Source organism: Parus major, chromosome 1A (genome assembly GCF_001522545.3).
Source record: "Parus major isolate Abel chromosome 1A, Parus_major1.1, whole genome shotgun sequence".
Taxonomy (NCBI): domain Eukaryota; kingdom Metazoa; phylum Chordata; class Aves; order Passeriformes; family Paridae; genus Parus; species Parus major.
Window position 1 is genome coordinate 52,163,829 of NC_031773.1, and position 246,944 is coordinate 52,410,772.

Consider the following 246,944-nt stretch of genomic DNA (forward strand, 5'->3'; position numbering starts at 1 on the left):
CGCCCGGAGCGCGGATGCTGCCGCGCGTTTGGCCGCCCGCTCCCCGGTACCCTGTGCTGCTGCTCAGAGCCCCGCAGCGCGTAATTATGCACTGCTCCAGGTAGCCTGGACAATGAGCCTTTTCTTTGGTTTCTCCGTGCGTGCGCAAGACCTGCTTTACATTCCCAGTAGCCCCTATTCCTTGGCATTCTTTACATCCGTATGTGCAGGCAGTTCTGTTCCCACCTTTGCACCCACAAAAGTGTGCCAGACTCGGTCGCCGCAGATGCAGTGCTAGACAAGCATGGAACCTCTACCTGAACAGCACATGTACAGACTTCAGCGATCATCTCTTTTCTGTTAACAACCATTGTAATTAATGTCTGATGGCACATTCGTTCTCTTTCCATACTTTTCTGCCAAAACATAGGAGCTTTTTGTGATTTATTCTACTTTACTTCCTACTCTCATTAAATCTCAGTTAACTTCAGGTTGTAGGTCTCTATTTCTTCAGTTTCAATGAATGTTATAATTTCTGCTTCCACCAGCCCATTGTCCAGGATATAGTTGTGTGTCTTCTTCACTAACATTTATATCTGGCTTATAGAGCACAGTACAACACGTGGCTCATACAAAATAAAGTAATTGTTTAGTCTTTAGGAAGAGTCCTAACAATGTTTAGAATACATGCCTAGTTATCCTAACTTTACCAGTTTAGTAATGTGGGTAAAAAGATGAGAGCAGATAGGATGACCTGTTTTGGCAGCATTCCCTACATGTACTGCCATAAAGACATTGTGAAACTGGATCCATAAATGCTGCAGTATGCCTGGTAGACACTTTAGGAGGAAAAATAACAGCGTATTATTTTCTTCTCAAATACCTGTACGATATTATCCACAAAAACAATGGGAAGTCTGTATCCTAGTGCCTAACTTAATAAGTAATTAATCTCTCCTCGGTGGTGACAGTAGGGACCTGTAATCAGGATCCCAAAGAGTAGTTAAGATTCAACTTGGTAAGTACTTACTGGTTAGTTAATCTAGAGGACTACGTTATCTCTTACATTTCATACTTTCCCACCTGCTTTTAATGGGCTGAAGGATGTGATTTGCCTGGCATTTTTCATGTTGGTATTGCATTTGGGTCATTTTACAACTACCCACATTTCACTGACTTGCTGCTGTGTTTTGGTCTCTTCTACATGAGTTGCCTTAAAAGTGCAGAGTCAAACCAAGTCTTTTTCTCACAGCTGCTTTTCACTTCCTTGGGGCCAAAATCGAAAGCTGCCGTGTTCAGGAAGTGGAATGCAGCAGTCTCAAACTTGTCTGAAAACTGAGCCTGAGGGTGGCAGGTTTTTCAATGTCTTAGTGTCAAGAAGGCATCTGGAGGTTCTTTAATCTGGTTTTTTTTTTCCCTCTATTTGTTTCTTTTGCTGTTAATTTAACCAGCAACTACCATATAATAAACACAGTGTTAACCAGTTTACTGCATAATATTTAAAAATGGTATTTGATGGTCTTATATCTGCCTTGCAGGTAACATTTGTTAATTTTCAGCACATTTTACAACCTTTTACACTCTACACTCAATATCTGGTGTAAGTAATCTTAGCCCAGTATACCACATTGGTTTCTGGATTCTGTGGAATGGTTAATGATAATACAGCCTGTTTACTCTCTGTAATGCTGAGGGGATATGATGTAGCTTTCCCTTCTACTGATATGCCTACTACACTAATGTAAATGATTAGCCATGGCTGCAATAAGGGTATCAGTGCGATACTGACACTTGTATGTATACACAACACAATAGTGGAGAAGAGGCCATGCAGATCCCTGTATCACCTGTGTTCTGAACTAAGAGAATGCCCGTAAAACCTCACATTTCAATCTTTACAGGATCTCAGAATTTCTGAAGCCAGAAGGAATTGCAGGAAATTTTCTATTCAGCCATCTCTGCTCAGTGTAGGGTCAAGAAGAACAGGTTGCTTGGAGCCATGTCCCAGTTTTGGTTTCAAACATCACCAAGGATGGAGTCTCCAGAACCTGTTTGAACCAGTGTTCAGCCACTGTCATGGTAAAATCCCCCAGCTTTTTCTTATGTTCAAATGCCATTTCCAGTGTTTCAGTTTGCCTGCTACCTCGCATCCTTTCAGTGAGAAGAATCTGGCCTCATCTCTGAAGACACAAAAAGAGTCTTTCATGCCAAGGAATAATCCAGCTTCATCTTTGCTTATTATGGCAAAATATTAAAGTTCAGTGTTTCGTTAGCGTTTCATATTACTTTCCTGAATCCCTTTCCAAGGTTTGTTCTTGTCCTGAGAGGCATTTCTCAGACAGGCATGTTTACACAATTGTATTTTATTGTGGACTGCTTGGAAGTGCAGTGTAGAGATTATTAATGCTTTGAAAGACCACCTATAAAAAATGTTGGCAACTTTCAGGAAAAACAGGTTTTGACTGTGATGTGATTAGCTTTGGATCCCTTGAAAGCCCAAAGAATTATTTAGATAGATGTTATCTTTTGGTTTTTTAGCCAAGCTCTGAAAGAAATCAGAAATTTCCCTAGACCTAAACTTCGGTAATTATTTGTTTTAGCCTGTCATAATGTTTACTCTACAGAAATTTCATGCTTGATTCTTCCTCCTTCCCCTTTTTTCGAAGGTCTTTAAAAGGTCATGGTGATTTATTGTGTTCACACTTTAAATGAATTGTTGGCAGTCTAATATCTATCAAATCAAATTTAGCTGTAGAATCCGGTCCCTTAATCCTGCTAATGCTAGATGTTCTTTAAACCAAGGGGAAGTATGAAAGAAGCATTTTCTTTCCCATGCTCTTGAGAACAGCATTATAGGTGTGTCTGAAACAATGTGGACAATTATTTGGGCAATAGTGAAGAGAGTCCTTTGAGCTTCTTCCTGAACAATTTAATTTTTTTGGTTGTTTCATCTTTCTCAGATGAATCAAGCCAATCAAAGGTGAAGAATGGAAAAATGTGATAATGATCAGGTGTTCAGTTTCATAGCTGAAGAACCTGAGATTTTTCTAAAGCAGCTTTGCATTTCCAAAAGTTAGCATCTCTCCCAGTTTGTGGTCCTATTTTGTACAGCATTTATTTCTTCATGTCCATCACGTATACTGTCTAAATGTGCATTTTTTAAATTGCTGTGTGCATCAGTTGTATTAATTCTTATGGGTAAAATTGGCTTGCTCTCTCTTGGATTACCAACTGCCTCATTTTTCAGGAATACATCTTCAGTGAATGGTAGGGTATGTATGTATTTCTTTCTTATTTGTTTATGTTTACAGAACTGTTTGTTTATGTTTGTGTATGCTTGCAGGACTGAGAGAGGTGGGTAGTACACAGTAATTGTTATGTGCTATAACATATATGAAGGAAAAGAAGAAATTAATAAAAGTGGGAACTTAGGAAACAATCAGGAAGAGGGAATTATTTTTTTCAGAGTTTGGGCATAGGTCATTATTTTCCCTGCAGGGACAAAGACAAGGTATCCTTTCATTTCACATATAATATGCCAGCTATGATAAATCTGAGGCTGCTTCCTGACTAATCAAAGGATCTTTGTCTCTCTCTTTTTTTTTTTTTTTCATTACTTCATCTTTTTCTCTAACCTCCAGATTGCATGTCAAGAAACCAGAACCACTTATCTCTTCTTCCTACAGACTGGGAAAGAGATTTAAGAGATTTTAACTGCCTTTTCTTCATATGAATTACTCGAGCAGTGCTTGTTTCTTTAGGTTCCATATCTTTTCTAGACAACACTACAACATAGGCATTTTTCTTGTCAAAGATAAAGCTTCTCAGGAAGTTCTTGTTGTTCCTTAGAACAACATGAACAAGGTTTTCTGCATCTTGTAGGTACAAAAAAAACCCCTGAAAATACAGCAATTATTAGCATCCTGTAAATTAGGATGAATATATTGCATCAGATGACATTTAGAAAATAGCTTTTGTTGGAACAGGTTTTTAGAAATGACTAGTTACATTTAGAAGGATTAGTAGTTATCTTTTCTCTGTATGCTCTGAAGGAACAATTACTCTTTACTGTATATTATACTATACAATACTTTTCCAACCTAACAGTTTCATGATTCCATGTTTTTCAGTTTATCTTCTTAAATTCTCATTTTCCAGCATTTATCATTAAGTTCACATTTTGTCATTCTAAGTCTTTGTGGTAGGAAAAACACAAATGGCTGCCATCTAAACTGCTTTGTACTATTTCAATTGTTAGTCATCCACACGAGCCTCTTCCTCCATTTGGAACTTGACCATATAATATTTCTGTTCCCCTTTTTTTTTCTCCTTTTAAGTACCATTTTTTTTTGTTAATACTTTCTTATATTAAATGAAACCACCGTCTTATCAAAGGATTTGTTTCTTAAAAAAACACCAAAAGAGAAAAATTTAAAAGGAGAACAATCCATATGTTAAAAAATATATGGATAATTAACCCAAATATTTTTTGGCCAGAGTTTCAGAGCAATGAATAATTGCCATGAGTCACTGGTCTAGCACTCTGGTGATGAGACTGGAGGACATATGGGAGAAACTGCAATGAGAGCCAGACTCTGCCTTGCTAAAGCTGTCAGAAAATTTTCTCAATGCATTTTCCTTGGGAGTGAAATGAAATCCTTCAATTTCTTCTCCTCATTCTGTCTTTCTGTAGCACTTAACAGAGCACTGTTTTGATCTGTGGTTAGAGCTGCTCCAGGATAGCAGGAAAAGTTGTTTTGTTATTCCTTATTTAAAGTTTATGGAAACCAGAATTGTGGCCTAGGAGTTTTTTTTTTTAATGCACTGAAACTGAAATGTTCAATGTAGCACAGTCTGCTGCAGAGTGGCAAAAGATAATGCAGGAATCTTGGTTACTCTGTTGCTTTTGTGGCAAAAAGATTGCTGTTTCTTGCAAAACTTGTCTTCTTTCTAGATCAAGCCGTAAACTACATTGTCATTTTAAAAATATTTGTTCCTTGGTCAGAGCTCCCTTGGATAAAGCAAGTACTAGAGAGAAAATCATGTTGCTTCTGAGTCATCTTTTCACTTGAAAAACCCAAATCTAGGAGTTCTGTGAGCAGCAGGAATTTTGAAGTTGACTTGCTTTGGCCATGTTGGAGTGAGTTATCGTAGCTAATGTTTGAAGACACCTAACAGCAAAGGCACCAACTTGGATCTCTTACAAGGCTATTAGTTGCTAAAAGCTTTGACATCTCCACTCCTTGTAAAGTCTATCTGAAATTGCGCTAGAAATACTGGATGACTTAAATCTTTGAAGTAGAGGGAGAAGAAGTATAGGAATCATAACATTAAAAATATGATCATAAGAGGCTAAGTTTCTTAGGAAATGCACATTAAAAGTCCTCCAGCTCTAAAATATTTTAATTTCTTGCAGTCTGTGAAATGTTTTCACAACTTTGCATAGATACAAGGTCATGTGGAACTGTGTTATCCTTCGTCATGCTGGTGCAGTCTCCCTGACCTTTGTTTCTCTGTTTATGCCAACCATTTACTTGTATTTATGTAGTTTATTAGTAAGTACCAAGCTCAGCAAAGCTTTGAGTCAAATTAGAACTGTTCTTTTAGTAAATTACGACAATTATTATCACAACATGAAAATTAAAGAAAAGGAAGGTCAAGTGGCTTCTGATGGAGGGAATGTGAAATGACTTGAGACTGTCAGTGTATTATCTTTGTTTATTTTCCTGCCATGCTGGAAATGTCAAAATAGAAACAACTTCACCTTAAATCATGGTAAACAGGAAAGAGAAAATATTGTGATCTGAAAAAATAAACCAATACCTTGTGTATTCTGTAGAGTTAAAGTACTTTAGAAATAAACACATACTTTCTACTTTTTTGCAGATCCAGTCTTGCATATGGAATTGTTGAAGATCTGAGAGCAATGAAAAAATATTTTTGCTTGCAAAAAAGGAACATTTTGGTCCACGTTTAAGTGTGGCATTTGGTGACTCACCTGCTAGATTTCTTGGCTGACATCTGAAGAACAAAGTGTTTTTCAGCCCATACTTCTGTAGCACTATGACTAACTGTAAAGGCAGATCTACCATCTCCAAAACAAATAGCAAAGTCCATGACAGAGAAGGCTTTGTAAACTGGACCATAAACCTTAATACAATTCAGTCTGATAAATTTTTGAGACTGCTTTTAAGTATGGTTCCTGTTGTTTACCAAATAAACCAAGAGGAAAGACACAAAAAGGTGAATGGTGTCTGGCAAGATGGATTGCAACCAACGGGACACAATTTTAACGTCAGGTCCGAACAACACACAGAGTACCATCACTTCTCAGAACCAAGCTTTCATGGTAGCAATGGACACAGCCCATCCAGCTGTAGCCCTAAATATGATGATTTTACCAGTTATAATTACTGTGATGGAATGGACACTTCAGAAACAGATGCCATGTTGCAGGATGACGCTCTCTCTAGTGACAGTAATGAAGATATCATTGTGGAAGGAAGTAGAAAACAACCCAAAGAATCGAGTAGTATTATGGCACTGCAGATACTCGTACCTTTTTTGCTAGCAGGGTTTGGAACTGTTTCTGCTGGCATGGTTTTGGATATTGTACAGGTTGGTATTTGCTTTGGAAGACTTTTTTAACAGGTAGTTGAAGTCTCTAGTTCTAACATGTGACATTGTAGATGTCTGCAATGTTGGGATGTAATTAGGTCTGTGTGTGGTTCTGCTACTATGAACTTATTAAAAAGTTTGAAATAACCGTGATATTCTTAACAGAAATACAATACAGAAATTAATCTATATGGATTTTCCTCCCTTTTGTTTGCTTTTGCTTCCTTCAGCTTTAGGGAATTCTTTAGCTACACTTAAAGAGTTTACAAAGTTTTATAAAATAGGAGGACGAGGTGACAATCTTTGTCACTCAAAAGCTTGAGAGACTAAAGGAAGCTCAGACTTCAATCAGTTGCAATGGAAAGAGACTTTATTACCTCAAGAAAAAGGAAAATAAAATTTGACATACAAACTTTACTTCTCCCTTGGGCTGTTTGACACTAGTCTGGTGCTTTGTTCCTGTACATCTTACCAATTTATTCTTTGTACAGATGCTTTAATTGGATTCTTTTCATTAAAATAGTAATTTAAATTGTTGTAAATTGCTGAATAAAAAGACAATTTTCAGTTTTGTTAGTTTAGTTAAATTGGTAAATGATGAAAAATACATGGGTTGACAAGACATACAAAGTAGCACAGCACTTCAGTGCTGAGATCTTGGTGCACAAAAAATGAAAAATTTTCTTTAAAAAATCTGTGTTTTGGAAAGCTGTGCTACTGTAAATTTCACACTTAGAGGTAAAAGAATAAAGACAAGCTTTTTTTACTTACAGGCTCTGTTCATATGACAATTAATTCCTTGCTGGTTTTATTTGAGGTGGCTACAGAGCTGGAAATGAAAAGATGAAAATATTATTGAAAATTAGGAACAGAATTCAAGAGCAGTGGTAGTATCTGGAACTATTTTAAATCATGAAAAACTAATACTTCAAATTAATGACATATTTTTTAACTATGTGTTAAGGTTTGTGTTGTATCTATTGCTTATGGTCTTCTCATCTTTGAAGAAATAATATGCAGCCATGAATCTGTTTTAGCTAAATAGGTAACAGTTCTTCCTTCAGAACTATTAGATCTAATACAAGAAGATAAATTTTTTTAGAGGGTTAAGTTATGATTTAAAGAATTTTTTGAATACTTTGGGGATGGTCTAAAGAGAAATTTTCAATTAAATGTTTCCCACTGTATCCTTTGAATAGCATTGGGATGTGTTCAAGAATGTTACTGAAGTCTTTATCTTGGTTCCTGCACTTCTTGGTCTCAAAGGAAATTTGGAAATGACCTTGGCATCCAGGCTGTCAACTGCTGTAAGTAACTTTCTCTTCCTCTTCACTCTTCAGATACATCTTTAAAACATTCCAAAAAGGAAACAAGTCTTTGAGACATGAGTTTTTTATGCTTATGAATTCATCTGGCTATTATGGGGCAGTTTACATCTGTTATTAAGTCAGCAAAGTTAAAAAGGTGACCCTTCTCTCCACACATCAAAACTTCACTTCTAACTCTTCCAACTCATCATTCAGAACAGATAAACCAGATTTATACACAGATGTATTGTGTAAGGTTGAGAGATCTCTTTGACCTTGAGGGATTTTGAATAGGCTAATAAAATGTTTATGTTTTAAACACATTTTTTAAAGACCATTAATTAGTGTGATACCAAAATAAAACATCAGTAATAATTTGCTATTCTAGACCTGTGTTTATCAAACTGTAAGAAAATTTTTATTTAGCTTTCTGGCTAAACAAATTTATTTATTTTTGTTGTGGTGAGGTTGTTCTGGGGTTCATTTGTGTCTGCTTATTTTTTGTGTGTGCCAACACTGTAATGTAGCATAACTAGTTTTTTTTCTGGGTGTTTTTTCTCACGTATTTATTACAGTTTTTTTTACATATCAGAGGATTTTCTATCCCTTTCATTTTTCTAGTAAGCCAGATTGCCTTCCTGTGTATCTTTTGTGTGTGTGTGTGAATATCTAGTGCTTAGATCAGTCTAATAATGTGGCTAGGCTATTTCTGATAGCTGCACTAGGTATCTCTATAAGGCTGCCTAATGCAGTGCTTCTGTTCTCCAGAAAGGCCCCCCCACACTGCCTCTTCCTACTTGAATGAATTTTTCTAGTACATGTCTGGCCAAAGGTGTACATAACTCCAGATGAGGTTTTACTATGTCTTTGTAGAATATTGCTCTTGAAACTTTCTAGGGTTTTATGTGCTTTCTTGCCTAGTAGGGTCAGATTTAGACCTCTCAGTCACATTGTGATCCATGGCTATGCCTTATTATTTATGCTTTTGTTCATTTCCAGCTGTCACTCCCATCTTCTGGCAGAAATATTATTAGTCCATAAGTGCATGACCTTGCATTTCTACTGTTGAATTTTATCAGCAGTTTTTGCTGCTGTATCCCTCAAGGACATTCAGCTTTTGTATTGTATTACAATGCTCTGTATTGACAAGGTCTCCCAGTGTACTGTCATTAATAAATGTCATTGCCACATTCTATTGAGTTGTTGCCTGAATGCACACTGTGATGGACATAGCCTTGACAGTCCTGTGAAGGTTTGCTTGTGTCATGGCCATTACAGAAATTGATTACATTCATACATAAGAATTGACATGTTCTATTGCGTCTTTATCAACGTCATCCTTAGTCATTTAATCTTGTCTTCTGTTTGATTTTATTGTTCTTACTTTTCTGAGAATTCTTACTGCTTCTTAACAGCATTTTGTGTTTAAACCTTATTGCCTTTACTGTCAGGCATGAATGCTTTTGGCTATTACTTTGCCTTTTTGTTTTTGTTGACCTGTTGCTTAATTTGTTTCTGGCTGGTACAGTCTGTGGTCTGAGGATTAAAAATGCCTGTATTGCATAGTGAAAAATACACCAAGTCCAAGATCTACCAGTGCCTTACTGAAGGCTTAAAACAAAGAAGGTCAGAATACACTTCACCACTTCTGCAAATCCTGAACTTGTGTTGGGTGGGGGGTCAGTGGCTGAATTCCCCATCCTCATCAGTGCCATCCCATTTGTGAACATCACAGCTCTCAGGGGACATTTGGAAAAAGGACACACAGACCCTTTCTCAGCACTGTCACTCCTGGCCTCGGTTTTTATTATCCATCAGCTGTTACCAAGACAGGAGCTGATCCCCCTCTCACGCACACAGATTAAGGATACTGGAGTTTCCACAACACAGGCTGCATGTCCAGTGGATAAACTAAGAGAACAATCCTGTACAAGAACAGTATAAATCATTTCATTATCAAGGGTTATGTGAATAAGATTATATTTAAGTTTTATACTTTAAAAAAAACAACCTAAAAAAACCAACCAAATAAATAACCAGTTATAACCCAATAACCCAAACCAAAGCTGCAGAAGCCTTTTACAGATGATGGATTACTACTAGACCTGCAATTTACCAGCCAGTTCTCTCAAAGAGGTCATTCTGACTTTTGCATTCTTCCCATTGATTTCATTAACTCCCTACCCTCTTTAGCCACCCAGCCTTTGGTCCTGTCATCCTCACTGTAGGTGAGAACAGAACATTAATTCAGAGTATAACTAAACAGTTATTTGGAACCCACTTGTCTGTTAATCTTCCCCTCTCTGGCCCACATTTGCACTATCTGGCTCCCCAGCAGACACCTGTCTAAGTAAAAGCATGACTGTGTCCCTGTGACCAGCTTTACTTTTTGAGGAGGAAATTTCTGACATGAGTTCAGCATTGGAGTTCATTCATGCCCTGCTTGCTCACTTAGCTTATAATTAAACTTGATCACTTAGCATCTGAATTTGCAGACATGTCTGTGCTCTTGGGACTGGAAACTAATTATCTTTACTTCATTGTTAATTATGTGGTCAGGCAAAATGTGGTGTCTTCTTAGCAGGTTTCTTATCCATAGTACATCAGTTTCAAGCGTTGTCCAGTCACTTTCATTCATCTTGTTGCCCAAATTTCTCCTTTAGCTGCATCTTACTGATCACTCACGATTTCCCATCTGCTTTAGAATCAGTTATTTCAGTTAATCTGTCTTGAGACTGTGTTTTTCATCTACCTCAGGGCATAGCTTGTACTTGTAAAGTCTCCATATGCTGGCAATCTTACCACCTACTATTTTTAAAACATCATTTTTATCCCATCAGAAGTTACTTCATATGTAGAATACAGCCAGCAAAGAGCAAAAAGGTGCTTCTGGAGCTCTGCCTCTGCCCACTGCCCACTGCTCCCTCTGCCCACTGCTGTGCTGGCATAACTGTGTGAGGTGCACTTAGGTCAACTGCCCATTCAAGCACAATATTTATATTGTGTTTTGTGTCCTTCAGCTCTTCAGCTTTCTTCTGTTCTTTGGGTCTTCTCATTGTCTCAGTCCTCACTGCTGTCTTTTCTCTCTATTCCTTTTTCATTTTTAAAGAGCAACAACAGCAAAAAACCTCCAAAGAAATGACCCACCACCCACACCAAAACACCACTTATTCAGTCATTCCTATAAATTTGTGTAACTCTTTTTCAGATTGTGTACTATTGTAGTTAGGCACTAACAGTACGACTTTACAAACCTTTTGTTTAGGTCCATCTATTTCACTGTGTCCCAATAAACTTGATCTCAGTTTATGGAAATCTGCAGCTGCAAGGAGTGGTCCTGCTCTTTCTCCTTTCCAAACCCTGTGAGCACTTTTGTGAGGTTACATGGCTGGATGTGACAGATCAGATCATTTTATAGCAGATAACACCTTTTTGCTCCTGGAATAAAAATGTTTTCCACCAAAGCAGCACATTTTTGGTGCCACAAACTCACTTACGGGGCTGGTTCAAGAAAGAAAATGTAAATATGTAGGTGACAGTAGGAGAAAGAAGAGCTGTGGCATTTGGCAGGAGCTCACCTTTAGGCCGGATTAAGCATTTTGCAAGATTACTTATTTTAACAGGTATTTTTTGGATACTTTTCAAAAACATTTGCAAAGGAGAGAAGAAGTGAAATTCTCCACAGCCTGCCACTTTGTTCATTTATCACATATATATATATATATTTAAGATGGATGCAATGGAGATTCTTATCAGCTGTTCCTGAAACAACTGCTGTTGCACTTAAACTTACTGAATATATTTGCAGAGCTTTCACTGTAGTTTGAACATTATGAAATATTATAGTGTGATTGAGATAAAGTGCCTTTTTATATTTGTTTTTAAATTAACATTTCTTTTAATACTTTGATCCTTTCAAGTCACTACTATCACAAAATGAAGCAAAATGCAAAAGAAATTGAATTGAAATCTACTGAAAAGGAATTACCAAAAGATGAAAAATATATGCATGAAGTCTTTCCTTTTTTTGAGAAGTATGCTATCTTATAAATTAATATTGTATGGGAAAAGCCACTAAAATATATGCTCTACATGTAAAAAATGTTCTGTTATCTCAAAAAGGAAGTTTTTTTTAAAAACAGGCATACTGCAGTGGTTTGTACTGTTCATCAGATCTTGTCCTCTAACTCAAAAAAAAAAGCAAAAGTAGAAAATACATTATAAAAGTGTATATATGTACTTTTAAATTTCTTAGAATAATTTTTTTTCCTATCTTTCAGCCACTACTTTAATACTGTACTTACATCATTTATAACATCAGAAATATATAGCTGTATTATATAAATGAAAAGTTAGAATGCTAAACAGTATTAGATTCTAGCATTTTTTATTTTGAGAATTTAAGCACCATAGAAACAAGCTCAGTCCAAAGGGGTCTTCCAGCCTAGTCCAGGATCTTCCAGTGATCTAATCACTGGTGATGCTTGGATGTTCCAGGAGTGTAAGGTGGCTGTTGTATCTTGCAGAGCAAGCTGATGTTAAACAAGTTACTATGTAAAACTGCATCAATTTTAGCTGCTTTTGGAAGGCTACTGTAAGTATGATTTCAAATCAAAAGCATTGTTTGACTTTTAAAATATATATGTTTTTTAAATCAAAGTGTTTTATTATATTAGCTGAATTATTCCTGGGTGTTTTCAAATAATGCCATTTTAACCCCAAATGTCTGAATATCTTTTCTAATTTTGATAGGTAAATATTGGAAAAATGGATTCTCCCATTGAGAAATGGAACCTAATAATTGGCAATTTGGCCTTAAAACAGGTAAATATAATGGGTGTATTGGATTAATTCTTGTAAGTGAAGTGAAATTATTGAAAAGGTTAAATCACAGTCATTGGTAAGTATGGAGATGAACAGTGTTAATGGGAAAGTAGCTCTACTACACTGGCTCTTCTCTAAAAAAAAACGAGCTTTTATTTATTAGAAGGAGAGGTAAAGTGTTATTTGTGACTGTACCAAGTGTATTTCCATCATAATTTTTCCTGAGAAAGGATCTGAGGGTGACTAGAGAAAAATTTCAGATTTGACAAAACCTTTTAAATTGGACCTTTCAAATGATTCTAGTACCATATTTGCATTGGATTCAATGTTTAAAGGAAGAGTGTGATAGAGCTTTTGGATAATAAACAATATTTTAGATACCTGAGTCATTTGAGGAAAGGAATGCATGTTTCTCCAAAGAAGCTGTTTCTTGAGACCTATTTCTTATTCATAAGTTATAATGTAACATTCCTAAAACACTGGTGAAATATTTATGTTATGACTTCACTACTTTAAGTGGTTTAGAAGCTTCTTTAGGCATTGGCTTCTTGTAAATCCTGAGCTCCTCTGCCTGATTTTGCTTTTGCTATTCTGAAGTCTGTAAAATGCTGGTAAAGCCTTTTCTGCTGTCCTAAGATTTTCCTTCTTAATCATCCAAGGTTGTCATCCTCCCTACAAAATAGATGAGCATGCTCCTGTTGTACCTGGCATGTAAGAGTAGATAGGAGGAAGGAAAAGCTAACAGAAAATGATTCTGTGGTCCTCCTAAGTCTGTCAATTATTTTATGAATTCACTTTCTTTTCCAGGTTCAGGCAACAGTAGTTGGTTTTCTGGCAGCAGTGGCAGCAGTTATATTGGGCTGGATTCCAGAGGGCAAATACCGCTTTGATCATTCAGTCCTTTTGTGTTCTAGCAGTGTAGCAACTGCCTTCATAGCTTCCCTTTTACAAGGTAAAGGGGGGTGGTGCACATGTTACTTTGTGCAGTTATTTATTTTCCTGTGGATGCAGAATGTGTCTTATGTTGCTATTCCTTTAAAATTTAAATCTGGTAAGGTACGATACATCTGAAAACCAGCTGAGGATAAGATGCCCTTTTGCAATTTCCATATAGGTGGGCATATTGCATTCCTCTCCTGTCACAGTCTTTGAGAAGTTTTTAATTTGTGTGACCTCCTGCTCCTATCTAAACAATAGAGTATGGTTTTGAGACTCCACCTACTATGATGCAGAACTTCTCCCCCTGTCTTCTATATTCATTAATGTACAAAATATATTCTTTGTACTAAGCAGGTAAAACTTTTTTATATCACTCAAGTGATCCTGGATGTTACCTTAACTGAATTCAAAGTTCCAGGTTGCCCATGCTGCTTGCGTGTTAGTTTGTGCTCTGCTTTGTGGCTGAAGTGAACAATTTGGCTCATTATTTGAAGGGTCTGGACCAAGTTCAAGTCCAGCTCTACAAACAGTGTCTGTTTGGAGCAATATGGCATGATGAATTTAATTCTCTTTCTAATTGTCAGGAAACATTTAACCATAAAATATTGTACTTAATGGGTGTGAAGGGGAGGAGGAAAATACCTCTACTTGTGACACATTCTTAATGAAAATACATGGTCAGTAGTCTTAAGGATAGTAAGGCAAGTAAAATGGGTAACTTCCTTGTTTTACTGCTTTGCTATGCTTACTTATGTGAAAAATACAAAATTGATGAAGTTTTGCAAGGAATTAAGAGCACACATGTTTTTTAGTGACTAGAAAGCCACTGAGTTTGATCATGTACAAAATTAAGGGCAGCAAGAGAACTGAGGAATGTGAGTGCACTTTTTACACTGCTCAGGTATAATTTGGACATGAAGAGAAACTTTGGGTTTTGCCCTGGTGATGGGCCAGTACAGGAAATTACTTTCTAAGCTTTATCCTCCTACATGTGAAATAGGTGCTTTTGAAATATTGTGATCCTACAGGATCATTCCAGTTTATTCTTTAGAGAATTTCCTGGTATATAACTCCTAAGGCAGTTTCTCTGAAAGTGAACTCTTAATGTAGCGTAACATACATAATATAACATAAAGGATAGCATATACAGTTGAAGTTCTTATATATAATATATGATGAGAGGGAAGTTACTCAGGTTGTGCCAAAGACTGTTTGTAACAATGCAAATTTTATTTTTAGTAGCCACTTGCATTTTGAAGGGAGATTACTCTTCAAAAGGTAGTGCTGATGTTTATAGACAAAAATACAAATTAACACCTCTAATTAATTTTTCAAGTGTGTAGCAAGTAATATTTTTAATATGTTGCCTTGGGTTTAATTTTTTATGTAGCTTCTTGGTGTTTGGTGTTAAATCCTTGGTAGTCTTGCACTATATCAGATGTCAAAGTATTTAATCTTATATTGTTTTCAGCCTAGGTTGATTTAAATTAAAGTCAGCAGAAATTACCAGGGTTGGAAAAGAATACACTTCTAATCTTTTTCTTCAGGAAGTAGCTGCTTTACAATTTCAACAGTGCTAATTCTAGTCATAAGTAAAGTAGTTTGTTCTTGTTGAACCTGTATGTGGTTCTTGATTTTTTTTTTTTGTATGTGCTCACTGTGTTTTTTTTTTAAAGTGTGTGTCCATTTTTTAAAATGGCTAAAACTTAAAAACACAGTCATCAATCAGGTGGAAAGAACCATCATCCTGGGAATAAAAGCACTGACTTCTTATTTATTAAGTTTGAAATGATCAGAATTTGGAATTACAACAGTGGATACAGTTGCTGTACTGTCTTCTTTGTTGAATTTAGGAGTGATAATGGTTGGAGTTATTGTTGGATCTAAGAAGACTGGCATTAATCCTGACAACGTTGCCACTCCCATAGCAGCAAGTTTTGGAGATCTCATCACCCTTGCCATACTAGCATGGATAAGTCAGGGTCTGTACACTTGCCTTGGTAAGTGTGCTTTGAAATGTGTATGACTCCCAGGAGCCTTTTTTGGGGTTAAGAGGGTGGGCAGAAGGCTGGGAGGGAGAGGTTAAGCAAACCTTTCAGTCTGACTTACTGTTTTGTCAACATTTATACCATTAAATGGTAAATCTTAGATTGCCATGATGTTTTTTCCCTTTTTTTTAAAATAAACCATAGAAGACACTAACCTGAACTTTGGCACCATCTAGGACTATCTGAAAGACTTAGACAATATCACAGTCAACCTACATGTGAAATATAAGCCTTAATAATGAAGAAACAAATAATGTGAAAATATTTTCTCACAGTGAGAAAAGAATGTTAAGAGCCTTATTCAAAATGAAATCATTTCTGCAACTAACTCATTCCATAGAAACTATTAAAAGTTTATTGTATTTTAAAAGACATAATTGTAGACAATTATAGTATAAAATACCACAGATAAAATACTGTGTTGTCCATAACTTACCAGAGATGCTGATATCATCACATACAGTCTTTACAGCTCATTGTCCAAACCCTTTTATATGGAAGTATTTCAACATCAGCCAGAAAAAATACCTAATAAGACTCAAGCTACCATAGTGTGACTAGCAGTTGTTTCTTCAGTATTTGGTTTTTCATGTTTAGAAAGTGTTGTCATAATGTCAACTTAAATGTATCAGTGTGCAAAAGAAGTATTTTTTAATATTTTCTGTATTTTTGTTAAAATTCAAATAGCATTGTTTATTTTGTAACCATAGTTCAGTCTTTCATATTGTATTCTAATACCTCAAGATTAGATAAATCTAATACCTTAAAATATTTCTCAAATACTTTTTTTAAACACTTTTTTTAAGGAAGTTTTAAAATTTACAGTGAAAATTGATGAAGATATTATTTAGCACCTCTTCTTTCTTCTGATGAGAAAAACTCTTAAAACATGCAATTCCTTTTAATCTGTCAATCTAAACAAAAAACACTCAACCCTCCCAAAAAAAGGATGGGTAAAGAAACCTGGACTTTTTTCTTCCTTTCACACATTTCCAGAAATTTACATTTCTAGATACAAGAGTTCTAATGTATCTCAGAGGAATGAAAAAAGAAGTGGGTACAGTTTGAACTGATCCTTTGCTGCTTTTATAGCTGTCATGACCACTGACATTTTCCTCTGCCAATGCATTTGGAAAGCAGATCCCACATGTGTGGGGGTAAGAATCAGTGTGCTTCCAAGGCTTACTCTCAGTTTTCTGTCTTCTGGAAATATTTCTCTTTTGGTGAAGTATGTAATTATCTAGTTACCGCTAAAATGCCTCCTTCTGCTCTTTGTATATTTTTTTTCAATGTCTTTGTCTTTCTTTCTTTCTGGAAACAACAGAGTCTTTCTAAAGAAAGAAAATGCCACGAAACCCTAGGAAATAGGTGGTTTCCAAGATGCACATATTTGAACTATGAAATAGGAATAAAAGTATGGAGCACTTTCACCTCAGAAGAGGTATATCAAGTTGGGAATGAAGGGAAGAGGCATTCAGAGGATGATTAGGCAGCAGGTTAAAAAAAAGTTAAATAATTTTTATTTAAACAATACATGAATGGGATGTGAGACTTACAGCTGTGATGTATTAAGAGGACTAGAGTGATTTTAGAAAACTTTGGGTAAACCAGAGAGGAACCCTTTGAGGAGTATTGACCAGACAGATGCAGAGAGAGACTTGAAAGATTAAATCCCTGATGCAAACCTCAGCAGAAGCTGACAGCTTCTTTATGCTTTATGCACCTGAAAGAAGCATAATTCTAAACCTGTCATTTTTGTTTTCTTCTCTCCATAAGCCTGAACTGTTGGCCACAGTCTGAAAAAGGATACTGGACTAGATGAGAACTGTGCCTCATCCAGCACAGATATTATTATGTTCTTTCTCCTTTCTGTTGCTTCTGTGCTTTCTCACTGCTAGAATAAGAAGCCCGATGGGAATGATAAAAAGAAATCTGAAGTTTATAGGTAGTAATGAAACTGGATTCACCTTTGAACTGTGTTCAGAATTAACTATTTTCCCGTGTGATTTATTAGCCTAATGAAATGGTCTGAAACAAAATAAGTTTCTGGGTGCTCTCTGCATGGGATGAGTTGTTTTCAGACAACAAGACTGGAAGGATGGAAATTATTTGTATACAAGCTTTATGTTTGCCTGTAACAGAGGTGTACAGCCTTTGGTTTGACACAATACTTTATGGCATACCCTGAAGAGACAGGGGAAAGGGCTGTAGCATTTTTACCTAGGCCAGGGCCAAATGAAACACCTTGTTTGGCCACTATCAGATATATAATTTCTTAAAGGTTGTTCTGAGCACTTTAAAAACAGTGACAAAGCTATCAAACATGGGGATTTAAATAGTAAAATGTTAACAGTTCTGAACTCCCGAAGAGCTGTGAATCCTTGTTAAATAGCTGGGGGAAAGCACTAGAGGGCTCCCCAGGACCATCACTGGGACCTGGCACATTTCCTCCAGCAGAACACAAGCAGTGCTCTGGAATACACTCAGTAAATTAAATGTGGAGGTCTGTGTTGCCTATTGTCAGTAATAATTTGAAAACTTATTTGAAACTTCCAATTTTTCTCACACAATATGCGTTTAGCTCCTGTATATCTTTGATCCAGGTTGAGAAGACAAATTGTGTGATTCACATCATTGTTTTTGGGTTATTACCAGCTGTTTTGAAGCAGTATATTTGCAGTTTACTTCTAATTTCTACTAGGGACTGCATTATTTGAGCAAGATGCCTTTTCCCATGTAAGCTGCCTGCTAATAAATCTAACAAAATAGGAGTGAGATGAACCCTAAAATTGAATTAATTTATTTTCTCTTCCCATTCTTCAGCTATTGTAAAATGTATTTCCTTCTTTTGTGAATTAAATATGAAGAGGAAGATGTCTATCTTTCATTTAAAGATGCAGCTCAAGGCTTATAGTTTTAGATTTTTGTATTAGGAAGTTCTACCAATAGAACTTTTTAAAAAAAAATAAAATAAAAGTCCCTCACTGTTCCCAAGAGCTGAGTATTCTCAGCTGGAGCTAAGATTTCTCAATGGTCCACATCTTAGGTCATGGAAAGAAGTGAAAGGAGGAAAAAAAGACCACTCAAAGGAAGAGGAAGATAATACACTGTAGAATAATTAGATAATTAGATAAGGACAGGAAAAAATCTCTTTTGGGCTTTGTCTTGTTCTCATTCTAATAGCTTTCTACTTTTAGTTTGCCCAGGGAAACATAACTTACTATGTTTTCTGCTGGCTCTGCTGCAGAGGTTGTTACTCAATGCAGAAGGGTAGTAACTACTAAAATTTCTACAGCAATTATTTCAGGAGATCCACTAAGGTAACATCAAAGCAGTAACTGCTTGGATTTGCAGCCATTATAATAAGCCATAATGTATGGGTGAGAATATTTTTTATATACCAACTACTCCTCTTTGGTAGTGTTTGTGTGATCTATATTAACTATTTCAACCTGTTCATTTAAAATATATTTTGTTGTAAGACTAAATTTTGAAGGTTTTGACAAAATGTGTTTTAACATTAGGTACATGACCATGCTTCTCATAAAACAAACATTTAAAAGTGGAATATTTGCACAATTTATACTTATATATTATCCCTTAGGATAGATTTTCCATTGTTTACCTCATTGTTGAATTAGGAAGCCTTGGATCACTGTAGTAGCTTCTGTGAGGATGGGATTACAAAACCAAGTAATTGCAAAAAAGTAGTGTCCTTTCTGTGGAAGCAGCTGTTCACTTTACAGTCTCAGCTTTATGATGGTACTCACCAGTGTTTGCATTTGTATTCCTGTGAAATAGGATGGAATTATCATGGGCAGGTGCAAGCAGCAGAATTGCCTGTTAATTTTTAGACTCAGACTGGCTATGAAACAACTGAGCTACTGATATAAATGTCTCAGTTTTGCATGTTGTGCTTGAATCTTTTTAGATATGCTATTTCTGGAAAGATTACCATATTACCTGCTTCGGGAAGAAGGGAGTGTACATATGCTAAGAATTTGGATATAAACAAAGTGCATTTTCATTATATTCAGTTTCTTTTAAAAATTTTTTCTTCAGTTACAAAATAATGTCATATATTCTACATCCTTACCTTATTTTTTATCATAAAACATCATACAAAAATCCTCTTCAAAATTCCTTCTTTGTACTGATGGTTCTGTCCTTGAGAAGGTGAGAGATGATGATCACAGATGGCAGATATTAACCATATTGTTTAGTGCAGTAGTTGAAACTTGTATAAGTACTTGTACAAGTTGTACATGTAATTGTAATGTAGATTATTAAAATTCCTCAGTTGTATGACATAGATCATAATTTATTTAAGAATTCTAAATTAAGAAAGAAACATTTAGGAATATCTTGAGAGTAAAAGTTTGGGTTTTTTTCTTTATTATTATTTTAGAGACATATTACTATGTATCTCCTTTGGTTGGTGCCTTTTTTTTGGCTCTGACTCCGATGGGCATTGTCATAGCTGCCAAACACCCAGCTACCAGAACTGTCCTCCATTCAGGATGGGAGCCTGTTATAACTGCCATGATTATAAGCAGGTAGGTCTGTTTATCTCACTGCATGGAAGCATCTTGATAGCCATCCTGCATCTCTGTGTATCTTGATTGTACTTAAGAGACCCAATTATGTAGCCTCTAGAATTTAGGCTTTTGAATTTTGAATAGCACTGATCTAAAAGATTATTTAATCCAATTAAAGTTATGCATCTTAAAAGTAGAGGAATTGGCTAATACTCTGTGGTTTTTGTTATACAAGAAGCCAATTTTAAGAATAGCTGTAGTGAATAGGTACAGTGATGTTAGTCTGTAGCTCAGAATGAGGTAATGGCTCAGGGGAAAGATGAGATCAAAGTCCTGGCTTGAAGATGATCTAAGTCAGATTTATTTTTTAAATACTGTTTAATGGTCTTGCTTGCCTTATTCTAAATATTGTACTTTGTTTTCAGTATTGGTGGCCTTATTCTGGACACAACTGTATCTGATCCTAACTTGGTTGGAATTGTTGTTTATACCCCAGTAATTAATGGTAAGACACTGACAGGATTAATTGCTACTATGTATCAATTGATATATCTTGTTTTGATAAAGTAAATTTCTCTTATGCTAATTAATATCTGGAATATTAATTTAAATTTTTGATTTTGATGTCAACACCTGTTTATTTGAACACCTGAGAAGTGCTTCCTGTTTTCACTACAACCTCTAAAACAGGATAGAGAATGTGAGAAGTAGAAACCTCAAGTATGCATTAAGAAACTGAGAGTGCAAATATTGAAGGAGTATATTCAAATATTAAATTAGCAAATATTATATTGAAGCAGTTATGGCTGGGAAAATGTAGATAAAATTTTTTCTCCAAGGGTTTGTTTTTTTTCTGAACATCCAAGGACAAATTTTCAAACAATAATTTACTATCATCCTGTAATGTGTATTCTTACAATATAATAATCCTGTAATGTGTGTTCATATAAGAACTAGGAAGCATGCAGGCAAGTAAATAAACTTCTCAAGAAAAATGTGTGTTGTTTCCGATGAATGGTATGCACTTTTCAGATTGGTAAGAATGAATTTGTGAAAATTGGGTCCTTAAGTTAAGTGTTCTTTCTTCTACTGTTAAGAACAAGGCAAATTTGAGAAGACCAGTTAATATCTAATTAGATTGGTGCAGTTTAAAAATGCTTTTTTTTTTCCTCATACAGTACCACAGGGTTGATACCTATTTAGTTTGCAACAACTATAATCACCAGAACGGTTCCCACTGTATTGCTGCCTGTTCTTTCTCCTTTTTGTGTTTTTCAATTTGATTTCTTACATTAATTTGCACTTTTATGTATTCTTTAAATTTAAAGAATACATAAAATTAAAACCATTTAAAATTAAAACCGTTTCTCTAGTTACCAAGAAGATTGTTTTAACTTAAGTTTGCTCTTGAAAATTTCATGTGACTATGTTCTATTCTGTTTTCTAAGCTATAAATTAAATTAATTATGGCCACTTCTTTTCCACCTTGATAATAAGATGTTAATATGGTCACTGGATTTTCATTTTGAACCACATTGCCTTGATATAATTAATTTTCCAGACATTGTTAATGGAAATGTAACACTGGATAGCACCCAAACATTTTATAAGCTTTACTGTGGTTGAGAGTTAATAGAGCTATTGCTGCAAATATTACACAAACTGTTCAGTTAGAGGCTCTGACAGAAGCATGTTCTTAGCAAATTCATGTTAGCATGTTTTAAAGCTTTCACGTCTTCTGGATTCTTATAAATTGTCTTTTTAGTAATTTGCTCTAGTTCTTCTGTAGGAATAGGAATTTCATTGATATACAGGTTCTCTGAATCATCCTTTTTGACCCACTTTAAAGATTTATTTTCTGTTTTCTCCACTACAGCCCTCAGGTATTCTCTAACCTCCAAGATAATCAGTTTGTAAAAATGGTCACTAATACTTCATGGATTCTTCCTGTAGCTCTCTAGATGCAGTAAATTTAACTTAACCCCCAGGCCCTAGTACTTACCTACTTGTCTTCAGGAATCACCATTTTTATGAAGGCAGTGGACAAAAGGAATGGAATATTTCAATCTTCAGCAGAGCATGTTGCTTGCTCTTGTTTCTCATTAAGGCTATTTCCTTTCTTCTTACTTTTAATGTGAAACATTTCTGTGTTGCAACTCGAGTTCCTTGCTAACTGTAAATTAGTTTTTACACTACAGACATTGTTTCCTTGCCTTCTTATGAATTCAAAATTACAAATACTTGCATCCAATTTTTGTGTGTTTCCATTTTGATTTGCAGATACCTAAAAGGCAAGGGAGACATGTTGATCTTCAGGGTTTTTCTGCTTTACACCTATATCTTTTCTTATAGTAGTCCTTTTTTTGGTTAGCCCCCTGGATTTGCTTCCTAAGAGAAGAAGATTGGTTTTTTTTCTTATTAGGCAGGTGTACCCAAACCAGCATTGAGGCAATGCCAGTACATTCTTTTGAACTGTCTTTATAGGAAAAAGAACTAGCCAAAATGTATAGAGCCCTGGAGGTTTGGCTGACAGGTCAAAAGGTCTTTGAAGGGTTAGGCAGGTGTAGGAGAGGGAAAGCTGAAGCTGCTGTAGCAGGCAGGGAGGGAAATGACTCTTTCCAGGAGGCTGGGATAGCAAGAAGCATGCTTGACTCAGAATTCTAAAGGTAGAGGCATTTCTACTGGAAAATATAGAGAAAATATGTTCTGTGTAGAGGATGCAGGGTTTTATGGTACACCTCCTGGAAAAGGAAACTGTAGGCAGGTAATTTTTTGGGTTGCTGTTAGATTAGTCTCTCCTGGGTTTCATAATTCTACTGACACCTTTTGATATTGCTGGTCAGTTCAGTGTAGTAAACTGGGGGTAAGGAAGTTCTTCAGTTAAAAAAGCACATCTGTTGACACTCATTTACTGACATGAAAGGTGTGTTAGGTCACTTAACAGATGGCTTTTTAAATATTACTGTTGCAGAAAGTTTACCTTTCTTGGCCTTGGAATTCTCATTGTAAGCCAAATGGCAAAACAAACTGAGGGTTTTCTTTTTCTGGTTCCTTTATCTTAAAATTTGTAGCTCCTGTGGCACAGAAAACCTGGGGGGGAAAAAAACCCCAGGAAAATATGAAAGAAATATTCTTTTCTATTGGGAATTTGTCCAGCCAAAATTTGAGGACATTATAAATCTGTCCAGAATTTCAAGCTGTCACTGTTTTTTCAGGGCCATTTGCTGTGTCTTGAGTACCTGAACAGTATTGACTGCAAAATGGTCAGGTGTTAGGCTTCCTGTGCACCATTAAGTAGGTTTCATCCAAGTCCTGTCTAGATAGTTTGCTTATACTTAGATATGAGACAAGTGATTTTAATCATGTCTTACACTGTGGAGCCATAAATATTTTAGTTTAAAAAATACTGGTCTGGAATTTGAGCAACCTCAAAGTTTTCCACCCCTATTAACAATAACTACAAATATTTGCCTAAAATATTAAAACAGTTTTTAAGCAGAAAGGCATTTATAGTTAGCTTTACAGCTGGTGGCCAGACATATTTCACAACTGTTTTTTTCCATTTTCCCACTGTTAAACACATTTCTTGAGATGAATAGTTATTTCTAATTCTATGGGTGGGCTGGGTTAAACTGCATCTCTGCTTTTTGAAAATAAATAAATTATTTTATTGTTTCAGGCAACTGCCAGACTACTTGAGATTTAGATGTCTCTTTGATGTAGTAAAGTTCTGAATAAAATAACTAAGCCCAAGTGTGGCTGTGCTTCAATCTAGATACTCGAGTTGTGTTTTCTCATGAATGAGATGGTTAAAATTTGCAAATCCTCTTACAGCATCACAGCATGTTGAATTTGGCTCAGGATTTCCAATTTGCAAGTAACCAAGTTCCTTTTGTGCAGAAGAAAAGATAACATCTTAAACAATTATATGCTTTTGAATATGCAACAGAAATGAGCTAAGGTGCAGTTACCAGATAGAGCCACTTTCCTCTCCATTTTCGTTGTGTGCTTATACAAAACATTATGAGACATCTTCTAAGTATTTGCATTTCTGAAGTTGCTGGTAATAACCAACATGTCAGTAGACTTTATCCCATTTTTTATGCACCTTGAAGAATGAAAGTTCTACAAATTAATTCTGAAAACACCTGAAATTTTTAAATACTTCATATCAAAAAACTTTCCTTTGGAGGTGATTTGAAGCAGTACTCTTTAAAGGTAACACAAGCCTGTTCTAATATTTCTTACTCTTTGGCTGTCCATACTTTAAAAGTATTTGCTATCTGGAGGGAATACATAGGTATTGAGGAATATGAGAAACACATGTGAGGAAAATCTAGTAGAAAACTTAATGAATGTTAAGACAACTCCAGTTGTCTGGGAGATGAAAATTAAGCTTAGGCAATACATTCTGCAAAACATCCCCTTTTTTTCTGTTTGTAGGGTAAATTGAATGACAGACATTGAGATTTTTCAGAGAGCTTTTATCATAAATTGTTTTGGAGAATATGGGAAAAATGCCACAGAAACCATTCCTTTTCAAAAAAATAAAATATATCTTTTAATAGTTAATTATTTTAATTTATTTTAGCATAGTTATACTTTGATTTTTGTCACAGTGGTGATTTTTCTCTGAGTGGTATTTTGATTAGAATATAACCTGTCTCAGAGAGTTGAGCATCTGAAATTTGCCTCTGTAAATCACAAGGGAAAACATTAGTGTACCTGGATGGTAATAGAGCACTTTAGGCTGGGGAGCAAATTAATTTTTCTGCATCCTGAATTGGAAAGAATGTGTTAGACTCAGAAGGCACCTCTAGTCTATGAGAACTTTATAATTCAATCTTTATTTTGGCATGAATAAGGAGGAGGGTTTTGATTTTGTTATTTACTTCTGATGCATTATTGGGTGATGGATTTACTACCTCTTAGTTGCTAACTTGTACATGTAAACCTGCATATATTCCTTTATAGTGTGTGATCTTTCTTTCAAGTGTTACTTGTAAATTTTTTAGAAGATTTCAGTAATCATTGTGTCATTTTCACAACGCAATTGTATCCAGAGCATTTTCATTTTTTGACAGTCAAGGAACAATTTTTATTAGTCATAGGAAAGAAATTATTTATGAGTCAATTCAAACATGGAATGTAATAGTTGCATATATAATAAAGATTTCTCTTAAAAAACATCCATCTAGGGAAAGCTAATATTTTCCATCTGTTTTCCCCCAAACATTTGTAAGTATTAAAAGAAATGCTACAAAATAAAATGTAAGATGAATGAAAAAACCCCCACATAAATAGGTAGCTATTTAGGTATTTCATTTGCATAAAACAGGATTTTTAAAAGTTAATGGTAGGGAGGTCAGGGCAAAAATTTATCTTGTATTTTCTGAAAGATAAGATGATTATTCAAAAATTTAGAGTTTTTGGTCACCATTGTAACTGAGATTATTTTTATTCCTTTTAATTTCATTTTTATGATGCAGATGTTGAACCTCAAAAACCCTGTTTGTCAAAACTGAATATTTTGAACTATGGATTGTACGCAGGAATGTGCAAAAGTGAGAATCTTCCAGCCTTCCCTCTCTTGATAGATTTACAAGATCAATGTGGGAATTATGTTGGCCTAATTCTCCCCTTATGTAGATATTAATTGATTTTAGGCCCATTGCACAAACTGTATTATAGGTGCTTGGGAACAACACACTATTCTGTGACTGATTAATCCCTCTCCATGGAACTGGGTTTCTAAAAATCTTTAATCTCAGGTTTGCTTTGCCTGTTCTTACACAATCTTCTGTGTGCCTCATCGTGCAACTCTTTACATTTTCATGAGCAGTCATAGCAGTGGTCATTAAAGCTGAGTATATCCACTTTATCTGTAGGGTTCTCAGTAATTTAAATGGAGGCAATTTTCTACAGGAAAAAAATTTCAATTATATATATTCAAGGAAATGAACAAAAAAAAAAAAACAAAACCAAGAATGAGATGGGGACCTATAGGAATGGAAGGAACTTCATAAATAAAATCATTGAATACTGCTTTGAAAATTTTATGTTGCCTATTGTACAGTTCTCCCCTTGCGCTAAACAAGTACTTAAACCAAGATTTTTTGCTGATTAGTAATAACATGGTGCATAGGGTTATTCCTACTCAGATGGAGGACTTTGCACTTCCTTTTGTTGAATTTCAGGAGATTTTTCTTGACTCAGCTCTCCAGCCTATTCAGTTCCCTCTGAATAGCAGCACAATCCCCTGGTTTATCAGCTGCTCCTCCCGGTGCTCCCTCAAAAACCTTACTCTATTTATGAAAAAGCATAAGAAAAAAACAGCCCAGTGCATTACCCAGGGCAGTGGATGATCTCAGACTGATCTCTGTCAGCAAAATCCAGCTTCCCTTAACTTCCCTGTGTTTTTACCTTCACTGAGTTATGAGACACAGATTTGCTTTGAGGTATTAAGACTCATTGATGTAAAGTGCTTTAATGTGGTTTTCTGAATAGCATGGTTAGTTCTATTATTAGAAAAAATTTGCTAGATGATGATTAATGGAATAATGCCCATGGGCCTGTTTACAAATACATGGCATGGTTTTGGCTCTACTTTCAATATGGTTTCCTGTGCTTGTTAGACAAAAGACCTGTGATAACAACTTTTACAAGAAATGTTCTTGCTTAGCCCTTAACTGCCTTTAATAAAATGATGAGGTTTTGCATTTTCTTTTAAAGCTGTAAGTCAGTGTGACATCCTTCACACTTCAGCAGACAGCATCTCTTCTGCTTACTGACACAGCAGCACCCTCATGTTGAAGTTAAACACATTTGCTGTTCAGAGAGGAATGAAGTAATAATTGCTGCATTTTACTTCAAAATATATTGTTTTCCCCTATGTTGTAGTTCTTGGAAAAATGAAAGAAAATGAAAGAAGTCTTCACAAATTTAATATTTGTTATGATGTCTGCAACAGTGCAATAGGAGAAAAATTTCTGTATTAATCAAATGTTCATGTAAACAGTCCACATATACATTTACAGAGCATTTAATAATATGAGCAGCTACTGAGCATGGGGTCATTTTATATGTTTAGAAGATACTGAGAAGTTATCAGTTTTGTGTATCGACATCTTGCCAACCTACGCAGTTTTATCTTTTCTCTGGTACTTGCAGGGATCTGATTAGTCTGGTATAGCTGAGATGGTAACTGCACATGCACAATAGCTGCTGTTACCAAACAAACTGAGTATCTCTGTACATATCAAAGTGATTCATTCAGCCTTATACGAGTCATTCTGTGACCAGCAGAACAGTGAAACCTGATTCTGCTCTCATTTGTATCCAGAGGTTTTAGACAGTCTTCTCAACCTGCAGTGCTCCCTATTGCCTCGTGTTCCCGCTATACCCACTGCTCACAACATTCTCTCCATTTTCCCTCTGCTTTCCATTTTCCCAACGTTGCCATTCCTCTTCTGTCTCACTGAGCTGTTGGCTGAGCAAGAGGCATCATGCCTCGCTCCAAGCTGAGTGCTGACTGGCCAGCTGGCCTGCTTATGCTTATGCCATGAACTATATAGCTCATATTATTACTGTCCTTGTCTCACTGAGGACATGGGTTTGGATCTTTTCCTTTATTGATCTAGTCACTGTTTCGTTTTTGGTAGATTGTTTAACCTGGAATATAGCATATCTGTCCTTGTGCCAGACATGATTGAAATTGGCCCAAAGGTTCAAAAAGAATTAGAAGAAAGAACTGATAGGTGAACAGACAGAACTCAAATACAGTGTTGCTGCTGCAGTCATCACCATGCATTGTTGGTTGGCTGACACTGAGCAGGATGTATGGATTCTAGAAGCATTTACGCTTTATTATATCTGGCTATCTTCTGTGAGTTAAAATTATACTATTAATATTAGGTTATTGAGACAAATAAAATTTAAAATAATTTTGCTGAATATACAAATACCTTATTTCCATTTAGCTAAAACAGATTGTTCAACTCAGCTGTAATTAGTTACACCTCTTGAGATCACACTCCACACTGGCTGTTCTGGTTAGCTTGTCAGCTTTTGCAGCGCAGCCATCCCCTCCTTTACCAGTATTCCATGGCTGGCCAGCTTGTTTTAGAATCTCTTTTGAAACTTGTCAGTAATTTCTTGCTATCTATGAGCAATAGGGCTTGGGGAATACTTTCTCTAAATGATAGTTATAAAAGTGAAAAGATTTGTCGTTAATAGCTCTCCATCAAAGGATTTACAACCAATCTTACACCTTCCTTCATAGACTTGTCAATGTCTGTTGTCCAGACAGATTTTTGTAATCACCATTTCAAGTGAGTTTATTTATATTTTCCTTAATTCATTTATCTCATTTGGTTTCCCTTATTATTAACTAGGGAAAAAAGTCCAGATCACCTGTATTTCTGAGCACCTGAATTTGTTGAAGCAAACAATTACTAGTCACAAGAGGAAGTTACATACATTCTAGAAAATACTTAAAATCTAGTGAGTTCTGCCAAAGTAGTTTGTAGTTGCTTTGCAACAAAACTCAAACCAGCTGTACGTACTTCTGTCCTTTATTTCTTTCTTTAGTGCTATAAGAGAAGCAGATAGTGGAGGAATATTATACTATTTTTTTCTCTTAATATTGTTGTGAATAAATCAGTTATTGCAGTTGTTAGCCTGATGGTAATTATCCAGACTGCCTTTATGTCCTCTTTTTTAGCAGAAACTGTTTCATATTTTCCAGTTATATGGCACTATCCCCAGCTACGTACCTCTACTAAGAAGCAGTTTTACATAACAACTTTTTCATAATTCAGTCACAGAAATTACTTGATCCTCATCCAAATGTGCATCCATCCTTAATTTTACTCATGCCTCTCTTTCTGTACCTTATTCTCCTTAGTCAGAAATCTCTAATCTGTTGTTCTCAGTTGAAGGACAGACTTTGAGTCCTATTTAGATTGTTTTTAATCTTTTGAAACCTTTCATAGATAAATCCCTGTCTTTGCTACTTTTTCTGTAGTTCATCTGAAAAAAAAAGAGCTACTGCTATTTTAATTTTCTTTGCAAATTCTAAATCAACCTTTTGGGAGTTCATCTTTTATCCTGTAGCTCCTGACTGGGAACATGCATTCCCTGATTTGTATTTGAAGTTTTTCCTTAAAAGACCTACTTCCTTGTTAGCTTCAGCCATTTATTGTCTTCAAGCAGCAGTGAGGCAGGACATTTTTCAGATCTCAGTGTTAGACCTCTGTGCTAACCACTCCCTTGTAGTCACCAAAATAATTTGGCAAACAGTGTCTTCTGGTCACCACAGATACTTGTTCTGGAACCAGACAAAGCCCTAAGTGTCAGATAAATTAATTCAACTACAATAAGCAAGGCCTTTCTCCTTCTGAATTGGGGACAGGATCTGCATTACTTCTGCTTCTCAGACCAACCCATTGCTATGTAAAGCATCTGAAGTGAGGGAAAGAAAAAGCATGTGCTTGATGTGCAAGTAGACAGCTCGATTATAATAATAGGAGAGTTTCATGTGACTGCATTCTGCAATGTGGATATTACAAATTGTTTAAGTTTTCTGTTCACTGAAGTAAAAATTCATAGAATGGGAAACAGCTCAGGATAGAAGGAACCTTGAAATGTCATCTGGCTCAACCTTGTGTGAGAAAGAGATCTTGGATGAGCTTTTCTAGCACCTGGTCTGGTCACATCTCAAAACCTCCAGTGGAGTGGACTGCACCACATCCCTGGGGTGGTTGTTCCAGTGAATGATTGTTCTCACTATAAGAAATTTCTTTCTTGTATTGAGATGAATGCTCTGCCAGTACAACTTGTACACATTGCCTCTTTTCAGAAAGAAAGTAGAATAGAATCTCTATCACTACCATTCTTTTAACAAGACAGCTATTCAGATGCTCATTCTTTCAGCCTGAATTCTGAGTGGCAGAAGACTATATTACTCATGCTTTGTGTCAGAGGAGAATGCATATATTAACTCCTGAATCCTTTTCTGGCCCTGTGGTTCTGTGTGTGAAATCTGAATTTGTGTTTGTGATACTGAGTGCTTCTGCTTTCATTACTTGCCCTGGCCAGGAGTACTGTCCTAGGGAGGTAATCCAGCTGTGGCACAACTGTGTCATACTTCTGGTGATCCAAGAGGGATTTCCAAAGAAGAACCGGTGATAAAAGGGAGTTTCACCTATGAGAAAGCATAGGATTGAACTTTTTTTTGGAAAGTTTTGGATTTTTTGCACTTACCACAATTCAAAACTGATCTCCAAATACCCAGTGATACATTGAACTGTAGCCCATTTTTTGGACTTATTTTAATGACTTGCAGCCTGTCTATAACTAATATAGATCCTAAAGATATTTCTCCTTTTGACTTTCAAGTACTGTGATAAACAGAGAGGAAGTTGGTAAATGTGAAAAAAATATTGGCTACTATAGGAAAAAAAAAAAAGCTGAACATTTTTCGTTGGTTCCCTTTTGCATTTCAGGTATTGGTGGCAATCTAGTAGCTATTCAAGCTAGCAGAATTTCTACCTACCTCCATTTACATAGCATTCCTGGAGAGCTGCCAGAGGAGGCCAAGGGTTGCTATTACCCATGCAGAACATACTATGGTACAGGTATGTCTTACTTAAAAATCCTGTCTCACATCTCTTTACTCCTGTATGCCTGACTGTTCCACCAGTGAGAAATGGCAATGAACTGAACTTTCTGTCTGCAATTCAAAGGCTGGAGAGGCTTGGTAGTTTCCTTTGCTTGCAGCTGTTTGCCTGTGAGAATCACAAGAAACTCCCTAAGGGGTGGAGGAGAAGGGAGGAGCACAGAGAAGGGGTGAAGCCCTGGCAAGGGCTGGTGAGGCAGGACACCGGGATACCTGCTCAGAAGGGTTTCAGCCTTCAACTTTCCTTAGCTTCTCTGCCTGCTCCTAACTTTTGTCTGCCTTCAGAACTTCAAACCAATTTCTTGTTAGGGCCAAACATTGTATCAGACATTATTTCTAAGCCAAATCCCTGATTTCCATTTTCAGTTTGCCATTTTCTCTGTAGATTGTTTCTTCACAGCTTATTCCTCCCCCGTGTTTCCCTCTTTCCTAATGAAGTCTTAACTGTGGTGAAATGTGATGTGTCACCACCATGTATTACACTTCCATATTTATTTAATGAATTGAAAGAGATGTAAAAATGGTAAATGTGGGATTACTTTTTAGAAATGTAAGGTATTTTTGAGGATATTTCGAATATGGAGTACAAAAGATCTTCTTTCCTAGTAAGGCTTTAGGAGGTCCAAAAATGTAGATGATATTACATGAGCACAGAATGAAGGCAATTTGCACCCTTTCCCAGAAGGCCTCTGCTTACCTTTTTTTGAAAACAGTTAAATTCCTCAAGGAGTCTTCTAGTGGAAAACAATGCATGCTGTTCCACAGTAGCCAATGCTGTGGAATTCCAAAAATGGGAGTGTTTTTATATTGAATAAAAATCTAATATAGTAATTGAAGAGCTTTACCAAATTTTGTTTTAAATTTTTTAAAATTTTTTTTTTTTAATTTTTAAATTTTTTTTTAAATTTTAGGAGTAAATAACAAATCAGCCCAAGTTCTGCTTCTCTTGGTGATTCCTGGACACCTGATTTTCTTGTACACAATCCACTTAATGAAAAGCGGACATACTTCCTTAACCCCCATCTTTATAGCAGTGTATTTGTTTGCAGCTCTGCTACAGGTAAGAATAAGTACAACTGGGAAATGCTTGTATAAAATCAAGTTCTTAAAGAATTTATTTTTTTTTCCCCTGGTATCTGAAATCTCATGAATGGCACAAGAAGGTGTGGTTTAATAGAGGCTTTCAGCACAGCTCTGAAGTAGCTGATTATCTCCAGAAATATACAGCTTACACAGGTGTGCTGTTGTTGTGAGTGCTTTTCAGAACACACTTGACTGCATTAGCTCCTTGTCATACATCTTTCACATGCTTTTGGAACCATTGCATCTAAACCCCCATCATTTTAATCAACTAGAGGGGAAATGGAAAGAAGGGAGGGGAAATGCAAAGAAGGAAAGGTAGCATTTATGAATAAGGAAAATCAAGGAAAACAGAAGAAATATCCTAAAGTGGTTTACATTAGTGTTTTAGTCAACATAGTCCAGTAGATGAAAATATTACAGCTTCCTGGGTGTGTTCTTAATATTTATTAGTTTAAATTAATATGACAGCAAACACTCTACAAGAAACTGTAATTGCATTAATTGTCAAACTTTGTTACCTTATTTGGCTGTTTTACTTAGTGGTCTGTTAATACCCACCAAGGGCAGTTCGTGAAAGATTTCTTTTGAAATAGCAATGTCTCAAGGTGAAATGATTTCATTTTGAGAAATCACTAACACAAAATTAAGGATTTTATTAAAATTACACACAATTTTTAAGTATAATCTGCCTGAATTAATGTTTCATTGCACCTTAAAACCAAAAAGTGACTGTTTGTGTTACACGGTAGAAGTGTAGTTGAAATATCCATAATTTAAATATACATACTGCTTCGAAAAATGTGACCAACTTAATTTTAGAATACAAACAACATTATCAACAGGTCAGTACTTAATAAAATTATAATTTTTAATGTTCTGACTTGTCCCATCTTTTCCCACTGCTATCTCAATAAGGTCAGGTTTCAAAAGCTGTTACTATTTTATATGAGAATTTTACACCTTTCTGGTAGAACATGACTGGTAACGTTTCAACCTTTGCAAGTGAGAGTGCCATATTAAAATACATAAATTACTTTTCATTTCCCTCTTAGATAGTATTCCTAGTTTCCAGCCCTATCACTTGCTTTATAGTGTGTTTTCCAGAGGAAATGATGCTCTTCCTTTACTCTATATGTGCTGTCTGGGCTGGGGCAAGAGTCCCTGGGAGTGTAAGACTGCAGTGTGATTGCAGGCAGCATTAAACTTCCAAGATTTCCTATGGGAATTAACCTGAATTCATAAATCCAGTCCTCCTGCTCACAGAACTGCAATCACAGCATGTTTAGGAGCACTGTTTCTTCAGCAGCAAGACTTGAGAAATGCAGAAATTTCAGGTTCTCACCTGAAATCCAAGTTAAGGCATTATGGCAGAACTTCCAAATGACAAAGTAATTCAGACCCAGCAGCAGCATGTTTACAGGTGTAAAGTTGCATTTTTATTGATTCAGAATCTGATTGGAGTATTCAGTTTTTAGTCATGTATCTCTATTGCAGTACATCAGGCCACACCTGATTTTCTCAATTTTTCACCAATAAAGCAGACATAGGGCTTTTTTCTTCTTTTTCCCTGCTACCTTTTATGGATTATTATTTTATAGATTATTTTTTTCCTTGTTAATCTACTGTTTTTAGTCATAAAAGGCATTTTGAGGTGTATTTATTTGGAAATGGAGTACCAGTATTGCAAACTATAACTTCTCATGGATATTGACATATTTACAATTTGAAACACCTTGGCTTTTAAGACTTGAAAATACTTAATAGATTCCTTCCCCCATTTGAATTGTTCTGGCATTTTTCTAGTAGTGATTATTGTAGTGTTGCATATCTCAAATTAGAGCAGATTTAGTTTTCAGAAAGATGATGCTCACTTTAATCTTAAATCTTCAACACACTTTATTTACCTGTCGGTCTGAAGTACTTCCATACTGCAGTTTCATGCTTTTAAGTTTCTCCCTTCTCAAGGAAAGCATTTAAATATTTGTACTCATTCATCTTCCCTTTTTCAGTGACATCATCTATGCACCTGGAAATTGTAAAAAACAGTTTTCAGGCTGCCTAACTAACAGCTACTAACAGCTACTGGTCCTATTTTTCCTGAACTCTTTTATATTTTTGTCCTCTCAGTGAGAGCTTTTCCAGTTCTGCTGTAAAACTGAAAAATCTCATAGCTAAGTATTATTATTTCGATTAATAACAAACCAAATGCATCAACAGACTTTTGAGCAGTGAGGGATCTGCACTCTAGGCCTTTTTTATAATATATTGGACTTTGTATTTATTTTCACTTTGCATGGAAGGTATATGAAAATGGATGTAAAAATTACAATCGTGCTTGCAAGCTGGATATTTTATGTTTGATATGGTAAATGATAATTTAGCAGAGTACAGTGATTCCCAAAGGTAGGAGTTAATTGTCATAGTCAGTCCTGTGAGGAAGTTTGATATCACTGCTTTGTCCTTTACCATTCCTTACCTGTGTTGAGCTGGGGGGCAGAAAGGGTTGCTGAAAATTATTATGGCGATATACCACCTATGCAGGTTTTTTCTCACTATGTTAAAATAATGTTAAATTAAAAAATATGTTAAAATAATGTTAAATTAAAAAATAACAGCAGCAATTAAATGAATTCGCTTGTCTTTAAAATTCAAGTGATTATTGTTAGGTGTTAAATTATTTAATGGCATATTCTACAGTGGACTGCAATAGATTTTTAATTGACTTTGATTCTGATTATTATTTCTGACTGTCCAGCTCTGTTTATTTAAAATGGACAGGAAAGGGTGAGCGAAATGGCAAATGTTGAACTCTAAATTGAATGTTGGAGTAAATGGGAAAAAAATCAAGAAAATATTAATGCAAAGACATTGATTATTCCTTTCATATTTCTCTCTGTCTCTTGCAGTTTATGCTATCCCACATTATCTCTACAGTAAAACTGTAACATATATACGAATTCTATTTTACATTTTAATAAGCCTTTTCCAAATTGCCTGTAAACTTCACTATCCATCCCAAAGTGATAAAAATTGAATTTATTTGCATTGACAGCTCTATGCAGGATTACTGAAATTCCAGTCAGAGAGTTAGTTTCGTTTCCATCCAAATCTGGTACTTTCATTGTTTAACTGTTGTTTTTTCACCACCCAGGCCTACCAGCTTCTTTCATCTCCTCTCCCTACCTGTTCTGAGATATTCTCAGATATATTCTCCACAGCATGTCATTTAAATAAGCTATTTATGGGAACTAAATAATTAATATGCCATGATGTATTATAAATAGTATTATTCAGCTTTTATTGACTGAAAATATGCAGTGTAATGAAACAAAGTACAGTTTCACTGGATATGTAGGTTTTTTTCTAAAAATCATTACATGAAGATATTTTAAGTGATATGAGTAGCCAGAGCTATGATTTGCATTCTTTTTGATTCTCTGCGAACAAAACAGTTCTGGGTTTCTTTCTGGCTTAAGAAAAAACAGAAAACATTTTATTCCATTTTCATTTTCCTACCATTAATAGTACAGCTGTTTCTATTCTTTAATCAATATATATTCTTGAAGTGTTCTTCAATTAAATTTGGAAATTGATTGTAGTGCATTCAAGGCTGTACTCACTTCAGAGGAGGTGGGATTTCACTTTTTTTTTCCATAAAGGGGGAAAAATTGCACAGTTATTTATATTAATCTGCCTTCAGGTAAAATTTTTAGGCTGAAGTTTAGAAGGTCTGAATTAGCTCTGTAGTGAAGAGGCTGTTCTGTGTTTATGAATGACAGCACCAGAGGAAAATGAAATAAAAAATGCTATAGGGATTGTATACCCTGTAAATATGTAGGGTGCTTCACACAATGCAATTGTACAGTATCAGGGCAAGCCAATGTGCCTAATCAAACCCAGTATTATGTTTTTAAAGTGTGTTTTGGATTTGGTGAGTGGGCTCTGTTTAAGAAGAATACTCTTTCCTGGAAAGTCTTAGAAGAACAAGCCACAAACATGCAGTGTGTTGTGGCAGAGCAGTATGGCATTTGAAGGTTCTTTTAACTGCGAGACAGTCCTCCTCTCATTCCTCACAAAGGCACAAGTATTTTTTCCTGTAGGAGGCTGTGCACCAAGCAGAGTTTCATCCCCTGTCTTGTCAGCCTGCAGCAGAAGGAGAGCAGTGCTGGAATTGCCAAGCTGTCAGTCCTGGCTCACAGCTCGGGGCACTCAAAGGCGGCCTCTGTTCCGCGCGTTCTCACTGAGCCAGTAAAACGCCCTCCGAGGAATTTTCACACCTACTGACCAAATCTGAACACACAGTTATGTTAAAGTCTCGGGGAATAAACAAACAATAGGGAGATTCCCAGAGCTATTACCAAGCAAATAATTAATTCCAAAATTCTTCTTAGCCAGTGAAGGTCAGATGTGCACAGCTGTGAAGTCACTTTGGCAGTGCTTCAGGGCTGTTTGGGGCAATAGAAAACCAAGAATTCAGCGGTGCTCATAACAACTTTCTGCTCACATCAAAAATGTCTTAAATTTCTCACCAGTGTGATGGTATTGGGCCTCTTTAATGTGGAAACAGAACTCGTGGGATATACTCTGTATTACAGAGAAAAAAGGATGGTTGTGTTTACAGACAAAATACTGATGCATTTTAAATATTGCTTTTTGTAACAGGAAAGGTTATTTCCGAAAGATGGAGCGTATAGCTGCTAAAGAGACTATATTTCAAGGAAATATGGAAATTCAAGCCCAAATCTGGACAGTTCTGTATGTTCAGTGTTTTCTCATTGCAGCATAACTAGCAGACTTGCCAGACTCACTGGGGTCTGACCATGGGTACCAACAGCTCCTTCATTTCCAGGAGCCCAGCTCCTACCAGTCACAGCAGGGATTTATCATTTTTGCCTCCAGAAGGCTGAGCTCAAAGTGCATGTGTATGTAGCATGACACACTGAGTTGTGCTACAGCTACTTCAGGCTGAGCATACCAGAGCACTTACTGGTCTGGGTTACACATCCTAGCAGAGAGCTGAGAAACAGCCTGAAATCAGGACTGGTATGGTCAAACCAGGGTGTCTGGCAAAGCTACAAAAAATCCAAGATAACAATCTGAAAAACTTGATTCAAACTGAAATCTAAAAAAAAAAAGTTGCTTCCCACAAAATTACATCAATATAATGAAATTGACTCAGAAACAACTTCAGTTAAAGAGGTATTCTCCTTTTTACTTCAAAGAGGTCTTAGTCTGACATCAGTGTTTGCTGTGCTATCTGGGTGCTTGGATACCTTACAGGAGCTGATGACAGCTACAATACAAACAATAGCAGCAAGAAAAAACCTTGCTGTTCAGGGGTCTCCTTGCAGCCAGGTATTGAAGGAAATTTCCCTATGTTGGAGGAACTGGAGGCTTTACCCCTCTGGACATGATACACGCCAGATACGCTACCAGATAAAACAGCGCAGAAAAATGTCTTTTGAAAAATGTGTGTAGTCCCTACTCTGAGAGTTCACTTACTACAGATTTCTGGCTGGAGACAATGGAAACTCAGCAAGCTCAGTGTAGATCTATTACAAGCACTTTACAGTTACTACTTCATCAAAAGCCATTTAAAATTGGAGATATGTAATAGATAATTTGAAAATTAACTTAATGAAAGGTAAAAACCAGTAGAAGACCTAAATCATGACTCTGGAGAGAACAACAGAGTCAGAACACAGTAGTCTTTAGAGATTCTTAAATGGGATTTTTTTTTGGTCATTCTTAAAAGAACAAACAAATAATGAATTTCATAGATTTGTGAGAGTTCTTATCCAGTAATTGCAAGATCTTTTCATAGTGAACTTATGGGTAAATTTTGAGTCAATATAATTTTGAAAGTAAAGGAGACTTAAAATACATTTGAAAAGAGGTTATCTCAGTTAATTTACATCTGTGTTTCCTGTCTAAAGTAATAGAATGCAACTACTTTGTAATGCACCTTCAGACAGAAAAAAATTTAGGGTATAATCATCAGTACTAGCAACAGGCGGTTTAACAGTTTAATTTTCCAGCTTGGTGTTGGAATTCACTTATCACAGCAACTAATGTAAAAGTTAATATAAAAATGAACAATTCTACTCTGCTTTACAAACAGCCTTCATTTGAATATTACACTTTTATCACTTTGAATTTGACATGCATCCACTGATATGGACATGCCAGATGAAAAAAACAATATAAATATTAAAGCATCCTGCAACTTATTAATTAGGCAATAGGAAGCCTAAATAGTATTAAGAATGATTGGAAGGAGTTATGTATTTTTATTTTAAATAATAGAATTTCAGTCTTCCCATTTTAGGAATCATAAAAAATTATTTCCATGAGACATACTGCATGCAAAAGATCAAAAATAAATTTTCTTCACCTAACTTTTCCTTGTTTTTTGTAGCTAAAGACCTTGAAAGAATGAAAGTAAATTTTGGAATGAAATGAAAGGAAAAAAATGAAAGGAAAAATACTTGCTTTGTAGTGTGTAATGTTCCAATTTCTAGCCTTGCAGTCATAAGATTTGAACTTTCAAAATAGTAAAGCTCACTCATATTTAAGTGTTCCTGTTCACTTTTAGTTCCAGTCTGAAGTTCATAATTTGAGTCAGAAAGTTCAATATCAAGAATTACTCTCTATTTCTGTCCTTTGTTGTACAAAATAATACGACTACTTATATTCCTTATTTTTAGATTCTTCTTCATTAGGATTTTTCAAGTTTTCCCCCTCCTTCCTACTTTTATTGTTGTAGTCTGCTGCTTCTGAGGACTTTTTTTTGACAGTGAGCCCAAAGGGTGATTTTTAGAAATGCAGTCTAAGTTTGATCATGCCTTTAGTTACATTTTCCCCTCTTTTGATTGTGATTTTTTCCCTGTAATAATGATAATAATATGGCATGATTTCCCTTTTAAACTATTGAAACATCTGGAATTTTGCTAGTATTTTTGCAGTCCTGTCTCTGGGGCCTTTTTTGTTTTCTTGATCAGTGACTATTGAGTGTCTCCCTTTTCTTAGCCAGATCTTTTTATATAGATAGAAATTAAGTGATTTTTTCCCTTTCTTAAACCCTGCAGTTATTTCTTCCTTCAGTCTTGAAGAATTCCTAGAGCTTTGTTTCATAATTCTACTACTCCTCATGTATTTATTTTGCAGAAAACCCTCTATATTAAATAATTTCTATACAAAATAATTTCAGCTCACATCTTGAACAGTGCAGCATATATTTACAAGCTTTTCTTACCAATTTTCTACAGCATTCTTGCTAAACAGCTGATTTTTGTACTGTATTATTAGGCTTCTCTGTGATGTTCATCCCTTTATTTTTTGCTCAGAACCAGCTGGTTTTCAGTTGGAAGAAGGAAGGCTTTCTTCTTCATAGCACGAGTGCAGGGCAGAAATGCAGTGTTTGTATGCTGTGCCATCTGCATCAATTTACTGACAGAAGTATCTGTCACTGATAAATAAATAAATCTCACAAAACGTCAAGTGTCATCTTGCAATGTCTCTTTTACAACTTTTATTTTTTTTTGTCTGTCAGATCTTGTGAGTCACTTATCACTTTGAATTCAAGACTGTCTTTCAAAAATTCAACAAACTCATAGTAGGGCGCTTCTTTTTTTTTTCTTTTTCTTTTCCTTCCCTTTGCTTCTTTTTTTCCAAAATAGTCATTGATTGATGACTTTGATTGCCTTCTCTTAACAATGATGAGAATCAAAATCTTCTTCAAGTCTTAGTCACGTTGATTTTGTTTTGCATTACAAACTGATGTGAGCAAATAAGTAACCCTTTCCAAAGACTGAGCTCTATAATTCTTAAATGTTAGTGAGTTTCTAGCCATGCAAATGCATGATGGATGATAGCATTAATCCTTCAGCAAAATGGGTGAAGGCTGGAGCTGCACTCTCATAACTTAATCTGTAAGCACTAAGTTCCAATTGCCATCACATACTGATACAAGCACCAGTCCATATTAGCTGCTGTAAACTTTTCTTGTGACTTATGGAATGCAGGCTTGTTATAATTTGAATTATGTATCGTGCACCCATATATTAATACACCAAAAATAATTATTTGGGAAGGTTCACAAAAGCTCAATTTCCAAACTGCCCATTTAACACTGTAGTCTGTTATTTCAGGATGGAAAGCATATAGCCAACTGAAAGGTTTTCACGTCGTGATTTTTAAGAGTCAAAAGTGAATACTGCCATCTAAATTGGACTGTGTATGTTATGTCTAATTGGTTGTGTTATATGAATGCAGTGTATATTTTTCTTGGAATGAATGCTCTCATCTTCCAATCGAACATGCGTAACTATTGTGGATGTGGGGCGCTGCAGCGTCTTCTGGGCACATCCTGTAGGGGATGGGAATGTACAGGATCTTTTATAAACAGGCCTCTTTTTGTCTCAGTAAGAAGAAGGAGCTGACTCAAGGAATCTGATAGTCTTCCAAAGAAAACATCTGTTTTAAATATATTTGTTTGGATTCCAGTCAGCGCACCTAGGACTTGCATAATTAGCTTAGACTACAGAGTTCCCTTTTCAAAAGATACATTTATATAAATAAGCCATGCATTTTTCATTAAGCAAATACTCCTCCTTTCTCTCTCTCTCTTTTAAAATTATAAATTCAGGCTTGTATTTTAACATACACTTTTGCAAAGCAAGGATTAATTGAGAAACTTTTTCAACACAATTATTTGTATGACATTCATTTTGCTGTACTTAGAAGTGTCTTGCAACCATCTGATCAGTATTTTAGTGAATGAGTGTATACATTTATAAGCATGCTTTTGATGCTGATAATTGATTATTTAGCAAATTAAATAGTATTGTACTTTTTACTACTTTTGATACTGCATTATTCTGATACCTGTATTATTTTAAATGTAGATAGTATATTTTAAAAAAATTAATGATGGTAGCACATCTTAAACTTACCCTTCTTAAAGATCTGACTAACTAAAAATACCTAAAATACAGAATTTATTTACACTAAAGCAGCTCCTTAGAAGCTACAAGAAGAAATGAAACTCAGTTAGTGGTCCTTTCTCCATTCATCTTGTGCCACTCCATACCACACGATTCTACTGAACTAGAATCCCTTATCTATAATAATATATAATATAATATAATAAAGATAATGTAGCTGTGCAACATTAAAAGGATTCTTTTCTAAAATTGGGTTAATAATTATGCATACCTTTGGTATGAAGATCAAGCCTCTCAAATGTTCAGACACTCACAGCTGGGAATTAAATCTTTTACTTAGGGACAAATTCAGCCTGGAGTGACAATTTTATAATATATATTGCAGGTGTACCTTATTACAGAAGGGCTGAAGGTCGTATTTCAGACATAAAAGTAGGTTCTAGGCCATTTTTTGCTGTTCATGCAACCCAGGTGAAACTGTTCTTAATTTGACCTGTTACTTTTTATATGACATTTGATTTCAGGTCTGTGCTAGACCTGTGCAGACAGGAATTGTGCCTGCGTTGAGCGTATTCATGTGGGGCAAGATGATTTGGTTCTGAATTATCTCAAAGCCTTGCTTATGCTCTCTCCCTCCATACAGAATGATGTGTTATGTGAGAAGTGCAGTTGCATGTTTGGTGGAAATTTTTTGGCTTTTCTTGCCATTTTTAGAAGTCCTCAAGCATAGTCTGGATAAAAAATGCTGTCAGTAATTCAGTATGTTCCTTCCAGCAATGCATGTGATTGAGAGAGGTTGGCTAAGTGTCCCTCTCTCTGGTTGTGGGGAGCTTTAATTGTCTGAAATTCATTCATATTAATTATTTATGTTTTTCAAAAGCAATGGTATACAACACTTTGGTCTAGCATGGAGAAAATAATGTTGGCTGTTGACTTCCTTTTGATGTAACTTACATGATAATAATACAGATTTTGTTTGTCTGATGTTGTGTAGGTGTTTACTCTGTTGTGGATTGCTGACTGGATGGTGCACCACTTCTGGAAAAAAGGAAAAGACCCTGACAGTTTTTCTATCCCTTATCTTACTGCACTGGGAGATTTGCTTGGAACTGCCTTATTAGCTGTAGGTTTTCATTTTCTGTGGCTCATAGGTGACAGAGATGGTGACGTTGGTGACTAATTATTCCAACAGATGCAATGACTTTTCCTGGAATATTAACAAAACCAATCACTCCACTTGAGGGTCCTCAAAGTGTTTGTTCATTTTGGTCTAAGTAAATCCAGTTGACACAGACATAAAACAGCCTTAATGATTTGAGCTTGGTTTGCTTTTAAAAACTTGGATGGAACTACGATACCTGAGAGCTTTATTCTGAAACCAAGGTGAATTGGTGGTAGCTGAAGATACCTGAGTAGACACAATGAAGGGCAGATGAATCCTTTATCAAGTTTTAAATTGCTTAAAGAGTTGATGATATGTTCTTACTTTGCAATTCCAGTGCTGTAGCTCTCTGACCATTGCAGACTTGATACCAATAATGACTGTTTTGGTCCACACATTTTTTTCACAGGCTTTATTTTCTGTAGAAGAATATGACCATCAGCATTTAAAAAATTAGACACTTAAGTGTCTGCAGGACTGAGCCCATTTTCTTTGTGCTAAAATGAGCAACCTAATTATTTTGCTGTTGGGATTTATTAGAACAAAAATAGTAAAGGCAAATAATAATGTGACACTGATTTGGTTAATAATAATGAGTGAATGATTAAAACTCCTTGTGTTGAAAAGTGTATGTTCATTTAGCAATTGAAAAGATGTTTAACTAACTGATATTAATGGTGTTGTGATGGCCAGTATCCTGAATTTAATGAAGTATTTAGAGGTGTTGATTTAACTGTATATACCGATCCCTGCTTGAAACTTGCAGTACAAAAGATGAAGTTTCTTTTATAGGCACTTAGGAAGTTACATAAACTTCTCAAATTCCAGAGCTATGTCATCAATTTCTAGGCAGAAACCTCTGCTTTCAAGGTTGTGAGTGCAAATTATACGGTCAATAAGGAAATTTATGGCTTCTCAATGATTTCTCTTATTTGTAGACCTGAACATTTCAAATAATACATTGATCATGAGGACTCTGTTTGCCATTTTGAAAAGAAAGGTACTAATTGCTGTATTTTAAAATCTGCTGGGAGTTCCTCACAGCATACATTTTAAAAGACTATAGCATACATCCTAAATGCATAATGAAATAAACAAATTGTATTTTAAATGTTGTGATTGAAAGTTTTAAATTTTGAGATTTAAATTAGGCAACAGAATCCATATATCAGCATATGGTTTGATCCTGTAAACATTAGTCATGTGCTTTATGCATACAAATGCTTTTTAATTTGATGGACCTACTCAGATGAGTAGATTATGTGGATAAGTGTTAATGGGACTTCTGTATGTGTTGGTCACCTTAAACTCTTTGGAAGTTCAAAGTGTTTGCAACTTTGAAAATTAAACCAGCTATTCAGTGCCTACACATGGCTTTAGATGCCTGAATTTTAGCTCCCTCATTGAAACGTTTTTATTTAAGTGTTTTCTTACTGTTATTATAATATAGTTGTTTGAATGAATCATATGTATTATGTCTTTTATTATGTGCAAGAAAGATGGAATCTTTCTAACTTCAGGTTCTCTGACTTTTTTTTTAGTTTGTATTAATGTTATTTAAAATAGTTTCTTGTATGTAGCATTGCAGGAAATATTATTAAATTGTTTAAATGGAACAGAAGTAACTCAATTTTTTCCAGTAGTGATTATTTATTTTTGATACAGCCATAGATGCAAATTTTTTTATTTCTGTTAGAACTGCCATCTGAGTCAACTCAACTGACATTTCAAGCACTTATTAGAGTTACTGGAATTTAAGTTAATTTTTTAATGAATTGCAGAATTCTTAAAAATTTAAATTTCTTGAGATACTTGCAATCTGTGCTTATCCAGTGCATGAGGGAGTTATGGTATTTAGTCATGGCAGTGTCCTTAGTGTCCAGTATCCTAAATATATTTCCCAGTAAATAAGCAACTGTTCATATAGTGTGACTGTTTCAATCACTGAACTGGGGAAGAAGTGTGACATGGGTAAAATTAAGTCAAATTTAAAAAAGGGAAATATATTGCCAGACTGAAATAATCTGGGCTTGGAAACAATAAGTGATGGGAAAGTGTAATGGGAAAATTTGCTACTTCAAAAAGAGGAAAGTCCACTGCATGGTTGAGGGAGCAAAATCTATATTGTGGGAAAGAAAAAGGTGCAAACTTTCACACAGCATTCATTATGAGAGGCAAGAGTAAACAGAAGGAAGTTACTTGGAGAAAAGAATCAAAAGGCACAGCCAAACTTTTTTCTCAGGAAGGGAAGAAAAATATAACTTGCGTTGAAAGGACTTGGGAAAGAGGTGTAAAAAGAGATACTTCAGGGAAGGGTAAAAGTGAGGGGGAAAAAAAGAATGCTCTCAGATATGATTAAAGAGGAGCTTGAGTGAGGAAAGAAGTGTGACACTGGTAAAACAGGAAAAACCTTGACATCTGGAAGATCAAGGAATAAATAATCTATGATATGGAAAGGGATTTGATTCCTATGTGAAAGGGACATTTTAGGAACTTACAGGCTTTACAAACTCTGCTGCCTCATCTTAAGAAGGCAAAAAGCTTTTACCACATTTCGTGTATTCCAGCAGTGAGGATAATATCACAGGTGGCACAAAAGAGTGCTTGGATACCAGAGAATTTTTTCAAGTACTCAAAAGCTGTACTCCCTAAACCAATTTTAACTTTAGTCAAGTCAACCTCTTGACAGTGTTCCACCTACTTGATTTTTTAAGCCCAGTAATAGTGAATTGCTTCACTGCATGTGTGGGTATGAAACGTTAGCAGAAATTCTGACAGAAACAAATTATGTGCTTTTTGTACTGCTTAAAACATACAATTGAAAGGGACATCCTGAGATATTATTGTCTCTTGCTATCAAAGCAGATGTATTTTATAATCTTGCAGATAAAATGATGATTCTAGGTATTAAAATTCATTAAGTCTTTTCCTCCTCCCAGCCTGCCAGAAGATTATTTCAAACCTTCCTTTATAATCTGCCTAATTAGGGCTGTGGCTGATTCACATCTCTTTGCATTTGAGTCAGCATGGAGCACTTCAGTGGTTCTTGCTTATATCAGCTCATTCAACTCATTTAAGTTGTGGGTCATCCTAAAGCTCCTCCTGGAACTTCTTGCTCCATTTGCATTCTGCTGATGAGCTAGACCAGCCAGGAGCTGCAGGTGGTTTGCCTTTCAAGATACTGTCTGTAACCTGATGCTGAGCAGCTCTTGGAGTGCTCTTGTTTAGCCATTCTTATTGTCTGCTCTTTCTTTCCCTCTACTTCAGGAATATCTCTGAGGTAAGTAGAAGTACAGGCAGGTTATTTGAAATGTGTGTAATTTCCCATTCTGAAGGAGTCTCTGACCATCTTAATGGCTCTGTGAGCGTGCATGAAAAGGGATAATCTTACATGTAAAGTACAGCCAGGTGCAGCTTTAAAATGTGGAGTCAGAAGTGTTTCATACCATAGGTGTTTTCTTTTCCTGTGTAATGCTTTGAAAATTATCACTGTAGTGAGCTACTGAATTACTCCAGCTTCTTTTTAGTGTAATTATGTAGCCAGGATTGTTCCTCTGCTTTATTATGCTGTTTGACATAGGGGCGGGTTAATCTTTTAACATATGTAGATCAATATTTTGATTTTTATAGCATTACTGTACACCTTGTCTTAATCTGTGATGTTTAAATTGGCAAAATTATCTCTCACTCCCATGTTTAATATATTAATTTCCCTGGGATTTTTAGAATGTTGATGAGAAACTGGCAAGCAGCAAATTAATTTCACTCCTTTTTTACAATTTGCAAACAAAATTAGACTTTCCTCAGACAAAATTAGACTTTTCTCATACAAAGACTAGAACTGGATGAGGATTAAGGCTTTACAAGTGCAGTATAGTTAGCAGAATCAGGACTCAAAATAAGATCTATCATCTTTTTAATGTATTTGCTATTTCATTTCAATTGTGATCATCACAAAAAGCTCTCTTAAGTGCAAGAATAACTTGGAAAACACGTCAGGAAACAGTAGCACAAGTACTCTGAAATGAAGCATTTGAAATTCCTTATTATTGTAATGGTAAAATTGCTATTGAAAATGAGATAGTCTCTTTAGAGGTGCAGAAAATAGCAACAGAATATGGTAATTGAATTATAATCCTCTTGGAAAAAAGTAAGGTAATGTTCACAAACAGTACAAAAGGACTGGAGGCACTGTGAAGTCTCTTAGTAGGATTTTTCTTTTCTTTCTGGCTGGATTTTTTGCAATACCATACATTGTTTTAATTGTGTCCTCTAATCCATTCCTAATCTTGTCAGTCCATTGCTCAGTAATCTTTTGGATTATCATTTTTCCACATACCTATTTGAAGTTAAAAAAGCAGCGTTTTGTATATGTAGTTTGGTAAAGAACTAAGAAAGGAAGGTGTGTTTTAAAGCCTCATTCTGGTAGTCCTAAAGGACAGTCTTTCTGTTAAATTTAATGAAAACTTGATCATCATGCCTGCTGTGCATGAATACTCTGGGCAATCCAATATTAGCAAGACATGAATAATTCACAACTAAAGCTAAGAACCTAAAATTACTAAATATATTTACTAAACATTTACTAAGTATACAAGATTGCCATATTCTGGGTGGGTACCCAAGAGCAGGAATCATTCAGCATTGGTTGGGCTGGATGGGCTTCACCTTCTCTGCAGCTAAAAAAATTATTTGATTTCAAATACTGCTATGTAATAATAGCACTGCTAGTTGTTTATTGAATATGGAGGTTAGTTCATCATATACTCTGTTTATGCTTTTATTTCTCAGTCCAAACTATACTTGAAATATGTATCTTGCTTTTTGAGATTGTTTGAGAGATTGTTTCCTCCTCAAGAGTTGCTTAAAGTCTTAGAAGGTCAAGGAAGTGCTTTCCTTGAAAAATTCTAAGCCTCCTTTTTACAAGTGAAATAGGGTGCAAGTGAAATCCTGAATGAATTGTATGGTAGACATCTACTCACTTCTGAACAGATACTCAGGAATTAATAATGCTAAGTTCTCAGATTTACATTCTAAGTTTTACTGTGAATAGGATCTCTAAAAAGATTTCTTCTGTTTACTAACTTTTTTCCGTCGCCTTCTGTTTCAGATTAATGAAACTGTTGCCATGTCCCATGTACAGTAGAATAATATTTTAATAAATCTGACATTCTAAGTGGTTTTCAAAAGTTATGAAGAATAATACTTCTTTCATACTTGAGAAACAATCATCCACTACTTTCCTATGAATCCTCATACTATGGTTAACTTTAGATCATCCACAACCCTTTTTTCCCCCATTTTTGATTCTGTTTTCTCAGTGCTGACACAACTAATTATTTTATTACCTTATAATATCCAGAGTTCTAGAGTAACATCAGAACATGCTTCATGCCAAACGTTTTCAAGACTAAAGCAATTTTTACTCACTACATAAGAAAACAGATGTATCTGATAAATTCTGGTTCTAGGGAGATGAAGTGTAGCTTTCCTTTAAAATGGATGAGTAACTCTGGAGGATTTTCAGAATTAAAAGTGAGCTTGCTAAGCTTGACCACATTTAGGTAACTGAGATCAGCTCGGGTACCAAATTGTGGACAAAAGTTTGGCTGATGTAGAGACAAAAGCAAGCTCAGTATTTGTCTGATACATGAAAATTTCACTCATTTCACCTTCATGCTTTGCCATTGTGGCCTCTATAGACCCAACCCACTAAGGCCACTAAGTACTATGTGTAAGTCTATCACAAGTGTATGGGGACTGTGGTCCCCCTGTAACAGCAGAGAGGCCTTTGAAAAAAGGAAACCTTTAAAAAACCTGCATGTTGTTTGGCCAAAATGAAAGATCTAAGATGCTGTGAATTCAGATGCAAAAAGACATACTTATTCCCTGGTTTCACTTCTAGCTGGCCTTTGTCTATTCCCACATTACAAAGCTGCTTCATTTTTAAAAACTAAAACCTTTTTGGAAGCACTGTAAGGTTACTGAGCCAAAGAGCAGGAAATGCAGCTGTTAGACCCCACGTGTGGTTATGTGCTCCATACACGAGACTGACAGGAGCTGTGACAGCGTTCACCCCTCAGGGAGAAATAAACCCCTGCTTTGAGCCTGACTGTAGAGCCTTGGCATTAAAGCATGTGAATTCACAAATGCTGGTGAATGCACACATACCTCTGGAATTTGTACAGCTTTCAGACTGGCACTAAGAGAAACAAACATTTTTAGAACTCATTACAAGGAGAAAAATGTCTTATTACCATAGGAACCCTCTCACAATGACATGAGACAAAACTAATGAATGTTCACCTTTCTGGTTGTTGATTCTCATTCAGCTCTAACTACATTGCATCCAGTTTTTTGGCATATTATGAATTGAGGTGTTCAGCAAAACTAATTTTTAGCTATCTTTTCTTTTTTCTGGTCATAATCAAGTCTCCTGTAGATAAGCATATCTATTTGTAATCCATTTTGTCCCGTCCATACCTATATAGAAAGCTCCTGCCCCACGTAAAAAGAGATTTTTTCCCCCCTATTCTTCTGCTTTTAGGAAGGTATGGCTTACAGCTCTGTGGACTAGGCAAGACCCATGCACCCTTCTGTGTGCTCTGAGGGCAGCTGCCTCCCTGTTTGCAGGAAACACTGAAAGCCACAGAATAATATGGAATCCCTTTTCCAACACAGGACCAGAAATAGGAGGGCTATTTCCGCTTTTCTGCAGCTATACAGATGTGATTTCTCACCTGAATTGCACTCAGCTGTGCCTCCTTCTAATCTTTGCACCATGGACTTAAAGAGCGCTTTTTTTTTTATGAAGAAATTGTGGATTTCATCTTTGAAATTTTTCTCATGGAAAAATGGAGGCTTTAAAAGCATCTGCTTTGGGAATTCTACATCTAGTGTAAAATAATATTGCACACAGAGCAGGAACATTACCACAATAAAATAGAAAAGCACACTGTAAAATTAATTCAAGCTAGTGAAATTGTTATGTCCTTCCATATAACTGAAGGCAAATTTCTTAATAAATCATGAATAACTGTAATTCCTGAAAGGAATATATTTTGTTTTTCTTGAATGGAGGTCAGCATATACCTGGACACCTCTGCAAACAGTGCTTTTCTCTCCACAGCATGGCTCCTTGCTCTGATTTGACTTTTCTTTCTAAAATAATTTCTTTGAAGTTTAAATAGTAAAAAATGCAGTGATTGATTTCATTCGTAGAGCAATCACTTTCAAAAAAACCTTCTTCTGCTTTAGACATAAACCTAAATCAATTTTAGCTAGAATAGTTATCTGCTAAAGGAAGTCTGAATAAATTGAGCCTAAGAAAGGCTTAGGTAAAGGTTAAACCCTGACTTTGCACAAACTTTTATGGGAAATTTGGGCTGCTGTGGGTTGCAGATTTTGACTTGATATAGGGCTGCAAATACCTGCTGACAGCACAGAGACCTCTTTCAGCTAAAAAGTCATGAATTGTCACAGTAAAAGTCTGGTTTTTAGAATAAACCAAAGCCTAATGGTTAAACTGTTGTTATTCAGCTGTATGTTACCCTGACAGCTTTATGTATTAGTGAAAAAAAAGGGAAGCCAGGGCATAAACTTTGGATTGATTTTTTTTCTCTGACTGAGGAAAACAGCTTTGCTGGTTGTTTTTTAATTAAAAACTCTGATTGAAATGAGATTTTCAAACCCACATAATTTTACTGCAAGTGCTATGTCTCATTTTCCAAAATGATCTGTCCATTTGCTGCACAGTGGTAGGATGTGTGTTCCTGAACACCTGAAAAAATGTTAGCTCAGGTTGCTTTTACTCAAAAGAAATAGGGACAGTCAGTGTCAAAGTCAGTAATGTTATTAAAATAAAGACAAAATATATTTTAAACAATGTACAAAGGAACAATAATCCTTTCTATATTTTTTCCTCTCAGATTAAGTCAGTACTCTTGGTCCTAAATGCCTCTGACTTAGCCAGCAGAAGTTTTTATTGACAGTGAGTTGAATCTCAGAGTCCAGAGGCTTGAGCACACCAGTGGAGTGACATTTCAAGTAACAGGGGAAGCAGCTGCCTTCTTGCCAATAGAGAAGATGAAGTTTATTTTTCTCTTTTAACACAGATTTCCTTTTAAAACTGATTAGCATGCAATCTGGGGACGTGGCGTTTGGATGCATCTTCCAGTGCACTGAGGAATAAAACCATACTCTTAATATTTCAAGAGTTTCAATCTTTGGAAAAATTGTAAGTGCAACTGGAAAAACAAGTTATTTTTGTGTAGCATCAGGAGTCTTGTACGTGATGATGTGTAACACAGCTAGTGCGAGGCAAGGTGCTGCTGTTTGGCGAGCACATGCTCTGGTTACTGCTCTGCTGCTGGCTGCACTTGCTTGATTTTTTTCTCTTTTCCTTCCCATTCCCCATATCTTTAACTCTTGTAATTATGATGGAATTGAATGAGATATGTTTTCAACCAAACAAAGGTTTGGAAGTGTCAGAGTTCATGCCTGCACGTAGAGCATGCTATGCCCACATGAACAGTCTTTCTTCTAATTTTGAGTCATCTCTGCTGGACTTAATCTCTTATTTGGGCCAGAGGACACCTCAGATGTGCAGGATCCTGCCACTTTGTCACGCCCCCAGTGCTCCACATCCGTGTCCAAGTGCCAGGGTGTTGCACAGAGCCCTGCTGCTGCTAGCTCTCCTGTCCTACAGCAGCTGCCTGAGGCCAGTACCACAGGGCAGCTGCTGGGTACCAACAGGAAAGGATTTTGTAAGTTTGCAATTATTTAATGGAAAAACTGAGGCTTCCCAAAAGGACAAATCCCCAAGTTTTCTTCCAGTGGTGCAAATCCTGGCAGTATCAGGGACTGGTCTTTCCTTCCCACTATCTTACAAGCAATGAAGGAAATCACCCAAAAGCTGTGTACCCAAGGGCTGTGCAAGGAGGCCATTTTTCACTCCATTACCCCAAAAATGGAAGTTTCTGAGTTTCTGTGCATGTGATTTCAATTCTGTAAAGCCCCCAGCTCCCTCCCTCCGTGGCTGAGTTCCACAGCTGCTGGCTCCCCCTTGCCTGGGCTCAGTTCCTTGGCTGCTCTGCCCACTGATCCCCACCCCACCAAGGGATTTCTCCTGCTCCACAGGAGTAGATAGTCTGGAGTTTTCAGTGTGTCCTGCCTACGATATACAATAAGGCAGGTGAGAAAGCAAAGCTGTGAAGACAAAAATCCCACCCTGAAATATCCATCCTGAAAGCATGAGCCATAAATAAAGCACACAGAGAGGAATTTTCTTTCTTCAATTTAATTGAAGTTACTTAGAAAAATAATCAGGCTTGAATGGCTTTTTTAAGGAAAGATTCATGAGCAGTTCACACTTGTGTTGGCAATGTATAATTTATCTTTTTTTCTTTATTAACAGTATATTTAAGTATGAGGAGATACTTTTCTACAACAAGCCTTCTACTGCATACAAATAGGTTAAAAAAAAAAATCCAACCCCACATTGATGTTAAATTATTCGTACACATTGTATTGTGCATGCATGTAAGAAAATAACACTCTCTGTAACAAGAGTAATAGTAAGGACAGTCCCTTTTTGTACCTGAAAAGTGCAGCAGACTACAGTGAAACCCAAAAACATCTGGGGTCAACTTACTTCTAAAAGCACTTCTGCTTGTGGGTTATTTATTTCACTTGTCTTTCACAGCGCATGGTTCAGGCAGTTTGCACATTTCTGTCATAATGGACGTGGTTTATGAAGAGGCTGAAGCACGGATTGAGCCAGGTTTGGGGCACATCCCACCACCCAGGAGTCACCACCACGTTCAGATGGGCCAAATCCAGCCTTGCACTCCAGGTTAAGGTGTTTGGGGCCATTTGGGGGGAATGACCCCGCAGCTGTGGGTATCGTGCCAAGTACAGAGCCACCAGCACTGCTGGGCTCAGTGCTGGCCCTGCCAAATGACAGGGAGGCATCAGACATGAGGGTCACTGCTCCAGCAGATCTGAGGGGGCTGGGGACAGAGGTGGGGAACAGGAATTCCCCCACTGGGTCCTCTGTGCTCATCACTACTCGACATAATTAATGCGCACCCTTCTACAACAGCAGCTTCCTGGGTGGCCCTTGCAGCCCCACAGGCACCTCTGTATTTTACATTTTGCCGTGGCTCTGTGCTGCCTGCTTGTCTCCCAGCGTCAGCTGTGGCCACAGCAGAAATGGAGCCAGGAGAGAGGCAAAACTCAAGAGCAGAGTGGCCCCTCTTCTCCTCCAGCTGGGAAACCCAGCGAAGAGTTAGAGGGCAAAACCAACCCAGTTCTCTGGCTGCTCCCCACTGCCAGCTCACTGAGATGAGCACGGACAACCCTGAATGTCCTCCTGTGTGGCTGCAGTGGAAAGAGAGATTTTTTTGGCTCAGACAAAACAGTACACCCAATAGACCAAAAGAAATGGCTATTCCTTAACATCTGTCATTCTGCTCTGAGCTGGGCTTGCTGCTCACTGCACAGGACATGACCAGATCCAGCATGTCAGCCGTTCATTTTAAACACACATCTACAGCCCATTCACGGCACCTCAAAACAGACAGAACACACTAAAGAGCCAGGTTGTAGTAGTTTGGGATCAAGGATTTTCAAAAGCAAGTGACTTCAAGCACCCACTGAAGTCCACATAAAAGCCTCCTCTGTGCTGAGCGCTCACCTATAGAGCTGCCCATTGTGGGGAGCCAGAATTTGGGAAATCCAACCCAAAGCTGTTGCTAAAAATCCCAGCTGGAGCAACAGTCACCCCTCAGATCACCTGAACGTGTTTTTCACCTAAAGCTTTTCTATCACAGCTACCATATAGAGGTTTTGTGTCTCCAAAGTTGTGCAACTACAAAGAATATTTCAGAACGCATAAAAATGTGGTGATGATGCCAGAGAAAACTACAAAAAGAAAGGGGGAAGCACACCCTGTTCTTTAAATATTTACTTTCTGAAGCAACTTTTGACTTAAATGAAAAAAATCACATCACATTCTGTTGCATGAGTTAACAGCTAACTGAGAAGAAAACTGGACCAAAATATGAGCACTGTGGGATGCAAGACCAAAATACAAGCACACGAATAGCTTGGATTAAGTATTGTGGGGGGGGAAAAGAGGAACCTGCCTCAGACAGTTGTTTTTTTAACAAACCTACAACCACTGAACTGGGAACACAGGAGAGCCAGGGCACACTGTGAGGCACTTGCAACAGCTCCACATACTCTAATTGAGATTAAACTGCTTTAAAGTAAAACAACATCCAGCAATCAGCAATGGATCAGGAATTCAGGGGGGGTCAGACACAGCCAGCCAGGCTCTTGTCAGCCACTGCCCCAGCGCTCCAGGTTATAAATAGAGTCTGGGTTATGAAAACTGTGGCTGTTCCAGAATGGATAAGAGATTTATTTGTATGGTATGATAGAAAAATTAATGACCTGAGTCCTTCCTAAGACCAAATCCAATTGTGAAAGGACTTCAGTTGCTGTTTGTTATGTTAATTTGTTTTTCAATGAGATTTGTTCAGCAACTTATTTTTATCAAATAAAATGCAAACTATTTTTCTTCCTTAATCACATCTGTATCCTGGAAACTAATATAATTCAGTGAAAATTACTGGCTACTGTACAATTTGACATTCTTCAGGATCTGGCTCTGATACTGTTAAAACAGCTCTACCTTCAGCTGAGTTTGTTTAAATCATCAGTCATTTTTGAAAGGGTTTGTTTTGATCATAAGATTGACATGCAGGCAAGTTAACCCCCCCCCCCCCCATTTTTAACCATGTATCAACTTTAAAACAGATTTTATATTTTCAGAAGTGCCTCAATTTAGCCTACGCCTCCTTTTGCCCATCAGCTGCCTGTGGGCACTAAGGTGGCTACAGAGCATTCCCTCACCTGCATCCAGCTGAAGCAAACATCTGGAGAAGCTTGAACTCCTGCTCCCATTAGCTGGCTAACAGATACACACTGAAATCTCATTTTTCATTGTTTATCTGCTCTGTATAGATTACTGTTTGCTTACCCAAAACAATCTGCCATCCCAAAAAGCTGTTAAACACAAAACAACCGCTACTGAGACATTCCCCTTAAGAAAAAAGGTCATGGTCTTACACTAGAGATGACTTAGATAAATTTCTAACTCACTGAACTTAGAAAAATTCCTGTCAATTCCTGGCATTTAGGCATGAATGAAAAAAAGAAGGCTTCTTCTTCTCCCTTGGAAAAAGCCATGAAACCAGCATGTAGGAAGATGAGACCTTTTTTATTGCCTTGCATGCTTAGAGAATCAACATGAAGATGTCTTGTTGAGCTTTCAAATGACATGCTCAGATTGGTTATAGTAACATAACATGACCAGTGTCTCTCCAGCCAGTTTTGGTTGCCCATCTTAGGATCAATTAGGGAGGCACAACTTGAAGAGGATGGAGGTCCCCACAGCTCCATCCTGGATATAAATTAAGTCAATGCCAATTGCTTTAGGCATTCAAAAAATCTCTTACAGTCACTTTCCAAATGCTGATTCTTTTCTGATGGACCATCCTAAATTCATTTGGGCCGGAAGGCTTCAAATTAAGTTACAGTGGGAATAGTCATATTCTCCATAAAGTCATTAAGACTTAGAAAAAATTCATGGTTTCTCTTCCTAAGCAATACATTCACATTTCTTTCAGTCATGGGTTTTAGATATCATGAATCTACCCAAATCTGAGTTACTTTTCCTTTTTGGGCCTAGAAAGATAAATTTTGTACTGGTATTGAGTGCCACATCACTTTCTAAAGAACTCACTTTCGCCACTTTCCTCAAAGCGTGTGTTATCCAGAACCATTCTCGTATTTTACCTGCATCAATGGCTAATGGAAGAATATTATTACCCAGAACAAGCTCGATCGAGGAAAGCACAAAACCAGACTCCTTTTGTCCACATTACCTTATCTCTGCTGCTGAAGTGAAACCTACCAAGAGACAATGTTTTAAATAAGTATAAATAACATTAATTAGAACTGGAGGAATGCAAGATCAATGAAATTCACCAGAACACAATTAACATTTGTTTAAACAGTGTAGCAGTATTATTAATTTCTACAGCTAGATCGTCACAATCCTGTTACCCTGCAAAGAGAGCTGTCCTTTCTTACAGTTGATTTAAATAATTTTGACTGTGCTGCTCGCAGCATCATTCAAAAAAAGAAAATATTAATTTACAAAATAACCCATTCTCCATATTTATTATGACAAATAAAAATCTTAAATAAAACAGGCTTTCTCTCCCCTCTTTCCCCCCAACCCATCCCTCATTCCAATTTCAGGTAGCTTGGCACTGAGTAATTAAACATTAAAAAATCAAGTTTGTAGACTTCATACAGCTGCGTTTGGTGCAAGGAGCTGATGTTCTGGAAGAACTCTGTGGTCATTTCATCAGTAGTTCTCGTAGACTTTGCATAGGTGGGGAATTTCAGGTAGTTGCCTACTCCCGCCAGCTGGAGAATGTAATTCGAATCCTCTTCGAGTGTTTCGTACTTTCCTATGAGGTCGTAGTGGATGTGGCAAGGGTGGCAGAGGGAGTACACAGTCTGCCAGTGCTCGTTGAAGGGCTCTTCTCTTTGGGTGTGTGGGTCGATGAGATACGCCACGAACTCTTCGAATTTCACGTCATCACCTTTCCGCAGAGCTTCCTGGGTTGCGTTTTTCCTCTGGCGCCTCACGATTTTGGTGCCGTATCGCTTGTGGAAGGAAGTGTTGTACTTCTGGGTGAACTTGTTCCTGTAGGCTGACACCAGTCTTTCAAAAGGCTCGCGAACAAAGAGGAACTTCATGTAGTTTTTCAAGCGGTGGTTGATCTCTGGGATGCTGTACTGGTTGAGGGTCTTCAGGTTTGAAGACACGTGGGCTTCGTTGGCCGGGATTTCCATCGGATCGCTGTACTTGCCTCTTCCCGTCAAAACCATCATGACTCTCTTCCAGTTTGTGCAGGCCACTTTGGGAACATAGCAATAGATCATTTCATGATCTTCATCCACGACCAGATGCTTGAGATCGTTGGGTGTCAGCACACGGCGCTTCCTGCTGGACACGCTGTTTGCTCGGCATGTGTCTGTCACTTGGTCTCGCCTGATCTGATGAAGAATTGCTGTGTTGGACAACTGCAAAGGAAGCACAGGCACCAGTAGGTCAAGGGCTGGGAAACTCAATGCCTTTTTTGCTTATTATACAAATTCACAGAGAAGCAGATCTTTCCTTGCATGGATTAATTCATTGTGTGGCTGACTACAACTGACACTATTCTAGAAGATTAACTGCTTTTTTCACCAAACTTCTTGATACACACTGATTAAATGCTGTTCACGCAGCATCCAGAGCTTTGCTTTGAAGACAACATGAAGGAGCACAAGTGCTCACACAGCATGGTGGCAAGTGTATTTACAGGACCCTCATCCTGAGACGTGCTTCTCTTAGGCCTGGAAAACAAATCTCACCTTCACTCTGCAATCCAACCCACTGCTACAGCAGTGTTGGACCTTTTGTTGCCATGATGGGATAGGAAGATACTGGAAAAATTGACAAAATGTAAACTGTGTGTGTTCTTGTTGCTGTTGTCTTTTAGGTTAGAAAATTTAATAGTCATGGCTTGTTGCTTGGCTATGGCCTTGAATACGGCTTTTACAGCTATGGCCAGAATAAATGAAGCCCATGGATATTCCTGCTACTCTCCAAGAGGAAAATTCATTCAGATACGATGACCATGCCAGTGCAGGGCTCCTGTGTTTGGTTATTCAGAAGTGTCTCTGCATGGCACGGGGTTTTGCTGTGCAGCCATATCCTCACTGCTACAAACACCTTATTACTTATTGAGAATAAACTGCATCAAAGCAACAGTGGGAAGATTTTAGTAATGTTATTTACATTTATTTAAAACCATTCACCTGAGAATTTCAAAGAGCCTTATGCTCAATAATTAATTCAGCCTCAAAGATGAGAATTAAGGCACGTATTGACCTTCCTATTTGATAGGTAAGGAGGTCTAAGATTCCTTCTTGTATGCTGAGCCTTTCAAAAGTATTTATCTTGTACCTTCCTGTTGAATTAACATGAATCACAGGACACTGAAAAGAAGTATTTGAGGCAATGTAGGCTCTATACACTTGCTGTGTGTGTTCCTTTGGTTACAGGGGCCAGTAACCAGACAAGACCAGTACATGCCAGGCAAAACCCTTTGTCCTTGGCAAATAGTTTTGCACCAGCTTGGGAGGTCATACTGAACCTCCAGTTCCTGCAGTCATGGGTCAAATCTCTGCTTTCAATAGCAGTACTTAGCCATGGTTCATATTTAAAACACCCGTCAAAACTCAAATAAAAGAATCCAAATGAACTTTAGAGTTAAAACCCAAATGAAACTCCAAAATGGGACCAAGCCAGTTGTGGGATTTCTGAGCTTTGGAGAGAAAGGAAATAGAAATTGCATTGTTGCAGACAAGCACTAAGAGCCCAAGTTTCACTCACCCAAGGGGCAGCAAAAGCTTCTGCACCATGTGAACAAGAGACTTTCCCTCTCTCTGGACTGTGGTGGGTTGCAGAGAAATGTTTTCAAGGGATGAGCAACACCAAGGGGCTGCTGCAGCTCTGAGCAGGAGGACTTTTTCTTAAGAGAGTGTGTATGTGCCAAGCCCGGGACCTCTGTATTTTGCACAGTGCCACCCACCACTTATCCTCTGAATCCCCTGATATTTTCCTCAGCTCTTTTGCCCCTCTGTTCAGTAAAATGCTGGCTAGTGGTTAAAACGTGCAGTAGCCCAGAGCAGCTCTTTTAGACGGCTTGTCTTGTCTTTTGTGTGTGTGTGGTATCCCCCTGGATACCTCCCAGGTGCACTTCAAGGAGAGTTTTATGTTGAAGAGATGAGAAGTCAGATGTGAAATGTGCTTCGTATTCCTAGGAAAACTAGCAGGAAGTTTCTATATTAGATGTTACAAAGTAGTTGTTGGGGACCACACAGATTTTTCAAGAAAATTACTTTTTCTGTAAAAAAAAATAATTAAAAAAAACCCTATTTCAATTTCTGATATCCTCAGTGCAAAACAGAAGTAATGGATCTCAACCAGCTCTACACTGGCTAGTTACCAGTCAATAATTCCCAAAGAACTAAACAAAACCCTATACAAACACACAGACATACAAATTCTCCTTTGCAGATAAAAAGCTGAAATCTCCCCTCCTGCAGATTTTCATCAAAAAACAAATAGCATAGGAGTGTTGTTTGCCCCAGGTTTTAGAGTAAAAAAAGAAGAAAGAAATGCCTGAATATATTGCTACATTATAATATGTTAATGCACTGTATTTGATTTTCTGGGGCTGTTCTTAGGATAAATACAGAATTAAGTGGATGAGATTCTATGGTCTGTATTAGATAGAAGGTTAGATTTGATAATCTAATGGTTGCTTCAGACCCTAATCTGCAGATGAGTCTTTGTAGAGCTGTGCTTTGCTCCTGATTTCAGTCCTCCATCAACAGGCTAAGCACTTTTCCCCCATCCATTAACATTAATGAGATTTTCAGACATTTAGAGTAAGGGGTATAACGCAGCCTTAGTATTTGCAATTACCAATGAGCTTGTACTACATTAAATTCATTTAGAAGATTACACTTGCGTATTTTCAAGTGGTACTTTCACTCTTTTTAACATGGAAAAAAATATGAAGAAATGGCATAAATCTACATTTACTAAGTATACAGCAACACCCTAGGGTGAGCTGTACATGTGCTCTGGCCTGCCTGGGGGCACACAGAATGCATATTAAATAGCAATGCAACAGCAAAAGGGGATTGTCTAGTTCTCATCAATGACAGCACCTTTTGGTATGGCTGATGGATGAAGGGCCATGCAGGAAACAGAAAGCTTGACTTCCTTTTTATTCTATCCTACTGACTTCAGCTTACTAAAACAACAACAAAAAAAAATTAAAAGGCCAATCTAGTGACTGTCTTAGAACAATGCCAGGTGTATCAAAGCCCATTTCTTCTGCAGCTGTCTAACACACCTGATGTACTCTGGAAGAGCTGACCTACCTGTTCCCCACAGAGACACAAAGAGTCCTGCTGGCTCTCCTCAAGGTTTGATGGGAACAGCTCCCTTGCTAAAGCAGTGGCTGATAGGAAAGCCACTCAAGTGAAAGGTCAGGTAAGGCACCTGACAGCCTTTTATGGAATCCTGAAAGAACCACCAAACTCTCCTGTGCACACAGGACATGCTCTGTGGCCCCTAGAGTCTACAGCACCATGGAAGGTAATCATAAGAGCATTTTCAATTTAGTATTTTTGAAACTATACATTAACAGTGAGTTAGCTGATGGCAAAATGGTTCCTTTTCATTTAAAGTTACAGGCAAGGCTTTTAGGCCACATAACAATTTCATCCTGAAGCTGGTGAGGGGAGCTTGGGAAACAGTAAATTTAAATGAGACTGGAAATACATTTGTTTAAACTAGAGGTCCACTTGGCCAGGGAAAAAGTGCAAATGTGCTCACAGCTAATGAGGAAAATATATCCCACAAATTTAAGCAGCCAGAGAGAAGATCCAAAGAATGATGGTGAAGGACAAGACAGAAAATTAAAGTCATGGACTGTCCTCCTCCAAAGTTGTAACACATGTGGCTACAGCAGAGTCATGAGTGTGCAGCTGCCTGGACACTGATGGCTGTGCCTGTGCTCAGTACCAGAGGTCCCTGCTGACCCCTCAGTTCTAGAAACCACAATAAGTAATGGCCTAAATCCAATCTGGGAGAGGACACTTTTAAATGTGTGTGCAGATTACCCTGAGTGTGGGGATGGTGATAATGTCAGTGCTCAGTTGTGTCCTCTGACAGCTCACCTTCGACTCCATCAGGGCACTAAAGGTTTTGGGAAGACATCTGATAAAAGCAGCTGTTCTTCCCTGAGAGAACTGACACCAGAGATGCACTTAATCATGTTTTTGTTTTCCTGCAGAAGTAGTAAAGGGGGACAGAGAAGAAGGGCATGTCAAGATCAAAGCTTTCCTTCCTTTTCTGATGCAGCAACCAAGTTGAACAGTGAAGCGACATGAGCAGCGGGAGACTTCTAAGCTCAGTGGCATTCAAAGAAGGAAAAGAAAAAAGTAGGCTGGGGACACTCTGAACCCAGAAGCTTCTCATCTCCATCAGTCCCAAAGTAACAACAAGGGAGGAAAGTCCAGCACACTGCCCATGTGGATGTCCTGTTCACTGGAAGGTGGTGGGGTGTGTGTGCAGCAGGGGCAGGAGGGTTTTTTTGTGGAAAGCACTAGAGAATATATTGACCAGAAATGCATATGCTGACCAACTGGCAGTCATCAACTCATTACAGGCAAAGGTTATTCAAGGTAAACCAGAGTAATGAGATGGGAGGTATTTCCTTCTGGTTACTTAGGCACAGCAGGATAAAGTAATCTTTGCAGACCTTTCCAAGCTTGATGGCCAAGCAGCAAGTACGGATTCAAACACAGGAATTTTTTTTCCCCCTGAATATAGTAGTGTACTGAAAACCAGTGCAAAGATTAATTCAATTCACAGGTATCTGCACTACAAGCTGTTTTTTAATAGAAGGATGGAAATACTAAAGTGTCACTGAAAAAGCCCATTAATTAAATTCTGTCTCACTATAAAAAATATGGTGGAAAGCAGTACCCTCCACATTTACCAGGCAGGGTTTTGTTTACTTCTATTGCATTGCCTGCAGCTAGCTCTGTATTACTGTAACCAGGCTCACAACCAGCCTATGCTGGGACTGCTAGCATGACATTTGATCATGGCAGACTGAAGGGCAAAATTATCCAAATGAGTTTGACATGGAATAAAGAGGATAAATATTGTCAATGGGGTTTGCAGGCCCAATCCTTGATAAATTGGTTTTTCTCTTCAATTTTGCCTTAACAAAGACTTTGCATCTGCCTTTAATTCTTCAGTTACCTTCATGTTTGGAGGTTTGGTTTGTGTCCTATGCTAGAACTGTGCAAGTTGCTGCAGAGTCCCCCTCCTCTGTGGTCCATCAATTAAAAAACAGCTGACACCCAGCTGGGTCTATCCAGCACTGTTAAAACCAGAGCTCCTCTCCACCAAATTCTTCTTCACAGTATTTGTTCAGAAGGGGTGTGTGTAGCAGCCTCAGAATCCACAGAAAGAAAGGTCCTAAAGTGAGAACTGTCAGACAGACTAACTATAGGTGGCACTAATGGTCCTGGTTGTGTGACATCGAGAGAGACAGTTATCTGAGATCTCTGCTATTATCAGCTCTCCTTCCTCAGCCCATCAATTACACCATCTGAGTTCTAGGAGGTGTTTGTTATTCAATATACAACATGTCTTTCAGTATTACTTTTGCTTTCCCAGATGCTAAAAGGGTGGGGGATTTTTGAGCATGAGGTTACATGCAAAGCATGTTTCCAATCCTGTTTGTGCATGAAAGGTGTGAATAAGATTCTTGCAACCTTGATGGAGAACCTTGAAGTTTCAAACATGGTTTAGACTATTTTAAGACTTGGCTTTTACAATTTGCATCTGTAACTACCCTATTTAGTGTACATATGTGCTATACACCAAGGTCTAGATTGTATTCTTAAAAATGTTCAGCATTAGACAATAATGGGGAACCAGCAATTTTTCATACTTGACAGTCCAAGCCTTTCTCAAATCATCACAAATAATTATTACTCTGTGCAGATTTCTATAGATGACAGACAATGTAGCTGTGTAAATCAAAACACTGTATCTAAAAGAACAATTGAATTTTCAAAAAAGGGATTTTATTAAGCTGACCTGAACTGCAAAATTTTTTTTTAAAGTAATAGCTTTTCAACTTTTCATACTTTGACTTACGTCACATTTCATAGCATATTATTTTTGAAATACTTAACTTTTTGAAAAACTTTGAGCACTCAAATGAGTAGCACACCAAAAATTAGTATTCATTCAGAGAAAGTTCACTGTGTGTCCTGGAGATGGAAATGCTTAACATCTTCCCCGAAAACTTGTGGACAGTCAAACTGAAATATGAATTTGCTATGAAAATGTCTCTACAGAGTGGCTGGATAATTGAAGATAAAACTAATATTAACTTAGGAGCATTTTTACCAAGTGAGAACATTTTAGGAGCAAATTATATCCTCTGAAGGAAACTTGAAATATTACAAAGCTGTCTTATTTTCTCCATTTCATGCATTGAACCTACTGCCCTACAGAGAAGATTGGGCTGAATATGCTTTTTTTTTTTTTTCAATTCTTTGTATTGCAAACCAAGATAACCACACAATTTTCAGTTCCCATTGCAGAGAATGCACCAGGGCTATGAAAAGAAGTATCAAAGCTCCTGAAAGTAAAACAGCCATACACAGTAGCTGCTAATGCTGTATTGCCAAAAATCCTGAACTGCTTCATACATTTCCTCCTTCCTCTCTGCATGTTCCCAGCTTGGTCCGTGTGTGCCTGTGTGCACTCAGAGAATGGTACAGCAGAGAAGGGTGAGATAATTCACCATTACTGTGGGGACCACAATGACTTCATTAATCCCCAAACCCACATCAACTCTGGCATTCACTCTTCTTTGCCCAGCTACTAGACAAGTACCACTAGGGTGCTAGGAAAAAAACCTACACAGAACCAGTCAAAACCTGGCAACAGACACACATGCAGCCACAGATGCTGGTACTTTCCTGGGAAAACTTCACAACTAGGTCATTAAGTACTGGCCTTTTCATCTTGGAGAGAAAGTTAAGTACCACAGGGAGACTACATAATGCAAAATCTTGAAAAGTCAGAGACTGACACCAAATGGCACAACTGTATATGAAAAATAGCTTTTTTAATCAGGCTAAAACTCTGTCACACAACAAGATACGGATACAGGAAGAAAAGAGCCAGATCCCTTATAAAAGCCACCTTTTCCTGTATAATCCCAAGCATCTTGGGAAGCCTGTCCATTCCCATTCTCCCTAACAGGAACAATTTGGTATCAGGACTCATCCTGTACATTGGGTTTGGGGCTAATAAGACAAATGTATACATCTCATAAAGTGTCTCCTCTGAACAAGGAGAGGGAAAAGTTGGAAGTCCCCAGGAAGATCAGGCAGAAAGTCCTATGGTCTGGCCATATTGAGGATGAAGGATGTGTTGTTATGCATGTTACTGTTCTGAAGCTCTGGGGACATATTACCAACACAGGGGAGGCAAAACTGAAGGAACTGAGTTTAAGTGCAATACATGCAAGAGGTAAGAAATCTGCAAAGAGGGCTGGGTAGGTCTTGAGCTGGGAACACTTAAGGCAAGCAATCTGCATGCTGTAGGTTTATTGGGATTTAATATATAGAAGATGAGTTTGGAGCTTTGTGTTACGTGTACAAAGGGCACTTTGCACTGTCTTTCCAGCAGCCAAAGAAAAGAAGGGGGAGAAGGGGAATAGATGGTCAATTTTTAAATTCTTTTTTTCCTCTCACAACAAGAAGAAATGGATGAAACCCCAGGCTGGGACCTCAGCAGCCATGGTGGGGTGAGGGTGATGGAGTTGTGCTGCCTTCCCACAGCAGAGGCTCTGTGATGGGACCTGACCTCTCTGCACCGCCACCACAGCCGCTCGCTGCCGCTCTGCCATGAAAGGACGGCGCATGATGAATCTGTTTGCTCCTGGCTCATTCTTTAAGTGCAGCAATAAATCACTGTTTGCATGAAAAAGCTGAAAGGTCTGTCTATCGTATGAATTTAATTTTAAAATGAAAACTCTCTGTCCTTTCCCCTCCAGTACACACACAGACAGACAGACAGACGTGCGCGTGTCTGATGGCTGGGGCTGAGCTCGCGCTCTCCAGACCTGTGTGAGGAACCTGTAACACACAGCGACACAACCACTGTCTTTCCAACCCTCCTTTCCCAAAGATACACTACTGTTGCCCACGGGTGCTTGGGAAAGGGCCAGGCTTGCAGAACTGTCTCCAAGTCACCAGGGACTGCAGACAGGGTCAAAGAGGCTTCCACTTGTTTTCTCACAACTGCCAGGTTACGGTCGGGGCACAGATGGAACATTAACTGGGACAACCCAAGCTCAGGGACAGGCACATGGACTGGGAAGCTCAAAGCCAAACAAGTGACCTGTAGCTGCTGCACTCTGCTATTACATCTTTACTGTGGGAGCTGTAGGTAAGATTTCCAATGAAAGACTTGAGGATTGGTCAGGAAAAGGCATGCCATGGACATCAGCAAATGATGCACCAGGAGGAGCACCGGACTGGGGACACATGGAGTCAGCCAGGGTGGAGCTGGGAGTAGCCCTTAAAAAACAGAGTAAGAAACAACATTTTAACATAGCTGGCATCTAGGAGACAATGGAAAATCTGACATTTGTTTCTCTGTTGCAAGGAGTTGTGGTTGCAGGGATGAGATAAACTGGGTGGAGTGGGGAAACAGGGAAGAGTAGATACATAAATACAAAAATACATTAGAAATTGCACAAGGAAGAAAGGAATAATTTGGACTCAGTCTGGTTAGGACAAGTAGTAACAGAGCTAAACCAGTGAGACTCAGATACAGGATAAATCCCAACAGAAAGGTAAGGTATGTGTGTTCTGAAACAGAATGAGGAATGTGCAGCATTGAGAACATCCATTGGCCCAAGAAGAGAGAGGGACTCAAATTATCCCACCACACAGGCAGGTGCTGTCCTGCAGGTCCTTCAAGCTTTGCAAATGTGGGATAGTAGCTTCTGTAAACTAAGCTCACTGTCATAAACCTCAGTGTTCCACAGACTCCAGGAGCAAGGTTTACTGCAAACATTGCAGAGCTATAAAGGCAGGGCCCAGTCAGTGCTGTGAATGAAACCTCCCTGAGGAAAAGGCAACACCACCCAGCTCCAGGGTGGGCAGAGACCAGACAGGCGCTGGTGTGAAACCCTGCACAGGGCATGGGGAGGAGATGCAGGAGGTCTGAATGCCTGGAGTTGCCTGGCACACATATGCCCTGCTCCCCCCTGCAGCTCTGACCTGGCAGCCAACATTTATGGATTTCTCAGTAACACAAATCCTCCTCCTGTACCTCCGGGCTGCAGCTTAGGTGTCACACAGTCGAGTAGAAATACTTATTTTTTTCTCAGCAGGATATCTGCTATTTTAAGTGAATACAATTTACTTGGTCCCACGCTAAATCAGAGTAATATGTTTCCAATTTTTAACTCAGTGTGCAGCACACCAATATTGCTCCAGAGATTTTGAAACTCAAATAGGGGAAACAGGAGAGAGCTGCTGCATAGCTGGCTTCCTTACATATAATTCATGGGCTTCAGCAACCCGCTTGAGGAGAGGGGAACCCCACAATTACGTGTTTAGCATGTTTTTTAGCTGTTCCCCAGCCCAAGCAGGCATTTGGTTGGAATGGGACACTGTGGAATGGCCCTTCCAGTATCTCTGGGCAGGTCAGGTGAACGCTGCTCCTGTGGGTCAGGGATGCAGGTTCAGGCCCGCACCAAGAAATGCTGTGTTGTTATTTTTAAGGTATGAGGCTGGAAGTGGGAGTGCTGATGCCTGCTCATGTATAACCCTGCTGTAAGCTCTGCCCTGTGAGCCTTGCTTCTGTCTGACTGGATGGTGCCAAGGTCCAGAGGGGACAGGGAAGAGAGAGCTAATCTCATCCTCCCAGCAGGTCAGTGTCAGAAACAAAACCAGATTTCATCTATCTCAATAAGGCTCTCTTTTCTTGTAATGATCTGGATGAATTCATCCTGGCACAGACTTGCAAAATACCTAAACCCTTTGGATAATGATTTTCTTCTCCTCAACTAAACTATCACAAATTAACATTAAATTTATTTTACTTCCCCCTGGTAATGTTTTATTGTGCTCAGACCAAACCTTGCTGTTCTAAGGAAATTTTTTTCTGGCATGTTTGACTGTGCTGCTCACTAATGCTCACAGAAGGTGAGTAACCAGGGTTGCTCATTCTCCATGGCCTTAATTACAGTTAACTGGAAACTCTTCACCTTTCTGCTGCTGTACAAAAAGAATTAGATGACCTCATGCTTGAAAAGACAAAAGTCCTCTTATACTAAAATGCTAGCATTTATATATATTTATATATTAATTTATAATCTTAATTACATCAGGCTTCCCAGGAAGCTTTCTTGCTGCAGAATGTAGCATAGAAATAAGATTCTGGGTTAACACCTATAATAAAAAGCCTGTTTCATTTATAGCTTCCTAGGTCTGATTTATTCTTTATTGAGATAAACACCAGCAACTCCAACGCCAAGGGATGCTCAGTCCCAAACAAGCCAGCAGTAGTCCTTTAGCCCAACTATAATTCTGTCAGTATTGGGCCCAAAGAGAGATGAAGACAGAAGTCAGAAGGTGAACCATGACACAGAATAGGAAATAATTTTCATTTTCAGTATTTTCTGTTTTTGTTAAAACCCCTGGCTGTTTCAGTCTTTATGCACCAAAACAAATCCACTGCCATAGCCAACCACAAGTGATTCTACCACAGGCTTCTCTGGGAAGCAAAGAGCACGTGCCTAAGTCTGCTTTCCCAGCTGGCCACCAGACACCTCTTCCCAAATGCCAACATGATCCACCCACTGTGCCAGCTCCACGCAGCCAACATCCAACATTCTCTGGATCTGACCACCAGGCCCTTGCTGGAAACTTCCAGTCCTCCTGGGTTCTTCTACATGCTCAGCACAGAAATGAAAAAACAGAAAATACACCTCTTCTTTAAATCCTGACAAGCCTAGCTTGACTTGGTAGCATTTTTAAGCATCTGACTTGTTACATTAATTCTTCCTACATCAGAGCATGAGGACGATGTTAAAAGTCCCTTTCATCAGCCATTCAAGATAACTAGAAGGTAGAAATATTAGTATGATGCCTTATTCATTTTCCTCACCTCTACAGCTGTGTTTACTGTGATTTCTAAGGGTTCTCTGTCTCATCTAATAACAGATCTATTTAGGGACTGCATACTAAATATTGCTTTACAATAGAAGAACAAATTCTTAGTAGTTAAATGGCAGCTATTTTTTTCAAACTCTTCTACAGCCTGAAAGAAATCGCACATCATCTTCTTCCTTTTTTTTTAATGCTCATTCTATTTTAACTTCCCAAAGAAAATGAGCAGAAAAGGCCCTCTGAGCTCAGGCTTCTGGGATCCTTCTCTGCCTGCAGCCAAGCAGCGTCTCCTTGCTCTCTGCTCCTTTCACAGACGCTGAAGGCATGCCAGCCTCTCTATCCGCTGAAAGGGCTGGCTCCCTCCTCCTCGCTCTGCTACCCCTGTCATCTGCCTTATCCCACCTGCAGCTACAGCATGCCAGCAAAGATGGGAAGAAAACAGAGCTCCAGGACGAAGTTTTCAGCCAGCTCTCGCACAGTCCCCTGGAGCAGGTCCCCGCTGTCCCTGAGCTCACACGCCTGCAGGGCCAGGCAGCGGCCTTGGCGAGCCTGGAGGGCACAGAAAGATCGGGAACATCTCCCCTCTCCCCGAGCAGCGAGGCAAGGCGGAGAGGTGCCAACCCACAGCCCGAAGGGACGTGGTCTGACAGCCAGGAGAGAGTCCAGGCATTCAGCTGCAGGGCGAGGGGAGCCAAGAGCGTGTGCTCGGTGGAAGCGTGCCTGCTGCAGCCGTGGGGAACAGGGCGGCTCTGTCCGCACACAGGGCAGGCCTGTTCCCTGTTCCCCGTTCCCTGTTCCCCGTTCCCTGTTCGTGGGGCTCCTGAGGCTGCTCACAGCAGGGCAGCTTTTCTCCAGCTCAGGTGGGCTGCACAGCCTGGTGGTTTGCACTCACTGTGCTGCCCGCTGTTCCTGCAGCCTTGGCAATGTGCTTATGGGGAACTGATTGCTTGGCCGGCAATAGCCCAGCTACCCCTGACTTCTGCTCGCCCACCCTTGCCAGTCTGTTCCCAGAACGTTTGCTTTCAGAAGCTGCTTATTTTCTCTTTGATGAACAAATAATGCCAAGATGCTGAGCGGGAATGCATGCATGTCCCTCCATACATACCTATGGATATGTGTGCATGCATCCCTACCCACATCCAAGCAGTAAGCACCCTGACGGCACAAGCATTTGTGTGGGTCACAGACAGACCAGGGCTAATGGGCGCTCCCAGGCTGTTCTGAAGCACTGAAACACATTCTGACGTGTAAGTAGGTAGGACTGAAAAAATTCAGTGGCAAAGTGGAGGGAAAAAACACACTTGTTGCTGATTTTTCTTAGTAGGGTGGTGTGAGAAGCATCCATAGTGCCCACTCGGTACCTGGAACTACTGCCACCTTCCCTGATGATTTCAATCAAGACAGCAGAGATGTCTGATGGCTCCAGAGAAACACCAGCAGCAGCAGATATTCTGGCTTATTGAGTAGAGGTTGTCCTTCTTCAGAGCTGCCAGGTGACACAGACTTAGGAGCAGGGAAAAGTGACAAGTTCACATAATGTAGGAAGAGCTGATATTCCTGTCAGAAGTAGTACACCTAAATTACAGTTTCTTGCTAAGAGAGCTGTCATTTTAGACTCCCTGCAGGAGCTTCCACCCACTGGATCCATGAATGAAGAGCTCAAGGTTTCTCCTCCAACCCGCAGCGCTGCCTCTTTCTTCTCAAGGCAGGGAAAGCTGCCAAGTGCTCCATGCCCTTCTGCTCATGGGGGTGCTTCCATGGCACAAATGCCTCCACAAACATGCTGATAATTAACAGTGGATTTTGCTCTTTGAACATATCCTGTCTTTTATGAGATATATCAGCACAGCTGACCCAGGGATTAACAGTGACATCCAAACCACTTTTGACTGTCTTAGTTTTTCATTTCAAATAGAAAACTGACTGCATGAAAGTCTGTTTATCCTGTTGTTTCTAAATCCCTTCTGATGGTTGATCCTGATTGGAGCAGGTCACTGCACAAAGGCCCATTTGTAGGGCACTTTTGACCTGGTGTTTGCAACTCCATGTCCATTCCTGCAATCCATCCCATGGGTATCTTCCACTGATGTGTATCCCAACTAGCACGAGCAGGGAAGTCTCACAAAGCCTCTTCCCAACTACTTCTACTGTTTTTAGAGATATTAACTTCCTGCTTCATGACCTAACTTTATCTCTGGCTTTGTTTGTTTAAAAATAAACTTTGTTCACAGGGGAAACTGGTACATGGGATTCACTGCTTCCAGGAACAAACTGTAATTTCATTCAATTAATTCTGCTTTCCCAGGCACTCTCTTACTCTAGCTCTCCATCACCTCTCTTTATGCACCACAAGTACAAGCTCACAACTTCAGTCCCTCTTCCCAGTGCCCTTCAGAAGTGGTTATGGCCCCTTAACTCACCTTATTAAGACCACTGTGTTCACTCAGACCCTGGTTAACGCGATAGAGAGTCTAATCCCAGCTATTTTAATATAATATGTAAGTATTATAATATAATAAGTAATCCCACTTATTTTAAGGGTAGCTTTAACTCTTCCTTCCACCTGAGCTTCTTTTCCACTTGTGCTTCTCTCTGCTCTTCCCTCCCTCTCTCTCCTTGACAGCTCTTCATTTAACAACCCCTTCTGCAAGCTGCCCTCAACACCACTGCAGCCCAAGCTAAACTTTCAAACCCCATGGGAGGGCTGGGAGAAGAGTGGGGGAGATGCAAACATTTTCAAAGGAAGACATGGATGTTGAACAGGATGAGTAGAAGGCTGCTCCAAAACATGTATTCTTAGGAGAACAAGATAAAGCAGCTACCATACACTGCTACTGCTACTACAGGAGCAGAACATCTGCCCCTGTTTTGCTTTTCACAATTCATGTCCTCTTGTCTGCAGCTCTGGAGAGATTAGGACCACCTGAGCAGGGACAAAATGCTGGTTCACTCAGACTAATTCCAGGAGAAGAACAGATAGAAATCTCCTATCCTCTGGTCCCCACTTAGTTTTTGTGGATCTACTGAGATCAGTAAATCTCAGGGACACCACTGCAGCCTCAGGGCAGTTTGTTAGAAGTACTGAGATCTCTCAGCTCCCTGTGGTGAGGTAGTGGTGGTGAGGTAGTGGTGCAGATCTGATTCCACTAAAACACAGGTGTATTTTAGATATGATCAGCCTCTTTAGGGACTGAAGGCAACAGATGTATATTCAGTGGGAATAAAGGCTTATTCCCAAATAAAGCTCAGATAAACTGCAGGGGGATCTGCAGGTGCTGGCAGGATGGGTAACTTCTCCTGAAGATTCATCTGGAGCCACTATTGCAGATCAAGGTCTGGGATAAAAATAACAGTATTTACCTGGTATTTTTTCAATCTGCAAACTTTAAAGCATCACCCCTGCTTTCCAGATGTGGGAAGCCAACCACAAAGAACCAGTTCAGTGATGCTGCATTCTTCTGCCACCTTCACAAGATGAACGTTGTCCTCTTCCAACATCTCTGTCCAAGTGCAACTGACATGTTCAAGACACGGCAACCTAATGCTATCAGTACTTTCAATTTTCTTTTTCTTCAGAGGGGAAATGGGGTTTACTTTTCAGCCCTGGTTCCTGATACTGCTCTGGGAGAATTTCAGAACAAGATATATCTCCAAATATTTGTCCTCCCTGAGGTTTCAAGTCCTTTCTGTTATAGACAAGTTAAGTAAACGGATTAAATTCAAGATTCAGATTGAGAAACTGCCAGTAAAAAATGCTGGAAGCAGCAGATTACAGATATTCAAAGCATTCAGTTTAGGCTTACACCTTTCCCTTTTCATTTCTTCTCTGAACAGCATTGGAGAGATTCACCTTTGGGTGTAACTTCCACAGCAAACTGGTGTCTACAAGAAATCAATAACAGGCATTTGGCACTGCCCTTTGTGAAATATTTAGCATGTTCTGCAGTAACAGATATAGCTTTCTGTATATCAAAACAACTATCATAAATGCCACTGAGATCTCACATAAAGTCATCAGAGTGAAGCACAGTCAGAGCACTCCAAGATGTTCCAGGATTTAAAAAAATCACTTGAAGTACAAAATAGAAAGGTTGCATGTGTTAGTCTATTTTTTAATTTAATAATAGGAGTTTGCCACAGCCCTGAGAATCAATCAATGAAAAGAAAAAACAAACCATAAAGTTTACTGATCTGTAAAGCTCATAGCAAAAAATGAAAGTAAGAATTTTATTTTTTTTACATACTGGTTCAGTGCAGACAGAGAAGGGTGAGAAGCAAAGAGTTTATCTGGAATAGGTGGACAATATTAAGCCAAACCAGTCCAATTTGGAGAAGTAGCATCCGGAAGCTAGTTAGTGGGTACAGCTTAAATGAGGTACTACAACTCTGCCTACCTGTGTCAGCCTACCACAACTTACTCATTGGCACTAAAAATAACTAGAAACATGGCAAAGAAAGTGAAGAAAAATGTGAAGGAATAAAAGCAGCCTGATCAATCCCATAAAAAAACCCTCCAAATAGTAACAAAACCACAGCCTGCCAGGGAACAGCCCTCTGGGTTTGAACTGCATCTGCTAAAGCAGCCTGGGTACCTCCACATCAGTGCAAAGATGAATTAATGGTCTAAAATGTCAGTCCATGGATGACAAGAGAAAATACGACATTGGTAGAGTTGTCCCCTCCAAGAAAGCAAGTGAAATCAGAGCCTGGCACTGGTGTTAGACAGTGAAGGGGAAGGAACAAAGAGAAGGAAACAAAAATGACAGCTAGCAAAAATACTGCTCCTACATCTCTGGGCTGAAGGGCTTCCTTGGAAAAATTCTTGTTTTTGATGGAGGAGGATAATATCTCTCTGGGACGAAAAGAGGAAAGAAAAACAGAAAACTCTGTGATAGATTAAAACTACTAAACAAAAGAGACTGTCTGGGGAATTAATATTTATGAAATGCAAAAAAGATTATAGTAAAATAAGAGATAACACAAATCTAATAAAAGCAGAGTTGTTCTGAATTAAAAAAAAAAAACAACACATACGCAGACCCTGCAATCTGGTGCTGTACTATCAAAAAGCCAATTCCCCCAGTCTTAGGCAATGTCAAAACAAAAACCCCCACATATAGGCCTGGTTCAAAAACTATTGAAGTTAATAAAAATTTCCTCTTGATTTCCGAATGCTTTGAAAATTTGACTCCTTGGGAATTTCTGATGCTGTTAAGAGACATGTACCAACACTATCACCCTCAAAAGAAATCCCCTAGCTCACAACATGTTACACAGAGATTCTATAGGGCAGAAGGGTTACTGCCAGACGTCACCCAGCTTCCCTGCTCAGTACAGGATGGTGGCTCATCCCAAATCCTTGTGTGGGGTGTCAGGGAGTGTTACCTGCAGTGTTATGGAGATGATTACTTTTGAAACTGCATATGAGCATTACTGCACTAGTGGCTTCTTAAAGCCTTTGAAAATTTTCGCCCATCAGAGCTGTGAGCTAGAAAAGATGTTTTTGCTTCCTGCTGTGGAGAATCATAGTGTGCCATATTTAATGCATCACCTAGTCTTGTTTTTGAAGGACATTTGCTTTAGGGGAGGAAAGTGTGCTATAATCCTGATGCACCCCTCTGTTGAGAAGCATTTATTTTGATTATTTTCTGCTAAAGTTTGTTTCCTTCCCTCCCCAAATTAAATATACCCATGGCCAGAAGATCATGAATGCAGAAATGTGTCAGTTAAAAAAAGATGAATGAAAACCACTGTGACAACCTCAATTCTGAGTTTGTTGCTCTGCATGTGCGTTTCTTGGATGGAGTTTTCATTTTCAGTAGGGTTGATTTTCATTTCCAGGCATGGTTTGTTCTGGTTTATGCCCAAGAACTTGCACTAACAAAGCCTGATGGTTCTGTGAAAGGAGTATAAACATAGATGCTAATCACCTGAAAAGGCAAATCTGTACAGGCAACTGCTTCTGGAAATACTGGCTTCTTCCTGGGCAAGAAAGGGTGAGCATCCAGAATGAAATGCCAAGTCACAGGCATTTCAGACCAATTAATATAATTTAGAAAGAAAAAGAAAATCCACACTGGGCTATTAGCAACAATCAGGTGTTAAGAGTGCAGGGAAGACGCATAAAACACTGCATTAAACTACGACAGTTTTGCTCTACCTCAGAACATAAAGTTTATTGAATGGCTCCCAGAAGAGGAAAAAATGGATGTGGCACTCAGCAATAAAGTCTGTAATTACTTTTTTATAGAAAATCCACGGACTGTGTCCAACTCCTGGCAATTTTTTATGGTGTTGACTTATGAACGGTCTTGTCCACTGCCACCATAAGTAGGAGCAAGACATGCAGCTGGAGAAGGGTACTGAGTTATCCTTTGCCAGGAGCCAAGGCAGACAAAAAGCCCACAGAGGAGCCCAGTTCTCCCTGTCATGCCATTGGAAAGGAGTATTGGACCCACTGGATGGGTCTTGTCACCTGCCCAAAGTCACCTGAATACCTGGAGAGCAGGGACAGACCAGGGAGAGGCAGCAGCAGTGACCCATCCACTGAGCTCAGCCACACTGGAAGAGCCAAACTCATGGATGTGCCTGTGGAAAACCTGGTGTTTGGTGACTCATGGACCCTTGAGCATTTCTAACCATCTGGTTTCCCAGAACTGGCCAATCTGACAAGTTTGCTGCCAAATCAGCAAAGTTAACAGAATGTGCAGATATGTGAAATTGTGAGGATGCAGCTAGGGATGTAACATATCACTTCATGGGGATGTAAAAAGCTCTGCATCTGGAGTCAGGTTGGGCAGAGGTGGGATGACTAAAAAAGTTCTCTAGCACTACAAGAAAACACTTTTGGACGTTACTTACACAACAAAATTTTATGCTCAAGGATGCCTGAGTCATTTGATAGGCAGCTCACAGCTATACAGTGACTGTGAAAGATAACAAATACAATTTTGGATGAGAAATTTATAGACATATTTTTAAAATGCACACACTGACACCATCATTTTACTTTTTCTAGTGGCCCTGCCTTCTGTGCATTCATGACCTTCCTGAACCTTGTGTGAAATTTGAAAGGACTTGTAAATCAGTGCCTCTTTTAAATTTAAATTGATTAAATTTAAATGGCAAGCAAATAAAACTAAGAAAGAAACAACTCAACTAATTCTAGTTGTGGTCATCAGGCATTGCTCCCTCTGCAGCTCAACAAAGTAGAGAAAACACTGATTATTCCCAGGCTCAGCTGCTCTGAGTCAAGGCAATGTACAATTACTCACTACAACCTATCTTTGCTATTTAACTTAGCAAGACCTGTAGATAGAGAAAACACGTGCCTTACCTAGAGATTAAGGAAGAGCACTCAGCAGCGCTCTCACTGCTGCACACTGAATAGGTGAACACCAATAAAAACATGATTAGCCCATCTGTCACACAGTTAGAAAGCAGCAGCCTTTCACTAGGGACACTTGTGAACAACCAGACAGCTTATGTCTGTGTAGGAGCACGGGCAGTCCCCAGAATTACAAACTCTCAGGCCCACTGTGAAGCATGGAAACATGATCACTTCCCAGAAAATGCCAAACTTGGTCATTTTGACACTGTGAGTCTGCGGCAGAGCCAAGCCTGACACTCAAGAGTGTTCTGGTCTCCTGTCAGCAACATCAGCTTCTGCAAGCAGTAAATATATCAAAATAACAAGACAATCGAAGTAAAGCCTTCCCAGTTTCTTGTCCAGTACTTCCCTTTCTGCATGACACTTCTCAATTTTCTTACTGAGCTCAGTGCTCAATGAAAAATGTGGCTTTGACAAGGCTGGAATTAAGCACAGCATGAATTTCTACCATGTCCACATTTCACTGCAAGAAGACTGGGGCTTGGATCATGTGCCTTATGAAAATTAATGTCAAGCTTGTCAGTGACTTCAAGGAATTCAGGATTTCCTCCACTGTGTTTCTGCTATCTCCAGAAGGGCTGATTGCTAGCAGAGACCAGTAAGTGTTGTTCCAATAAATAGTTAAAATCATGGAAAAACTAAGCAAATGCAAAGTAAAAGGCAAAGAAAATGAGAAGCAGTGGGAATATAGACAAATAACATTAACATGTTTTGCCTCTTTATAGAAATGTTCTTCTCATTACAAAACCAGGTGTAAGAGGTTTTCTTACAAACACCTTAGGGTAGAGCATCAACAGCAGTTTCAGAGGAAAGCACCACTTTGCATAATGATAATGAATAAAAGTTTTTTGTAAAAAAAAAACCCCACAAAACAAAAAAAAATCTACAAGTGTTTCCAGACTCTATGCCTCTACAGGGCTGCTCTGTTTCATCAGTCTCAAATGATGGAAACTGTCCAGCAGTTATGAAAATATCTACCTGAGAAAGTTATCAGAATTCTTGCAGGATGCAATGCACCCTGCTGAGGGCTCAGCAAATGTCCCACTGACATGAAGGAGATTTATATTATAAGGACAGCTTCCCATGGGTTTTATTATTAAGTTTCACAGCCAAGTTTTCACACAGAAGGAATTGGGAAAAAAAAAAATAAGACAAAAGAAAGTATTTTGATATCCTAAGCATGAATCCAATCCTGAAAGTTTACACAGTGATGTGACTGAGAACTGCAAACAGATGAGAAGAATCTGATGTCTAGATCAACACACTGACAGTCCTCTGCAGGCACCTTCTCTGGTGCTCGTGTTTGTTTTAACATCTCTCGCTTTAAAGAACGTAATAGATACATCGAGGGTTGGTAAGTTCTGACCTGAAGACATTTTCCCAACCTTGCAGGTCATTTTTTTCTGCCTCTGCAGACACCAGGAGCCAATGAGAGGTTCATGCCAAGGCAGTTATTTCATGCTCTGAGTAACATTCCAATTTCTGTAACCAGATTTTTGGAACAGCAAGTTCTTATTTTGGGCAAATCCCATGTGAAGGGCATGCTTCAGCAGACAGATGGATATCCTCAACTTATTGATATAGCATAGCTATTATTAGATGCACAAACAGCTACTGCCTTGTTGTCCTTCATATGTTGAAAACTAGTAATGCAAAATCCTGTTAATGCAATAGAGCAATACAGATACTGTAAGTGAAAGAAGAATGCTCTTATTTCGATATTCTGATTTTGATCATAAAAATTAGCTGCTTTAGATTTCATGGTTTAGATGAACTGCAGCATGTCTTTAAGTGGCTGGGGAGATTTTATCATAGGTAACCGGTGCCTCCACTGGGAATTTCTGTATTACACAATCCCATTGATTTCCATATTGTACACAATGGCTACAAGACAGAATATTGTCTGGGGGTGTATGCAAGGATGTGGGAACGCCCAGGCAGGGGCTTACAGGCTGATCTATGGAGAACTGAAACAAACACTTTCCTGTTTCTACCAGTGATTTGTGCAGGGCCGCAGCAGGCTGACATTTTTTGTATGCACAGACTCAGGAAATCTGAGCACAGAATTTCTGCTTTCAGATCCAAAACGCACAGAGGACTGGGTCATGTCAGTGAAGTTCCCTCTTGGGGACCAAATCCAACATGAGAGAGAAAGATGGGTACAGAGACCTGAGAGCCAAATTCTCGCCTTCCAGTTGGAAAGGCAGTGTTCTGGATGGTGCTCAGGAAAATGCCTGGCCATGCCATTGTCAGTCACTGCACAGCAAAGAGGCACTGGGTTTCCACTACTTTGGACCCTTTTCCAGCCTTATCTATGAAGGGGATCAGATTAAAATTTCCAGCCCTTGAGGCAGGCAGCCCAGCACACAACTGGGACTTGCACCAGAGACAGGATTACGCCGTGTGTTCAAACCCAAGTTGAGAACAACATTGAGCAATCAGTGCAAGGTGTCCCTGCCTGTGCCAGGGGGGTAGAACTAGGTTATCAGCAAGGTCTCTTCCAACCCAAACCATTCTGTGATTCTGTGAAGAGTAACCTGCATTACAGCAGGCCAAATGGACGTATTCCACGTTCATCTCTCAGACATGATGTGTTTGTTTGTTTGTCAGGCCCACCAGATGGGGAATCATGCAACAAAATTATTCTGCAATGTGATACCAGCATTTCCCTTCCTGTCAAGAGCCACAGAACAGACAGGGGGAACAGCAGGATCTGGATGATGCAAAATAAGGTTTCCTGACCTCTGGGCATCCAGACCTTGGATTGACTACATCAGCTGGAGAAGAGCCCATGGTTGCTACCTCCTCATCATCATCTACATCACCAGACCCAGCTGGGCACACTGAAGTTGGTCACATCTTTTAAATCCCCTTAGGGGTGGCAACTCCACCACTTTTCCAAGCAGACTGTTCCAATGCTTGACAACCCTTTAAGTAAAGACATTTTTCCTAATATCCTATCTAAAACTCACCTGACACAACTTGAGGCCGTTTCCTCCTGTCTGGGAGAAGAGACTGACTTCCACCTGGCTACAACCTCCTGTCAGGTACTTGTGGAGAACAAGAAGGTTCCCTGTGTGCCTCCTTTTCTCCAGCCTGAACAGCCCCAGCTCCCTCATATATTTGTCCCTCAGGACTTGTGCTCTAAAAAGTACACATATTGCCCCCAAATACATATGAAAACCAAAAGTAACAAAATTCACCAGGCTTTTTTCCTAAGCAAAGTTCAATCTATGAAAATTCTATGAGTGATTTTAGTTGAAAAGAACAGGCCTGGTCCAAAGTCCCTTTAAGATCTGGTGAAATTCCCTCAGCCTGAACATATTGTCAAGCTGTGCAAACTTTACCACACATCACTGCTCTGTGTGTTAATAGTGCTGAGTGCTGGCCTGAGCTCTGCTCCCACCCAAGTCATGCCAGTGAGATTAACTCCCCACTTCAGTGGGGAATTTATTATAATGGTGAGTGCTTTTTGAAAATCCCACTTCTCTTGCTTTGCAGGCTGGTTTTGTTGGTTTTTTTTTTTTTCCTTAATTATTATATTTCAATTGAGAATGGCAAAGTTGGTAGAATTATAGAAATAACAGCAAAGAAATACTGGAGTCATCCTGCAATACCTGAGTAACTGGCAAGGCTCATCTGACCATTCACTCCCCATCTAAATGGGGTCTGTAAATAAGCATTGAACAGATATATAACCCACGTGCTGAATTTTATTTTTTGCTATAATAATAAAAGCCATGGAGAGAGATTCATGATAACATGACTCCTCACTTGACTGCACACAAACAGCATTCATTACATTCTGATGATGCATTTAACCCTCAGAGTACAAAGGGAGTTTTACCTTTTTTTTTCCCTTTTTTTTCTGCACCAATTTGCATGAGAAGTACAGAGCATTTAGTCTTTGAATTAATCAAAATATCTCTGCCTTCACTGAATAAATATATTTGAATACATGAATAAATAATATATTGGGTAAAATAATGAAACTCATTTAAAAGGAAGCTGAGAATGAGGTCATAGTTTTTATTAAATGTGACATTTTCCACAGTGTTTACACTGCAAGTGATAATAGCCTATATATTTTAAAGTGGGTAACAAACCATCAAAAATCAACTTTAGAGAAATCAAAGTAGCTTAATTTTCAGCTGGCTCTGGGTTTTTAACCTGACTTTCTGAAAGTCAGGTTAAGATGATTCCAGATGAAACTTGGGCTTATGTGTCTAGGATGAAAATCTTCATTTAAAATCAAAGGAACCACTTAATTGCCAGGCAATCCTAAGAACTGGAAGTCCAATTGAAAGGTCAATCTTGCTAAAGCTGTCAGGCACCTACCCTTGGATAAAAATATTTCATCTAGTACTTGCATTTCAGCAACAGACATACTGTAAGTACAATATACTGATTATAAACAAAAATGTTAAGCTTGTTACAAAATCCTGTTCCTGGAAGCGAGCAGAGAGCAAACAGGAACTGAACTTGAAAAGCTCTCATGAAAACCCACCGACCACATACAAAATCTATTCACCAATGGTTGACTTGAGGACAAGTCTATTTTACTTGGCTGCCTAAAGCCACTGCTTGCCCAGAGAAGTCAGCAAACAAAAATATGAGTGAAGCAAGTATAAGAAATGAGCTGAATTAATTTGGATTTAGAAGAGGAAGAAAGGAAGAAGATAACAGACACCTTAAATACTGAAATCCATGGAACAGACCCTGTAACACTGCCACCACCTCACTCCATCCCTGGCATCCCAACAGTCTGCAGTGAGGAAGGGCTGGACACAACCAATGAACAGTAGCAGACAGCTGCCAGATTGCTTTCATTTGCTGCTGTCTGCTCAGGGTTCATGTCAATTAGCACAGGTTAATCAGTATTTCATTAAAAACATAATGAAAACCCTAACTCTAACACAGATTTATACAGTTGCCTATTACCACCATATTTGAGTGTTGTAATTAAAACACACCTTCATTATGCTTCACCTCTTGTAACTGTGACCCCACAGGTTTCATAATATTTAGCAGCTAGGTCAAACACCCCTTCATGATCTGTTTGTTATTACCCCCGTGCTCCCAGGTGGCTGACAGGATGGAGTTTCTCAGAACAAAATGATCCAACAGCATAGCAAGATTTGGGATAAGTGGAAAGGTTTGTCCTGCTCTTTCTTCCTAGGTAGTGGTGGAAAAGTCACTTGAGCACTGATATGTTGGATACTGTGCAGTCACAGTAAAATGGGTTAAATACTGAGACCACTTGATGAAGGCACCTGATTAAGGGGATTAATATGCCAGCCTTCTTCAGCTATAAGTGTTCCAAGTCCAGAGCTACTCTATATACTGAGCAGGTGGGCCAAACTCATCCCTGCACCTGAGCACTGCTCTGCCATGTCCATCCCTGTGGCCAGTGCCATGCAGCCCTCTCCCAGACAGTGCCAGGGCATGGTTCAAGGGTCTGCCCACCCTGGACCATCTGCATGGTCTGGACACAGCAGTCCTGGTCATGAGGTGGCTGAGCTGCAGGAAAGCAATCTGGCAGCTCATCTCTGGGCCAGAGAGCAGAGACTGGCTCTCTTTGCCTGCTGTTAAATCCCAAGCTTTTTCTTCCCTCTGCTCTAAAAAGCAAAATGCTTTGATTTATACTCTGATACGCTTTTGAGTTTAAAAACCTTTTTGGTCTTTTGGTTTGCACTAAGTAGAATACTTGATGTTGCCCATCAATTTAACCTTTTCATTGAAACCTTTATAAATCTAATGCATCCCAATGCACTAGATTTTCCAGTATGGTGGAGTTATTTGGCTAAAGCAACACTCACAAAGCACAATGCAAGCAGTGATCTTGGGAAGTCATTAGGATCAGTGATAAAACAATCTGCAGTGTGGCTGGCCCACAGAATGTGCAAGAGAAAGAGCTCAAAGTCGTTACCCGGCTATACATAAATCTTCCTCATTGATAAGAAATTATGCATTTAGTCCCATAGTAACTCAAGTTGAAGGCTGCCTTTAAGCTGTGGTAACCCCTCTCCACCTAGAAGTCCTGAGGCCCTGCAAGCCTTCCCTTCCCAGCAGTCCTGAGAGGAGCTTCCAGTGGCAGGAATGCACGAGTGGTTTCCACGGCTGTGCCCAGGTATTTCAGCAGCTGAGGAAGTGGGTGGAAGAGGAGTTTGGGAGACATTCTTGGCAAACTGGTGAGGCACTGAAGACAGGAACAGCACGATTTATGGACCCATGTGAGCAATCCAGGTTGCAGGTCAGTGCCAATCACACTGCTATGAATGGTGACAAAGGAGCCACAGAAGCAGGACAGAGGTCCTTTCTCAGGTCCAGCCAGTTAACCCTGGCGTACCAAATCCCAACAATTTATCCAAAGTCATTTTATTAAACCTCTGCCTTTAAGAATAATGAGGTAAATGAGGTGAATGAAGTACAACCTCCAGTGGAAAAATCAATGCTTTCTGGATAAATTTCACATAGCTGGCATTAGATAAAATAGCATTGCTTTAGGGCATCCTTCCACCCCAATCCTTCCTTTTCAGTCTGAAAAATTAGTACCTTATATCCCGTTTAATTAACTCTTGTTTAACCTATAATGCCACTAGCTGCCATGTCATAACTCTTTATGCAATTAGAAACTGCTTGATACAAGCACAGAAGACCAAAAATACATGTGCAAAACCCTTCCAACAAGCAGCCCTGCTCAGAGGGGACCAGATAACTGAGACCCCAATAGTGTCATTAGTATTATTAAATAATGACAAGTTTGTTAAATTCCATCCCCTGTTACCTGACATCCCCCTCAGATGCTCTGAGCAGAAAGGGTTCACTACCACCTTTTAGTCAAGGAAGCATCCTCATTCTGGGAGTGCTTCTGACAACAATGCAATCAAATCCGGAATTTTTGTGAGGCTGAGGTTGGGATTGGTCACTGCTGGACAGTTTTAGACCTCAGTCATGCTGGGATTAGGTTTGAGAGTCCATGTTAAGCACCCTGTACTGACATGGTGAGCTTCAGAAATTCTCATGAAGCTTCTTGACAGAGGTCCTCAGGCAACCCTGCCTGGAATGCAGGTCTGTCCTTCAGGCTGAAGGTGCCTGGAGCACATGACTCAGTGAAAAGTTAAATGAAATTAGATTTATTTTCCCCCCCCTTTCCACTGGTTTCTGGAAAAGCTATCCATGAAGATCTTCCAGGACAGGGTTTGCCAGCAGGAGGTGCCACCTGGGATGTTGCCCAGGACTGGGTGGCAGAAGCCACCATAATATAAACAGTTAAAGGCAAATAAATGAAACTAAAGTAATGGAAACTGTGTGAGTACAAAGATAAAAGAACTGACAGCCTGAAGGCACAACCTCTGTTTACAGCCAGGCACCAAGACAGAATACACCTCAGTGGTGCTGGCAGAAAAGGAAGGTCTCCTATCCTGGCTACCTCCTACTGAGGTCAGAATGGGCAGATGCTATGTACATTCCAGGAGAAAAACAGGATTTTATTTTTTAAAAAAAAGAGTACTTGAGAATAAAGCCCCTTATGACCAAGTGCTTTTGCAGCTCTGGGTAAGGAGCATTAATCCTCAGTCCTAATTTTCTCCTCCTACAAGATGCTGGCAATTCCTGCTGCTGCATCACATGGAGAATAGTATGCATTTTCTCAGCATTTATAAAACTAAATACACCATTCTGCTTGATTTATTCCTCTTACTCCTGATACAAATCACACAAATCTGTGACTCATGTTTTAATATTGATCCTGTAATTAGTTTGGTGTAGGTAAGTTTTCATGCTAGTTGCAGTCCTACATTTACTCACTTGGATGCCATTGTAATACTGTGTTTAGATGCTAAACCTTTACAAAGAATCCTGTTTCCCACTGTGGTAACAGCCTGATGTAATGATGCCTTACCTGAATTAGAGTTCTCATGCAACTTGCATGGCTGCCCTCACACACACACACACACACACACACATCTGGATGGGACACAAACAGCACCATCCTTGTCACATAACCCCCTGCCATTCCCTGGGGATGGATCACTCATCCTTCCACTGAAGAGCTTTGTGGGATTTGGAGAGTGTGGAACCCTGGATCCCATGAAGAGCCATCCTATTGAGCACTGCCAAGAAGCCTCCACCTCCAGCCACAAGGCTGCCACAGCAATCCTGCTGGCTAAAGTGCCAGCAGCCTCTGTCAGCACCATGGGTGGCTGCTGGAGACGTGTGGAGCGCAAGCAGTTCCTTCTGCCAGGCTCTGGAGCAGCTCAGTTATGGCCACTGAATCCAGCAGCATTCCTCCACCCCTTCAAAGCCTCCTGCCAGGAGCCCCAAGGAGCTGAGCTCTCTATCAGATGGTGCAAACCTCCTACCCCACCATCTAAGCTTCCCTGGCCCATCATCGTGTTACGCCTGCACAGGGGGCCTCTTCTTCCTACAGAGACAGGAGCAGAATTTTCTCTGCAGTAAAGCAGTTCTTCAGCTTCAGAGAAATTCTTCTCACTTTAGGTATCAAGAGAATTGGAAATTCATTAGGTAAAGCTTAAAAAGAAAAATGTATATAACTATAATCAGTCTGATACTGTAGCGTGTGTATAAAGTTCCTGATCAAACAGGACTTCTGGCAACAAACACTATAACAGAAACAACAAATCCTGCCAAATTTTGCTCCTTGCTGGGAAATTATCACTTGGCAGATTAAACCAAGTCTATACATCCAGCTCTTTCACCACTACCACCATATGCCCCCAAACTAAATACTAAACACCCATTTTATCCATTAGACTGAGTCCTCGGTTATTTTGGGTTTCATTTTCAATAGCACTCACAAAGCACAACTGCATACTTTAATTTGGTCTTTCCATAAAGGTAAATTCTTTTCATGACAACTGATTTAGAAGCAAATCAGCAATGCAGCCATAACACAGACCCATTCCAGACACTCAACACTTATACTGGCATCCCTCTCTAAGTTGGAATAAGCTTCACCTTTCATTCAGGAAAGAGAAGGGAGCTGTTTGTATGGATGGACATTACAGGCACTGTCTACTTCAGATCACGCATCCATGAAGTGGCACTCAGCTGATTTAGTTAGTGGCCTGCAGAGATCATGTATTACAGATCTTCTGATTTACATTCATTTTGGAGAAAATGTCAGACTCCAGCTTAGCTCATCATCTTGACAGAGCTATGCACTTAAGCGTGCGTTTAGCATTAAGCCTGTGCTTAGTTGTTGTGAAAATCAAGCAGCTGTTCTGTCATTTTGAAGAACTGTGCCTTCTGCTTTTTTAAGAAATAGCTACGAAAAGTAATAGAAAAAGTTACTCCATCTCCTGTTACGTGCTAAGAATCTTGGAGGCCCTTACAAAATCATCACCATCATTATCTCTTTCCATGACTGTTATGGTTTCTCAACACACGAGTGCAATTATCCTCACGTTTTGAGGGCAAATGTGTGATTCCAGAGAATCTTGCCATGTGGTATGTGCCATTTGTTCTCTCATAAAAAGTATTAGCTGCCAGACAACCATGATCCTTTATTGCCACTGCCTATAAAAGGTTAAGAAGTACGTGAGGAAGGCTTTGTGATCCAAACTGTTGCTGCAAACTGGAGATGGAAAGCAAGAAATAGTGCTGCACTAGGTACAAATTCATAATTCCCATCTTCCCAAATTAGGCAGTGGGAATGGAGAATTATGTATCTTGGAAGCATGTGCCTTCCTTGAGGAAGTTTTCTTGAAACTGGTTGCTGATGTGTTTGAGAAGGACTTGCTTGAGGTGATAAAGTCAGCAAAATTGCTAAGTCAACCAAAGATCTGGACAAGAAATACCCTAGTTTGGTCAGGCTCATCGAGGCTTCAGCTCCAGACTGGTGCAGGGGACTGGATTTTCCTGCACTGTGATGTGTACAACTAAATTCACTCCCATAAGCAAGCAGAGAACAGCACCCTTGAAAGTGCAGCAATCACATACTTGGGCAGTAGCCCATGTATTCTACTGAGTATTTGACAACCAGATGTGAGACAAAGGAGACCAGCACCATTTCACCAATTCTCTTCCTGTGCCAAACGTCCTTGCTAGCCATGGACACTGCCTGTCCCCTGCAGTGGACCTGCAGCCACACTGCCCACATCTTCCCCACACAAGGACCATTCCACACCAGCATGGCATGACAGCAAAACCACGTGCTCACCAAGCATCTCCACTCCCAACACATAAACACTAGAATCCAACAAAGGACACTTCAGAGGGGTTTCAGGTTAGACAGCTCACCTCCTTAAACTTTTGTAAAGAAAACCTGTTTCTAGCCTCTGAAAAATAATGCTGGGGCAGGTAAATGAAGAGTTGTCCTTCATTTACTGGGACTGTAAGCTACAGCTCTCCCAAAATGTTAGGTTTGCACTGTGATTTAATTACAGGCTGTATTGCTTACACAGTAGACACAAAAGGAATTACAATACCATATGCTGCTTTCTGTACTTCACAGAACCATGGAATCATTTGCTTGGAGAGGACCTTTAAGACCATCGTGTCCAACCCTCAGTTTGCTGTCTGATGTCTGTGCAAGTGCACCCTGAGAGAAAACCTCCCTTTATAAGCTACTGGGAACGCCATGGGCGAGGCCTTGAATGGTGGTTCCACACGTGGAACAGTAGCCAAACAGGCCTCACATCTCTTGTGCAAACACAGGATGCTGGGTGCCTAGAGAAGGAAAGCTGAAGCACATGCCCCACTGGCTCCTATCCTGAGCCACGCATTAGTTTGGCTCAAGTTAGAAAAGCCCCTGGGCCACGTAAAACTACACAATCAAAGTCTGTTTTATAACACCCAGAGGGACTGTGTTAAGGTTACCAGGCATCTCTAATCCTGCTCCTTCCTAAATTCTCAGAGACTGACTTTTCTTTCCTTGCATTCTTGCATGCAGCCCTGTTTAACCTGAAGTCAGTGATGACCACGAATCTTAACAGCAACTGAACAAAGACGAGTCAAGGGAGCATTTGTGTTAAAGCAACAGGAGGGGCTCCAAAGAGAAAACACACATCCTCAGATGTGCTAGAAAATTTTCTAAATTATATTATTTGTGAAAAAAATTGAGAAGTGTCAATGCAGGGAAAATTACAAAGATTAAGGAGAATTATTTCCTTTAGCCAACTACCCATGATAAAAGATCTTTTCCTAATCCCTTTAAGCACTCTACAACATGAACGCATGCAAATGCACTAAATTCTTACAGAATACAAAGAGTATTCCCTCTGCAAGAAAAACAATGTAGGTTCAAAAATGCATGATCCTCAGGATGCTGCCTATTTTGGTCAATTACAGGAATGGGGACAGCAGGTCATGAGCAACAATAGAGCTCTTATTCTTGGAACTAAATACAGTTATTTCCAAAGCTGAACTCACAAAACTGACTCACAGACCTGTCAGTCGAATCTGGACCAACATGTTCCCAGATATGGCTTAACTGTAGGAAATAAGAACAAGCTACTGCTCACAGGACTCTTTTCAGATGAAATTCACCTCTGGCAGACCATTGTATCTCCTGGAACTTCAGGGAGGGACATAAAGCCAACTGGAGACAAATTGTCTTGAGAGATCAGGGTTTCTTCACTCTCAGTTCTGCTCAATGATCACGTATTTAACCGTACTGTTTCTTCCCTAGGGCTCTGACCTGTAGATCTGTGGGCTTCAAAACCTAAAGAAAAGGTCAGCTTTACTGAGCTAGAATAACCAAAAACCAAAACAAACCAAGACCAAACAAACAAAAAAGGCTCTGGGAAAAGATGTTTGCTCACTGTGGAATAGACAGACTCAGGGCTGAAGGCACTGATACTGGGATGACACCAAACTCAGAGTTAAAGCCTAACCCAAGAGGGCAGATGGCCTGTTCTGATGGTGCAATCAGGTAGAAAAAACCATATATACATCAAAAGAAGTATCAGAGCAAAAATGTTTTGTGTTGTCCATGAGGATAAGTGCCTGTAGCCTTATGGAATTATCATGAACTCAGGCACAGCATAACATTTACAGAGATATACACTGAATTACAAAGTTACAACTGAAAACCTGAGCAATAGCTCTACTCCTATTGAGTGTCTTTATTAAGCAAAAGTCACATTCAAGACAACAGAACAGTCTGTGCTGACTTTGATCACTACAGATAAGCCTCTGTTGCTGAGTTAGCTCAGGTCAGTGTCTGCCTTGCTCAGCTGAAGCTGATTTTGAGTGGACATCCTGCAAAACTTTACTAGGGATAGTACATCCTGATGTGTACATCACACAGAGCACCAGCTCCAGCCAAGCCTTGCTGGGGAAAATTACCCAGCCTCTTGGGCTTCCACAAGTAGCTCTTTGGCAATCAACAGAGTGAGGTCCTATTTGTATTTCTGAGCACACAGAATAGCAAAAGATCCTGAAGCAGTAAGAGAAGAATATCCTTCCTTGAGAGGATGATGTGATGGTCCTTGCAGGACCCTTGCTGCAGAGAGGGCCAGTCAGCATCTGGAAGCAAAGGTGCACCTGAATATATTTCCAGGTGGACCTGCTGCCCCAGCTCCTCCTCACCACTACACCCAGAAGGGCAGGTTTTGTGTGTGGCCAAGGACTCAAGAATCATTTGAACTGATGCTGCAGAGAAGATAAAATCTCAGCCTGCAGCCCACTGGAAGTTCTCTGTTACATGAATTCAGTTACTGAAACACGAGATAAATGGATGATATTTCACACACCTGGGGCTTATCTAGTGCAGTGGCCAGAGCTGTTAAAAGATCAGCAATTAACATATCCGCATCTCCCTCTGTGAGAGGTCATTGTTTTTCAGGCCAAGGCTGAGAACACTCCCAAGGACATCTGTTTACTCATTCCTTGATCTCCACTAACCACAGTGCAAGCACTGCACATCACATGAGTATGCTGCAGACCAGTGCTTTCATGGTCACTGTTTTATAAGAGCCTCCAGCAGGATGCAGAAACAACTTTTAGATAACCTCTACTAAATGAGGCTGTAATGTAGGAAAGGGTTCCTCTTACTTTCTGAGTTCTCAGCATAACACAACAGATTAGTTTAATCCCAGTGGATATAAAATGCAATGATTCTGCCACAGCAATTTATGCACTGGATATTACAAGCCCTTAACATCAGCCACGGTAATTACTGCAGGAAGTGAATCAGAAACACAGGGCCTGGGAGGGTCTTTCAAGGAAAGAAACACATCAGCCTCAGGGTGATGAGGGGCTAGGTCATGCTTCGGTGCCCCTTGCTTGCCCTCAACCTGCCATCACTTGAAATAGCTGAAGAGGGTGGATGATAATGTAGATGCAGAAAAGGAGGCAGGCACATGTGCTAAGGCTGAGAGCCACTGTTTAAGGCACTCCACTTTCACCTGCTTTGCTTCTGTTGTCCTGTCCACACCAGGGCTGCCCCATGCACATGGGTGGAAGAGCTCAGAGTGCCTCTCAAGCCAGACTGGGAGGTGTTTTGGTGGAGCCTGTACTGACACAACTCACTGAAGGCAACGGGGTCTTTGTTGTCTGCTCTAAAAACACCGGGTCTTCAGGGTGGGCACACAGTTCTGTGTCACGCACATCTTACACGTATTTGCGGGTGCTCCTCCACAGGCTGCTACCTCTGCAGAAGATGGAAAAGCTCTCACAAGAGGCAAAATTAGCAAAAAGGTCTTGTCTGGGTCTTAAAACAAGCAGATTATGTGCTAGCCTTCCACAGAGGAATGATTTTCACATGCCATTTCCTATCTCCTTGTCAAGTATCTGATCCTGGTTTTAGCCTCCGTTGCTATCTAGAAAAATACTCCTTCTGTACTCTGGTGAAAGCCAGAGTTAACTCTTTGGTGGTTTGGATTCACAGAGGGTCTTTGTTGCCTGTTTCCTGGAGGCAATCACAGATCATGCCTTCCAAGTTCCTTTTCCTTCACACATATTCATCCAGGGACAGACGAAGGCTTTGAAAGCTTCAAGCTAACACCACAGTACCTTTTATAAATTTTTGAACAAATGTTTAGTTTTAAAGCCCAGAAAGGAGAGCTAAGAGGCCATCATGGAGCAGTCATTTGCTAAGCAAACTCACTTATCATCAAAAGTGAAGAGAAAGGAATTACATACCTTGATAAAAACCAGCGAGTCATTAAGGAAAGGAGGAGAAATATGTAGATGCTGTTTAACATACTTTGAAGGATCCCCAAGGGGTCTAACACTACACAGCATGTATTCACACCAACTGCTCTGCCAGAGGTGAAATAAGCAGATTCTAGACAACTACTCTTCATTAAGCCTGTGCTTTCTCCAGAATAGAGATGCCAGATGATTTATTTGTGGAATCTCTTTATATTTTCACACAGATGCAAAGTATTCAGCAGCTGTACCCACATTAAGATGATCCCAGGAGATGACAACGGTGGCCTCTGTGTAAAACAACAGATCATCTTATACTACCTGTACACTAAAAAGACAGACCCTGTAAAATGAACTGCAAACAATGAGAAGGACTGGTTAATCCCACCTGAGGCTGGTCCAGGAATCTTATTCTACCACCCTGTAAATGTCACCTCCCACTAGCAAGAACTCTAACAGGAGCTAAGCTTCCAGCTAAGAAAAACGTTCCCACTGTGACCTTCCTTTTGATGTACAGCCAGCAAACCTGCAATTTCATAATCTGTCTTGTTTGGACATGGAGGATATAGTTTGGTCCCCCATGGCAGACACCTGCATATGTTTGTGTAAGCATTCAGATCTTCAAGAATTAACATCACTTTGGCATGCTGTTTTTCAATTCTCAAAGCTATTGGTCCAATTCTATTTCAGAGTTCCAAAGAGGGCAGTAATCAAAGCAGCTGCAGCACGGGAGAATGAGGGATGTGCTTCTGCCCTTCCCAAACCAGGGGCTGCACAGACCCGCAGGACCTGTGAGAAGCTGCTTCCCAAAGAGGCACTGTGACACTGGCAGCTGCCCAGCAGTATCCTGCCTCTGGGCATGGTTCCCACTGAATTCCAAACCCTCTTGGACTGGACATCATGACTCCCACCTTCTGCACTCCATCTTGGCAGCTGTGCCAAGTTTTGCTGCTCCCTGGCATACCTGTTTCCCTCTGTGTATTCGCAGGCAGCAAAGCAGGTCTGCATTATGACATTCAGAAGTGCCAATTCTGGTCTCCATGACAGAGCTATCAGCTAGAGCAATCTGTGTTAGGATGTATGAGGGAGGTCTCATGTCTCAGCTCCCTGCCTTGTAACCCCCAACTGAAGCTTGCTGAAGTCAGAGGAAGTCTTTCATTATTTTCAGCGAGTGTGGATCAGCATCACTTTAAACCTGAATCACAATACCTTCTAAACACAGCCTTTCATACCTGAACTCTGTGCAAAGCTGAACAAAAGGAACTTGCTATATATAAACATGTGGAGGAAAGCATTATGAAATTCTTTATGATCTATAATGCTCTGCCTGAATTGAATCTTTTCACTTAGTGCCGAATCGCGGTAAGAGCCCATCACTATCTTCCCGCATGCAGTATGAAAAACTAAACCCAGCCTCACTTTCCTGTACATTCTTATTCTTCCTCACCACTGGAATACCAGCTACAAAGGAGAGCACTAAACCTTTCAGCTAGCAAAGCCAGAGTTTGAGTCACTATTTAAAAAGATTATGTAACATTACAAAGTCTCAGATGCCTGCATCTCCTCTGAATTCAATGCTGTTTGACCCAGTAATTGTCCTGAAGCAAAACCAGAGAAAGACAGTTAATAAAACCCTCCTCCTTTGCCATCCAATGCTCCATCCTCCCACACTGCCAGTCAACCACTCTTAAAATTACCCTTCATAAAATTTAATTCCTAGCTTCAGAGGGCTACAAATCCTCTACAAGTCTAATTATATAATTTCTTGACCCAGTGAGACTGATGCTGTATCTTCTTTAGGTAAGGCTAGGTGCCACACAGAGGCAATTGTCTGCATACTGATGGCTCTAGCCCAAAATCAACATGGAGAAAGTCAGAGACTCTATATGCAGCTAGAAATTAAACTTAATTTTAAGAACACATGGATATATTTTTCTTTCACGTTCATATAACATTGTCTACAGTGTAACAGGCATACTCCAGGCTCTTCAAGGAAGGCAGGAAGTATCACACAGTACCCACTGTGCGATTTAATATTGCTTCATTTGTCTAAGGAAAGCCTCACAAATTACAGACAGCATTTGATGGGGAAATTAAAGTACCATCTACATTGCAACTGGTCCGCCGCCAGCTGTATGGATTGCATTTGAGATGCAGCTGCTGTATAAACAGAGCCATTTACCAGCTTCACCTAAGGCACACAGTTAAGTAGGTCTCAGCTGCCACACAAAAGATTGTGAAGCTGCAAATACAGTCTCCGCAGAGCCATAAACGTTTTGAAGTCGTGTTGCATTTCAAATCCCCCAAATTGGGCTTGAATGGGCTGAGTATATCAAAAGGGTATTACCCAGCTTTTCTGTTGTTGGTATGAATGCTAAAAGAAGCACTGTTGCCAAACTATGTATTCTTAAAAGAAATTTGGAGTTTCAACTTTCTCATCTCTCATAATCCTCACAAAGCAGGATAGCATGTACCCTGGGAGGTGTTTAACTTGAAACTTGTTGAAACAAAAGGCTCCAGTATTCATCAGTATTATGTATTTTACTTGCTGCAGGCTAAAAAAAAAAATAATCCGTGAACAGTCCCATCAAGCTGTTACCTTTGGGTCTCATTCTGACTGCTGCCTCCCTGCTCTTGGAGCAAGCTGTTCTGATAAAAAAAGAGCATGAGTTGCAATTGAGATAATACAGAGATAGATCACACTGAGCTGACCTGTAAATTTTATTTCAGTGCCTTCCCCTGATGGTGCTTCATTTGTCTGCGGGACATGCACTAGAACAGAGAAGCATTCAGACAAGGAAAAAAATTGAAATATAACACAAAATTTGTCTGTGATTTTAATACTAGCACTTGATTCATGCCATGGGAGGGCGGGGGAGCAGTTCTGTGGCAGTCTAAGTAACAACGATCATTTTTTTCCAGCATCACCGTAGCAACACTGTAGTTATTGTCAATGAAGCACTTTCATTCTAAGGTGCTATTTTTAGATGATTTTACCTTTCCAGAAGAATTACCCTCTGGGCTGTAATTTATCATGTTTTGTTTGTTCCATGGCCCACGGGTGAATTTTAGTGGGACCTTTATTTTATTATTAAAGCAAAACCAACCAGCTCTCTTTTTTCTGCCCGCAGACATTTACGCTCTCAGCTCAAAGTGTCTCTGCTACACTTCAGACCTGGCAAGTATCAATGAGGGTTGAGCTCCTGGAGGAATTAAAAATTACCAGCCTTCCTCCCTCCCCCAATAACCATTGGTAAAGACAAAAGGCAGAACAAATACATTTTCAGCACAAGAAAAAAGGGGCTGAGGATGGGAAAGGGGGAGAAGCAAGGGCAGCTGGAGGGAGGCTGAAGACCCAGCCTTCCCCAAGGCTGGAGCTAATGGCTGTAGCAGCCTCCTTAGCCTGGGCCTTATCCTTTTCCTAGCAGCTTCCCGAATCTCAGCCTTTTCCCCATAGCTCCATGCCCTGTGGCAGTATCCCAGGATGCTCCTGCTTAGGTGTCCCATCAGCACAACCACACAACAGCCAGCCTGTCCCAGTGGCTGCCCCGTGCCACTGTGGATGGAGTGGAACTGTGGATCAAGTGCCACTGAGTGTCCCCAACACACCACATTCTACATTTGCAGAGGTTAAATATGTATTTGTACAGTGAATACACAGGACTGAGATTGCATGTTGCACATGTCCACAGAGCTTGTGGACACAAAGTCCACAGTCCTTTCAGAAGGACTAAATGGACATAGTAATGCCTCAAGATCTTGCCTAATCAGGCAGCCTACAAGAGGAAGCTGATTACACACATCCAGTTACAAGATCTAAATGAGCTCTCTGTAAAGTTAAATAGATCTGCACCTACTGTGTGCAACCACATTCACATGAGATGTTGAACTGGTACAACTATTTTGGTATAAACCTATGTTCCCACATGAAATGCAGATAAAATCTCCACATTACACAAATTCTCAGGTATCTGAAGGGTTGAAGAATGGTTTAGGGGGCTTGTGATCACACAGCAAGGGTGACAGCCCCAAAGCAATGCCACAAGACAAGCGAATAGAGATGCCCAAGCACAATCACTGTGCTTAGTGCTGCTAAAACCTCTGGGAAGGCATGCTGCAAGCCCCACACAACAGAGACAGGCTGCTGGTGGCACCCTGAGGGTCCTTCATGAGGTTTTTTACATCCAAATGACACTTTAGCCTCAGAACCATGACATCTCTGCAGCACTGCAGGGTTGTCAGGAAATGAAGCCAGAAGCACACAGGTTGGGTATGGGGCCATGCACACCATGTGCAGTGATGGCATGGATCTGTAGAAAAGCAGGAACAATTTCCTATTCACACTGCTGAATAATATTATTGTCCGAAACCACAGGCTGCTTTTGGGGTCTGAAAACAGTTCCAGAGTCCCAAGGTTTCCTTAACTCTCTCTCCTGTTCCACCCCTCTGAGTTGTGCTGAGCACAATCCCTTGGCATAAATGACATCCTTGTGCATCCTCCATCCTGGCAGCCATCCTCGAGCAGGATCTGGGAGCACCCCTTGCCCTGTCCCAGCCCCACAGCTCTCATCAAACCCTTTGTAATCACATCATCCCTTGTTCAGAGCTGTGGTCTCAAGACACCAGACACCTAACTCATGGAAATGGGAGTTTGGAAAAGGCTAGTTTGGCTCTGAAATTTAAAACACCAGTGAATTGTCCACCTATTACCTTAGCACAGGTTTTGTATGAAACTGCATAAAGGTTGTTGTTCTTAAATAACTCCAATCACAAGTCAAGGAGAACTTAAACAGACTACAGAGCACTATTAAGAAATCAAGGAATAAAGTATCTGCTGATTCCTGTGCAGCCACAATATTTCTGTGAAGTCTATGCTATATAGTGTCACACATTCTTCAAACCAAAACTGTATTTATTGACTAAGAGGCTCATGAAATAACAAAAGTCTCAGTCTGACACATAACACAAGATCTACATTAGACCAGTGCTGAAAACAGGACAATACTTCTCACAAAAATTCTGCCTTCCCCTCCTGTTAGACATTTTATATCCCATATTTTTTCTTCAAAAACAAGCACTTTTTAACCTTAATTAACCTTTAACCTTAATTATGTCTAGGCAAGCTGTAGTAAAGCAAGAAATGAGGATAATGTCACTGCTCCCAAACAGTTCTCTCACCTAGCACACTTTCATACTAAGAGCACCTCTTGTTAAGTTTTATTTTCATAATCAGTTGAAATAATCAACTGAAATAATTCTGCTCTCATGTTGTGGAAGCAGTAACAAATAATCATTTCTGGAAATTATCTTTTCTGAGAGCTGCTATTATGTACCTGCACATACTGCCACCTTCTTCATTTGTAGCCTGCACATGTGAGAACAACTCCTTGAAGCACCAGTTTATCAGCTGTGGTGATTATGGGGATGTGCTGCCATGCTGAAGTTTCTAATCTAAATAAAGGAGTGTCTGAAGTATTGCAGCCTCATCATAAGATTGCACAGGCTGGAAATCTCAGCAGTCCTAAGTCGACCTGAGCAAAACTTGGCCTGATTTTATAGATGCTGGGTTCAGAAGGCAGTGCAGGGGCCCAGCCAGGCCAGTAACATACATGAGAATATAAGTACCCAAAGAAAGCAACACACCAAACCCTTCTGCTCACTGTGTAAAACTATAATTATTGCATTAAAAAGGACTTGAATCACTCCATCTCCTCCCTAAAGAAAACAAAGTGAAGTGGAAATATGTAACTAGTGTCCAGGGAAGCAGAAAGGACTGTGTTAGTTAGAAGTGCTAGTTAGTAAGGCAAATTTCCTTAGCAGCAATTCTTTTTCCTTCAAAATATACCTCAGGCCAAACAGATCTGGTCATGAATTCCACAAACCATTTAAATCAAAAAGGCCATATTTGTAGTGGGCAAGGATTTGAAATGTTTATTCAATAAAAACATTTAAAAGTCACTGGCAGGAGAAAGAAACCTAGCCTGCAAGAAATTATTTTTCTGTACCACAAAAAATCATTCAGCTTGGGCTGAGAATAAAAAACATAATTCATAAACCCTTCATTTTGGATTTCATTTTAATTGGCAAATCCCTTTCTTTTGTTCACCTCAGATAAATTTTCTGTTATTTTGCTGGATGGCCAACCAGCTGAAGAAATCAAGTATTCAGCTCAACTACTACCAAGCCCGTTATAATTCTAATTTAAGGTCCCTGTATGGCAATTGCTTGGTGCTGACATGTGCTGGGTTTTGCAATAGCACAGCCTACATCTTCTGCATACTTGCCAATATTTCAAAAACTATAAATGGAAATCTTCAGAGAGGAAAGTAAGGACATAGCTCAGGAAATACACTGGTCTTTTAAAGATTTATATAAAAAGTCAAAGAGGAATGCAAGTCAAAACTTCTAGAGAATTGTAACCTGTGCCTGGCAATTATAAGGTTTGCTAATTACTTGTTTGGAGACAGAACTTTGCCCTAATTTTTATGCACATTTATTGCACAGTTCTGACTCCATTTTGGAGCACAAAACTTTCTAAGCTTCTTTTTATAAACTGGCAGCAGGCATATCTACCTTTGGGATCTCTTCTATCTCTCTCTGGATGACAAATGCACTAAGCCCCAGAGTGAGCTGGCTGCCCTCATGACAACAGCTCAGCTGAAATCAGTATTACTATTCACATGCCTAAAGCCAAGGTTAAACGCAGTTTGCTGGGTTTCAGTCTATTTTGGTCTGCTGTTCCATCCTCCAGCCCTCACTGTGGTTTTTCTTCTTTTTAGCATACAATTTTGATTAAAGAAATTCTTCAAAGCTACTTCAGTTGGAAGTCAAACACTGGTTCAAATAGTTCATTACTAGGCTTAAAAATTTTAAAACGAGTGCCAGAAAACACTCCTGGTAATCCAGAGGCCAGCTTGGCAATTATGGAAATAACAAACCCCAAAGCAGCCAGGTTCTCCTGGCACTTCTTCCTTGGTCCTCACATCTCTTCTCTGAACTACTACAGCTGGATGTTACCATCCATGTTTGGTGTTTTACTGTGGTCACCATGCTTTTGGCTTCTGCTGTTCCCTTACAGATCTAAGGTGCTTTGTGCATCCTCCTGGGCACCAGCAGAAACTCTCATGGTGAACCAGGCAGACCCTAAGGGTTCAAGATTCCCAGTGCAGGAATGGACAATTGAGGATATCCAAATCCAGTTTTAGAAAGGCCATATCCCAACAGCATTCTGCAATCTCCAGGATCTCTAGAGACATAGCTACATAATCCAGCTCAGTACCATGCAGAGACGTCTGGGCTGGCACCCTGGGTATGAGAAAAAATGAGACCCATGCAAAAAGCTTTTCCCAAATATGTTGCACATCTCAACATGACTCCTAGACTCCATTCATACATTTCAGAGCTAGCCTGGGTGTCTCAAGATCCCTGTACCCTGCAAAAATCTTGAGAGAGGCTAAGCCATATGGTTTGGCTATTTGCTACTCTGCAGGAAAGAAAGGAGTCTATGGTAAGGATGGGTTCAGGGTCCCATCTCTCCTGCATGTCACTCAGTTCAGTCTCCTATCATGTAATCCTCTCTGGAGAAGAAATTTTGGGTTAAAGGACATCTCCCAGCCCTAAAATCTGTGAAACACTGAAACCAACTGTCTCAATAAGGTCTCTGTAAACAACATTTTAAGTAAAGGAAATTAATCACATGTACTTTTGCTGCACATCACCTTGGAAAGGCTACAGTTTCCCTTTGCAAGTCTGAAATCATTCACCTATTTTTTAAAAAAAATGCTTTTTAGGTACTTGTGTTTTTTTCTGCATTTACAGGAGAGGGTAAATCCAGACAGAAAGGCTGGATCCTGCAAATCTTCAGCCTTCCCATGGCCACTGCTTTTTCTTCTGAAGTTTAGCTGTAGCACAGAGTGCAGGAGTCAGCCAGTAGTGTGTGACCCTGGGCCATGCTGGGGACCTGGGAATTGCTCCCATCTCAGTCCCACACCTCCCAGAGGCTGCTCTGACTCTGAGCAGCCTCTGGCAGACACAATTCACAGGAGAGGTGGGCTCCTCACCCTCAAAGTGTACACCTTCATTTCAGCACACACTTACACAAACTAAGCAGTCATATTAGCAACACCATTGCTATGGTTTTTATGTAAACATTTAAAGCTGTCTTTTGAACTTTAAAAATTATTGCAGCCCTGTGTCCTGTGCATTGGCATAGATCACACAGACCTGTGTGCAGATGGTGGGTTTGCCTCACCTCTATAAAGTAATAGCACTGTTATGTATCATCTTACAGTGCTGTTCTGGGCTGCAAACATGCACTAAACAAGTTTGTTACAAGTCTGCCTGCTTCTGCATTATAAAACCTAAAAATGTTTTATGTTTAATTCCTAATGGAAACACTGCATTACCTGTGAAAGTCTGATCAAACACGGCGCTGCTCTCTGTGTCCTGTCACTGCTGATAGGCACAGCAATATATCCTGCCTTTTCCAGTATAAACTCCCTTCCAAAGAACAGGCTTAAGTTGGGGTATTTAAAATTAAATGCTGTTCTTCATAAGGTCTTGCACCCCTTGACCCCTTCACAGGCATGTATCACTTGATCAGTTGAATAACTCTTTGTTTCCTAATGTCTCGGGGTGTTTTTTTTTTCTTTTTCTAAAGCAGTTCTGTATGTTTTCTGGTCTGCTTTCTGTAACCACTATATTGACTCCTTCAGCTAAGGACTGATCATTTGTTTAACCTAACTCTGCTTGAAATAAAAGCTTCATTTGTTGTTGGTTGTTTCATTTACTTTTTAATAGTGGCTAATAAAGACTGAAACACATACATGCTATATATTTAACAAAAACAACAACAAGAAATCAACACAGTGGTGCAATTTTCAATCATTGCTCTGGAGTGGCACAGGAGGGAATAGGGCTATTGTCAGGAAAGCCTGAGGTGCTTTGGTGGGGTGAAGGAAATGCCTTGGCGCTTGCCAGCATCATTTCAGGCTGTTCTCAGTCCTGCCGGGTATTGGCTTTTCATAAGCATAGAAATACCTCCCTCTTTTCAATACATGAATAAACAAACAAACAAAAATAAAAGCAGCACTGCCTGAAATCTTGCAGGAGCAGGAAGGGGTAATCTCAATGTGTCATTTGTTTCAATCCAAATGATCAGCCAAATGCTGCTCAGAGGAGTTTGGCTCTGAGCCCTGTTGCAGAACAGTCATGCTCCAATGTCCCACTGCAGAACAGTTCCAGTCTGCTAAGGGGCTGATAGAGCGACCCAGCCTGTGCAGTCTGCACATCCTAAATCTGTGGAGGTTTCTGTTTGCACTGCTAAAATTGTATGATGGAGGGCTGGATGAGTAAACCTGATGTAGGCTTTTTTGCACACAGGGCATAACTTGTGCTACTTTATCTGTTTAATTGATGTTTGATGATTTAATTTAATTGATGTTTGCAGGTCCATTCATCCATTCCAAAATGGTCTCTCTTTCCTGCAGCTAATGCAGACAAAAATAAGAATGGAAGAAAAAAACCCAAACCCTAGCTAGCCTTTAAGAATGTACTGGTTTGTAAAATTAGATTGTGCATAAGAGATACACTGGTTATCATTCAGCCTCTGAAACAGTGAATCTCCAAGAATTCAATTTACAAAGGATTGTTCTGTCAGGAGCTTGTTCACGTGTGCTCTCAAAGTTCTGGAAATTTTGCTTTGAATTAATTTTGGTTTTTCTAACACAGACAGCATTTTGAAGACCCAGGATGTGAGAATGCCTTGCTGTCAGCTGCTTTGATTATAAAGCAAGCTTCACAATCCCAGTATGTTCTGGGGGAAGGCATGAAGCTACCTCGATGACATCCCAATCTAGATGACATAACTACATGAGACCCACCAGGTGGGGAAAAGCAGGACAATTCCCTGGTACTTGCTGTCACACAGATATGTAAACCATAAAAACTAAAGAGGAAATAAAAGCAAACACATATTTAAAAGTCTTGTTTTAAAAATATGCAACAAATTAATTTTTTTTATTATCTGGGAGTCAATGATGGTCGGGAAATGCAGCCCTTGGGGACTGCACTAGGATTTTAAGATAGTGATTGCCAACCTGTGTATTTTCAGTAGGTGCCAGAAAGCCTCAGCAGTGGCAAAACCACTCTCCTGTTACTACCCTTTGAAAAACTGTACCCAGCACACAGGATATGACAGTGGATAAAGGGAGAATCCATCACACCAGCACCTGAAGATGAGGATGAATTTGGGGGTAGAAAAACCTTCCCTGCTGCCGTGCTTCTGGTAGTAGAGACAGAAGCCCCATCCAGTTTGCTCTGTAAAAACAGGAGATGCTCTGGACCTTCAGATTCCATCAATGGAGAAGAGAGATGTCCTAGCACCTATGAGGGAAACAACCCTATGCAGCAGCTGGAAGCAAAGGCATTGCAGCAGCATGGGTTTGGGAAGAGGTGCAAGGGTTTGCCCAGGCCTCCAGGGTGGAGCTGCTTGGCAGTTTGGATAAATGGGGGTTGACCCAACAATATGGAAGAAGAATGAGGTTAATGTGTGTCACCACTAAATGGTTAACTATGGAAATGACAAAAATTAACATCTGCCTGAAAGAACAGACAGCTGCTTTTCTGAAGGGGCAGAGAGGTAATTCCTTGGGAAAGATTTCTGACTAAAGGTGCTGCTCCCCCATTAAGAGCTATCTAGGAGCAAGTGACTCACCAAAAATAGTAACACAGAAATAGTAACAAAATTTCAGTTTGTAATATACTGGAAGATATGAGGTTTGATTCATAAACACTGACAAATCCATGGGAGTCCACGTGATTCACTAAAGTGGGCTTTAGAAGAGATCCACTTCAGGTTTTATTTTACAGAGGGTCTCAGAAAAATTAATTTATTGCTCAGATATAAGACCACCAACTTCCTGCAATGGGCATTAAAAAGAAAGAAGAGTTGTTCTGGTAAGGAGCAAAGCTTCAGTGTTTCAACAGCCAGCCTCACACTCAACAAGGAACTTAACTCTGGCTTGTATCTGGGTTTTATGAGAGCTGCTAGGATAAGGAAGCAGGGACAGAAGCATAGCAATGTGCCCTCATGCTCTCTCCCAGCACTACCAAGAGATACTAACCCCAGCAAGCTCTGTCCTGGCCAAGCTGGTAAAGGAGCCAGCCAGCACCTAACATGGCTGTGATGACTGGCACCCAAAATCACTTCATGAATGTCACCACATCTCTTGGTCAATCCAACCAACACCATCCTTGGTTAACGTCCCACCACCAAGCGAGGCTGGGAGAGCCCCAGGTTGCTCTTTCCTGGGTGACTCTGGTACTTTGAGGAGTTACCCACAGTTTCCACAGACATATTGATCAGACTCAACTGAGGTTTGTTGAGGTCCGAGAAACAGCCCAGCAAGCCTGGAACGTACCAGGACATCTCACTCCATTCCCATCCAGGCACTGTGGGTCTGGCACACAAGGATCTCAGCACTCCATTTCAGGTGTGGACACCACAAGGCGTTGCTTGGTCACTCTGGCCTTGACACTGGTTCGTGCTGAGGACCTTTTTCCCCATCTTACCCCCCAGAGCCTGGTATTGATGCTTTGAGCTGTTATTACACTGCTCTCCCCTGAGAGCAGTCTGCACCTTACAGCCACAGTGCCCTCAGCTACTGCACGCCTTCTCTTTAATTCAGAGGAGAGGAGAGTTTTCCTTTTGTGCCAATTCTCCTTTCCAAAGAGGAAAAAGAAAGGAAAGAAATGCCATACAGCTCCACCCTTCAGAGGCAGTGTGTGCCTGGCACAAGCCATCAGTGTTTTTATTCTGTATTTTTACACATCCTGAACTTTAGGAACCACATGTCCAGCTGTGGCAAACACACCCATCAATCTACACAGTTCTGTGTTTGTCCTTGTCATATCCCAAAAGTGAGGTTAGCCTGCATGCCAGAGCAAATGCATAATAAAAGCAAATAAACTCAGAAATTGGTTTACGCTGCGTTTAACTATCTGCAAATAAACATTAAAAACATATTTTCACACCTTATCAAGCTGTTTAATATTCTGAAAGTATGCAGCCGAGTTTTTCAAACTTGTATTAATCCAAAGTAGAAGCATCTCTTTCTGAGATCAAGTAAGTGTTTGTCATGCAAAAATAACCTCCAAGTCAAAAAGACGGTACTTGAATAACTAAAATGAGGGAAGAAGGGATTAATAAACAAACAAACACAACCCCACAAATAAAACTAAAAAGCTAAAATTACCCGGTTAATTTCACGAATCACACAGAGATTTTTTTTTCCAACATAAAAACAAGCTCCTGATTGTTGAGGCTTAATACCAAGTCCATTAAAAAATGGAAAATGCACTAGAGGCACAGGAACTTTCAGCACAGCTGGTCTAATGTAAAAACAAAGTATGTAATTGTTGGCGATTAGCAAAATTGTGCCTTGAAGAGCTGGTAATTTATCCAAAGCTCAACTCTGAGCAAGGACTGACTACCTAATGATTTTCATTTTTCCAAAGACTGTCATACCACAAAGAAGTTGCTAAGAATTTGCCTTTTTAAGCAATGACTTCAGGGCTGGATTTCTCTCTGTGATACAATAAAAGTGGACTTCTCTGCTTCCTTCAAGGACTGTCTGCACCTTTGAAAGAACAGTGACAGAAAGAAGAGTAGCACTGAAATTTTGGTAAATAGGGCAGCATAAACTTCAGTTCCATCTTCACCTTCAGTGAAAACTGCTGTGTAGGAAACAAGAAGGGAATCTTTAGTGATTTGTTATGTGAGACCACCAGAAAGAGGCCAGTCCCTTGGAGAGCAGGCACCTGTGACACTGTCTGCAGGAGAAGGACAGGACTAAGGGAAATATTTAATGGCAAGTGTCTCCTCCCACAGAGGAGGGTGAAGCCCACTGCACTTCCAAGTGGCAGCAACATTCATGGAAAGCCTGCAGGACCTGCCCATCATGCTGCACCCAAGTGCAAGTGTGGTTGCCAACAGCAAATTACCAGGGCCTCTAATTTGTTGCTTTTCTGGTATCGAATTCTTTTTCATTGCCAGAGTGCTGTATAAACCCAGAATAAACTTGTTTTCATCTAACTCATTGCATGTTACTGTGCACCTCACTTCATTTCTAAGGTGCCTACGGATGACCTGCTTCCTATGGATTTCCTACAGCAGCATGCTGACTGGGAGGAGGGCTCACACATTAACCCTTTTAATGGCTTTTATATTTAGCAATCAAAATCGGAGTCCAAACCAGAGGACTGTGTTAGCCTACACGATTAACACAGTGACAAAATTAATTACTTTTTTTTTTCCCCCCAGGCTGAGTTTCAGCAGAATGCCTGCCAAGAAAGGTGATGCTCAGAGATATGCCTTTCAGAAGACATCCACGCCAAGGCCAATGGGAGGGAAACCGTTCCCTTAAGATTAAGAAAATGAAAATCCAGCCACAGCAAATGCCCTTCTCCCGTCTCCTACAGATTCACAGGATTAGGGAAGATTACTCGGAGCATCGAGCCTGCGCTACTGCATCGGCTGGAGTGCACAGTTTCACAGACAGGCTCCAAACTGAGTAACTTGTCTATGTGAATTTTTAATGACTTTTTGATTGCGAACATATGCCGTGGCTGGGCTTGCTCCAGCTCCCAGCTGAAGTCAGCTGGCGCCTGTCAGGGTGCAGCTCTGTGTCACGCTTCGTTCAGTTCAGTGGGAGACTCCAGCCAAAGCAGGTAGTCCTTGTTTCCTTGCCCTGTCCAGCATTTCCTGGATCAGACCTGCTCCTAGATCAGACACTGGGGACAGTCTGTGTCCAGTTACCTGCAAGGCTCCATAAAATGTTGCCACAAATGCAAAGTTACCAGGGCTCCCTCTAGACCACCATGCAGGGGCTTGACCCTGCAGAAACATCCACCACCCACCCCAGGAGTTATTGCCTACCAAAGTGTGCTCCACTGAAGAAGAGTGCTTTAAAACACAGAGGCTTTAAAAGTCAGGAATTAAGAAACAAGCCAAGGGCAACAATCAATGCTCATTGTTCAGCTTTTGCACTGTTTGACCATTCCATTTCCAACACAGGCATCCTGCACTTATCTCTGTGCTTTTCCTCCTAAACAACCAGCTTTTCAATACATTTTAAGACATCAAGGGGAAAAAGCAACCTGAGGTGACTTAACACATGGAGTGCTATCAGCAGAAGCATTTTGTAAAAGCAAATGTCTTCTGCATTCACCCTGGGATGCACCCATTACTTCTTACTCTGATAAGTGGTCAAAATACAAATAGAATAAAAATACAGTTTCTGCCAGGTACCTGGAGCCCCCCAAATTTTCTGTAAGCAGAATAACAACCGATAGCAGCAGATGCAGTGAGGAAGCTCAACAAGCCTGAAACAGAAACCTTTGTTGGCTATTTCAAAGGAGCTTAAGAAGGAAAAATAACAACTCCCATTGAAACATCACAGAAATTAGGTGTCTAACTCCTTTAGGTGCCTGTGAAAACCCTTTTTCTTTTGTGGTTGTGATATACAAAACACCCTGAGATACTGAAATGGAAAGCTAGATTGCAAGAGAACACACCACACTTCTCCTGATGAGCAGGAAACCCTCCCCCCCACTTATTGTTTTTATGTTTTTTAGCCTCTTCCTTGGGAACAGTTGATATTTGTGATAGCTTTGGCTGCAGCTTGTAGCAGCTGTGTAGTATGCATCACATTAAATACACTGGTGTGTCCTGCACAGTCATTCTGGCACCGCTTCTATTTCATACAATGCCTTCAGTTTTTCTACGTAACCTCAATCGTTTATCAATCATTCACCAATGCCAATAAATCAAAGGGTCTGGGGACCCTTAAACATAAAAATAAGGAGCTGTAAAAAAATATTACTACAGCAATTAAAGACGCAAATAGTAATAAACTCTACTTGCATTGCACTTTTAGAAAGCCCCACTGAAATTAAACAAACATCCAATATCAACAATATGAAAGGGGCTTTTTCTTCTAGTTTATAATAGCTATGGGTTTATCCAGAGCAGAGGAAAATTAGGGTTATTTTTATAGATCTTGGAGACTAAAATGTAAAATTGGGGGAGGGGAAACAAAGTAGAGAAAAGCAAAATAAATTAGTGATATTTTTTTTTTCCCCAGAAGACTAAAAGAACACATATGAGAATTTACAAAATAAAAGTGAATCTTTATCCACAAAGTGTAATCTTTGGTTTGGATCAAGACTGTATGGTTAACAAATCTATTTTGATACCTCACAGCTGGATCTTTTAAAGTAAGTTTTCTATTTTAATACATAAACTTTTTTGTTCTTTTCCTCAAAAGGCTTTTTTATTTTCCAGAAAAGCCTTTTTTTCTTTTTTTTACTGCCACCCAACACGAGGGAAAAAAAGTTTGCAACACTGAAGAAAAGAAAATGACAAATATGAGCCAGATGGGTGAAAACACAATCATGAGCAGACCTAGAGATTGCCTTAATTAAGATTGCTGCTCAAACCCCTGATGAGAAAGGGGCATTTCTCTTTGGAAGAGGTGGTGTGCTCTAACTGCTGGGACACTCTAGCCCTGCATTTACTGTAAAAACCCGACCATTAATTTCCACTAAAAGCCACACAGCAACACCGGTGCGTCCCACAGAGAGAGCAGGCTTGGGTTTCACCCATGTCAAAATCCTGAGGTTTTGACAAAGTATTCCCATCTCCCCTCTCGAGGGGATGGGATCCTGTGACTACACAGTTTTTCCACCAGGAAGCTTTTGGAAGTGTGCCATGAAGTGGGCCTGGCTCATGCTGCTGGGGCAGGGCTCTCCCTGGGCTTCTGTGTTCCACTCCTTAGCTGAGGGCAAACACTTGTTGTGAACAGCTTTTTATTACAGTAAAAATTCTGCAGGGGATCAAAGTGCTTGGATTAATATATTTATTAAAAATTACCAGTCCCAGAGTGCCCTTGGTTTGGTTTTTGTTACTTGCCCACCACAACTACTGCTAACACAAAAGGGCTAATGCATCAAACCAAAAAACAAATGCTTTTACACTTTCTTCTTTCTCCCTGCTCTTTTTTGCTGGATCTTTCTTTTATGGGATGGGGTGTGACACTCCACCTTTAAGGGGGGCCACCCTTCCCTGGGTCTCTGCACTAAGGCTACAAGAACTAGATGTGGCTGCACCAGCAGCCAGACCTGAGGAGATGTAGAAAGCCTTGATGGACCCCAGGTCAGGGCTGTCATGGAACCACAGAATGCAGATCATGGGCTGGAAGGGACTTTGAAAGAGCATCTAGATGCAAACCCCTTTCCATGGGCAGAGACACCTTCCCAGAGACCAGGTCATTCAAAGCCTCGTGCAGCCTGGCCTTCAGCACTTTCAGATGTGCCTGTTAAACATTTTTCTGGCCCAAAGTAATGTATGTATGATTTCTTACATTTATCAGTCTCCTCTGAAGTGCATTAATTAAATAAAAATAAAAACAAAAATCAATAACTATTGATTTCATCTGAAAGAATAGTACTGGAGACTGAAGGAGGTGTGGTCTGGAGGCTGTACCTAGCTGGGTTTCTGGGATCAGTGGAAATTTCCTTCATGCTTTTTTTGCAACAGTATTCTCTTTCAGTAGTTTCCTCTGTGCTACAGAGTGTGTTTTTATTATATCTGTGTTGAGCCGGTTCCAATGACGCACCTAAAATAGATGAAACTACCCCAGTGTGCTTTCCTGTGTCCGAACACCAAGCTGTGCTGTCTGCAGCAGTGCTGGCACCAAGACCAGGCATTCAGCAAAGCCATTACCTGTGCCAAGCACAGGTACTGCCAATGTCACTGCCAAGACAGGGCCAATAAATCCAAACACACTGTGCATCTCTTATCTGTGCTCCCTCTGTGCTCAGAAATTCAGGGACTTCTTTTTCCAGACAAGTCACTACCCATCTCCACGCACCTCCACCTTTCAGAGCCCAGGCAAGCTGCAAATCTACAGGAGGAGGACTAACAGACTCAGCAGAAAGCTTTGGAGAAGCTGCAAAACTAAAGGAGTCCTTGGGAAATATGCTGTAGGCTTTGAAGACGGCTGTAAGGAAGCCTGGCAGAAGTGGGGATGATGATCTGCACCCAGCCACTCCAGCTGGAGATCTGGCTGAGGAGGCTGCACTGAGCATGCAGGGTGGCCAGCTGCCTGCCACCTCCTCACATTTAATAAATTAGCACGGATAAGGAAGGTAAGGCTGGGCTCGTAGACACTGAATATATACAGACCTCGATATGAAGGTGCATAAATGGCACGGTTTGAGTCTGACTCATTGTGTCCTTATTACGTTGCTGGTTGCTTGGAGACTGACTGAACGCACACGGCAAAGATGCTGGCTTGGGAATCACTACCCTGCCTTATTTTCTTTTTCTCTGTGCACATAATTTTCCTTTAAAGGCTTGCCTTGCCTCTGCAGATTGCTTGACTCCCTCTGCCACTGTGGAAAACTACAGCAGGGGAGGCAGCCGGGTGTCCGGGAACACTGTCGGTGTTGTTCCACGCTCACCTCCCAGCCCCGGCTCCGTGCACCGCAGGGGGAAAGAAAGCATGTCTTTATTCCTCTACAGGCTCTCCTGGATGCTAAATTTTACCTTAAGCCAAAGCAGTCACAGATTGCTTATTGAGAGACATTCCCACACATTTCCAACAGGTTGCCCTGAAATCCTCAAACCTCCTTAGCCAGGAATAAATACCTACAAATCCAAGAAAGCGGTGGAAATGCAATGGGAAACTTGAGCATGTTCCACTTCTTGACAGGCACGGCACAACTGAGCTCGGATGGTTAATGTGAAAATCTTGCCTGGCTCTTTCCTTACACAAAACCAAGCAGAGTGGAGACAATTATTCGTAATTTAACAAGTGCTGAAATTTAATGCCTGTCGTATCTTGAGTGCTAACAGTATCACACTTCAAAGTGTGAGCCTGTAAAATATAAGCCGGACTTTTAGGACACTGTTAAATTACATGGGCTGGAGTCTACCTTAGGATAAAAGTAAGGATTGTGTGTCTGCTCCCAACAGCCCTGTATCTCATGTATTCTTAATAGCTAGAAACCAAGCAATATGAGGTGGTATAGCCTAATGAATGACCTCTTACTTCTCTGTTTTAACAGGTCTTTATTCACCTAATCAATCTCATCATTCACACCAGGGGAATCAGCTAAAAGCTCTTTAAAAATACATAGGTGTGCTCGGGGCACATCCTGCAGATTTCTCTGAAAAGACAATTTCTGTAAATAAATGATTAAAAAGGAAGCAGAAGCAAAGAGGCTTTGGTGAGAATTTCAGAGGAGTAAAGGTTCCCTCTCTGGAGGCCAGAGGGCAAAGGGAGGCAGGCCAGCCTCCAAGCTTTAGGCTTTGCTGACCTCAGAACTGCTCTCTCTACCGAAGGAGGATGTCGACTGATTTTTGCTGGAAAGTAAGAAAAAAGTGGCAATGAGTTACTTGGAATTTCAGGGAGGAAAAAAAAATTCAAGCAACAGTGAAGGAAGGAGCGTTACAGAGCTTACTTACAGTCCACTCAACGTGAATGAAATGCCCTGTGCTAATTCAACCTCACGACTGCAGGGACACATTGTACTTGCGTTCAGGACTGTGTGGGTGGCAGGACAAGGGGTTTTGGGAACACTTGTCTGAGCTTTGGGCCCTGTTCTAAAGGCCTGGATTCAGCAGCACATCCCTGCCACCTGAGCCACCCTGTGTCCCCAAGGCACTGAGATGGCACAGCCAGGCACCACACTGCACAAATGAGGCACAACAAGTCTGAATTAATCCATTCAGACAAACTATTTCCTGACTTTCTCTCCTTGCCCTACAGGTGCTCCCAGCAATTCAGGCTGGGAAGGCTGACATATGCTTGGTCAGTAGTCAACTAATCTGAGCACAGCAGGATGCAAAGGCTGCTTGAAACCTTGCTAGTCTCATGGGGCTGGGTAACAAGAGGTAGGATCCTAATGATCCACAAGTGGTGCTGTGTCCAGCAGGATCTGCTCCCCCTCTCTCTGCACAGATGTAACACTTCAAAGTAAGCCAAAACCCATTCCAGAAGTGTTTTTTAACTCACTGTCTTACTTGTCAGTGAAAACCAAAGCTTTCTGCAAGATTAAATAGCTGTTAACAGGAAAAAAAAATGGGGGGAAACCCTTGAATAAAACATGGCTTTTTCAAAAAAAAAACCCTCAAAAATTGTATAAAGGTGTGCAAGTTGCATGTTGAATGGCAGGGTGGCCAGAAAGCCTTTACTGCAAGTAAGGTTGGCTGCAAAGTGAAATGTGCAGAAATCAAGTGAACTTAACACTGCTGCTGATGGTGATCATTCAGTTGTTTTTTTCTCTAATGATCCAGATACAGTATGGCTCAGGGACAAAACAAAGGATGATGTGGCTCTTTAATACCCATATTTATCCTCCATGTGCACTCATAAGTTCTCGATCTCTGCTCTGAAGAAAACTGCAAAATCAGACAAAAAGTGTGTGCAATTGTTCAAAATTTCATCAAAAGGTACACCAAAGAAAAGAAAGGAGTAGAGAAGGGTAATCTGGGCAGGCTTCCCTGCGCAGGCTGCTCCCCGCAGCTAATGCTGGTTTTGAATAGGGTCTCTCATTGCTTTTCTCCATGGCAGTAGAAGCCAGACAGCCAGCTAGTGTACTCTATAATAAATAAACAAACATCCCCCTTACCCCCAAACACATGTAAAAGATGGGATTTAAATCATTACCATTTACTTAGCTCTGAAAGGGAGTAATTTTTCACCAGACTGCAGAAAACCCCACTGCAATGGAAGGACTAAGGCTGAGATTTTCAGAAGAAACGGAAGGAGTTCAAGTACCCAATTTTTACAGAATTTCAAGGTAATTTGGCCATGGAGCTCCCTTGTGCACCTTCCCCTGAGAACCTTGCTTATACTCAAAGTTAGATTTTTACTAACTTGAAAAGAAGCAACTGAGTAATAAGCTTACAAGTTGCTTTTAAAATAGCAGTTTACAGAGGGCTTGCTTTTTCTTCCCCATGACTGTGGAGTTACAGGAAGGCTAAAGCAGCTCTCTGGACATAATATGGGATGGGGGGAAAAAGGGGGTAAAATTCCTTATTCTGCAGCTATCTTTTTGTACACACTTGGACAGCCAGTTGGAAATTTGTAAGGATTTCTGTGTCCAGCAGTACATTTTCAAAAGTGCTTAGATTCTTTGGATTTCAAACAAGGACAAAGAGGTAGTTTTAAACTACCCTAAATTAAAAGTTTGACAGGATTTGCAAACACTCTGTTGATAAGAGCAAGGATTGCTCTTTACAGCTGGAACTTTCCATCCAAATAATACCAAAGCTCTTTATACACAAGCATGATTAAGGATGAGAAACATGCCTGTTACATAGGTTCATTATTTGCTTATAGCTCAAATTTGGAAAAGCATGTAAGCACTCCAGGAGGGGGGGGGGCAAGTTAATATTTCATCGTGGCAAGACTGAGACTCCCAGGACCTCCTCAGGCTTTCTCTGCAGTACCCAAGGGCTACATATAGGGTAGACCCTCCTCAGCAGCCAGACTTCTGGCTCATTTTGACAGAATCTCATCCAAGTCCCAGACAAACAACTCCTCCTGCATTCATGCAGGGAAGCATGAGTGGTTTCTTCTTGCCTAGTGTAGCACTGAAGCCACACACAACGCCAGGAAGGCTGATTTCATGTGCTGTCTCTTGCCTAAGTGGACCTTGATGAAATTACCCCGTAGGCCTCAGTAACAAATTGAGTAGCCCATGTAAATTCAAAGAGGAAAGTGTAGAAGTAATTCCATCTTCATGCAAATTTCCTACCTCCCTTTCCTGCCTCAAGGCAAACGATCAAATGCAATGAAAGGAAATATAAAAGTTATGCAAGAAGCTTAAAATGGCCTTGACTTTCTTCATGCAAGTATCTCTATCTTCTCTGTGTTTCATTATTCCTGATTTCTGACATAAAGCTTATACAAATGAGAGGGAGAAACTGAGAAAAGACAACACCATCAAGCTCCCAGGCGCAGTCAGATCAGACTTAAAACAACCAAACTCACATGTAAGACCCCAACTCAGAAGAACCTTCACAAAGTATTTAATGGCAGATGCAAATTTCCACGACATTTTGCAGAACCCCATTATCTTGTGTTTGCCCGGATCCATATACAGGAGGTGCAAGATGCAGCATGCAAAGCTACCCTCCCACACCTTATGGCAGATGCCAGCTCTGAGAGGCTTCACAGCACATCTGGGTGGCACCACCACATCTACAGAGGGTTTCACACAACTGGAGGGCAAGATCAACAAGGCACCTGCTGGAGAAGGCTTCTGCCAGCTCACACTGACTAAAAAGGCAATTGCTTTTCCTTAGAACCAACCTCAGCTTCCACAAACCTTAGCAGTTCCTTCACTGAGCTGTGCTGCACCCTCAGTGAATTGGCCCCCAAGGATCTGATCCTAAATGTAGCACAGCCTCTCAATCAAATTCCCCTTATGTGCCGAACCAAAAGCTTGCCAAGCAGTAGGAACACTGAAGCATTAAATAAAGAACATTTTCAGCACTCAAGGCCAAGGTTAAAAGCGTAAGGAATGTGAAGAGTTGTTTTTGCAGTGAATTTATTGTATAGGCAAAGTAATAAACCATTTGCATTTGAAGGATCTATAGCATAATGATGTAGATTAGTAGTGCTTCTGTTGATTTATTTTTTATATATATTTAACACAGGGAAACTCACAGTTGTCTTCTACAGGGCTTTGCCCATACTCTTTCAGCTACTGTGGCAATTGGGTGAAGGCAGCTGTATGCTTGCAGTGCTTGGCTCAGAGCAAGTCCTTTTTTCCCCAAACCTCCAGCATTCCTTAAGGAAGGATGTCAGTTGACTGCCTTTTTAGAGTAACAATTCTGAAGTGCAATTTCTCTAATAAACTGCTTTAAAAACCCCGAAACAAACAAACAGACAAAAAACCCAAGAAAAATCAAAACAAACAAACAAACAAAAAACAACAAAAAAACCACCCACCCCAAAAAAAAGCATTGATTTTTTTTTTTTTTTAGACCAAGCTGCACAAGGCTTCCCTTTTTTCTGGATATAAGCACTCACAGCCTCTGGTACAGTCACTCAGAAGCAGAAGGCTCTATCTGCAGATGTCTGCATACCTGGGGTTCCACCAGCAACTACTGGCTTGCAAATTAAAACCTGTCTATAAACCTGACACTATTCATGCACCCAAATGCTTTTAAGAATATGGGTTTGATCCAAAAGTCCATTAAGGCAAATGGAAAGACGAATTGATTTTCCACTGACTTTGTATTGGATGCTAAACTTGCAGCCAGGTCTAAAGACCATCTCATTCCCTCAGCATTTAAGCCAAACCTATTCAAAGCCTCAATTTACAAATCTTGGCATTATAATGGGGCATTCAAATGCTGCTAGCAGATTCCCAAAATTAGCTCTTTGGTGTGTAAAATATGCATTAAGCATACTTTGGTGCCAATGTAAACATCCAGCTGCAGGGATTTCTAAAAAAAAAAAATCTCATTATAATTGGGCTCAACAAAAATAGGTTACCACTTGTGACTATTAAAGTGTGAGGAAACCAGAGGAATGAATGAGAAGGCAAAGCTGGGTGACCTCACTCAAATTCCTCTCTATCTGCTGCTTTTTGCTTGCAAAGCCTGCCTGGCAAGGTGAGGATGGCTGACAGCTCACCAGAAGGCAAGGCACAGTAAGATGGAAATTCATTGCTTGTTAAGGTATGCAACAGGTGATCAAGAATCTGGCACTCCGAAACCAAAAGAAGATTAAAAGGTGCTTTGCAAGGTGACAGTGCTGAGAGATATGGAAGCCTAATTTAAAATTAGAGTACTTCAGCAGAACAGCTGCTAAGTTGCTTGTGGCTTACAAAGCTGCAATGTCCCAAAGGCCTCCTTCCACATGAGGACTGACTCAAAGTCCAGCCCGTTAAGCATCACTGTGGCAGTCTCTGTCCAGGCTAGGGGTTGGAACTAGATGGTCTTGAACATCCTTTCCAATCCTGGCCACTGTATGATCCTGAGTCTAACCCAAAACGTTTATCTGTTCCCCAAAACAGCAGGGTGAGTTTGAGCCCTCTGCCCTTTTGCAATGTTGAGGCATGTGCTCTTTGAGGCAAAAGCCACTTAAATGGGAACAACCTGAAAAGATGTGGAAAACAAAAGACTTAGAGGCAAAGGAGAGCTGTTATGTTTTCCTACCTTACAAAAAACATAAAGCACATATTAAAATTTACAGTTAATAAACAGCATGAAAACTCTCTACCAAAACTGTTTTGGTAGAGCCAAAACTGTTCTGGCCTCTTCCTGCAGCCTTTTCTAAATACACAAAAATCAAAATTTAATGAAAGTCCAAGGCTGCCAACTTTCCAAATTTGGACAAAAAATACCAGGTCAAGACGGCACCCGATCCCAAACACTCCTATTCCTCCTCTCCCTGAGAGGTCCTGTGTAACAAAAAACTCTTCTTTATTTAAGAATGCCAGAGATAGCTCTCCTCCATCAGCACATCACTAAGGATGTTATCACATGATGAGATACTTCCTTATCAGCTCTGTGTTCGCCACCAGCCACTGCTGTCCCAAGGAGCCCAGCATTTGCTGTGAGCCACAGCAACCAAGTCAGTGCTGGAGTGCTGAATGGAGCCTTTAAAACACTGTTGATTGCAGCAGGAGATGGAGACAGACTCCCTGATTATGGAGTTCATAAGAGTGCACAATACACTGTCTGTGCCAGGAGCTGTGCCTCGAATTCAATGGTGTTAGACTTCTCCCAGCAGGAGAAAACGGTGACTTATCTTCAGGTTGTCTTTTGTGATACACCTGGATCTCACCTCTATTTTTCTGCAGTGTGTTGTGAACCAGGTGGTGAAAAAAAAATCCTTTAAAAAAGTGGTTGATGTAAGACAGCAAAGCAAAGAAGCAGCATCCCTCTGTGCTGGGATTATGGGCCCCGGTGGGAAGAGCTCTGAAGAAGAAAAATGCTGTAATGACGTCTTCACTACTGTTTGATATCAAACATTCCCCCCAGCTGATGGCGATTTTCAATTTACTAACGGAGAGGAGGGGGAAAAACCCTGTTCTGAGCGAAACAGAAATCTCAGTCTCTTTTCACTCTCTCGCATCCTCTATATTCCCTTTGGAGCAAATTATATGGAAATATTCAAATACTTGTTGTATTGATAGTGGGGAGTGAGAAGACACGTCAGAGAGGGCCTTTGCCAGGCAGAAATCCCAAAAGGCAGATGACTAGCAAATGCTTACATCCTGCTGACAAACCCCTCTGATAATTTTTACAGCGTGTTGCTGAATGCATGATGGGGATACAATGCCTGCTATTATGCTCAGCTCTGCCTGTTAACACATCCACACCAGTGCTGCACTTCATCGTGCACTGGGTGACTGAAAATTGCCAAGGACAGTAGGACTTGAACTGACTAATGTTTCTAATTTCCACAGCATCCAGCAGCTTAACTACAAACTACCCTCACAGTATTTCCCATTTTATTAAACAGACCCTTTCTCACGTGTCAAAGGGGCAACTTTCAAGGCTTGGCATGAGCGATTTGGACACCCGGCAATCCATTTTACAAGGTGCCTGGCATGCCCTGCTGAAATTTGTTTTGTCAGAATATGCTTTTCTCCTCCTCACATACATTACAGCTGCTCTGAATGGTCTCAGTCATGGCTATATCTAAAACACATTCTCTGCTGCCAGGCAGAATAAATTGACCTGATCTGCGATTGACTATTACCATCACCCAAATGTGAAGTTGCTGCATGGATCACGGTGCTGTGCTTTACTTGCTGTATATATTTTCCCTTCCAGGGCTGAAAACACGAAGGCTTGCAAACATGCAGCTCTGTCTTTTCACCGACTGCTGTGTTGAGCTGAGGATTTTTAGTTGGCTCTTTGTTTTTAACAAAACCCCAAACATTACTGATAAAAACTGAAATACCTTTGCAAGAAATTATGTTCAGTCAGAAAGCCATTTTTCCATGAATACAGAGGTGGCCTGAGCGGTAACAGTATAATAAAGAACCAAGTAGGGATCTAAATGCCAGACCTGCTTCAGTGCATAAATCACCATTAAATTGTGTTGGTTCTGGGGAAGTTGGTTTTAACAGCACATTTCAACACAGACATAATAAAAAAGGCTATTTTTTCACCCCTGTTATGCTGTGCAGGTTGAAGAGGGATTTGGAGTTTCATCCAGAAGGCTTTGCTTTCTCCTTTAGGCTGTGGGATGAACAAGCAGCCACTCGTTTCAGTGCCATCATGTACGGCATGGGGTGGTCTTGCAATTATCATAAAGCCCCTAACTTTGACTCTGGTGGGTCCCAGTGTACTTTAGCTACAAACAATAGATACAATAGAAAGAGAATCACTTAATGAATCCAAATCTAGGCTTAGGACCAAGGTCTGAACTTCCCAGCTGCTTTGTATGCAGGTATTCACCTTGCAGTCACACAAGCCACACACAGGAGATATGGTTACAGGGCACAGGCTCCAACTTAGGCTCATCTGCAGACACCCTTGTCTTTTCCCTTTGCCTCATGAGGTATCCCACAGAGAATGAGACCATCAGAGTTGTCTTCACCCCTTGCAGATTTCCAATCAGATGTCAAAGTAGGAAGGAAAATAATTATTTTATTTTTTTTTAGTTAATTCATGCAAAATTCATTTTTGTTCACTTAGGAGATTTTTAACTATGACACACTAGAACAGTTATGGGTTGTTTTTTTTTAGATAATATTTCAACAAAGTAAGTAGTTGAAAAAAATGGATTTTTAAAATCCAATTTGTCATTTTTCATGGAGGTTTAATGATATGAACAGCTCTCATAAGCCCATTGCAGTGCAGTCTCCTAAGATTCTGGAATATATTATCAAAAACATAGTCTAGGTCTGGCAAGGAAAAAAACTCATCAAAACACTACATCTGTATGTTCATTTCCCAACATTATTTTCTGAAAAACAAACAGTCCAGGAAGTTAGGCAGTACAAATTAGAGAGACAGGTTTTGAATACTTTGAGAGCTTTTAAAGAAAATAAAATTTCACCTCCAGACCTTCAACTTGCATCCACCATTCTCCCAAATAACTGAGATATTCTCTGAGTGAACCTCCAGCACTCTGACTGTCAGCAGCATACAATCCATGTGTAGGACTGTCTGGTTACTTCAAATATATGCACTGTCTTGCAGTAAAGTCCACCCCTGAAGTTAACAGGAATTATTTCTATTGACGTTAATGGGGTTTTAAATCAAGCCCTGCTTCTTATCATCAGCTGCATATTAACTGTTTAATCCCTTAAGTGTCTGATTTTGCAAAGTGCCAGCAATCTCTAGAGAAGTGTGGGCCAGCTAGTAGTTTTGTCTCTTTATTCTTTAACAACTGCCTCACATACAAAAGTATGTCTTAAAAGAAATAAAAGATTAATAACAGAACTCATGTGCCTTATCAGCCTCCCAAGCTTTTATGTTCCAAGAAACATTCAACTAAGCCCGGTGGGCTTAATACTGAAGGCTTTAAACGAGCCCAACTCCCTCTCAAATCCACGGCTAAGTAGCACCCAGCCCACAGTGAACAGATCATGAATTAAAGATTATTCTTCAGGAAAGCAACAGATGAGTCAACTTTCCTAGCAATTTAGGGTGTTCCTTCAGAGAAGACTGCTGTCATGTATGGAAATGACACTGAATGGGAAAATGGCTTTCAGAGAACTCTCAGGAAAATTGCTATTGAAAATCCTCAGCAGATTGCACCAAAGTCAACATCTACCTGCAGCTAGGAAAGGGCTCACCTCTGCACAGAAATCCAGCAAGACTGTTTTTCCAGATTTCACTGAGCAGAGCTGCAACGCGGCTCTGCTGAAAGATGGAAAAGCCAAGGCCAGCCCTGGTGGGTACTGAGCTCAGCCTCGTTACTGTGTGGCCAGATTTACTGGGGACATGGCAAGGGACGGGTTAAAGACAGGCTAGCTCCCACTCAACCACACTTCAGTGTGTCCTTCAGGTCAGCTGGACAGGTCTGTCACTTCCACCACAGCTTCAGCCATCATTAGTACAAAAAATATTAAGACAGCTATTGAATCTACCAAAGTTGTTACTGTTTGCCATACAGACACATCAAAAAGCCATCAGCTGGTCTCTCTCAGCTTTTAAGGGATCATCTTTACAAAATGCAGAATGCCAAATAATGCTGCTAATTAAGAGCTGCAGTCAGGCAGTCCCCTCTGGAGGGTTAACAGAAAGAGACTCTACTCAGGTACCTATAACATTGAGAAGAGCAGGTATAGGTCCCAGTTTTTACTAGTCTCCTTACCAGAAGCTACAGGTTCTATAATGATTTTTAACTTTTTATTTATCTATTTGCCTCAAAAGGGTGAGATGAGCATGGCCCTGAGGACAGACACCACCTACACCTCTGCACAGCTCTGTGCAGCAAAGCCACAGGCACCAAGCTCCGCTTTTGCCTAAACACAGCAACAAGAGGTGCTACATTCTTCTCCACTGACAGATGTGACATTCGCTGCCAGAGACTCTAATTATGTTTCCAGACATAGAAAACCACTAACAGATTTGTTAAGAAGTTAGTGGGGATATTCACACTGTAATTTAATAGAAAGATAACAACTGCATTTTCTCACTGCAGAGTACACTACACCTTGCCTTTCCACACCACGTATCTACTAAGCTACCTTCAAATAAATTTCATTTATTATGCCTTCATACAAATCCCATTACTTGCTCAACAAACAGTTTTGTTTTCCTGTCTGGGCAACCCTCCAAACACAGGCTGCTGTGTATGCTTTTGTAATTACTGATACACTGTATAAGAAACTATGGCATGTTTCTGACAGACTAATTAAAGGCGAAGAACAGCCTTCCCGAGACCTTGATTCAATTGTTATTCTCTCCTTGGCTTCCCCTGTGATCTCCACCAAGCCGTGTAATGTCTCTACACTTCATTTCCCCACCTGTAAAACAGGGATGGGAACCTCTCATCCGCCTCACCTACTCACGAGAGGAGATCTTCATAACGTTCCCAATAATCTCCTGTAACACAGGTGTGCTTTACCAAAGACTGGGGGCAAGTCCAAGCCTTCCACATTTTGGCACCACTGAAGTCCCTAAATAGAACCCCAATGGCTGTCAGGCCCCAGGGGCTGCTGCCACTCCCCTGCCCAGGAGGGTGTCAGCAGCCAGGGAATGAGCATAAACCTCAGCTTTGGAGGCTCCTAAACAAGTGTTTAAATGCATGACTGGAAACCTAAAAACAACCTCTTCTTTAAGTCTGTGTTTTAGACTAAATCATAAATTTTCTACAGCTCAGCTGTCATCTGGTTTTCTTGCACAGTAACACTGAGAGGCAATAACTGTTATCCTCGCTGGGAAATCCAGGAGGGAAAAGAGGAGGGATTTTAAAACCTCATTACAGAAATTCCTCTGGGTTTTGCAATATCTTTGTGCAAATTAAAAGGAAACAGCTGTCATTCGAAACCAAACGGCATGTGGACTTGCGTTAAATGTTTCATGCAAATATAAAGTTTGGAGGAACAGTTAAAGTTGAAATATCAAAGCTGCCTCCAACACGATTTGTCTCAATCTACTAGAATTTTATTGCTGATCCATCAGGGCAACACAGCTTTTCTTGACTAAGCACAATTTTTACTCGATTTGCTCCTTTTAAGCCCTACTGTACATGCAAAATATTAACAATAATAATAATTATTATTATAATTGGGGGGACAGATAATGCTATTTCATTTCAGAACTAGAAGAAAAAACTTATCCTCTTAGAAGCAGTAGGACATGAGCAAATATTTACAAAAGCAGAGGTCGAATTCTGTATCAAGTTCATGTGCAGAAGCATTCAGTACTGTTATGTCTATTTAACTGGCTAACAATATGACCTTTTTTTCTTAATACTTCTATCATCCATCTGAATGAGCTTTCAATATTTGCCTAATAAAATTTTCTTTACTTTAAATGGATTGATTGTGCTAAAGAAGGGTTAATGCATACAGGCTAGGCTGGGAGGTCTAATTTTCTCCATTCTCTCTTCAGGTGTAGAGGAGATGAAGATTGCTGTTGATAGAGAGTAGAAATTGAAATAGCATGAGGCAAAAGAGAACTGTGACATTATACATGCTAAATGCTGTCTAGAGATCTGTATGTTAATCTAAGTTTTATTAAAAGGCAGAATAAGTGAAACCCCACATCCTGACTTAAAAGGATGATTTTTTTTGAAATAGATGAAGACACCAAAAGAAAAAAGTATTTATTTTCCCAACACAATACTGGTATTTTTTATAAATTTTATAATAATTTGGCAAATGTAACCATGTGATATACTATCTGGACAGCACAAAGACCAAACAAATTACAGACTATGTGGAGAGCACATTTGGAAGAGCTTTTGCAGCTCCTAATAAGCCAAAGGGGAAGTACATTCAGTAATGGTGTTTCCAAACAGGATATCCATAATCCTGACAAATGGGGAATCGAAGTCCCCTGGAGCAACTAAGAGACCGTGGCTGTGGCAGGTAAAGGACTCCAGCCATAAAGGGCTGCTACACTGAGCCTTGCTTAAGAAGATGGGCTTCTTTTCTTGCTCAAGCTGTCTTTTTTTCCCTCAACACTTCAAGGCTGAATAAAACCAACTTACTCTGCCCATCTGCAACCAGGCGCAGCCACACTGTTTTCAGCTACAGCCTGAGTGAGCCTTCAGCTCCAACATCCCCTCCATGCAACCTGCCTGCTCCAGGCCTAATAACTGGAAACATCACCAGCCTCCAGATAAATCCCGTCCCAAAAGATATTTCTTTATCCTTTCCTAGCAGGCTTTTTTCCCTCACCTAAACAAAGCAGGAAAATATGGTAGATTGTAAATTATGCCAAAGGGGAGCATGGAAGGAGTGCCTGTGCCACCCCAGCCTGGGGTGGTCTCCTCTCTTTGCTGTTAAAACTGCTGGAGGCATTAACAAGGTGAACAGGACACAAATACAGTAGCAAGAAATTTACTTGGTAGTCAAAGGCTTCTATTTCCTTAAACATCCACACTGCCATGTGCTGGACAGGTTTTACAATCTCAAACCTTGCAGGTCTCACCAACACAGTCTATATTTAATGTCCTGTTTCTGGTGCCTTTAATATTTGCCTCTGGACAAATTCACATTAGTCTAGTTTCTACAGAAGCAAAAAACTCAAGAGGTCCAATTCTGCTCTCCCAGAAATGCTTCCACTGACTTTAAGAAGCCTATAGAGCCCATGCAAAAGAGGACTAGCTCTGTTTCCATTAGAATATAAACTCAGTGTACTAAAGAGAAATAATGTGTATGTACAATAGGAAGAATTATATCCCTCCAGGCACTGTCTGCTTTTGCTGTAAAAATGTACTACCTTTGGAGCTTCTATTACCAGTCATGTTATTCCACCTTCATGTTTTTCTTAGTAACAGATTTATGTAAAGCTGATGATCTGAAAGGAGGACTCCAGTGAACAAGTACAATTTACATTAAGGTTGGTCATTAAATGTTATTGCTTTTTCTTTCAGAATACCATATAGGTTACAAATACATTTTGCTACAGCTGTTACACTGACAAATGAATTTTCCTTTACACAAAGATCTGCTTAGGAGACAGCAAAGCACAATGTGCAGCTTCTGCCCTTGTGCCTTCTGCACTGAAATGGCTCCAGGAGTTGATTCCTGCTGGTCAACACTGCAGTCTTGAGGCAGAGGGTACCAGCTGAGCCACTTGGCAAATCTAGCAGATGTCATGACAAAAGAGATTTTGACCTCAACAACCCCATTTTTCCTCCTCATTGTATACAAAACCCTGTTCATCCAGTAGCATCAAGTTCTCTGCTGCACAGACAGAGAGAGGAAAGAGGGAATAAGAGGCAGAGGGGAGACAGAAAATTCTGTGACACTGTAATTTCTAGGGTGAACACAGCAGACTTACCTGTAGTTACCACTGCAACTTTTTTGTATTATGAAAGCTGAGTAGGAAGAAAGTTAAAAAGCTGAAACACAATAGCTGTACAAAGTGTGCTGATAAGGAAATGACTGGCATTTCTGGGGAAGATTACTGACATTTTCACCATGCCTATTTTGTCAATCTTGAAAGGACCTAGCATGTATCAGGCATTTAATGAATCATGCAACACATCACCTTGTGAACTGAATGCAATCAAGATCAGGCAAATGGTGATAGATTTCAATGAACGTGTCACCAGAAACACCTTACTTGATGAAAACACGCGTAGGTTCGTGTCAGAGCAGCGCTGAAACTATCCCACTAAAGGGCACTGTGCAAAGGCTGATGAAGAAAATCATATGTGAGGGAGAAGTGAAAGTCCTCTAAAGATGAAGTTGAAAATTAAACCTTTACACTGCCAAAAGTGTCCTTGTAGCTCCTCTCTAAGCAACAATTCTCATCTGCAAGCTACACTTTTCAGTGTTTAATACTGTGACCACTTAAAATCCTGCCAACTCTGAATCTGCTCAGTGCTACAGAAACTTACCCACTTTGTTGGAGAGATTTCTAATGGTTTGAGTTTTCTCCTTCTTAGCTGCAAGTCTTAAAACTTAGGCATTGCCTAATAAGCCTAGAAAGCTTATTAGATAAGACATAACTTCATTAGGAAGGTTGCTAGCGTACTGATCAAATCAGGAGACCGGAGGCAAATTCAGATTAAGGATTCCATGAATTTAAGGATACTCAGTTGGCCTAATTTGTTCATTCTCTCTTAAGTAAGACTTCATTTATTTCAGTCTCTTAGATCAAAAACTTTCTTCTCTATGTGTTACAAACACCCCTTGCTTTATTTATAACACTACATTAATAGCAAACACCCAGAGCTGTTGAAACACATCTGCAGAAATATGCAAATTATTGCCCAGTGCAAAATGTGACATATTCAACTAAACCAGATATTTTATTTCCCCAGCACAGAACCGGAACAATTCTGGCCATGTGCAAAGAAAATCAAAACAGTCAGAAAGATGAAGTGTCATTTCACCCCAAAGGGCAGTGAGCAGTATCTGGGACAATTGGTGGTACTGTCTCTCTCATACTCACTCTCTGCTCAGCTATCAGGCAATATGCTTGCAGCTTGTTTGGTCTCTGTGGTATAATTTCATACAAATAATCAACATCTATTCAAGTGGAAATTAGATCTGAAATGCCTTCATTCCAAAAACTAGTATCCTAGTGCTAGAGAGGGACTTTTGACAAGGGCATGGAGTGATTGGGCAAGGGAAGAACGGTTTAAACTGAAAGAGGGTAGATTTATACTAAGAATTTTTTACAATCAGGGTGGTGAAACAGTGGAACAGGTTGCCCAGAGAGGCTATAGAGGCCTCATCTCTGGAAGTGTTCAAGGCCACTTCTTGCTCTGAGCAACCTGAGCTAGTTGAAGATGGCAGGGGGCTGAACTAGATGACTTTTAAAAGTCTCTTCCAACCCAAACTATTGCATGATTCTAAATCACAGATCTGACATTACGTCCTTCAGGTTGAGAAACACTAGCTACAATCACCAAGCTAACAAGTAAGAGAAACCCACCAGTAACTCTCCTTCTTGCCAGTATTGTGAATCTAACCCTGAAAAACAAGTGCTGTTGGTAGATCCATCTGGTCTAGTGGAAGGTGTCCCCTGCCTGTGGCAGGGGTCTGGAATCTTTAAGGTCCCTTCCAACCCAAACCAATCTTTGATTCTATTAAGGCTAGATGTCTATTTTTAGTACTTTGGAGTAATGATCATAAAAAATTAAATCTCAGTGCTCCAAGGGCAGCACAGAACACACTTGCACACTGGGCAAGACATTGAGCCAGGATTAAAAATGCCCACAGAAAAGCCAAAGGATGCTGATTCATTGATGTTCACACAGTACTAGAGATCCTCTGATTGAAGGCTGTACAGAAGTATAGAGAATTATTAACTACAGAGACACTAACTGTGAATTCATGAATAATGAAGAGAGCAGAGGAAGAACAACCACACAGTTCAGTTTCCCTAATCACTGCCTCTCCAACATTCACCCACACTGTCAGATTGGCAGTTGGCAACTGCAGCTAATATCTTATGTAAAAAGGACAGAGATTTAGTATTACAGCATTCCCCATATGAGCCTCAATTTGGCAATTTATTCAAGTTCACTCTTGAAGCTCACACTTGACTATGAACTCTGCTGAATGAAGGTCTCAGCACCCAGCGGTGCCTGAAGCCAGGGCAGCGCAGAAGGCAGCAGAGCCCAGGAATTACAGTGAGGAGTGCAATAATCCTTAAAACACTGACTGAGAGCCTCACTCTACACAGCTTGAAGAGCCTCACAGCTGAACAGCACCCTGGTGATGCCTAGCTCTTTGATCTACTGAAGAATACATTCAAACATACTCAGTGTTGCTAGAAGGTAGAAGGGCTTTTCACTGTTGGTTTTCACTTGAGCCCTCCTTATATCACAATATTTATCTGTTGCATGCACCAAACCAGCTGGTGACGTGTCACCAAGGCTCCTAACCTGGGAATGTGAGCACAGGATTTTTAAACAGTAACGGAGAGGTGTCTTAAAAGCAGCCAGCTCACCAAAAAAGGGTCAAAAAGAGAGAGTTCAGGAAGTAGACAACAGGAATAACAACTGGAAAATGCAATTCTACCCTATATAAGACTGAAAATTACTGCACTGAAAATTACTGCACAAGTACCAGAGGTTCCTTACCATTCTTGGGGGGAGGTGGAACTATAAACCTTACTTATGATCTCAGTGGCTCTCAAAGACTTCTTCTTTTAGGCTTTATTAATCCCTTCTTAGTCCCATGTTAACAGATAGGAATCTCATCTCTGTTCCATTTTAAATTGATTTAGAACACATGATTTACTGCACACTGCTCAAATGTAGGGGTATAGCTTAGAAGTCATTATGCACAGAAGCAGCTGCCAATGATAAAACAACTACTGTACTGCTGTGCCATGGCTTGACAGCATAATGCAATTTTTAGGACTTCCATTTTGGGTTTGCAAGGATGTCTGCAATAACAAGGAAAAACAACCAAGCAAGAGAAATGCTATTCTGCCAGTGTTTTTCAAGGTTTTTATCAAAAGATACAGAATTATCTATGAAGAACATGTTTTCCATATGAGCTTAGATATTAATTTATATAGCTATCTACAGAGATCACTGCTAATCAGATCACAGTGTCTCAACTGGCAGAAGCATTAAATATTCCAAATTCAGGGAAATCCTGTGTTGCTCTAGGTTTAGCCTTGAAATGGTAGTAAATGTTCAATTTTTTAATGGTTATCACTGTGTATCAATCCAAATAATGAAACCAACATGAGGCTTTTACAGAGGCTAAAAATGAGAATTTTCTTCCTTTGAAACATGCCTTAGTTGTGAAAAGCATTAATGCAAATACAGCACCACTGTACTTCACAAACCTGCTTATTTATACACAATGCCAAGTGATTAAAAATACAGCCCAAGCTCCAACATCTGACTTCCTGCAGGATTTTATAACTCTTCAGAATTCTGTTTATAACTCTTCAGAATCAGTCCTGGTAAAAAAGGTCCAGCTTACACCTTATTTCTGCTTTTCTACCACCAAACAATCCTGTTGAATTTCAGACTCAGACAATTACTGGCACACCAAAGACACGGAGTTGAGCCAAGCTATTGCACTCCACCTCTGAGACAGTGGCAATGAGGGCAAAAATAGACCAAGCTGGAAAATTCAGAGCCTGCATCAGCCTCCCCGTGGGTTTTATTTGGGCCATTGAACCTTTTTTTTTTTTTCATTACATTTTGGAGGGGGAAAGGGGAAGGGGGGGCAGAAGAAAAGGAAGAGATAAATATTTTTCCAGTTTTCAGAACCCAAATGGAGCTTCAAAACTAGAACCTCAAGAAGCCCCTCCCAGCATCAGCTGAGAGCACAGGACCCACATAGTTAATATTTTTGTGCAGCAGCTATTTTATATCAGAATTGCACTTTGAAATTCTCCACAGTGCTGGCTGCCTGAAGTATTTACAGCAATCTTAGAAAATACCTTCACCTCTGTCCTGCACCACAGATTTTAAAAATGAGCACATGGGGGAAACACAGGCTCCTCTCAGCACCTCCAGAGTATTCCATTCAAAGACCATTTAATTCAGTGGTACCCTTACCTTACCAGTGGCAAGTGAAGGGTGGGTTTGGCCACGTGAATACAGTTAGGAACATCAGCACCACCAAAACTTGGGGCTGAACAAAGACAAATGCTTGCTTTCAAATTTAAGATGTGCAGATCTTAAATGGGTCTTTGATGAGAAAATGGTCCATCCCAGTCTTAAGGTCAAAAATCTAGATCTTATCGTAAGATCTCTATGTAAGAGCTGAAGTACAAATGATACACAGATTAAGTAGGAATGGGATGTACAAAGGACCTTGTGTAGAATACTCCAGACAAACCTTTAGTGCTGAGTGGCTGCTAAAGAAGGGAAAGGACACAGAATGCAGATCAAGGCCCAGCCAGATGATTCAGTCTGGTTAAAGGATCGATAAGCTCAGTAACAAGAAAATCATGTTAGCATTTCCTCAGCAAGCCTGACCCCTCAAAGCCTGCAGACACTACCATGGTGAGCCATCGCAGTGGGCTGCCCACAGCCAGGGTACTGGGAGCCACTGAGGAACAAAGGCAGAACCAGGAGAAATTTTTCACTTTCTAAAACACAATTAGAAGAATTTAAAGATTGGTTGATGGAATGATGCACTGTTCTGTGTAACTGCTTGTTTGATAAAGAGCAGGCAGTTACAGCTCACATTTTTAGCCTTGAATTATTGCCAAACAGAGTTATTTTGTGGGGTAGAACTGAATCAGCAGTTCACTCACAAAAATTAAGCCCTGGAGAATGTGAAACGGTGAAATATTTCTACTCATTAAAGAAGCCATTGGTGGTGATAGTCAGCACACAGACACAGAAAGGTGGAATATTTATGTGTCCAAATCACTTTCCCCAAGATTCATCTGATATGCAAATTGGCTACTGCTAGATAGCATCTCTTAAATTTACCTCCCCTACAGATTTATAGCCATATCCTAATCACAGTTTTCCACCACAGTGCTCATACAACAGTACCTGACTGGGATTCTCTGCATCACCTCCTTTCTCTAAAATCAAGCAGTAAAGACAAAGGTTAGCTCTGCACCAGACAGAGTGTTAAAATTTAGATTCAATTTAAACTCCAAAAATTTAGATAAAATTTTAGGAGTCATTCAGTGCTGCATAGGAAGAAACATCATGGTTGCAGTCCCACTTGCCAGGGACACACGTTTTGATCCTCCAGATACAGCAATACTTCAGTCACAGAAAGTTACTTCAAGGAACTGATGGCTGGATACTGGTCTTCTTGCCTGTCTGCCTGTCCTGAGGGAACAGCAACAGATGCTGTAACATACCTGATTTGTGGTTAAATCCATGACACCTCCACATCCTTCAGAAAATAAAAAATTCATGCCCATACGTGCGAGTAAATTACCTTTGGAACATACAGAATAAAATAATTTGGGACACTTAACACAGATAATAGTTGCAAGAGCAATTTACTTCACAAATAAAAATTGTGTGTATTTCCCTCTACAGTGCAAATTCATTTGCCACTGGATAATATTAGCCTGAGTTGGAATATGTGCAAATTTTAGTTCCAAGACAATTACATGTTTTGGAGCTGATATTTCACAACTCATCAAAAGCAGAGACCAAAGCTTTTGATGCTTTAAAAGGCAGCATCTCATTCTTCCAAAGAGAATTACAACATCCCTTTCTAACTTTCAGAGACACTGAACCATCAAACTTCACTTTCAATTTTGTCACAGTTGAGAAAAAGCTGTGTGAAGTAATTTGTAAAAGTTTCTAAAATTTATTTTAATTTCTTCCCTGTTTCCTTGGAGCCTCTGTGACTACTGGAGAGTAGTTTTAGAAGTGAAACATTACTGATGTAAGTTGAGAATGATGCAAATTTGAGAGAAATCTTAAATCCATGCTAATAAGGCTTTATATCACACCTCAAGTGTGCACCTCTTTATCTATTAAATGCTTGGCTTCTTGGGAAGGATACATCTTCACATGTATGCCCAACAATGCTATTACTACACTTAGAAATCAGAATCCATGAGTCTAAAACAGACAGTAATGAAAAATAACCAAAAAACAAACAGATAAAAAGGAGAAGGTGTAAAGTGGCAGAAGCACATTATCCTAGGGAAAAATTTATACATGTAAGTAAGATCCAACATACTATTCTCGTAACTCTTCCATGCTGACTGACTGTCAGACCCCAGCCTCATCCAGCCCTCAAGTGAACACGGTGTCAGGAAAGGGAATCCTGCCCAGCAGGATTCTCGAGAATCCAGAGCAGGACCTGCAGGGTCATGGGCAGTTCCCTGCTCTCTCCCACCTCTGGTCCCAGTGGTCCCAGTCTGGCTGTGCTTCAAAGGTCACAGCTGAACAGGATCATGGGAGCAGATGCATATCCCAGAACAGAACACACCAGATTGGAATAATGCATTTGCTATTGTGGAAATTCCTTTCCAGTGCTATTTTTAATACCCAGCATTAAACATGCTTATGGATATTTCCATTCCCAGCACAGTTATTACTATTCAATTGCCATTAATGTAAATGGCCAGTGCTGGTTAATGCCAAGCCATGTGATGAAATTATTTCCTTTCCCATCTGGGTTCCTGTAGTCTTAAATAAATTTTGAAAAAGACACTATTGAGATCACAGCTGAATGTTCATCCTGATCCCCACCAACAACACATAATTTTGGAAGAAATCTCTGTTTTTAGGATAAAGTACATCACAGGCATTATCCTCTCTATCCTACCTAATGCGTAGTGGATAATACTACAGTTAAAAATATTAATGAAAAATGACTAATGGTAACTAAATGATTCACTTAACTTGGCTCCCTCTGTAATGTATTCTTTATATGACAGGCATTTATTAGCTCTCACTGATGACTCCACAGACACCCTGCTATGCACAGAGTGCCTGTCTACACATTAAAACTTAATGCACAGAGCAAGAATTATTGATGCTAGCTCTGTTCTAAAAGGGCATATCAGCAGGACTTTTTTTTTTCCCCTGCCATGGCTTTATTTTCCTTAGCTACTGAATAATCGTGGATTTTAAATTTTACTAGCTGCTAGTGCTCAAAAAACCCTCTTCATTTCACCACAATCTTATTTTTCTCCCAATTTCTGGCTTTTTGGTTTTGTTTTTATAGACATATTAGAATAAATACACATGTGATGTTTCAAGACTAGAAAAAAACAGCTTGGGAATCCTAGTGCTTGCACATTGTGTGCTATCTGTATGCCTGGGGAAGCAGTGAGTCTTAATGGACCTTATGTTTTCCTTGGGATTTCAGCACTTGCAAGAACAGTCAAAGGCTGATAATTAATGGAGCCAAACACTGCATGAAGTTGAATACTGCCTCGAACACGAACATACAGTTGTCTTCCCTTAATTGAATGTATTTATAGGCTCTGACTGAGCAGGAGCTGAGAGGTTTGCTTCTGTACTGATCTGACCAAGCATCTCACATGCCAATGTAACAAGGTCTTCTCTACCCCAGCTGCTGCTGACTGCCCTAAATCCCAGGCCCAGCTTTTAACACTGTTGGGTGCCCACCAAAAATGATGTTAATAAATGGTTTAACAGCCTTCCAGACTGCCTGAGTGAGGTTTTTAAGTGCCTACATCCTAGGTACTTGGGAATCTCAGAAAACCCATGGTATCTCAGTCTTTTGGGAAAACCAGCACCAACACCAAGTGACTAATTACCTTAAAACTAATAAATGTTCCCCTTCTTCCTGAGCTAAACAGACCTCAGGCACGATACACAGCTTTCTAATGGTGCTTTGGCCATCACTGAAGGAGATCCTCTGCTCTCCTGGGACTGTCTAGCTCTCTTTGGTGCAGCACAGCAGCAGTTCCTGAGTGGCAGCACACACAGGGCCAGGATGGAGCCCTGGAGAACCAGTGTTTGCTGCTGGGGAAGGTGGGTGGCCACCACTTCTCTTCATACCTCAGACAGCTGGACCACAGAGCAGCACTTCCTGCAGCTGGACAGATCCTGCCTGGAAAGATGTGGCTGCAATCTGTCCAAAAGCAAACCTCAGCCAGACACATCTGGATATTGCTGCTGCCTTGCAAGGACCTACAAGAAGGCACCCAACTGTGGCTGCTTCAGGCCAACCCTGCTCTGCCCCCAACTTGGTGTAAGCCTGATGCCAGTGGAAAGGGGGCAGAGTGGATGCAGAATGATGCTGTTTGGATTTGGCAGACTAAGGCACCTGGGCTGCAAAGTCCTTCCTTGCTCAAGGAACTTCATAATGGCCCCATGCCAACTGGAAAAAAAAAAAAAAAAAGCCTCTAAGTCGACTAGTTGAAGTGCCCCCTCCGTTTCTTTTCCTTTGAGAGGAGACAGAAAAGGAAGCACTTTCTGAAATGCTTGAGTGCCTGTCCCTTAAATCACTAAATCACCAGAAACCTGGAGGAATCACACACTTTTCTAATTGCAGTAACCAGGCTGGAAACAGACTTCAACCTAAGGCACACAAGTTTTTACCCTAAGCCTAAAAATAATTTCCATTAACACTCTTGCTACACTGCCTTAATATAAATGGCAGCTTAGACCAGATTTAGCAAGAGCCTATAATCTTTTAACTATATTTCAACAAAAGAGAGGTCAATAGGCTATTTACCATAATCTATTTTTAGGTTTCATGAAACTACAAGAATAAGAAATAAATCAAGCTTGGCCTTTATGATCAGGAAAGAATGACTTTCTGTGCATTTTTCTTTTAAAAATAGCCGAAGATGGAAGGAAATGGAATGATTTGTTAAATGGATATGTTTGATAAGGGAATATTAATGCATTTTCCAATAATAAAAGTGAAGAATGCTGTTCCAGATAGACATTCCTTTTCATTTTTACTGCACAGACAGTGCTTGATTACAGTTTAGGGAAATGAACTGAAAGAACAGATGCACTATTTTGTGATAGGTAGTCAGAAGGGTATTTTACAGAATCTGAGAAGAGTTAGAAGGCAGATGATTCAAAGGATAATTGAAGAATGATATTTGAACAGGTTACATTTGTGCCCTCAGGCACTAAACATAGGAGACTTTTTTTAATTCCCAACACGGTAGTTCACATGGCTGAAAAGCAAATGAACACAAGGAATAATTTTGTTTCAGAGACATGCAGTAACTGCTGCTTAGCAAGGAGGGAATTTTCCACAATACTGGGAAACAGCGACATTTTATCTGAAGTTATTTAGAATAAGCCAGATGTTATTCAGCTTAATATTAATCAACACTTGTTATTTTATAGTATCATATTTTCACAGTAGTTTCAGAACAGAGATCAAAAACATTTCAGGGTAACACTGGCAATTGCAAGAATGTGCAGAAACAGCCCCAGGTGCAGGACTCTTGCTCTCTGGTGCTGGGACTCCCTTGTCAGAGCATAAGGGATACTCAAGGTAGGGACAGTACTTTATTCAAGATTCATCTTTGGTGGCAATTTTAATATCAGATTTCAGGAAAAAAGAAAAAAGAAAGAAAAAGGAAAAAAGATACCTCTCTAAGGGTTTCAGTCCTCACTAATGTGTGCCCTGAACAGGAGGGCAGTCTCTTTAAAACCCCTGCAGGTCTGACACTCCCATATCCTGCTTAACAACAGAACCCACATTAATCCTTTTCAATAAAAACCAGATATATCAATTAGCGGATTTCAGTGGAGCACACACCCTACATCCACATCACTGACACGTTAGTGCATCATGATTAATGTTGTGCATTTCATGCCAATTGAATTCCTAATGATTAGCCACTTAATTCTGAGCTGAAACAATTACTCTTCCTATTGAGAAATACTTGTTTCAGCTCAAAGATCGGCAGCTGGAGTACAGAAAAGCCATCTATAGCCAGTCATGCAAGCACATCTTGTGGAATTGAAATGCAGGTTTACTAATGCGTATTTTGTATGCAAAATGAAGCACTGGGCATACAAAACCATCCCTTTTCAAGACTGGTACAAAATCCATTGGCAGGACTGAGCAGATCCCCAATTCATAGACTTCAGCAGCAGCTGGGGCATGCAGACACTCATGTTCATATTTGTGCATGAGAGAGCAGTTTGCCCTTGGTCCATTAAGGTCTCCACACAAACACTGGTTCTCCCTGAAGCCACTTAGATGAACATTTCAGACAGGATATATTGGTGGAAGCTGTCATGATAAAGATATCTGTCACAAAAATCAAACGGGTACATCTTAGATAATTATAGAAAGGAGCAAATACTTGGCTTGCCTTCAAGTAAGGGAGGAATTTAAGAGGTACATCACATGGCAGCTGTGTAGATGCACAATTTAACTTGTAACCAGTAATTACACTTGTCATTTTTTATGATCAAACCACTATGCAGACAATAATTATACCACAAATGTGCCCCTGAGAAACAGATAAACAGGCAGAACTGTTACAACCATCACAAATGTATCTGAGACACAACAATCTGATGAAGAAAAGCACTAATGGCAGACCTACTATTAGGATGCATGGTGTGCTGATGGTGCAAACCAGCTCGGGCTTTGGCTGAACATCCTGCAGCACAGCAGGAACAAGAACCACACATTGCCAGGCCACTGCTGCAGCGACACTGATGTGGTGCTGATTACTGTATCATCATTTAGACAGTGATTTGGTGATTCGAGGAAAGCATTAGCGATGCCACGCTCTGGAGACACGCGCTGCGGTACGCAGGGCTGAGTATCGCCGAACAGACGGGAGTTCTCCAGGAACAGTTGCTCAGTGCAGTATTTATAACACAATCTGAGCTGCTGACAATGGGAGTGGAGCATTTCCCTAAGTCTCTGAAACTAAAGGACTGCCCCCAAGGCAAACTAAGCCACGGGGGAGTCTTTCTGACTTCAGTATCCGCTGAATGAGACTCCTTATGTGTGATACAATGGGCTGCTCTGACATCCGCAAAAAGATCTCCACTGACTTTCAAAATACATCGGGCCATTTCATCACCTACACACTGACCCACCACACAGTACAGAATTTAGATTTCCTATTCCGTGTGGACTCGCAGCTTTGCAGTGAAACACACTCTGGCAGTTCACTGTGTCAGGGATACGAGGGTGATGTGTATGACAGTGAGGATTCACAAGGGACTGAGTTATTCCAGGAGACCGCTGCAGTGTCCAGGAGATGTTACTTGGAGGAAAGTCAAAAACTGTTTCTTGGAGTTGATTTTGCAAAATAAAGCAAAAGTAGCTGACAAGTGTAATAGATGTATAATCCTCAGTTTCTAAATCAATGCACTTTTGGTGTCTGCAACTGCAGACTGAGCCCTTGCCTTTAGTTTTATCCTTGCTTGGCCTCTGCAATTACCCTCCACGCCCCACTTCTCCAAGGCAGAACCCGTGTGAAGAAGCCACAATCCCATATAAGTATGTTTTCTGAAGATATACACACTGGCCAAGCCCAGTTGCATTCAGACTACTTTCCTATCCCCTGTTCATATTCCCCACTCAGGCCTGATTTTTCAACATGCTTGTAGCAGAGCAAAGGAAATCACAACAGCAACCATCTGGTGGGGCCTGGTGAGTGACCCAAGTTAGTGACCACCCATAGTTCTGTGACAGGACAACTGGAAATACACACCAATATCCACATACCACGCACAAAGCCAATCTGCACAAAGCAAGAATCATTTCGATGTACAGCTTCCAAAGACAGGAGCGGGCTTAGCAGGGAAGGAAGCTTATTTAGGTTATTTTTGGATGCGGGTAACAGATTGAACACATGGATTTTTATCATGTTGGTACTTACACAAGAACAACTTGTTAGTGACAAGACAGATCTTGAACCCACATGACTGCAGGAGAGCCTTTAATAACAGATGACAGTACTTTGCCAGTGGTGGGATAAAGAGATTCAGTGTCTTAGCGGATGATACCTTCTGTCTCACTTCTTTAGCCACAGATTTAATTACACCGATAATGTCATGAGAAACAAAAATCAATTATTCATTAAACCTGCCTAAGAAATCATTCTTTAATCCCACGTATTTTGTTTCAAGATCATTTACACTTGGGTAAAAAGGCAGTTTTCTTCCTTCAGTGTCAATATTTTATATAGTAACTTACTTAACAGCCCAAGTGAAAATTGAAGTGGGTCTCTCAAAGGGGACCAGCACATGATACTCTGTGTAAGGCACAGCAGCGATGCTTGAAGATTCCACCAATCTTCCCGTGCCAGATCAGTGTTTGTATGATTCAGGGATCATAATCTCAGGGAGAGATCTGTTACATCCCTTTTGAAAACAAACCCCTTCAATGCATTTACATCTCAGTGTCCCATGACTTCTTTAGTGGTTGTTGGAGGTGAAACCGTAGGTCTTGCATTACTTGTTTTCTAGCTCCCTCCATTTAAATAAACACCTAGCCTGTCCTTTGGTAACACGCTTTCATGATATTTTTACCAGTAAACAGATAAAAGTTATTCTTTTAGCTGGTTTGTTTTTACACTAGTTGCCTAAAATAAACAAATAAATGAGTGTAATTTTCAGAGGGAGAAGTGCCTCCTTTCACTGTGTGGCTCCACCACTTTCTGACAAAACCATGACCATAAACCTGCACAGTAAATATCCTCGTTTTTGTAAGAGGAAAAGTAGGAATGGGTGAGGGAGACTGAGTAGAGCTGAAGTCTGAGAAGGACTAACAATGAGAAGGAGACTTCAGGGATGGAGGAAATGGCAGGAAAGAATGGAAAGAACAGAGAAGTAGGTCTTGGCAAGGAGACACCCCTTCACACAGCTGCAAATTCAGCAACAGTTATTAACCCAGGTTTGCATGAAATAAAGAAGACAAAAGCAGATGCAGAGAAAGCAGCAGGATCATTCCTATCCCTACAGTGAGCCACCCTGCACAGAGGAACTGAGCCCCAGGAGGCTGTTTGGGAGCTGTGTTTGCTGTGTGAGTTGTGCTCCTCCATCGCTCTGTCAGTGCAGAGCTGTCTGTGGTGTGACATTTCCTACCAAATACACACAACCACGCATCTGTATATGCACATGGCATTCGTTTTTAGTGTTACCCCAGAATCCCTGAGTTCCTGCCAGAGTCCAAGCCCTACCTGAGCTAGAAACTGTGCAGGGACAGGGACGAGACACAAGCATCTCTGCAGATTCCTGACTGAGCATCAGGCAGAGAGCTTGAGCAGAGTGCCCATGTTCTTCAGATGAAGACTCAGATTAGCAGAAAATTATGCACAAATGAGAGTGTTGTAGAAGGGGTGAGAAAAGCCTACAGATCTAGGGCTTACTCCCATAGTGACAGTGTGCTCCTGCCTGGAAAATGCAGCGTGAAAGGATTTGTTTCCAGGCTGTAAATACATGGCATTTAAGAATAAGAAAATGCATGGATATGCTTTTTTAGGTCCAAAGTTATGGGAAAAAAAGAACAAAAAAGCCTCTTCCTGTGCTCAGAATCATGACTTTTAGCTATTACTTTATAGAGAGATGTCACTGGCACAACAATCTCTTACAGAAAGAAACCAGTGCCTAATACTGCATATCTCACCTTCCCCACAGGAACCTTCTTTCAACTTACATTAGGTAAGATGTTACACTTTTGGAGAAATACCAGTGATTTCAGCTTCCCCTTACTGGTTCAACTAAACATTTCTCCTTCAGTTGAGCTTTTTATGAATGTTTAATGTATCAAAATGAACTGAAAGCTACCAATATGTATCTGCTCTCCAGATCTTTCATCTACCTATTGTCAGCCAGGCTCAGTTCACAAAATATGACACTAACTATATTGCTATGTAAATACAACTCCTTCAACCACTATTTCATAAGTAAAATATATGCAAGGCAAAAGCCAAGTCTGACTTGAACAGATGAAACTGTCCTCTCCTAGTTATAGAGATGTCTTTGTTACTCGGGCTCCCAATGTCAATTCCCCATGCCAGCTTGTACGTTCATCTTCTGTCCTCAGAATATTAATTGAATAATTTTCACTTCCTCCTACTAATCCCCAGATGCATGTCTGAAATGGTCTGAGCCCACATTTAGAGGGAGAAAAGATTTATACTAAAGCATGAATTTGATAGCTACAGAGGTTGCTAATTTGCTGTGCAGCCAGGCAATCTGACTGTGGGGACGCTGTCATTTTTTATTGCTCCTCTAAAACTTGGATGTAATGTTTTGCTTTTAGCCCTGTGCTGGACAACACTCAGAATACTGTTCAGATGTGATTTAAGGTTGAAAAGAAAGGAACACTCCTTCCTGGATTTTCCAGGCACCAGAAATACACATCAATTTCAGTGCACTGTAAATTTTCCAACTCTCTTTGGTTTGGCTGTATTTATTATGTCACTACTGGGGGAAAAAAAGGGGGGGAAATATTTTTGGAATAAGACCTTCAGTATTTTCTAATGCAATAGAATGTGTGGAATGATGAAAAGACAGATAAAAAAATACTCACAAGTATAGCTCCTTTCTGATCCTCTGGATGAGATCTTTTAACTCAGTTTGGCCTCTTTAGACTTTAGGAGTTTTGCCATCAATTTTCAATAGATCAAGTTTCACTTTTCTCCCAAGGTTATAAATTGATAGAAACATCTACACTGATAGCAGGCTGGGAAACCTGGAATAAAAAGCCATGCCTCCTTCCAATGCAACTACACAAAAGCATCACTGTGAAGGAATTTTTTTTTTTTTTTCATTCCATGCCTCGTATCCTCATATTTTGCCATTGCCTCATGAACATAGGAATGGTTCAAATACAAGATCCCCTCCACACTAGAATACACACATGCAACAGGTAAATAAACCAAGTGATCTCCTGAAGTGGCCTCACTGTGATAGGTACTATTTTATTTATAGAGAAAAAAAAGACATACACAATACAAACATTTTTTGTTGTGTTCAAATGCTGTATAGGTACTATGTTGTAAAAATAATTTTTTTTCCCTTTTTTTCCTCACCTATTTCATATGAGTAAGAAGCAAGGTCTGTAAACTAATGAATAAAAGCAGTTTTAAGTGTGGCTGGCTCAGGTGATGACTATTGAAACAACCAATCTTTCAGTCTGATGATTAAAGAAACAAATAGGAGGACAACTCCAACAACCAGGAGCTGGGTGTCTCCCATGCATGGAGCACTCATCCTCTGTTTGCAGGGCTTCAGCTCCTGGCTCTGTGAGAGCACCCTGAACACTGGCAGGAGTAGCCCAGGACCCTCCAGTTTGTACTCTGGATTCAGTGAACTGTTAATTACTGCTGTCACAAAGGTTTGATGTCACCAAACAAGACTGTCAGGGCATGGCAGAATTTTCTCCTGTTTTACTAGATCAACAGAAGAGCACACAAGATCTTAAATCAGCCATGGCTGTTATTCTATTATATCCTCATATATGATCATCCTGACAGGAGCATAATGAAGAGCCTGCCAGCCTGAAATCCTGCTCATTTCTTCTGTTTAGCTTCAGAATGGATGACAGCATGAACAGGAGAGACTGAAGGCACTCTCTGCACTGTGTCACCTGGATACATGCCCAGTCTGGGATGCACAACTGCATCACCTCAGATCCATCACTGCCCACACACACTCCCCAACCCTGTGAGATTAACTCCAAGCCAACCCAAGCGTTTCCCACCTACTACAACTGGGAGAACGCCGCTCAAACTCGCAACTGCCACCCACAAACTCCGTATTTTCCAGCTGAGCCTTCTGCTCAGCTCTGTCCATAACCATGAAGAGCAGACTCACTGCAAGGGAAGCCACTGGACTGCAGCACCTGACTTGACCCACCTTCCACTTCCCCACAAACTTCAACTAAAAAAAAACTTCCTTAGAAAGCATCCTTAAATAATCTGTGCTCAACTGGATGATTTATGTACTTGTACTAAAAACTCTATAGCCTGTCTCCCCATAGTACCATGAATTTCCTTAGTGCAGGAATCCCAAAAGGCACACTGGCTCCTGCAGCCACATCTTTCAAAGGGCAGTATGTTAATCTTGCTGCATCCTTGGCATTCACAGAGAAACATTCCTGAATTATTCCACTGCATAAACAGACAAGAAGATTATTGTACTTTTACTGAAGAAAGCTTTGGTAAGGTGCAGCCCATTACATTATTTTAGGTTCATTTATATTGTACAAAGTGAAAAAGTGAATGAATACTACATATTGACATTACATACAATATTAATGGATATTACAGGCCATTTTACAGAACTTGAGGCTCTGCATCACATACAGCTAAGTCTGCAGAAATGCAACTTGAGGAATCTAATCCTTGAAACTAATTGCACATTTACCAACTTCTTCAGTTCCACCTTAAAATTAAGGTAAATAAGAATTCCAAGTATCAGACAGACTGTATGTCCGTATTCCCTGATTTTCACAGTTACATCTATTGGGATACATTACGGTCCCTCAGAGGAGAGAGAGGTTACAGCTGGGCTCTCAGGATTTAGACATCATCTGGCCCTGTCACAAGTGGGCAACAACTCTGCTGCAGTTAAGAAACCTCTTCAAATAAAAAAAAAACAAAACCCAACACAGGGAAAAGAAGGCAGATGTTTAACCAAACACAGCTGCTTTCCTTCACACAATGGAGAAAGCTGTCCCAAAACTACCAGCACTAGAAACAAGCAAGAGGGGCTACAGTTTACAAGGTCTAGGCTGAAAACACTGGGACACACCAACTTGGCAGTGATGCTGGAGCACTTGGATGGTTTCTGATGCTTGGAGCACAGAGAGAAAGGAGACACTCTGCTCTGCAGGGACCAGGGGCAGAAATCTGTGCTCATTACAGCTATTTGCAAACACTGACATCCTCCCACTGCCCTTTGCGTCCTCCAAACTGCCATATCCCCCTGCATTCTGAAGTATGATTACAAAGCTTTTCTGGTCTAAAACTTAAGAATGGGGAGGAAAAACGAGGAATTTAATGCAGAGAAAGTGGCAGGTGAGGTGTCCCATCTAAATATTACTGAATTCAGAGCAAGCATTTGACTGAACCAACATGGTTCAGGTCTCTAGAGCCCTGATTGGTGACAATTAAACACAAAAAGCCACTGAATGGCACCAGGTCAGAGTGCTGGAGTCTAGGTCTTCTCTCCACCCAGCTGTCCAAGTGCTTGTCTAACAGAAAGCCCACACATTGCATACAGATAGTTTTGAAAGCTGTGTTATCATCCTCTTTCATCTCCACCACATAAAACCTTTTTAGTTTTGGCCATGTCTCTTGTATTATTAAACCTTTCCTCTCATACTTTTATGCCTCCAGAAGTCTTTTATAGTAAAACTCATACACTCTCAAAATAATAAAACACAAATCAAGGACAGGAGAAATTAAAAAGAGGTGCTGCTTCTTTTTTTGCCTGGGAAATCTCAGCTGCTTTGAGTGAGACTATTTTCATTCACTTCATGCAGGTAACAAGCCTTTTATTAAACACAGGTGCCCAAAAATTCATCCCAGTGTACTGCAGGAACTTGAATGAGCATGTCCTGGGGATAATTCTAGCCTTGAGTGCTCACAGTTACTGTACATACTTGTCTAATTAATTCCTCTTGACTTACAAAGGTATCCATCATGTCACAATGAATGATCTATGAAGCACACCATACCTGAAACCTTTCCCTCCCCAAGTCATTTCCTTAGCATCTAAATCCAGCTCTTATCATTTGTAATCAGTAATTAATAACAAAGCATTCTCACTAGTGCAATTTTTCTGCTAAGGTTAATGTAATATTTCATCCCAGGCCAGCTGCTGTTTTATGACTTCAAGCACGACAGTAAGTAATGTCTCTGCATAAGAAGTCATCCACGGAGTAAATCAATTATCTCCTCTTTCATCAGCAGGCATTTTGCTGCAGCAAACGAGGCTAATTACATATGAAGTTGTTGTTTACCAACAGGAGTAGGTTCCTAAAGTTTGGCACTGCATATCGACTGTTCTGCCTTATGTCTCCATTCTGTACCTTTCCCATTCAGGAGTTTTTAATCTAGGATCAATCAAATACTGTGATTATGAGCCGTACCTACCATGCTGTTATCATCTGCACAGATTTGCCTACAAAGATTAGCATCAATCACACAACATATGTTTTCAGTACTGGTAGAACTTTTGGGCCACTTCTTGCCCTCACTAAGGACACATACATATTTATGACTCTGTTACAAAGCATCAGTAACTTCTAACATACTGTTCTTTAGATAAACTACACTATTTCTCATATTCAAAAGTTCACTTCCCAGGACAGCTATATGCCTGTCTCAAGGAAGAAATCTGAAACACAGAACATATCTATGTGAAAACTGGAGAAAAAATAATGGGTAGCACTGGCATACAGCACTTCTGTAATTTTCTTGTCTTACTGGAATTGGCAAGTAACTCTGGAGATCTACTTTTTTTCTCCCCTTTCTGACTGATATAGTAATTGTCAGTCATCTCAGGCTTTTCTTGCATGATATAGCTGACAAAAACACAAGTCCATCTCAGGATGCTCATGACCCACAGGTTGTGCTCTGGAAGAGTATAATGAGTTTTTTTTATCACTCACAGTCTGGTCACTTGCTGCTGAAGACAAACCACCAGGTGAACTGGACCTCTCATCCTACTCACTGACCTGCTCTGTGGTTGCTGTGGTTCTGAGAATGAGATGCCAAAGCACACTGAAACAAAGCGCATGGTGCTCAGCGCCTCAGGCTCACCAAGGACAGAAATACCAGCTCCTAAGCATCGGAACCTTTGATACAAAATGCTGTGGATGATGTGTACACCGAGCTCAGACCACAAACCTCTGTCCAGGAATGGGTACAGCTGCCCACAGAGACATCCTAGGGAGTGAAAATCAACTGAAGACGGGAAACAACAACCCAGGTGAGTGATGTGGGCTGAACTAAGTTCATACTTCCTGGTGCTATCAAGGCAGTCTAAGCCACAGGACAGCTCCCAAAAAGCAGCATCTGTGGCCTGAGGAACTGAGGATGTATAAACACTGTCTGCAAGGCACCAGTTCACTTCCCTTCTCCTGGTGGGAAGGAGAGGTAGGTAAAAAAACAGAAGTAATGAAAGAAATGGGTCATTTTGGAATGACTGCACCAAACCAGTCCAATGCAATTCCATAACACAAAAGCAGCAAACACATGGTCTACAGCTCTGACTCTCCAATTTTAGCAAATCACTAGACCTGCTACACCAAAAGCAGACACATAGAAATATCTCTCCTCAACAAAAATAAATGTTTGCAAAGGCAAGTAGCATGGCAAATAGCACAACCTTTAGCAAAACAGTCAGGCTGATTCATGAACTAAAGTTAGGCAATGTCAAACTAGCAACAAACACAAACCCATCTTTGGATTTGGATCCTGATGGATATACAACTTTATCTCTTCTGTGTTCCTCTCAAAAGTCTAGACAGTTAGACTAAGCAGTGGTGCTACTTGCACTTAATGGGAATTAAATGTTAATCTTGACAACTAAAAGCAAAAAATTTGACCTTAGAGATGCAATTATTTCCCATTCCTCTAACATTTGGTCTGTTTTGGTTTGAAACTTCTTGTAATTCAGTAGCACATTCACTGTACCACGTAGATCAGTGTTAACCATGGAAGTGTGAGCAATGTTACCCAATTCTGAACTCCTGGTGACACCAGCTCATGGGCTGACCCACAATTATCTGTTATTCTTGGAGCAGTGGGGCTGTACACAGTCATGTAAATTACAAGACACAGTTTTTTATGTTGTCTTCTAAGAATATGTATTGCAAGTATTTGTTTACCCACATTCTTAAATTCCTGGGGTTTCATATGTAAAAAAACACCACAAAATCTACCCAAGATAAAATGTGAGTTTGTGTCACATTCCTGCAGGACCCTTCATTTGTGCTCAGTTACATCTACATTCTCTCCTTTGCTATTTGTTGTGTGTTTGAATCCTCTTTCTCTTTCCATTTATAATTATGTGGCTTTTTAATAAACTCATTAAATAAACAATCAATTTCAGCCCTCAAAATTTGCCACTGGTATCTCTGCAGCTTAGTACTAAACCTCCAGCTAAAAATGAAAGACAAAACAACAGATAACAGAGTCTGAGACATGCTGCACATTGCCTGCTGTGTATGGGGAGACCACAGCCTGGAAATCCACTTACTCAGTGTAAAAACAGTTCTGTTATATTGACTTTTCTTTCCCTCATGGTATATTAGTCCTCACGAAAAATCTTGCAGTGAAAGCCCTAGAGAAGAAATCTTTTGTCCACAGACAAATACACTTCCCATTTTCTGCTTTATTACCACAGGCAAAAGAGCAAACCTGTTTTTCTTACTTTTACAATAATCACAAGGCCAGACACCCAGCTAAGGCATAAATACCACATGGACTTTGTCATGGATGCTTCCTCAAGTCCTAATTCAAGTTCTATCTCTACCCATTTGTCCTCTCTTTCTCCACTAAACCTAGGAAAAAATATGATTAGCCCACTGAAAATCTGACTGCAATCCTAACATTCAGCTCCTACAAAGCACCAAAGGACCCATTCAGTCACCTTCAGATCATTGCTACATTTGAATTTCCCGAAGCCAAATCTTTCTTTCTGCCTTTTTTTTTTTTACTATTATTATTTTTATTTTTTTCCCTCTCTTCTTTTTCCCTTTCCTTTCTCTTTCCTTTTCACAATCATTCACCAGGCCAAAAAAAGATTCAAGAGACAAATGATGGCATCTGCAAACAGCTCAACTCCATGGAAGGTAACAACAGGCCAGGATCAGAGAAGCTGTTACATGTCAGATAGTAAATAACCAGAGTCAAATTCTCAGCTGGTGTAAATCAACCTATCTCCATCTGGTTTTATGAGGGCACTGCAACTTGATATTAAACACAGAGTTGAAGAACCTGATTCATGTTAAATTACAGCATCCAAAAACCTAGTGAGTATTGACCCTATCTGACACCTACTTCAATTGATGGCCAAACTCTCACCTCCCCAGGCAGGGAACAGCCAAGAGCAGACAGAATGCAAGGCAGAATGGGCCCTTAATACATCTCAAATTTAAAGTTTCCTACCCTTATAAAATCACAGCTATACCTAGCTTGTACAAATCCAAACCCATAGCTTCAGGGCATCCTTCAGTGGCCTAGGTTTGGTGTTTAAATTACACATACTATTCTGAACTACAAATATCTGCTCCATCAGCTCTGTTGATGTTCTGAGGGAGCTAAACTGAGTGCCAGAGAGTTTCTGTGATGGCATACACAGCCACTGGCACCCAGGAGAGAAACATGGATTCACATCAGGAGTCCAACAGCTTCTGATAGTCAGAGGTTAAAGATCCGACTTTTTTCATTACCTAGATCAGTAAGAGATGAGATTTTGGCCAAAAATGTCTTCGTAGAACCAAAGAATGGTTTGGGCTGGAAGGAACCTCAAAGATCATCTTGTTCCAGCTGCCATGAGCAGGGACACCTTCCACTAGAGCTTCCATCCAGCCTGGCCTTGTCTTCTTGCACATTTATTATATATTGACTTTTGGGCTGACTTTACAAATGGTTGATTGCAACTGCTTCAGCATGGAAACATGAGAGATGCAATCTCCATCTCCCCACCCTTCCAAGAACAGGTGAACTTTTGAGGAACAAGCACCCTCCTGCCAAAATACACACCAGTCTCTAACCTACCACCTTAAGAAAGGTGAGACAGACATGTCTTTGGGCACAAATGGAAAAAAAAAAAAAAAAAAAAAAAAAAGATGAACCATGTGTCTGATGAAGCATTCTAGGCGTCATCTCCAGACTGTTGTTTTCTCTGGCAGCCTCTACTCACTGCCTTTTCTTGTTACTGTTTTCCCAGATTGCATATGCTTGTTTGTCTGTCCCTCTAGTACTGAGGGCAGCATGCAAAACCCCTTTCAAAAAAATCAAGCACCAACTAAAAACAAAGAAAGAAACAAAAATTAAAAGCTTCATAAAAATGGGTATTCAGCAAGCTGATGGAAACACTTCTGCATGAGAAACACCATCTCTTCAGTTCAACATCAGCTGCCAGAACTGCTGCATTTCCTCAAACATTGACTTTCTGTCTGGCTCACAGGTGAGTCCAGAAAGGGACGCTAATGGTTCACTTGGTGAAGGTACACAGAAAGGAAGGAGCTGCCAGCTATGTCCCCTGCTTCATTCAGAAAGCTCAGGAAATCTTTTCAGTTGTCCAAGTTTGCAAGGGCTCTGGGATTATGGCCCTTCCATGGACAGGAATGTTTCTTTCCTACGGCTTTGCCTTCAATAATGTTAAAGGGCAAAAGGTTTTGCCTGACACACACCAGACCCCAGAGAGACTAATTACTCAGCCAGCCTCTCCTCCTTTACCCTCTCCTCTTGAACATCTGCAAAGAGTCTTTAAATTTGACCTGCAAATGATAATAGTTTTCCTTTGCAGCACTGGATTGTTCCTCTTCAGGGTTTCTGCATGCACTTTCCATTTATGAAACGCTGACTCCCATAATGGTCAATAAAGGGCAGGATAATAGTATGACAAACTTATGTTCCCAGCCATGCCCAGAATTCTAATTGAATTAGAAAGTCAGCCTGTGTTCATAAAAACAACACTAACGAGCAAATGGAGCCTTACTGTGCTAAGCAACAGATATCACATATCTTTGGGTTGCTGTCAATTCTTTATGTAAATACTTTAAATCCCTCAGACTTCGTTTTGCACACTATATAGTGAGTCTCTTCATAATCAAATAGTATTTAAAACATTTACTGCCTTGTTAAATCTAACAAGTTAGATTTACTGGGATAGTCACTTTCCCTAATAGCCAATTTAGTAAAACTCAATGTACTCATTGATGGATAAATATATAATAGGCGGTTGTTAAACTTTAATAAATATGTTTAATAGTCAGCTGGCATTTTCTCTCAATGGCAGCACTTCCTCTCAGCTGCCAACAGGAAATGCTTCTCCTGAATGTGCCAATTCAGCCCACATGTAGGGAATAAATTGATCTAGAGGAGCAAACAAGAGCATGAATTTCAGGTAGTTTTCCTATGCTGCTTGTCACAAGAAGAGCAGGACCTGAGGTCCTGAGCTCCTACCAAGACAGTCAGGTGTTGAATAGCACACAGTATAAGGAAGAACATGAGCTACAGTGTTTGTCTAGACTACATACAAGCAATGGACCAGGACAGGAAAGGCAGCTGGCTATCCAAAAGCCATATAAATGATACTCATGTAGCATTACTGCAATTTACAGTCTTACTGCACTCCTTGTCTCATGTAGATCATGTCACATTCTGTCACCCCACCCTGCCAGTCTGTGTCAACACAACACCTTGGCTTCTAGCTAGATCTAAAAAGTATACTCTTCTAGGGCTGTTGGGTTCCTAAGAAAGTATTTTTGACAAGTCCACATCATTAAGAAGACTAAAAGTGTTTAAAAATCAGGCTTTTAACTCAAACTGCAGATTGTTATAGCTAAACCCTGCAGGTTCCAGGACCAGTTCTCCCAAATGAAGGAAGCCGTTGCACGTAAATAAGAAAAACAGACCAAAATATCATCAAAAGAGACTGTGTTTGTATGCTGGATTGGGAAACAATTATAGCCACAAAATACTCACCTGGGTGGGATTATACAGTTCCTGGAGTGGGCTTCTGGATCCTTTCCGACAGCAAATGTCCATCCCAAATGGATTTCTACGCATTACTGCAAGGGGAAATTGAAATTAGTACAGGTTAGCAACACTGGTTAGCAGAAAGCAATTGCAATACCTACAGCAAGAAAAGATTTTCTGACAGATCATAGGATTCTAGACAGTGTTGTCACTTAACTCCTGATTTTCCTTTCCCTAGCAATTGTCCAAGAGCTAAATCTTCTATCTATGGTGGAAGTTACTGAAAATAAAAGCTCTCTTATAAAAGTTGTTAGGCAACAACTCTCAGTTTGGGTGCACAAAAATTCAAGCATGGACCAAAGCAACACAATTTTCAGCAGTGCCAGACACCTCTCTGATCATCAGGAAGGAGTAAGATGGATTCCTACAACCAGCACCTCTGAGGGGCAATGCTTGAGCCTCTCTCAGCCTAAATACAGATATATGTAAGAACCTCATATTAAAATGCATGATTTTAAAGCTTTTGGCCTAACTCTTCTGTTTCTCCCAGAACAGATACTCATCAGTACACAACACACATACAATAAAACACTGCCACCCTTCTTGCCACAATTTTGCTACACACATTTCAAGTGGAAATTTGACTGATCCACAGAACAACATGCACTGTGTTATACTAGCAAAGACTAGCTGGTTTGCAAACCAAAGGCTTTGTCAAAGTTCTGATCAAGGAGCATTTTGGATGACGAATTTTTCTTTGTTGACCTGAGCCCCATCAGGGATAGAGAGCATGAGCTTCAAGTCAGAGCTTTGTGGCCATAAAAGTCTGTAAGAAGACATTCAGCTCCAACCACCTTCTACAGTCAGGAGGAAAACAAGAGCTTGCTGTGCTTCTAATCTCACATGGCCCATGTCATCCTCTGCCAACACTCTTCTGTCCCCAGCTCACCCTGGGAACTCCGGAAGGAGCATCAGGCTGTCAGACACCCACATTGGGCACCACAGTGGGGGAAGATTGTCTCATCAACCTTTGATTAACACAAAACCAAAAAAAAACAGGAAAAAGAGATGTTCCTGCTGGGAGCATCATGTTAAGCTGAGTCAGGCATGCTTTTACCACTTCTTGCCACGTTTTGTAACCAGAAACTGCTGAAGCGTCCTATAACAATGAGCTGCACCACTTGCAGACATGATATTGTGGGCTTCAAGCCAAGTCAGAGAACACAGTCCAGTAATGTTTTAACACTGAGGCCCAATATACAATCATAATTGATACATCAAGAAATATAAACCACAGAAAACTGTGTACTGTCCAATCTGGAAACATAATTGATTTCTTCACTCACTTCCTATCTATTTTTCAATAGGAGGTAATTATCTAATAACATGCTGGCTTGCTTTTTCCCTAAGCAACAGATTCCTCGGGTCTTGTGGCAGGAGGCAGACGTACTGAGTAAACAAACTGGCTTCAATTTTCTTCACAATTAAGACACCAATGTCAGTAGAGGCAATAATTTTATTTGACACATTTAAACACCTGATTAAATTCTGAGCATTTTTAGTCACGCAGACAAGTATTGTGATTCCTCTATTTCTGAGCTCATGTGCCCTTTTAAAAAATTACATGTATTTTAAAAATTTAAAACTTTAAAAATATTTTACAGTAATTTTCCAGAGCCTGGAAGTGGTTTTAGGAAGAAAATATTGAAGTGAGGATGTGAGACATCCAGCAGCCATTCTAACTACAGAGCTTCTGTCCACCTCATTCCCCTCCAAGCTCTTGTACCAGAACTCTTGTCCAGAGAAAGTTTCAAAATTATTTTGTAGCCCCTTCCTCAATGAAGAAACCTTTCTAAAATGAAGCCTTCTACTCAAGGGCAAAGCACATTAAAACACCACAGCAGGGGGAAAGAGAGAGGGGAACATTTCAGTGTATCCAGCTCATTAGACTGATTAACTAAGGTCCTGCAACACTGATGCTTTGTTCTAAAATGAAGAAGAATAACAATTCTAATATGGTGTTCCCTACCTTGTTATTTCACTTTTCACTTCCATTAAATACAGTAAATAGTACTGTGCATAAATGTATCCATCCCTTCCTGCTTCACTTAGCCAGCAGGTATCAACACTTTATATGCAGCAGCAACAGCAATAAAGATTAAATTATTTACACAACATGAAATATTTGTTTCCAGATGTAAATAGACAATAAAAAAGCTATCTCTCCAGAAAAAGCTAAATAGTAATGTAGGGCTTTAATCATAGAGGTGTTTCTACCTATTTTATAATTTCCAGTATTACTTAATTGGTTTGGTTTTTTCAGTGAAGCCTTTAGAATCAGACTGTGGGGTTAGCACAGCAACACTGCACATGGTTCCCTGTTTATTGATGTCAGGAACAGTACTCCCTGATACAACTGTACACAGCACATCTGTGCACACCTGGGAAGTACTTGTGCCTGGGATTTAACTGCAGCATCAATATAAAGGTGAATACTCCCCTTTCCTCAGCAGAAATCCCACCTGGACAACCATCCTTATGTGAATTGCTATCAGGCATGTTTTTATACAGTTCAAAACACTTTCTGGAGTGTCTATGGGCAAATTCACCTCTCAGGTCCCCTGCAACCTGTTTTCTACAGTCTCAGCTTCTCTGAGGCAGTGCTTCATTATGCCAATGACAAAACCTCTTGGGCCTGAACCTCACCTCTAGCAATCTGCAGTATGCAAGACTGTAGTATGGAGGGTAACTACAGCTCTACTAATTTTAACAACACTTTTGCTAAGGATCCGTCACACCGTTGTGGAAGTGAAAATTAAAAAATCAAGCCCTTTATCCTCACCAAATCTTCTGATTAGCATAGTAAATATCTAAATCTACATTTTATGGCTTGGGCTGATCTCCATACATAATTACAGTTAATTATAATCTAATGATAAGTAGTGCATATGCATGGCTTCAAGAATCATTCAAAAGATCACATTCTCACACACAAAGAGTGTGAAGCAGCTGACAAAGAAATTTAGAATTGTCTAGGTTGTAAAAGACCTTTCAGATCAGCAGCATTCAGTGCCTTTAATGATTCAAGAGTAGTGCAAATACTACAAGTGCAGCAAGAACATGAATCCCCTGAATTTAGCCAGGAGTGTGAGCAACTGGATGAACTGTGAGTTTGTTGCTTAAATACAAGAGCTGTAAAAACAAGACCTTTGTTCCATCCCCACGTGGGGAATGACTTGTCAAAAATGCAGTGTTGGCCCATCTTGCAAAAGTGTGGAACCACTAGCTGTGAATCTAATAAGGAAGTCTGTAGAGGATGCTATCTAGGCACCAAATTTCAATTTCTCAAAGGAGGAAGATAAACAGCCCTACTTATCAACACAACAATCAGCTATGTATGCATACATAGAGAGGAGTGTGTAGGCTTTAAATCATCTCAGAATGAAATCATCTGTGCAGTTTCAACTTCCAGAAAACTCCATTTAGACCCACCAGCACCAAGAGCAGGAATTCGACCTGAGAATTACAGTGCACTGAGCACAAGAACATTGATCATCATTCATATGGAAACATGTGAGCCAGGCTTAATCTGACACCTCTCCTTGGCAGAAGGCATTTCCAATGCACTTGGTAACCTTCAAAGACCTTATCCCAGAATGAGAGACCTCTGGAGAAAATACTGAATATAAGCCACATCAATACAATTTCTGCCTCTCCCTATCAGGAGCTACAAAAAACTGAGTCAGGGGACATGGTAGCACTTCTACTGGGAGATTACTGGCCTAAAATGTATGTGAACACTGGGACTACCTAGAGAAAGGGAAAGGGGGAAGGGCAGAAATCACGGGTACCAAGGTTTTTGGAGACTGAAAGCCATAAAGGTGACCTTCTCACGAAGTGTCGGAAGGGCAAATCAAACCACTTCTTACAAGTCTGTGTGGGATTAAGTCCCAGAGGAGACTCTGCTGGAAGAGACACACAAAATAAGTGCCACTTCTTCCTCAGCACTGAGAGAGACAAACAAGTGGCATTTCAAGCATGGGTGCATGCATTCAGCAGCCATCTCTATCACTTCCACTCTACCATCTCACAGATGTCTGAGGCTCCAGTTCCAAGACTTCTGTATATGAAAAAGGTCCCCAGCTGCTATCTAGCAATTGCCTCCCTATTTGGTAAGATTTAATTTACATTGCTTGGACTATTCTAATTACTGGCATGATAACAAAAGCCAAATGTAAAAAATTTACCTCTGTTCACTGCCTCTTAAATTAAATCTCATATTACAAATATTTGAGAAAAGTTCTGAGGACATATTAATATTTAACTTTTCATTACACTGGTCTAAAGCACAAAGAATAAAATTCCCTAATACAGCGTTGCTTAAAGCTGACATACATAATTCATTCCTCCTATTGGGATACGAGTTTTCATACTGAGGAGGAAAAAGTATGCACTGGCAGCAGTATGGTGAGACTCTGGTTGAGGATCAGATCCTGCTCTTTTTTTTAAAGAAACTCATCCAATATATTCCTCTTTTTACTTTGATTGCTCTTCATTTTTGATCTGATTCAGCATGAGAGGCTGAAAATGGTTGCTTCTTTTGGCTGAAGTCCGCTGCTCTCCAGCTAATCCATTGCTCTCCTCCTGCCCAAGCACCCCTCATTTCAGGCCAGAGTTAATGCTTTCCATGAAGCACCTTCTTGACAGCAAAGAGCAGGTACATAACACAGTAGCTTTTCCTTGAGCAGTAACCCACTAAGGGCTGACCTTTCACCTAAGCATTCCCTACCCAACCTAGACAGAAAAATCCATGCCAGTTGGTCAAGGCAAGATATCAGCACCTTGATACTTACACCTTTTCCATCTCTAGCCATGTCTACACCAGCTGCTGCCTTTAGACTTCCTGAATGTTCAAATCAAAGCAAAAAACAATAATTATACCCATACTGAAAGTTCAGAGATTCTCTTCAGCTGAAGACCTGGACATGTTTTTTCTTGCATAGATTTCTGCTACAACTCCAAAGCAGCAGAGAAAATCACTTCCATTTGGTATATAGGATGAAGCATTGGAATACATACTTCAATACTACACCAAACACCTTAACCACAGTGAGACATCCACAGCACAATTGTAAACATTCTTCTGTAAATGGTATTATAAAACAATGCTCTTGTACTGGCAACAATAGTGCTCAAGGCAAGCTGGTTATGTCCAAATACAAATCAAGCAAGGTTCAAGCCTTCATTTTGCACATCCAATGTTCTTGAAGCATAATAACACTCTGGGGAAGGTTGAAGTCGGTGACCCAAGGAAGTAGCCCTTTCCCAGAGCTCTTCAGTGGTTTGGGACTGGTTTTGGTTTTTTTATTTTTTGGTTCAGTTTAGAACATCTTGTCCACATACCTTTCAGACAGTTAGCTAAAATCGTGCTGAGCAAGCTTGTGATTAGTAAACAGATTGTTCCGCTTCAGGAAGACGAGTCTTCCATAATAATTTACAATTTGCTCTGCAAGACTTCAGCCAAGTTTAAACCACAGGCAAAACAGGAAACTCAGCAACAAGAAGTCTATCTCACTTCAAATGACGTTAAAATTCCTATTCTCCCTTCTACAGAGTAACAGGCTAAGGACACCAAATTGGTATGAAAGGGTTAATTTTTAATCATCAACCAGGAACATGAGGAGTGAATGCAAATGCTGTCACCCAGCACTGGCTACAAAGCCTGAGTAAGGAGACTTTGAGATAGCTCTCCAGGCAATGATTTATGAACACTAATCCTTCAGCAGGGGTTCACAAAGATCAGTGGATTGATAGCAACATCTTGTGACATCTGGGGCCTTGTGCTTTGCTGCATTCAGCCCAGGGTTTTAGACTAAATTATTGGTCCTTCAGCTGGAGACCACAGGTACAAGGATTTATGGCTAAACTCTTGTCTGGCCTCTTTTGATTTCTTAAGGCAACACTGCAGCTTTCTTCCCTGGAGCTCAAAAGATCTATTTTTAGGAAGCAAAAATCAGATTAGGTATTGTATATAAGCATGCCAAAGTCTTAAACCCAGAGAATGTAACAATTCTTTATATCAATGGAGGACAGATTTTACCTTACACCAGACATTAACTACAAAAACATGGGTTTACTTAGCCTGAGAAACAAACAAAAATGGATACAAGAAAAGCAAAGGATAAAAAATAAAGAAGAGATCCCACCTTAGTGAAATGATTGCGGCTGAGAGGAGCAGGAAGGCTGCAAGTTATGGGGCCAGGGACCAGCAAATAGTCCTCACTTCCCAGGTCAGAAAAGTAGAGGCAGAGACCTTAAAAACTTCTACCAAACCTGTTGCTACAGACTGAATTCATGTTAGGAAGTGAGATTTCTATAAGCTACTCCTTTAAGCTCCTGCAATTAACAGAGAGCCACACCAGAGATGGGCCACCCCAAGGGGCTCTGGAGGTGGCTCCTCTCCTTTCCACTGACCAGCAGAACTAAATGGTTGAGGTTATGTGAAATAAATCCTGGCACAGTAAGGAAATGAATTTCAACGTTTGTTTCTTGGTTCTAATCACTAATTACAAAAGTGGTAAATGCTCTCCAAAGAATAGAGAGACATTTAATTCCTTTTTGCTTTAGACAGTTTTCCAGAAATAAATTTGTACTTTATCCTGTTTGTTCTCAGATTAGCATGGGGATGGATTTAATTGGGCACAGTGGGGAAGCTAATATCCTTGGGTGAAATTATGCAGAGACTTAGATCCTTGGTCACCCTACAGACATTGCATGTGGCATAAATTAGCACAACATCTTTCCTGTTAATGAACAATGAGAAACTTTTTTCCAGTAATTTTTAAAAAATGTTAATCTATACAGCATTTCTTTAGAAGTCTCAAGAACTTATCCACAAGCCTAAATCAAGAGACTTTTCCACAGGCTTTACTACTCCCATGAGGAGAGTTCTATTTTGTTTATCTCAAACACACAGGCTTCTTTAAATGCCACAAGTTTTTGTGGGTGCAAACTACAAACTATATTAGACTTGGTCAGAACTTTTCTGATACAACTTTGTTTTCTCTGGCATGAAATGCAGATTTGGGGGCATCACAGTATCCATTCTGGATGGATCACTGACCATCTCTGCTGTCTCCTCACCTCTGAGAATGCTGTAATTTATGTCATCAATTACAAAAGCCAGATATCACAAAATATTGAGCAAAATAGTGTATTTATTTTCTTGCTGAACTACTTCTAAGTGCTTATGAATAAATAAATATTTTTTTTACCATCTCTATCAACTTCAGAATTTCTCTGTTTCCTTTTTTTTCCATCTCAAATGTAACTTTCTACAAATGAAGTTAGAAGCTTAGGAATTATGACTTGAACTATACGTATTTCACAAACAAACAAGTGCATTATGAATTTGCATGAAGGGGCACTGTGGATCAAGTACATCAAATGCAAAGAATAACTCTTCCTGGACATGACAATTTTTCCTACCTTTCCACTACAAGTCAGGCATGTGTTTTGCCAAATGAGACTGCAATAATCTGGGAAGGTAGGAAGATTTCTGATGAGGCTTACAGGTTTCTAAACATGCCTTCCTCCAGCTTCTAGATACTCACTGTAACAACATCAGCAGACGCATCTGCTGCTGGGCTCTATAGCAAAGAGCTAAATGCTCTACTCTGTTCTTTTTATCAGCCTAGTTCTCCAGCTTGTAGATAGTTGGCTATATCCCATCTCTCTGATGTAAGTTCAAAAGAAAACTGTGTAAATGTAGGTCCAGAGGAAAAAAAGCTGTACATTTGCATTGTCCTAAAAAAATAAAAAGCTGGATTTCTTTTTCTTAATTTCCCACTACTTCCATCACACTGTTAATATGAGTCTACTTAACAAAAATGATTTATGAGCTCAGGAAAAAAAAAAAAAGAGGGAGAGAAAAACCTTTAAAAGAGGAAGGTTTCTTTAGAAAGCTGTAATTTTAAAAGCATTTATCTTGAATCACAGTCAAAATGAAAACGACAGCTGCTGCAGCTGCAGCCTATTTGAGCTACTGTTTCCTTGCTATTCTTCAACAGATGTGCACAGAAGATGAAACACAAAATCATATTTGCAATGGATATATTGAAACACACAGCAAGTCTTCTCACAAGCCAAGTAGAATAGAAAATAGAGCTGCAGCAGTCTTTTTAACCTGGAGCAGTGAAAGGCTCAAACTTGGGGTCTGTGAACTTGAGGTAGAAGCAGTGCACACACATGTATGCACACCTGACCTGATAACCAGAAACCAAGGGACACAGGCCACTCCTGTCCTAGCAACATGTCAGACCAAGATTTACCACCTCTTAAGCAGTGCCTCTGGTATTTTTAGTGCAGTTACAGCCCCTCAATACTTTACTGCATGATTTATGAACAACAATTTTCTTTACAAAAAAGAAGCACTAAAGAATTTGATAAGCAGAAAAGAAAGTATGAAATCCTGCAGTAATCGCTTCCAGAGCAGTCATTCATTGTGGCAAAGAGGATTATGACTGCAGCTTGTTGGATAAGCAGATGAGCTCTCACAAATTAAGGATGCTACCTCCTTGGCAATGTGAAGGCCAAATGCTGATATTAAAAAGAAGAAAGTATCACAGACAGCAAAGGCCTGATTCTGTGATTTGAAAGCTGTCCGAACTAATAATGAATACACAGCTGGGCTTACTGTCTTATTCCAGGATTTTATTCTGTTTAATACTTCTAAACTCCAAGTAATCCCAAGGCACAGAGATGCAATGGGTTTCTTTGCAAGAATTTTTACTTTTCCAGCAGCTGTTTATTGTCTCAGCTGACTGGGATCAGCACAGCTTTAGGTCTGTAGAGCAATGCTGGCCCCATGTCCTGCCCCACTGGATCACAGACGTTCTCAACCACTTCTGCCTTCTTCCAGCAGGACCCACACATCCATGCAGGGAAGGCTGGGAAGCTGCTTTCACATGCTCCTCTCTCTGTTAGCAAGGAGTGTACATGGATAATATTGCTTTCAGATGTATGAATCCCCTCATGCGGCACTTTTGAAACATCCCAAACCACAGATCCTGCACAACATTTTACATATGAATAGGACTTTGTCAGCTCCCTCAGACCCAGACTGCACTTCACCACACAGAACAGCAAAATACACATTAGCACTATAAAACTTCATCTCAATTAGCATAATCTGTATTTCCATTATAGAGCCCAGCCTTACAGCCAGCTCTGGGTGAGGTGCTGAGCACTCTGGATCTGTCTTTCTCTGAGGAGACATTCTCAAAACACAAGAAAACCATTCAGCATGGTGAATGCACAGGGTCTCAGTGCCTGTTTATCTTTATGTGCTCCTACTCCCTTCATCTGTCTCCCTCCAGTACTCCCATCGTTTCAATGACTTTAATTAAAACCTTTTGATGAACTTTTGTCTACAGTGAGGAAATGCAGCCATGCCTCACACATACACAAGTGGATGAGCCAAGCACACCAACTCCACCTCCTGAAGGCATGTCCCAGAGGAAAAAGGACTGAACAAGGATTTTTCTGTCATTTTACATCCAGTGAGAACATTCAAAGGTGAACTACAAGAGCAGGCAGCAGTGGCAAAAAATACATATTCTGATATCACTAACACACAGGATAGACTAAACATTTTAAATTGACTGAGACTCTTCCTCCAAATAATATGGATATGCTATATGCATATAAAAGCAACATGCACAAATAGCATGAGGCCACCATGGAAGTAATTTTCCTCTGCATTAGATGGGAATGAAGGAATCACAGAGCACTTCAACATGCAGTTTCAAAAGGCTCCAGAATACTGGATACCTATGTGACCTCTACTGGTAATAATAGTGTTTAATAATTAGCATGCAAAATACTTTGCTTTGGTTTCATGAAAATAGCCTGCCAATTGCATTGAGAAACTCTGTTAGTGTTGCAGCTGGTGACCAATAAGCAGCTAAAATCCAGGATCTCTCTGACAGAATCATTCTGAAGGAGACAGGCAACAAAACTGTTTGACAGAGCCATGGACTCAAAAAGTTCTTCTGCAGGGAATAAATGCTGTTCCTGCTGTTGTGATGCCTCATGCAGAGAATGACTGAAAGAGCAGGAGAGGAAACAAAGGAAAGCACCCTTTTCAGAAGATTTTCCTAAAATAATTCCCAACTAAGCAATAGTTCATCTTTCAGAAAGACAACTCATCCTGTTTCTAAATTTGCTGGGAACAGAAAATACACCTCGAGAAACTGATTTGATGTCAAATTTTCCTCCCCAACCTTTTGCTAAGCTGGTGTGACCTATCTGCACCTTCCAGCCGCTTGATCTTGTGGTACATCTGTCTCCTCACCTCTATGCATGTAACTTATGACCAAGGCACCTTCTAACTTCCCTTTATCCTGTGACAAGTTTTCTGGGCACTTCATCACTCCTTCCTTTCTTCTGAACACCCTCAAAGCCAACACTGCAGCTTGCTGACACCAGGGTGCCCCACACCACACAGCACCACAGCAAAAGCTGGGGCAGGACCCACAGGACGATGCCACCTCCCCTTGCTGGCCCTATCCTCCACCTTCACACGTTCTCCTGTGTGCCAGGCTGGTGAACCATCACCCTCAACCCTTTCCAGACCTTACTTCAAAGAAAAAGAGAGTCCTCTACTAAGTAAGCATCACCTAAATTTTATTCCTCTGTGCATCCACTGCTGCTAAATGACTAAAACTGGGCTGCCATCCAAATCACTGGGTACTGACAATTCTGCATTAATGATTTGCAGTTCTCTTCTTCTCCATTTACCACTGCCCTAACTTTTGCATCCTCTGTAAATTTGGTCAATAATTGAGTATGTTTTGTTCTGGATGATAAATTAGAATATTCAACAAGCATCAGCCCAAAATGTGGTCCCCCAGAGATCCCACTGGAAGTGTATCTGCTTAGTGATGATTTCCCAGTTACAGCTATTTCTACAAACTGTTCAAAGTTTTTAAAATCAGTAATATGTTTGCCAAACTGACATGCATTCACTTGCCAATTTAACTTTTTGGGTTGTTCTTTCCCGTATCCCCTGTACAGGAGTAATTCTGACATTCAAATATTGTGTCATTAAAACAAAGAGGGTCATCAGCTTGGAGAATTAATTTAGAAACATTAATTTCTGAGAAGATATTTAGGCTCATTGCCTGTCTTTAACCTTCCAAGGCTGTGGAGAAGGCTTCTGTGATGTATTCCATTCTTGCTTTGCTCTCAACTCTGCACGGGTTAATTTTATCACAAGTTCTTAAAAGCTGAAACATCAAAACTGAATTTTAATTGAAAGTACTTTACACTTTCAGCTTAAAAGTATAGAGCAGAATAAAAATTACAGTCTAAGTGATGCTTTCTCTAGCCACAGAGCTGAATGGCAGATTGTTCCCTCCTGATCACTCTTATCTCAGATGGTTGCTGCTTTTGGGGCAATTCTTACACTTTATTCTGAAAACTCCATTTGTCTTCTTTAAATATTAATCAGGTTTTACCAAGGAGTAAAAGCTGTGTTAAAAAACAGAACACAACAAGTGAAGAAAAAAAAAAGCTGATTTTATTTCAAATTTACAATAAAGGGTTGTCACACATTATCCCTTTCCAAGCTGAAATAAATCATCTCAGCTCCATGAACTCGAACAGATCTCTGTTCTTCTGCCTGGTTGGGAATTGCACCTGAACTGTGAAAGGTGAAAGGAAGATTTACCAAGATTGACTGCTTGAGTCCTCAGCAGTGAAAATAATTTTATTTCCCCAGCTGGGAAGGACAGCATTTGTGTGCCTACATGGAGCTACTCGTGCAGGTATGATATGAGTGACTAGATTACACCCATACATGAGTGAGTATATACTTGCATTATTGATGTTGACACGGGAAACCAGTGTTTAACCCACTGCCAGATGCTGGTTTGTTTTTTTTTTTTTATTTTGTAAACAATTTGCAGAAGTTGTAACATGCCACATATTATGTTTTACTATTCAAATCCAACAATGAAATAGCAGTTTATTTCGGTATCTCCTTTCCATTCTCTGTATCTTGCTTCTCTCTATTTCACTACAGGGCTGCCAGAATTAAAGCTTAAGTAATATTCAAAGAAAATGGCAATGTGAATTTTTCATCTAACAGTAGTCTCTTATTTAATAACCTTTTCTTTCCAGAACACACGACTTTTCAACTACTCTATTTAATCAAGCTCTTGACATAATATTTTCCTGTCAAAACCTATTCTATTTTTCTGGAATCTTTATCCTCTCTTTATTCCTCTCTGACCTTTTCTTTTCTCCCATCACCAAATGATTCCCTTTGGCACTCTGCTGCTGCTGTCCCCACACACCTCTACCAATCTTTAAGGCTGTTTCCCAGCTAACCATTTCTGTTCCCTTCTCTCTCCTAGTCTTCCACCACAATCCAGCTCCTTTCTTCCACCTTCTAAAGCAACGAGCCATGAAAAATCCCAATCTACTTCCGAACTTCCACCATGCCAGGAACCTGTGTCCTGCTCAACACAGAGCAAGGGGTGGTGAGGAGAAGAGGTGCTGAAGTCATGGGGACTTAGCTTCAGCTGCTCAAGAGGAAACAGAAGACAGCCCTCTCCCATGCATCCCCCAAGGTTTTCAGGTTTTACTCCCATCCCTGAGACTGGCAGACTTTTTCCATTACCTCGGTGCCCCATTCCCGGGGCTGTCCACCCCACACATTCCCATCCCCTACTCCCAGGAGACCCCATCTACCCAAGGGCCCTGCATCAGCTGAAACCCAAAATAATGAACTAGAGGCTTGAGAGGCAGGCAAATTACAAGGCCAAGAGCTACAGTGCAGCAAGGTAAGGAGGCATGACTGGTCTTATTTATAGTTTTTACCTGGGGCTTTGTTTTCCCTGCAGTTAAAACAGTCAAAAAAGATGACAGAGTTCAAGGCCAGGAGCATTGTCACAGGCACACTAAGGCATAACCAGCCAAAATGTTTGGCAGTGATGTTGCCAAGTGCTTTCCCATTTCACAGCAAACAGCAGCTTTTTCTTTCCTTTTTACATATTCACTTTCAGTTCTCTATCCCTATGTTTAAGCAGTCACCCCTCAGACAATTAAAGGCTGTGAGTATGGAATGCAGCCCAATACTTTACATGCTACTTCCTGATAGGGTGTGTGAGAATTCTACTCTTCCCACCAAGGCTGTGCTCCAGCTAAAATCGGTGTTGGAAAAAAAAATCAGGTAAATACAAATGGCCTTAGAAATTAAGACTGCTTATTACCTCTACCTCAGCTGTGAACCTTTTCTGTAATGGGAACCCCAAATAGAAAAGCAAATGAGGACACCACAAGTTAATAACTCCACTATTATTAACCTTGCAGAAACTGCATTTCTAGTATTGTGTTTGTGGCTACCACAAATTGTGTGCTAATTTCAAAGAACACGCATACTCTAAAAAAAAATCAAATTCAAACCACTAGCACCAACTAATTTTGCCCAATAACTTACATATATAATTTTTTTGTTACTGGTTTACACTGCCCACAAAATAATGAGAGATACAAAGGCGGTAGATGAAGATATAAGTGAAACTCAAAAGTAACTACTTCTGATGACCCCAAGATAATTGCAATATAAGTAAATAGCGCAGGGTGAAGGTAACAAGTGATTGCATTTAGATCCTCCCCACATGAAGAGGATTGATTCCATGCCCTGTAGATGTTCATTTGTGTCCAACTTATCCTATGAGGAAATTAAAACACAGGGTGGTTTGCTGTATACTCTGATCACCATGTTAAGACAATTTCACTGTTTCTATTGCAACTATGCTTCTCAGAGAGGACAACATCCCTGAAGCATGGACACTTCAGCCCAGCCCCAGCACCAAGGACCTCATGCCTCACTGAGGAACGTCCCTTTACGCAGAAGGCTCCCCATACCTATGTCATCTTGCCATACCAGTAATTACAGAATCATGGAATGGTTTGGGTTGGAAGGGACATTAAAGATCACCAAGTTCCAACCCCCCTGCCATGCCCAAGGACACTTTCCACTAAACCAGGCTGCTCAAAGCTCTATTCAACCTGGCCTTGAACACTTCATGGATGGGATATCCAAAGCTTCTCTGGGCAACCTGCTCCAATTCCTCACCACCCTTCACAGTTAAGTATTTCCTCCTTATATTTAATCTGAATCTACTCTCTTTCAGTTTAGAGCCATTACCCCTTGTCCTGTCACTCCTTTCCCTTGTAAACAGTAATGCTAGCAAGTACTGGAATTCAAATAAACTGTCTTAGGCTAAAGGCCAAGGTATTAGAAATAATATGTGTCTGGGGCTTTGGTGTGAACTCTTCCATAAGCTCCTATGTGTGGCTTTCTTCAAAACATCTGATGGCATCATTAGTTTTCCATATGTGTACCCCAACACAGTTAAAGCTAAAAACCAGTTTCCCTTTGGACAATGCAACAGAAACCATCTCTTTCCAAACCTGCTTTGCTTCACAAACTCCCTGTCAGAGGTAGTTCTTTGCATCAATGCTTCTTTGTGTGGAAAAGGATGGAAATGCTCCAGTTACATTCCCACCATTCTCCATGCAAAGAAGCTTCAGAGAAGCTTCCTCATGGCCATGTGGGAGCTGAATCTGCAGCACACCCTTTGGATGGTGCTCAGGGCTGGTGGCAGGTTGAAGCTCATCCCAACTTGTTCTCTCCAAAAAAAAGCTGGTGGTCAAGGCATCCCTATCCTTAAGTCAACCCCTAATAAAACTCACAGTGGGAGGGGAGAAAAGGGTATGTGAAACAAGTACAGCAAGCCCCAACCAAATATTACGGGTTTCTCTCCTTCACTTGTTCAGTCTTTGTACAGACAAAAGACAGAGTTAAGCCAGGCACATGATTAAGGGTTTCCAGCACCAGGGGTTTCCCAATGCTATTTGCCTAATCAAAAAGTCAACAAGCTCCATCGTGGATTTTTATCCGTAGGACAACACTGAGGAAAGAAACCACGAGACTTCATTTCCTTTCTCCCATGTTTTTCAAACAGCATCTGTTTGCTCACCGCAGACAAAACATAACACAGGCTTCTTCTTTCCCTTTAAACTCAAGATTAGGATACTTAGATAGTCTTTAATATTGAGAAACAAATGACCAAAACGTTTCTTCCAAACCCAAGCAGCATTCTTCTTCCCCATCACCCAGACACAACATGGTCACACAACAGTCACACGGGCTCTGTAATCTCCTTCCCAGAAGCTCCCTCCCAGCAATGCCATTTCTCCTCCTCACAACAAAGCTTAGGTCAGGATTAAAGGAGGGGAGGGAATGTCTGAAATACAAAAGGTCTTTTACTGGCCACATCAACTACAATATGTGAGAAGGAAATGATAAAAGCCAAAGGAAGATTTTCAGCTTCCCAGCAAAAAGTAGCCATTAAAAGCAGTCATCAAGGCCAGGTGCCAAGCTAAACCACACACAGGGTGACAGCCAGCCCTACCACTTGTCACTTGGTAAAATCACTGCCTCTGGGCTAATACCTCAAACAAGCACTTAAAGACATCTTGCTGTCCAAATCACACTGGGAGGAGATGAGCAGGATGAAGTGCTGGCCACCACCGATGGTCACAAATGATGTAATCTATTTCTAACAGATATGGCATCACTGCAACCAGCATTACTGCTTGACTTGAGAAGGGCAGCAAAAGAAAAAGCTTCTTCCTCCCTAAATCACTCTTCTCCTCTTCCCATGGCCTTTCTCCTGAAAAAAATATGAAGTGATAAAGTGAAAATGAGACTAATAAAAAGCTGTGCCTACTTGGCACAAATAAAAAGAAATTTAAAAAGCTTCCAAAAAAAATGTTTCTTTAAAAAACCTAACCATATTCTACTTTCTCTTTGCAATGACAGCCATTACAGGAAAGATTTGTACACTTTCTTACCCAATTCTATAATTTGACTGCTATCACTGCACAGGCACCAGTGGTACTGAATTTACACGGAGTCACACCCAGAAGGTTATTAAAAATACAAATTACACAACCCAGTGCTGAACACAACAGCTTTCCTGAATTATGGTCATTTCCTAAAATATGAGCTGGTACCACAGTTACAACTGGAGCCAAATGCATGACCAACCCATGTCTATCCAAACCGCTTCAAAAGAGAGCAGCAGCAGCAAGAAACGACTGCAAAGCAGGGACACTCAGCCTGAATTTTGAATGCAAGCACGGGTTTATTATTAGGCTGTTCTTCTGAGTTACACAACCAATGCCTTGGCTACACTGGATAAAAATAAAAGCACAGTACTTTACAGATCACCTGCCTCTCTTGACGCGAGCTGCTGCCCATGCTCCGCAGTGAGAAGGAGCACCCAGCTGAAGGGAGGCACACAGAGAAGCCATGTGGCTCCTTGGCAGGGGTCCCAGCCACAGCCCTGGGTGAGTGGGAGCAGGGACTGGGTCACACAGACGCCCAGCTGGCTCCCACTGCCACTGCCCACACTGCTGGGCCCTTCCAGAGGAAAAGCAGAGAGTGATGGAGAGGTCTGAGGCAGGAACAGCACGACCACAAGCCAAGTTTGACCCCTCTGCTCTCAGCAATGGGGAGAAAAACACTTCCCTCACTGCAACAGTGTGGGGCTGGGCCAAAAGAACATGGGGAAAGACCCAGAATAGACCTAACAATGCCACTAGGACAAAAGATTATATTAAGAATTATATCTGTTTGGAAGATATAAGAGAACTTAGTCATTGGTAGACAGGATTAATTTTCAATGTGTAAAATCTCAACTCCACTATGAAGCAAAGAGAAAAACTATGACTCTCCAGGAATCAGCAAGAGCAGAAAATCTGTTGTCTTTCTCAGATTCTCAGATTTATATATCAACAGCTACTCACACCACTCAGCACTTGCTGCCTCTCACCTTCCTTTTCTCCACTATGAGCAACTTCAATGACTCTTCCCTTGGCCCAAAGAATTTTTGAGTTACTAATCTGCAAAATAGCAGCTACTAAAAAATAACAAACACAGTTAATGATAAAACATACTATGCCTGAAACAGAGCATTCAAGAACAGCTTCAGCAAAAAATACTCAGACTTCAGATTACCTACTTAAAAAACCCCAAACCTTTACATACCAATTCAGGATATTCTATGAATCTACAATCGTTATTTGTCTCCATTTAACATCCCTAAACAGCTCTTATTTATTTAGCAAGGGTGAACCAATCCAGCTTGAGAGGTGCCTAATCCCATCACAATCTTCTTTCACATCATCATCACATACCTTGTATCCTTTTCCTAAATCTAGATATGCATTTCTCAAAGTCCATGGGCAACACACAAGTCTTGGGACAAAATTCTTGCCCATGATGCCAAGGTACCCCACAACTGATACCTCCCACTGGAGTTTACTTCTGGCTTCTAATTTTGGTTCCCCTACAGTCTTCTTGTGTAACCTTGGGGGTACCACTTCAGCCCAAATTCATCAGTATACTGAAGCCCTCACTTCAAATCATGCATATGAGTTGAAAATCAATGTAAGTATATTGATACAGTCGTGACTTGCTGAAGGTCGGAAAACAAACTGGTGACAGAGCTGGAAATAAAGCAGAGACCTCCTGATCTCAAGATCAATTCCTTTAACCTCCAGGCCACGTTTGCATGAATTATCAAGGGAAACAATTCATCTGCATGTGGTCTGAGTCATTTTAGTGATCAGGTAATGCGTCCTAGTTCTGTCATCATTACATTTGATGGCTCTGGGCTCCAATTTCCACCCCCATGCCACTTGCCCAACAATTTCTGTCCTTGGGAAAAAGCAATCAAGTATGATAAGGATGACAATCATAATTAGCTTAAAATACAGGCCTGCTGGCATGTATTGAGAACACATTTTTATATAAAGAGCTAATGCAAAGGGAGCAAAACTAAAGCAATAGAAATTTTAGATTAATTGCCTATGGATATCCAAACCCAAATTATGAGAAATCATCATTTTAGGAAGTGGTAGGAATTCCCTTTACATAAATTACTCCTTTAAATATTTAAAATCCCACTTCAGCCTCACTAGAAATTAATGTTTAATAGCTGCTCTTCTATAACCTGACAGAAGTATTTGTAAAATGAATTTAGCCTGGTCAGCTCCATCATGCTCTCAAAATATGGGCAAAAGAAGAGGGAAAAAGAACAAACAAGGTAAGAAACAATCTGATTTGCTGAGCTACCTATCACAAAGTAAATCACTGGCCAGAGAAGAAAGAAGAATAGACTCGAACGCTTGAAGGTGACTCTTTGTAACAGCAACCAGTTATGAATTATATCACATTAGCACCACTTCTGTGTTGTAGACATTTTCTTGTTCCAATATATTTGTCCATCTTCTGCCATTTTTCACAGCTAAGCAACTACTGGTGTGTTGGAAGGACGCCAGCTGTCAGTAATTCTGAGTAATTCTGTCAAACTGACACTTCACAAATCTGTAAGAGTCCGCATTTCTGATGATGAATTCCTCACTGCGTGTGTGACAGGATAAATTACTGCCAGCAGTACCTACACAATGACTCCATGGGTCAGTGGGCTCACTGGAAAGAGAGATGGGCAAGGTGAAAAGCACTGCCACGGGATGACAACTGCCACCTTGGGGGATTTAAAGGGAAAGTTGTGTTTGTTTTCTGACCTTCACTGAAACCCCAGCTATCCCAATGCTGCCAGCACTATGACCATGCCCACTACATCAGTAATGTGTGATAAGAATTAAGCAGAGACAGGGGATACAGCTTTATCAAGGAAGCTTGAATAGCAACACTAGGTTCCTTTTCAGCCACACTGATAGAACCTCTCAGAGAACCAGTTTTAGGACAATGAGCCTGGGTAAAACAACTCTTTTCAAGAGTCTTAATGCTGCATTTAAATGGGTACTAATTTTTAATCGTCTTGTCCACCCTACTGACTCATGGATGAAGGATATAGATAAAGAGATTGATGTCACACTGATAAAACACATATCAAAGCATCATCACAATGAGCATTATTTATCATAGTAGTGCTGGCTACATGTATCTACAGCATAAGCCTGCCCTGAAAATTATCTAAACTTGCCCTAATTCATGTCTTTTCCAGCCCCCACCAACACATAAGCTTAGTACAAGTAGTAAATCCTGGTGAGTTTCCACTCCTTTGCCCTTCTCACAGAATTTCAGTCTAAGTTACACATTGTCCCATGAGATGAGGAGAAAAAGACAGTGTGGGGTCAGCAAGCTGATGGATAAAAAAGGTTTATTTAATCAACCCTTATTGAGCAGAGCTTGAGCGATTAATCTGTGCAAGTGCCCAACTCTTCCACCAGCTCCCTTGCTGAGTCTCTCCTGAACGACTCATTAAACAGAGCAACCAAGTACCACCCTGGCAGGATGATTAAAGTCTCTGCATGAGGAACCCTCTGAGATCACTCAGTGTGCACCTAATAGGACTCAGAACCAACACAGGTTTCTTTCCAACTGAGGAAAGAAAAGTGATGTGGATGTGGTGGAGGGGGGGAGAAAAGGGGACAAAGATTTTCACTTGTTCTTTTAATGATTTCCAGTGCTATCAAAAGACACAGAGGAACAGCTGATATAAATCTCAGCAAATCCACTGACTTTGACAACACTACATGAATCTAAAGCAGTGGAGATTTTGGACCCGAAGTCTCAACAATTACAAATAAAACAGTACCACCCTAAATTCTGGTGCCCATTTAAAAACCCAGTGACTGCCCCTGACAAAATTGAAAATACTCACTTAGGTTTCTACTTGCCTAGGCAAAAATGAGCATTTCTCAAACTGAATAGAAAGAACTACATGCTGCTTAAAATAACAGCAACCACTGCCTGCTGCCTCCACTCCTACAGTTACCTTTCATTACTGGAAGCAAGCAGTCATTGTGCTGCACTGAAGTTTTCTGGACAAAGCAAAACAAAAAAAAAAAAAAAGAAACAGTCATCATATAAGAACAAGATGTTTAAAACAAAGCAAAAAATATTGAGCTATTTTAAGTTAAATATTAGTCACACAGATTCCATCAAAATTGTTACTGACTCATTATTACTAATATAGGATAATAATGTACTACGGACAGCAGACAAAACGTGTCCTTTTCTAAAAACGTAACTTATATAAATCCGTATATAATTTATTTGAAAGACTATGAAACCACAATTGCAGGGAAGATGTATGATACAAAAAAAGATAATACAATTTTTTTTGAAAATCCCACAAACTGCTGAAACATCTGGTTATTTCCAAAACAGGACTCCCCTAGTAAATGAAAAGCCACTGAAAATAGCACAAAGACCCCCCAAATAGCACTGAAAACCTGACAGAAGTAAAGCCTCACAGGAATGTGCTGTAAAATGTCTAACTACAGCTTCCCTAAATAACTCAGCCACACGTGGAGGATATAAATCATATTTCTAACAGGACAGAGCACCACGAGCAAGTGTAAATCAATAGGGCTGCACATGTACAAGCGAATGCTAAAAGTGTTGGAGCAAAACTCTCTGTGCTGAGGGAGACCTTGCAGCTGCTCCAGGAAAACACTGGCACAAGCAAATCCATGGAGTAAGGAGTGGAGTGTGGTGGAACAGTATTTTGACAGCGCAGGGAAGCTGCCAGCACTGAAATCCCCACAGAAACACCGTGCCTTGGGTTTTTGGGGTGAACAGGGAAGGATCTGCAGCCAGCAACCCACGTCACAGCCAGCTCTGGCCATCGAACTGGAGACTGAGCCACAAGGTAGCTGCACTTCCAGCACAGCAGGAAAAGGTTTGGGCTTGTTCCCACATGGAGTCTTGATCCAAGACTCAAAAAAAAAATGGGAGTGATGTCACTGTGGTTGTATTTAACATGAGCCACATCAACCACATATACTGTCAAAACTGAGCTAGGTTGAGGCCATACACAAACAACCATATTTAAGTAGAAATGATTAAAGGCATCCTTATGATTCAAAAACATATATAGAAAATCTGAATCTTGGACTAGTTCCTCCCAAACTGACGCTAAAAAAAAAGTGAAAACTATTATTTTCATTTTTTTAGCAGCACATTCTCCTGCAGCCTATGCAACCCAGCTTGGACATGCAGAAGGTCTAAACTGGAACATACTACAGCTTTAAACTAGAATAGATTTAAAAACATGTTCAGTGGGTGGGGTTTTGTCTCCTCTCCTGATTCAGGGCATAAAACAGACAAATACTGACATTTCTTTCTCTGTGAAATAAAAATAAAACAAATGACAGCACAAGAAACTGGAACTTTAAAATTACACACCAATTTTCTAAACCTAAACCAAAACAACTACCTGGATTAAAATATTTGATTTTTCTAATTTAATTTACATTGTTAAAACCTGACACTAGAATAGCACAAGCTGTGAAATGGAAAGATACAACACTCTGCCCTTAGCACATGAACTGAATATAAGAAATAGAAGTAACATCGAAAACTGGATCACAAAAGATGCAAAGTACTAACAGAAGAAATACTCTCTACAGTAGTTTTATTTTTAAAAAATCAACAATTATGATATTTAAAATACTGCAGTTTGCAAACCCGAACTGTAACTTCAACTACTACAACAGGAGTCTGGGATGAAGACGGGATACACAAGAGATGCCTTTCTTCACTTACACTGCCAGAACGAAGGAAGGTCAAAGGTAAGCAGGGAAAAGGGGAGAGAGGAAAGCCCCTAGCTGATACATCAAACTACAGCTACAGCTGGGAGCCAGGACTGTGGTAACTGGTGAAGAAGCCTTTAGGCAGCAAAATGAAGGACATGAATCGAGATCCCACACAGCAAAGGTAGGTAAGGACACTTCCCAGGAACACACAGGGATCAAAGAAAGGGCAAGTGCTCTCAGACTGGCTGGATCAGAAGCACTGAATGGAGCCAGAAGTAAAAAGAACCATGAAAAAAGCAGCTGTCATTAAGAAGGAATGACAAGACATGTTGGGACAAAAACACTGGAGGAAGCACAGGCTGGATTCACTGATGAAAAGAGGACAGGCAGCGGATACCGGCAGAGCGACGCTGCCAGAGTACAAAGCCAGAAGCAGTCTGGGAAACCTGATAGCATAGAGCAGGGCAGAGGCTAAAAAGGAGAAATAAAGGAGAAAGCTTTAGCAATAAAAATGACCTTTGAAAACAAAGCTTTCTGAGAAGGAAAAAATCAAGTGGAAGATGCGGACACACATCATCTCAGTGCCGTAATTCAGGGTAAAAAACCTACACAAGAATACATAGCAAGAGAAAAACTTGGAATAGGAATATAAAATTTGCTATAGAAGATAATTAATCCATCTGAGCATCTCACATCTTGCTGTGGCCCCATTTATGTTTCTACAGAAAGTATCCAATTAAACATCTGGTGCTTGGCTGAATACAAAAGAGAAAATTATGTCCTAACACCCACCATGGTTTTCCAGTGGCGATTGCATCATTACCATAACCAACCTAAGCTTTACATATTTAACATGAGAAGTCACTGTGAGGAACAATAGCAGACCATTTCTATTCAACTTTTGACTTCGAATAATTTTTTTTATACAGTTTAATTTCACTTTGACAGAAGGAAGACTATACCTGGTCAGACTAAAGAATAGAACTTTTTTCTCCTTTTAATCAAGCAATCTCTTCTAGGATAAAAACACCCTGCACACCATGCACATACTAATTCGTTACACACTCTTGTTCATATGTTCATCTAGTCAAGTCTCTTTCAAAGAAATCTGCCCAGATCTCTCTCAAATCAGGCTGTGCCAGCCCTGGTCCCACACTACCCATCTTCAATAATGTTACTTAACAACTCAAGAAGTCACTCTGTGCTCCCACTGACTCCCTACTTTGCTTATCACAAATCTACTTCCTAGTTTCTAGCTAAATTGCCTCTTTCCTCTGTGGCTAATTATTTTCCAGAACAGTTTCTTTTAAAGGAAGGCTTTGGTTTTGAAAATTCAAGTTAGTTACAGCCTCCAGATCAATTTTATTTATCATTATGTTAACTTTCTCAGGTTATTCTTTGCAGATGAAAGGAAGCCTTGCAGAACCTGAGCACAGCTCACACCCTTCAGGCGTTGGCACATGGCTGGGGTGCAGCCTCGCTCTGACCAGTATGCTCAAAGAAACCTGATTTTGAAAATACAACAGTATTTTACCTAGGAGAAACAACCTGATAATTAGAGAAACAGCTGCTTGGACACTCACTAAAATGGAAATCGCTTTTCCAGTCTTGATGGCAGAACTACAGTGAAAACATTTGTTTTCTTTCTCTCAATTGCCAATGATAATAGACACAGATTCTTAATAATAAATCCTATCTAGCCACACCCAGAATCAGGCCCCATCAAGATCATTTCTGATGTAGTTTTCATAAGAAATGTGTAAAACCAGGTTTTCAAGCCCTGCTGGACACAGAGCATTCCCCATCCCTCATCACACTTGAGAAGCTAAGCTGGCTTTCCTTTACAGCTTCCATAGCTGCCGCCTTACTTCAGTTCTTCCCCTCTTTTTATATTACTCACCTTACAATGATAAATAATAACAAATGTAAACTTCCATGTGCTTATATATTTAAAGGACTGTTGACCACATCCCTCCACATTAAAGAGCTGCTTAAACTGCAGCAAACTGTTAGAAACTAATCAGTTCTACAAGACACCAATTCATTACACTGGCTAAAATACAAACACTAATCTCTGATGGCTATCTGGTGAGGATGTAAACTTCATTAATTTCATGTTTTGCTTACATCTTGCATAAAATGAAATATTGACTGTCTCGCCACTTAATACAATGTAAAGATGGTATGAGTGTATTGGAGAAAAATAAAAATATGTATTACAGAACTAATCAAATGCCAAGTAAAGCCAGACTAATCACTTTTTTAGGTTGCATTTGTGTGGATTTTTTTTTTCTCAAAGAATCAAAGCAGCACTGAGGGCCTGCTAAATGGGAGGAATAATACAGGCATTAATGTGCACACACTCAACTACTTTTATTTCCAATTTGCTTTATTTTTAAAATGAGGGATACTCCAGTTTGAGGAAATGGTTAAGACCAGGCTATGGCCGTGATTTTGAAGTACAGCTGCAGGGGACACAGCCATTGTTTGCTCAGGGAAAGGGAAGATATTACACAGAAAGGATTTAATTTCTCAAAAAAGATTTTCTCATCACTTTATACATGCTTCTACAATTTAACCTTCGCCATCTGGTTCAAGCAGTTTCCCAGGCTCTGTTAACCTTACTTTTGGGGTGAAAGGAAGCAGGAGTCATTACTGTTTACTGTGCTTACTGCGTTTTCTGCAGCAGAGATTTTAATTAGGGGGGCATAAGGAAAAGTGTAAGGAAATAAATTGCTGTGTGGTCCATGAAACAGAGTCAATCTTAGCAACCTTTCCCAATGAGACTCTCAGGCTGACTTTCTCCTCTGGGTGAAATATTAAAATTGACTTTATTCCCACATGCCTGCCAATTTGGACACTGCACTTGCTGACACAAAAGCTTAAAAAGAATATGCTAGTTAATTAGATTAATTATAATGATTTTGAAAACATAGCTTAGAAAGGAGGTTGAACATACTTCCACTTGAGGGATTTGCTATTTCTCTGCAAAACCAGGCAATTTCTAAACTTCCCAAGCACAGCTCTTTGCAGCTGTGAAGTGCTGCAACAGAGGCTTCAGGGATATGAGGACATCACACAAATAACTAGAATACTCTCCTTCCTGTGACTTTGATATTTTTGCTACAACATGAGGGCTGGAATACTAAAGTCACTTTGTTCTGGCATTTTACTGTGGTTTGATACTGGATGAATAAAATTTTAAGAGTCAATAACTCCAGATAGTTCAAATAAAAGAAAAATAAGATTTTTTTTTTCCGTAGCTAAAGTACTTGTTTGAGGTGAAAGATGAGACATAAAACAAGATATCCTGAAACTATTAGAAAAGGCAGAACAATCATTGGTTAGTTTTCTGCAGCTGAACTACTTTGCCTTACCAAACTACATACATGTTGTAGGGCTCCATTCACAAATGTACCTGAGGGTACCTTTTGCTCCTACTGCTTGTTTTGGGAGAGAGGGTCATCTTTGACAGATCAGGGCAGTGATTGAAAAATTCAAACTGCGAAGATGGCAATTGCTAGGTGATTTTTTAATTTTTTTTTCCAAAAGAAAAGGAAGTCACCTTCACCTGGGCTTTTAAATGTCTTGTATAGACAGGGTCAAGAAAAGATTGGTTAATGCATTGTGGGTGTCACTTTCCCCAGAGCAAGAAAAGCTCCTTTGATATCACTTACCACATACAGTACCTTGATATGATGTTGAATGATGGCAACTGATGGTGTGCTTGCACTGCACAGCTGACAGATATATAATGCTCTTTTCCTCAAATACAAATAAAACGTCTCCTTCCTCACCAGCTATTACTGCCCTGGCAAAGCAGCCCCTGGATAACAAAGCTTCCCTGAATGTGCCCACCTGATTGCTTCAGCTCAGTCTCTCAGACAACGGGTGGTGCTGCTCAGGCTTTCATTTCATCCTTCATCTGTCACCCTTTTTGTGGCTTGGCAAGTATGACTGGTCTCTCAGGTAGGTTCAGAGCCATGTTTCCATAAAATGCAGCACAGGCATGTAGCACGTGACAGATAAAGACCTACCCTGCCTAACACAGATTACAAAAAAGATTTAGATTCCCCAAAAAAATCCTTTACTGCTACCTTGCAGCCTAGCACGAAGTCAGCAAATCTCCAACAACTGGCACACTCTGCTTACTCAAGTACAAACTACTTTTTTCTAGAAAGAGAAGACATTTCTTAAAATTTATAATTAATCTGTACTCTTGAAAGCAGTTCTGCTGCTGCCTTTGTCAGGAAGCAAAGTTACCCAGCAGTTGTCTGAAAATAAGCTTTTTACAGCTCCTAACTGGGGCACAGAGCAGGAGTTGTTACAGCAAAGGAAGACTGGTAAATCCACAGAGGATGTTTCTATAGAACAGCACAGAATTAGCTATGTAAACCAAAAGGTGGATTTCCTCAACACAAAAACAAGGAAATTGATAAACATTCACAAGACCCAACTTCAAATAACTGAGTGATTATTCAACATATTCTAGTAGTGTTTTGTTGAGTGTTGTCTTGGTTTTGTTCAAAATGTACATGTTTTATGGTCTTAAATATGCCCATATATTTTTGACATTAGGAGTACTATGGAAACAAATACAACATTAAACAAAATTGTGAGCAGATTTTTCTCTTTCTTCTTCCAATATGGCAAAATAACAAGTATCTTCATTACCACAGCCATTTTCCTGTGACAAGGCTTTCCAGTTTCTCTGCATTAGTTTCTTCAGAAGTTTTCCATCCCTCTTTCTAGAAGTGCAGCAACTATTAAGAAATTTTCACATCACTTTTCTCTATGCTTTTCTCTCCTATACTTCTAGTAATAGTTGTTTTGAATCTTATACCTGGGTTATTCACACCTCCCCTTAGCCACTGCCCCCTGCAGTACCCTGGGTGAAAGGCAGAGTAGCATAGGACAGATAACATAACACAAGGGTGACCCTAAGCACCACGACATTTACAATGTCTTGCTGAAGGGTTCAACAGGAAAGAAAGGACCATAGCTCAGCACTAGGATGGAAAACCAACTAGTTTGAAGGAAAATGCTTCTCTCTCACTTGTCTCTGAGAAACAAGGAAGGGAAGGCTCACATCAGCAAGGAGCCCCAAGGAATCTTGCTCTCAAGGTCACGGTGAGTAAACAACCTATAAAAAGGCACCCTGAGCTGTCACCTACAAGTGATCAGGCAGTCACAGTAGTTTTCTCCACTAGACTGACATGAACTATATACACAGAAAGAGATCTCTAGTACAGATGCTTTGATCCAGTTTATCCTCACTGGCTTTCTGAGACCATTCCCTTTTCACAACATCCCAAACAACTCCTTTTGTTCCACCAGCATCTCACCAGAATATTTGAAAAAAAACCTGTAACTTCCAGGGAAGGTGGATTAAAGGCAACAAACCCTGCTCCTATCCCTGCACTTACAGGGCACAGCAATGCTTGTACTTGTGCACTCAGACAAGCAGCAAAACACACAGCATTAAGTTCTTGAGTGGCTGTCAAAGATGATGCCTCCCTGGCATGTCTTTAAATTTATGCTGTGATACAAGCCCTATAGTTACTGAAGGGATTCCATGCTAAGAGGTTTCAATAACATAAATGTTCAGAAAAATTCTATGAGTTTTAACACACCTATGTCTGCACCCAATGGCATGCCAACGCAACAGTGAGACAAAATGTCAGGTTTTGTAAAAGCAAGTTGAAGGGATCTTAGAGGATTCCATCACCAGCAAAACTTCATGGATACCTTCATGGACCTTTCTGAATGGTCTACATCTGGAACAAAAGCACAAATATGTCTTTAAAAGGAGAGGCTGACCCACAAGCTACTCCAAGCAGGGCAGAGAGCAGCTGCAACAAGGCAGGCAACACCAGCCGTGATCCAGGCCATGTCCTCCACGCCCATGCTTGGCTCAGACTGTGCCCCCAGACACACTGCTCTGATTTCCACTAGAACAGTTTATTTTCCTCACAGTGGCTATGTTTTGGATTTGTGTTGAAAACACTGTGAGTAACACTGGGATGTTTTCCTTATTGCTGAGCAGTGCTTACAGAGAGTCAAGGCCTTTTGTAGCTCTCACCCCACCCTGCCAGGGCGTGGGCTGGGGTTCACCAGAAGCTGGGCGGAGTCACAGCCAGGACAGATGCCCTGCTGGAGCCCTGCTTCATTTGCTGGGCTTTAAATCCAAGATGCTTTGTGGCCACATGACTTTGCCATGCAGGGGGTGAAATCAAAAGAAAAAGGTTTTTCACCCAGAGGGTGGTAGAGGCTTCCCAGGGAAGTGGTCACATCACCAAGCCTGAGTTCAAGAGGCATTTTGATAACACTCTCAGGCACATGGTGTGACTCGTGGGGTGGGTGTCCTGTGCAGGCTTACGAGTTGGACTCAATGATCCTGATGGGTCCCATCTAACTCCGCATATCCCCTGATCAAACACTTTTAAGAGGTATAATCTGAACAGGTTACCAGACTATACAAGAGAACAGGGTTATGAAGTATCAGACTTTCAACATCAATGTAATCTAGATCCTTAAAAACAGTACCTTGGCTTTGTTTTCAAAGAACATAAAACCTACAGTAGAAAAAAAAGAGCAAAACAGTTCTAACTGCAAAGAAAACCCTTGACATGGTGGGACACCACACAGATGCTTTGTGCTTCACTCTGGGCATCATGTTTTCTCACCCCATGGATTTGGTATTGATCCTCACTTCTGAATTGCTATAACTGAGGATGAGGTTCTCCAAAACCAGAGAACCGTGGAACTAGAAATGAACAGAGATATTGCTGTTTAACATTGGGGGACATTTGTTATGCAGTTCCTGGGACCTCCAAATCCAACAAAACCCATGGCAGATTGCACAGGACTCAGTTAGAAAAGCTTTACCTTGCCAGTTAATGTAGAACATATGTACAACTCTATAAGCAATCTTTGGAAATTTAATACTCAGAAACCACTCTGTAAAGATAAGGTTGAAGAAAAATAAAATCACTGTTGTTACAGTCCAGTTTTCATCTCAGCCAATTTACCCTCCAAGCCTCCTGTTCTCTAGGCAATATTTTATTATACAGTGCACAAAGGGAAGGGGGAAAAAAGAAAACAAAAAAAAAGTGACCTCTTAAGTTGCCAATTCATTCTACCTTTCTCTTCCTCTACAACATATGACTCCTCTTTGAACATGTCCCTCAGCCTGAATTCTGCACACCCATTGCCCCAAAGAGCTGAAGGGCAATAGGGAAAAGAAAAAGGGAGCTGCTGGTGCCAGAAATTGAGCTATGAACCCATCAGAAAAAACTAGAGGACACAGGAGAACAGGGTGCAAAATGTTACATAGATTCTTCTTTTGGCAGAAATGCCTCCTGCACACAGCTACAATCAAACTTGTCTTTCTCGACTGAAATGACTAAGTAAAGGAACAACAAAGCACAATTTTTGGTTAAACCACAGAAAAACTCTTTGCACTGTGATCTTCATTTAAAAATCATTCTCCCTAAAATTTGGCTACTGCACCAGAATAAATATTCTCAAGAGGACCTTTTTCCAGTCTCTGTGAACATGGAAGTTGTTCCAATGCACCATGTCTGTCTATGAAATTTATAATAATTTGGGTGAGTTTTGAAAAGGTCTAGAGGACTGAGAAGAATCTCCAATTATTTTTCAAGAGGGCTCACACACTGAAGTTACTAAAGACTCACCTTTACAAAAAAGCTAATAGATATATTATGAAGGGGTGTCTGAGGTTGAACATTTTAAATCAAGTGGATGTAATACGGACCATAAGTCAGTTGCATGATCCTAATTTATACTACTTAAAAGCTAAAAACATCAACACATGAAAGAAATATACAATGGAATTAAACTGATAAAAGTTTCTGAACCTAAACTTCACTGCTGTATATACTGTAGATCCTACACATCAACAAGCCTAAGATATTAGACTTAAACTTTTAAGTGGATGATCAGGAACATGTACCTTTGTTAGAAAAGCATGTATTTAAAGGCTGTCATTTATTATTTCTTCCTCCACCTTCATGGCACTATTATCCAGAAAAATACAACCATTTAAACAATTAAATTCAAAATTTCAGGCACTGTTGTTTTGGGTTTTTTTGTTTTTTGGCTTTTTTTTATAAATAGTAGATTCAAAAGGTGAGATTAAAGTTCTACTAAATGTCAGGACAGACACAGTGTAACCATAGTACATTATCCTGAGAAAGGTTACTTGAAAGTGTTAGCAGTGGAACAGATTTTGCTGCTGTTAAAGGTCACACACATTTTTTCTAATAGTTTCCACTGGAATAAGATAGGGCCATTTTGGTAACTGCTCTGCAACAGCAAAATGGATAGAACTGTGCACTGAATAAACAGTAACAGCCTAGGAACAGTTGGGTATTTTTATCTAACTGGGCTATCATTTTGTGTATGCACTGATATCATGTATTTACACAGCCAGCAAATTATACCTGTAATGGTTACAAAGCTACAGGATTAGTCACCAAAATCAATTCTATCGCTACCAATCTCAATAAAAATTAATGTCCCACACGAAAATACTTTATCTGCCACAAGGGATGAAAATAATTTCAACTTCACAGAACACTTGTTTATTCCTAAAATTTCCATGACTATTACCTTAGCCTGTTTATAAGAGGAATTAGTGCAGTTCCACAAAATTGATAATGTAAATCACCCAAGTGGCATCAAAGGACAGTGTGCTTCCCTCTCTGATTTTATAGCGTCCTTGTTTTGATGGGTAGCACAACATTAGAGTTTAATCTTGCAAAGGCAAATTTCACATTGGTTGTGGCAGTGCAGGAGATTGATTTCCAGATAATTGTTTATACAGTAACATCAACCAGAAGCTCCAGCACAGAACCAGGGACCTGCTTTGCTGGAGAGCATCCCCCAGTGAGGCAGGACCTGTCAGGAAAACATCCCAGAGCTCACTCTCCATGTCCTACAGAGGGGTTCTGCAGCACTTATCTGCCACTCCATGAAAAGCAGCTGATGTAGGGAGAGATGAAAGCTCAGCCCTTCCAAGGCAGAGTGATAGCTGTCAGTCACCGATTTTGAGGAAGGGGTGCTCAACTTTGAGGACCTGGGCAGCTCAGCTCTCATTAAGGAACACACAGCAGGACTGCAGTTCCCTTTCACATTGAAGCCACAGTGACAAGGTCACTCGTCCTCTAGCCTTGTGATACAAGCCTCCCAAGACACTTGCTAATTAATACTGAGACTCCTGGAAATGGAGAATAAATTAAAAAGATGTGGTACAAATGTATTCTCCATCTGTGACTCTGACCACAAATCACTCCACAGAAGCTGGAAGTTTTTCCATGTGATTTTAATGAATAATAACTTGGTTGCTCTCAGCTTTACAGTGATCTCATAGCTAAAAACATTTCAAACAGACAGCTCAGAGTCTTTCTCCTTTAGTGTCAAATATAACAAAAGTAGCCAAAAACCCACAAGATTTGCAAACCCATAAAATGGCATTTGGCTTTCAGCTATGGAACAAAAATAGAACCGAAGCACAGAGGTCTTATATAGTCCCTGGAAGCTTCAATCAAGAAACAAACATGGGCTACAGCCTTTGCCCAGTTTTTGACAGATCTCTGATTCCAGCAAAAGTAAAATGGGTTGATGGTTATTGGGTTTGATCTTCTGTGTAAAACAAGCCTCTACTTTCACTACAGCTGTCTTTGCTCAATGACTTTCATCTAACATGGATCACATTATATAGAATCCCATCCAATTTAAATAAACACTGTGGGCAACTGAGGATTTATCACATCGTAGATAATCAGTTCCACTGCTTCACTGCATTCACTGTTAAAAATATCCTTTTTTCCCCTCCTGATTGAGTTTTGGTGGCTAACATGGAACCACAGGAAGTAAAGAATCCCCCAGGAACAGAGATGGTCTCCTTGTGGAGGCAGTTATATACCCTAAAATCCAATGTTTTCTTTTTAATGAAGAAGCCAATATGTTTAGTTTAAGTTCTCATTATAAAAACATGTTTTCCTAAATTCTCTGGAGTTAATTCCCCATACAGAGTGATCTGAAAATCTTGTTCTTAATTAAACAATGCTTCTGTTGTACTTTACATGCTTTCCTAATTATATCTTTCCTTTTTTTTTTTCCTATAAGATCAATTGCTTTGATGTGTGAAGCAAAGCCAAAGATATAGTCAGAACATTTCATATAAGCACTCCACTTTACCACGCTTTGAGCATCAATACTGCTATCTGGTTTTGAAAATTTTATTCCACACAAGAAAGAAATAATTTTTTTGTTTTACAAAAGATAGTCTCAGGATGAAACTAACACTGTTAATCAGTAAATGTGAAAGTTAATTGGTTAATTAGCTAACTAGTAAAATACGAAAGAGTAGATTACTTTTTTGTGACCGATTTTCTGACAATGACAATTACAACAAAGCAATTATTTCATCACCAGCAGTTATTTATTAACTGTATGAAGCAAAAGAGGAATCCATTCTCCCTTCAGAGACAGGCAGCTCCCAAAATAACAGAAGCATAAACTTCAGCTGGCTGCAGCCAGTAAGTGGGGACATGCCAGGGTCTTCCTGATGGCAGTGTACATGCCTTGAGAAGCATTGTTAGAAGCTTTCCCAGTGACTGACAGCTCCTACAAATAAGACAAAAGCTAGGACACGGACCACAGTGACCATCTAACCTGCCTGCCCACACAGGATCCTCCCCTGAATTCATTAACTTGGGCCCAATCTCTGTCAGGTGGAAAAACCTCTAAAACTCCCAAAAGACAGGAAGTTTCACACATTGTGTGCATTTCTTCCCAACTGCCTCCTTAAAAGGATCTTCTAATGGTCTGAGATCTTTTCAGGGAAGGCTGCCCATCCCTTAACTCTGTATGGCCAGGGGATTCCACAATCTGCATAATCCACAGAGCAACAAATGTCCTAGGTGGATTTTCCCTCTTCATTCCCTGCACACAAGGGCTCCTGTCTCTTCACATTAAACTGTTTTGTTTCCTTCTCCTGTCCGAGTTTGGACATGTCCATGCCCAGTCTTTGATCAGTGGCTGTGAAATACCTCTCTGGCCAACAAATCTGGCCCACAAAACTTGGAAACAAAACAAATGTTTGCACAGCAACAACAATATTTAATCACTACTAAAATAGATAAAAGAGCCTAAGTGCACAAACATACAAGTCTCAAGCATCACTCATAACATCATAAAATGATCTGGGGATTGGAAGGGACCTTTAAAAGTCATCTAGTCCAACTTCCCTACAATGACAAGGGACATCTTCAACCAGATCAGGATCCTCAGAGCTCTGTCCAACCTGACTTGAACATTTCCAGGGATGGGGCATCCACTATCTCTCTGGGCAACCTTTTCCAGTGTTTCATCACCCACACTACTTGTCCCCATCTTTCTTATTAGTCCTTACCCACTCTCTGCAGACCATGGCTCAGCTACAGATCCAGTAAAAGCTCGTGCAGAAATACAAGTGGTAACTGCAGCAGGAACAAATCCTCTCCAGCTTTGCTTTGTATGGTGACAGCAACAACAGTAAAAACCATGTGAATGTTTTAAAAACCCATCAAATCGCTGCAGTGCAATACATACAAATATCCACTGTACACTACAGGACTTCAATACCAGCTAGCACTTTCAGCATATAATTTTTTGCTTTGTAAAGTAAAAGTGGCCTAATTTTGAAGACCATTGGGTCCCTGCTGCTCCTACTGATGACAGCAATAATTCCCCAGCAGCAGTGGGGAAGGAAGCTCTGTCACTGGCACACACTGAACTACTTTACCAGCAGGTGCCTAATTTAATGTGGTTTTATGTGGATCTGGACCTGAACAATATGGAACAACTTTCTGGATAAAAAAAAAAACCAGTAGAAAAAAACATAATAGTGTGGTCAGTTTGGTTTTCAAGAATGGTTTTCATAATGTTCATGGAAACTGAATGAACAAAAAGATACTTCAAAACCCTATAGAGACTAACCTTTTATCTTAAAACTACCTTTGGAACTTCAATTCTATGTACATCAGACAGGATGGGGCGGGGTTTTTTTTCTCTTTTTTTTTTTTTTTAAGGCCTGACACTGAAGGGTGTTCAAGGATTTATTGTTCAGAGCAAAGACAGGCCCCATCTTGCAGGACTTTCTGCAAATTCCAACATAGAGAACTGAGACTTGGAAGATAAGGAGTCAAATTTTAACTTCATATTCTTATTTTCTGAGGGCTGCACCCTTTTCTAGGCACCAATTCTGCAAGCACTTAAATTGATGCTTATTTTCAGTCATACCAACCATCTCGCTTCAATCAATAGAAAGTATATAAGGCTAACATGCAGGGGGTTTTATTTACTTGGGGGTTTTTTTGTGACAGTGGTGTGTTGATGTTTTTAGCTCAATTTCCATGTTTTCATTTTTACCTTTACTAAGGATTAAGACATACAATTACTGAAATTGAGACAGGCATTCTTTATCCCACACCTGCTCTTAGACAGGCACTTCTGAACCAGTGTCAGTGTTGAGGCAATTGGGACTACTGGAGATTTATACAGGAACTCACAGGGGCAGATTCTGCCCCTAAGCAAAGTAAGCAGTAACCTGAACTCCTGCAGCTTGTTGCCAGGTTGAGAATTAATAAACACACAGCTATCAAACCATCTCCTCCTGTTCTCCCACATTTAGTCCACAGGACAATTCTTTTCCTCCTTGGCACACACATTACCAAGGAGAAAAAGAACCTTTTAGTTTCAGTCCTGTGGCTAAAGTGAGGGTGAACACTCAATGAAAAGCCATTTGTTCAAATGTGGCTGGAACTTTTTTTTAATGATCTCAAAAGAATGTTAAAATTTTGTGGCTAAACTGTCTAGACCAGGTTTGAGCTGTAAAATATTCCATTTACTAGGGAAAATGCACTCAGCAGCAAGTCCACTCTCAAATAGGATACTCTCCCAAACTACAGGCACAAGAAAATAATTGTCAGTTTATGTTAGTTTTCACTTTTTCTATTTGTCCATTCCCTTAGACCATCTGTACAGCATCTTGCCTGTTCTTGCCAGATTTGTTATTGAAAGCCTGATCACAAATGACATCAGCTCAAATGAACTGAAGTTTCATCCCTATTACTGGCTCTCTCCCCAGATGGCTTGTTCCTAAACAAGGATACATTCAACTATGGTGTTTTCCAGGGACCTCACCGGTCTCTAGAAAAGGCTCCAGGCATGGTACTGCTATTGCCTTTTAGTGCTGGCTATGTTACCTCGCCAGTTCTCCAAAAACCCAACAAAATCAACTATGCAGGGAATTAGAAACTCACAGATACTAGGTTTCAAATGACACGTATCTTTCTTCCCCGTGTGCACCCAGCCCCAGGTCTTGGAGCCTCCAGACACACAGAGGGTACTTGAAAAGAATTTAGCAGCACCAGGAAAAACTATTCAATGCTCCGAGTCTCTGACTTGTTTGCATTGACACAGTCTCAGGCTTCTCCTCTCAAAGATCAAAGTTTCCTAAGGGATGGAAATTGCCAATTCTTATCAACTCGGAAGACAGGCATTGCAAAAAAATCCCAAACTCCTAAGCTATAAGCTTCTTCTGTACCAACCTTAAGACATTATTTCTGTACAGACATAGCCCTAGCTATGCATGTTTCAATTCCTGTTAACTTTAGAGCAACTTTGAACCAAACATGACATAGGAATCTCCCATGTCATCAAGTTCCTGGAGCTCTTGGGAACACAAGCAGCAGAGAAGAGTGACTACCAGTGTTCCCCACAAGGAAAAGGTTGCCACGTATCTTAGTCCTCCTTATAAAGCAGAAATTGAACATTGCACGGAGGGAATGTTGACAGGGAAGATGAAAGGAGTATGTTAAGAGGCAGAGCTCCTAGCGTAAAATCCACAGCTGCATCAGCAAGCTTCTCCATGACGGTGCTGGTATCAGGTGAGTGCATTCTGCTGTTCCAAAAGGCTTTTTATACATCTGAATAGAAGGGACAAAGAGGATTAGACTACAAACAGAGCCGTCCTGAGCTAGAAACTGTACCAGTAAAGGTCTTAGACTCCGTATGACAGAGAACTAAAGTACACACCTGCTTGCACACATCAGCATCAACTGCTATTGAGTGGAGACCTTCCATGTGCTATTCCTGGACACTGGTGACTGTAAAGACCTGCCAAAGAACATGTCTATTGTTCAGTGCCTTGCAGGGCTGCTCAGATAACAGATGTCTAGCCATAAGTAGCAGCACTGTCTTTGAAACAGAAAATACCCTCACAGAGATCAGCAGCTTTCCAAGTTCCTTAAATTACTTCTAAATGTATTTATACACAGTACAGCAGATTTTTTTATTTTTTTATTTTAATTAAGATATCCATCTGAGCCTTGAAGGAGATCTCAGTGCTGTGTGCTAGCAGTACAAAACCAGAAGCATGACAAATAATTGTCATTAAAGCATAAAGGTCAGGGCAATCCCAAGCACAAATGCAGGCTAACTGGAAAATGGATCAAGAGCAGCCCTGAGAAGGCCTTGGGGATGTTGGTGGATGAGAAGCTCAACATGAGCTGCTATGTGCACTTACAGCCAGAAAGCCCAGCATGTCCTGGGGTGCACCAAAAGCAGCAAGGGCAGCAGGGTGAGACAGGGGACTCTGCCTCTCTGTTCTGGTGAGACCCCACCTGGACTGCTGCATCCAGCTCTGTGGCCACCAGAATAAGAAGGATGTGGACCTGTTGGAACAAGCCCAGAGGGCCATAAAGATGATCAGAGCAGCTCTCCCATGAGGACAGGCTGGGAGAGCTGAGGTTGTTCAGCCTAGAGAACAGAAGGATCCAGGGAGAACTTACAGCACTTTCCACTAACTAAAGGGGACCTGCAAGCAAGCTCGTCCTTTTACAAGGACATGTGATGGGACAAGGGGAAATGGATTTCAATTGAAAGAGAGTGAGTTTAGATTAGATTTGAGGAAGAAATTCTGCCCTTTCATTTGTTTTCTCTTCAGCTTCCTCCTGTTACACACCTATGGCTGGGTAAACTAAACACAGTCCTTCCCCCTCCTTCCTCCCAGTGTTCAGGGATTCAGACTGCAGCAGCAGTAGATAAATCTTGCAGCTGCCTCGTTGGCAGATGACTGGATCCTGCCTCCACCCCCAGCTTCCCTCCTCCTGGAGGCAGCTGCTCTTGGTGACAGGCCTGCTGCCACTGCCCTGGGGCTGCAGATGAGCTCAGGTGGGTGGCAGGAGCCCCTGCACAGCCCAGATGCTCCTCATTCCACATCTGCCAGGGAGCCACAGGAGCCAGCCATGCAGAGCCAGGAATTTGGAAGGCGACTCAGGCATCCCACCCCATGGACCACGAGGAAGGCCTCCAGGCCTCACTTCCGTGAAAAATATTTTGCAACATGGTTCGATCTTAAATGTAACATAATTTTCCCCCTTCCTCCATCTACACCATAAGCAGAGACTGTAAAATGAAAATAAAATTGTGGACTGGCATCTTGAGGCACCTCTGTCAGTTGTCATCATGGGATTGCTTGCACTGGAGGCAGAACAAAGGACACAGAACAGCAGACACACATTTTGGCCTCCTTTTGGGCTAAGTAGCAACCGAAGAATAAAACCCAATGTACACACACAAAAACCAGGTAACATGCAAATTCTAGATTTATCATTATAATTAGGTTTTAATCTTCTGCTTCTACCCTACACCTTCATGTGGTCTCACATGGGGCTGACTGAAAAGGATTGCCCAAAACGAATATGCAAATATTTCCATACTCTGGAGGGTCTGCAGTGATTAGAAAAAATTTATTTTTATTTTTTTATTTTTTATTTCAGTACCTGGTGAGTATATGCTTTTCCTCAACAGTTACAATACGTATGCATGAACCAGGATGACTAGGGATTATCCTCAACTTTCCACACTGATGCTATCTGAAAGGACCATACTGCTTTGCTACTCTTCAGCTCTACCAGTTCATTGCAACAAGACAGTAAATGCTACTTTTCAAGATCAGAATATGTTAAAAATGTTCTGAAATCCCCTAGGCTCACTTAGAAGAAGAAAAGCATCAAGAAGCAGACTTTGGGGCAGTCACTTAAGGAACACAGATTTACAAAAGAACCTCACTGAAATGAGGTTCCATGAATGGACTTTTTCAATGATCTAGTCTCTATTTAGCCACCAATATCAAACCTGAACATTTGGAATAGAGAAAGAAGAAAGAAATAAGAGAAACTCAAATCATGGGGCTGAAATACTGAAAGAATGAATGCCTAAAACCTTCTTTAAAAATGTTTCCTTCATATGTCACATTTCCATACTTGCTACATGGGAAAGGTTCCTTAGATGAACTCTAAGCAGTCTCTGAGAATCATTCACTAGAAGAGAGACAAGTGTCTTGAATAGTCTTTTTGCAAGTTGAAGAGAGTCTCTTGTCTCATGTTTCTGAACAACATTCTAAACCAAATTTACAAGAGCTGTCTCAGAAACAAGTAACATCTCACACGAATGTAGGCTTAACGAATTCAGAGTCAACAAAAACTTCTTTATATAAATTTTGTGGGCTGAAGGCTGTTAGCAACTTTCTAAAAAGTTTTGGAAAAGAAAAGAAGTTTTAATGCAAGAAAATTCAAAACTTAAACCAGCAGATTCTGCAAGGACTACTCTAATGTTTAATAAACTGTGCACTTAGAAAAGTGTCAATAAGTCAACGACACAGTGTGAACCTCAAATAAATCAGCTATTGATTTCAAGACAATTCAATTTAGGCAAAGCAAACAAAAAAAGCTACTGCAACTGAAAGTCATCTATCTTTATTCCACAGACACTTGGACTTCTGAAGGTCAGGTATGTGTGGAGGAGAAGTGCTGCTCAGGTTACAAAGGACCTGAAGAACAGTTTGAGGCAGTTCACTCCAAATACTAAAGCCCTGCAATGCCAGGCCAGGAAAAGTGTCTTGATAAAACACAGTTATGGCTCAGTCAGACAGACTTTTCCTGATCACATCATCCTCCACAATCCAAATCCACCCTTCCTACAATTCTTCACAAGAGTGGTTTTGATGAAACAGAAAAATTGGGATCTGCTGTCTTGATCTGCTAGCTAAAGAGAGCCTGAACAGCACCTGTATTATTTATTCCTGTTTAAAATACTCTCCATTCTTCTGTAAAATATTTAGGGTATTTTGAAATGAAATATCTCCCAGACATATGCAGGATGAGGTTTCCCTCACATTCCTTGTGCTCAGATGAAGAACTACCCTGATGACTTCCTGAGTGGCCATGGAAAACAAGAATCAGCATAAAACAACTGAGTGGAAAAGAGCTGCCCACACCATTATCCCTTCCCTGTGACACAAGTGTCCGAGTGTAAAGCTGGGAAACCAGATGTGGCTGCATCATCCCTGAGCCCCAGCCAGACCCACCCTATGCAGCCCTGCCCAAGGTCATTCTAGTATGAAATAGTGTCCAGTAGTTTAAAATTAAGACCAGCAATAGCTAGGCCATCCCAGAGTCACAAGGAAAAACGTGAATTACAGAACAGCAAGCAAGCAGAAGCCTCAGAAATTCCATCACCACGCACACAACCTGCAAGGCCCCAGTGATGCACACAGAGCTCGGGGCACAGACCTGCCAAGCTGCTATTGACATGCCAGGTGCCAGTCAATGTGACCTTTTCCACATTTAAGCACATACACACTTAGAATTTCAGTGAAGTTTCTGTCATTCACTCTTACCTCAATGTAAGTATTAAATAAAAAATAATTTAATAAGCTGTAAGTGGGAGGGGCTAATATATGCAGACCTGACTGCAGAGTCAGCAAGAATAGCAGATTTTATTTTAGAGCTATCTGAAAGAAATTTATTGTGAAAGAACTGAACTCTTAGCACCCTCCTCCTACAGAATTATTCATCTATTTCTGCTCAAAAGCTAAACCACTTTAACTGGTCTGTGTAACTGTGGGGGCTCCTGTCAGCTGCCCGCTTCGATCTCAGCCTCTCAGCTCCCCAGCCAGGCTATGGACCCACGGGCTCAGGAGGTACAGCCTTTGAGGAGAGAGAGTGGCCTCCATGTGCTCACAGGACACAGGAGCCAGGGAGCTCATGTTAGAGGGAAATGCAGAAGGACTGCAGCAGCTCTTCTAGAGAGACAGAGCTGTGATGCAGTTCTGAAAGTTTCATTTAATAGACGGAAATACACATGAAAATTGAATTTAAAAGCAGGAGAGAAAACTGCTGTGAAAATACAGGATGACATTACTTAGTTTGACACAAAATTGGACTTCATTAACCCTACTAGAGGCCTCTGTAAATGCACAGTCAGACTCTGGTGAATCAGCTCCTCAGCATACACGTTACATGAGAATACAACATTTGAGCATGGAGGAGAGGAGGTTGCAGCTGCAATGTCACACTAAAAAAACAGGGGAGGCAGATACAGATAAATGAAGTAGAGGACTAGTACAGGAGCTCCTATGAGAAAAGTCTTGTCCTTTAACTAAAACAACTAATTAAACAAAAAAGAACTGACACAGGATGAAGCTCTTCTGACCATCAGAGATACAGAAAAAGAAATCCACTTCTACTAGCATACTGCACAGAAGAAGCAACAAACTTGATTGAAATACCCTGAGAGATGTGCTGGCTGATGGTACCAGACATCACACCTCCAACAGGAACCTCTGACAAGGACCAGAGATGAATCAGGGGAGATGTATTCACTGTCTGACTCTGCGCTGAACCCAATACAATTGTGAACAAGCTACTTAGTTTCTGTGCTAGGGCATCCTTCCCAGTCCCAACAGCTGAAACAATACACATTTTGACTCAGTCATTGCCTCAAACCACATGAGCATGCATTTCCTAGGATACCAAGGCTCCTGTAATGAAAATACTTCTAAATGTGTATCTGCCTTTTACTGATACGAAGTGGTATCTATGGTCTGACTGTCACTTTGCATTCCCATTAGAAACAAAGGAGTTATTTTTCCACCCAGGAAAGAGAAGACAAAGTGAGTCACTAGCAAGGGGATGAGTCAGTCTACTTAGATGCTCTAGCTTTGATAAGTGATGATAAATGACAAACCCCTCTGCAGTCTGGAGTCTCCTCCAGCCGCAGAGCCTGCAGGAAAGGAGGCCAGATCCTGCCATCACCTCTCACTCCAGCCTGGAGGCCCATAACAGCTCCCAGAGCCCACAAGTGAAATTACACAGGAATCAGGTTAAATGTGAAAGCAATTGTGAATTTGAAATATTGATGGAAGAAATCTAAGTTTTCAGTGGAAGGGCCAAAATACTTGCAGTGGAGTTGTTAAGAAAAGGCATCTTACTAGTTCCCAACAAGAAACAAGTGGAACCTATCACTGCAACCTGACAAAGTCTGACAAAAAATGTCAGAAAAACAATTAAGCTGCCTCTGTCTCATACAGAGCATCTCTTCACCTGAAGTTTTTCAAATTAATTTTCTTTGGTAAAGTAAAAAGCCTAAATGTTTTCAAAGCCATGCACTTCCACAACCAAAAGTAACCAGCAATGCTTTGATTAAAACACAAGCAATTTGCAGTACCATGCTTAAACACACTTGGTCTAAATAACTCACAAAAAATTAAAGAGAAGAACAGCAAGTATGGAAAAAAGACAAACCACAACACACTTTATCTACTATTTGCCATGGTTTCACAAGTCTGACCTTTCCCAAGTTCTGTCATTCTAGCCTGGCCTTATTTTGGAACAACAGTGACACTGAGCAGTTTTCCATTACTGCTACATACAGATAGTGAAAACTGCCACCAGCTTTAAAGAACAAGTTTTTGTTCTACTTACGTAGTCTGTGATCAGAGAGACAGCTGCAAGGTCAAGGTAACACAGAGACACACACTCAAAAGGTAATTATCTGTTTGTAAAAGTCCCAGCCACCAGGCAGAGAAACACTGATTTAAGTAGCCTCAAGGCACAAAGAGATGGTTGTCCCTGCTCCAAAAACACTTTCACAGAAGTAAGAACTCACAAAGAGTAGTGTCTTCTTTTAGATCAGGACCCTTCAATTAGATTCAACAAAAATACTGAATCAAACTGGCTTTCTTAGATTTTCCCCACTTCTGAAAAAAGTGATTAATGTTACGGTTTAACTTGTTTAACTCAACAACCAATTTTAACAGAATAATGCTTTTACACAGCAGCTAATGTCTCATGGGCACATCCTAGTGGGAAGAACAATGCACTGTTATTACAGCAATGGCCCTTGGATCAGCCTGCTGGGTAATGAGAATTGGGATCTATTTTAACTGGACAAGAAAGGACTCAACACAGCATCGGAATGCTCAGCCATTAGCATTCAGTAGCTTGAACAGGGTTTAGCCACAGATGCAGCCAGATGTTGATTAAATTGATTTATTAGGGAATGATGGTGGTTTGACATCACAGGAGATATTCAGAGTGAAAACCTGCTGTCAGAACCTTAACAATATTTTTTCATGTTTTCCCACATTTTCAGGATGTGCTTTAGTCTATGCCCACATTCTGCCTTGCAGTTCACAAGATCCCCAAGAGGATCTGTGATTTGGCCTAAGAAAGTAATGAGCAACATCACCATTGACTTGTGCCATCACTTTGTCGTATTTTTGACTTTTGGAAGGAGCAAAATGGGTAAATTCCTCAAAAACAACCCAAAACCAACTTAGAACAAAACAAAAACCCCATACCATCATGGGAAAGACCCAAGAATAGGTCCAGTTATCACTTATTTTTGTATTATGTATTTTGTGGCATACAGACCTAAATCAGCCTTTGGAATCTGGAACTTAAGTATCTAGTGTTTTCTCCTTCATCACACAGACCATGAAACAAAACAGTAGAGACCCAAAATTCAGTGTTTTCTTTCATGTAAAACCCATGTATTTCCCAGGTAGACTAAAAGAATTATTACTGCTATAGGACTTGGGTGCATTAAGGCACGGCAGGTTAGTTATTCTAGGGAGTCATGTTCAGGACAGACCATTGTTTCTTACTACTGCAGGTAGCCATATTCTACAACATTTTTTATAAAGTATTTAAAGGTTTAACACTCCTTTATTTTTCTTCCTTCTTTACAAAAACTCTTCTGGTGGAAGTCCAGAATAATATATATATAAATAAACATAATTTATTCATACCCAAATTATTTATCCATCCTTTTTAAAACCAATCAGGTCTCCCTCATCTTGTGGCATTCTTGTCAGTATGTTTGCAAGCAGCAGCCTCCTCTCACCTGAACCACCTACAGGTAACATCAAAGGAAAGACCTGGGCACTTTATAGCAAGGAGCTCTGTGCATTTCCAACAAGGATACTGTGGAGGCAGCTGTCATCATTCTTGTGATGATCTAAGCTTCAGGGCCCACAGGGGAGTCCTAGTACAGCTGCTTTACTGTGTGCCTTTGACCTAAGAAAGTTGGTACAGAAAGTTCCTGTTGCAGCCAGATGCCAAGCTCTGGGAAAAATCCTCCCCTCTAAGCTGCGGAAAGGCCAAAATTGTATGGTGTCAGTACAGGAGGTGAGGTATTTTGGGACTCCACTTCCAAAAGAGGCACCTCTCTCAATGCAAACAATACCTGCAGGTTTTTAAATAAAGTGAAGAACCCACTTCGCTTGAGCCATGACCAAGTACTTGACTTCTGCAAACAATTCCCTGCCACTGACTGAAAACTGGACACAAAGCCAGGTGACCTCCCACCCCACTCAATACACTCAGCAACTTGCAGGTATACAACTCAAATTCCTTCTTTGTTTCCCTCCAACCAATGAAAGAGAAGAGTTGGGAACTGTTAGGGAAGTCATTAATAATTAACTGGGAGGGGGAAAAAGTCACCTCTTTTGTTACGCTTCACTAAATTTTGTTTTTTATTCAAATACTGGTCAATGATTCTTAGAAATCAGAATTTTAACCTCTTTCACATATTACTGTCAGGGCATTGATTCACCTATATGTCTGGTATCTATTTACCAAGAGATATACATCATATCTGTAAGAATGAACCTTCTCTTGACAAACAGAGGTTTCTCTTAGGTATTCCCTCAAGCATTCATTCATTTTAATGGTGTATGCTTCACATTGAAATTCAGCCTTGAAGATGTTAATTATTACTGGTGTTTCATTGCCCTTCTGGTGTTCTACAGCAAACCCTGATGAAATCTGTCATGCTTTATTACATACTGCAAAGCCTACCACAAGCATGGCTGGTTTGGGGTTTTTTTAAACCATTCAGTGCTTTTAGGGTGCATACCTGGATGACACATCTCTGAACTCACCTTGCTCTTCACCTACACAACTTTATCTCAGCCACTTAATTTGCTTCACTTGTGCAGCCAAAGATTGTGCTTTTTACAAGTCTCCAAAGGTTCTCTGGTGAATCAGCTTTTTACCACACAGCTTTTCCCTGTAATAGGAGACCTTATAGGCTGTAAATGCCACATTGTGTTGATACATTTGCCAACAACTGAACTCAGATATTGCCAAATTACACCAAATTTAAAAAAAAAAAAAACTGAAGTCACATCATTACTAAGAAACTTAAGGGATAAAAAGGGTGACTTAAAATTTGTCACTCTGATCACACACCCAGGAACAGAAGTAGAGAAAGAAGAGGAAATTCACAAATACAACAGGGACAACAAGAATTAAACTTGCAACCCATTAGCACTAACCTGTATTCAAATAACCTCCTAAACATCATTGCATGAAGCATGAGATGCAGCAGGAAAAGCACAACATGTAGGAAAAGCATGTTTATAAAGGGAACACCCTCATTTGCCAACCAGTGCTTCATACCCATTGTCACAAATTAGCATTAAAGCCCTGCATCCCCTCAGCCAACATAAAGTACATGCCAAATCTATTTTAGTGTTGTTTCCTTATATTAGATATAGAATTCACATGCACAATTCGCTGATAAAATGAACATGGATTACATTCTAGTTCTTCATCTCAACATCATTCAGTACCATTTATTTCACATCAAATTAGAAGACATTTCAAGTTCCTTAGCAACAAACTCAACCAAATATACAGGGTGGCACTGCAGAGAAATGTAAAATATATTGATACAAGCAAATGATACAGCACAAAGCCCTCAGTCAGTAATCCTGGGAGTATTCAGCAGGTTAAATCACTGACTGTACAGCCTCCTGGGCCTATCATCAGACAGTGCTGAGAAGGTTCAGACACCTGGACAAATGCTACTCTACAAGTTCATGCGCAACTTCTGTCCTATCTGCAACAAAACATGCAGGAAGCATCTTGCCCTTAAGTGGCTGTCCTACAGACAACTTCTGAATTCAGTTTTGCATGCTTTCTTCAGATATTGGATTCAAATTAGGTCTCACTTTCCTCACAGATTTCCCACTGTGTCAAGATCCTAATATAACCACAGCCTTACAAGAAAAGTATGCAAATAAGTGAGAAGTGCTCAGCATGGACCAGGATGACTCAGCAGGTGATCTTTAAGATATACATATACACATATATATATGTATGTATATATATACAGCTTGATGAGTAAACAGGGGTCCCTGGGGAGGAGGGTTGGTTGTCACCCCAGAAGGGCCGATTTTGTAATAAATAAATAATACATATTTAGTAGTCTAAGAACTCATTAGTATTTTGGAAGTATTTTACATCTTAAATTCTCTGAATTCTAATGACACTAAGTGGGAAAACTGAAGGCAGAGCCCAAAACTGAGCTGTCAAGCACTCTGAACTTTCCCATGGAGAACTGGCAATTTCAGATGCTGTAGGTCAGCCAGCTGATAGTGATCCTATAAAATCATGCTATAAAAAAGACTGTTGCAGCTCAGTGACAAAATCATGAGAAACTTTTCTTTTGATTTCTTCTAAAATAGTTTTTCCACAATTTTACACAGACACACACAAAAAGAATTTTGAAGTTTTTTTCCTCTCTCATTTTGCTGAATTTCTCTAACACAAAGTAGCTATGAAAGCAAGAAACTATTAAACTGCTTATTGAGGACAGCAATTAAAGGTGCTGGAACGAGAGGGCATAACCACCAGAATATAAAGTCACTTTGGCTGAGCCCCTTGGCCAAGTAGAACAGCTTCACAAGGCAGAGGGGACACCAATCCCCACAGCTCAATGCCACGGGCTCCCTTCTGAAAAATGGGGAGTCACCAAGTTCATTTTCTCTGCTTCACTGGGAGCCATCTGAGGGACACAACTTCATCTCAGTTGGGTAAAGCAGACAGAACTCAAGAGTTTCAACCTCCTTAAGCAAGTAAACTTTGAAAACAAGCAATTTTACAGCAGGAGGTAGGAAAAAGGAAAGGAAGGGATAGGTCACTGAAAAGTTAAATGAAGACGGAAAAAGGTCAGTTAAAATAATTTTTAATGGAACGCTAACAAAGGAAGTTGGATGAGAATGCTGCAGGGTTCTATGAAGAGAAATAGTCCAGTGATTAAATAAAACAGAACACCAACAGCAAAGGATTTGACTTACTGTGGAGTGGTGCCTGATCAAAAATGTTTAATTAAGACTCTGGGGCTTGTTCAAAGCCACCAGAGACAGTTTGAAACAAAATAAAGTTTTCGTAGCACCACCAAAAACTGTGTTGTTAGGGGCATGTTGGAGGTCAGAGAGCTTACACTGAGCTTGGAATAAAAAAGTTAAATAAAAAGAAGAGAAAAAAAAGCCTTTCTCATCTCATCTGTGTCCACATCACAGAGCATTCCCAGGAAGCCTTCACTTGACAGCAGACCCTAAAGCAGCTTAGACTGACACAGATCCTCTTGGCTTTCAGTGCTCTCTGTGCCCGAGGGAGATGTAGAGGTGACCTAGAACCAGAACATTTTCAGCATCCAGTCCACATTCAAAGCTTCATAAGTTCTTCATAAAAAAACAGGAAATCTTGGATTTATGTAATTACATCTTCTCATCCTTGTCGAGAATGCTTTCAAAACTCAGGAGCGATCATAAAATTTGGATCGCTAATGAAGAGAAAACGCTTTCTGCGCTCTTTGGATGCTGCCAAAAAAGACACAGCCGTTACTGCCAAATGTTGCATTCTTCACAATGTCTAAACAGACGTGCCTCTCCCCTGTACCAGCCTTCAACTGGCTCTGTTAAAATCCACTCCAAACTCACTTACTGGAGAGGGAAAATAAAAGGAAGAAACTAATTTGAGACAACAGTAAACCTGCTTTTTGCTGAAACTCCTCCAGCTCTGATGGAGCTGAGGTAGGGCCACGCTGACATCTCACCCTGTGAGTCACGGCTGTGACTGTACACAGTGTCACCTACCTCAGCCTTGCTGCCTGTTTGCACCTGCACCTCTCCAGCAGCTCTCACACCACACTCACCTCTTGGGCCAAGGCACCACACTCCCTAAAAACTACCTGGGACACACACAGGCACATACACCCCTCCAAAAACCATGATTCTGATGAACTGCCTGATCAAACGGGCAAGTGCTGGTGATGCCAGAGCAGTGGGGCTGGAGCCAACAGGGCAAGGCAAAGACAACTGTATGCAGGTGACACACATCAGGTGACATACAGAAAACTAATGTAAGAAATACAGAATGGGTTCCACAAATGAACAGATTCCCTCTTCAAATGCACATCCAAATGTTTTACCTGTTACCGCTGAAGATCAATAGATCACACAGACACAGGTCAAGGTGTGGTGAAGGAAAGAGCACAGTTTATTTTTCCTCCCAGGATTTATAGGCTTCTTACCATGGCCAGGGATTGGATGGTCAGGATAACACTTTCCCACTGCACTGGCCATGAGAAATGCCCATCACAAGACGTGTAACAGAAAGAATGTACACATATCTATGTTTACAGTTACTGTCCCGGGAAAGTCCTTAGAAAACCATGTCAGCAAGCTCAGAAGCTGAGCTTTCAGGGCGACATTTACCCTCGGTTTTTTTCACAGCAATTCCCTACACCTTCCACCTGTGACCTCCTGGCAGCCCAGTGCTGTTCATCCTCACCTCCCAGCTGTCACTGTATACCTCACACAGGTGAGGAAAGGCAGGAAGATGATTCTGTGGGATGAGTGTTTTCCTCCACTTCAGCTATGCCAATGACTTGATTTTGAAAGCTGTGCCTGTAAGGGTGATTTAAAGGTGTAACTTACAGCTACAGGCACATCTGTAAGCATGTTTCCGAAAACATTCCCTGGATTGGCTTTTCATCACTCTGTTAGCCATAAGCACGTAAGTTCTACACAATGATGCAGCAGCAGCTACAAGTGACTATCTCCCACCAAAGCTGCTGTCCTCTGAAGGCTACCAAATCCTGCCCAACCTCCTTCCCTGAGGGAGGGCAGCACACCCCTACTCACAAATGCTACAACTTCAAACACAGGCAAAGCCACTGCCTTCAAACATCCATCTTTTAACTCCCTGGCAACAATTCTCTTTTGCCCAAATTCTCCATGCTACTCGCACTTTTTTATTTTTACTGAGGTCTCTTCTTATAATGCTTACAAGTACACAAACAGTTTCACCTTCATCTTCAAGAAGTCTTTTAAGCCTCAAAGACTGAAGATTTTCAGTACAATGGTGAATTTTTCACTTGAAGTTAAAGTATGCAACAAAACCCCACGTTAAAAAAAGACGCCTCAGTCTGACACCCAAGCTTGAAACAAAGCGACATTTAGGCTTTGATCCTCAATCCCAACTCACAAGTCAGCTTTGGAAACAGATCCAAAGTTATCAAGGACCAATCTCTGAATCAATTTCAAACATGACCCAAATTGTCAGTCTTGCAATTAAGATCCTCTCTGCAGAGATTAACATTGTATAAATTGACATAAATTTAAATTCTCCTTCCTCAAATCTAAAGTTTTACAGCCAGATCACTTGACAAACTTTCCATTTACGGTTTGGCTTCACTAGAAGTCCAAGCTCAAGACTGAGCTCTTGGATGCCATGAAATCTGTCTCTTTCAGACTAATGTAAATCAGGGCTTGCTTTTTTTTTTTCTGATTATATATGAAGATAAAACAAAATTCTTTTTTTTTTTTCACATCAGTGTTGTATCTGTTTTCTCTTCTTGCCTTCCTTCAAGAACTGGCAATGCCCATACTTGGAGCACTGTAATAGTCCCTGGGAAAGCCAAGCAGCACGACTGCTTATGCCATTGCAGTTCTACAGCAAGGATGGAAAGATCAAAATAAAAATACCAAAACAAATCCACTGCCAGTCTTGCTAGAAAAGTCCTGAGAAACTCTCCTATGGCTTCTTGGCCATTTCCAGCACTCTTGGCCACCCTGCCAACTAATTACTTGTGCTTCCCAGTCAGTCCTGTGCACAGGATACCTTCCTCCTCCAGAGGTACTGCTCCTGAATAACATTTCAGGAAAAGTAAAAGCAGTCAAGCACAAGACAGAAATCACAGCTAAGAATAACCAGTGGTAAAACACAAACCCTAACAATATTAATCAGTAATGCATCATAAAAATGCAAGCATTAGCAGTAGAAAGTGGCATACTAAATTGCTCACAAGAAAAGATTAATATATTCCTGTCATAATGGAATTGAGTGACACATGATTGAGAATTAGGGGAACTTGTCCTTACTGCTGAAGATAAACTGCTCTCACTGTTACTCCCAATTTAATTTGAAGTATGTGTTAGCACTGATAACCCAGCCCTAAGGTGGTGACTGTCAGAATGAACAGCATGGCAACACCGCAAAAAAATATTCATTCACAAATTAACTAGGATACATGGCAAAAGGATAAAAATGTAAATTAATAATTGAAATTTTACTTATCAGTTTATTACTCCAATATGAACTGCAGAATCTGTTGCTAGTTAGGTTGACACTTCTTAGCTGAACCCACATATGTTTCTTCTGCTCACTCCTTCAGAAGTACAATTCCCTCCCTCCAGAAGAATCTTCTGCAGAGCAAAAAGTAAGAAGCCCCAGTGTGCAGCAGCTCCCTTTTTCCACACAAAAAATGCTTCTCTTGCCTTAACATCAAGCTGCAGGCAATGGCTCAGCACACTTCCTACATGCACCCAGAGGTTCCAGTGGTGCTCTTCGTTTCATGAAAGCATTTATTTCAATAATATTAAGTTCAGTAATCTCTTTTTAATTATACTAAAATTCTGACTCGAAAAAACCCCCCTACCTGGTGACATACTTCTCCTCAGTACTAATGCCCACTAATGGGAATATTTGAAAATCCCTCATTTTAAAGCAAGATCTAAAAATCCAATTAGGCATGTGCTTTGATCAGCATTTGCCTGCTTCACCACCAGCTCCAGCTCGAGAGGCACACCAACGTGAACCATGAGGAATAGCCCAGCATGGAATAGCAGGGAGTAGTTTGCATGCCAGCACCACTGGAGCGAGACAAAAGGGCCAGCAGGCAAAAGAAGAGGAAGCAACAAAAGCCACGACCTTCAATGCTCTTGCATGTCACCAGCCAGCTCTGCCAGGGATCTCACACTCGGAAAGCCAGTCCTGCTCCCCAGTAAATACCATGCCAGTTATGTGTATCCATTTAGCAGAAAGTTACTGGTTTTCCTTTGAATAAATATTCCTGGTGAAATAGATCCCCCTAGTAGGGATTGCTCCTCCTACATTATGCCTTTGCTTTCTGCCCTGAAAGTATCTTCATATTTAACATCCAAAACTTAGAAAGTCAGAGAGGCAAGGTTAACCATAACCCATTACACAACACATGAAACCCTTACAACCACGGTGGGGAACAACAGGCACAGCAAATTCTTCCCACTGCCTACCACTTGTCTCTGGGCTCCTGTGCAGCACAAGGCCATCTGTGAGGGCTGTCAGAAGAGCTTCTTCAAGAGCTGGTTAAGTTCATAGATCATAAAAATAAGCTAGCAAGCCTACTGCCAGGACCCTGAGGGAACCAAGAGACCCCAACTGCCCTAACCAACCTCTCATCACCAGGACCATCCCTTCCTTCCCACCTTGCTTATTCCACTGACATAGTCCAAAGACATGATCAGTAGTAAGCCTGAAGCTTGCTAGGTTGAACTCCCATCTCCATCACTGCCTGAAGTTATAGGCATATGCTAGGAAGGTAGTTTTACTGATTTGGCCATTTTACTACAACCTGGTCTCCCAACATAGCAGATGCCCTACATAAGAACAGTGCTGGGGACACAGCTCATCCCAACACAGATGATGCCATGAGAGCACGCTGCTCACAGGGGCAGCTCAGCCTAGTGCCCTACAAAGCACTGCCTGTCCCAGGAAGGAGCCCACAGGACCAAGTCACCAAGCACAAGCCCACGGTGTTGGTATAAGGCACTTCAAGATATGCAGGGAAGAACACAAATGGGAAGCTACAGACAGCCTGTACTTGGTTTACCATGCTGCAGACATGGGTGTACACATCCTTACTCCAGCAGTAATGAAAGTGTGAGCGTTTTCTCCACCCAAACCTTGGAGCTCCTATGAAGCCTGTACCTGACACAAAACCATTTCAAAGAAATTGCAGAAGTGAGGTGATAATTGGGGTGATACACAGGCTCACACTTGAGTTTGAATAAATCTGTCAGAATTATCAGTTTTGGTAGCCAGCAATTGTTTTCAGCAGTAATTTGCATTTCTCTTGTGCTGGTGATACCCCCTACCTATGTTGAACTGTATGGGCTCAGAGAAGCTCTGTAACACACACCACTGTTGCCATATCAGGCCCATCAGACTGCTGCCCTCCAGTTCTGGTCTGCACTGTGCCTGCCACAGGGCTGTGCTTCAGTTGAGCCACAGAGGTGGAGCATGGCCTGGCACTGCAGAAGAGCAAGAAGAGAGATAAAAGCACCCTCCCTCCTGACAGTCAGCTGCTTCAGTACACTTGAACAAGAACTCATCTTTACACCCTCTGTTCTGGATCAAGACTCTTTACAAGAGGTCCTACTCCCACTTTAGCCATGAGTGCAGAAAGGTGGGGTTCTCAGATCACTTTCATTTACAGCACAACCCCCTTGCAGCTGCCTCGTGTATGAGAAAGTGAGACACACTTGGGGCACAAGTGCTCAACTTGCAACTTTGACCTCTCAACCTTGAGTTGTACTCACAGAGTACTGGCACCCTGGGAAGACAAAGCTTCCCTGCTTCCTGGGGTCAGCCTCTTCTCCCTAAGGACCAACTTAAAACAGACAAAGAAAGAAGCAATTAAATAAAATCCCAGTCTTATTCCCTGAACCTGACAACGTTTTCATATGTTAGAAAACTGCAAACCCATTTGCCAAAGGGCACAGGAACAGATGGGAACTGAAAGGGCTATTACATAAATTAAGCATGTAAACACTGGTTGTCTGCTCAAAACCCAGCTCCTGTAATTTCCATGTGTGCAGTATTTGATGTGGCCATAGCACCATTCCCACATGCCCTCACTTGAGGAAAATGGATGCACATTTTTCCAATTTGCTACATAACTACGCTGTGCTTAAAGCTGCCTTGAGCTAGAAAACATGACAAACATGACAGAACCCTGCTATTTCCAGCAAGGGAGTCAAATGTGAAAAAAAGACACCATGTGTATTTTTAGGCTATAATTGAAATTTTAAAGCGGTCCCTCCCCTGAACATTTGAACAGATGTAGTGTGCAACTAACCTACTACCAGCCACAACTTGTGACAGAGCAACATTTTTCATAATTCAATGTAAGATTCATCTGACAGATAAGCAAGAAGCAAACTAACACCAGAACTTCAGGCACAGATATATTTTTTACTATGCTTGTTTGACTGTGAGGGGGACACAAACTTAGAGGTCAGCAGGGGAGAGAAAAGGCAGGAAGAAAAGCATTCCTAGACGCCTTGCAGTGATTGCAAGAAGTCCCATCTCTTCAAAATGCCTCACTGCAGCTCTTAGTCCTGTGCAGAAACAGTCACACAAGTTCAACAAGATAGATGGGAAATGTTTTGTTTCCAAGGCTGAGGTAAAAATACCCTTTCAAACATGCTCAGTAGCTTCCATTTCCCCTCCTTGCACTGCATGAAACATTACTTCCAATGCCCCAGAACTTCACAGGAACTGAAAAAGATACTAATTTAGATCTGAGACCTTTCTGAGAAAACACATTAATGAAATGCTGCACCAAGATTTTCTTTTTCAAGGCATGAACACCAACAATGTCCCACAGGCACCACAGAAAGTGTGGAGGTCTAAAAGGGAAAGATCTGGGAGAGCATCAGCCAGCAGCCACAGCCCCTTACAGATACAGCTGATGTTACCTTCCTATTCTGACTTTAAATCTGCAATAAGAGAAGAATGAGCGAAGTACAGGGACAACATACTTTACAGAGAGGCAATAATTGAATTTACAGCTATGTAAAATGTTGGTGAGTGAATAAAAACCCAGGATGCATCATGCACATCAGCCTTGATCAACATGTCTTTGCTGACAATAGAAAGGATACAGTTTCATTGTTTGTGCTTTTTTCTTTTCTTCCTTATTTTAGTAAACTTAGATTTGCTGGAAAAACCTCTAGCAGATCTGCACACAGAGGTAAAAGAAAATGAAAAGGGAAGAGGCAGGCCTTTTTTTACCTATATTGATCCAGTAAACCTTTTACTGGCAAAAGTTGTCCAAGCACAACACTATCTAGAGTAAGTCAGACTTGCTATTCCAGAAAACAGGCTTCTAAGCACAGGTGTCGCCTCCACCTCAAGTCTGGCCTCATGGAGGCAACACTTTGCTTTCAACACAGGAACACAGCTTTCATAAGGAGCTCTCAAAGTTTCATGTATCTGCACCAGGAGCATTTTCCTGTCAGGAGCACTCCCAAGGACTCAAGAGTGTCCACAACAGCCATCCTCACGAGCAGAGAGCACACCTGGAGCAGGCTGCAGGGGTGTTCCTTGTGCAGAGTGCTGGGAACTGGGTTGTGCCTCATACCTAGTTTGCACTATGGTCTATTCCAAACCTATAGGGGATTGCAAACCTCAGATCATACAAGCTCAAGAAATCCATCCTACCCTTCCAGTTTTATTCCTGAATGTGTCACTAGCCTGGTGGGAAACCATTAAACAAATCCCAGCACACATACCTTTCCTGACCATGCCTCAGTGTCCCCAGCTATAGAGTTAAAAAGAAAGCATGGACCTACTTTGTGGACAATTTTGAAGCCTTCTGATTAAAATAAGTATTACTGCCCCAGAAGTAGATTTGGACCCAAATTCTCGAAGATTTCCAGAAATGCTGCTCCTAACTTGCTCCCAGTGAAAGCTTTCAACTGCAACAGACAGCAGGAATGCACAGACTCACCATTAACCAATATACAACACACATGGCTTGACATTCAGTAGTGTTTCCAGGGTGAAAAAGGCTGAAAAAGTACACCAGGCATAAACCATTCTGGCAAGCTAAGAGTGGCTGAGGTACAATCTGATGACAAGGGATCCCCTCACAGCTGGAACGGGAAAATGAAATAAATCTCTTGGTCACATCCCAATGAATGCAGACACAAGCGAAAGGTCTGAAGAATAAATAAAAAAAATAATAATAATAAAAAAAAGCCCCTAAAATGAAGGGGGAAAAAGCCTCTGTAAAGACTGGCAGTCAGAAAAAAAACCCAGCTAGTTTGGACATACAAGAATTATGGCCTGTTTCCCTTGGTTCCCAGGCACACTGGGGGCAATGGGATGCATTTCTAGCTGCACAAAGAGTTCTCACAGTACTGTGTTACCACACTGGGTATAGCATTCTGGAGATGGATGAGGTTGTAAGGCACTGACATTATACTGATGTATGGACTTCATGCATTACTAATCATTCAGACACAAATGCCCCGAGAATATTTTTGTTTTGCATCCTCTGCCAATATTCTCCTCTCTCTACTCTGGAAGTTTTTAAGAAAAAGTGTTTAGGAAACAGGCACAGAATGGGGAAAGACTCAACAGCAACATTGGCTCTGGGGAGGAGAGAAAGAAAAAAGGAAACAAATAACAAACCACCCAAAAACCACAAGCTGGCTCAAGACAGCCAAATATGAAGACAATTTTAATTAAACCACGTCTGTCTTATATCATCTATTTCAGTTAATTTAGTATCTCAAACGAGTTTTATCTCAAAATAGTTAATAGCTCTAGAAGCCCAAACATTTTCCCAGTTTGTTCTTTAATGTAATTACGTTTTTGCTGCCGCACCAGAAATATTAATAGCCTTTTCTGCATGAGACAGAGAAGCTCTACAGCAGGACAAGAAACTTTCGATCCTATTGATGATCTGCATGCTGATGGTTACATACAGCTTATCTGCCAACATAATTTCTACTGAAGCTATTGAAAATAGGCAGCACCCCTCTCAATACTTCAAGCATGCATCTCTATAGGAAAAAAACCCTCACATTCTCTTGACTGTAGAAAGGACAAATAAGTCCTTATTTGACAAGCAAAATGCTTGTCAAAAAGCAGACAAGCAGAGTTATTGTTCTACTGTATATTGCTCTGTAGGAAGACAAAGAGGGACTGCTCTTCATTACAGTACCTTTGATCCAGAATTGAGCTAACCTAGTCAATGGAACTGACCCAGATTTACAGGGGAGAGACAGTTCAGGGCTCCAATCCAAGCCTGCAATCCTATATTTCTACCTCCAAGGGGAATGTATGCCCTTTGTGCCATCCAAAATCCTCTGTTCTAACACAGCAGACCTGACCTAGTACTCACTAACACCAACTGAAAAGCAACCACGGTCTCCTCCAGGCCATCATGCAGACCTCGTGCCATCAACCCACCAGGAAATTCAAACCACTCAGTGAACTCCTTCCAGGAAAGGGAAAAAAAATAAAGTAAAATTTTATGGCTTGCCCAAAATAATCCCCCAAACCCAACAGCCTAGTAGGGAGCCATGTTCACCCTATCTGAGCTTCCCTAACCTTGCCACAAAGAACAAGCAAGACTGATTTGGGAAGAGAAGGAATGCGGAGAAGCAGAAATTAGATGTCACAGTCCACAGGATTGCCAGTGCCACGGTGGCAGGAACGCTGCACAATGTCCAGCTGACTGGTCCTGTAACAATTAATAAAACCAGCAAGTGGGACACAGCAATGCCTGGGACTGCACATGTCCACAGTCACCCTTGCAGTCCATCACTCTCTGGTGTATTGCTCCAATGATTAGTAATTACTTCAACTTCATAATTACATGCACACATGCACATGCTTAATTCTAAAGATAAAACGCTTATCACCATCTGGAAACTCAAATGTATTTTAGAAGTTAATCAAGACCAAAATACATAATCAAGTCAGGCCTATCAGTTTTGTATTTATGACCCCAACTGACACATTTTATTAATCAGCAAGTGTTTAAAAAGTGTTAAGGACCTCCTCCTCAGTAACTATAAATTCTCTGCTACCACTTTCAACACAGGCTGTAAAAATACAGATTACTAGAAGGACACATTCAGCTCCTGGTACCCACCAGCGTGGGTGCAGAATGTGCTATTCCGTGTCAGGTCACTTCAGATAATACAGACATTTTTGTTCTGCCTGCATACCAATCAGCTTTAATGCACTATAATGCAAATAGTCTTTAAAAGGATTTTAACTACCTAAAGCTCTTTGTTTTAAGACAAAGTACTACAGTAAAGATCATCCATGAGATCCAATTACAGTCACCTTATTAATTATATTTCTACCTTGCCAAATTCAAAAATCCCTATCAGCTATCCAGTTTAGTTTTTGATTCCTTTATACAACCATTTATCAGCCAAAAAAGCATGAAAATTACTAGCTACAATGTCATTTATCGAATTAATTCAGAAGGCATTACTCTAAGGGTCCTTTTAACCATTGACAAAATGTATCTTGAATGTCCATGTCTTAAAAATGAATAAAAGGAGGAGAAAAAAAAAGAATCCCACAGTTCTCTGCTTTTTGCAGACTACAATGTGTTCGAGAAGTGGATTGAAACCCAACAAAGCCTTTTATTCCTGGTGGATTTTATATGTGGAGACTCTGCAATTAAAATCTATGTCTCCTACCACTCAGCCAAATAACACAAAAAGACACAATCTTTTGATATTAAGATGACTAAGGAGGGCATCTTTTAGCCTGAGACAATGCTCAAAGCAGCAGCAGATTGAGCACAGCTGAGGATGAGATCCTGCTCTTTTACCTCCTGGAGAAGAGAGAGAAAAGGGGGTCTGATCCTGCAAAACCACACATCGATCACTTCACTCACATCCTTGAAACCAAGGCTGCCTCTCCCCGCCAAACGAAGAGCAGACAGCATTTACAGGATGTGAGCATTTCGCACCTGTTTTTGCAGGGTGCAGTCCACCTACCTCCATGACATGTGCTGGATAGAGTTACCATCTCCCAGACCCCCGGAATCACAGTGCTGTGAGAAATTCTGCTCAATTGCATTGTTTGTATTTTCCATTTCCCCCAGCACCTTCTTTTACGTTTTTTCATACGAGTGTGAAGCCATCGCAGCAGTGATTGATAGTAATGGAGCAAAGTCATCCCTCAGTGTCTACAGCCTGGCACAAAAAAGATGAAGGCTACCTTGAAGAGGCACTCTTACTGTTTAAGCTGATACTCTGACAAACTATAAAAAACCTTGCTCTTCTACAACCTACAAAGAATTAGTAAAATCATTCCTCTCTCAACCTGGATGTTTTCAAACCTGTAAGTTGAGAAAGAGTAGCAAAAATAAGAAACCACACTTACTACTCATTTATTCAATTGGTAAAATAACAAAGGCACCTATGTAAAGCCCTTGGCATTTCTGGGATTTCTTTTAATAACAAATAATTTCATACTCTACAGCAGCCTTGTTAGGAGAAAAAGGTTTACACTTCAGAAATCACTGCATTTGGATTACCTGGGCCACCAATTACAGATTTTGTAGGGGGTGGGAAGATGGATGAGTGCATGTGCACGTTCACACACATTTGTGGGCACTGCCTTTGCCTTTTTCCAGTCAGCATCTTCTATGTGCTCATACTCAGCCTTTTTAATGCAAGGATTCAAATTTGTCAGGAAAAAGACATGAAATACTAAGTTTCCAAATCTAGCCTCAGTGTCAGTCAATATGTTCTAATGAACATTTTCCTTCAAATGTTTCAGTGGTAGCAATCTAATTTTATTTCTTTTTAATAGCATCCTCTTCTGATGCTTGTAACTTAAATGTTAATGCCTCATTCAGGACCTCATCTCTAATGTGTAAAATTAATATGGCCAAAAGGAAAGCTGTCATCTGCTTTCATCGCCAACACTGGGCACAGTGTAAAAAGCAACCCTAAAAAAAAGCATTACTATTTTAAAATAACTTTAAAAATCCTGGATATCTAAATGTTAAATGCATAAGGCAGTGAAATTTCTTTATACAAGGAAGCCTCCCTTGATTCCCACGGACACAAAGCTTCATTGATGCAAAACAACAAATGCTTGTGCTGCACCTACTTATACCGTGCTGTTATCCAAAGTCCTGTTAGCATATCACAGAAAAGAGAGTCCTGTCATCCACTGTGGCTCTCTGAGGCTTGCTGCCATGGAGCTTTTCAATCTCTGAGTTCCTAGAGTGGAACCAGTAAAACACACCAGCTCCCACAGACATGCCTGCAGCTCCCATGTTCTATCTGAGGGGTTCCCCACCAGCCTGCCAGGATTGCACACCAGAGAAAGGGCAGAGCAGAGGATGCACACTGCCATGGAATAGCCAGCACCCTCATTCCTTTTTGCCTTATGGATCAGTGCTCCCAATCTGTGCACAGGTTGCTCTCCATTAGGTAATTCCTAGTGATGCTATAGGTGTTGTGAGTGCCCCAGAGGACAGTGGGGAGGGAGCTGAAATTTAACATGGGCCATTCATATGGAAACCTACAATTTCAGTTTCACAGAAGGGAATGGATCCATTCCAGGCAATTCCCCCAACTCTTTATGAAGGAGCACGTGGAGAGGGCAAGAAAACAAACCACATTCATTGACCAGCATTAAATGAAAAGTGGAAGATGATAGTGTTACACGAGAGAAGCGACCCAGAGTCCAAGTGCGTATGTGGTAAAATTTTGATTTATCCGTGAAACCTTAGTTTCAGGTGCCAAACAATGACATGAAAGGGGGAACATGCTGAATCCTCTGCTGATTACATTCACAAAATTGAAATCCAAGAAAATCCCTGTGTCTGGAGGCATTAACTAGAGATAATTAGAAACTGAATTATTTCACTGGTTTGCAGTAGTCTCTTGTGGTCTCACCTTCTAGTTAAGAGCACGAGGCTTGTGCCAGAAACTCCACTTTGTCACACACAAGCATTCTGCCCATAACAAAAGGATGCTATCTATAACCTGGGTACTGAAACACAAATAATGAGGAATTAACTGAACTCAGTCAGAATTGCGACTGTAAGGACAAATACCTCATCCACAACAATCCTACATGAATGGGCTACAGGGAACAGGAACATCCAACAAAACACGAACATGCTTTGAAATGTTATCCTCCTAAGACAGTAGGTGCCTGGTGAAGCTAAGTAACTCACCACAGACATCTCTTGGTCTTTATCCTGGACACACCAGGTCTACACAAGTACATAATTCCAAAACTCAATTTCATTCCTTTAATTTGATGGGGAAAACTCCTTCTCTTTTCATTGATTTCAACTGGACCCTTCATCCATGCATCTTACACTTCATTTTATGTATGCTGACACTTCAACAAGTCACACACAGAATTCAAACGTTCCCTTTGAACAGCACAAACAATCAGAAAGAAAAACCATCAGATTAAAATCATTGTTTCCCCCGTCCTGGTCCTTAACTCCCTCAGAATCAACTTAGAGTTGATACATAATACATATGCATCAGCCCAAAAGGCTTGAGAGGAAAAAACTCTCTAGTGCTAGGATGACATTCACACAAGGGCAACTGCAGCAGCTTTGTCAGGCAGGATTTGATATAGTATATCTGGCAACAGAGTCAAACAAAATACAGTTGTGCTGGCTTTGGGAAAAGTAACATGAATCTAATTTCTTCCCATTGTCTGAACCACTTTTAGAGTTAATTACATGGTACAGTATAAGATGAACTACCTGCCTCTTCTGAAAAGTAATAGAAACCACTTTAGAATTCAGAAAGATATTCATATTTCTGAATACAAAATAAAAATTAGTTCCACCCAATCAATTGTATAAATTTGTTAATAAAAAGCACTGGGAATTTTGGCTTTATATGCTATTTTGCTAAGTTCAAAACAACGTTTCCATGCATGCTGACTTTACCTCTGAAAAAGTCACTTAAGCTAAGTCATGACACTTTACATCTGTGAATAGAGTGTCAGTGCTCTGAAAGTTAGCCTATACTTTCCCAATATTGATACCCAGTAATGAAAAAAAATAAAAGCTTATAGAAACCTAAATGGTAGAAAATGTAATGGTGGACTAATAAATACCCTGGTAAGTTAAAATGTAATAGACATGACCACAACATAATTACACAGGTAATTTTTGTGCTTGAACATATTCAGAGGCAGATTTTTATTTTTTCAGTTCAGCAAGCAGTTGTTGCAAAAACCTACACTCATTTTCACTGCAACAGAAAAAGCTGCTCTTCTAATAAGATTAATATTCACAAAGCAGGAAGATTTTCACAAGATACAAAGAGCAGTTTAATTCTAAACTTAAAGCAGGTCCCAGACTATCAGTCCCTTTGAGAAGGGTGACCAGAGTAGGTCTGCTCACACTGAGGACAATTCCATAGAAATCCATGAAAAGCTTTTATAGGGACACCAACAAATACATACTGCACACGGCAGGGTTTCTGGGGGATGCATGTCATTGCATGCAATTAAATGAGGGCCAGTTTCTTGTGGCTGTCAAATGAACTCCATCTCTCTGTATCCCAAACAGAATAATTCAAAACCAGTATACAGGGTCCATCAAAGGAATGCCACACACCCAACTGCCTTGCAGATCTCATTCTTCTTTGTAAGCAAGGGAGAAAGCAAGGATCAATTGCAATATGGGAGACTGCCACATTGATTTTCAAACAGAATCTGCCATCAAAACCAATGGTGAGCTTGTCTTCAGACATAAGGAAAAAAATCTCCTGTGGTCTGAGTTGAGCAAAGGTAGACATCAGCTCTCAGTCACAGCGTGCTGCATATGTAACTGAGATGATCCTGGACGTGAGGCAAATCTGACCTAACCTTTGAGATGCAACCTTTGTTAACATCCAGAGGAGAGCAGTACAAGTCTAAAACAGGAGATGGAAAATGGAGGGGGAAAAAAAAAAAAAAGAATGCAAGTAGGAGGGGTGGGAAAGGAATCAGGTTTAGAGTAAGTTAGTTTCATAAACCTGTCTGAGGTAAGATAAAGATAGTATTAATTATCCTGCCTCTGCGAGGAATTTTACACCTTGAGGGATCCTAACACACCATCAGTGTGCCCCCCCAGCCTGGCAGAGCAGCTCCTGCCTCCACTGGGTGACTCACAGTCCCCTGCTTGCTGCAGCTGGGAAGCCTACAGAACAAAGCAAACACATCTGTGGAAGTGTAGGCAGGCTAAAGACTAGTGAGCAAACTGATTTCACTGGAAATGCAGCAGATAAAACTATGATGGGCTGTCACATAAAACCCCAAGACTGACCTATTTCACGCAAACAGAAGTTCCAGGAGCATGGAGCAATAATCAGCTTGCACTCAGTTATCTAGATAGCACATGGCAGGAGAGTGAAGGGGAAAAATATTTTGAGCAAAAGAGACAGGGAAAATCAGCTATATATTGCTGTATCTCCAGCTAGCAAACACTGCAGCATATTTTTCTTCAGAAAAGTCCAGACAGGCAATGGGAAAGTACACTGAAATCCCCATTACCACTTCCCTCAAGAGCTAACATAGCCCCAGATAAGCTAAAACAGCTTATTGTCTCCAAAGTTTTCTTTACAGTGGTCCTGAGCACTGGAAGGCTGGACAATATACCTTCCCTCAACAACTGGTTGGGGAACCTAACTTGGGAGGGTGGGTTCCCAGCTCTTAGGCAACCTCTGACAAAACTCAGACAATGCAAAGGTGCAATAACCAAACCACATTTACAGCTGGCTTCCCAACAGAGAATGGGTACACAGCCAAAAAGAGAAAAAAGAGTAAAAAACAGCTGATTTCCTTCCAATATGAATGTGTTTGTACTTGATACAGCACAAGGGATACATCATACTCTCTTGCAAAGATAAGGCTAAACTCATCTTCCCAGCTTCAGGCATTGGGTGTGTTTGTATTGTTTGGGTTTTTCTCTTGTATGTTTTTAAAAAAGGCTACTGTTAACTATGTAATTTTTTTTATTTTCTTATTTTTTTATCCCAAAGGGTGAAAAAAAAAAAGAAAAAAAGAAGCTATCAGTAGAAATTTGTGTCTCACACTTCTAACAAGAGTTTCATATTCAGATCTCCTAAAATGGAAAACCCTCTCTAACAGATAAAGATTTATCTTAACCCAGGGGGGTTGGACTCATCATCTGATGGCCTTCTAGCATTTTTCACCTTTACTTTCATCTGAAACTGATGAGAAAGCTTTGTAAGCAGCCTCCTGAAACTCACCGAGAACTCTGGCGCTCAAGAAACATATACTAAGGTCCTCATTGAGGACTTATCTGAAAACCTTATTTTCTCTCCAAAAGGCTTGGGTGGGAATTTTTCATCTAATTCTGATTGCTAAGTGCCTCTGCTAGAGAGCATGGTAAGCTACCATGGCAAGCCAGAGACAAGAGACAGCTCCCTCCTGCAGCCATCCAAAGACATGCTTCAGTGGAGACCAGCGAGAATTCTGAACACCCTCCAACAACAAAAAGGACATTATCCAAGATTTTGAAAGCTCTTAATACCTCCAGTCCTGACACACACTCTGGCCAGGATCCGGCTGAATTCTGACAATCAGAAAGAGTTACGAGCCCATCTTACAAAAAAGACTTAATTCCTAAAAATGACCCACTACCCAATGTATATCATATTGACAGATCTCCCACCTCCCTCTCTCCTGACCCTTCAAGAATTCTACATTCATCTATCACTTGCACTACCAGGATGGTAACACGCACAATGGTATAACAGATACCTGGGAGAGCAGCTGTCTGAGCCTCACAAAGCGTATGGAACCCAAATGGGGACACTCAGTGCAGGACTAGAGCAGGGCTGGAGAGCTTCCCAGCAGTTTCCACTATGGAAACAGCCCATTAAAAAAAATAAAAAAATCAGAATCAGTTATGATCAAAAAGGCACAATAAAGGTTGGGATCTATTTACTTCCAGATCTACTCCACTCACACTAACAACCTAAATATGTGTCACACAGAAAATGGGTGCACATTAACCTCCGGGTGATTTCACAGCATCGCATTCTCTCCTCGGAGTTTATGCTAAATCCTTTGAACTGTACTAAAATCTCAGCCTATTTATAGCCTCACAATGCAATGAATATAAAACCATAATCTCCAACAGTTAACTATAGAGCATATTGAGAATTCTTAAAAGAAGATTTTTCTACATTCAAAAATTCACAGAAGAATATTCAGCGTAATCTCTCACCTACTGCATGCTAAGTTTGTGTTCCAGCAATATAATTCATCTGAAACAAAGGGAAATAATAAGTCTTGGCCAAATTTTCTGAATATGTATGCAAAGCATATTATCTGTGGAACTCCACCAATTAAAATATCACACTTTATTAAATCGGTGAAGATATGTTACAACCCATAATCCTGCATGGTGCCTTAAAGACAAGAAATAAAGTCTTCTCCAGGTCTGGTAAGGACTGAGCAGTCCTTGTAAAACTAGTAAGCATGGGGCAGACATAGCAGGAAAGAGAATAAATATGCTAATTTTTACAAGAAGTTGGCAGGCATTAACACAGATGGGCACCATACAAGAACACATTCATCAAGCAAATTATACCAACTCTGGAGGAGCAGGCAGCTGATAGAAAAAAACCAAACAGGATTTGGCTTCACCACAGAATCTAATGATTCCTAATTCTATCAATGCACCAAGACTCAACCATTTGATGAAAAACTCTCAAGAAACTTTAAGGAAAAAACACTTCTCATAGACTCATTTAGGTTGGAAAAGACCTCTGAGTCCAACCACTAACCCAGCACTGCCAAGTCCACCACTAAACTACGTCTCTAAGTGCCACACAGACATATGGCAACTATGGTAGCAACAAACAGGGAAAGAAAGAGTCAATTTGAATAGATCCTTTTTCTTTTTACTAGACTGCAATTCCCTTATCAGCTACAGCTATATGCCTGTAGCCAGGACGCTTGAGAGCTGGCAGTAGACAATAACAGGTATGGCTGGGAAGACTTGCCTGCTGAGGAGTGTGGCCAGTCTGCCAGCTACAGCTGTTGGCCACAGCTGTATCACTCCCTCTTACCAGCCTTCCTCCTCTGCTCAGCATCAGATCACTCCAGAAAGATACTGCAAGTGCAATTCCCACATCTTTTCTCAGGCAGAAAGGGGAAAAAGTAAGACAGCCAGATCAAAGTGATTTTTTAATTTATTTTTTTTTTTGCCACGTTGGACAAATTTCACCAAGCTTCACAAAACATCCATGAGGGGTCTGTGCACACAGCTGACACCACATGGAGTTTCCACAGCCCAATCCCACCTTTGTGTCAATCAGGAGCTGATCTACGTGGGACTTCTTTGGGAGCCAGCATCTGCTGCCCCCGGTACAGCTCCATCCCTAGGATGAGGGAAACCGAAAAGCCGAAGTCGGATTAGGTAGGTACCCGGGAGCGTGGACCCGAGGTGATCCCCGCAGCCCTGCACGGCGCTCCGCAGCCCGTGTCCCTGCCCGTGCCCAGCCAGAGGCTCCACCCGGAGCTCCCCGGCCGCCCGAACACGGCGGGACCGGGCAGCAGCGCGGCGGGCAGGGATGGCCGGGGCCGGGCAGCCGCCCCCGCCGCTCCGGACAACTCGGGCGAGCCGGCGCGGAGCTGCCTTTGCTGCCCTTGCTCGGCCGCGGTGTCCCTGACGCTTCCGAAAACGAAAAGCTGGGAAGACGAAGGCCCGCGACCCCTGACGGCAGAGGGGACCTGGGGTCCCGCTCGCAGCCGGGGTGACCCGCGGGGACCGGGCAGCTCCCGGCGCCGCTCAGCCACGACGCGCTATTCAGGCGCTATCGTCTCCCGTCCCCCTTCACCAAACCCACGATATAAAGCGGAAAAGAAAAAAAATCTTAAACAAGCCAACTTTCCTCCCTCCCGCGCGAAGTTTCCTGCGGGGGGCGAGGCGACCTTCCCGTGGCCGCCGCGGGCGCTGCGCCCGCCGCCGCCGAGCCCCGCGCCTGCCGCAGCGGCGCCGGGAGCCGAGAGCCGGGGCCGGCGGCAGCCAGCGAGGGCTCCCGAGGCGCCCGCCACCTGCGCCGGTGGGGAGCGGGGCGGGCGCTGCCCTCCGCGGACCCGGTGGTGCCGGTGATGCCGGTGCGGTTGCGATGCCCTACCTGGGTGCAACATACTTTGGAAATAGAAGATGACGAGGATGAAGGAGCCCACGGAAGTGACCAGGACCATCCTGCACACCCGGTTCATCCTCATTACTTCCAGCACCGCCGGCTTCATGGCGTTGTCCGGCGGCGCAGAGAGGGCGGCGGAGCGCGCAGGGCTGGCGCTGGGAGCCGCTCCGCGCCCGCCCCGCGCCGAGGAGCCGCCGCCGGAGGATGCCCGGGCGCCCGCGCCCCGCGCCGGGGGGCGTTAATGCCGCGCTGGGCGTGACCACGCCGCGCGCCAGGCGGAGGGGCGCTCTGCGCGCGCGGGGGGGAGGCGGGCCAGGCGGGGAGCCGGGGCGGAGCGCGCCCCCCCCCTCGCCAAGGGCAGAGATGGTCCCGCCCGGCGGCGGCGGCAGGCGGGGACGAGCCGGGCGGCCCCGAGGGGCTTCGGGGCCGCGCCCCTGCCCCTCAGAGCCCCGGGGGCGTCCGGCGGCCGCCGTCCGAGCAGTCCCGCTGCCCGTGAACTTGACCACCTTTGGGTCCAGCAGCCGCCGGCGGGCAGGAGCATCCGCCCCTGCTTGGCTCTGCCCGCGCTCCGTTTGTGGAGAGGAATTCTCTCCCACTCAGTGGTGCCTGTCGCTGCCCTAACCCTAAATGCCTCCCTGCAGGTCTCCCCTGGCTCCGCAGGTCATTTTACAGCCGGTCCTTGCCGCCGTGTTGTGCCGGTGTCGCGCTGTCCCGGCCGGGAGCTGTTCATTTTATCAGCGGTGCAAACACCAACTTCAGGCGCACGGAACCATCCCCAGGGCAAACAGTGCCACCTGGCCTGACAGAAATGAAAGGGGCTTCTTCTGTTTTCAAACCCGAGACTTTTAAGTTCTCTGAATTGACTAACAGTGCTCATTTGTCAGTGGAATCGAAAGGTCCTTGCCCCGCGGTCGGTCCGCCGAAGGTGGATCTACCTTTTGGTAGTCGGGAGCAGCAGCAGGCGATGAGCTACGAGCCCGTACGTGGCAGGAATGCAGAGGAGCTGCGAGCTACAGAACAAAAGGCCTCTGCCGTGCCCGAGCGTGCACCGCGTTTGGGACAGCTGCGGCTGCTGGGGCTCAGCTGAGTCCCGAGCCAGGTTTCCCGACGCGGCACAGCTCCCGAACTGGGAGTATCCCCTTGCTCTGAACTACACAGGTGTTGAAAAGTACAGTGCTGAATGGAAATGTCTTCTTAGCAATGTACCATTCGTCTTTGTGCGGTGCTAGCAGTTCTGTTTGTTCCCCTGGTGCACCCAAATACCACTTTGCTATTAGTTTTCTTTTTGCTAAACTGAAAATCATTATACCGATGCTGATAGCATCTTCACGTGTAAAAGGATTTTTCTTCCCCTCGCGCTTCTCTCTGTTCTTCCGATGAGCTAGGGGGAGGGGAATTTTTAAAATGAAAATAGCCCGAAACAGTCTGAATCCAAAGCTGGGAAGCAAGTGGAGCAAAATATATTATAAGCTAAAAAAAAACCCTCCCACTTCCATCCTCTCCCACCCTTGCCCCTGCTCCCCCACCAAAAAGCCAAACCCCACGAACAAACAACCCCAAACAAAACAAACAAGCAAACAAAACCCCAGCCAACAAACCCAGAAGGTATGAGTGTTCATTCCTAGTTAATTGTGACAGAAACATGCAAAGTCATCAGAGTTTTCCATTTCCACTTTGCAAAAGCCAAATATTTTTCCTCAAGGATAAACCAGTAATTAGATAGGCATTTGCAACAGAGTAGATTATTTAGGTTTAGCCTGAAGTTCCTTTTATCAGAAACAGATTACATTGTTCATTAAGAAAGATTTTACACAATATTTTGCTTACTTTCTCTAGATTTTTTCATTTTTTTTCTTTCAGCAATTTTAATATGCAGTGACCATTTTCTAGTCTTCCTAATGTAAAGGAAGCTTTAAATTTATTTTTTGCTCTTAAGTCCACACTGCAAACATGACAAAAGGGCACTCTATGAAAAGCACTAGACAAAGAGAAGCATTTCTATGTAATGCATCAAAGTGGTGGATCGTTAAGGCAGTCAGCAAAAGTCAACCAGAAGCAGAGCCTGGCATTTCAGCATCCTCTGTCAATACATGCACTGCAGTACACCAGCAATTGCAGTATTTTAACAGAAAGAACTGGACTGTCTCCAGGAGCCTGGATAAGACATTGAGGGAAAAAGCCTAGAACTCAATGCTCAGCCAAGTGACACAATAAGAGAAATGCTTTATGCTGTTAGAGAAGGTGGATGGTTTTTCAGTGTAGTTTAACAATAGTTACCCCTTTTCTTTTCTTTTTTTTTTTTTGTGAGAATCAACCTCCAATGGAACAATGGACAATTTTAAAGCATTAAGAAGAAAATCACCAGCTGTGTTGCCACTTACTTTTAAAAGAACATCATAAAGCAATAGCATCGTTTTGGACATTGGTGATTATAAACTCAAAATCCACCCAAATACAGCATCCCTGCAAATTTCCAACTATGACAACCTTCCTGGTGAGTCAGGACAATGAAATGCAGCAGCCTATATTTGAGACAGCCAGTTTTTTGTTTTCCTACAGAAAAGAGCATAATTGAGGTAACATAAGGAAACACAGTTGTCTTTCCAGGTGGGTGCCAAGTTATAGAATAAGTACATGAACAGCTCAAGCTCTTCTTCTAAAGTATGCTTCTGTCTGAGTGGAAACTTCAGTAGCTCCAGAGCAGCAGGGAGTCTGGGTAGTACTGTGGGTGTGATCACCTACCATTCCCATGATAATAACCAGCATTCAGTATCTCTGAATAAAAATAGTTCCATCATCCAAGAGATGTCTGGAAAGAAAGACTTAAGAGATTAAGAACCAGATGCCAGTGACATCAAAAGAAGTACAGACAGTGTTTTGTGGATTATTTTGTATAGTAAAAGAGCTTCACAAAAACAAACCCCCAACCAAACACAACTGCCCACATCACTGTTTATTGATAGAACTCCAAAAATAGGAAATTTGCAGTTGAAAAACAGTGCAGATGTAAATACAGCATGTAGTAAATTCAAGGTGCAATTTATAAAAAAAAAAAAAATCAATAAGGCTGAAATTGAATAGCATGTTGAAAGGTTAAACAGAATGCTATTAGAAAATGGAGGTATCTGTGAGAGACATATAGGGTCTGTGCAACTTTTCCTCTCTAAGGAAAGAAACTCAGACAAAAAGTTTTGTTTTATACTGATAAGCTTCATCCTTTAAAAACAGAAGGTGAAATTTTTACAGAATGTCTAATGTTATTGAAGAAATACACACAAGCTTTAGTCATGAAAGCTGCCTTCAGATCTGAAACAGAAACTGCAAATTTCAGACTCTGTCTAACCTGAGACCATTGTGACTCCAATCCCATCACAACTCTTAACCACCATAGGGTGAAGTCAGGTGGATAAGAAAATCTTCTGGATGTGTCTTCTAATTATATTCTGTGGGAATAGTTTTTAAGTTCTCTGGCTGAAACAGCAATATCATAAAGGGACCAGGTCTTGGGCTTTTTCCCCCCCAACAAAAAAGCACATTGCTTTAATGATTCCAGCCAGTCAGTGGACCTTTCATATCAGCTTCATTAGAGCTGACAAGCTGCTCTAAAATGTGCTGTCTGAAGGCAGGTAGTCAAATAAATAACCATGTTAATAGTCAGGCACGCTCCCTACCTCAGCCTGGGATTGCCTGACAGTCAAAAAAATTTGGCAATGTTATTCCATTAACGTACAGTAACGTCTTTTAAGATACTGATTCTGAGCTCATTAAAAAAAACAAAACGTGAGAATCTCCCTGACCCAGCTGATTCCAGTGGAATTAGGACAAAACTCATTTCCCTACACGGATTTCTCAGTCAGCAACTCACTGTCTGCATGAATAAAAGGCCACCCACCTCCAGGAAGCCATCATCATAGAGAATTGAAAGACAATCCTTTCTGGAGCTAAGCAGATGTCTTGTCCCCTTCTTCTTCCCCCCAAATAAGACCCCATCATGCACCTGTGAAGCAACCAGGAGAAGCAGTATATGATGTATTTCAAGATAAAATAGGACCTTCAATCTATACTTGATGTAAGACCACTGTGATATTAATTGTAAAGTTCTTAGTAACAAGATTTGGAGGAGATAGGCATAGATGCAATTTTTTAAGCTTTGCTTCGAAGGATGCAATTTCTAGAGGTGATGGATGTTTATACCTCTGCCCATTGTGATTAACAGCTGCAGTGGATCAAACCCAGTGGTCCAGCACTGTCCAGGACAGTATCACTGGCTTCAGAGGAAACATCACTTTGCCCTCCAACAGGTAGCAGTAGTCAAGTCTGCCAAAAAACTGGTGTTTGCTTGTGACATTTATTAGGCAGAGCTTGGCTTTTGTCCTGCAATGCAAATGACTTCATTTGGGGAACACCCTTCTGAAAGTCAAATCCAAGAAAAATTCCAATGCATCCTGTCACCACAGTTACAACCAGAGCAGCCAATACAAATTCCTGGGCAAAGCAGACATTAAAATACTTGCCAAGTTCCAGTGACGTTCAGCGCTCTTTTTTTTTTCACTGTGTATATACTTCCTTTGCAGTTTTCCCCATTGCCAGTGAAGGACATTTTTTATGAAGTGAAATACTGGAGTAAAACTTAACATTTGTAAGGGCCAAAGCAGCTGCAAGACAAGCAGAATCCCCTTGTTGAGTTAGATGCCTGTGTTAAAAGGAGACTTAAATGGACAAGTATTTTCCCCAGCAATGGCAGTGCACTCTTAAGTTGCGCTGAAATTCAGATCTCTATCAATTGACCTTGGGGCATCATCTGAAGTGTGAATCAGAGTACAGAGAGGCTGAAATAAGAGGAAATAAGAGGAATTACTGGCTTTTTGTGGGGTTGCCCACACCAATTCTATTCTCAGACAGCAGGGATTACTCATGCTCTTCAGAACATATTGCTGGCATCCTGCTCTGCTGCTCATTAGACACAAGGGTGTCAGAATGAAGCCCAGTAGCCAGGAAGGCAGGATGTGGTGAGCAGAAACAGCACAGCACCAGAACAGTACAAATTGCATATAATTTACAAAACACAAGCATGCTCCCTCCATTCACCTGGTAGCACTTTCCCAGCTAAAGTTCAAGCAAGCTGATTTCAGGAGCAAATTGATTTGTCTCCAAAAGCTGGAGTGGCTTATATGTTACTTGGAGGGGAAAAATCCAGCTGAATAGGAATGAACACACAGACTTAAAAGAACCTCCAAAAACATCTTTGCAGAAGACATGAAGAAGATCCTAGAATAAATTATTACTGGAGGAACTGGGAACAAGGAACGAACTGCCCCGCCCAAAAAGAAAAAGGAAACTGGAAAACCAGTTATACAGATTGTCAAGATTGTATTTTTTTAAATAAAAATCCATAACCATCTCCTGTGTTTGGAATTTTAAAAGAACTTTTACATGGTTGTTTGGCTCTTCTGAAACAGTCACTAATTATTTCTGATGATAGAAATAAATTGCTGTTATTTCCTGTAAAGCATTTCTTTCAAAACTGTTCTTATTGTCTCTTCTAGGGTAGATCCACTGCCCCAACTCAATGTTCCATCCATTTGATCTCCATCTGGTCAAATGTCAATACATGGTTAGTCAACAAAAAACACATTTATGTGATGCAATTAATTTGTACTGTTTTAGACATCCATCGTGCAATGAGGCCCTGAAGGTGCCCATGGACTGAAAAGCTCCTGCATGTCTGGCTCTGCTACAGACACCTATATGTTACAGTTAAGTGAAAAAAAAATCCCAACAGAGTCTTCTAAATATTTTGTTTTTGAGGGAAATGCTGCCAAATCTCATCTTTTCTGTGCTCTAATGTTTGGCTTGTATCCTGTTATCTTTTTACCTTAATTACAGTCAAAAATGGCAGCCTCATTTTTCATTGTACTTGATCATGTTAATTTCAGTAGAGGTTGTTTTAGGTCAATAATATGTCCTCTCTTTTCCTAGATTTTTTCTAACAAAAAAACACCAAAGAAACCCAAAACAAAAACAAGTTCAAACTGCATACAAGCATTTTTCTTTATAAAATGTTTACGAATAAAAGTATTAACCAATTTTCTGACAATCATAAGGAACTAAAATTTTGTATGAAAGTATGGAATTTTGAGATAGAGTTTTCTCTTTTCCTTTTATGCCAAAACTGAAGATAAACACATACCCTCTTTGGATACCTGGCACGTGTTCAGAAGACCATTTTAAGTCTGGTTTTCTTCATCATTTTAAGATGCTGGAAAAAAATCTTTACTATTTTTCAGTACTGAAATGAGTTCTATGGAATTTTTCATTCTAGTTTACATGTAGAACTACTACATGTTCAAGTTACACATATATTTGATTTGATCGTGTGCTTAAATGTGTTGAACAATTTCCAAAATCAACAGCAAGTCAATAGCCTTAAGTGGAATGTTACATACCTCTTAAGTTGTTATGCTTTTTCTGTGTCTCATTCCTTTGACATTTGCACTAGGAGAAAAAATCCACTGAAGCATAGAAGTGCAGATATTAAAAAGAGATCCAAGGTTGAAAGCAAGGTGGGTTTTGTGCCCAAAGTACAACTGCACTACTAAAAATCAACATACTGAAGAAGAGAGGCAGAAATGTGTACTTACAAGTAGGATTTTTCTCCATCTACACTACAGTGACCTTAGGCTTGGGAAGTGCTATGAGGTGCTTAACTGAAAAGCACTATGGGGTTATAAGAAACAGTTTAGAAACACATTTAAAAGAAAAACATTTTCTAGAGGTAATTAAATGCTAGGTTTTTTTCTCTTTCACCATCCCTTCTCAATTAAAAGGTGTGACTTCAGGGACTCTTTCTATTTAAAGGATGTCTAGGTGATTTTACAGGAGAGGGAACAGAGATAATAAATCACACAGCAGCTGTTGAAATAATATTATCCAACCTGCAAAGACATTTTTCCAAATCACTTCACACATCCATTGCTCCACGAGTGTCACATCTGTGTAACGAGTTATTCCTTACCTTTGCCCTCTGGTGTGGCTCCCTGTTCTCACAAACCACCCACACTGGAGTTACAATTCCAACTCTGCTTTGAAGTGCTTGCAAAGGAGAACACAACTTAGCTCCAGCAAAGAGAATCTATAAGCCCTGTTGAGAGGTGACAATGGGAAACCATGGCTGAAACAGTGAAGTATACCTTGATCTATGTGAGAGGAAAAGCTTGAGTTTACCACTGATTTAATTATGTTAAGAAAAATTAGCCCAGTTAGAAAGGTTACCCAGTTCTGGTAATTGGATACATCTTCCTTCTGCAATCTAGAAGGCAAAAAGGGATATTTATGTCACCTTTCCTCAGAACAGAAAGTTAACAACAGAGCAACAGCAGCAGCTACAGTACATTTTCTCCATCCATTCTGATATGGTTTCAAATCTGATTCATGAAATATGAGCCATAATTCTATCACAGCTTATCTCTTCCTGGAGATGAGCTAGGATAACATATCCATATTGACTCTATAACATCTGTCAAAGGCTGATGAGGAACAAATACCATTAAGCTGTCTGTCCAGCCCTGCACAGGAAGAAGAATGACCATTTGCTACCTATGATTCATCTTAAAAAAACAAACAACAATAACACAAAGGAGAACTGTTTTCTGGAGGATTTATGGTGCCTTATTATTCTCTTGTAGTCAGTATTTAAGTAAAACAGAGAATGCAAATGCATAGTTTGGACTGCAGAAGTTTGTGACTGCTGACTTTCAAATCTGCATTAGTTCCCTTTCCACTGGTCTCAAAATCAATAATGTTGCAAATGCATCATGAAAGGCACATTGTTTTTTGCAAAAAAACATATAACCCTAAAAAGAAAGTTTTCTGCCAATGCAACTGCAAACCATCTTCTTTCAAAGTCACAAATCAGACTTGATATTACTTTATAAATAACAACTGCTGGTAGAGATTTCATTTGAATGACAGCACTTCAAACTCAGGCTATTGAAAAGCAAACTGATCTACTGAGAAAGTGCCCTTTCTGCAAATGGTGCCATACAATTGTGCTGTTGGCATCACTAGGGAGAGTGAGATTTTTTTTTACAGGACATCAACTTGTGCCAGTTCATTTATAGCCAATTAGAAATAAACTAATATGGTGAGAAACAAAGACAGAACTAAAAAACAAACCAAAAAATACTCATAAAACCATCCAAAAAAAAAAAAAAAACAAAACCCAAGCCACCCAAAAGTAAAAAAAACCCATAACCTCACCTTCATCCCAAGTTCTATTCTCAGCTTACCCTCCTGACTCTTCTACCTCCCTCTCCCCCAAGCACAGGGTGATGGAGGAATCGGGTTTGTGTTCAGTCCATGTCACAATTCTTCTCTGCCCATCATTTCTCCTCACGCTGTTCTCCTGCTTCAGCGCGGGGTCTTGCACAGAGGCTGTCTGCTCTGATATGAACCTCCATGGACTGCAGGAGGACAACCTGCCTCAGCACAGCCTTCTCCATGGGCTGTAGGGTGACCTCTGCTCCAGTGCTTGGAGCACCTCCTCCCTCTCTTTTTTCACAGACCTTGGTGCCTGCAGGGCTGTTGTTTTGTTGGGGTTTTTTGCCTCATTCCCCTCTCTCACAACTGCTTCAGAGCATGTTTTACCCTTCTTAAACACTTTTCCATCAAGGTGCCACCAGCCTCACCAATAGGCTCAGCTTTGGACAGCAGTGGGTCTGTTTTAGAGCCAGCTGTATCCAGCATGGGGCAAGCCCCTGGTCTCTTCTCACAGCCCTCCTGCTGCCAAAACCTGGACACGTAAGTCAAATAGACTGAGGAAGTAGATATGATCTTCCTTTGTGTGTTTGGACTATAAGCGTTTCTTCCCCTCCATTTTCCATATTATCACCAGTTTGTGAAGTAAAAAATTAAACAGACCTAGCTCAAGCCACAGCATGCTCACCCACCATGTAACTGATGGGATTAAGGAGAAAAAACCCCAAACAACAAAACATCTGTGATTCATTCTAAGAAGAATATAAACCATGACCAGAAAGCACTTTAGAGAGGGGGATTTTAGCCGTGTGTGCACAGCTTGGATATACATTAACACTTTTACTGAAATGAGATTTGAGGCTTTACAGAACCAAACAGTAGCATTCTGTGCCACTGGCACAAATCCCTGGCTGGAGGACCACACCATCCCTTCCTGCAGAAGATCTCAGCAGTAGCAGTAGTGCTTCTGGTGTTCCTCAGGCTGGCTGCTTCCCTGCAGAGCTCCTCCCTCTGAAGTCCAACCCCAGGTTTCTTCCACCCCTGAAGGCAGAGGGTCCTCCTTAACGTGTACAAGCCGTTTTGGTTAAAATGCACTCATAGGTCCTCAAGAGCAGGCAGCCACTGCTGTGTTTCTGAGGGCTGCTGATCTCAGAGGCTTTCATCCTCAGGGAGGAGGAAATATCCTGTAGCATGCTAGGAGACTGCCTTTCCTCTTTGGGCAGCAAGCAAGGGTACAGCCACAAGCAAAGGCTTGTGACAGCGCTTGACTGCACTTTGGGGAATACTGAGAGAAGCTCCCTTGTAAGAGGGTCTCCTCTCCCTTCCACAGGAGAGATTTCCCTAAAATACCTGCAACTTTGTTGCCTTGATTTGATGTTATATAACTCAGTAGTTTTGGACTGTCCAGAAGGTACAGAGCCGAGGGAAGAAAAAAAAAAGAACAGGCATTTCTTTAATAACCAAGTTCAGTTGTAGGGCCCACCTTTAGCTTTATCTTTGCAGTTGTGCTTTTCATTTCTTTATTTATAAATTTACGTTAATTTTTGTAACTACCTCTATCTGTCACAATGCTAGCTGCAGGTGCCAAATCCACATGTATTAAAGCAAATATCAAGTAGCTTTGGAGTTAAGGCAGGGGAAAAATAAATCAAAACAAAATTCTCTCTCAAGGGACCCAATCATCCTGCCAGTTAACACACACCTGATGAAATGATTGTGCCTCAAATTAAGCCGTCTAATTTGTGTATAAAACTAGGTCACGAAGCTTATTTCCTCTTTCCTTCACAGCTCCTATATATGCTAGTGCACTATATTTCACAGAAAAAAACATATGCTGAAAGGTAGAGCTTTGTAGATGGCTCTTCAGGATATCTACATCATGTGTTAAAAGTACAGCTTGCAGCCAACATGAAAACCAAATCATAACAGAGGTGCTCTTTGAATCTGTTACTGTCATGCTCCTCACTAAACATAACACTATCGATGTGATAATATTACCTCCTCCTTTTTTTTAAATTTAATTTTCCCACTCATGTCACCAGCATCCAAAAAATCTTCAGGGCTATTTTTCCAAATGTTTCTCAGCCCTTTGAGTCATGCGGGCAGTTTCCAGACTGGAATTTGTAAGCTAACTTAATCTTTGCTGCCACTAGTTTGCAAAATGTCCATTACAATATGCAGTAGCCACAGAAGATTTCTGTTTTCTTCCCCCACTTTAAAAAAAAAAAAAAAAAAAAGGATTAAAATACAGTCTAAAAAGATCTAAAGTAATCTGTATTTATTTGAAATAATTCTACTGTAAACTGTGAGATAAAACATTTGTCACACATGCTGACAAAGCCCCACAGCCAAAGTCTCTTATCACTCAAACATCCAGACAAACAACTGATGGTTTTATTCCTCCAACAGATGTTCCAGCTGCTCAGGTTAGCAGAATACACACTTCCATCACTGCCCAACAGCAGCAGACTCGAGCTCTTGAAAGTCACCATCTGACACCAGGAACAAAAGGTCAAACCATAGTCTAGACAGAAGCTGTAAACTGGGATGCTCAAAAGTCACCAGTCTGACAGACTGAAAAAAGAGCTAAGCAGGGCTTTTCTCAACAGATTATGTGCATGACAGATATCTTAGCAAACATATTTTGCTCAGGTTTTGGCTCAAACTACAGTCTACGTAACTTAATAGTTGTTTATGCATCCTAGCTTATCCATAAAGTAACACAGTTATCTCTATTTTTCAGGAGGGTACTCAATCATCTAATGTTGGAAAAGCAGATCCAAAAGTACAAGTCAAACACACTATAGACACATTTTTATGGAGATGGGATCAACTCAACTGAAGTTACTAGAAAACTTCCAGAGATTCATTTAGCTTTAGGATTAAATTTACTTTCCTGTCTGGAAAAATCACGTTGAAAATCCATGGCAGAACAGAGAACTGAACTATATAACTGTTGCACTTCCATTCTTTTTCTTTCGCAACCCATCACAACACCTAGTGTTATCTCAAAATCAGGTAGGACAGGCACCCTAGCAAGATCCTCAGTACTTTTCATTTGACTTCTTCAGAGCCCAGATTCCATATCACCTGCTTTATAGCTCCCTCAGAGAATAGTAATCTGAAGGTGATGAAGGAAAAATGCAGCAAAACATGCAGGATTTACACTCAGCTTGTGCCTCATTATGATTCCAGCTCGCTAGGTTCTGCTGGTGTCACGGAGCACAGCTGAACACCTGCATTTTGCTACACAGCTCTAATATGCATACAGCTCCTGTGCCCCCTGCCTGCCCTGATTTCCCCTACTTTTGGCAATTAACACCAGGAGATTAACAATTGGCTCCAGGACAATTGACTCTGGAGGTAATTAGCCTCTTACAGGCACCTCACTAGCTGCCAATTTCATAGAGGTGAGAGGTGCAGGGGCTATTAATGAAATGCATCAGGAAGAAATAACTGAGCTGCCAGTTAGTGTTGGGCCTCATCCATAATTCTGCTCAAGAACAAATGCTCTAATTCCCCATCCCATGTGAATCACAGGAGGCTAAAGTGAAGTCACCTTAGATAGACAGCTTTATTTTTCCCAAAACAAGGGATTAATTAGATTCTCCCATTATGGTAACATCCATTTAAAATTTTCCCTATTTTATACAAATTAAGTGGTAGTGAAGTGAAATTACAAGGACATGGCTGTGCCAGTTGGAGTCATACCATTCCTGTCTGACTTCTAAAACACTGATTAGACACATCTCTCTGGCCAGGCTCATGTTGTGTATAAAAACAGATATCTCCACAGCTGGGTGCTGTTTGCAATGCTGTAGTCAGTTTGTAACCAAATCCAAAAATACATGAGCTGTTTCAGAAACAGTCTACCTGAGCCACTTAAACAGCAACAAAAAATATGAGTTTTTTGGGTTTTGTTTTTTGGTTATTTTTACTATTTTTATTATGTTATAAGCTCAGTTCAGCAATCCTTAACTATTTAAAACCTTATTTATATTGGTAAGAGGTGTGGGGGTATATATCCTTTGAGAATAAAGAAGATGGCTTCCAGGCTTTTACTGTTCAAAGAGCATGGAAATACACTTAATTCAGCAAATCCTCATGTTATAAAAACAGGTACTGTATAAGGAACACAATGCTGCCACAGCTGTATATCAGAAGCTTCTCGGAAGAAAATCTATGAAAGGAATTTGATGTTTTAATTCCACAGAGGAATCTTCCTATTCTCAGGAGACAGATGCTCAAGACTGAAAAGGAACAGAGTGCTGAGCCATCCTCAGAGAGTCCTAAAGAAGAGGCTGGCATTTTGCATCTTGTCCCTTTCTGAGTTTGTTCATGGCCATGACCACTGGAGACCCCAGAGTGAAGTTGTTGCCCTTTGTAGCCCTCAAATGGGGGGCTCCAGGAGCAGACCAGCTTCCCTTTGTTGAACTCAGACAACAACTCCCTCCTCTGCCTTTCCACATTATCCGTGTTTAGGTTCCTCTCTGTACAGAGTCCTGGACCTGCTGACTAACCAAGTAGGGGAGGAAGGTCACCATGGACTGAATTAGGAGCAAGATCTGCCAGAGGGATTCCTACAAGCAGGACCAAATGGTGTAAAGAATCTAAACCACCTTTACAAAGAGCATTAGCAATTCTGGTTTTTCCTGCTAGCTGCAGCACAAGGGACAGCAGGATTGTCTGGCTGAAAGACCTCCCTTGTGCAGCAAGCAAAATTGGCAGAATTTTAACATTTTGAACACACATTGCAGAAGAGGATGCACGGTTAAGGCTGTACTTGTTTATCCTATGCTTGAGTCTGTTTCCAGGAGTTCATTGCCTGCATTTTCACTTTCTCTCTGCCATTTTAAAAACATCTCTTAGCTTCTATAATCCTCCTTCAAAAGATATTTTCCTGTTAACAAATTAAAACTGGTGCTCTGGAGGCCAACAAAAAACAGTCTCTTAGTGCAGGTGGGCTTTTTAAAAGGTACTGAGTGTTTTACTTGAGAATTGGAGAGGGAGAAACAGTCACATAAAAATTAAATTACACCTATTTGATACCAGTCATCATTTTATTGCACGTAAAACCCGAAAAGCAAAACATTTAAACTCTTCTGTATTTTCAAGTCTAGTAAAATATTGTACTTAGCATAAAATATATTCTCAACTAAAATATTAATATTCCAGTTACCCTAGACAGAAGACAAATAAGTATCAGTTGTATCAGTTTAATGTCTCCCATTTTAGTTTAAAACCTGTCAGCTACAAGAGAAGGAGGTGAAGTCAGAATGCCTGTGTGCATGTTGGGCTGGATCTTCTCCCAAGATCACAATCAAGGGATGTACCTGAGACTGGTACCTGACCAGGACAGAGAAAAGAAGTGAAACCACAGTGCCAGTGCCCTCAGATGGAGCTGAATTGCCTGCACAACAGAGGGAATACAGCTGCTCTCCATAGCTTGATTTCTCTTCCATGGTATTGCCTGCAAAATGGACATTGGGGAGCACAGTAGAGGGTGGAGCTGCACACAGGTGTAAGATGAGTGGAGAAGAAGGATAGTGTGGCTGATGGTAAAGTGTTCACCTACCTACAAAAAGCAGGCATTACCTGTTTAACAGAATTAATCCCCTCCAGGAAGGTGTTTGGGAGGCCTCCTCCATTTTTACAGAGATATTTCACCTAGGAACATATCCACAACTGGATTGTGGATTCACACTCCTCTACACAGCCTAGAACGTCAGAATTTCAAGAAAAGACACAAAGCTGAAAAGAAGCCCGACAGCATAGGGAATGGCAAACATTCCCCTGAAAGCTACATAGCCTTAAAACTCAGCAGTGTCTGGAGGGAGGATCCATACATACCTGAGAGAAAATGAGGGCAAAGTCCACAGAAAACATGTATCCCTACAGAAACTGATACAGGTACCCATTATCTGACAGAAGGTGTAATATACCACACTAATTCCAACTGGTCCAACTGGCTCCCTCTGCAGAAGGCCATCTAGAAGGAGAGGGCTGGACATGTCCTTTTCTAGCACGCAGACCTCCAAGGCAAGAGTGCAACAAAGGAACCACAGCTATACTTCAATGTGTGCTGGTATTCCAGCACATCTGGGACAGACTGACACATCTGTTTCAGAGCAGGAGCAGAAAAGCAGTGACTGAGAAATAGAAAAAATAATAAAATTTTTATCCATCATTTGGATAGTTTCAAAGCTCTTCAATCCAACCCAAAGTGAAAAACTTCTGCAGGGTGTCCAGTGTGTGTGAACAGAGCGGGATGCCTCTCATAAAAGGAAAAGGTAGCTGTGCATTTTTATACACAGGAATTGGTATAATGCCTGACTGCCTCACAATAAAAGTCATATCAGAAGCTTAATGGTATGGGGCAAGGAGAAGCCTTTGAATTTGACCCTATTCAGAACAGGATTAAGACTTAAAGGCCACATATGTGGCTAAAAAGCACAATACTGCTGCATGCAGCTTTGGTAAAACAAATAGTCAGAAGAGCTCTGAAGAGCTATTGCAGCCGGTAGAGACCAACTTCTGTCTTCTGACAAGCATATTAACCTTTTGAAACTCTGATCCAGGTGCCTCATCAGTTCTGTGATAATTCTTTCTCTCACCATCCGTGCGCACATTACGCTCACACTATTCCACTCGCCAGCCAGGTCACAGGGGGTGCTGCTGCTCTGAGCTCATTTATGGTTTGATTTCACACACCCTTCATCCATTTTTTTCAGTCTTAAGAAAGCTCAGCTCCTGCACAGAGGCCAGATCCTTTTTTCAAAAGCGCTTAAGCTCCCAGAGTCTCTTCTTGCTCTCAATGGGAGACGAACCCCTTAGAAAATGTCAAATCTCCATTTAGAGTGTGCAGCACTGTTGGAAATCTGACCCTTGGTGTTTTGAAGAGCATTACATACCCACGTGTTATGGCCATGGCAATCGTTTTGCCACTGAAAAGGAGTTCACTCTACAACTGCATTCTTTTTGAGGGGTCTGAAACTGGATGAAGCATGCTCCCTTTTATCAGCTAAAAAGAATGTAAGCTAGCTACCTCTGAAGAGTGCAATTAACCCTCATATTTAGATAAGAAATCTTAGGTATTTTGTGGTTGTTAGTACACTAATGCCTGCACAATCTCTTGATTACATTTATCCCCATGTCACCCCTATGGGATGGGGTTATCACCTCCATCTTGCTGATAAGGAGCTGAGAGAGGGAGATGGATTAAGTTAAATCACCCAAGGTGCACTGAAAATCTTCACTGAAACTGTCAGCTCACCCTGGATTCTGCTCAGGGACTTCCCAATGAATGTGGACTCTTAGACACAGAGTGACTACAAAATGTGGAAATTATGAATTTATACTCCAGAATTAAAAAATTCAATCACACTGAACTCATTTGATTACTTAAAGGAATATACTGATAGCTAGTGCCAAGAATGACTCCTTCATTCTAGAAAGAATTCTGATACCAGACATTAATACAGAACTGTAGGCAGATGGAGAACTGCAGTATGGGTCTCTGAGAAAACTGCAATAACCTTTAGTTTAACACCACAAAGCTGCTGTATAGAGCATATCAGTAGGAAAATCCATTGTAAAAATAATATTTGTTGGTTTTGGGTTTTTTTTTGTTTTGGTTTGGGGTTTTTTGTTTGTTTGTTTTTTTTGCTGTAATGCCTTTTGGGCGTTAGTGCCTATGGGTGTTTGTCCTTGGCCCCTTTCCACCCCAACAAGCAAAGCTGCTTACAAGTATTTCTCAAGGAGATTCTTATTCTTCTTCCATGTAAAATACTTACAGAATTGGGTTCTTCAAGGCTAGAGACCATAATTTTTGAATTGGGTAATAGTAATGGATTTTTTCCTTTTGTGTGAATGAAGCAAGCTAATATTAGAAGGACCTTAATAAACCTTACTGTCTTTTCCAGAAAACCTTTCAGACCTAACTTAAGTGTTCAGCCCCTTTCAAAACTTTCTACACCTACCTTTTTGTTACCTTGTCCCCTGAAGCCAGGACCTACCACACTCTAAGGACATAACTGTTGTTATTGCCATAGGGCTTCCTGGTCTACCAGAAGTGCATTCCTTCAAGAGTCCTTGTCACTGAGCCCTGACCCTGGAAATGCTGTTGCACAGCTGAAATCATGCAAAAGCACTTGCCCATTCCACTCTCACTACTCTGTTTTAAAGGCCATTTCCTTCCTCCTTCCTTGCAGGCTGGGAACATACCACACATGATTGTGAGAGAGTAATCCTCCAGGGCTGCAGTTTGCTCACAGCAGATGTCTACAAAACGTTTTCTCACCTGGGTCACCTCTTTAAAGGGATTTTCTCCAGCCTGGGTTTGTAATGTTTCTGTAAAACATTTACTACATTGCTATTCACCAGCATGAAATCCGTGCTCCGTATGAGTTCATCAGCTACAGCACAGCAACTTCCTCGACATCCTACTATGCCCAAGGTGCAATTCTTAAATCCAATTTTCTCCACTTTAAGGCTGGCTGTCACAGTTTCCATTTGAGACTAATTCAGTAGCTCAATTTTAGAATCTATTACTCCCAGCAATTTTAGCAAAACTGGTCTAATAAAGGCAATTTTTTGAAGGTGAGCTGGTGCAGTTCTTTGTTTCTCTATCTCACTCACAGGCAAATTATTTATGTTCAGTACACACTAGGAGGACATCCAATTCTGGACCAGCACTATTCTTCATACAGAGTGATATGTTACCATCATGCCCTCCAGGTGCTGTATTTTCTTCCCCAGAGAAAAAAAGCAAGCTGGTATTTCTAGTACTGTCACCTGCAGACTTCTATTCTGCTTCTACCTCCACTACTAAGATACTACTTAAGGCCAGCACTTCATCTTCTGTGCCTCAGCTCCTTTACCTCCAAAGTACAGATAAAATGGGTGTTGCCACAAAGGGCAACTAATGTTTCAGGAAAGAGGGAAGACTTCTGGCTTAACCAAAAGTGGGAGAGCAAGTCAGAATACAGCATTTTAATGTTTCCATCCCAATGATCTTGCTTGTGTTATCTGTAGCTATTTCTCCTACAGATGCAGTCACCTTCCTTCTTGCATTGAGTATTATTCACAATCAGTACCAGCTGAAAAGCACTTCTTGGTCTGTCTCACCTACTCTCCAACATGTTTCTTGTTTGTGTTCTGCACTCTCTGCTTTTGCAATAGCTATCCATCATTGCTGATTAGCCATGGTGTCATTACAGATCTCTAATCAGTGAAAAAGGCCACTACAGAATCTTGTTCTAGATGCACCTTGAATGAAAAAGCAGCACCTCTCCCAGTGGGTTTACAGTGTGCAGGGGACCATGGGTCATATATGGATGCACAGAGCTCCAGGTAAAAGATGAGGATTAACTGCCTCTTCTCCCAAAAGTTCCAGACATTTTGTATGACTGGTTAATCCTCTTTCTTCTCCTGAATATCAGCCTCAGATTGATGCATACAACACCCCAGACAACTTTAGTCCTGGCTTTCTCCCAAGGGACCATCTCAGCACATTCCTGACACCAACTCAGCCTGCTTAGGCCAGGGCAGCAGCTGCTTTAGCCATCACGTTGTGTAAGGTTAAAGCACACCAGGACAGAAGGGACTGCCCTTCTCTCCCACCAGAGGGGAAAGGGAAAGCTGCAGGGCAGCAGTGCCTATGCAGCCCGAGATGGGACTGCTAGATCTAGGTAAGGTAAGGAGGTCTTTGCTGCCCCCTCATTTAACTCTTTGTTAAGCTTCTCTCTTCTGCCCTCAAACAAATACACATTTACAAATTGGGTCTGGAAAGTCCTGAGTGCAGCTCAGGGAGAAATCGGTGATAAACATCAGCTGCAAAATCTGGTTTACTGAAGACATTCCCACAGAGCATGGAGAGCCTGGTGTTTCTATAGCCTTAAGGCACTTGGGAGCTTTGTAGGCTCCCAGGGCTAGTCCTACACATAATAGAAACCACAATGAAAAACAGAGTACCTTAGGTCTCTTAGGAATAGAAAATAAGGACTCAGGCCTGGGAATTAACTTCTTTCCCCCCACTCTTGCCTACTCAGAGCTTCATCTGCTGGGACTGGAATTCCCCTACATTCTCCCACTAGGGAGGGCCAGGATCCCAGCTAACCGGGTGGCCTTTTGCTAAACTGCGATTTCCTCCTCCTTTGTAAAGATGGTGGAAGAGGAACAGATTAAGGCACAGACAAAACTGAATTTTGCTGCCCTGAGAAGTGGGAAGTGAGTCAAACCCAAGTTGCTCCTGCTGTCAAGCCCCAGAGGGGACAGCAGGGTTTCCTGCCCTTGGAGATGGAGTGCAGGACATAGAGCAGGTGGCACATGGCCTGCACAAATATTTAATACTAAGTGTAAGTTTATGGCCCTATGTCCTTTTTGTGACTGGTAGCAAGGAGAAACACAACACATCACAAGGATGCATTAATGTGATGCATACAAAGATGATGTCAATGAAAATTTGGAGAAAAGTTTTTGTGCATGCTATTGTGATAGAAGAAGGAAACCAACTAACCACCATTCCCAAAAATTAAGGTATTATTATTTTTCATGTGTGTTAAAATATAGCTCTTTTTGAATCACTGCATGAGTTTCTTAAATTACTTGGAAGGTTTTCTAGCACCTGAAGAAAGCACGTATGTCGAGGTAAAAAGAACAAACCCATAAGTCAGAATAAAGAAAATTCCTTACTGTCTTTCCTTATTTTTTTTATCTTTTCCCCTAGAGCTTCCTCGCAGAGGAATTAAGAGCTCGGCAGTAATTAGGAGACGGTAATTTGGAGTGTGTTGTTTTCCCGGGGCTCGCTGAGGGCCCGGCCCGCGCGGCGGCGGCGCCACCTGGCGGCTCTGCGGGCCCGGCCCGGCCTGGCGCCCCCGGCCCGGCCTGGCGCCCCCGGGAAATGGGGAATTTCGGGGTTATTGCCCCAAAACAGCGCCGCGGAGCTGCGGAACGGCCCCGGGAAAGCCGCACGAGGAGCGGCTGAGGCCGCTTGGCTTGTACAGCCTGGAGGAGCCTGAGGGTCTGCAGCATCCTCAGGAGGGGAAGCGGAGGGGCAGGCGCCGATCTCCGCTCTGTGCCAGGACGGAAAGGCCTGAAGCTGTACCAGGGGAGGCTTAGGTTGGATACTGGGGAAAGGTTCCTCACTGGAACACGCCCCACAAGCCCGCCAGAACTCAAGAAGCGTTTGGACAATGCTCTCAGGCACATTGTGCCGCTCTTGGGGCTGTTCTGAGCAGGGCTAGGATGGACCTTGATGATCCTTTGTGGATCACTCCCAGCCCAGGATGTTCTTTGTCACCATCCAAGCTCCTGGTGGAGACAACCATGGCAGGTCTGCCACTGGCCTCTCGGCGTGAGTGGCATTACTTGTCACCAGGTGGCTTTGGGGAGGGACACCACACAGCTGCAGGAGAAAGGCCTGCGGGAGGGAAGTGCTGGGCACCTGCACATTCATCAATGTGGGATAACCAGCCTGAGAGGGGCGGCTGGCAGTCAAGTGCCACTGGAATCTTGTCCTGCGATGAACTCACGAGTCCCACCACCACGAAGTGGAGAAAAGAGCCAGTACTTCAGTGTCGTTCACCTGAAGGCTTCTCCTGAAATCTGAACTCTTGGGCAAAAAGGTTGAACTAAGGAAAAAGGGAGGGGGAAAAAATAACCTCAGCTGTTCTCTTCTCCTTCCTGCCCAAAATAATGATCCATAACCTGAAGCTTGTTTCAGCGATACAAGCTTTGTCTGCTTGTTTTACCAAAGTGGTATTTTGCAGTGGTCAAGACCTGAGAAATTTTTTCAACTTGGACAAAGGCTGAAGCTGCTAAAGCACTGGGATAACAACGCTGCACTGAAGGTGACTGTCTGTATAAATAAAACTTTACAGTAAAAGCTTCTTTTACCCTGTCTTTTCTTTTTTGTCATTTTATATTGAGAAATACACTCAAATGGTCCTTGCTGTCATACCAGAGCATCTCAAAACTGGAGCAGCACCATGCTCTTGTGTAGCAAGCATCATACGCTCACCTAAATTTTAAAACTGGGCCTTGGCCAAAACAGACTGCCCACACCACCATGTTCCATCTGCCCCCCACCAAAGGCACTTCGCAAGCTCCTTAACAGGTACTGTGACATTAGAGGTAAGGGGCTTCCTACCACATGTACTGCTCAAAAAAGGAATTACAGAAAAAGGATATTTTCTGTAATTCCAGAGTAAACTTTCTCTGTTACTACTAATTTAAATATGATTACCCCTGTGGCCTCTCTGGGGGAGTTTTGACAGGTGGTGGGATGAAGGTGGCTGGTTGGAAATTCTTTCTTGCCCAGATATCACAAATCCTTTGAACACGTTTTCTTGCTTGCTTTTTTGTCAGAGAATTGTTGCAGAGATGCATAAGATGTATAATATGAGGTGCTCCAGTCTGTGCTGGAGCTTTATGCTCTCCTACACTTAACTTGAGCTCAGAGATGGGTGAGATTTGCCCAGGAGCCACAAATAGAGAGGAGTAGAAAGGAAAATAGACAACTGGAATGTAAGGGCTTCTGGACACAGAAGGAAGTGTGGGAGAAGTCCACACTGGAGTATTTTATTCTCCCTGGCAGATACTTCCCTTTGAGAGAAAGCACTCTTCATAAACAGAATATTCTCCAAACCATGTTGTCATACTGAGAAACACACTCTTAACAAAATGCCTTTCTTAACCAGTTTGCTGTTTCCACCTTTACCTTTTGGCAGGAGGAAAGGAAGTATTTATAACATAGCCTACTTCTGCTGAGAACTACAGATGAGCCCTTGTCTCAGCAGAAATGGAGAAATGCCATTGAGAGGGATGTGACAAGTTACAAAGAGGGTTATTCTGAAAAGCTGGAGTTTTTTTCAAAATTGCCATTCATTGCCACAGAATATTTTATATGTGTAGAGGCTACAACATAAATGCTTATGCTACGGTGGGCACACCCAGATTGCTCTAGGAATCTTTTGTACATAGAATTCACACATGCAGAACTGGAAAGGATCTGATCCTTCCAGGGATGAACTTGGTATATGCCATGCTTGACTGACAGTTTTCTAGATGTTTCTTAAAGACTTTTCCAGCACTGGAGATAATATTGTCTTCCTGGATAATCTATTCCAGTGCCTCACTATCATTCACGGACAAGTATTTCCAGATGTTTAAGCACAATGCCTGGGACAGAAATAATGTGTGTGCTGTGGCCAGCAGTGCTGCATGGTCTTTCATCCAGCAAGGCTGAAGGTCATCTCAAAACTCCAAACAAATTGTCAAAACCTCTGGGCACAGAAACTGTAGGATGTCAAATGGATGCAAAACCTCTTCCTCCATTTTTCCATTGGCACTGCAGAAAACCATAATGGCAAGTCAAAAAGACTGCCATTTCATCCAGTTTTACACATTTTGAGGAAGAGATGATGCAAACAAGCCTGTGCATTTGCAGGATAGGCTGAGTGCCTGCAGAGTGCAAGCACAGTGGTTCTTTTTCACTGCACAGCCCAGCTCCCACGCAGAGTGCTCCTCCAGGCCGGTGCAGGGTCTGCTACCTGGTCTGAGGCAGTGGGAAGATGTGAGCAGGTAGCAGCTCCTGCTGCCAGCTTCACTGGGTGTCCCTGGCCCCCAGCTTCATGCTCTGCCTTACTGCACCCTGTGTTAGAGCCCTAGCAGTGTTCTCCTGCCAGTGATTTGTGCCTGAAGTGCCTTCTCTGTTCAGCACTTGCAGCTACTTGGCTTTGCCATCCTGTCACCATTTTGAGTAGTAGTAGATCCCAAATACACATTGCTTAAAACCAAGGGATGCTGTGTAGAATATCTTACCACAGAAAGATTTCTATCATATTACCAGCAATCCAGATAGCTGTTTATAACACCTGTCCCTCCAAGAGCTCTTTGTTTCTTTGTGTTTATACAGACACCTACTTTTGCTGAAGAAACAGGTGTGGGAGTCAATCCAGTTTTAATGTGTTAAATTCTCTACAGCTCCTCAGATGAAAATCTAAACTGACTATTCTCTGAGGTGACATTCCTAACAGGAACAGCAGCCATGCAAGAAAGGTGAACTGCTTGGCTGGCCAACACTTGCATGATCAAATAATTAATCAGTCTTGAAGGCAAAATTAGATTTCCAGTAACTCTGTTTCTTTGGGATTAGATTTTGGAGTGGAAAAGTCAGACTTCTGTCATTGTTATTTAATTTGTAACAAGAAAAATAGGCTTCCATCCAAAGCAAGGTAAGAGTTTTCTTTTTCTTGTTAAGGTTCATAGGGCAAAATCCTGACATACTCTCTTAAACCTCCAGTAGTTATTTTTGGCTTCATCCCAATTTAGTTTCTAGCAGATATTTGCCTGCAATACAGAAGGCCCCCTTGCCAAGAGCAAATTTATTCACTCTTTGGAGAGAATATCCAAGCTGGACAGTCAGGACCCTCTAAGTTGCCATTTATAATAGGTTTGACCAAGACTGGACTTCTAGCAAGATCTGGTTGTGGTGTTTGTACTGCTGCTGAAAGGTGGCACGATCTAGCCCAACATGAAAGAGGAATGAATCTTCTTGTGCTATTTAGAATTTGGAGAATGGGTGCAGTGGGAAACACTGAGCCCCAAAGCACTTGACCCATCCCTATGGAGATGACAAGCTATGATGGTGATAGAATAAGCTCCTGGACCACAAAACATGCTCACAGGGCAAGAACTTCTAAATTTCCTTCGGATGCCAATTTCTGATAACAACTTACACAGATGTAGAATACAAAGCCTGTTAAATGCAGAAGTTAAGCCCAGCTCCAGATGTCCTCAGCTACTTTGAAAACAGAGGTGAATGGGAAAAAACCCACAGCAGTCAAGGCTTTTCCTTCTGTTCATGTGACACTTTACATGCTTTCCCAGCACAGCTTTGACACTAACCTTCAAATGGTTGAGTCCATTTCTGGTGTTTCTATACAACTTTAATAAGTTTGCTTCAAAAGGGGACTCTCCTATGGCCTCCACTACTCCAACAAATTGAAAAATATTTCCTTTATTCATAATTACTTGATTAAAAGTATTTATTATTCCTTGCAGCACTTAAAAGCTAAGAGACAAGACAGACCAAGCCAAGGCAAGGTAAGAGGGCAGGATGAGAGGACTCTCCACAGTCACTCAGGTCAGTGTCCAGCCTGAGTTTGTGTTATTGTACAGTCTGGTTTGTGTTATTGTAGTCCCCACAACCTTCAGCCACACAGCAGGACTCCAGAATATTCCTGACAAGCACATGCTGGGAACAGGCACTTTGGTCCTCTCCTCTGTTTATTGGCAAGCACAGCTTTGTAGATTACTTTCTTTAACATGTAAGTCCCTTAAGACACATATGTCAGTGGTTAAAGAGGGTGAGCTGAGGATGTAAGGAAAATACATTTATCCTACAGCTTAGGAGTGGTCCAGCTAAACAGCAGGCCTCTTTACATCAGGTACATAGGGCATTAGTAGAACTGAATGTAATTCATGAGTTGCCTACTGGTGCTAAACTCAGCCGTCACCAGAACTTTCAGTCCTCTCCTTTCCTAAGCAAAAAAATCTTTCCAGCTTGTTTGCTTTCTAAACAAAAAAGAAAAGCTAGGAAGAGAGATATTTATAAGATCACTATTCACTGCCAGTTGTTTACAGATATGCTACTGGGACAGTAAAGTCTGGTTTTAGTGACTGGTTGCACTATGAAACATCCCAAAGACAAATTTCTATATTGCCAAGAGTAACCTTTCTGTACTAAATTAATTTCCATAGTGAGTGTACACGGAGGAGTGGAAATTTCAGAAGTATGCTTGAGAAGTAACACATTCAGTTACAAGCTCTCAACAGACCCTGGAAACTTTCTTTTTTTTTTTTTTGGTCCACACACCTATGTGTTCTAAAAGCATATAAGGCCACAGCATAATTGGAGTACTGTTGCCATCGTTTTCAAATTAGGAGAACAGCAAGCAGATTGCATCTTACCAGGAAACACCTCTGAGGTTATATGTAAATGATGCATGCACACAGATCAAGATGTTTGTTGACAGTAAGCTTTCAGCTACTGCTTTTCACTCTTTACAGTTCCAGCTAATGTCACTGAAGAACAGGAGAATAAAATTAATTGTACTGCTTAAGGTGCCCAGCTGTAATACAACCACCTCTTTTGCCACAGACTGGAATCTTTCCCATTTTTGTCTCTAAGTTACAAGACTCCTCTTGAGCAACCCTAACTCCACTGTATTTAGGAGTAACCAAGAGTCAGCTAGCTGTGACCTTCTAGTCCCTTTCAAGGACATAGGATGGTCTCAGAGAGAATTCATAGCTAGACAAATTCAGCCATGTCTTGATCACCGGATTACTGAAAGGGACTAAACTATACCTAAGAACTTGGATGTGTGAAATGGGGATTTTTTTCTAAAAGCTGAAGTAATTCACTTGAAATATACAGAAAAAAATCTTGTTCATCTGTTGTTCATAAAAAGCCCAAATTCAAAATGCCAGACAGACACAATTTTTACCAATTCATGACAAAAATCAGGTCTCAGTCATTGGCTAGAGCAAATTGGTCCAAGTTCATTCATTTTTTTGTCATCTTAACATAAGGTTTGCATACAGGTATAAATGAAAACATTTGTTTAATCTGAACAAAAAAGTGAAAGAAGGAAAAACTGCTGCTCTTTCTTCACTGATGAAGAAGTGAAGCATGAAGACAGGTAGGACAATGACAATTATGAGGAAATAGATCTGTGTTGAGCTAGGAAAGACAAGCAGAGCCGGCCTTCCTGAGTTGGACAGAGGACCTGGTCCTTCTGGACATACATGTGTGGGCTTATGGCTGTGGGTGAAGGTATTAAACCACTGCTTACAGTAAATGTGATGCAGCAAGAACCCAACATTGTGTTAGATGTACCCCCACCTTCTATCCCATTCTTAGTGATGTGAGCTCACATGAGGCTCAGGACACACCCATTGTTTCAGAGCACATCGTGGGTGTAACTCACAAAGTTATTTGACTGAGATGGAGGAGTTGGCAAATGCCTTCTGTGAGGGCTGAGAGGGTTAGACAGGAGATTCAACATTCCAGTTGATTAGCATCTCAGAAACTTGTAAGCATGAGAAACAGTATTTTCCTGTGTGTCCAGGTCCACTCAAGACATCTGGTGACTGAAGCTTGACAAGCTGGACATTCCATGCCTCAGTTACCAGCTGTTCACACCACTGAGCCTTATGGGTCGCTTGCACCCAGCTCTGCTGCATGTGGTGATATTTCTCACAATGTCTTGCATTGCTACAGAGATGCCAAAGTCATCCACCTGAAAAAGGAAGAGCAGAAAGGTTTCTCTTCTGCTCTATTCCACTGACATAGCCACAGAGAGCAATCCTTCTTCTGGAAGGAGCTACAGAAACAGAGAAGTCTGCCATGACAACATGTCAAAGGCAGTGTTTCCCCTGTGCGTTTTATGAGCCTCCACGAGAAGGAAATTAGAAATGGAATTCTACACTCTCTCCCATTTATAAACGTGTCTGTAGTGTGTACATTGTGCTGTAGGTTAATGATGCAGTTCTCAAGCAAGATTAACTGCTGCTTCAGACAGCCATCAATTTTTTATGACTGCAAGACCATTTCCCTACTAAAAATGAAAGTTACATTCCCCAAGGGAAGGGCTGTATTCAGCATCAGTCAAGTGTGCAGGGTGGGAAGATGGGAATAAAATAAAAAAAAAATAATTAAAAAAAGCACAACCAAAAAAAACCCAAAAAAACCCCACAACACCCAAGAGAAATCAAAAGACACAAACTAGTTCCCCCACTCCTACACTAGGAAACAGGTACATGACCTTCTTGACTGTCACTTCTGAGCATTCTGAGTGAAGTTAAATATGCAGATGTATGTGCCACTGACCCTCACTGATGGGGCCAGCTCCCTCTGAAGTGCTTGAGGCACTCAGTGCCCAATAGCAAGCAACAGTGACTTTGTACAAGACCAGCACGAGTGTCATCCTGCCTCAAAAGCCTGGGACATTGTTCGCACCTGAGACAGACAGTCCAAAGATTGCTTATGCTACAGTTGAGCTTTCTATCAAACTTAGCCTACATTTGGCTCAGATTTTGAGAAGATTCCTACAGCTGCATCAGCAGAATGAGGGAAGTCATCTCACCCACCACTTCCTTTTAAGACCTCTGTCTAAGAAGAGTGGGAAGAATGGTCCTTTGTAGCTGTCTCTCTCATCCTTTCTCTCTCTGCAACAGCTGCAGAAGGGAGCTTGATGGCTAACTTTGATTAGAAGCACATTTTTAGATGCCTGAAGCAAGGGGAATGAATCCTCACCTGAAGTACAAATTTTTGTATCAGTAATTCAGACCAGGTACATCAGGTACCAGTGTGGCTGAAGGGATCCCAGCTAACTTCATTAACAATAACCCACATTTTAACCTGACTGACAAAACCATTACCATTTGGTTTGAACCTCTTCAGAAATCTAAGGCAAAAACCACAGCGTCTTTGTAACTATATCACTTGATTGAGCTTTGGGCTGGCTCCTCCCCACATACCTGCTATTTATTGTATGTGGAGAAATAAATTACATCTTTGCAGAGGACCTTGTGTCCTAATAATCACATCTTTGTTTTGTTTTTTGACTAAAGAAATTATGAAAGTTGAAAAAATAAATTTAAATCAGGCCTCATATCACTAACCAATATGTTACATTGCCTTTCCAGTATAAGTGCCACTGAGATTTTTATTGATAAATGGGACAGGGAAAAGTTAAAACTGCAGCAACCAGCTCCTAGTTAAATGCAATTCAGCTACTTTAAAAGCTTGTCTGGTGTTGGTTCACTGACAACAGCTGGGTAACTCTCAGACAAAGCCCATGCTCAGGTTCATGCTTAACTCTATTTCTTTCACCCAGCTCCTGAATTTCACAGCTGAGAACTCTGGGCCTCAAAAACATTTTCTAGGCATCTCCCATTATTCCATAGTCTCAACTGCAGCTATGATTGGGTTTTGCCACTGGCAATTTTTTTGGAGAAAGCATTTCTGGGCTTGCTGTACTGCAAGGACTTAGGATAGAAGGATCCAGATGCAAACTCTCAATTGTACAGCTGCCTGCAAACTGCACCCACTATTGAGTTTATCTTTCTACTTCAATATTTGCATGGTGTGATACAGCTGGATTATCTTCCAGACCCCTTAAGCAGTTTGAACAGGTTAACGATACAGCAAGGATGGGCTTTGAATTACTTTGCATAGTAAATATTGTTTTCCAGACCTAAGTCAAGGAGGACCTTTCTTGTTAAGCCTGAGTTAACAGAATATAGAAAAAAGTAAGATGATGCATCCTTTAAGCAAACAATTTAAATATTTACAAGGAAGGAAAATATTACAGCCAAATATGCAAAGTCTGCTAACCCTCCGTAGGGAAAGCCTGTAAATCTTGCGAGGATACATTTGTAACTACCCTGAGTTGCAAACAGCACAAGCATTTATGGGGCAGAATATAATGCAAATATGCCAGATTCAGAACATCAGAAATCTCTCCAGTGAACTGTATATAGGCCAAGGACTAACTGTAAAGGTTATTTCCCTTTCAATAAAACCCACAATCAATTAAGAATATTGGCAATGTCTGTACCTTCTGTACCTTCTTTCGAAGGGGCCAGCTTGCATATCGGATGGTTGAGTGTGACTCATTCACAGGAGATGAGATGCTTTTCATGGCTGGGGAGCATCCACTGCATCACTGGACTGCTGAATCCTCATAACATAAAGGTGGCCAGGTCAGGCTGTAGCCAGAAAGGACAGTCTGACTTCTCCTTCACTGATTCTTCAAACACTCTAGCCAGAAGAGGAGAATGACTCTAACCAGTCAGTCCACTCCTGAAAAGGCAAAGTGCTTGGGCCAGTACAACCTCAAAATACTTACACAAAAATGGCTTGTGAGAGACATTTCTCCCCTGTATTCCTCAACCATTTGGAGAACAGCAGTCACTATATTTTAGAAGAAGGCTTGACTGAGTAATATTTAAATGCAGGAAGGGTGCCAAAACCTTGATAAGTGCAGGGAGTCAAGCTTTCCATTCATATGCAGAACAGGTATAGCACAAGCTGTAGCTGCACAAACTTTAATTTATCTATTTCTGTTGTCCCACCATCTCCAGAGTGTGGCAGCTCCCCCTGAGTGCTCACATAGCAGTAATATTTTCTTCTCCTGCAGCACATTCAAGATAAAATTTGATTAATCCCAAGCTTATTTTCCTGTTCTGGATCCATGTGTATGTGTACATGGAAATTCAGGCACTTTTGCCTGTTTTCATGCACAGTGCTGCTCAGAAGAACATTGGACAGCTACAACTTTACAGATATAAAAATTAATTTAAAATCAAGGTATGCAAAAGTCCACAGCTCCTGAACTGGCTCCCTTCCATCAGCCTGGAGAGAAGGGAAAATGTCATTCTTGTGTAGAGAAAGCAAGAGTTGGTGTCTTGTTTGCCTAATAAGTACAGGCAAATGCACAACACAGTGAACTAAGTCTGTAAAAGAGTTTCAAACAAGATAAAAACATTAAACTGCACATGCCACATGAGAGTTGTGGCAATTGTGATGGTAATTATTTTCATGTTTCTTAATACTACTGCAAGATACTCATTTCACTAGCTATTATACTCAAAAATTGTCACAAGGCAAGGGGAAGCAGGGAATAGCTTCCATATCTATAATGTGATTACTGCCAATACATCAGTGTATGAAAACAAATGAATGCATTTTCCCTCAAGTACCAGAGTAAGAGCCTACATATCAAAACCATTTGACTTAGCCTTGTGAGGAGAAAATAAATGTTTAAAGAAATAGCACTGGAAGACAGAAAAGCAGAATAACTTTATGGTCATTTCAAAAGAAAAGCAGAAGGCTCAGATGAGGTTATCTCTCACACCACAGTGGCTGTTCCTTGCACTAGCAAAGAAAGGAGCAGGAGAGGAGAAATACGTCCTATTTCTCCTTTTCTCTGCTTTTAATGAAATAATCTCCCCTGTGTTTTTATATAGGCTATAAATATTAAAACATGGCTGCACATTCTTTGCTGGAGGATCCTGGCAAGCTTAGTGATGTTGCATAAGCTTGTAGCTTGGATAACAGATCCTTTCCTCCCCCAGCTCAAGTTACAGGGAAGGCATACTGAAATTTAGGCCCAAAGTTTGTGCCTTTCAGATGAGCCTGCTTTGCTTCCCAGCTTGCTTGGAGCATAAGAGGTTTAGTTAAGGAAAGGCATAGAATTATAAAGTTAAAGGGGAAGAAGGAGAACAGCTTGATTGACTGAACCTTCAGACACTTTGGCTATCCTGAATTCCAAATATAGTAAGAATTAATGAGGCAGAACTGTACTTCAACATTAAAATTACCCCAAAATTGTTAATGCTCTATCACTGAACACCACACAGGAAACACAAGGCAAGCTCCTGCCTCCACCTTCACACAGCCATAACTAACTGGTCTCCCTTTCAAATAGGTATGTTTAAACTCTGCTTGTGATGGAGCACGTGAGGGACAGGCAGGTGGACCACAGAGAGCAGCAAGCCAAGACAAGAGGGGATGGCAGTACAGAGAAGGAGAGTAGAAGAAAGTCCTGTGAGTTACAACCATGGGCTTGGTTCTTCCACATCAAGTAGGAAAGGCCACAAGAATGATATTTACCACCTGCTCATCATTTCTCCGGGTCATGTAGGGTAGCAACAAGGATGAATCACTTTGCAAAGGACAACCATGCTTCCAATCTAGACAGTTTATGAAAGGACAAAAACAAGCAAGGCTGCACAGTGGTAGCTTTCAGGCTGCTCTCATGTGTCTGTGAACCTGAATATCCCTGGGTCTTCTTCAGGGCTCTGCTAACCAAGCAGCAAACAAACAACTTAAATTATTTTCTAAGTGAGGAAAGATACTTGTGTGCCTGCCCTAAAAGCAATTCATATAATGTACTTGGAAAAGAGAAAAACCCAAATCAAAACAACAAAACCATGTATTACAATTATAATTTCTGTATAATTGCATGTAATAAATTCTGATTAAAGCCAACCTAATGCATATGTGCACCTAGAGACCATCATCTTCACCTTCTTGCTGATACAAGGATCAACAGAAGATCATCCTTGCAAGGGAAGAAGGGTGTGTAATCTTCATGCTTTTTTCTCCTAAATCTCATCTTGGTCAGTAGGTTTATTCAAAGCTTTTCTTGCTAGGATCCAACACTGCACCTTTCAGCATCAGTGAAAATGGTAAATAACTTTCATATTGATTTCAGTTTTCTGTCAATTGCCTCCTTACCATGGACAGGTCCATAGGACCAGGAGGCACTTCCAGAGTCACTGAACTCAGGCCTGCACAGCTGCAGACTAGGAGTTCTATGGAGAAAGTATCTGCCCTTATCACCTACAAGGGACAAAATTCAGAGTCTAAACATGGATGTGCATTTTGCACCTGAAGAGTCAACAGACCCAACTGAGTCCAGGGAAAAGCAATTTTGGACTAAGAGACAACCCAACTCTATTTCCAGTTATATCTGCCCAATTAATTTACTTTCAGCTGGATTGGAGAAATTGTAATGTTTGGCTTGTTCCTCATTAAACACCATGAGCCTGACACCAATGACACAAATGAACACAGGCCCAAGGAAATAAGCAAGAAAGGCAACAGACACAATTTGTAGCAGTATAAATGCTAAAGACTGTCCCCAAGACATATGGTGACATTTTTAATGACTGATTCATTTGGATCATTTTCTTTAGGTTCCAGACCTGTGAAGTGAGGCAGACAGAAGTTGAGGAAGAAAAGAAGCTCTTACCATGGGTGGTTCGTGACCTTGATTTGCAAAATCAGCCAGAATTCTCTACCTTTGCAATCCAGTTGAGGTAGCATTCAGCATCAAAGATGGGTTTTCATATTTGTCACCATTCTGGATTTATCACTGCAGGGGAAATGAAAATACAATAATGAGCAGCCTACCCTGTAGCCTGAGAGCTAATTACGCACCTTTCTTCACAAAGTAAGCGGGAAACACATGAGCTTGGAAGATATCCACGGAGCAATTAAACACGCACTTGTCAACATGTCACGAATACTGTGTTTTTACAGTTGAAATGAAAACACAAAATGCCATCTGATTGAACTTCAGAATAATTAGCACATCACAGCACACAGCCACGACAAGTACCTGTCAACAGCTATCAGCACAGCAATGACATTTTCCACTGCGAATAATAATGTCATTTTCCACTTTGGAGTAGTAATGTTATTTTTTGTCTTTTCAAAAAGCAACATTGTTTATAACAGATACAAATATATCCTCCATAAAACACGATTTCATTCTGCAAAGTTAACGCTCAAACAGAATTATTTTGCAGCCAAGCTTTAATTCCACATGCAAAAGTCAACGAACCTCTAGTCCATGTCGTAGCTGGAGGAAGAGGAGGATGCAGTTTGTGGGACACTGTCTTTATTAGCCAATGTCTATTTACTCCCAGACCACTTTCTCTGTAAGCCAAGCTTCATAACCAGCAATACTAAACTGGTGATTTCTTCCAGGAAACACACCAGTAAAAAAAAAAATATCCCACAGTCAGGTACTGTGGGTGGTTTTCAGCAGTTTTCAGGCAAGCTAATAATGTCAGTTTTGATGTGCTCCCAGAGTAACTTGTTAAGAGAAAGGTAAAGAAAAGTGAAAAAAAAAAAGTTTCTGTAAATTTTTATTAAAGTTTTAAACTGCTCTACTGGTCTGTTTTCCCTAAACAAGTTGGCTATTAATAGATGTGATTTAAAATGCAAGTTGAATTGCACAGACTGGCACACTCATCCTTTTTGGGTGGCTGTGTACAATTTTATGCTTGTTGACTATGACTTTAATTAACAAGTCATATGAGCTGTTTTATGTCTTTACAGTCCATTTAAAAAAGATTGTTTCTTACTAGCAACAACAGACTGGAAATCTTACAAGGACAAGCTTTGAAAGAAAATCTGGAAGAAATCAGTATAGTGACAGCCTTGAGTACCCACGGTAGGGCAGAAGTCAGATCCGTTTTCTGATGTAGCTGGAGTGAAATCACTGTGTTGATTTTCCTGATGGAGGATGTCAGTTTCCAACTTGCAGCACACCGGGCCTTCTTCTCCCAACCTGCTTGTGCTCTGAAAGAACACAGCACAGGGAAGCACCACGTGGAGATACTGGAGTTGGCTTCAAGAGCCTGAGGCTTGGGTGGCAGCACAGAATAACCGTGCTGGCTGAGCAGGCTGCCCAGGCTGAGAAGGAGGGAGGTAATTTAGGGGGAGTATTTCTGTGTGATGCTCTGTTGTGACACATAGTTTTGCCTTACATGAGAGGTAAATCAATTCCTGTAGCTATTCCTAACTTGACTTGTCTGCCCACCAGAGTGACAGCTTTTAATGCCAGCTGGAGTAAGATTGGTGCCATCACAACAAAAATTCTCAATTTATATTAATAGGATTAAGTAACTGATCCATGAAGATGGCTCATCTCCACTCAAAGCAGAGAAACGCTCCTCCACAGAAATATGTATCATTATATCACAGTCCAGAGCAGTCAGCTCTGTCAAGGTTTCATGTTCCCTAGAGTGGGATTTGTGTCTTCATGATTTTAGCCATTAAAAAGGTGGTTTCTCATCTTAAGTTATAATGATGGCTTCTGCTATAACCTGTGGAAAGATACCAGTACCTTCAGACAGGAAAACATCTCCTGTGTCCTAGGCACTTGCATCTTCAGTTTCCAAATTATGCAGAAAGCACAGGATGACCCAGAAATTTGGACTGCCACTGGTACTACTGTATGCCAAGCCAGCTTGAGTCTTGGCTGACACTGGAATTGTAACAAAAGTAATACAAAAATGTGCATTATGGACGGCATATAAATGGATTCAATTTCTGACCCACCTCAGTGTGAGAGAAATGCTCTCTCACACTGAGGTGGGTCAGTGTGAGAGAGCATTTATAAAACCTGTGGAAGTTTTATACCACAGGTGCCATTGGATAAAAAAAGCAGTTTTGCAGAAGAACATTTCAGACTCTTAGTATGACATTCTACTAAATGACACTGAGTATTTGCTATCGTGTTTGGTGATTAGGAATGAGCATGGATCAGGTAGATAGCTAATTCTCTGTGCTAAATTCCCACATCATGTAAAATTCAGATGGAATTTTATTTTAAACGTAATGACAAAGATCTTCAAGGGCAAGATGTATCTTACTCTCCCTATCCCCCTTAGCACTAATCCATAAATCTCTTCACTTCCACCCACTGCAAGAAAAGGGCTAAATGCTACCAAAAGACTGTGTCTGTGGAATTTTATGTTCATCAGAGAGTATGAGAAGTCACAAGTAAACAAGCTGTTGAAATTTCTGACAACTATACACAAATCTGCAATGCCCCCAGAGCTTCTATAGTGACTGAGTTGCTGTTGTGTTGCTGCCTCCCCTGCAGCCTGGTGTCCCAGAACATAGATGGCCAGCCCCACCACAATCTGTGAACACCATCACAATCTCTTAGAAGCTGTGGGACAGGGCTGCCACCTCCTTCACTCTAAGTCACTGAGAAAACTTGAGTGGTAGGAAGCCAGCACTGAAGAATGAGAACCTTTGCTCTACATAAATGTGCTAATTACAGATGGGACCGTAATTGCAAGCAACAGAGATTTCCTGTTTGGTTTTGATTTCAGAGCAGTGCAGATGTAGAGATTCATGCCTTGGGGAGAAAAGAAACTTTTGTGGAAATTATCAAACAAACCAATTACTGAGTCCCTGTGCCATGGTCAGTCATTCTAGCTCTACAGAATTCATTCACAATGTCCTGGAGCTGCAATGAGTAATACTGCCAAGTCTAATAGCTTGCTTGCAAACCACTATGAACTGAAAGACAGTAAATCATCCTTAAAACTAAAATTACCTGGGAATCTACTGGAAATTCACCAGTCAAGTTTAAGAAGAAAGTTCTATTCCACAGGCATTAGGAAGTGAATTTTGTGTCGGCTGGAGGTGAGATGGACTGAGCTGGTGTGTGAGATGAGTTCTACCAAAAGAGATGACCCTACCCTCCCATCCTCCCATTCCATCACTTCCTCTACTGCTCATCTGGCTTCTTGGTGAGCCACTTCAGACCTCAGACAATTATCCCAGGGAAGAAGAAAAGAGGGCATAACACAGCCCCTCATTAATAATTTCTATGTTCTTTTTCTTAACCAATTTAATGTTTTTGTTTGTTTTGGTGGGTTTATCCTCTTTCAGGAAAGAAGGAGAGAAGGTCTGAAAAGAAAACCCACCAAACTAAAAAACAGATGGATGCAGGGCCAGCTGGGGAGAGCTCCTTTCTCCACAGAACTGTGTAAGCAGTGAGCTCAGAAGGTAACTGAGCTTGCAGTCTCCAGTACAAATCACCCTTCAGAAAGAATTATTGTAATTCTTCCGTGTCCACAGGGTTTGATGTCATCAACCAGGGCAGGCGCAGACACATGAGGGACTCCACAGCAGCTGTGCATGAGAGAATTCACATATAAGAGCAGTGTTAACAACTCTCAGCTGAAATATCTTAGATAGGATAATGTCATTTTTACATACCAGAGACATTGATTCAGCTCATGGCACCACTGGAGGAGAACTGAATGTTCTTCAAACAGCAGTATGAGCACACCTTGCAACATCTGCATAATACTAGAACCACTCTAAAATGGAGACAAAACACCTTCATGTAAACTGCAGGTCTAACCACTTCACTAAAAAATGGTTAGTTAAAGGTTATATAAGAAAACCCATATTGGATATATAGCGATGTTTCCTGTAGGATTCCTGTCCAAGCTTCCAGCACTTGGAGGTGTAAGGGCATCCTGCACCATAAACTACAGTCAGATTTTACTAACCCCCACTCTGTATGTGAACAATTAATCTCTTTTTCAACATAGGTGTATTTTTAGATTGTAACATACCATTACATATACATAGTTATGTGTAATGCAGAAAACCCCAGCCTTCCTTGACTGCTTCAGCCATAGCTCTTCTCTGGTGAGAAATGATGAATCTTTGCTCCTTGTTTGCCTTTCCCACAAGTTTTATGATTTTAGGGCTGCTAAAAACATGTGCTGGGAGAACTTAGCAAGGCAAGTCTAAAACAACAAAAAAGGGAGAAGAAAGATAAGCAGATTAAAGCAAAAGCAAGTATGTATCAACTCAGAGTGTTGAAGCTCTGCAACATTTAAATAGCTGTTGGTACCATGCCTCTTGTTCTAAGAAAATCAGTAGCACTTCACATTTCCTGAGTGCATTGCTTTTCTTCTGTCTAATTTGTAGGAGGCAGCTTGTCTAAAACAGAGGCACTATTTTAAAGTGCTTTATGGCAACTTCCCCACTGGTTTTATTTTCAGGCTGCTTTGATTTCCACCATGACTTCACCTGCAAAGGTACTTCACAGTGATAGTTCATGTACACATCCCCAGCCTAGTAAGAAGTCTAACTCTTGCTTTAACACACATTTTTAATTTTTATCTTCCTAAATCGAAAGGCGTACATGCACACACCCCAACATACTTCCCATCAAGGGTCCCAGCCTAACAACTGTGCTTTAATTGGCCCCAGGCATTAAAAAGAGCCCAAGAGCTGTCTGAGCACTGAGCTGTGGCTCCCATACATTTTCTATTGTTTTCTTTCAACACTGTACCTCAGATAGCAGAGAAATAAACATAGGCTTGATACCCACCTGTCAGACTCATTAAAATAACACGTTTAAAGGGGTTAACAGCATTACTGCTTTGCTTCCTCTTCTGGCCCTGCAGTAAGAGCTGCTCAGAGTGCTCAGGAGGGGAGGTGATCTGCAGAAACAGCCTTGACATGCTGCCTTCACTCCTCTCAGCTCTGGTACAAGTTCTGCTTATCAAGTGTCCTCCAGAAATAACCCACAAGTCCATTGTTGAAGCCCTCAGGGAGACTACTCACCTCAGACATGGACACCTTTCTACCTTCCCTGAGTTGTAGCTGGCTCTCCTCCAAGAAATCGCTGCTCCAAGAAAAAGCCAATGACTCCACAGTCAGGATTACCTGTCCAACTTCAGTTACCAAAAAAAAGCTGGAGGACATAAGCTTTAACTGTGCAATAAGCAGGACTTCTGGCATGTCATGTTAGGGTGACCAGTGAAAGTTTAACAGTTTAATACAAGTCATTAATTTAGTATGGTTATTTTTAGCAGCTGTAGAGCTAAGGAAGAAATGGTGCTTGCAGAGCCAAGAAAAACATAAATAAAGGGTGGTGTGGTCTCTCTGTATCCCCCCCTTTCTCTGGCACCATGGTGCTGACCTGCCATGCCCTCTTCCACACACAGCTCCATCGTAACCCCCCACATCCCAGAGAAAGTTAAAGCAAGTCATGAGCTTGTATTTTCAGATATGCTGGTGGTGTTGGGTCCACCAGACACCTCACATCATGCAGTTTCTCTCTCTGCATCTTCCCTCCTTCCATGATGTAGCAAACCCAAAATGTCACCCAAGAGAAAATTTGGCTGCAAAGACCTTGAGTTGGCCCATCCCACAGTTCATTTATATGTTCATGTATATATCTGTACATAGATACAGATATATGTAATTGTGCAGAAGCTGCAGTGTATGAAAAGCTACTCTGGGTCAAATCCAAAAGCAAGTCACCACTTTTGCCTACCTCACATCACACTGCATGGCATATGCACACTTCTCATCATGGGTGGTCAATTTACACTGACATTAAGAGGGAAAGCAGATCTTCAGGCTAAATGTGTTACCATGTATTTTTGAAAGCAAGTGAAAAAGCAGAGCTCAATTTAGTCTGTGCCTAACCCAGGATAAAACCCATTTTCAAGGTAAGAATCACTTGGTGAGACAAGTATATACAGAGAAAAGAAGGATCTGGGGTTTAGCTGCAGATTTGTCAGTATGTGCCTAAGTCAGCTTCTGTTGGAGTCTCAGGAAGGGGATGGATACTTCTCTGAGTTCATGATGGCCAGTTGCAGCAGGGGATGGGCTCACTAAAGGGATCCAGCCACAGAATGGCCTTCCTGGCAGAAAAGCATCCCTTGCTGGCACCTGAGGGTCAGCCAACATGATGGGGCAGGTCAGGAGTCACCGGTGGTGCTGAGCAAGGCCAGTCACACGGGGGAAAGGAAAGGGGAAAGTCATGCTAGGGAAAGGGAAGCCCTCCCCCTCTGTCCTGATATACACCCCACCTTTTGTCACCTTATTTCATGATTTTAAGATGCAAAAAAGGCACTGGGAGAACTCCCTCAGACAAGTCTGTAACTAGGAAAATTTCCAGCTTGTAGGAAAAAAAGACATAAAAAGGACTCTTGAATGAAAAAGAAATCATATGTCTAATGTCAAATTCTGCACAACAGAACATGGGTCAGGAGCATTTGGCAAATAAAAGGAAAACAAACATATTCAGATCCACAGGCTCCCACCAACCCTGCAGGATGGGCCCATCTGAAGGGCAGTCCCTCACTGCAGAGGCCCTCCTGCATTTCCCAAATTCCATGGAACCTTGGGAGCACTCTCAGCCATACCCCCCCACCAAGCCCTCTGCTACCCATCACAGCACAAATGGTTGCCTTCAGGACAGAAATACTTCACAAGCATTTTGCCATTTTGTGCATGAAGAAGGAAGGCCAGTGGCATGGCAGAGCCCCTCGTGCCTTCTTTCTAGGTTTTTTTGTTTGTACTTTTCAGGTTTAATTTCTCTCTGGAGGCCAAACCAGCCTTGGCAAGAACAGTCTCACACATCCCACACCGAGGACAACTGAGCAATCAGAAAAGCTGGTCATCAAAGAGAAAGGGCTTCTGAAACTTCACTCTCTGCAGGGCTGACATTTTCCATGAACATTTATACCCTGTTTTGACCTGAGAGGTGTCTATCGAGTCTTGTGTAAAAGACTCAGCCATCTGGTTCCTTCTGGCACAGCCAGAGACAGGATCAGTAACAGGCTTTGTGAGTGCAAGGTCATCCCACACAGCACAGCAAGATACCAACCCTGTCAAGAAATCTCCAGCATCCACAGCATCTCCGGGAAATCCACCTTGTCTGACACAGGAACTGCCCATCTGACAGCTCTGCACTGGGGCTCTGGGCAGGCAGCAGGGCTCGAAGGAGGGAAGGTGGGGTGCAAGTTGGAATACAGGACTTACAGCAAAGTTAGGATTTCTTAAACAACTCATGCCAAGGGGAGAGGGATAAAAAGGGAATGAACAGCTGGGGCTGGGGAGCTTTAGGAAAGAAAAAAGGAGGGAAAGAAAAAAGGAGGGAAAGAA

The 246,944-nt window shown here is 40.8% G+C and overlaps 2 protein-coding genes across 3 annotated transcripts; one reads left to right on the forward strand and one right to left on the reverse strand.

Moving 5' to 3' along the window:
• The first annotated feature begins 1,873 nt into the window (after positions 1–1,873).
• On the forward strand, positions 1,874–43,751 carry SLC41A2 (solute carrier family 41 member 2). The gene is made up of 11 exons (XM_015629123.2): positions 1,874–2,058; positions 5,866–6,597; positions 7,797–7,904; positions 12,657–12,728; positions 13,536–13,680; positions 15,521–15,667; positions 20,124–20,271; positions 20,679–20,758; positions 30,759–30,890; positions 31,843–31,991; positions 41,954–43,751. The coding sequence occupies exons 2-11, from the start codon at positions 6,043–6,045 to the stop codon at positions 42,137–42,139; spliced, it is 1,722 nt and encodes a 573-aa protein (XP_015484609.1). The 5' UTR covers positions 1,874–2,058; positions 5,866–6,042; the 3' UTR covers positions 42,140–43,751.
• A 10,637-nt stretch (positions 43,752–54,388) lies between these two features.
• Positions 54,389–208,579, reverse strand: CHST11 (carbohydrate sulfotransferase 11). 2 transcript variants are annotated; one of them, XM_015629241.2, is made up of 3 exons: positions 208,388–208,579; positions 143,290–143,375; positions 54,389–56,287 (listed from the first exon to the last, which is right to left on the reverse strand). In XM_015629241.2, the coding sequence occupies exons 1-3, from the start codon at positions 208,488–208,490 to the stop codon at positions 55,439–55,441; spliced, it is 1,038 nt and encodes a 345-aa protein (XP_015484727.1). In that variant the 5' UTR covers positions 208,491–208,579; the 3' UTR covers positions 54,389–55,438. The 2 variants fall into 2 exon arrangements, with proteins under 2 accessions (XP_015484727.1, XP_015484726.1); XM_015629240.2 differs by having other exon boundaries at positions 208,373–208,490.
• Positions 208,580–246,944: the final 38,365 nt, after the last annotated feature.

Coding starts and splice junctions, on each gene's coding strand:
- SLC41A2 (XM_015629123.2), top strand. CDS start 6,043: ATGACTAACTGTAAAGGCAGATCTACCATCTCCAAAACAAATAGCAAA. Junction 30,891..31,842: donor CAGAACATACTATGGTACAG/GTATGTCTTACT, acceptor TTTAAATTTTAG/GAGTAAATAACAAATCAGCC. Junction 31,992..41,953: donor TGTTTGCAGCTCTGCTACAG/GTAAGAATAAGT, acceptor GATGTTGTGTAG/GTGTTTACTCTGTTGTGGAT.
- CHST11 (XM_015629240.2), bottom strand. CDS start 208,490: ATGAAGCCGGCGGTGCTGGAAGTAATGAGGATGAACCGGGTGTGCAGG. Junction 143,376..208,372: donor CCAAAGTATGTTGCACCCAG/GTAGGGCATCGC, acceptor TTCCCCTTGCAG/TAATGCGTAGAAATCCATTT. Junction 56,288..143,289: donor AACTGTATAATCCCACCCAG/GTGAGTATTTTG, acceptor CTTCCTTTGCAG/TTGTCCAACACAGCAATTCT.